The 288,358-nt window shown below is 39.5% G+C and overlaps 3 protein-coding genes across 4 annotated transcripts in view; 1 reads left to right on the top strand and 2 right to left on the bottom strand.

Moving 5' to 3' along the window:
* Window positions 1-8,715: 8,715 nt before the first annotated feature.
* Window positions 8,716-138,789, bottom strand: LOC124545490 (vesicular glutamate transporter 1-like). 2 transcript variants are annotated; one of them, XM_047124433.1, is made up of 10 exons: window positions 138,602-138,789; window positions 123,914-124,045; window positions 120,884-121,043; window positions 96,286-96,519; window positions 77,319-77,493; window positions 70,263-70,396; window positions 46,711-46,834; window positions 42,188-42,464; window positions 29,483-29,603; window positions 8,716-9,164 (listed from the first exon to the last, which is right to left on the bottom strand). In XM_047124433.1, the coding sequence occupies exons 2-10, from the start codon at window positions 124,024-124,026 to the stop codon at window positions 8,964-8,966; spliced, it is 1,539 nt and encodes a 512-aa protein (XP_046980389.1). In that variant the 5' UTR covers window positions 124,027-124,045; window positions 138,602-138,789; the 3' UTR covers window positions 8,716-8,963. The 2 variants fall into 2 exon arrangements, with proteins under 2 accessions (XP_046980389.1, XP_046980388.1); XM_047124432.1 differs by having other exon boundaries at window positions 70,260-70,396.
* Window positions 138,790-170,234: 31,445 nt separating this feature from the next.
* On the bottom strand, window positions 170,235-268,713 carry LOC124546006 (ankyrin repeat domain-containing protein 27-like). Its single transcript, XM_047124977.1, has 12 exons — window positions 268,498-268,713; window positions 268,281-268,386; window positions 268,165-268,201; window positions 262,056-262,194; window positions 253,419-253,534; window positions 241,909-242,142; window positions 227,867-228,032; window positions 218,119-218,248; window positions 194,718-194,865; window positions 178,284-178,401; window positions 177,282-177,426; window positions 170,235-171,618 (listed from the first exon to the last, which is right to left on the bottom strand). The coding sequence occupies exons 1-12, from the start codon at window positions 268,555-268,557 to the stop codon at window positions 171,608-171,610; spliced, it is 1,410 nt and encodes a 469-aa protein (XP_046980933.1). The 5' UTR covers window positions 268,558-268,713; the 3' UTR covers window positions 170,235-171,607.
* Window positions 268,714-268,746: 33 nt separating this feature from the next.
* The window catches only part of LOC124546007 (IST1 homolog), a 34,197-nt gene continuing 14,585 nt past the window's right edge, over window positions 268,747-288,358 (top strand). The window contains exons 1-4 of the mRNA XM_047124978.1: window positions 268,747-269,176; window positions 281,799-281,931; window positions 282,016-282,159; window positions 282,273-282,443. Of these exons, the coding sequence (XP_046980934.1) occupies window positions 268,908-269,176; window positions 281,799-281,931; window positions 282,016-282,159; window positions 282,273-282,443 (717 nt within the window). The 5' untranslated portion in view covers window positions 268,747-268,907. The remainder of the gene's footprint in view (window positions 269,177-281,798; window positions 281,932-282,015; window positions 282,160-282,272; window positions 282,444-288,358) is intronic.

Below are 288,358 nucleotides of genomic sequence, written 5' to 3' on the forward strand. Positions count from 1 at the left end.
GTGTACTTAAGGAATACTGTTATTATTGAAAATTTACACACACGCATGCATGCATGCGCGCGCGTGCGCCCACACACACACACACACACACACACACACACACACACACACACACACACACACACAGACAGAGAGAGAGAGAGAGAGAGAGAGAGAGAGAGAGAGAGAGAGAGAGAGAGAGAGAGAGAGAGAGTTTTGAGGAAAACAATGTCTCTGCAATAATGAATAATAAGAAATTTGTTTACTTTATAAAGTATAGCATTTGTTTGTGCCAGAATTATGTCATATTTTAGAGAGATTCAACATTAAACAGAAAAAAAATAATATATACTAACCTTTTAAAGGTGGAAGCTTTAACTATGAATAGCATAACACAAAAGAACTTTGCTAATGACATCAGTCATAGAGTTATTATCTACACATCTTCATATTAAAATCACATTCTTGGGTATGCAATAGCTGTGTAAATTCCACAATGAGTTCAGACAATGATTATTTCTTCCACTTTCTGAACATTTCTACTCTGCTTTTGTAAAAACTATAGATTACTTATTTCTTTTTAAACAGTGCATTTGGAGCTGCAGTATGAGGTGATAATGTTTAAATTTAATCATTACAATTATTTATTAATTTAGATGAAGGAAAAAACCACCTGTTGTTAAAGTTACACAATTTTAAGTTCATGATTGCAGAATAATTTTGTCTTTAGTTAAACAACGTTAAATTAAGATTTTTAAGGAGCTATTACCATGAGGCTAGCTGGTAAAGAGCATTAGAAACTTATTAGCAGTCATTAAAGTTGTATGTACCCTAAAATTTCAGAATATGAAAAATGGTTCTCCTTAGAATTAACATTCCATTAACGGTTAGGCCCATTTCTTTCAACACACAAGCAATCAATCTACAGAATGTGAAATTAGAGAATCACAATAATCCATCTGACAATTCCATTTGTTAATCTTGGTGCACTTCATTTTATGCTTATTCCATAATATGGAACACACGTGAACCACAGAGCAAAACTTTTTTAAATCCATTTTTATGATGGTAGGCGCCACTGTAATGCTCTGAGTAATGTCTGTGCTCCTATCTTTAGGTAAGCTTAAAACAGATTTCAGTTTGCACAATGTTTCTCACTTATTCGTAGCAAAACATAACAAGTTTTCATGAATATGTAAAAATCTTTAACAGTCACTAGTTCCTATTGTGGGAACCACTCAACAAGCTGTTGATATGTATTCACAAACACCTATGATACTGGAAAGAAATTTCAACTAGTCCAGAAATTTGAGGCTAGCATTTTATCTCCAAATTCACTGTGATTGTGTGTTGCTTCTATGACTATAAATTTGAATATTCAAATATCATATTCAGCCAGATTTAATAAATATCTCAGACGAAGTGTAGTGTATCCACAGGCATGTCAGGATAAGACACATTTATGCATACATTCACACCACCACTAATCCAATTTGTATAAGTGTCGATATATAAACTGTCATTAGTATCCCCTGTATGTCTGGTAAACTTAGGAACCTTGACAACTTTTGTCAGCAATTAAATGGGGTGCCTCATAGTTAGACTAGGAACAAAAATGTATTAACTTTCCTTAACTGAAATATTCTTCTCCGTCGATGGAACTTTTCTTATACACACAAAAACAGACACAAGTGTGTACACTAAATGATTCATAGTTCCAAGTAAAATAAACATACAGCCATAAATCCTCATGTGTGAACCACATGAATGTTTTGTACACCAAGCAACAAACATTAAATCCAATTTAATTTCTACTAAGTGATTAGTCACATTTTCATCTTGAACTGATAAAAAGTATAATAAGTCATGTAGCAACCTAGTTTCTGGTCTGGGTCCTGCAGTGTATACAGATAGTATATACTGCAGAAATTCTTACATCTATGCACAATCTGATTTTCTTCTGCACTTCAGGAAATATACTAAGATAAGTCAATAGAAACAATTACAACTTAACATCTAATACGTAAGTCTCAAACAAATTCCTCCTGTGTTTCCAAGATAAACTGATGTAATTAAACAAATCTGAAAGAATTTGGTTTCTGAAAATTTTCAGAAGTGCAAGCATAACAGTGCAACAACAGTTTTTGAACTTTTTTCCCTAGTACAAAGTGATCAGATGGTCCCTCCCCCTCCCCAATATATTAAACAGAAATTGGGGTACAAACAATTTTCATTTTTTGTTAAGGTGGCCACTGATATCTAAATAAGACAATGTTAGATGCCATCTTCATTGTTTACTTAGGCTATGTGCAGTTCAACTGGACCCAACAATACAGAGAATTTTGAAAGATGATGTGAAGTTTCTTTTATTTACATTTGCTAAATTTGTACCCTTTCATTACATCATCTTCAGTATTTATAATAACTTCTCTCTATCCAATAGATCAATGAACAGTCAATGAAAATCTATATCTCAGGATAAGAGGCAAGAAATTTTCACCACAATTTAATAACAAATTGAGAAATAGTAATTTTCAAGTCTAATGAACAAAATCCTGACTATTAACTTAATTTTCATCAGGGAAAGCTCCTACAGCACTTCTCTTGAGATTACTTATGTCTGACTTATCTAAAGTATCATAAAAATCTTTATATATGTTCAGCAAGTAGCCATACTTAAAAATTAAGTTGTGACGTGTATATGAAATGACTTCTTCCACATTGCACAAATGATCAAATGATGCATGGAACATGAAACTAACTAACCAGAAAAATTGGGAGATCAACTGAAAATAAAATCTGACATGTAAAAAAAAAAAAAAAAATGAGGGTGCAGAAAAGAAAAATATAATCTAGAAGAAACAATGAATCTGGCAGATAAAAACACAAGAGTGGCGTAAAAAATAAGGCAACGAGATGCAATGTAAAAATACCCCATTAAATTACTATATTACTGGAGATAGAAAGCTATGAAAAACTGAATAATCCATATCTGCACCAGAACTCCTGAAGTCTGTGAAATACTTAGCATTTTATGTAATTATTATGAGTTATTAAACTTACAGTGACAGTTTAAGATGATTATGAGATCCAAATTGGACAGGAGGATCTAAAGATATGTGAAGAGATGTTTGTCATGGACTAAAAGTGTTGTGCCAAGTGAGCGATGTGAAGTGATTACTGTGAAGTTCCACATCACACTTGTATAAAAAGGCAAATTTTCCCTGCGCCTTTTCTGCACTGATGTACCCAAAAACATTTTGTGTTGGTTTTTCCATTTTTTTTTTTTTTTACATTAAAAACTAAACCAACAACTCTATATAGGGTCTGCTCATCACAACTTACATGTTTTCTATGCATCAAAAAAGATTAACCAGACTTGATCATGTTGCCATGAAGAGTTTTCAAACACTTGAAAAAATAAAGGACAACAGAAAAGATTATGAAGAATATAGAAAATTGAGAGAGGGGAGAATAAAATGGACATAGAGAAAGGAATGAGACAAAAGGGGGGGGGGGGGGCAAGCAGCAAGAAGGGGATGCTGAAGCAGCATATAAGAATTCAGACACTGGACAGTTGGCAGAAAATGCGGGTAACTGAGGGAAAGTTCGGAAGAAGAACTTGTCCGAAAGTTTAGCACTTTGCCATCCGCACGTCTTATACAAATCTATTCACTTGGCGCCGATAGCGGTGATTCCGATTACTTGGCTTGTCACCGGCCGTTCTTGACATTGATCCCATCGTTAGTTCTCATAAGTTCTCAATCATGTTCCCCTACTTTCATGAAATTTCGAAGATATACATACTTAAATAAATACAAAATTTGTTTGTTTCATATATTTGTTTATTTGCACTGTCTTTGGTACTTTGTATTTCTCTTTCATATGATATGCAGAAAAACAGTCTCCAAGATGTAACACAACCCCACAAGCCTTGCACATTAAGTTTGTTGTTCTTTTTTTTGTTTTTGAATGTACATGGCAATTTCTTCATTTTAGTTTACTTGTTTCGGAAATAAGTATTAGCTGGTGTTGCTTTACGTGACCGGAAAGTCTGTCAACCGGATCATGATGAGACATACGTGATGTAGTGGCAACCTCCAAGTTTTGCTCAGAAGCAGGTACATGGTCTTTTATCCACGAATCAGACACTTTCAATAAGTACTGAAATATTGACATGTACAGAATGCATTAAATAATTTACAATTAAAGACCATTTTTATAGTTTTTCTGTATAAAAGGTAATAACTCAAATATTGGTCTACCTGATTCACTCCTTTCATGTATTTGTTGTAGTCTAGAACACTTTCAGGTTTTTTTAATGTGTTATTGGTTTTCCTGCATTTTCTTTGAGTGTCAGTCAAAGTGCCATTATGTATTGCATACATCATTTATACCATTTTAGTTTTCAAAGCTCTCCATACCTGTGTGAGTACTTCACCTTTTTGTTGATGACAAGCTTCAAACACATTGACGTTTGCATGCTGTAATTTTTTCAGAAATTCTCTATGTTGCCGTACGTTCCACGAAATCGAATTTCATTTTCAGATAACTTCTCTGCAAGTTCTACACTATTATAATAATTATCCATGTAGGCCATGTGGGATTAGACGAGCGGTCTAAGGCGCTGCAGTCATGGACTGTGCGGCTGGTCCCAGCGGAGATTCGAGTCCTCCCTCGGGCATGTGTGTGTGTTTGTCCTTAGGATAATTTAGGTCAAGTAGAGTGTAAGCTTGGGGACTGATGACCTTAGCAATTAAGTCCCATCAGATTTCACTTTTTAATCCATGTAAAGGCGTTGCCACTTTCCATAAGAAGGCTGTCTAGCACCGGAATATATCTTGAATGTGGAAATGTATCTCTTACTCGAATCGCACAGCATCTGAATGAGTTTGCCATATTTCATAGTTTTCAACAGATTGTAAACTTTAGAATTTAATTGCCCACGCCACGGTATCATTCCTTCATCAATTGGGATGTTTTGACACGTAGATTAATTTAATTTAAACTTTTTGGAAAAATCATCAATTACCCCATAAGGACAGCAAGCCCAAACCATTTTCTAAGTCTGGGTCCCATAACATCGACAAATTGGCATTTTTTAAAATCCAGTTTCCTTCATTGCAATTTTGACTGTAGTACTTGTTGGTTTCGTTGCTGATATATTCAGATAGATTGTTCCCAAAATATAATTCTACGATATTCTTGACACTCGGTGTATCTTTGGGAATTACGTTATTGGTCCTCAGTAAATTTATTATTGGTCCTCGGTAAATCAAAGTCTGACCACTGCGCAGTCTGAATCAGTTGGCAACTGTAGCATTCGCAGAATTCTTCTTGGACATAATTCACTATCTTCCAACGATTCCACTTCACTTTCATTTTTTTTTACATCCAATGTCTTCTTCCCAATTGGACAAGTCGTCTGGAAGGTCAGACAAGATGTCCGCGCATTCATTGTGTAAATAATTGTATCGTCTCTTTCGTCTGTCATGATGAAAGGGCACAAGTACTTATAAAAACAAAAAAAACTTGTTGACATGTGGAACTTATTGTTACCTAAACAAAACACCAACAGAATGCCAAAGATACTAAAGTGCTGCCACCGACCACTGGGTGATACTATGCACTGTTGACCGCTGTTTCGAGCACAACACCGCTGTGGTGTCGCCAGACGGCAAAGTGTTAACATCTTGGTAGCCTTCCTCATTGTGCCTGTCAGCAAATCAATGCCTCTTCTATGTGGTGACTATCAATCAATACTTTCCATATTATTCTTATTCAATGGTGGAAAAAAAATCACACATGAAGCTGTGAAACACTTTTGTCCATAAATTAGAACCAAGTACAGCAGACAACTAAAGAGGAAGTTCTACGGCATTAAACATTGTGCTACAGTGTGATTTTCATGTTCATATGACTAGAAATATTATGTTTTAGCACCTCATCTCTCACTTGTGGTTGCACTTCTTTCCAGTATTTGCTTTTACAACACAAACACTACCAACTGCAAAGCACAGTGTAAAGAATTTCTGATGCACCCAACAGCCAGAATCTATTTCGAACTATTTACACACATTTTCTACAGTCCCTGACTTCATTATCTGAATTTGCTGATTGTGGTAAGCTTTGGCAACTGTGATAAACACCATGACCAGGCTGAATGGTGTGGTATGGTACCATTCAGAATGCCACTCTATTTCATTAGTTCTGTTCTGTAAATAGGAGAACACCCTGACATCCATGATAGGGATCTAGATTCCTCCAGTGAAAGGGCACTTAAACTAAGAAATGGAGCGAAACATTCTACTTCATTTGTCGCCAATATTGCAGAGACAACTTGGAGCTAAGAAGCTGGAGCTACAGTAAATATGTGTGGACACAATATCTGTACAGCCTACAATGTGTAACATCATTGTTGATGTTTCAAATAGACTTTCAAAATGCTATGGCAAGATTTAATGATGAAAATGGAAAAAATTACATGGGATTTCCTAAAGAATATTATATACAAAATAGTAGTCACATTTTTGCATACACTCCAGTCTTCATATTTAATTGGCCACTAAATAAACAACCTAAAAAAATCAGTCTTACTGAAAACAGCTGTCTCTTACTGTAACATGTAGTTCACAAATGCAAGGGAAGGAATAATAATACAGCATTCACAAGCTTTACTTAAATGATAAACATGATCCAGTGCTTCGATGTTCTGGAGGTGATGTGCCTCTATTTCATACCGGCAGTTAGTACATAATTAATTTGGGATTGGTTGGATGTCTGCATTGTACATTTTATTGGGTCCTGTGAGCTTGTAGTATAGCATAAAACACATTATGCCAAAACCAAGACTGTAATCTGGACTTCATTCTTCTAGCCATTTATCTTTAATAACAAACAGAAAATAACAGAAGCTGAGTTACAAAATACCTTTTTAAAATGTAATGTCACTTGGAAATCTTAATTTAATATGCTTAGTGATTTCCAGCCAAATGAAACAGGGAAAGTAGATTTAAAATAAAAAGAAAGCTTAATACTTGCTCTTCAACACAATGCCAGCATTAAGTGAGGAACTGCAACAGTGGAACATAAAATGCACTTGTAAGAACATCTGTTGTTATATATATGACTGCCATAGCTCATTTACATTTTCGAAGTTTTCCCTGAATGCTAAGATGGTTTTGTGAGTGAGATCCCAGTCACTGGGGAAATCTGAGGGAGATGAAGCAGTAATTATAAGACTCAGCTCTGCCTGCAAGGACTTAAAATATTTCCTACATACTGTTTCTTTTACAGAATAAAATGTAACAAATAGATGTGTCAGCTGCCACTTTGTTACCAATGTAATTTTTCCATGTGTACTGTTCTATTCCTCTAACAATGTTTGTTCTCATTACTTCGCATGCTTCAATTCACATTACCATTGATTGCTTTACATCTCCTTTCTTTTCATCGTCATTCAAATGGATCACACCATAATCAGCCATTTATTGTCCCTTTTTGGCCCTATGGACCACACCATAATTACTCGTGTAATGTCTGTTTCTGTTATGTCAAAGGTATTTAACACAACCATACTTTCTCTTCAGATCATGAATGAAGGAAGGAAGGAATATTTGAGTTTTTCATGTCCCATCAATGTTGAGGTCATTAAAGGAGAATCACAAGCTTGGATTGGAGAAATGATGATGATGTTTGGTTTGTAGAGCGCTCAACTGCACGGCCATCAGTGCCCATACAAAGTCCCAATTTTTACTCAGTCCAATTTGTACACAGTACAATCTAGCTATTGACATGAATGATGTTGATGAAATGATGAGGATAACACAAACAACCAGTCCCTGGGCAGAGAAAACCCCCAAGCTGACTGAGAATCGAACCCGGGACCCCGTGATCCAGAGGCAGCAACACTAGCCACTAGACCATGAGCTGCAGATGGATTGGAGAAAAACTAGCTTTGTCATTTTCAAAAGAAACATCCAAACATTTGCCTTACGTAATTAAGAAAAACCACAGAGAACCTGCACGTGGATGTTTCAACAGGGATTTGAACTGCAGTCCTCCAGAGCATGAGGTCACTGGAGATGGAAAGCAAGCTCAGACTGGACCAAAAGAGAAAAGGAAATGAGTTATGTCCTTTATAATATTCCTACGCACGTGGATGTTTCAACAGGGATTTGAACTGCAGTCCTCCAGAGCATGAGGTCACTGGAGATGGAAAGCAAGCTCAGACTGGACCAAAAGAGAAAAGGAAATGAGTTATGTCCTTTATAATATTCCTACCTCAGATTACATCTACAAGGCAACTGGTGATTATTTTTCCTATGACCATTTTTATTGTAACAATATGTTAGCAACTGACAATGTCTGAATGATCATACCAACTCCATTGTCCTTTTGCTTCATTTTTAGCCACGATAGATGTGACATATTGTTTCAAGAAAATGAGATTCTACAAGTATTTCTGGTGGATTAAATCTAAAAGATTTTGAAGAAAGACTTCCAGTGTGAGATTAATGTATGTTAAAAATACATGATTATCTGGACCCATTATGTCACTGCTCATGGTTCAGCTTGTTCTTATAATTTAAATGTTATTAAGGAGGATAATATGTGACTGGAAGATTGTTGGAAGGAAACATTTCTGACAAAAATCATTAGTTCTTAAAACATTGATCACTTGCAAGTCATGATCAACTACACCGTCTTTCAATTGTTTTTTTGCAGGAAGCTATATTATGTGCAAGCAGCTTATTTATTTTGAACTGATCAGTATTTAGGCTTTTAATAGCTGTATTTCTTCATGATACCAGACAGTGGGCTGCTTGCTGACGCCATGAATAAAATATAACGCAATACTAACTATGAAACAACACCATGTTTCATTTGCTTCAGATATGAAAAACTGAAAGTGTGGTTAATCCATGTGAGATTACTGTGTGTGCAACTGCAGGAGCTTGTATCCATCCCACAAATGTTATCCATTATTGGCAGGACCCTGTGCCAAATGGCAAGTCCTCTGTCGATGCATGGGAACGCTCATCTCCATCAGGACACAGTGCAATTGTTTCCTGCTCTTCTGCCCACCGTTGCCGTTCTCCAGAGGCAAACAAGCCATAAAAAAGAGCACCAAGGAGATACACAGCAGCTGCTATGTGGAATACTGACTGCCATTCTTGTTGTGTCTGGAATACAATGAGAACACATTTTAATATAATCTGCTATTGCATTACAAAAACACAACAGAACTTTCTTGTTCAGTTGACAGTACTTAACAGGAAATCCACCGCCACCACAGTACTCTTACAGCAGGGTTACTAATTCAAAATCAAATGATGGCATTACAGGAGCACATCTAATAATGAATGAGAAAACAGATATACAGGTGCGCTACTATGAACGGCATAGTGAATGCCTTATTGTAGCCAAGACAGATATGAAGCCAACACTCACCACTGTAATATAAGTTTGTATTCCTACTAGATCCACAGATTATGAAGAGATTGAAATAATGTATGATCAGAAATAAGAAATTATTCAGATAGTTAAGGGACATAAAAATTTGATTGTAATGGGGGGACTGGAATCAATGGTATGAAAAGGATGAGACAGAAAAACATGTTGTGCCTCGAGTAAGTATAGACATCGAATTAGGAATTGTTGAAAATTTTGCACAGCTGTGGTCAGAAGGTACAAGTTAAAGGGCCGATGGACACATTGGGTAGTGGGTTCTGCCAATGTTGATGTTAAGTATACAGCTCTGCGAGGCAGGCTTACGACACCACTCGCAGGGGAGGAAGCATGACTGGTGGGCACTATAAACAAATGTGGAGATGGGTGTGCAGTCATCAGGCACAACACAGGGCACTGATGTGCTCTGAAAAACTTGTGTGTTGCAATTACAGCCAAAGTGGGCTATCAAAAGCTGATATTATAATTATCAAGTAACACTCTACTTTTCCCCTCCAGAGGACCTATGTCAGAGGTATTTGAAAAGGATTATAAATGATTTAGTCCAGAGGCTCAAGGTAAGCTGTCAAGTTGCCATTCTGTCATTACTGGAACCGGAGAGAATGACAACTGTTTCAGTTGCAAGCCAACCAAGACGACAGTCTGATGACAAATTTCGGTGGCCAGCAGGCCCACTGAGCAGGTGGATGACCAGCCTCTGCTCTCTGGGTGATGTCATCTCAGGAACAGAAAGCTGTGTCTGTGAGGGCAGAGCTGGGGCGTGATCTAGCGGCCTCCTGGGTCAATGGCTCTCCTCACTCACAGACCGAGTTGCCCTGGGTGAGCGACTGGAGCTGCTGAGGCTCTACGATAACGATGGCTGGTGGTGGTTTCCCTTCAGCACTCTACATGGAGACCACGAGTAGTGCCTGATGGAGTAGCCAGCCAAACTCTGGTGGCATGGGGCTTCCGGCTCAGCTGATGTACGGCCATGGAGAGGTCATGGGCCATTACATCATGGGGATGGAGCTGCTGGGTGCCAGAGCACATGATGCCAGTGTGGTGTTTGCACTGACGCATGTATACGAACCAACCTCCTGCCACAAGGATCAGCAGAGGCACTGCATATTCTTTGACAGAATAAAGTCAATGCCAAACATGCCTGTGTATCTCTGCATACCCCGGCATGATTCAACCCTCTCACCCAAACCACATCTCTCAGTCGTCTTGGCACATTACAATCCTTGAGGTTGGTAGGTCATAAAAATTTGGTGTCAAAAAGCATCCATCACGACAGTATGAGGAGAGAGTTGATTTTGGAGAGTTATGAGTGAGGCTGTGGCACTTTATGTGCATTCAGTGGAATCAGCTCAGCGCAATGTAGTGTGGTGAGTAAAGTTTTAATTGATGTTATTTTTGGTGTTTGTTCTAGGTATCAAGAGTTTGTGTAAGTTAGGTTAAGCGATGTTTCAAATTATTGTGAAGCCACAGCAACCCATGGACATATCTTTGTTTAGAGGTAATGATAGACATGATAATTTAGTGCCAGTGAGGTGACCATTTTGTAGTTTGTCTGGGCATAATTTGCCATGTACCAGAGCTGTAGCAGCTACTTGTTCTGTGTAGGCGAAATGGTCATTGACTAGTAGCTGTACTGAGTGTAGATCGGTGATGATTTGCTGAAAGCATTAATTTGTGGTTTGATTTATGTGTCTGGGGTGATTGAATGGGAGTTTGTGGTTTTTTAATAGATGGATTAAGCTAGTAGTAGTTAGGCAAAATGGTGGAAATGTGCTGCAACTACTGCCGTAGAAGCAATTCCTGCTTTAGCTCAGCTAATGCATGTATTGAGACAGGAATTGAACCTGACAGGCAGAGAAATTTCAAACTTTATCATGAGTCAGAAGCTGGGTCAGAGAGTCAAGTTCAGCCGCAATTGGAATCAGATGAAAATAAGTCTTGATTGAGAATTCCTTCTCTTCCATATGGCCCAGCAGTGGTCGTACTACTTAATCCCCTCTTGGGCAAGACAATGGAGGACGTGACAATTTTTATTAAGTATGTTAGGGACATTGTGGAAGGGCATAGGTGGCCATACAAAATAACCCTCCATGTTGCTAGTATGCATTTGACAGGGAATGCCAAAGCATATGTTGTATATTCTGAGACCTTGAGTAAAGCACAAACGTTTCAGGAGTGACCCACAGGACTTGCCAATGGTACCAAAAGCAAAATAGTGAAAATAGTGCACGGTTTTTTTAGGAGAAACTTAGTACTTGATCAATGCAGAACAACAAGTATGTGGAGGCATTCTCAGATAGAATCTGTAAAGTGAATGCAAAGAAATATGCAGACGCAGTATGCAGAAGCTAATAGGGTGTTGTTGCAAGATGCAGAAAAGAGAGCAGTGGACATTTTTCTGCTGGTATACCCGCAGAGGTGTCAGAGTATGAATGGAAACTCTGGAGGACTTAGTGTCAGCTCTTCGGATTGCAACACATATAGAGGAGATGGATATTACAAAAGAGCAAAGAGTGGACTACCGGGTGTACGCTTCTGAAATTTGGTATTATATATGTAGTCGGGAGGGGCATATAGGGAAGCAATGTAGACAACTAGAGTCCTACGAATAATGCAGAGTGGGCCACTGGGCATCGGATTGTAGAAGTAAGAAAGCTGGGAAGCACTGGCAAGGGAAGCAGCTGCTAAATGCGAACATGAGTGATTCAACCACTGGAAGGCAGCCCTGACAGAACCTAACACTGTACACATTAGTGCACAGATGGAATGCTGCTTAGTGGGCTTGGCCAGTAGCAGGAAACAAAGATTTTTGGTAGTCACAGGGCACATGTATCCTTTATTAGTATGGACCTTGTGGCAAAGAGGAGATGGAGGCCATCACAGTAAAGGTTACGTGGGGTTGGTGATAATAGCGAGGAATCAGTGGGTGTGGCAGCTCTGGAGTTTTCAGCTGGGAGAACTAAGTTCAGCAAATGCATGGAGGTATTGCCATGTGTAGGCGAAGGTTATTCAGTGATTTTTAGGCTATAGTTTCTCGGAAAACATCATACTAAGTTGATCATTGACAACCAACAGTAGAACTCGGAGGAAATTTAATCCAGTTGGGGGAAGCAATTGGAACTTTGGCAGAGGGAAGTGACTCAGTCAAAAGGTGCATAATAGCCACTCTGGAAGTCTTGCAAGCAAACCATTAACATGGAAGTGTTACGAGGAAAAGTGAGTCACTTAAAGGGCAGTGATCGAAGGGCTATGGAAAACTTATTGCTGAGGTTTAGTGATTTATCTTGTACCAACAGAGGGTTACTAGCAACCCCAGTGACACATCATCATATACTGACATTGGATAGCACACAATTTTATAGGAAGCTATATCATATAATAAGGCATCAGTAACCATTAGTTGAAGAATTTATTGAATAAATAAATATTTACCTCTAAATGTAGTTGTGTGTGTAAAACCAAAAATTTCAGTAATATTAATATTAACACTATTCATTTGTGTATTTTTATCTTTTAATCTGACTTGTTCCACATCATATCGATAAAATAATCAGGAAAATGATCTACGGAACATGACATAACTAAAACTAAACTAAACTAAGTGATAGCATGTAGAGAGTGAATATAGAGGTCATGCCAAAGAAAATAGTGTATGGAACAAGAAAATAGAGATTTCGCTATGGCTACAGATATCTAAATGCGCAAACTTTTTGGATGCTTATCCAATTCCAAACATCACAGAAACTTTTGGATAGTCTAGAGCAGTGTATGTTGTTTACAACTAAGGATGACAGGTGCAGGTACCATCAATTGGATGTAGTGCCTGAGGGTAGGCCAAAAATAGCATTTACAGTACTGGATGGCCATTTCCATTACAAGCATGTGCTGCTTGAACCAAAGAACTGACTGTCAAGTTTTCTGCAGTTGTTAGATGGGGTATTCACAGGATTAAAACCAAAATATTTACCTCTGGATGGCCATTTCCATTACAAGCATGTGCTGCTTGAACTAAAGAACTGACTGTCAAGTTTTATGCAGTTGTTAGATGGGGTATTCACAGGATTAAAACCAAAACCTTGTCTGGTGTATCTGGATGACATAACTGTCTATTCAAAGGTTTTACCGGAGGATGTGAGACATTTGGAGGATGTCTGTAACAGCCTACAGTTGGCACTTTTTACATTAAGTAAGTACAACTGCCATTATGCGCAAACTCAGGTAAACTACATGGGGCATGTGATAAGTAAATGTGGCAGACAGACTGATCCTCATCTTACCGATGCAGTTCAAAATTTTCTGACATCACAAACAACTAAGCAGGTACAGTCATCAATTGGCCTCTGTAAAAATTATAGATAGTTCATAAGGGACTTCCCAAAAATAGTTGAATTCCTGAAAAAGCTAGTGAAAACAAATACATTTTTAACTTAGTATCACGGACTTTACCAGTTGTGGAAATGTTCTCACCAGACAATATGAAGATTTTAAAAAATCTATTCACCAAGTAGCAGCAGGAGAACACTCATATAAAAAAAGGTATTATACATGCAAGCTTTCAGAGCTCTTTGCTTCTCATCCCGTCCAGTAAGTTTCCCCTGACACAGGGTTATGAATGAGTTTTCTTAACTCCACTCCTTTTCCTTCACTCCTCTTTCTTCACCTTCAACACTTCTGCCAGAAGAAGGGGCCACTGACTCCAAAAGCTTGCGTACATAATACCTTTTTTATGTGTGTGTTCTCCTGCTACCACTTGGTGGGCAAATGTTAAACACGTCAGTTGTGTAAAGCCATTTAAAGGAATGGTGGATGGGATACTGCAGTTACCAGCAAAGATACAAGGGGTGAAAAAAGGGAACTGAAATTTTTCAGCATTGTGAGGTGCATGATGTGCCATATAGGCTAAGGGTGCGTAAGTACGAGGGCAGTTCAATAAGTAATGCAACACATTTTTTTTCTGAAACAGGGGTTGTTTTATTCAGCATTGAAATACACCAGGTTATTCCCCAATCTTTTAGCTACACAACACTATTTTTCTACATAATCTCCATTCAATGCTACGGCCTTAGGCCACCTTGAAATGAGGGCCTGTATGCCTGCACGGTACCATTCCACAGGTCGATATCGGAGCCAACGTCGTACTGCATCAATAACTTCATCATCATCCGCGTAGTGCCTCCCACGGGTTGCGTCCTTCATTGGGCCAAACATATGGAAATCCGGCGGTGCGAGATCGGGGCTGTAGGGTGCATGAGGAAGAACAGTCCACTGAAGTTTTGTGAGCTCCTCTCGGGTGCGAAGACTTGTGTGAGGTCTTGCGTTGTCATGAAGAAGGAGAAGTTCGTTCAGATTTTTGTGCCTACGAACACGCTAAAGTCGTTTCTTCAATTTCTGAAGAGTAGCACAATACACTTCAGAGTTGATCGTTTGACCATGGGGAAGGACATCGAACAGAATAACCCCTTCAGCGTCCCAGAAGATGTAACCATGACTTTACCGGCTGAGGGTATGGCTTTAAACTTTTTCTTGGTAGGGGAGTGGGTGTGGCGCCACTCAATTGATTGCCGTTTTGTTTCAGGTTCGAAGTGATGAACCCATGTTTCATCGCCTGTAACAATCTTTGACAAGAAATTGTCACCCTCAGCCACATGACGAGCAAGCAATTCCACACAGATGGTTCTCCTTTGCTCTTTATGGTGTTTGGTTAGACAACGAGGGACCCAGCGGGAACAAACCTTTGAATATCCCAACTGGTGAACAATTGTGACAGCACTACCAACAGAGATGTCAAGTTGAGCACTGAGTTGTTTGATGGTGATCCGTCGATCATCTCGAACGAGTGTGTTCGCACGCTCCGCCATTGCAGGAGTCACAGCTGTGCACGGCCGGCCCGCACGCGGGAGATCAGATAGTCTTGCTTGACCTTGCGGCGATGATGACACACGCTTTGCCCAATGACTCACCGTGCTTTTGTCCACTGCCAGATCACCGTAGACATTCTGCAAGCGCCTATGAATATCTGAGATGCCCTGGTTTTCCGCCAAAAGAAACTCGATCACTGCCCGTTGTTTGCAACGCACATCCGTTACAGACGCCATTTTAACAGCTCCGTACAGCGCTGCCACCTGTCGGAAGTCAATGAAACTATACGAGACGAAGCGGGAATGTTTGAAAATATTCCACAAGAAATTTCCGGTTTTTTCAACCAAAATTGGCCGAGAAAAAAAATGTGTTGCATTACTTATTGAACTGCCCTCGTAAGTCGTATGATTGTAATATTTGTTGTTGTTTTTGTTTTACCACATTAGTGTATCAGAGAGTGCATATTTTTATTGTCAAAGATTTTTTTTACAGTGTGTTCTCAGAAGAGGGAGGGTTGTGATCTGTCTGAGTGGGCAGGTATGGACTGTTACACAGATATGTTAAGTGAGTTTGTTTCTGGGGGAAGAAAGTGGAACAAGTTGTAGGAAGGAGCTTCTGCCACTTGGACTTACTTTCAGAGAATGGGAACACACTGATTGTAATCAGTATTCATGCCAGAAACTGTAGGGTTATTTTGCTACAAAGGAGGAAGATCCGTAGGGTTGAGAAAACTCAAGCTTCAAACAAGCGGAAAGATTATTAATGGCAAGACTTGTGAGGTACTTGGGATGGACTTTCATTTTCTCGCTATGCTCACAGGTTCAACTGCTGTGACACTTGTCACAGAATATGTTGTATTGGCTGGAAGGATCTCTGAGGGTATTACCCATTCAAAATTTAACCTATTTAAACAACACATTCAATCCAGAACTTAAGCAGTCCTTCGACATACTGATAGAGTCCAATCAGGGGAGAATTTCAACAAAATAAATGTTGCACCATATACATGATTTGCAGGAGCAATAACAGCATGAGTGTGTTGGCTACCAGTTGGGGCACGTTTCTAGCACACATTTATGTACTGTATTTCTGGGTAAAATGCAAGAAGGCTCAGGCTGTAGATTTGCCAATTGCCAGCAGAATGGCTGAATGGCATTGGTCAGTGTAGTGACTAGTTTTAAGTAGTTAATTAGTATATTAGAGGTACATAATAACAGTACATGGTAGTTAGTGAAAAGGGTGGTGAGCAATAAAAGTGTGGTAAGAAGTTCCATGTGGGAACATTACATAGTGAATTGGGGGGGGGGGGGGGGGCTTGTCCTCAAAATATTCATTATTAGCATTAAAGTGCCAGAATGAGATTTTCATTCTACAGTGGAGTGTGCACTGATATGAAACTTTCCTGGCAGATTAAAACTGTGTGCCGGACCGAGACTCAAACTTAGGACCTTTGCCTTTCGCGGGCAAGTTCTGCAAGGTTCGCAGGAGAGCTTCTGTAAAGTCTAGAAGGTAGGAAATGAGGTAATGGCAGAAGTAAAGCTGTGAGGACAGGGCGTGAGTCGTGCTTGGGTAGCTCAGGTGGTAGGGCACTTGCCCACGAAAGGCAAGGGTCTCGAGTTCGAGTCTCGGTCCGGCACACAGTTTTAATCTGCCAGGAAAGTTTCAGGCATTAAAGTAGTTTAGTGGGAGCTCAATATTAAAGATTCGGGATGAATCTTCACAGAATGGAGGAGGTATGCTGTGTCATGATTAAGTATAAGCATGGATTTAGAAATTCTTGAAAATTTTGCGCAGCTATGGCCTGAAGGCACTAGTTATGGGGCCGGAAGACACATCGGGTAGTGAATGCTGGCAATGTTGATATTAAGCAAACAGTTCTGCAAGGCAGGTTTACAGCACGACTTGCAGGTGAGGAAGCACAGCCTGACAGGCACTATAAGCAAGTCTGGAGATGGATGTAAAGGTACTAGGTGCTGCACAGGACACTGTCATGCTACAAACAAGCTGTGTGTTGCAGTTACAGCCGAAGCTGACATTATAATTATAAGGGAACGCTCCACTTTTCCCCTCCAAAGGAACATCACAAGTGTACAAAAAGGAGTATAAATAAGTGAGTCCAGAGGGTCAAGGTAAGCAGTCATATCACCATTCTGTCAGCATCTGCAGCCTGAGAGAATGACAATTGTTTAAGTTGCAGACTGACCATGACGCCCATCTGCTGACAAATTCTGGCGGCCAGCTGGCCCCCTGAATCAACTACCAAGTTCCACTATACAACACACAGCAGCCGTGGTGGAAGCAAAACTTAGCACTGCAGAGGTATGGGCAGTGGTCAGCCTCCGCTCTCTGGGTGATGTCTGACTGACTGCAAGCTGGTGTCTGAAAGGGCAGAGCCTGGGTGTGATCTTGTGGCCTACAAGGTCCGCGGCTGTCCTCAATCACAGGTTGAGCCACCCCGGGCGGGCGACTGGAGCTGCTGAGACTCTGCTACTACAAAGGCTGCTGGCTGCTTCCCTTCAGTGATCAACATGGAGACCAAGAATAGTGCTTGATAGAATAGCTAGCTATGCTCTGGAGGGTCGGCGTGGGGCTTCTGGCTCAGCCAATACATGCTACTGGCCACATGGCCATGGAGAGGACAGAAGCATTCATGTGGCAGAGGCAGGGAGGTTGGGTGCTGGAGCAGTAGACACTGGTGCTGGTGATTATGCTGACACACACATACACACACTGCACCACCTTCACCTGGATCAGCAGTGGTAATGTGCATTCTTTGACAGAATCAAGTCAATGCCAAAATCGTCTGTGTATCTCTGTGTACCCCAACATCATGCGCCCCTCTCTCCCATTCATCTGGCGCATTAGACCCCTGAGGTTGGGGTCATAACAAATAATTGGAGAACATGGCCTCGTGAAATTAAAGAAAGAGGTAGCCACCTAGTGGAATTTTGCACAGAGCACAATTTAAACACTGCCAACACTAAGTTTAAGAATTGTATATATTGAAGAGATCTAAAGAGCTGGAAGATTGATTACATAATGGTATAACATGGGTTTTGTAAACAGATTTTAAACTGTGAAACATTTCCAGGGGCAGATGTGGACTCTGGTCATGATTTATTGATTATGAATTGCAGATTAAAAATGAAAAAAGTTGGAATTTAAAGAGATGGGACCTGAATAAATTGAAAAAACCAGAGGTTGCTGAGAGTTTCAAAGGAAACATTAGGCAACAACTGACTCAAATGGCTAAAGGAATACATTAGATGATGAATGGGCAGCTTTGCAAGATGAAATGAAGAAGACAGTATAGGATCAAAAAGGCAAAAAGACAATGCCTCGAAGAAATTCTTGAATAACACAAGAAATTGAACTTAACTTATGAAATGAGAAAATATAAAAATTTAGCAACTGAAGCATGCAAAAAGTTGTGTAGGCATCTGAAAATGAGATTAACAGAAAGTGCAAAATATCAAAGCCGTAAAAGCATGCATTACTATGAGGAAGACAGATGCTCCATACAGGAACATTAAAGAAACCTTCGGAGAAAAGGGAATAACCACCATGAATATTAAAGACTCAGATGGCAAGCCAGTATTTAAGCCCAGAAGGGAAGGCCAAAGGGTGGAAGGAATATATAGATGGCCTATATAATGGGCACAAACTTGAAGACAACATTATGCCAATGAAGATGTAGTGAATGTGAATGTGAATGATATGGGAGATAAGATACCGCGAGAAGAATTTGACAGAACACTGAAATACGAGGGCATTTCAAAAAGTAAAGATACGTTGGCTCGCAGTTCTTAAATAGAACATTTATTTAGAAAATGTCAGTTACATCTTATTAACTGGATTACTTGTTATTTTTCGACATAATCATACCCGTTACCAAAAAATTTGTTAAGTCGGTGCACAAGCTTTTGTATCCCACAGTCATAGAAGGTTGCTGCCTGTTGCTGGAACCACATTTCAACTTCATCTTTGATCTCTTCATCGTCGTGGAATGATTTTCCACCAAGATGTGACTTCAGGTAACAGAAGACATGGAAGTCGATGGGCACAAGGTCTGGGCTGTATGGCGGATGGTCCAATACGTCCCATTTTAATTGTTTGAGTAGTGCTTTGGTTACGAGCGCTGTGTGAGGTCGAGCATTGTCATGAAGCAAGCGGACTCCACTTGTCAGCATTCCCCTGCTTTTGTTTTCAATTGCCCTTTGAAGACGTTTCAAAGTCTGGCAATATGCAGCAGCGTTAATTGTCATTCCAGGAGGCATAAATTCCAACTTGTCTGGCCCAAAAAACAGAAGCCATAATTTTCTTCGGTGAAATCAAAGTTTTGCATTTCTTGGCTTTTGGTGAATTCGAATGGCGCCATTGCATTGATTGTTGCTTGGATTAAGGTGTATGGAGATAAACCCACGTCTCGTCACCTGTCACAATGTGATAAAGGAACTCATCATCTGCTGCAGCATAGCGTGTGAGGAAGTCGAGTGCAAAGCCCATCCGCTTCTTTTTGTGTTCTTCCGTTAACAGTTTTGGAACCCAGCGCGCACACAATTTCCTGTACCCTAACTTGACAGTCACAATGTCATAAAGAGTTGTCATTGACACGTCTGGTATGATCTGAAGCAATTCTTTCAATGTGAGACGTCTATTCGCACGAATTGCTTCCTCCATTCTCCGAAGAAGGGCATTGGAGATCACAGATGGCCGACCTGTTCTTTGTTCGTCATGAACATCGGTCCTACCTTCAGAGAAATGGTGACACCATTTCACTACATTTTGTCGATCCATAATGCTCCCATAAACAGACACAATTTCTTTGTGAATATCCGCTGGTCGCTGACCTTTTGCATGAAGAAAATGTATGACGGAGCGCACTTTGCATTTAGCAGGATCTGAATCGGCACAGCCATTTTAAACACGACCTACTCCAACCAGAAGCAACGTTCAACTGCCGAACGGCTGCAAGGAGAAAGCTAGCGGTTCAAGGTTAACACCAGTGTTGCCAACTTGCTCGCCAAAACTCTTCTGTTCCTCTGGCGTATGGTGTATCTTGACTTTCCAAAATACCCTCGTATTTAAGCTGGGGCCCCTGGAGTAGGCAAAATTCCCTCAGAACTGCTTATCTCATTGGGACAGCTGGCCATGATAAAACTACTCCATCAGCTTCATCTGATATCGAGAACATTTTTGAAATGTTTGTGAGAAAGAAGTGGCAGTTGAAATATTAGCAATTCTGCAAGGTAAGTCAATGGACTGTGTGGTGTCGACCTTGGGGACAATGTTCATGAGGAACACAATGAGGCTGGATGTGGGTAACAGCCCAGGGACCACTTAGTTCGATGTGGGAAAACCACCTATAAACCACATACTGGCTGGACAGCACATAGCCATTCATCATTAATCCACCAGCTGGATTTGATCCGATCCCGGGATGCTTTCCCAAATCCCAAAAACGACACACTAACACATGTGGCTATTTGGGCAAGTAAAAGCCTCTGTGTACCATAATTAATCTGATCTTGTTTTTGTGGTTCTATGGGAGAGATATGTAGGAGAGTGTAAACATATTCATAGATCACTCATTTAATACCAGTTCTTGTATCTTTTTAAATGGGCTTTGGTTAAATACACTATGTGATCAAAAGTATCCAGACATGCCCAAAAACACTTTTTCATATTAGGTGCATTGTGCTGCCATCTACTGCCAGGTACTCCATATCAGCAACCTCAGTAGTCATTAGACATTCTGAGAGAGCAGAATGGGGCACTCCGCGGAACTCACGGACTTCGAACATGGTCAGGTGATTGGGTGACACTTGTCTCATACGTCTGTATGCGAGATTTCCAAATTCTTAAACATCCCTAGGTCCACTTTTTCTGAGGTGATAGTGAAGTGGAAACCTGAAGGGACACATACAGCCCAAAAGTGTACAGGTCCATCTCGTCTGCTGACTGACGGACACCGTCGACAGTTGAAGAGGGTTGTAATGCATAATAGGCAGACATCTTTTCAGACCCTCACACAGGAATTCCAAACTGCACCAGGATCCATTGCAAATACTATGACAGTTAGGCGGGAGGTGAGAAAACTTGGATTTCATGGTCGAGCAGCTGCTCAAAAGCCATGCCTCGCTTGGTATACGGAGCGTAAATGTTGGACGATTGAACAGTGGAAAAACATTGTGTAGAGTGACGAATCATGGTACACAAAGTGGCGATCCGGTGGCAGGCTGTGAGTATGGCAAATGCTCAGTAAACATCATATGTCAGTGTGTGTAGTGCCAACAGTAAAATTAGGAGGCGGTGGTGTCATGGTGTGGCTGTGTTTTTGATGGAGGGGGCTTTGAGCCCTCGTTGTTCTGCATGGCACTATCACAGCACAGGCCTACATTGATGTTTTAAGCACCTTCTTGCTTCCCACTGTTGGGGATGGTGACTGCATCTTTCAACATGAGTGAGCACCTGTTCATAATGCACAGCCTGTGGCAGAGTGGTTACATGACGATAACCTGCCTGTAATGGACTGGCCTGCACAGAGTTATGCCCTGAATCTTACAGAACACCTTTGGAATGTTTTGGAATGCCGACTTTGTGCCAGGCCTCACTGACCAACATCAATACCTCGCCTCAGTGCAGCACTCCATGAAAAATAGGCTGCAGTTCCCCAAGAAACCTACCAGCACCTGATTGAACGGACACCTGTGAGAGCAGAAGCTGTCATGAAGGCTAAGAGTAGGCCAACACTATATTGAATTCCAGCATTACCGATGGAGGGTGCCACGAACTTTCAATTCATTTTCAGCCAGGTGTCCTGATACTTTTGATCACATAGTGTAGCTGACATCTATCTTGCAGCATCTGCCAGTTCAGGTTCTTCAGCATTACCCTAATGTTCTACTGCAAGTTAATCAAATGTGACCATTTGTGCTGCCTTTCTTTATACACATTTGTTATATCTTGTTAGTATTATTTGGTACTTACCCTGCACACTTTAGCAATATTTTAGGCTGGGTCATACAAGTGTTTTGTAAGTAATCTCCTTTGTAGACTGAAGCACTTATCCTATGCTTTAACTATGACTGAGCCTACAAAATCATTCCATTTATATCACCACAAATTGAGGTATTTGTATGAGATGACTGATTGCAGTTGTGACTGGTAGTGTACTCAGAAGATACTATATTTTGTTTAGTACATAATTTTACATTTCTAAACACTTAAAGCAAGTCATCAATATCTACACCACTGTGAAATCTTGTCAAGAGGTGACTGAGTATTTGTGGAGCTCCTTTCTTATAGTACTTCAGGGTAAATGAATGGACCATCTACAATATGTCTGACAAGGAACCCCTTGAGTGTGAGGTCACAGAAGGTCAATGACGTTTATGGATAAAATTCCCTAGATATCGTCTACAGGGGCAACTACAGCCGTAATTTTGTCCTGAGGGCATGCAGCTTTACTGTATGATTAAATGATGATGGCGTCCTCTTGGGTAAAATATTCCGGAGGTAAAATAGTCCCCCATTCGGATCTCCGGGTGGGGACTACTCAAGAGGACGTCGTTATCAGGAGAAAGAAAACTGGCATTCTACGGATCAGAGCATGGAATGCCAGATCCCTTAATCGGGCAGATAGGTTAGAAATTTTAAAAAGGGAAATGGATAGCTTAAAGTTAGATATAGTGGGAATTAGTGAAGTTCGGTGGCAGGAGGGATAAGACTTTTGGTCAGGCAAATACAGGGTTATAAATACAAAGTCAAATAGGGGTAATGCAGGAGTAGGTTTAATAATGAATAACAAAATAGGAATGCGGGTAAGCTACTACAAACAGCATAGTGAACGCATTATTGTGGCCAAGATAGACACGAAACCCACGCCTACTACAGTAGTACAAGTTTATATGCCAACTAGCTCTGCAGATGATGAAGAAATTGAAGAAATGTATGATGAAATAAAAGAAATTATTCAGATAGTGAAGGGAGACGAAAATTTAATAGTCATGGGTGACTGGAATTCGGTAGTAGGAAAAGGGAGAGAAGGAAACGTAGTAGGTGGATATGGATTGGGGCTAAGAAATGAAAGAGGAAGCCGCCTGGTAGAATTTTGCACAGAGCACAACTTAATCATAGCTAACACTTGGTTCAAGAATAATAAAAGAAGGTTGCATACATGGAAGAAGCCTGGAGATACTGACAGATTTCAGATAGATTATATAATGGTAAGACAGAGATTTGGGAACCAGGTTTTAAATTGTAAGACATTTCCAGGGGCAGATGTGGACTCTGACCACAATCTGTTGGTTGTGAACTGCAGATTAAAACTGAGGAAACTACAATAAGGTGGGAATTTAAGGAAATGGGACCTGGATAAACTGAAAGAACCAGAGGTTGTACAGAGTTTCAGGGAGAGCGTAAGGGAACAAATGGAAGGAATGGGGGAAAGAAATACAGTAGAAGAAGAATGGGTAGCTTTGAGGGATGAAGTAGTGAAGGCAGCAGAGGATCAAGTAGGTAAAAAGACGAGGGTTAGTAGAAATCCTTGGGTAATAGAAGAAATATTGAATTTAATTGATGAAAGGAGAAAATATAAAATGTAGTAAATGAAGCAGGCAAAAAGGAATACAAACGTCTCAAAAATGAGATCGACAGGAAGTGCAAAATGGCTAAGCAGGGATGGCTAGAGGATAAATGTAAGGATGTAGAGGCAGAAAGGTGGAAGGAGTATATAGAGGGTCTAAACAAGGGCGATGTACTTGAGGGCAATATTATGGAAATGGAAGAGGATGCAGACGAAGACGAAATGGGAGATAAGATACTGCGTGAAGAGTTTGACGGAGCACTGAAAGACCTGAGTCGAAACAAGGCCCCAGGAGTAGACAACATTCCATTAGAACTACTGACGGCCTTGGGAGAGCCAGTCCTGACAAAACTCTACCATCTGGTGAGCAAGATGTATGAGACAGGCGAAATACCCTCAGACTTCAAGAAGAATATAATAATTCCAATCCCAAAGAAAGCAGATGTTGACAGATGTGAAAATTACCGAACTATCAGTTTAATAAGTCACGGCTGCAAAATACTAACGTGAATACTTTAAAGACGAAAGGAAAAACTAGTAGAAGCCAACCTCGAGGAAGATCAGTTTGGATTCCGTAGAAATATTGGAACACGTTGAGGCAATACTGACCCTACGGCTTATCTTAGAAGCTAGATTAAGGAAAGGCAAACCTACGTTTCTAGCATTTGTAGACTTAGAGAAAGCTTTTGACAATGTTGACAGGAATACTCTTTTTCAAATTCTGAAGGTGGCAGGGATAAAATACAGGGAGCGAAAGGCTATTTACAATTTGTATAGAAACCAAATGGCAGTTATAAGAGTTGAGGGGCATGAAAGGGAAGCAGTGGTTGGGAAGGGAGTGAGACAGGGTTGTAGCCTCTCCCCGATGTTATTCAATCTGTATATTGAGCAAGCAGTGAAAGAAACAAAAGAAAAATTCGGAGTAGGCAGTAAAATCCATGGAGAAGAAATAAAAACTTTGAGGTTCGCCGGTGACATTGTAATTCTGTCAGAGACAGCAAAGGACTTGGAAGAGCAGTTGAACGGAACGGATAGTGTCTTGAAGGGAGGATATAAGATGAACATCACCAAAAGCAAAACTAGGATAACGGAAAGTAGTCGAATTAAGTCGGGTGATGTTGAGGGTATTAGATTAGAAAATGAGAAACTTAAAGTAGTAAAGGAGTTTTGTTATTTGGGGAGCAAAATAACTGATGATGGTCGAAGTAGAGAGGATATAAAATGTAGACTGGCAATGAGAAGGAAAGCGTTTCTGAAGAAGAGAAATTTGTTAACCTCGAGTATAGATTTAAGTGTCAGGAAGTCGTTTCTGAAAGTATTTGTATGGAGTGTAGCCACGTATGGAAGTGAAACATGGACGATAAATAGTTTAGACAAGAAGAGAATAGAAGCTTTCGAAATGTGGTGCTACAGAAGAATGCTGAAGATTAGATGGGTAGATCATATAAATAATGAGGAGGTGTTGAATAGGATTGGGGAGAAGAGAAGTTTGTGGCACAACTTGACTAGAAGAAGGGATAGGTTGGTAGGGCATGTTCTGAGGCATCAAGGGATCACCAATTTAGTATTTGAGGGCAGCGTGGAGGGTAAAAATCGTAGAGGGAGACCAAAAGATGAATACACCAAGCAGATTCAGAAGGATGTAGGTTGCAGTAGGTACTGGGAGATGAAGAAGCTTGCGCAGGAAAGAGTAGCATGGAGAGCTGCATCAAACCAGTCTCTGGACTGAAGACCACAACAACAACAATGGCAACAGGGGGCACGACTGGATGTATCCAAAGGTGAGCACAACATGAGGCCACGGAGCATAGTTTAACTGCTTAGTCGACAAGTAACTCACAGCAGTAGTAGTGGTGTGTTGATACAAAACAGAGCAATGGCAACGATAAACACTGCAAATGTTGAATTATTTCTACAACAGCTCCCAAAGTTGACATTTCATTAGAAGGGAACCCACAGCATTTTGCAGAGTGAGAAAGAAGTGGCAGGTGAAATATTAGCGCTTGTGCAAGATGTGTCAGTGGAATGTGTGGTGTCAACTGTGCAGACAATGTACATGAGGAGTATGATGATGATACATGCTTAAAGTGATACTGAAACAAGTGTAGAGTCATGTAGTTCATCATCATTGTCAGACCAGGGAGCCACAAATCCCCTCTCCAGTGAAATGTAGAGAAGGACAATCGTTATCCCATGAGTGGGTACTACATATAATTATGTACACAGAACATAATACACAGCACAGCAAAGAAAGAGATTTCAAATAAGTCTGCAGCAACATTCCGGTATAGTGCATAAGAAAAACTATGGATATTCAAGGAAGGACAAAGTTACTTGTTACAAAAACTGGTGTTCGTGCATTTCAAGGATGCTCGATACAATTCACAGCCGGTGCACGATCACAGGTGGTGCACGATAGTGATCTACTATGCTAATCACATCAAACTGAACACAACATAGATTACAGGAATTTCAAGGGAAGCAGTGGATGATTGCATAACTTCAAACAAGAAATTTGTTTTCAACTCTGACCAGGTCCCACCTGGAGAGGAACTGCATATGAAAGGAACCCTGGAAATTAGAGGTATCAAGAGAGTTGTATCTATCAAGATCAACTAATGTCAATGACTTAACATATCCATGGATGAAAAATTGGCTGGAAAGTTATTTACTGTGCTAATAAAAGTTGGAGGTGCTCTGTCCTCTACGATTCTTTTGGTGTGCATGATCTTGCAAGTGCAGCGGGGGATATTTACGTTATGCAAGAGTGGAAAAATGGACTTAAGAGAACTGCATCTATGGTGTGAGCACTGTTTTTGACCAATAACTGGTCAAATAACTTGCTTTTGCCTGATTCCTGGTTGTGTGCAAATGTCGTGTTCCATTGGAGCAAATTATCCCTCTTGAAAAGTGTGTGACATTGCAGTTCATACCACCTGGCACCACTGGAAAAATTCAGCGTTTTGACGTTTGTTTCTTCTGTACCTATAAAAGATATTATCACACTGTCTGCACCTATGCCTTCAAGGATAGCCAGTTTTTCAGTAAGATCCATGACAGACTGTTTTGCACTTGGTTGCATGTCATCACATTCCATCTGTTCTCATTACCCCTTTACACCAATATGTTTCTACATGCATTCGTTAAGAGTGGATACGTAGCTGAACATCCTGCACCATTTGCAACTCCCAAGGAGTCTGCATTTGATCTTGATGCTGCAAACCTTTGTGATAACTGTGGCGCACCATTTTTCTTTTGGGGTTCATGGTGCAAGTTAGTGGTTTGTTTTGAATATATCTTGAATGTCAACAATGTCCATTTTGTGAAGTGTGATACAAGCAACCCTCAGAAAGTTGATCTCTGCACCTCCCAGACACTCATTTTCTGTTGCCCTCCTGATGCACATGACTTTCAAATGAGCCTTTCTATGGACCCTTGCACTCAATGGGTTCATGTGAGCTTGCTATTATCTGGCATGTCATTTATATATTACTTTTGTTAATAAATGTCCATATGTTACTGAGTCAAACACTTTTCAGAAGTCAAGAAACACTGCAGCCACCTGATCCATGGCTTTCAGGATGTCAGTTTTTTCTAAACTAATTAAAAATGCTGTGGCAAAAATAATTTAAAAATCTCACATGAACTGATGTTTAAAAAATTGGTTTGCTTTCCAGAAAAGAAAAATCACTATATATGCCAGCAGTGAATTTTCAGAAAAGATAAGCTCATCGTTAAATCAGAGGAAAAATGTCACACCAATATTCTATAATCTGTATTTTCAAATTCAGTTAATTACTCATTACTTTTTTTTACAAAATACAGAGTTACAGAACCAGGAGTGTTACAGAGTTTAACCCCCATCCAAGAAGTAGTAAACAAAGAGTAACTGTGTATCAAGTGAATGCCACTACTATTCTGACTGCAAAACAATTTCCCAAGGAGTCCTGCAAGGCTCAAAGCTGGGCCCTTACATGTTTTTATAATATGTAAATGATTTACCACTAAGCACTAATAAGCATTCGGTTTTATTTGCAAATGACCTCACTTTTGAAATAGAAAATGATGATTCATAAAAAAAAAATTCCAAACAGCAGGCAAAGCACTTTACATCCCTGGTTTCATAAAAAAATAACCAAAACCGAATTTCCTAAAGATGCACATGATGTACCTCAAAATTAAATTTTCAGAAATGAGAGGTAACTAGAAACATTGAGGAAATTATGGCAGAAACCCAGGTGAAATTTTTAGGTCTACATCTCAACAAAAAATCTAAATTTGAAGACACACACATAGACTATTTACCAAACAAATTGAATAGCCTAGCCTGCCCATTAAAACAAAGCTCTACATGAGGACATGGACGTACAATTTCAACCCCTCTAACCCCAGGAAAAGTATTTTTTAAAAAGTGGGTGATGTGCTTTACATTTTATTAGTAGTCATAAAAAGTTAAAGCCACAAAAAGTAGAAATTTCAGTAAAAACCTGAAATTCTGCTAATTAGAATCACTGTTATTGCAGTTTAAGGTGGCATCCTCAATAACTGGCATAGATAAGATCTTAAAGTTGAGAGCTCTTTGGAGACAAATTTAAAATCATTAAACAAAAATTATGAATAAACGGATTTTTTTTAATGTTCCCAGTTAATAATGTTGTTATAGCCACTAATAGTTGAGAAAATGAGAATGCATGGAGATGGGTCACCAATACTAGGAATTAATTCCTATAATAAAGCACATTTTCTTCACTCCTAAACAACATATTTTGTCATTTCTTGAAATAAATGGCATACTTTTACCTTTTTCACCAATTTTTAAACATTCAACTTAATTTTATTCTCAGGGAGGATCCAACACTGATATTTTTAGTACAAAACATTTTCTTGAAAATATCTGTAATACAGAAAGCAAAAATTACTCCCTCAGTGGCAGCAGACGTAAATACGAAAAATTACATAAAACTGTAAAAACATCCAGAAGAAAAGGAAGGGTTGGAGGAATTCATTTCTTTTTCTCTCATCATGTCTAATATATCTAACCTTGATCAATACCATCTACCTATTTTTCTGGTATTTGTCATAGCCAAGCATCATTTCATGTCATGTTAGATTCTGATAATTGCAACAATGCTGCAATCTGCAGAAAACTTGTAATGAAAGAAATGAATTCTCTGCAAAGAATTATGATTAGTATCATGTTTTTCACCTATCCTTGAGTAGTACAGGTTCCTTTTTCTCCAAACTGGTTCTCTGTTCTGCATATTTTTACCACTTTTCATAGTTCTACGAGTTTTCTATCTTTCACCACTTTGTGAGTATATTTTCTCTTTTTCTATTGTGAATATTTTTACCTCACTGATAACATTTATGAAAATATTTAATTTATATTCTGTCTGTGAACAAGTAGCACTTCATGGCTTCCATGTTCCTGATATTTTTCCTTATATAAGCACCATATCACTCTACCTTTATCAAATTATGTCATTTGAAACAATGCTGCAATCTGCAGAAAACACTTTTCAATGAAAGAAAACAAAGCTCTTGAGTCAGCAACGATTACTATAATGCTCAACTGACAACAAATACCTTGTGCTGAACCAGGGTTCCCGTGAGGAGTGGGCTGATCATCCCAGGCAAAGTGGCAACAGTATTGCTCATTCCCATCAAAATGCTTGCAAACTGTGGTGCCAAGTCAAGGTGATTCACACTGAAAAGTAAAGGAACAAAAACTGTATTAATAGACCAGTTCCTTTCTATTTCAAACAGAATGGTACTGCACAGAGAAAGAAATTCTCTGACCTATCATTCCTTCCACAAAAACTAAATGATGTATATTAATGGCTCAGTAATTACATTTTGGTTTGTATCCATCCTGATTACATTTTCAGTGTTCATGTATTTTAAATAATGTTTTGGCGAACATAATACATTTGCAAACATTCAATATGCATTACTATTTTACAGCGTAGATACTTAATATTCAGCCTTTTTTTGTATTAGTGTTGTTGTATTACGAAGGAATATGCTGTGTAAGCTTCTTACCACATCATGATTTATCCAAGTTGCAGCATTTAGATGCTACTTGCTTCCCAACATCAGAGATGAAGTGACCTACAAAAAGTGTTACATGGATTGCAGTGAGTCACATGATATGTCCAACTTGTCAAATCAATGATAACTGGGCATCAACCTTTGGGTTAGTATTATCATCCACCAAGTAGTTTGATTATTATTCTTTCATGAAGCATAAATAGATGGACAAAAACACAATTTCCTTCTGCAGTTATCTTTTGTGACATGTGGTGAATCACTGACAGCATGGCAGAACACATGGTTGATGCATGAAGAAGCTCCTACCCACCTACATCTAACTTTAGCCAGCATCTCAATAGCATTGTCCTCAACCATCTGACTGGACAAACAGGTCCTACAACAAACTCCAGCCACAGAACCTTATCTTTTACATTAACTCAGAGGGCCACCACATGTCATGTATTTATTTACCTAGTTCCTGGTAGCAACATATTTAACAACTTGTCTTTAGCCCAAGCTGCAACGTCTAAATAGATACGTTAACACATATGAACCACCAGTAAGACTTAAACACCATCATAAAAACTGAAAACTTTCGATCTGACAAAAAAATCTAATTAATCTGATTGACAGACACACTGAAAAAGTCAAGATCACAGCTCAATGTACTTTCTTCAGAGCACCCCCTCCCAAGTGCACACACACCTAACTTTTTTGTGTTCTCCTGCCACTACTTGGTGAGTACATTTCTTAACTATCCAATTTAGGGTAGGTGGATAGTTAAAAAATATACTTACCAAGCAGCAGCAAGAGTTCACACAAATAAAGGTATTAAAGTCTGCAAGCTATCAGAGCCAGTGGCTCCTCCTCCTGACAGAAGGACTGAAGGGGAAGGAAGAGGGGTGAAGGAAAAGGACTGGTGAGGTTTATGAAAATGGGTAGAGTTTGTAAAAGTTGCCCAGAACATCTCAGGGAAGACTCACCAGATGGGATGAGAAGAAAGACTGAGTGTCGGGGACTGCATTGGATGAGATTTGAAAACCTGAGAGCTTGTAGATTGAAGACACGGTAATTTGCAAGACACAGAGATTACTGCCAAAACACTATATATGAGAAAGAGTGGAAAGCTTCATACACGGGGGGCAGGGGAGGGACAGAAAAAAATAGATAAGCCAGAAAATGAAAGATACAGAAAACTAAAAGGGAGTGAAGAAAAGAACAGTTACTGTGAAAAAGTGCCGAGACTGAAGAAATTAATGTAAATTACAGACAGATGGGTGGCGAGAACTTAGGGCATGTTGTAACACTAGTTCCCACCTGCTGAGTTCTGAGAAACTGGTGTCTGGGGGAAGAATCCAGATGGCACATGTGGTGAAACATACACCAAGGTCACAACTGTCATGTTGTAGAGTATGCTTTGCAATAGGATATTGTATGTTGCCTGTATATGCCCCCTGACTATGGCCATTCATCCCAACTGATAACTTGGTGGTAGTCATGCTGATGTAAAAGCCCAAACAGTGTTTACCTAACAACTGGTATGCGTGTTGTCATTTAACAGGTGGCTCTCCCTTTGGCAGTATATGTTTTGCCAGTTACAGGGCTGGTATAGGCAATGGTAGGAGGGTGCACAGGGCAGGTCTTACAGAGGGGACAATGCTGGGGGTAGGAGCCATAGGGCATGCGATCTGGCAAGGATATTGCAGAGCTCGGGAGGGCAACGAAAAGCTGTTCTAGGTGTGGTGGGCAAAAAGAGATGGACCTCATTTCAGAGCATAATTCTAGGAAGTTGTAGCCTTATCATAGTAGCTGATTAATATATTCAAGACCAGGATAAGACTGAATGACAAGTGGTGTACTCTTAAGTTGTTTTTTGGAAGGATCAGTAGTAACAGGATTAGATGTGATGGCTCAAGAAGTCTGTTTTTGAACTAAGCCAGTGGGGTAATTACGTATTTGTGTCCTGCTGCCACTTGGTGAGCAGATTTTTTTTTATCTATCCAATTACGTTATATTCTAAAAAAACTGATGATTTGTGCTGATGTTACAAGATTATTATTATTATTATTATTATTATTATTATTTCCAAACCTGAAATTACCTCCTGAAGTTAGCCAAACAGTTCAAATTAACTCTGTACAATCATATGCATTGCTGTGTAAATGGTTAATTATCTCTGTGACACAATTAAGAAGTATAAAAGCATAGAAAAATTCAAAATGTGGAATCTCACACTTAATAAATAAGGAAATGAAAGTAGAATTTATAGAAACCTACTGTGACAGTTGGAAATTTGTGCCAGACTGGGACCTGAACCTGGATTTCCTGCTTATCACAAGTCACCTTTACCATTAAACTATCTGTTCACACCATCTGAGTATGACTCAAACTTTCACTGTCACTAGTGGGATGTACATCCCCTACGGCAAAGTAAGCCATGGACCTCCACCAACTCCATTTCCTCAGTGGTGTCTTTCCACATATCTCCATGGGAGAACTTGTAGTAGAGTGCATGCCACTTAACTTGGCGGGTAAGGTCCGGATGCGCAGAAGCAAGGATACATCACGTGACGTGCCAACCAATAGCAGTCAGTCAGCCATAGCGCATGGACAAGTTTATTTCATACTGTGCGGAGTGAGTTTATGATTGGTTTTACTCTGTTGTATTCTTTTGAAGGTTATTTTGAGGCAGTCTCATCAATATGAGTGGCAAAAGCATTAAACAAGCAGGCACAAGAATTAGTGTTTTGTGTGTGTCAGTTCTCAACACAGAAATCTAGAAGCAGCATCCACGTCTCTTCACAAGGCACCTCCTGGTGTTGCCAAGTGCCACGAACTTTGTGTATATCAGTTCTTTAGACAGGAGTCAGAAGTGGCATTCACGTCTGTTCACAGAGCATCTCTCGGTGTTGCCGAGTAACAAGAACTAACAGCTGAGACGTGGAATGCTGGAGTAAAGACTGTTCAATGGATCGCGAATGAAGCCAACACATCTGCTGAACAGATCACTTAATTTTAAATCACCTGGTAAAAGCCAAAATCAAACAAAATTCATAAGTGAACTCACGAATGTATTACGTCATAAAATATTTGACATGTATAGTAAAGGCAAATATTCTGTCGCAGATAAACTGTGTACATACATGAAAGAAGCCAACAGTTTCAATGGCAGCAAATCTACCAAGCTCAGAATATTGAGGGAAATGGGATTTAAATACAGGAAAACCAATGACAGAAGAAAACTGCTCTTGGAGAAAAGGGACAGTGTAACAGCAAGAACTGTGTGCTCAAGATTCATGCACAAGATAAAACAAGCTGGAAAGTCACGTATTTCTAGCTGGATGAGATGTATGTGAATCATAACCATTCAAGGTCAATGTACTGGAAGAAAAAATGATGATGTGGGAGGCCTGCATGTTCTTGTGGGTGAAGGGAGACACCCTATTGTGCTTCACACTGGTTCGGCAAACTTAATACAGACTTAATACCAGAAACTATATTAATATTTAAAGCATAGAAGTCAAACCATTCTGATGACTACAACTCTGAAATGACTTATGCTGTCTTCAAGCAGTGGTCTGTACAACAGCTACTTCTGTACCGGCTGGAGAATTCTGTTATTGTCATGGACAATGTAAGTATGCACTCTGTGCACGTAAATAAGGCTTCCACATCAAATACCAGAAAAGATGAAATTATTTCATGGTTGTCATGTAATGCAATTCCCCACACTGTGTCACAAACCAGGGCAGAGTTACTCAAGCTCGTAAATGCATACCACCCTTAAATACCGCACTTACGAGACAGATGAACTTGCAAGACAGCATCATCACTGAGTAATCAGTTTACCAATATCACTGCCATGACAATCCTATTGAGCTGGTATGGTCGCGAGTTAAGGCCCATACTGCAGAAAGAAATAGCATCTTCTGGACAGCTGACATTGAAAGATGCACACATGAAGCAGTGAACAACATAACTATCACTGCATAGACAAACTGCATCAGACATTCAGAAACACTGCAGGAAGATTTTAAAAAGTAAATCGACAGAGTTGGTGATGGAGGCTTTCACCATTAATCTTCACAATTCCGATTCATCTAAATCAGACAGTGAGGGTGAAGATAATGTTTTGGGCTAATTGTGCCAGTAGCACTTACTACCGCATTTAAATATGTTGTACAACTTAAGCCTATATTACATAACGTGAGACTAAGTTTGCTTGGCTGGTAATGGACTGATAAAAGATTTTTTATTCCTTCGCAGTTTCTTTGTGGACTTTGTTTAAAGCTTGCCTTTGGTCTTCCAACAACTCAACAGTTTTGCTGTGAACTCTATTTGAAGTATGACTCCTAGCCATAAAAGCCTGTAAAATTTATTTTGTATTAATGATAGTAAGACTGCTGTCTTCACTTTTGAAACAGTAATTCTTCATTCATTCCACATAATATGTCACTTATGTCAGTAAATAAATACTCTAATATCTTCTTCGAAAATTTGTGTTGGAAAGATTATCAAAATCTGCCCTTGCTTTCCCCAAGATTAGTCCCAACAAACAGTGAATGGAAACTGGTTGTATATTATGTATAGCAATAACTACATGCAATAGAAACGATATAAATAACAATTATAAATTATTTGATACAAGCGAGATGTCTAGAAACAGAAAAAAAATATTTGATACAAGTGAAGTGTCTAGAAATAGAAAATGCAATTGCTTTTTTAATATAAGAATTTTTAATTAATATAAGAATTTTTAATGTATGAAGAACCATTTTCATATTTTCTGAATTATGTTTCTTTCAGATGCCTGCTGAAGAGATCCTGTAGATGTAGATTGCTAAGACATTTTTCTTGAGTCACTTAAAAAATGACAGGCATAAATTTCATATATGCAAATATTTACTCTGCAACTCCAAATAAATAACTGTAACTGCATTTTGCAAACCATCAAAAGGTGAATGTATTCTTCAGATTCAAAAGGGTGATATAAATACTTATAAATGTGCTGCAATTTTTCCTGTTAACTACATGTATTGCAAAAAATTTTATGAGTATTACAAAAATTGTGTGAAGATGGTCAAAAGACACTGCTGGTCCAGGATGTGTCGGTAAAGGTACATTTTTTGCCATTTTTTTCTTCTTTATAAACTTTATTTTGCAACACATCAAAATATGAACATATTTTCAGGGTTCAAACAGGAAACGCAAGTAAATATGCAATGGTTCTTCCCAATTATTCATCACAGTTTTTTCTTGCATTGATTGATGGAAACAACAAACAATGCAAATCTGTCTGTTATTGTGGTCACTGTTCATCCTAATACCATACACTGTTATTTTTCTATATTATACATTTTAAAACAGCCCCATATTTTCAAGGCACACAGTTTGATGATGTGGTGTTCTTCACAAAGGTGTGAACCATTGTGCTTGTCACATTTCTTGTATGCATATGTAGCTTTAATGGTTGGCAGTCAGTAGCCGACTGCCGAATGGAGTGCAGCTAACGCACAGTCTGGCTACATTGCCACAGATGGCTCCCCCAACACAACTAACTGCTGGCTGTGCAAAATCTCCCGCTACCTACCAAGATAAGTGGCATGCACTGCAGTAGTGTTCAGAAATCACAGGAAGAAATATCAGTGATAAAGTTTGGAATTTAATGGTTAAGATGAATGCTCTCAATAAGCATGAAATTTGGGTTTGAGCTCCAGTTTGGCACAAAGTTTCAGTTGCCACTATAGGTTTGTTACAATGCAGATTCAGCTTATCTGAATGACTTGCACTGACATCACTTCATGTCATTGCATCTTCGCTCATTTAATCTCCATTGATACTGTAATTTCATTTCAATGGATTTAATTCACCTCAAAAGAATTAATGATGTCAACCATTACTGACTAATCTCTGTCCTCTCATCCATATGATATAGCTTTTAAACATTGAAGACGCCATGACAGAGAATAGTGGTAAAAATGTGAAAACAGTTCTGCAGGTACTTGATAGACATAGCTAAGATGTGGTCACTGACAAACACAGACACACTCATGCAAACACTTAATATCTAAAGCTCTGTAATAAAATTGCATTTCACCCATTCATCAATAAACTCACTAGCAGATGCAACAAGTGCCATCAAGAAAAAATAAGACTAGCACAAGTATTTTGAGACAGTAACTAAATTTTTAGCTAGTCTAGTATGCTATTAAGGACACAAGAGTTCATGATCAGTTTTAACATGATTAAATAAGTTAACTAAAATGAATTACAGAGGACCACAAATACATTATGAGTTCTACAGTGTGAAACAATAGCATTCTATAACAGCAATACTACAGAAAAGGAGCTTTCAGGTATAAATTTTCCTCAGCACAACTATTGTGTTTTTAATACATGATGATCCACACTAAATCATGTAAAGCACACTAGGATTCATTTGTTTTGATTTCAAACATTTTTTCTTTTTCTTAGGAGTTACTGCTGCGGACTCTGATATATCTAGCACACATCAACAGACTCTATAATATGAGAGCTGTTCAAAAAGTATCTGGTTTTTATTTATACAATCAATCTTTGTTAAGACACAATTATTTGACACTCGTCACTTTAAAAGTAGTCCCCTTCAGCTTCTACACATCCGTCTCAACGTTGTTGCCACTGCCGTTCTGGTGCACAGCTGCTTCGTTGAATTCTGCGTAATGTCTTACCTGTTCTGAAATTTAGACCCTTTCAGAGTATTTTTCAGCTTAGGGAAAAGCCAGAAGTCATTCAATGCTACATCAGGCCAATAGGGAGGTTGACAAACCACTGCTGTGTTGTGTTTGGGCACAAAACTCTGAATTAATTTAGAACAATGAGCGGGTGTATATTATCACAGTGAAGGTATCAACTACTCAGTGCCCACAAGTCAGGCTGTATGCATCTCACTTTCCATGGAGCAATGCAGAACCTCTTGGTGGTACTCCTTATTGACATTAGAATCTTCTGAGACATATTCGTGATGAACCACATCACTACATCATCACTGGAGTAAAAAAGGACAGAGAGCATGACGTTTACATTGCTGTGGACCTGCCTCATGTTTTTGGCCCTCAGGAATGAAGGATGCTTCCATTGCAATGATTGGAATTTTGTTTCTGGACCATACCCATAAACCCAGGCCTCATCACCAGTGAACATTGTGGTACGGAAGTTCACAGTAGCCAATGCATCTTGTGTGATCTCCAAATGAAGCTGCTTCTGCACAGTTGTAAGCAACTTTGGCACAAGCTTCACCAAGATCCTCCTGACAATCAAATGTTCTCTTAAAATGGAATGCTTGGACCCAATATTAATTTTAACCTGTGTGCAAGTCACAGGGGAGGGGGGAAATAGGTATCATGCATGCACACTACATATGCCTACAGACAGAGTGTGTGTGCACCCTGATACAGTTGTTGGTTTCAACAATAAATAGTAAAGTAAGATACTTTTTGTAAAATCCTCATACGAAAAACAATATAAAATGTATTTCAATGAACCATTCTCATTAAGTAGTATAAAAATTTGCTGTTTGAAATACCAGCTGTTCACAAGATTTCTAATTCACAAAGAAAGGATTGGGACTGGCCACAAACAGCCTTTTATGTTATAGGAACTATCTATTCCATTTCATTATTTTGTTATCTATTTCATTATTTTGTTAATATAATAGAAGGAAACATTCCACATGGGAAAAATTATATATAAAAACAAAGATGAGGTGACTTACCGAACGAAAGCGCTGGCAGGTCGATAGACACACAAACAAACACAAACATACACACAAAATTCAAGCTTTCGCAACAAACTGTTGCCTCATCAGGAAAGAGGGAAGGAGAGGGGAAGACGAAAGGAAGTGGGTTTTAAGGGAGAGGGTAAGGAGTCATTCCAATCCCGGGAGCGGAAAGACTTACCTTTGGGGGAAAAAAGGACAGGTATACACTCGCACACACGCACATATCCATCCACACATACAGACACAAGCAGACATATTTTGTTATCTATTTCATTTTATTATCCAGTTAAATAAAAATGCTAACTGATGAATAATTTCAGAGCAAACTGAAGCAATAGCTTTTCATGAAATGGCCCTCCAGTTGTGGTCAATGATCATAAATGCTCGTATGTTATACAAACCAATAGTAACAGTGCACTGCAAAACAATACAATTCATTTTGTGAAGGTATGATATACTAGGTTTACCATAATAGCAGCTGCCAATGACTTCTTTGTGAAATAGTGTACAAACTTATCTGAAATGTAAGCTTTTGAATTTTCCCACCTAATTAGGCTCAATTCTCAGCCATGGCCTACCTCAACAAGACGTACTCTACTGCTTCAATGCACTACATCTTGCAATTTATGGTACACAGCCCACACATTTGAAGAAAAGGAAGGAAGCCAGATTAGAGTTTAATGTCTGGTCAACACCAGGTTCATTAGAGATGGAGCAGAAGCTCAGATTAGGGAAGGATGGAGAAGAAAATCAGCAGTGCCCTTTTTCAAAGGAACCATCCCAGCATTGGAGTGTTTAAGGAAAGATACATCTGACTGTCCGGATGGGGATTCAAACCGTCATCCTCCCAAATGTGTGTCCAGTGTGCTAACCACTGTGCCACCTCGTTTGGTCCCACACTTCCATGCAGTACTGCATTTGCCTTAACGGTGTGTTACAAATTCTTTCAAACATTCTGAGATCATATTGTAAATCTTGACAATACTGAAAAATCCACTGCCCCATTTCTTTAACTACATCAATGGAAATTGGGTTCCTGAAGGTCAAACTATCAATCAACATTACTACCTTGAAGTTCTTGCTCAACTTCATGAGAAAATAAGAAAAAAAGACCTGAATTGTGCAAGAACAAGTCATGGGTTCTGCATCAATAAAACATACAGGCTCGTCCATACTGTCTCTTAACCTTCCGATAGGTGAGTGTATGTGTCAGATGCGCAGTGATAATATTTGTTACCTTTTCTTGGAAAGTGGGAGGGATGGAAATCTCCTCCTTATTCTAGCCTCCTCTTCTGACCCCATCCTACTTCAGTCTTGGCCACTGCCCCCTACTGTAAACAGCAAGCTAGTACCAGATGTTTCATATCTGAGGAATACGCGCGACCCTCAGTGTAAGTTTTGAACTTTTCATTTTCCATTATTTATTGTTGAATGTTTAATGCTTATTAGTAATTTAAAGTAGTGTTAATGGTGAATTTACATGTCTCGAATCGACAATGAAATTAAATTAAATTGTATGTGTCAGATACGCGTGACCTTCAATGCTTGCATCACGTTATTTATTTAGTTTCACTTCATATTTATTTCTTAGGTACTATGAGGGACACAGATGCATAATTTAAACAATCCTTTGGATGCTGAAGTTGTGATAAATGCAATTCTGCGTAATACCAACGATGAGGATGATCAGGGCAACAGGGCAACACTGATGAAGATGAGCACATATCGGAAAGAGATGCAGATTCTGATATGGAACTGAGTGCTCAGTCCAGCCAAAAAGACGACAAAGATGAGAAATTGACATTTCAAGCTTTTTTTTAATAAATAAATAAATAATAATATTTAAAAAAATCGAGGTTTGGTCACGGCAAAAGAGCCAAGGAACAGGCAAAGATGAGGTACACAAAATATTATACTTCATATGGCTGGAGTAATTGAACCTGTGAAAAGCGTGGCTAATATTCTAGATTTATGGAAATGCCTCATCTCTGACACAAAGATTCAACATATTGTAGAAAATACAAACAAATTTATTCTTACAATACAAGATAACTATTCTTCTTCAAGGGACACTCAACAGACAGACACATTGGAAACAGTGCTGCTTTATCTCGCTGGGGTGTACCACACGAACTGTCTGAATCTCGACGACTTATGGTGGATGGATGACTTCCTAACCACCATGACTGAAGTTTTTAACGCAATTTAACGAAGAAAAACTGACCCCCTGACTCCAACGAGAATTATTTTTGAAGAATTCATTGTGAACAGTCAAAAATGCTTTTCACTTGGTGAAAATGACACAGTTGATGAAAAACTCAAGGCTTTTCGAGGTAGATGAGGTTTCATACAATACATGCCAAAAAGGCCAAGCAAATATGGCATAAAAATGTATGCTTTGGTCGACTATCAGCTATATTATACATGTAATACGGATATAAACACTGGAACCCAACGAAAGTGTCCATTTAGCATAAGTAATAAACCATCTGAAATTGTGAAAAGGTTAGCAGCAACCATTTTCTATAGTGGGAGAAATATCACGGCTGACAATTGGTTTACAGATTACAATTTGGTAAAGGAATAGGCACCAAAAAAATTTTCATACATTCACATGTTACATAAAAATAAGCCTCAGATTCCTCCAGAATTCACAGCGACCAGAAAGCGAGAGCCCCACTCAAGTCTGTTTTCCGAAAGAGGCAACACTTGTTTCATATGTGCCAAAAAGTACAAGAATGTTTTGTTGATATCCAGCCTTCACAATGATGGAAAAATTGATGAAGCAACAGGTAATCTCAAGAAACCACAAATTATAACTTTTTACAATCACACAAAAGGAGCTGTTGATACTGTTGAAAAACTCTGTGGGCCTTTCAATGTTGTGAGAAACACAAATCGAAGGCCTCTGGTGGTGTTTTTTTCGATGATAAACGTTGCTGCCATAAATTCATTTACAGTCTGGAAAGGAAACACCAGTAATAATTTCAAGAGAAGAAAATATATCAGATATCTTTCGAACAAACTTGTGCAGGAACATATAAAAAGGAGAAGTACTAAAGTAACTGTAGACCTCCATACAAACGTTTGTGTCGCACACAAAAGCTGAACACCAACAGCAACAAGGAAGAGGAGAAGATCAACCTCAGGAGCCTCTGAAGAAAAGACGTAGGCCACGTTTAGTTAGAAAGAAAACAAGAATCGCCAGTTTCAAATATGAAATATGTGGACAGTTTACTTGTTTACAGCATTCAAGAAATGTTTGCAATGATTATATTTCAGCTTCTAAATAATCACCCGTTTCAAATGTGATTATATATATTTAAAAACAAAGATGATGTGACTTACCATACGAAAGCACTGGCAGGTCGATAGAAACACAAACAGACACATACATACACACAAAATTCAAGCTTTCGCAACAAACTGTTGCCTCATCAGGAAAGAGGGAAGGAGAGGGAAAGACGAAAGGATGTGGGTTTTAAGGGAGAGGGTAAGGAGTCATTCCAATCCCGGGAGCGGAAAGACTCACCTTAGGGGGGAAAAAGGACGGGTATATACTCGCACACACACACACACACACACACACACACACACACACACACACACACACACATATCCATCCACACATATACAGATACAAGCAGACGTCTATCGACCTGCCAGTGCTTTCTTTTTGTAAGTCACATCATCTTTGTTTTTAGATATATACAGACGGTATGTTTTGTTTGCATAATTCAAGAAATGTTTGCGTTGATTGTATTTCAGCTTCTAAATAACTTCAGTATATTGAGAAACCAAAATTTCAGGCATAATCAGGTACAAATTTGACATTCATACAAGGAAAGTAAGTATCAGTACCTAGAGAAACTGCAAGAAGAAAATGTGGGTTTTGAAACATAGCTTTATTTTTAAATAAATTTTTTACCTTGCTTTTGTTTCTATATCTCATGAATAATACCTAATATTACTTTTACAATAAAAATTTAATGTTTAAAAAGACAAAGTTCATTAACAATAAGTGGTACCTGAGAGACACGCACAACCACCCTCGTCCGAATAGAAGGTGCGCCTATCAGAAGGTTAAGAGGTTTCTGGCGAAGTGCAGCATCCCAATGTTAGACGACTCACCTTATTCATCTGACCTAGCACCAGGTGACTTATCTACATTAAAAGTAACTAGATTTCAGTCCACCGAAGCAATGAAAGAAAAAGCAGCACATGTTATCAGGAAGCTCATGGAGGAAGACTTCCAGCACTGTTTCCATCAATGGAACATTCTCATGGAGTGTTGTAGGTGTAGTGGAGAGGGTGGCAATAAGTAAATAGGTATGTTTTTTAATTAAAATGTTGTACAGCAATTGACTTCTTGTTTTATGGCCACACCTCATATACTTTCACCTGTGTCAAATTTCACTATTAATTATGATACACCTTCTATATCCATAGAGCCTATGACCACATGTCTGATGAGTGAAAAAATATGCCTTTCAAATTACCTAAATCCAGCCCAAGCAAATCCTCCAAATCCTACAGCACCAGTGAGGCAGGCAACAACAGTAGCAGGAGTTGTGGCATGTGCAGCAGCCACCAGGAAAAGCGTTTGGCACGAGAACGCACCGCAGTTGAGCAGCTTGCGTACTTGTGTGGTTGTCAGCTGACCACCTGCTCGCAGCCAATCGGCGAGGCAGCCCCCACCTTGCACGACAGTGCCCATGACCAAGTATGGTAGTGATCCCAGGAGACCAGCAGACTGTAGATCAAAACCCAGCTGCTCTACAACAAATTGTTTGCAGAGAAACTCTACAGTGAGCTGACACTAACATGTAAATCTACATGCAAACAGTGAAATGTATCAACTATCACTCAACAGTATAGCTACCAAATAAAAGTACAGGTAATATTAATGAGAAATTTCAATAACTACACCTCCTGCATTTAATACAGCATAGGCTAGTAATTATATTCATTTAATAAATTAAAAATGATCACTTTGACATAAAATAATAAGTTCATTATGTAGGACTTCATTGCAACATTGGATCAACAAGACAAAAATCCTTCATTTTTCACTGCCACCTAATGAACAAAATAACAGCTACAGAATATCAGACTGGCTGTGTGATTGGATTGAAGAGTTTCTATTTAAATTTATCACTCATTAAATGTAATTTTACAGGCCTGTATGTTCCTTTTCGGCTACTTATGAAGTTTTTACAATTACAATTTTTTTATTTTACATTATTTCTTATTACATTATGATTCACGATAAATTCAAGTTATAAGGGAATTTTTCAATAAGCCATTGCTTGACTCTCTTTTTAAAAGCATCCCCTGTCAATATTGGTAACAAGCAATTAAAACTTTGACATACGGGCTTTTCGCTGTTAATCTTCTGTTAACCATATGAAAGTTTGTTGATCTTAGTGTCTTCTTTCACTAACATTACAGTTTATAGTATGCACATGGCTTGAACTCTGAGAATATTGTGTCTAACGAGTACGGGTTTGCAAGAAGTTCCTGGTTTTACTTTTACTATGATCTTCAAGGCTCGCTTCTGCAGTATGAAAATAATTTTCATATTATATCTAAAAAGAAAGATGATGAGACTTACCAAACAAAAGCGCTGGCAGGTCGATAGACACACAAACAAACACAAACATACACACAAAATTCAAGCTTTCGCAACAAACTGTTGCCTCATCAGGAAAGAGGGAAGGAGAGGGGAAGACGAAAGGAAGTGGGTTTTAAGTGAGAGGGTAAGGAGTCATTCCGATCCCAGGAGCGGAAAGACTTACCTTAGGGGGAAAAAAGGACAGGTATACACACACACACACACACACACACACACACACACATCCATCCGCTCCCGGGATTGGAATGACTCCTTACCCTCTCCCTTAAAACCCACATCCTTTCGTCTTTCCCTCTCCTTCCCTCTTTCCTGACGAAGCAAGCGTTGGTTGTGAAAGCTTGAATTTTGTGTGTATGTTTGTGTGTCTATCGACCTGCCAGCGCTTTTGCTGGTAAGTCTCATCATCTTTGTTTTTAGATATATTTTTCCCACGTGGAATGTTTACCTCTATTATATTCATATCATTAATTTTCATATTAGTTTGGCATGTCCCAGTCCACAGCACTATTCCATAAGACAAGAGAGGGTACACTAACATAATATACAGTCCTTAGGGTTTCAGAATTAAGATATGGTGACAATCTTCTTAATACATATAGACCATAAAAAAACCACATACATAATCAGCTAGCTGCTTCCATGAAAGTCTGTCATCTATGCATAAATCCAAGAATTTACAATCTGCACAGGTTTTTGGTAGAATTGTATCAGTCACAGTATTTTGTCTGTTTGGACCACTTGGTTTAAAAGGAATAATATTAGTTTTTTCTGTGTTTACTTTTAGGTCCTCTCTTTCAAAGTAAGCTCTTGCTTTTTCAGTAAAGTTATGTATTTCATCAATTCGGCTGGGCTCATTGTCTGCACAGCAGACACTTGATGTACTATCTGCATACATAGTGATCAATTGCTTATTGTCAAGAGAACTTGGGGAATCATTTAAATAGCATATGAATAGGACTTGATCTAAAATGGAGCCCTGAGGAACACCAAAATGTATATTTATTATACTTGACCTTCTCCTCTCCAGTATTTCTCCATTAGAGTATATAATCTCCGTACACTGCTGTCTACCCTTTAAATACATTTCTAGCAATTGCATGAGTTTTCCAGTGACACCACTCTTTGCAATTTTTAATAAGAGCACGTCATGATGCACCCTATTAAAAGCCCTTGAGGGATACCGGACTACTCCCACTGCTGCTTGGTATTTTTCATTTATTTTTTCAAGTACATGATGGACGAATTGTACTGCTGCTGACATGGTACTTTGACCTCTTCTGAAACAAAGCTGGAAATCACCTAATATGTCAGCATTGTTGCAATGTTCCAGGATTTTTTAATGTTATTTTCTCTATCAGTTTGCTGAAAGCTGATATTAGGAAACGTTTTATTTCCCCCTTTTGTGTATTGGTTTAACTACAGCCAGTTTCAAATTGTCAGGGAACATATCGTCTTTGAGAACACAGTTTATTAGATTAACTAGTGGTTTCATTAGATCATGTTTGCGTTCTTCAATAGATATGGAGAAATTTCATCTAATCCTGCTGATCTTTCGTTTCTGAGGCTATTAATAAGCTGCATAATATCATATGTTCTTACTGCAGGTAGTGCACTGCAGTGCTGTTTGTTACTGGACTCAAATGTATGCTGTATATCCCGTTTCATAGAGCCATCATTTTTGACAGTATCTATGAAGTAATTATTAAAAATATTGCTGACTATAAGGGGACCAGAGGTATCTTTATTATTCACAGTTAATTGTACAATATTAATTTTAGTTTCTGTTACATTGTTTCCGATTTTATTAACAACTGACCAGCAACTCTTTGAAACATTATTTGAATCCCGTATCTGTTGGTCGATTCTTTCTGCTTTTAATCTCCTGACTTCTTTGCAGTACTTACATTTGTACTGCTTGTAGAGTTCTTTATGTAACTCTGTGTAAGCTATACATGTTTTCCATTTTTCCTTTCACATCTTTTGTTTTAAAAATCAGATGGCACAGGTATTGATTTTAAAGGTTGATTTTTCTGGATACTCATTTTTTTAATGGCATGGCTCTATTTCCTAGCAAACAGAACACAGTATGTCATTCGTAGTGGAAAGAAATCTCCAGCTGTAAGAGAGACTTTGGGTGTAACCCAAGAGAGTTACAGGATCATCACTATTCACAATGTACAGAAATGACCTATTAGGTAACACAGGAAGCTACATGAGGCTTTTCACAGATGATGATGGTGTATGCAGAGAAGTCGCACCACTAGAAAATTGTAGTGAAATGCATGAAGATTTGCAGACAGTTCACACTTGGTGCAGGGATTATTAGCAGTTGACACTCAATGTAAATAAATATAACACATTACACACAAATAGGCAGGAACAGCCATTATTGTGTGACTACACAATTGCAGGACAATCACTGAAAGCAGTCCCATTCCTCAAGTATCTAAGAGTATGCATATGAAGCAATTTAAAGTGAAATGATCACATACGACTAGTCACAGGTAACACGTAACAGACAGACTGATTGATTCAAGAAATTATCAAGAAATGCAGTCCACCAACAAAAGAAGTAGCTTACAAAACACTCATTTGACCCATACGTGAATATATGATTGACATTATCAAAATAGTGGGTAATCTAGATCTATGCAGAAACAGAAGTAAAACTTCAGACAGCTAAGATCACTACTGTACAGCATTTATTGTGATGACTGGTTTCAGCAAACAAAGCTGCCATCATCAGGTCTTCTGCATACATTTCACTGAATCTTGACCAAATGCATATTATATCATATCGTATCATAGAATCATATTTAATGAACATGAAAACAACAGTATATCAGCAAGTCTAGCATAAAATAACTATTACAGAAAACAAGTACACATTGCACTGATTATACAACCTCATATTTGTACATCAGCAGAATGAAGACTCTTCATTCTGCTGACGTACATCAGTTTCATAGTGACGGAAGAGATGGGAATTTCACCTACAACATTCTTAACTCTGGACAATAAGAACTATTTTTATTATGTACAACCAGCTGCTTTTAACCTCCAGCATTTGGATATCAATATAAAATTAGTTACAGTTAACACAGCTATGACAATATAAAGTTATTTACAAAAACACATGAAAATATAACAAATATAATTATAATAAAGTTATATGTGGATATACTTTCGAAAATATATACAGACATGTTGACACTGTCATTTCTAACATACTGCCAGTTGGCTTTCTAAAGTGGAAGCACCATATATTACCAACAAGAAGTTTCCCACCTCCGTACACTGCTTCCATCTCACTTCCAGTAATGATTTCTTCAAATACAATAATTATTTTTCCCCCTCCCTGTCCTCCTCAAAATCTCGCAAACGTACCTTTCATGAAGGTTGGAAGTTCTGTAAGTAGTGTGTAGAAACCCCAGTTTTCACTGAAATGGGCAATCATTATTGCCCATACTGGTAATGATGTCAGGAAACGCTTCCATGGTACCACCATGTCCTGAAATAATTTGTAACTAATTCTCAACTGTCTTTGATGTCAAAAAAAAAAATATCTCTCTCTCTCTCTCTCTCTCTCTCTCTCTCTCTCTCTCTCTCTCATTAGTTTATGAGGTTTCCACCTAATTTTCATAACAGGATTCAGAGTGTGCACTGCAAAATATGAAGTCACACATGGACAAGATAGACATGAGAGCACAAAAATTAATTAATTATGTGCCTGAATGGTAGAAATGAGAGAGAGAGAGAGAGAGAGAGAGAGAGAGAGAGAGAGGGGGCGGGGAGGAGGGAGGGGGGAGGAGGGAGGGAACACAGCAGGTATTTCATGTAAATAAATTAAGAGGAGATATGATTTTATTTCTAACCATAATGTTAACAGACTGACTGCAAAGCCACAATGGTCATCCACTGCACTGGTTCCATATGGCAAATGTTCAATCACTCTACAACAAATTGCCTGAATAGCCTAAACCTGCAAGTTTGGTAGATTATGAAATTACAGGAATTAGCAAAATTTCTGCAATGATGTAACACCCTGCTCTAGATAGATTTCCTGTGTGAAGTTACTGAAATTTTTTTCCCACTTAGCACATACACATTGAAACTGATAGAATGTAGACATTTAAAGATGGCAAAAACCATTTGTACTGAATGGGTGATGATCAGGTACCTAAAGAAGTGACCATCCAGTGGGCAAAATGAATGTAGGAAGACTACACAGAAGTTGAACTTTAGAGTGACATTGATAAAGGTAGCCTACTAAAATCTATAGTGTAAAAGAAATGAGGGAACTTTACATAAGCTAGACATACTGCATGGGGCATAACTTACAATCAATTTTATATTATGAATATTTTTAAACTTGTATTTGTGATTTGTCTACAAACATGAAAATCTAAGTCTCCTCTTCTCAGATTTTCAGTGCAGTTTACATAATCAACTAATATGTACTGACAGGAGGAGAGAGAATTATAAACTAACTACTAACAAAACTATGAAATAATTTACAAAGTGCATCATTGTGCACAGATCTTTAAAATTGCAAGAAAATTAAGAAAAATTCATCAGTGCATGACCACTTACTAAAAGAGCCCCTTCCATTCTGAATTATTTTACACTGATTCCAGGAGATACTTTATTTCACAATTTAAACCTCTTTTTCTTCCTATTTGGCCTTCCAGACACCTGTACCAAGTTTCATGCTTCCTCTTTTTCTTCCTATTTGGCCTTCCAGACACCTGTACCAAGTTTCATGCTCCTTTGGTACATCCTACATCAAACCCTGTGTGTACAAAACCTCCTATAAGACTGTAATTAAGTCAGTTTACTATAAAACATTCACTCTACCAATGGCTACTCTTCCAGCCACAGCAGCATTCCACCACTGCATTGTTCAATCTGCTGCAGCCTTACTTCACCAGCCATAGTAACCTTCCAGTACTGCATCATTCCAACAATAATTGCACCACTATCACTGTACAGCAGCACGGCTATACATTTGGCTGTGGTTCTATTTAACATTACACAATAGGATTATTACATTATAGGTGTAGCTTACTTGGAACCAACTCTTTGGGGTATTCATTCACATGTAAGCATTAGTGTTATACACTGTGATGATGAAAACAAAGAAAGATATAAGTGCTTAGCCACCAATGTGTGATGGTGAATGGATTTCCCACTAACCTTTTGTGAGCTGTTACATGTTGCCATTGTATGTAAAAAATAATGAACAGTGTTTTCTGTTCTCCTTTACTTTATTTGAAAAATATTTCTTATCGATAATAAAGTTTACTTACCACAATGTGAAAACAAGCCTAGAAACTTAATAACGCAATAAGGGTATGAGCTCATACAGGTCAGAATAATATATATTGCAGACATGAAGCAATGTGTTCCAACACCAGCAGTGAACCCACGACAAACAGAAACTGAATGTTTATCAGTTACACTCGTGCAGCGTAACACCAAAAGATGTCAGGTATAGACAGTGCTGGTAAGAAGTATTCCCAAAAGCTTTGGGATACCCCTTAGCTGGTGGTTGGTTGGTTTAAAGGAGGAGGAGGGGATTGGGATTGGGGGGGGGGGGGGGGGGGGGGAACTGCGAGATCATTGGTCCCTTGTTCCCGGTAAAATAATTACACAAGGGAAAGAAGAAAAGAAAGGAGACATACAGCACAATAACAGGAGAACGGAAGAACCAGAAGAATTACAGAAGGACAACCAACACTACTATGGACAAAACAGGAAAGGTAAGCCAGAGAGAGAAGCAAGAAACAGGTAGAAGAGATAAAAACAAGAGAGCAGATGGCCGTGGCTGGCCGACCACAAGAATGAAAAGGAAAAGCCAGTCACTCTGCAACACATTAAAACATCCAGCCTAAAAGCATTAGAGTGGAGAACACAAAGGGACAAAGGCCATGCTCAAAAACTTACACAGAATGATAAAACCCACCATCACGTATAAAATGTAAAACTAAATTAGCCGATGATGCGTTGTCAGCTGAAATTAATGGCAACGAGTCTGGTAACTGAAGAGTCTGTTGCAGGGCAGACAAAGACGGACAGCTGTACAAGATAGGGGCCACTGTCAGCCGAGCACCACACCAACACAGAGGTGGGTCTTCACGGTGCAGGAGGTAGCCATTTGTCACCCAAGGGTGGCCAATGTGGAGCCAACAGAGAACCACCGAGTCCTTGCGAGAAGCCTGTATGGAGGTCTTCCACACATTCTTAGTCTCCTTAATGGCAGGCAGTTTATTGTGCATACTGTTATGCCATTCCATCTCCCAAAACCGTAAAACCTTGCAGCGTAGTACTGAACGTAGGTCAGTTGCCGAGAAGCCAATCTCCATTAGCGGTTTCCACGTAGCCTCTTGGCAGCTTCGTTGCCTGGGATTCCGATGTGACCTGAGGTCCAGACAAACACCACTGAACAATTGGACAGTTCCAGGGTGTAGATGGACTCCTGGATGTTCACTACCAAAGGATGACAAGGGTAGCACTGGTTGATAGCTTGTAAGCGGCTGAAGGAGTCAGTACACAGAAGAAATGACTCCCCGGGCATGAAAGGATGTGCTCAAGAGCACGAGATATAGCTACCAGCACAGCAGTGAAAACACTGCAGCCATTGGGCAAGGAACGCTGTTCAATATGTCCTCCATGGACTACACGAAGCCGACACGATCATCAGCCATCGAGCTGTCGCTATAAACCACTTCAAGGCTTCGGTACACGCGAAGAATCAAGAGAAAGTGGCAGCGGAGAGCCATGGGGTTAACTGAGTCCTTAGGGTCATGTGAAAGGTCCACGGAAAGCCGCGGCCTAGGTGTACACCATGGAGGCGTACATGAATGGACCTCAAGTATAGGTGGTATGGACAAGGACCCCAGTTCAGATAGACAGGATTGGACACAAACTGCAATTGGAAGCCCTGACCTGGGCCGCCAATGCGGGAGATGAACTGCTTTGGGTGGGAAAAGGAGACAGTAATTCGGACGCACAGGAGAACTACGAACATGAGCAACGTAAGTGGCCAGCAATTGTGCACACCTAACCTTCAATGGAGGGACTCCAGCCTCCACCAGGATACTGGTCACTAGACTCATCCTAAAGGCTCCTGTCGTTAGCCGAACGCCCCAGTGTTGCATTGGGCTGAGTAAACGCAATGCTGAGGGTGCTGCCAAACCATAAACCAGACTCCCATAGTCAAGGCAGGATTGAACAAGGGCTCTGTAGAGCTGCAGCTGTGTAGAGTGCTCTGCACCCCAGTTGGTGTTGCTCAGGCAGCAGAGGGCATTGACATGCTGCCAGCACTTACGCTTAAGCTGACGAAGGTGAGGAAGACAAGTCAATCAGACATCAAAAACCAGTCCCAAGAACCGACATGTCTCCACTACAGTGAGTGGATCGTCATTAAGGTAAAGTTCTGGTTCCGGATGAACGATATGACACTGACAGAAGTGGATAACACACAACTTTGCGGCCGAAAACTGGAAACCATTGGCTAGAGTCCATGACTGCACCTTGTGGATGGCTCCCTGTAGGCGCTGCTCGGCAACACCAGTATTGGTGGAGCAGTACAAAACTCTGAAGTTTTCTGCATACAGAGAAGGTGAGCCCTACAGCTGCCGCTAGACCATTAATGGCCACTAAAAATAGAGATACACTCAATACAGAGCCCTGCGGGACCCCATTCTCCTGGATATGGGGGGAACTACGGGAGGCACCAACTTGGACACGGAAAGTATGAAGTGACAGGAAATACTGGATAAAATTCGAGAGAGAGCTTCGGAGACCCCACTCATATAATGTGGCAAGGACATGATGTCGCCAGGTCATGTCATACGCTTTTCATAAATCAAAAGTGACGGCAACCAAGTGTTGGCATCTGGAGAAGGCTGTTCGGATGGCAGACTCTACGGACACAAGATTATCAGTGGCAGAGCGACCATTGCGGAAGCCGCCCTGACACGGAGCCAGTAGGCCATGTGACTCTAGGACCCAAACCAACTGCCGACACAACATATGTTCCAGCAGCTTACAAAGAATGTTGGTGATGCTAATGAGCCAACAGCTATCCACATCAAGCAGGTTTTTACAGAGTGTGAGCACCGGAATGCTGGAGCTCTCCCGCCAATGCAATGGAAAGACACCATCGCACCAGATCCGGTCGAAGATGATGAGGAGATGTCACTTGTAGTCAGATGAGAGATGTTTAATCATTTGACTGTGGATCCAATCTGGCCCAGGAGCAGTGTCGAGGCAATGTGAAAGGGCAATGAGGAGCTCCCACTCTGTAAACGGGGTGTTATAGGATTCACTTTGGTGTGTAGTGAACAAGAGGACTTCCTTCCATCCTCTGTTTGAGAGTGCAAAAGGCTGGGGGGGGGTTATATTCTCCAACACAGAGGCACGAGCATAGTGCTCGGCAAAGGGCTCGGCAAAGGGCTCGGCAAAGGGCTCGGCAAAGGGCTCGGCAAAGGGCTCGGCAAAGGGCTCGGCAAAGGGCTCGGCAAAGGGCTCGGCAAAGGGCTCGGCAAAGGGCTCGGCAAAGGGCTCGGCAAAGGGCTCGGCAAAGGGCTCGGCAAAGGGCTCGGCAATCGCGACTGCGTTGGTGGAGAGCATGCCATTTATGTTAACACCAGGAACACCAGGCGGGGGTCTGGTACCTAAAAACACATTTGATCCTTGCCCAGACTTGGGAAGGTCACGTATGACACCCAATGGCTGAGACGTAACTCTCCCGACACTCCTGCTTCCGTCATTTGATAAGTTGGCGAATGTGGGCACGGAGCCATTTAAGGGCTATGAGGTGCTCCAGCAAACTGTGCCACTTATGCTGCTGTAGAGCTCACCGACACTCCTTAATTGCTTCAACAACGTCTGGCGACCACCAAGGGACTGCCTTTCGCCGGGGGCACCCTAAAGAGCGAGGCATCACGTTTCCTGCCACAGAAAGGATTGTTGTTGTCACCTGCTCAACCATCACATCGATGTTACCATGTGGGGGAGATTCAACGGTGACAGCAGACGTGAAAGTTTCCCAGTCTGCCTTGTTTAAAGCCCATCTGGACAGGCGTCTGTGAGTCTGATGCCAGGGCAGTGACAGGAAGATGGGGTCGTCACGTGCTCTCCAGTGGACAGATGGGAGAAGTCCTGGGCTGCACATTGATAAATCAATGGCCGAGTAACTACCATAAGCCGCACTGAAATATGTGGTGGCCCCAGTATTTAAGAGGCAGAGGTCGGACTGAGACAGTAAGGTTTTGACATCTCTGCCTCGGCCAGTAAGCACGGTGCCACCACACAAGGGGTTATGGGCATTAAAATACCCCAAAAGTAAGAAAGGTTTAGGGAGTTGATCAATCAGTGCAGCTAATACATTCAGAGGTACTGCACCAAATGGAGGAAGATATACATTGCAGGCAGTTATTTCCTGTGTCGTCCTTATTCTGACAGTAAAAGCCTCATGAGGGGTTTCACTACAGTCTGAGTTTAGGACGCAAACTCCACCTGATACTTTATTATAGTTGCTATGGTTCCTGTAATACCCCTTATAGCTGCGGAGGGCAGGGGTCTGCATTTTTGGGAACCATGTTTCCTGGAGGGCAATGCAGTAAGCAGGTGTAAAGCTTAACAATTGCCTTGGCTCAGCCAGGCAGTGGAAAAAACCGCCACAATTCCACTGGAGGATGATATCATCATGAGACTGGGAAGGTATTGAACATTCAAAGAGGCAGTTTACACCTCAGGGTCATCTGCTGTCACCGAATTATTGCCTGAGCAGTCTATATCCATTGTGTCTGAGGGTCCCGTGAGGTCTAGGTCCTTAGTGGATGCCAGAATCTCTACCTCATGCGCAGACACAGAGCTTGTAGGTAGTGGTGGTGGTGTGGGTGCCACCGCAATTCCCTTGGTCTTGGGGATCTTCTTTTTGGATTTCTCTCGCTGCTCCTTGGGTTTCCATGCCTGGGAGGATTTCACTGATTCAGTCTCCAGGACTGAAAACGAGTGTGAAACCCTACGACCAGCTCCTTTTGGGCTCTTCAGCCACTGCTAGGTCTCATCTTTCCCACTAGCAGAAACCTGGGAAGGGAGTGTCCCAAGGGACCCCTTCCTAGTGAGAAGAGCCAAAGAAGACTTACACTTCTCCAGTACAGAAGTGGGGACTGATACTCCTGATGGTTGGGGAGGGGGTGGGGGTGGGGGTGGGGGTGGGGGTGGGGGTGGGGGTGGGGGTGGGGGTGGGGGTGGGGGTGGGTGGTGAGGGGGGGGGAGAGGGGTGTTGCTCCCGAAGTAGGTGGTGCAGGAGCAACAGGGAGGGAAGTGCCCCCCACCATCAATGAGCAAGTGTAGTTTTCCAGCTCTGAGAGTTGACTGGGGTTGGTGGAACTGATGGGGGTAGAACTGTTCTAGCAGCGGTGTAAGTATTCAAATTTCCTCTTAGCCTCAGTGTAGGTCAGTCGATCCAGGGTCTTGTACTCCATGACTTTCCTTTCTTTCTGGAGAATCCTGCAGTCAGGCGAGCAAGGCGAATGGTGCTCTCCGCAACTGACACAGATGGAAGCGGGGCACATGGAGTATTGGGATGTGATGGCCGTCTGCAATCTCGACATGTGATGCTGGAAGTACAGTGGGAAGGCATATGGCTGAACTTCCAACATTTAAAGCACCACATTGGGGGAGTGATATAGGACTTTACATCACATCAGTAGACCGTCACCTTGACCTTCTCGGGTAATGTATCACCCTCAAAGGCCAAGATCAAGGCACCGGTGGCAACCTTATTATCCCTCTGACCAAGGTGGACACGCCAAATGAAATGTACACCTCCCCACTCTAAATTGGCGTGTAGCTCATCGTCAGACTGCAAAAGCAGGTCCATGTGAAATATGATACCCTGGACCATATTTAAGCTCTTATGGGGCGTGATGGTTACACAAACATCCCCCAGCTTGTCACAAGCAAGTAACGCCCATGATTTGGCATAGGATGTTTTTTTGATCAAGACTGACCCAGATCTCATTTTGGACAAGCCCCCCACCATCCCAAACTTGTCCTCTAAAGATTCTTAGTCAACTCTCTAACATACAAGGTACCGGGGCGAATAAGAGCTGCTGCCACCCTCAGCCTGACCCTGTGAACGCTTAAAGACTGCTGGTGTTTGACTCCCAGCAAGAGATGATGTACTATGCTTCATCGCATGTCATCTGCCCTGATGCCACCCACTCCAACCAAAGGCCCTCTCCGTGGGCGCCACCCAGCACAGCAAAGGCCATCTGGCAGGATTGCCATTGCCGAGAGTCCCAATGCCCCAGTGACATGGGCATCTACTCCTCGGCATACGCGGGGAGTTAATGGCACAGGCATCAGCAGAGTGATTCCTGTGTGGTTGGGGGACTACAACCAGCAGGGTATATGGTGGCCCCACCACAATGGACTGCCTACCATGCTGGATATCTGGTGCAAACAAGTCCATTATCATCATCAGCAAAGAAAACAATACTGCACAGTTGATGAAAAAATACGCACCTAGGAGGGTGACCTCGCCCAACAGTTGGAGAATGAGCAGAAGTGCAGTTCCATGGTGACAAAGGATGCGATAGGTCTCGGCGCTCAGCGCATGACGGACATGATGCACCATGTAAGGCACCCTTCTCCAATTCGCTCGCTCTTCGGGAAAATTTTGAAAAATGGAAGTCGAACCCTACAGAGGACCACATAAAGGCTGAAACGTGTGAAACTCCTTTTAGTCGCCTGTTGCGACAGGCAGGAATATCCTGGGCCTACTTTAGCACCCGGACGCGAAGGGGAAAGCTAGTGGTAAGTATGATTCCCAAGAACCATTAAAACACCATTGTTTGGTGGGATAAATACTTCCTGCAATCCTGAAAGCTATATTTTACAACAAACAGAAACTACAGCTGGGGCAGCAGATTGCCACTAGATGCCAGGAGTGTACAGAAGTGGTAACACATCACAGCCAATGAATTTGCTAACAAGTAAAATGCTGACTACCAAAGAAAAATGTGAAAAGAAGAGAATAAATAAGCAATAAAAAAAGACAGCATCAATTCTTTTAGCAGTTTAGTTAAGACATAGTAAAAGATTAGGAACAAAAATATGGTGGTGTTTCCAAGACTCGGAGTGGTAAGCCAAAAAAGTTTTAGATTTTTAAAAGAAAAAAAATGAGGCAGACAGAAATATGTGTGGAGATAAACTGAATAAAGAAGTAAACTGGTTACAGTACGATATCTGTTGAGAACAAATAATAGAAAGAGATTTGTAACATTTATCAAACAGAGTTGCCAAATGCAATGGGTCTCAAATCCCAAAGGACAAACAACTGGTGGCTCCCAGTGCAAGCATATTTTTATCAATGCTTAAGAAGACAAGATTTTGGCTAATCTCAGGTAAGATGGAGCCAACACTTTCATTCATTTTTCAATGGGTTTGTACTCACCTTTGTGTGGAGGAAAAAGAACAACAACTTGAAAAACCACAGTGCATCATTTCTTTCTAGGGTTCATCAAAAAGCCATCATTTTAATTTTTGCTATACGCCAATTTTTATGGGTTCTGATGACTGTTTCATTAACTGGGCTTGTGTCAGTTACAGTGTGGCTCTGTAGTGAAGTGACAAATGCAGAAATTTGTGACACCATTTCTGGTTACTACTGGAACTTTTTTCCGGTACTGCTTTGTGTAAATGAAGAATATTGAGTTCAACCATGATTCAATAAACTGACTGGGATAGTTATTTCTCTCACGAGTGCAAGGTACGGATATACCACTCCTAACAAGACCATGGTACATAAAGTATTGCAGTTTTCAAACAAATACCCAAAATGCTAATTTCATTACTTTTTAATGTCTTCAGTACAACTGGTATGTGTAATGGATTAACATACTGTATCACTAATATTTAGTCGAAGGCTCATATATGAAACTAATGTGAAGACTGAAAAATTATATACAGTTTACTGGCAGTAGTGATGGGTGATTATAATTAGCCAGCTTCATGTTCGGTGGAGCATCTGCATGATAAATCATGTGAAACAAGACAATTCACACACCCACACCACACCCACACCCACACCAACACCAACACCAACACCCACACCAACACCAACACCAACACCCACACCCACACCCACACCCACACCAACACCAACACCCACACCCACACCCACACCCACACCTTTTACACATAACGATAACAGAAATTCTTCTATGGAATATTTTTTTAATTTTATTTACACGTCTACTTCCGTAGGACCATATTGAGGAGCAAATCTCCAAAGTCATAAAAGTATTAAAAGATGAAAATAAAATGTTTATGAACCCGAGAAAGAGTCAATCCATAAGTTTAAGTAAATGCAAACAACAATACGACAAGAATCAGCTTAATTTTTCAAGGAACTCCTCAACGGAATAGAAGGAGTGACCCATGAGGAAACTCTTCAGTTTCGATTTGAAAGCACGTGGATTACTGCTAAGATTTTTTAATTCGAGCTGTAGCTTATTGAAAATTGATGCAGCAGTATACTGGACACATTTCTGCACAAGAGTTAAGGAAGTCCGATCCAAATGCAGGTTTGATTTTTGCTGAGTATAACTGAGTGAAAGCTGCTTATTCATGGAAGTAAACTAATACAGTTAACAAGAAATGACACTAAAGAATATACATATTTGGAGGCCGATGTCAAAATACCCAGACTCATGAACAAGGGTCGACAAAGGGTTCGTGAACTTACACCACTTATTGCCTGAGCCGCCTGTTTCTGAGCCAAAAATATCCTTTTAGAATGGGAAGAGTAACCCCAAAATACACTCCTGGAAATAGAAATAAGAACACCGTGAATTCATTGTCCCAGGAAGGGGAAACTTTATTGACACATTCCTAGGGTCAGATACATCACATGATCACACTGACAGAACCACAGGCACATAGACACAGGCAACAGAGCATGCACAATGTCGGCACTAGTACAGTGTATATCCACCTTTCGCAGCAATGCAGGCTGCTATTCTCCCATGGAGACGATCGTAGAGATGCTGGATGTAGTCCTGTGGAACGGCTTGCCATGCCATTTCCACCTGGCGCCTCAGTTGGACCAGCGTTCGTGCTGGACATGCAGACCGCGTGAGACGACGCTTCATCCAGTCCCAAACATGCTCAATGGGGGACAGATCCGGAGATCTTGCTGGCCAGGGTAGTTGACTTACACCTTCTAGAGCACGTTGGGTGGCACGGGATACATGCGGACGTGCATTGTCCTGTTGGAACAGCAAGTTCCCTTGCCGGTCTAGGAATGGTAGAACGATTGGTTCGATGACGGTTTGGATGTACCGTGCACTATTCAGTGTCCCCTCGACGATCACCAGTGGTGTACGGCCAGTGTAGGAGATTGCTCCCCACACCATGATGCTGGGTGTTGGCCCTGTGTGCCTCGGTCGTATGCAATCCTGATTGTGGCGCTCACCTGCACGGCGCCAAACACGCATACGACCATCATTGGCACCAAGGCAGAAGCGACTCTCATCGCTGAAGACGACACGTCTCCATTCATCCCTCCATTCACGCCTGTCACGACACCACTGGAGGCGGGCTGCACGATGTTGGGGCGTGAGCGGAAGACGGCCTAACGGTGTGCGGGACAGTAGCCCAGCTTCATGGAGACGGTTGCGAATGGTCCTCGCCGATACCCCAGGAGCAACAGTGTCCCTAACTTGCTGGGAAGTGGCGGTGCGGTCCCCTACGGCACTGCGTAGGATCCTACGGTCTTGGCGTGCATCCGTGCGTTGCTGCGGTCCGGTCCCAGGTCGACGGGCACGTGCACCTTCCGCCGACCACTGGCGACAACATCGATGTACTGTGGAGACCTCACGCCCCACGTGTTGAGCAATTCGGCGGTACGTCCACCCAGCCTCCCGCATGCCCAGTATACGCCCTCGCTCAAAGTCCGTCAACTGCACATACGGTTCACGTCCATGCTGTCGCGGCATGCTACCAGTGTTAAAGACTGCGATGGAGCTCCGTATGCCACGGCAAACTGGCTGACACTGACGGCGGCGGTGCACAAATGCTGCGCAGCTAGCGCCATTCGACGGCCGACACCGCGGTTCCTGGTGTGTCCGCTGTGCCGTGCGTGTGATCATTGCTTGTACAGCCCTCTCGCAGTGTCCGGAGCGAGTATGGTGGGTCTGACACACCGGTGTCAATGTGTTCTTTTTTCCATTTCCAGGAGTGCATAATACCATACCACATGAGCAAACTAAAATAAGCTAAGTAGACTAATTTTTGTGTCAAACGATCACTCACTTCAGATACCATTCAAATAGTAAAAATGGCAGCATTAAGTCTTTGAGCAAGATCCTGAATGGGACTTTCCATGACAGTTTACTATCTATCTGAACACCTAGAAATTTGAACTGTTCAGTTTCACTAATCATATGCCCATTCTGTGAAACTGAAACGTCAGGTTTTGTTGAATTGTGTGTTAGAAACAGTAAAAACTGAGTCTTACTGTGATTTAGCATTAGTTTATTTTCTACCAGCCATGAACTTCAGTCATGAACTGCACTATTTGAAAGACAGCCAATGTTGCACACAACATCCCTTACTACCAAGCTACTGTCATCAACAAACAGAAATATTTTCGAGTTACCCGTAATACTAGAGGGCATATCATTTATAAAAATAAGGAACAGGAGTGACCCCAACACTGTTCCCTGGGGCACCCCACACTTGACTGTACCCCACTCAGACCTCACATCACAGCCATTCTCAACAACATTGTGAATAATGACCTTTTGCTGTCTGTTGCTAAAGTAAGAGGTGAACCAATTGTGAGCTATGCCCTGTATTCTTCCATAATGGTCCAACTTCTGGAGCAATATTTTGTGATTAACACAATAAAGGCCCTTAGTTAAACCAAAAAATATGCCTAGTGTTCAAAAGTTTTACTTTAACCCATCCAGTACCTCACAGAGAAAAGAGAACATAGCATTTTCAGTTGTTAAACTGACTTCTAAAGCCAAACTGTACATTTGATAGCAAATCGCGTATTATAAAATGATCAATTATCCTTACATACACAGCCTTTTCAATAACTTTAGCAAACACTGATGGCATAGAAATAGGTCTAAAATTGTCTACATTATCCTTTTCTCCCTTTTTATAAAGTGGCTTCATTACTGAGTACTTTAATCATTCAGGAAACTGAGCATTCCTAAAGGAAAAATTACAAATATGGCCAAATACAGGGCTAACATTTGCAGCACAGTACTTTAATATTCTGCTAGGCACTCCATCATAACCATGAGAATCCTTAGTCTTCAGGGATTTAATTATTGACTCAATCTCCCTCTTGTCTGTATCACAGAGGAGTATTTCAGACATCAATCTCGGAAAGGCATTTCCCAAGAAAGTTATATGATTCCCTGTAGAAACTAAATTTTTATTTAATTCACCAGTAATGCTCAGAAAATTATTGTTAAATACTGTACAGATATCTGATGTATTAGTAACAGATATATTTTTACTATGAACTGACTTAACATCATCGACCTCGTGCTGCTGACCAGACAGTTCCTTCACAAATGACCATATGGTTTTAATTTTATCGCGTGAATTAGCTATTCTATTTGCATACAACATACTCTTTGCCTTCCTAATAACATTTTTAAGCACCTTAAAATTTTGTTTGCAATGGGCTACTGTAGACTCTCAAAGAACATGAGAAATGTGTTAAGGAAAGCATTATATTTATCATCTATGTTATCAGCACTATAATCATTCTGCCACGCTTGTTCCTTGACGAGGTTTAAGAAACTCTCTATTACTCTTGGATTAACTTTCCTACATATTTTGTAATTATATGTGACATCTGTTTGAGTACAAAAACCTTTTAGTGTTAAAATTTGTACATAATGGTCTGAAAAGCCATTCACCCTTTTACTGACAGAATGCCCATCTAGTAATGAAGAATGAATAAAAATATTGTCTATGGCTGTGCTACTGTTCCCCTGCACCCTAGTTGGAAAAAACACAGTCTGTATCATATCATATGAATTTAGGAGATCCAGTAAATCCTTTTTCTTGCACCATCCTGTACAAAATTTATATTGAAGTCACCACATACAACTAATTTCTGGTACTTCCTACAAAGTGAATCAAGAACCCTCTCTAGCTTGAGCAGAAATGCTCTGAAGTCAGAGTTAGGGGACCTATAAACAAAAACAATTAGAAGTTTAGTTGCATTAAATTCAACTGCCCCTGCACAAGATTGAAATATCTGTTCAGTGCCATACCGTGACACATCTATGGAATCAAACAGAATACTGTTTTTTATGTACTAGAAGGAGTTGTCTAGGGGAAGTTTCTTCAGTTTGTTTTCAAATTTTACTTTGCTGTCTGTCAGACTTTTTATATCACTGGATAACTGATGAAAGATTTTTGTTGCAGCATCGCTCACCAATTTTTGTACTAAAGGTAAAATGAACGTCATTTTTTTCTGGTATTTTAGTTATATACATCCTTGGTCCTTTTGAAATGGATTGCATTTTTACAAACTTCATAATGGAATCCATACATATTATAAAAATGTATGTATGTATGTGTGTTCCACATCTACTCCAAAACCATTAGACCAATTTCATGTGAACTCGATACACACATCCCTTACTGTCAGTCAACAATCGCTGTGGGGGTAAGAACCACTTACCTATCATAGTTCAGAAGACATGAAGTCATAAACAATAAGACGCACGAAAAACTGCCGCATCATGTATGACATTTAAATGTATAACTAACTCTGTTCACAACATAATTTGCTGACAATATCCACATAGTCTGCTGAATCTACCTACACAAATATATCATTGCATGACACATAGTTCAAGAGATAAGATGTCATAAGAACTGAGATACATGAAAAAAAACTGCTGCATCATGCATAAAGTTTTAATCCATTTATTCGTTATGACTAAGACACTCTTAAAATTGAGTCAATTTGAGGAAATCCCTGACACCAGACTGCTCTTTTGACAGCTTTCTCCCTGCAAAGCGCAGATGGCTGTAGGCAAAACCGACAGCCATTTACAAAGCTATGAAATGGCATTACATGAAGCAGTTGTGCTGTGCTTTCTTAATTTGGATACTGTACTCATACATTTTTAAATTATGCATATTTATTTGTAGGACTGTTTCATAATTTCATAAGCATTTTCACAAATACACAGAAATGAAATTTTTTCAAAATTTCACTACAAACTCAGTTCATTTTCTAATAGAAAACACACACACACACACACACACACACACACACACACACACACACACACACACACACACACACACACACACAGAGAGAGAGAGAGAGAGAGAGAGAAAAATGCTCCTACCACAGCACAAAAAACAAGAATTAGGGATGGAAAAGAATGGAACTAGTTTTTTTGAGTTATCTGGCAGCTTCCAAGAGATTTAAATCAAAACATTTTTACATATTCATGCTTTTTTACTTTTTTGTATTAGTACCAATGTCATGTAATATGCACATTAAAAAATGTTTTGCATCACCTCGGTTCCGAGAGTTCTGGAACCTGTAAAGAAAATTGGAGTAGAGACCAACGTAAACATCATTTCAACCCTTCTTATTGCTCATGAAAACCACACATTTCATGTTGTACCACCATACAGCGAGACCTTCAGAGGTGGTGGTCCAGATTGCTTTACACAACGGTACCTCTAATACCCAGTAGCACATCCTCTTGCACTGATGCATGCCTGTATTTGTCATGGCATACTATCCACAAGGTCATCAAGGCACTGTTGGTTCAGATTGTCCCTCTCCTCAATGGCAATTCAGTGTAGATCTCTCAGAGTGGTTGGTGGGTCACGTTCTCCATAAACAGCCCTTTTCAATCTATCCCAGGCATGTTTGATAGGGTTCATATCTGGAGAACATGCTGACAACTCTAGTCGAGTGATATCGCTATCCTGAAGGAAGTCATCCACAAGATGTGCATGATGGAGGCGAGAATTGTCATCCATGAAGACAGATGCCTCGCTAATATGTTGCCCATATGGTTGCACTATCGTTCAGAGGATGGCACTGACGTATTGTACAGCCGTTATGGCTCCATGGCCAGAAAGACTTCATTTTAACTAGATAGTGGTCTGATCCACACTGGGCTCCTCTATAAGATCTGATGTCTACTGCTTTGAAACTACTTGTTTGCCTAATGATAATATAATCTATTATAGAACGAAGTTCTTTGGTGTTGTGTTGCCAAGTATATTTATGAATGTCCTTATGTTTGAAAAATGTGTTGGTAATTTTTAGATCAAATTGTTCACAAATTGCAATCAATCGTTCCCCATTGTCATTATATTCGTCCTCTCCATGTTTTCCTACTATTCTACAAGATTCTCTAATTCCTACCCTTCCATTCAGATCTCCCATGATAATCAGTTCCTTTCTTCTTGGGATTTTTTCAATAGTCTCCCTGAGGGTGTTCCAAAATGTATCTTTCTCCTTATCTTTTGTGTCGTTCGTGGGTGCATATACGCCAATAATCACAACTTCCCTAGCAAATAATGTCATTTCAACAGTTATAATACTTGATTGATGAATGTCCAATTTGTGATTCTTTCTTTCCATGATTTCTTTATCATAATGGAGACTCCTGCTTTGGCTCTTACTGCTTTTGATACTCCACTCCAGATATGTACATAATTATCCAGTTCTTCTTCTCCTTGGCCTTTCTTCTTTGTTTCAGAGAGTACGACAACATCCATGTTGAACATGTCACGTTCTGCAGGTAGTAAATTTATTTTAGTGGAAATACCTTGCACATTCCAATATCCAAACATAATTTTCCGTTTCGCATCGCCAGTTCGTCGTCCAAAGTTCCATTTTTCCGAGGCATATTACTAGGTTTTTTAGCATTTTTATGTTTTTATGTGAGTGAGGAGCTGCCCCACTGCACAACCCCCAACCCGGAGGACCAGGTAATTTTTACTGGAGGTTTTCTTCCTTTAGCCTTTGATAAGCCAATATCATACTACAAGGCAGCAGTTTCTAGTTTTGGTCCACCCGGGTATTTTATTTCCCCGGTACCCACCATATCTGGTGAGCATTCCCCTATCCGCCACCTGGGGAGGCGCCCGATGGGAGACGAGCAAAAACTTTTGTTTTATTTTTTAATTTCTTTTCATATTTTTATTTTTTGTTATTTTTATTGTTTTGTAATTTTGTTTCATATTTTTTAATTTTGTTTATTTTGTTAATTTTTTGTTTTATCATTACACACATTTTAGCCATACACGTAAGAACTTAATATGCAAGCATTAGAAAAACAAGCATAAATACTTAATAAAGTGTCACAAAACACGAAATAACAGCAAATATAAATACAATACTGAATGAAACATTAAATACTGTGCAAAGTTCATCATAATAATGTATATAAACAGTTATATTATGTACATGAACTTACAATATGATCATATTACACAGATGAAATTACTTAAAAGCTTACTGCATAACAAGCTGAACGATTCATGCAACAAATAATAGGCTATTGAAAAGCATACATCTTATTATTATCTCTGAACCTAAAATTCTTGGCAATATTTATTTAAAGCATGCAATAATAAAAACTGAAAATTAAGAAACCACTGCTACAAAAACTCTTGAATAACTTGGTCACAAACTGTTACAACAATCAGTTCGAATCAAGTACAAGTATGATTGACTGAAATAAGCAAAGCAATTTCGAAATAAAGAATGTCTGACAAAATAACATCAACTTTCCAATACTGAACAAAAATTGACGGACTTAAGCTTGTTTTGTCCTAAAATAAATATTCTACAAGATAGCATAGTAGAAAAAGCAGTAACACATTTTCTGCTGATTAGAAAAAAGTGTCCTATTTTCCAAAAATTATTTTTATAGCAAATTTAGAGTTACAGTAGTTTAATTTTTTCTGTGGTCATCGACAGAGCTTTAAAGGCTTGATGAAACAGTATACAATTTTGTACAAGGTTAGGCATAACTCTAGTTTGCTACATGCACTGGTTTGGATGGCTAAAGATTTTTGATTATTTTAAGCCACTGGTGAATAAGCTCTTTAACATATAAAATAATGAAACAATAGTCATCTCTAATATACTGTTTTTTTTTAATTATATCCAAATGCAGCACTTAAAATGCAACACATTTCTACAGAAAACAGTTTCTTGCACAAACATGTGGTTTTTCACATGGAAAAACCTGGATGATGAAAGAGTTTTGCAAATACTTCTTATAATTACCACAATATTTTTTATCATCATCTGTATCACTTTAAACCATCTCATCTCAGCAAGTGTGAGTCATGTAAAACCAGATTTTATGTTGAAATGATTTGCGCAGGTCTGAAACATCCAACTGGTGTGCATACAAACACTCACGAAAAATGTGTTTTATGCATATAAAATCCAAATAAAGCTAGATTTTTGAAAGCGAGTTTCCAATTTTATCATAAGAATGCATTTATATGATTCACTTTATACCCTTTCCCAACCTTCAATTCACCCAAGAACGAATTTTACATGCTACATTTGGCTCAACTTTAAACCCAATTCTTGACAATGAATAAATTTTATTGGATAAAAAATTTTTAGTTTTGACATTATCCATTTTCTCCGTGCAAAGTTTGAACGAATCACACAAGCACAAAGTACACAACTGGGGAACTTCAAAAACATTCCAGAAAAACATGTTTTCACATGTGAAATCCAAGGAACAAGGTCTGACACACCGGTGGACCAAATTGAATTATCTGTTCCCGCTCCAGTCTGGAATTATTTAAGGGTGACTGTTTATGCCTGTAAAATCTGAATGAGAGAGAGAGTTTCCGCACATAAAATCTGAACAGTGCACATACAAATGGTGCCATTAGCTGAGCATTAATTTCAGCTTCATTACAAGTTTTAATAAAAGGAATTTATCAATTTCCGGTTTGTCATTCTTTGCTTACTATGCTATTACATGGCTGTAGTAAGACAGATGTTCCTACCTCAAACAGGAACCGAACACCAAAACCACCCCCCAAACTGCAATTCTGTGCAAGGCCTTTTCATACTTGTTTGCTACAGTGCTTCTGCACTGTGTGTGTGTGTGTGTGTGTGTGCGCGCGCGCATAATTTGTTTTTCTATTTCTTTTATTTTCTTTTTTTCCAAAGCAGTAGTCAAAATGCGTAACTCCTTAAGGTGATTGTGGGTGAGCACCGTATGTTATTCTTGCAGCACATTTTTGAAGACTTACTTTCTTAATGATGAGTTATGCCTCAACATTATTCCCTATCCCCCTTCCTGAATTTGGCCAATTGTGGCCCGCAAAGAACTTAAGACTTCTTGGCTTTTCTTGTCTTCTCCTCCGAGAACCTCTTCATTCTTTCTTTTTCTCTTCTCCTCAGAAATGACCCATTTGGGCCTCCTGTTTGGTGGTCTCTTGGGATTATTTTATTCTGTTAACTCTGCTTCTGATCTCTCTCATACTGTGGGCCATGTGTGCCATAATTCCAACTTCTGCTGCAGGCATCTTCACCTCACCCATTTCAATTTGATCTTTAACCACATGATGCAGCTGAAGATCCTTTTGTTCAATCTGCATTCATCCATCCTTAGTAGGTATCTGTAGAACTTCAACCTCCATTTCTTCATTCTACCTGTGATATTTTCAGTGTACTTTTAGAGTTCTTCATTTTTCCTCTTCTTTCAAGTCCCATAGTAGTCTTCCGTGGTCTGAGTATTTTCCTCAGAATGTTCCTTTTTTCTTTTTGAGCTCCTGAAGCTCCCAGTTTTATTTAAAATAAGACACACCGAAGTGAACAATCCTTCAAATTACTGATTTGTTACTCCCCAATGTTTACAGCAATTCTACGTGCAAAAGTGGCTGAACTAAGTCACTTTAGGAGTTCCAAATTTGTTTTCCCTGTTTAAATTTTCATCAATATGGACATCTAAAAAATCTGAAGGTTCCACTGTAGTTATTTCTCAGCACTTGTTACACCTATGATTGGTGCAGTACCTCTAGATGTGCAGAACTGAATAGGTGGTGGTTGTTGTTGTTGCTGCTGTTTGGCAGTGAGGCCATTCAAAGAAAATCAGTAATTGATGCTTTTAAAAACATTTACCCTATTTTCTGTTGCCGTATGTATGCTTGGATTGATTACAATTCCATGCCATCCAAAAGAAGAACTAATTGTGCTTGTTGTATATTAGATGGAAAGGTCTTTTATATAAATACTTAGAAACAATAGTGGGCAACAGATTGAGCCTTGGTCAATCCCATAAATGATTTCTGTCAGGTCTGAAGAAGAAGAAGAAGAAGAAGAATTTGACAAATTAAATTCCATTTTCAAAACCACAGTTCATCATTTCTTTCTGAGCCTATCAAAAAAAGATTTTCTATTTTTTGCAATACGACAAATTTTATGTTGAAAGTACAAAGTTAATGTTACTCAATGAACTTCAGCCAGTGATGTTACATGAAAGTAAGATATACCAAGATGAAAACACAAATAACTGAGCACCATTATGTTAATGTTGTTGTCGTGGTCTTCAGTCCAAAAACTGGTGTGATGCAGCTCTCCATGCCACTCTATCCTGTGCAAGCCTCTTCATCTCAAAATGACTACTGCAACCTATATCCTTTTCAATCTGTTTACTGTACTCATCTGTTGGTCTCTACAATTTTTATGTCCCACACTTCCCTCCAATATTAAATTCATAATCCCTTGATGTCTCAGAATGTGTCCCGTCAACTGATCCCTTCTTCTATTCTCTTCTTGTCTAAACTGTTTATCATCCATGTTGCACTTTCATATATGGCTACACTCCAGACAAACACTTTTCAAAAATACTTCTCACACTTAAATCTAAATTCGATGTTAACAAATTTCTCTTCTCCAGAAACACTTTGACTGCCATTGCCAGTCTACATTTTATATCCTTTCTACTATGGCCATTATCAGTTACTTTGCTGTCAAAATAGCAAAACTCATCTACTACTTTAAGTACCTCTTTTCCTAATCTAATTCCCTCAGCATCACCTGACTTAATTCAGCTATGTTTCATTATACTTTTCTTTCTTTTGTTAATGTTCATCTTATATTCTGCTTTCAAGACACTGTCCATTTTGTTCAACTGCTCTTCTAAGTCCTTTCCTTTCTCTAACAGAATTACAATGTCATCAGCAAACTTCATTATTTCTTCTACCCGAACTTTAATTCCTGCTCCAAATTCTTTGGTTTCCTTTACTGCTTGTTCAATGTAGAGCTTGAATAACAGTAGGGATAAGCTACAATCCTGCTTCACTCTCTTATCAACCACTGCTTCCCTTTCACGCCCCTCAACTCTTGTAACTGTCATCTGGTTTCTACACAAATTGAAAATAGCGTTTTGTTCTCTGTATTTTACCCCTGCCACCTTATAATTTCAAAGAGTATATTCCAGTCAACATTGTCAAAAGCTTTTACTAAGATTACAAACGCTACAAACATAGATTTGCCTTTCCTTATCCCATCCTCTAAAGTAAGTCACAAAATCAGTATAGCTTCACGTGTTCCTATATTTCTCCCAAATACAAACTGATCTTCCCCAAGGATGGCTTCTACTAATTTGTCCATTCTTCTGTATAGAATTCCTGTTAGTGTTTTGCAACAATTACTTATTTAATTTATTTTCACACATGTCAGCACCTGCTTCCTTTGGAATCACAATTATTACATTCTTCTTGAAGTCAGAGTATTTTGCCCATCTCATACCTCTTGCACACCAGATGAAATAATTTTGTCACGCCTTGCTCTCTGAAGGCTATCAGCAGTTCCAACAGAATGTAGTCTACCCCGAGGCCTTGTTTCAACTTAGGTCTTCTCGCAGAATCATATCTCCCAATCTCATTTTCATCTATGTGCTCTTCCCTTTCTATAATATAGCTTTCAATTTTATCTCCTTTCCAGAATGAGATTTTCACTCTGCAGCGGAATGTGCGCTGATATGAAACTTCTTGGCAGATTAAAACTGTGTGCCCGACCGAGCACACAGTTTTAATCTGCCAGGAAGTTTATCTCCTTTGTACAGACACACTGCAACCTTCTTCCACCTTCCCCTTCTTTAGTTAGGACTTGTTTTACATCTGAGCTCATTATATTCATACAGCTGCTTCCTGTTTTCTCCAAAAGCTCTTTATTTTTTCTGTTGGCACTCTGTCTGTCTTTACCCTAGTGAAATATGCTTCTAAAGCCTTAGATTTGTCCTCCAGCCATCCCTGCTTAGCCATTTTTCACTTCCTGTGAATCTTGTTGTTTAGATGTTTGTATTCATTTTCACCTGCTTCATTTGCTACCTGTTTAAATTTCCTCCTGTCGTCAGTTAAATTTAATATCTCCAGTGTTATCCAAGGACTTCTACTAGGCCTTGTCTTTTTACCTTTTTGATCCTCTGCTGCTTTGACTATTTCATCTCTTTAGGCTACCCATTCATCTTCTACTGTATTCGTTTCCCCTGTTCTAGTCAACTGTTGCCCAACACTACCTCTGAACCTCCCGACAACCTCTGGGTCTTTCAACTTATCCAGGTCCAATCTCCTTAATTTCATACCTTTTTGTAATTTCTCCAGCTTTTATCTACAGTTCATAACCAATACATTGTGATCAGTCTACATCTGCCTCTGAAAATATCTTACAATTTAAATCTGGTTCTGAAATCTCTGTCTTCTCCCAGTGTCTCCAGATCTGTTCCACATATACAACCTTCTTTCATGATTCTTACACCAAGTGTCTGTGATGATGAAATTATGCTCCATTCAAAATTCCACCAGGCGGCTGCTCCTTTCATTGCGCCGCCCCTCCCCCCCCCCCCCCCCCCCAAGGTCTATAATCACCTATCCTTCTCTTCCTTTTCCTACTATCAAATTCCAGCTCCCATCACAATTATATTTTCATCTACCTTCACTATCTGAATAATTTATTTGATCTTTTCATACATTTCTTCAGTCTCTTAATCATCTGTAGATCTAGTTGGCACATAAATTGTGATGGATGTGGGCTTCATGTCTCCCTTGGCTACAATATTGTGTCCACTATGCTGTTCATAGTAGCTTACCCGCATTCCTATTTTCTTATTCATTATTAACCCTGCTCCTGCATCACCCCTATTTGATTTTGTATTTATAACCCTGTATTCATCTGAGCAGAAGTCTTGTTTCTACTGCCACCAAACTTCACTACTTCCCACTATATCTAACTTCAACCTATCCATCGCCCTTTTTAAATTTTCTAACCTACCTGCACAATCAAGGGCTCTAGCATTATAAGATATGTAGAATGCCAGTTTTGTTTCGCCTCATGATGATATCTTGAGTAGCCCCATCCGTAGATTTGAACAGGGGACTATTTTAGGTCTGGAATATTTTACTCAAGAGGAAGCCATCTTCGTTTAACCTTACAGCTCGACGCGCAGGTCGCCGAAGTGGCGTCAAAGCGAAAGACCTGCACCAGGCGAACGGTCTACCCGACGGGAGGCCCTAGCCACACGACATTTCCATTTATTTACCTTACAGCACAGCTTCATGCCCTCGGGGAAAAATTACAGCTGTAGTTTCCCCTTGCTTTCAGCAGTTCGCTGAGGCACACAAGCCACCCCAGCAATGGCAAAGTTCATGTTCATGGTGGGGAGGGGGGCGGGTATGTTAATATACAGAGATAAAAAACACAAATTTTAAATTTTAATTTTTGTGTGATATATTTTAACTTACTTCCAATCTTACTCCTGCAATGAAATTGTGTGTATCCTTACCACTTCAGTGAAACATCTAAACTCTCAAATAATTAGTAACCTCCACCAGTTAGTAAACAAATGGTACTTTACCACCTTTATGTGGTTGGCCTGAGGGCCAACAGAAGACCGAATGTAATCAAGTTCTTCATCAGTAATCCTTCTGTCCTGCTGTGGTGTCTCAGTTACAAAGGCACCCCATGCAATGCACCAACATAGACCCACCAAACCTACAATACAGAAGGCAAATCTTATACCAAACCATAGCAGTATAGTATAGTAATCTATGATGATATTATTATTATTATTATTATTATTATTATTATTATTATTATTATGAGAAAGTGTTCAAGTTACATCATTTCTGAGCTAAAACTCAATTTCCCAAAGCCATTCAGCATCTTTTTTGTCAGGAACTGACTGTCAGGACCAATGAGTGCCTCTTAAATAGTAATGGCCTGGCTTACCACTGGTGGAGTGATGGCACTTGGGGTATGATTTGTATGTACAAATGTGGGAAATGAACAGTGAAACATGTGGAGGCCTCGCTGCCCCCCCCCCCCTCCCTCCATTTAATTATGTGACAGAAGAAGGTAGATTGCCCACTGCAGAATAAATTCATTTTGAATTACATTTCTAATTTTGATGCTCTCTGAATCCTCCATTTCTACCACCCAATTCCATGCTCCACTATGATTCTAGTATCCACACTGGTCCTGGTAGACAGTCAGCTCCAGGCATACAAAATGGTGAATCATTTCAAGAGCTCAAGTTTTAACTCAGATGTGGTGCAGTTTTAACACCAAGAGATTAGTATATATGGATTCCACAGTGAAAAACTCCAAAGACAAATAACATAAAAAGAAAGTATACATTAAAATGCCTAAAACACATTATTCACCAATATAAATATGTCTTAGACGCAAAGAAGATTTTAATAGAAACTGGAAACACAGACTACTCCAACCAACAACCACAACCATTACAATAGATTCACATCCAAGAAATAAAAAACATTAGAAATACAACTGCAATAGAAATGCCACTTAAAACAGAAGTAAAAGTTGCCGATAAATAGGTAAGCAAATGCAGCTATGACAACATTCTTCAGCTCAAGGAAACTAATGAAACAGCTGCAAAAAAATCTTAAATCGAAACCCGTGCAAGTTGTACGTCGGTAGAGATGCACCAGCACATGTGTGATGCAGCACATCTGCGTATGCCTCCCCCCCCCCCCCCCTTCCCCACCTCCCCTAACAAACATACACCAACTACATTTTCATAATGTAGGGTATGCAACATCTTTGATATACTAGAAGTATTTTTACCACAATATCATCTGATTTCAACACAGTCATACACTTTACACTGGGAAAAAGGAGGCCCTACCCGGTATTTGGTAGGTGGTCCTAATTTAGTGACCATTCTGTATATACTACATGTTCCCATCCTACTCAGTTCTGTACTGGGCATCTTCAGACATGACATTCTTTGTAGAAATCATTTCTAAAATGATAACAGTATTAGAACTGACAAAAGTTCAGAATTTTGTACTTCTTGGTTGAATTCCAGTACACAACACATGGGTATAAAGAATTTGCATGGATTGAAGTTAGAAAAAAATAGTCTATCTATGCTTATTTTTAACAACAGCATGAATACACAATGCTGGACAATGTCATTAGAGGACTACTGTGGTAGGTTACATAGTTATTGATATGTATCTAACTAATGATGAAGTGGTAAAGACATTGTGGGATAAGCATGGATAAAGTTTGTCAATACAAATGGCTTTTATTAAGAGGAACTATATATGAGAGAGACAATAAGATACCAAAACTGAAGACTGCCATTCAATTTAAAACTGAAAGTAGTGTAATGATCGATTATCTCGTGGAGGAGTGGAATTGGCAGCTGGAGGAGTAAATGTAGAAGGCACAATCTTCACCTTTTCTGCACACTTCCCTCATTCAGGTTCTTGCAGTACACATAAGTGATCGTAAGTCAGAAGCCTTCGGGCTGACACTTGTCGAGCCGAACCAGGCAAGCTGCGCCATCAGGCAATGCTGTTTGGCACATGTATGCTCAAATGTATTATAAGGCTCTCATTTGGAAATGGTATGATAGCTGAAACTAGCAACTGGTGGACTACAATAAAGATTTTATAATCAGAAGTAGGCAATGACTTATTTCAAACAATTTTTATGATTGCAAAACCATATGTCAAGAATATGTATAGAAATACTGTAGTAAAACAGTAGTCTCTACATTTTAATGTATTCTCATCTGTTTTGGAAAGCATTTTAGAGCCAGATATGTTATTACTGCTCATCTGTTAACATACTAAGCTATTTCAGTTTTGATTCCATCAACAGTTAAAAATTACTTACCTTTGCAAGTTCGTTAACCTTGGTACAAAGCAGAGAACATGGGTCTTCTGTTCCCCACAAATAACATTGACAAACATGCCAGCACAGGCAGTTTATACCCAGGGGTTGCTCTGATTCATATTGATAAACTTTTGAGAGAAGAGAGGAAAGGAAAGATGACAAGAAATGGAGCAGTGAGAGAGGGAACAAAGTTCACAGCTCTGGGGAGGAGAAGGAACAAGAAACATAACATTTAGCGCATTTTACTGCTGTTTAATTGTCCTGTTCTGAAGACTCATTATCTGAGAGTCATTCAAGCAAAGACAATGCTTTCAATGAACTTTTCTCAGATGTCTTCCTTCAGAAAGTAATCTTCTTGCAAATTTTCAGTGTGGTGTATGCATTTAATGCAGTCTTCCACTGTGACATCAACATTTGCTCCTACAAATAAATTGTGCACATCTTTCATTCTGAATGTGTAATTTTTGAATGTGATCTTCTCTTTCACTACAGCTCATACATTTTCTGTTGATTTGTATTGGCAGTGATATGAGGGGCAGCCTCATAGCATCATGGCCCATTTCTGCTGCTAAGCTGTTAAGTTTACATTGATTATAAAGGTGCTTGGGGTGCCTGACTTCCACCTACATCTCCACTTTTCTTCTGTGGACTGAAGTCGAAACATTTGCCTATTCTAGCTCCTATACAATTTCTTCTTTTTTTTTTTTTTTAACTTGAATTAGGAATTTTCTTCTTTTTTCTTTAATGATAACTGGCATTATCCATTACGATCACACAACCCTCTTCTAAACCATGAAATAAATCTAAAAACCAGTGTTTCAGTACATCACCACTCCTTTCTTAAAGATAATCATTGGATTTGAAAAATGGAAATATGAACTTTGCATCTTTGATAAAGACGTTTTCAGATGATCCTGCAAGACAAGCATTAAGTCTCTTTCCTTTGATAGTATTTTCAAGCCACCACTGCCTTTTAAATCCTGCCACGTGTGTTGTCTGGCATGATTTTGATTAAGGCAAGTCTCATCACATACTTAGTAGAGCAACAATGATTTTCTTTCCCAGTTAGGTGCATTTTTCTCATCAAAGCATCCCTAGCTGCTACAATATCAGATCTCTCCATCAGAACTGTATCACTGCATTTTCTGTACCTAAATTCCAAAGATTTGAGTATTCTTCCACTGAAATGATGGCCTCCTGTAAGAGCCATCTTGTCATTTAAAACATCTGCTACCTTTTGACTTATAGGATACTCACCATGGACATAAAATTCCAATACAAAGTGATCAATATCTTTCTAGAAATTGTCCAAATCAGTGACAGTTCTTCTTCCACTAATATCTTTCCTCAGGGATTGAAACTTCATTTCCTGATCACAGATCTCGGTTGCCCATGTTTCTGCAAATATTCTCTGTACAGTTTTTAGTGAAACACCAAACACCTTTGCTGCTGCTTTGTACACATAAGTGAATGCTGGATAGTGGGTATCAAAAAAAATTGCAAAGCTATGTCTGCAGCAGCATAAATGGTACTCAGGATTGGTACATAAATCCTGTTAACAACAGGTATTCATTTGCTAGCCGTTGCTTACCTGGATGGCACCTGTGGTGGGAATGACACTGTGACTACAGGGTGAACTTAGAGCAATGGACCAAGCTGCGCAAGGCCAAATAATTCTCATTGGCAATTAGTAAAGGAAGGAAGAGGTGGGATGGGATGGGAGAACTGACCTGCCCTTCTGAACTGTCACTTCACTGCTCACTAGTATAGTATTATTTTGTCATCACTCTTGACTGGTCTGATGTGGCCTGCAACAGTTTCCTCTCCTGTGCTAACCTCATCTCATAGCGTATACCCCTAAGGTCTTCATTAATTGTAATATTCATTCTGATCTTTTTCTTCCCTTACAATTTTTGCCCACTACGGCTCTCTCTGGTACCCTGGAAGTTAGTTCCTGAAGTCTCAATATATGTCATGTATTGTCTGGTCTTGCTGTGTAGTATACATCAATTTTTCTGAGGATTTAAAAGATCTTGCACCATTTTAAGTTGTTCAGCATTTTTTCTAGGTCAATAAATCCCATGACTAAACCTTGGTTTTTCTTGAGTCTTGCTTCCTTATCAACCACAATGCCAGAGCTGTCAAACAGCTTCCTTTGCCTTTCATAAACCTAAACTGATCATCATCTTGTAGATCCTCAATTTCCTTTTCTATTGTTCTATTTGTTATTCTGGACAGCAACTTGCATGCATGAACCATCTATCTGACTGTGTGGTACTTCTCACTTTAGTTTGCCTTTCTATCTTTGGGATTGTGTGGATGACATTCTTCATAAAGCCTGGTGGTTTATATCCATAGATTCACTATACTAACTGGGATACTTATTTTGTTGCCTCTTCCACTAATGATTTTAGAAATACTGAAGGAATCTTATTTATGCATTCTGCTTTGTTTGATCACAAACCTCCCATTACTCTTACAAAATCTGGCTAATACTGGACCCCTGTGTTCTCCATATACACACATATTACATCTACAATCACATTAGAGGAGAACTTTGTATTCTTTCCACCTACATATAGCGTCTCACCTATTTGTTTAGCAGTGGAATTCCAAAACTTTTCTGTATGCTGAATTTTCCCTTCCATTTATAATTTCCCAACCAATTCATTTTCATTTTTCTTGGAGCAATAGTGTTTCAGCTTCCTTATCCTTCCTATTGATTTCACTTGAGTAACTTCCATTGCTCTATTCCTTCCTTTTCATGACCATTCTCGGATTTCTTTCTTTTGTTGGGCAGTTCCAGCATTTCCTCTGGTGCACACAATTTCTTGCAGTTACTTCTTATACCTCTATTTTTCTACCAATCTTCTGTGATTATCCTTTTCAGGGATGTCTTCCTCAACTGAGTTACCTGATGTGGTATTCAGTATTTTAGTGTCAACAGCCCCAGAGAACTTTGAACAAGTATCATTAACCCTCAATATTTAAGTATCACATTTCCATATACACTGATTCTTTCTGAGGATTCTCTTAACTCTACTTGTCGTCACTACTAAATTATGATCAGACTTTACATTTGCTTCTCTCTACATCTTAAAATCAAATATCTGATTCCAGATCTCTAGCTCATGATGTAATTCAGCTTTTATCTTCCGGCCTTTTCCAAATATGAGAGTTATCCCAAAAGCAATTGCTCAACTTTTTCAATATAAAGAATGTTTGTTTACATTAAATTGTACATAGTTTTGAAGCTTTAACATTTTTCTATTTTGATACATAATCACCACTTCAATGATGCATTTTTGTATGCCCATGTCACACCAGTCCACAGTCATGTTATTGAAGAATATTGGACTTCATCTTTCACCTTGTTGTTGTCACTGAAGTGCCTTCCAACCAAGAATTCTTTCAATTTGGGAAAAAGTGGTAGTCACTGGGCACTAGGTCCAGAACATAGAGTGGATGGCTGATGACTTCCCATCCAAACTGTTGCTCAAGATCCCCAGTTTGATGGGCAATGTGGGGCTAAGTACTGTCATGAAAAAGGTATATGTGCTTGCTCAGAATTCCTCTTCTTCGGTTCTGAATCACCAGTTTTAATTCTTTTAATGTCTGACAATACCTGTCAGCATTTGTTGTTGTCCCAAGAACAACAAAGTCAACCAACAATATCCCCTTTCAATCCCAAAACAAAGTTGCCACGACTTTACCAGCAGTCTGTGTTCTTTTGAATTTTCACATCTTGGGCGAATCGCAATGCTGCCACTCAGGTTATTGTTGTTTGGTCTCTGGTGTAAAGCAGAAAGCCCAGGTTTCATCACCTGTGACTATCGAATGCAAAATTTTCTTCTTTCCATCTGCATAGCATTTAAGAAATTGGCGGAAAGCTTTAATGCGTTGCTGTTTGTGGCCTTCTATCAGCGTTCTTGGGACCCATGTTACGCACACCTTCTGAAATTTCAACACTCAGTCGAAGTCCGGTGAATGGTGCTTTGAGAAACACCAGGAGCAGCACTGTAGAGCTCATTGAGAATGATCCACCAATCCGGAAGTACAATTTGTTCAACCTTCATGATTGTCTCTTCGGCAATTGGCGTTCTACTTCTTTACTTGTCATGAGTTTTAGTACGACCTACTGCAAACTCTCTACACCACTTGTGGACATTTTTGACATCCATACATGGCTCTCCATACACTTCTGTCAATTATGAATGAATATAAATTGGATTAATGCAATCTGCACTCAAAAACCAAATAATGCACGAACTTCACATCTGGCAGTAGTGGCTAATAGGAGCTCCATTACAACTGGCTGCCAAGCCAAGACTGAAGGCTCCAGTGGATGTGCAGTGCTTCCTGTAGAGAGTGGATGGAACAAAGAGAAAAACAATGTGGTCAACAGCCATCCAAACAATTTCCCTGCTGCCCCAGCACATTGGAGACCCTACTTTTTGGATTATGCTTGATATCTCCTCCTCTTGTGATTTTTAAAAATTCTCTACATTACTTCTAGCTGAAATATGTTTTAGAACTCAAGAGTCATTCTGCTGTCGTATACCTACAACTGAGCCTGTAAGCTCCCATAACGACAGTCCATCCTTCTCCCACCATTGTATTCCAATCTTCCATGATTATTACACTTTTCATCTCCCTTTACATACTGAATTTCTTGTGATCAATGTAAAAATACAACAATCATTATAATAATAATAATAATAATAATCATCATCATCATCATCATTATGAATAAGAAACTCACCAAAAACGTAGAAGATCGATGGCCATCCCACATGATCGGCAAGGACTCCAGCTGCTGGCATTGCAATGACAGTCCCAAAATAGCTTCCAGAGAAGGCTATAGTTGCCAGGCGACTACGTTCCAGTGGGGGAGCCCAACGTGCCCATACTGCATGTATTGATGGATAAGTCACACCCTTAGGAACAGAAACCAATTTACACTATACTCTAAGGATATGACAGCCACTTTACTGTTCCAGAACCACAAACACATCTGCATTCAGCACAGAACCAAGAACATGGACAAATGATACAACTATCACAACACTGATTTAAATAATCACTAATTTCAGTTATTCAGGAATAATTCTTTAAACAATATGTATACTTCAGAATCACACAACTTAAAACACCCAAGCATTGCACAGGATTAGACTCCTACACATGGCAACATAATACAGCAGATAATCTTCTATGTTCCTTTCCATGGTTGGTGACAATGGTGAGCAATCGCATTATTGTAAAGACAAAAGTTTAAGGTGTTAAGTTCTAAAAACAATCAGATCATTAATTTGGAAGCACTCAGGTATGGATCCAGGATACAGTTCTGCGCGGGAGAGGGAGGTGGGTGGGCAGGGGACATAGGTTGTTACTGTCTCCCAATGGCAAATAAAACTTGCAGTCAGACCCAGTTTTGGTGTGGTACAGATGCCTAAGATTTTAATCATAACAACAATAAAATATATAAAATGTATTAATACAATAATCAGTGCTGAGTACACCATTTTAGCACAATATCAAAGAAATTGCATTCAGAGAAAGACATGATTTGAAAAACATCTGTTAAAAATTTGAGAGGTACATCTACCATGCAATTAACTTAAGAACTGTGGTGGTGGTGGTGGTGGTGACAATAACAATTTAATTTGGCTTGAGAGCTGTAACGGTTACATGCTCAAACAATTCTGATATTATTGAAATAGACAAAATACAAAATTGAAGTGCGTCATCTGCATGATTAGTATTTCACTTAGTACAGTTATTTCATTTGGATAGGGGTGGGGTAAGCTGTGGGGTTGGGGGTGGGGCTATCCTGTTTTTGTTAGTCATTTCTGCCTACACTGGGACAAGTTACTGGTATATATACACAATTTTTTTTTCCCTCGTACCAGAGAGTCTTTGCCTTTCTGTATTGCCTAACCCAACTTTCTGTCATTTGCCAGTTCTGCCAACCATCTCGTGAGTCATATTGCCCTTATTGTTGGCCAACCTGTGAATTGGGGTGCCTTTGCCTGGCAAGAATGTTGTCTGCTGCCAGTCGGGTCACAAACCCATCTGCATGGGCTAGCCCTCAGGTAACAAAACCTGTATTTTTCTAAAGTTCATATCCATGTTCAAGACCCTCAGTTTGCATGCTACTACATTCTCAGAGTTAGCTCAGAGAATTTTAAACTGATACACGTGGAAAAAAAAATGTTTGAAATAAAATAGTTTTTATTGGGGGATAGGAGGGGAGGGTGAGCCATTGCAACCCCTCCCAGCTTCAATCCGTGCTTGATCACCTACTAGCTTGGTTGAAGACGTGTCTCGTCATAATCTTATTACGTGAAACATGCCAATATCTATATTACGCAACTCTAGGAAAAAAGGAAAATGTACATCTCAGTGACCAGACAAGAATTTGACCTTTCGAGGTAGACTTTTAAACCTTAACAATTAGTCCAAATACATTAAATGTGTTCACAATTGTGAATATGGACAACCATCAGCTGTTGAATGGAATGGAAACAATGAAAATTTGTGCTGGACCGGGACTCAAACCCGGACTCCCCGCTTATTCTGGGCAGTGGCCTTACCATTTGGCTACTTGTATGCGATTCATGGCCAGACCCAAACTTCCATTTGTCATCAATCGTGTGTTGACAACCTGTACTCCCACATCCATTATGTATGTTCCCTTGCAGGCAAGATATTTTACTTGAAAGTCGTTCACCTGGCATTGGCAAATAAATATGATATTGCAGTACCTGTGTTATCCCAAATACAGTGCAAAGTTCCTTTCGACATGCTTGCATGTTCAAAGGACCTGCAATATTGTAATAATCAAAATGGATAATCTCGTACTGCTAGATGAAAAGAATCAGATGATATAACAACAAAGGTAGCAGTATATGCACAGTGTCAACTGCAGACAGAGATAAATTGACAAGTTGCTAAGATGGCAGAACACAAGAATCTTACACATAGACTGGATCAAGACCTGCCTGCAATCCTTTTCACTAAAAGACTGCAGAGACAATACTTTAATTATGTTGAGCTGGATATTTGAAATTGATGCTTGGCTTGTTTTACATGCCTATGGAGACAGACAGACAGACAGACAGACAGACATCACTGTAGCACTCACAGATCAACTTGCATAACACTAGTCATGCTCCAGTATCAGACAAACAACTCCATTCATAATTATACTACAAAATTTTTTATGTGACTGCCCTTCCATTTTTCTGCTTCTGCTTTATCTTCAGCTTTTATTCACCCACATCTGGAGAAGGAAAATGCTTAGTGTCCCAGTCATGATGAGGGCATTACAGATTGAGCACAAAGCCTATGTTGGGGAAAGATGTGAAAGAAAATTGGCTATGTCCTTTCAAAGGGCCCCAACCCAGTATTTGGGATGTTTTAGTGAGCAACACCGTCCTTATTTTCCACCTGAGCAAGGTTAGGTAGACAAAAAAAGCATATGATTTAATTATGTATTTCTGCGTGTGATGTGTGTACTAAAAATGATGTTGTTTTTTCCTGTATTATGAAAAGGATAGTTGCTATTCGCCATACAGCAGAGATGCTCAGTCGCAGATAGGCACAATGAAAGGACTGTCAAACAAGTAAGCTTTCAGTCAAAAATGGCATCAGAATTACACACACACACACACACACACACACACACACACACACACACACACACACACACACACAGTCTATGGCTGCCGAGGATAGACTGCAAGCATCAGCACATTATGGGAAAATCAGTCTAGTTGGGTATGGGTGGGGGGTGGTGAATGGTAAAGTGCTGCTTGTGGAAGCATACAAGGATGAGGTGAGGAGAGGGTAGGACAGCTAGGTACAGTCAGGAGGTTAGACAGATGACAGGGAGGAGAGAAGTATGATGTTGGTGTGTGCGTTGGAGGAATAGAGGTCAGTGTAGCACTGGAATGGGGACAGGGAAAGGGATTGGTGGGTAAAGGACAATGACTAACGAAGGTTGAGGCCAGGAAGGTTACAGGAACATAGAACATATTGCAGGAAGAGTTCCCATCCGTGCAATTCAGAAAAGTGTTGGTGGGAAGGACCCAGGTGGCACAGGCTGTGAAGCAGTCATTTAAATGAAGAACTTCGTGGTGGTTAGCATGCTTAGTAACTGGGTGGTCCATCTGTTTCTTGGCCACAGTTTGCTGGTGGCCTTTTATGCAGACAAGTAGCTTGTTGGTTGTCATGGCCACATAGAATGCAGCACAGTGGTTGCAGCTTAGTTTGTAGATCACATGACTGGTTTCACAGGTAGCCCTGCCTTTGAAGGGACAGACGATGCTTGTGACCTGACTGGAGTGGCTGGTGGCAGCAGGATGTATGGGACAGGGCTTGCATCTTACAAGGATATGAGCCATGAGGCAAGGAGTTGGGAGCAGGGTTTGTGTAGGGATGGACGAGAATATAGTGTAGATTCTGTGGGCAGTAAAATACCTCCCCTCTCCCCTGTCCACTGTAAAATCTCCCGACTGTACCTAGTTGCACTACCCTCTCCCCACCTCGTCCCTGTATGCTCCCACAAGCAGCACTTTACCATCCCCCTCTCCCTACCCTGCTATCCCTCTACCTCCCTGCCCCAGACTCCTCCTTACCCCCACCATCCATATTGCTTCTCCCATCATGTGCTGCTGCCCACAGCCTGGCCTTAGCAGCCAGAGACTGTGATCAAGTGTGTATATGTGTTTTTTTTGTGTGTGTGTGTGTGTGTGTGTGTGTGTGTGTGTGTGTAATTCTGATGAAGGCCTTTTTGCCCAAGAGCTTACTTGTTTCACAGTACTTTTGCTGTTCCTATCTGTAACTCAGCATCTCTGCTATACAGTGAGTAGCAACTATCCTTTTCATAATATTGTCATTAATCAATCCTGGATTTTCCATTGTTGCATTTTGCCTAACAGCTTTTCTTCCATCCAGTAACCTAGTGCTGTTTTCCTTTGTTACTATTTTCCAACACATTACTATGCTCAGTGTTCATTCTTGTTTCTGTTCTTTCCTGTGTTTTTCTTGTTATCTTCAAACTGCACCACACACTCTACTTACAAGCCACACCATTTCAACTGCCACAGACATGCACAACAGATAGCTACAAGACCATATTAATTGTTCATGCAGCATCTCTGATTGTTCGTGCAGCATCTTGTGTCCCACATTACTCCCGCCATTATCATTAATCCTATACCTTCAAATTGATCACTCCACCCACGTGTCTCTCCATACCTTCCTGTGCCACATGAACTTGTACCTCAACCTAATCTGTTCTCATCTACCTTCCCCCTTCTTCACACTTATCCACCCACAGACCTACAACCCACATGACAATTTTTTTTATTTGATATCCTTGTGTTTTCACATCAATTTCAGTTGGTTTTCACCTTTCCCTATTAGCCTACTCTGTCATATTTCATCTTGTTTTCCCATATTTCATCTATTTTGTCCTTTTTGTGATTCTTCCCTTGTGTTTTGGTGTATTATTGCGAATTTTTTCGCAAGTATTTCAATATTATTTATGTCTAAAAACAAAGATGATGTGACTTACAAAACGAAAGCGCTGCCACATCGATAGACACACAAACAAACACACAAAATTCTTCGTCAGGAAAGAGGGAAGGAGAGGGAAAGACGAAAGGATGTGGGTTTTAAAGGAGAGGGTAAGGAGTCATTCCAATCCCGGGAGCGGAAAGACTTAACTCAGGGGGAAAAAAGGACGGGTATACACTCGCGCGCACACACACACACACATATCCATCCACACATATACAGACACCATATGTGTGGATGGATATGTGTGTGTGTGTGTGTGTGTGTGTGTGTGTGTGTGTGTGTGTGTGTGTGTGTGTGTGTGTGTGTGAGTGTATACCCGTCCTTTGACGTGGAAATTGTAAAGACAGTGTGATACAGAAAAATGTGAGTGAATAAAAATTAATGTAAAAATGAAGAATTCAGCTCAGGCAATCCTTCATAAGTTATTATGTCAATTGGAACTCACAATGTCAAAAATTTCAGCTTCAAGAATCACCCCTAGACGTGAGGAACTGGACCCAACCATGAGAAAAGAAGATAAGTAAAATGTTTATTGTAAATCTTATTCCTCTCAAAGCTTATTAACAGAGTTAACCATAAAGACAGAGACAATCAACAAATTATGTGAGTGAGAGGTAGATTACATACAACCTTCAGCCTATTACCGGCAATTTACCTTCCTATATAAAAGATATGAAATGTTTCCTCCACCAACTCTTCACAGTTCGTGTTCCATTATCACATGGTGCTCTGCTTGTCACTATTGATGCCACCTCCCTTTATGCTAACATACTGAATACCCACGGTCTTACCGCTATTGAACACTGCCCTTCTCCAATCGATTCCAAAAACACAACCTCCTCCCTAGTCATGACCAACTATACCCTCACCCACAATTTCTTCTCCTTTGAAGGCATCACCTACAAACAACTCTGGGGTACAGCTACAGGCATCCAAATGGCACCATCCTACATGCCAACTTATTCATGGGCCAATTAGAGGAATCTTTTCTAACCACAAAGAGTCCCAAATCCCTCACCTGGTTCAGATTCATTAATGATATGTTCATTATCTGGATCGAGGTTCACGACATCCTACCCACAATCTTCCAGAACCTGAACACCATCTCGCCTACGTCCTCCACCTGGTCCTACTCAACCCAATTAACCTAACAAGCTACCCTCCTCGATATTGACCTCCACCTCAAAGATGGCTATCAGTACCTCTGGCCATATCAAACCTACCAACCACCAGCAATACTTCCACTCTGACAGGTGCCCCTCATTCCATACCAAGAAATCTATTCCAACAACCTAGCCACCCATGACTGTCTCATCTGTAGTGATGAGCAGTCCCACTCGAAATAAACCAAAGGTCTCACAAAGTAATTACCCTCCCAACCTCATACAGAAACAGATCTCCCTTGCCTTACCTCTACAGTCACCACTCACCTCCGAAAGCCCTGTCACCCAGCTACAGAGAAGCATTCCCATCACGACTCAGTAGCACCCAGCACTGGAGCAACAGCATCGCATTCTCTGCCAGAATTTTGACTACCTCTCATCATGCCCTGAAAAGAGAAATATTCTACACACTGTCCTTCCTGCCCCTCCCACAGTGATGTTCCACTGCCCACTGAATCTACACGATATCCTTGTCCATCCCTGTGCAACCCCTGCTCCCAACACCTTGCCTCACAGGTCATAGTCCCTGTAATAGACCTAGATGCAAGGCCTGTCTCATACATCCTCGCACCATCAGCTAGTCCAGTGCGGTCACGAACATCACCTACCCCATCAAAGGCAGGGCTACTTGTGAAACCAGTCATATGATCTACAAAGTAAGCTGCAACCACTGTGCTGCGTTCTGTGTGGGCGTGACAACTGACAACCTGGCTGTACGCATGAATGGCCACCTATGAACTGTGGTCAAGAAACAGCTCGACCATCCAATTGCTGGGCAGCCTGCCCAACATTATCTTCATTTCAATGTCTACCTTCTAGCCTGTCCCATCAGGATCCTTCCCACCAACACCAGCTTTCCTGAACTGCACAGGTGGGATATCTCCCTGAAATATATCGTATGTTCTGTAACACCACTGACCTAACATTCATTAGTCATTGTCCTCTACCCATCTATCCCTTCCCTATTCCCATTCCACCTACTTTGTAATTCTCTCCTTTTCCGCTGACCCCCCCCCCCCCCCCCCCCTCCCGGTTCGCGGTATGCTTTTGCACCCAGATGCCCTCCCCAATCCCCACATTGTCCCTGTATGCTGCCACAAGCACCACTTTACCGTCCCCCACCCTTACAAAGCCTTTTTGGCTGAGTGCTTCCTTGTTTGACAGTCAATTTGTTGTGTCTATCTGCGACTCAGCATCTCTGCTATAGGGTGAGTAGCAACTATCCTTTTGATAATATTGTGATTATTCCATGCTGGATTTTCCATTGTTTGTTTCATGTTGCATGTGGGAGATCCTGGCAGGTGGCCCTACAGTGTTTAACCTATGCAGCAGTGTGAATTACTAATCAGAAAACATCACCAGTCTGCAACACCAAGAATATCAGATCATCATTGTCAGCATCTTCTCCATGTATTATTATAACACTGATGTTGGAAATGAATTTCTGCAACTGTATCAGTTCACAATCATGGAAATGATAGATTGCTGCTCAGTGTAAGGATGACAGTGAGTTGTCGACAGGTGCAAAGTAAAGACTGTTACACATTAAGCTTTCGCCAGAGATAGTGGTCAAGTGCGTTGAGGTGTGCTTACTCGTGTGACTGTGTTTGTGCTTCGTTTCTGAAGAAGGCTTTGGCCAAAAGCTTAATGTACAACAGTCTTTTTGTTGTGCCTGTCTGAAACTCAGTGTGTCATATTTATGGTGAATAGCATCCCTTTCCACAACTGTTGATATTCCAAACTGGAATTTCCATTACTTGTAACAGTTCCCAAAAAGTAATGAGCTTGTAATGACCACTGTACATTATTCCAACATCTTGTAAATAAAATTAATGTTATTTTAAATGTGTGATTACTATGTCTCTTGAGTAGTGTAGACTCTGCACAAATGAGCAAGACAGAAATTATTTCAATTTTATTTACTACAGATTAACACTGAAAAGCCTATGAGTGATGCATATGAAGGAAAGGACTTTGATTTTAACATTTGGTGATCATTGAACCCTACTTTGAAGTCATTAGTGAGCAAGTTAATTTTGGAAGTCAGATGCACATTGAAATATGTACTTAAGCCTCATCTAATTGAGAAGAAGTGTTTGAATTATGATTCCGAACTAAGAGAAAGAGTGAAATCGTAATTTGTTTACAGGACTGACTTTGAACAATACAGCAAAATAGTTGTATTTTATTGCCTCGGAACAATATGGTAAGTGAACTTTACTTCCAGCTATACAATCTGTGAATTTTACTTACTAACAGTTTCAGATTAGAGGTGTGTTTGATGGTGAAGTGGACATAGGAGTTTTAAAGAGTAACAAATCTCTCATTCTAATTGCAGACAGTTTAAAGTGATATTATATCAATGTTGCGCAGCAGTGCTCTCAAAGAGTTTCTGTGGCTGAGTGAATTTAACGACACGATATGTTATTGTTCTAGTGAAACGAGAAAAGCATTTATTACATGACAATTACAATTTATTTGAACTTTAAAAGACCATCCCTTCTCAACTAGGTAGACTAAATGATCCTGCTTAATAGAAGCAGAGATTGGAATCCACTTTCCATTAAAATAGACATGAAATAATTATGAAGAAATTTTCATATGAGGTGTGGTCCTGTTGATTAACATGGTCATTCATACCAATGAAAGAAGTCATTTGAAGAATATTAAAATTTGTAATATAACTGAAGAACAATATACAGGGTGTACATAAAGTCCGGGAACACTTTCAATTATTTATTGCACAAGAACCAAACACTGTACAGATATCATACATATGTCATTTTGAAGAAACACCCTGAAAGTTTTTTTTTTTCATGTATACCGCCACAGTGTAGTTTGGTAATTTGCTGATAGTTAGCACTAGTCGCAAACATAGAGAATTCAGGTGCGGAGCGAGTTTTGTGTGTGTCGGAGTTTGACAAAAACAAGTTTGCTACAGCTGTTCGATGGATGTTTAGAACCAAGTACGGTAAGAAGCTACCAACATGGAAGGCCATTTACCACTGGCACAACAAATTCGTTGCGATGGGTTGCTTATGCCCGGCAAAGAAAGTGTGAGTGAAGTGAATGTGGAGTGCATACAAGACAGTCATAAGGAGTCCAAAGAAATCGGCGCATCGTGCATCCCATGAACTTGAAATGACTCTGTTCATCTTTCAGAAGGATGGGGATCCAACCCATTTTCATTGTGAGGTTCGTGGGTACCTGAATATGGAGCTGCCCCACCGATAGATCGGCCATGCTACAGAAGAGGACAGTTGTTTCATGAAATGATCTCCTTGATCACCAGATCGCACTCCGTGTGACTTTTTCTGTGGGGATACATTAAAGATCTGGCGTATGTACCACCTCTACCACATGATGTAGCAGAGCTCCAGGAGAGAATACGAGAAGCAACTGCCACTGGCGACAATGACATGCTGGGACAAGTATGGCAAGAACTATATTACCATATTGATGTCTGCCGGGTCACTCGATCACTCATGGTTCACATAACTAGTATTTGTAAAAAAACTTTCAGAGTTTCTCTTCAAAATGCAATATGTATGACATCTGTACAATGTTTAGTTCTTTTACAATAAATAATTAAAGTGATCCCGGACTTTATGTACACCCTGTAATGTTTTATCCTATCCTGAATATACCAGCCTGATTCTGTGGATTATTGAAGACAGTAAGGAATTCAGTTATCCATATCATATTAAGTGAGAGAGTATTCAGTTGGTGTTGTACAGCATCGCAGCTAGTATCGGGATGGGATACTCTGTTGTGGTGACCAATGTGTACAGGATGTCACTAGGAGAGAAGGGGACAGGAAAATATTGAGTGAGTGGTCGTCATGGGCAGACCAAGTTCTCCAGAAACACTGTGGAGACTGAGAAGTCCCTTGTTTCTACAGCACTCTTAAATTTGTTCAGGTGCTATTTAACTGTCCACATACGGAGTCAAGAAGGCAGTAAGTTGGTGCAGACACCAGACAACTTCGTGTTATTGCACGCAGTCTTCAGAAGCATTGAAGGATAGCAGGCATCTACAAGATAACACCTACAGTGTTCAGCAGCCGAAAGATATCAGCTGTTGGCAGTCAAAGTAGCAGTAGCAGTGGTGGCTAGTTGGAGGCAGCAGTGTAGCAGTCATTGGCACAAGCTCACCAGCAGTAGTAATAATATACAATGGTCAGTCATTTTCAAAATGGCAATGGCTTGTCTATAATTACATTTACTACTGAATGGCAAAGAGTGTTTGTTGCAAAAATTTTATTTTTGTATCAACAATTAGTGTCACTGCTGCAAAATAGTAACGCGAATTCTTTACAGACGAACGGAAAAACTGGTAGAAGCCGACCTCAGGGATGATCAGTTTGGATTCCATAGAAATATTGGAACACGTGAGACAATACTGCAGTACGACTTATCTTAGAAGAAAGATTAAGGAAAGGCAAACCTACGTTTCTAGCATTTGTAGACTTAGAGAAAGCTTTTGACAATGTTGACTGGAATACTCTTTTTCAAATTCTAAAGGTGGCAGGGGTAAAATACAGGGAGCGAAAGGCTATTTACAATTTGTACAGAAACCAGATGGCTGTTATAAGAGTCGAGGGACATGAAAGGGAAGCAGCGGTTGGGAAGGGAGTGAGACAGGGTTGTAGCCTCTCCCCGATGCTATTCAATCTGTATATTGAGCAAGCAGTAAAGCAAACAAAAGAAAAATTCGGAGTAGGTATTAAAATCCATGGAGAAGAAATAAAAACTTTGAGGTTCGCCGATGACATTGTAATTCTGTCAGAGACAGCAAAGGACTTGGAAGAGCAGTTGAACAGAATGGACAGTGTCTTGAAAGGGGGATATAAGATGAACATCAACAAAAGCAAAACAAGGATAATGGAATGTAGTCTAATTAAGTCGGGTGATGCTGAGGGAATTAGATTAGGAAATGAGACACTTAAAGTAGTAAAGGGGTTTTGCTATTTGGGGAGCAAAATAACTGATGATGGTCGAAGTAGAGAGGATATAAAATGTAGACTGGCAATGGCAAGGAAAGCATTTCCGAAGAAGAGAAATTTGTTAACATTGAGTATAGATTTACGTGTCAGGAAGTCTTTTCTGAGAGCATTTATATGGAGTGTAGCCATGTATGGAAGTGAAACATGGCCGATAAACAGTTTGGACAAGAAGAGAATAGAAGCTTTTGAAATGTGATGCTACAGAAGAATGCTGAAGATAAGATGGGTAGATCACATAACTAATGAGGAGGTATTGAATAGAATTGGGGAGAAGAGGAGTTTGTGGCACAACTTGACAAGAAGAAGGGACCAGTTGGTAGGACATGTTCTGAGGCAGCAAGGGATCACAAATTTAGCATTGGAGGGCAGTGTGGAGGGTAAAAATCGTAGAGGGAGACCAAGAGATGAATACACTAAGCAGATTCAGAAGGATGTAGGTTGCAGTAAGTACTGGGAGATGAAGAAGCTTGCACAGGATAGAGTAGCATGGAGAGCTGCATCAAACCAGTCTCAGTACTGAAGACGACAACAACAAACAACAATTAGTGTAGACACTTGAGAATGATATTTATCCCATTTGTGGTTCAGTACATTAACTAAGAATGGAATCTGATATAGTTCAACTGTTCAAAGAATTGGGAGAGCAGTTAGAGGAAAATACAGGGTGTATATGCAGACAAGGGGGGGAAAAAAATCACCGATTTCCCGATTAAAAATACACTTTCTCCCGGGTGAAAACATAGTTTTTCCCTGTTAACTGACAGTATATTTTCTCTCGGAACTGTATAATTTATCAATCCTTTGAATGTTTAAGGTTTTATGCACGGGCATAGCATTTCCTGGCACTTTAGAAAATGAAACTCAGAGAAAAAGACACTTTTGGAAAGATCTTTGATGTACAGCAACATGTATGCAGCTTATTTTCGTATTAAAAGGTATAAATTCGAATTCCACCAAACACCGCATGTTACTTTTCGAAGCATCCAAATCAAGATTACGATAGGCTTTTGTAAGCCAGTCACAGGTCCTGTCACGTGATCTTGCCAGCTGATGACAGCAGGTATTCAGAGCTCAGGACATGTGATGTAGTCAGCAAATAGCAACATCACTGTTAAGTAGCGCAAACACACAAACAGGGAAAGTTAATGGTTTAAATTGATATACATAGAGTTGCCCCAAGAAAAGTAAAGCTTTCACATATAATATTGGTCTCTAAGGTTAACAAGCTGCAAGAGAAGCTAAGCACTCACATATAACGTTGGACTTTTATGCGTGTATTACACTTTAAAAATAAGATATATCACACAAATGTGCCAGTAAAATTTCAATAATGACATAAATGTCTGATCTTCTGGGCTCGAAATTCATCTAAGTGGCTCGTCATCAAAGAGTTGATTTTTAAATCAGAGTCAAACGCACTCTGATTTAAGAAATTCATCGTACATTCTCGCTCATAGTTCAACTTGCGTAAAATGAAATTTACTTTTAAAGTAATGCTTTTCAAACCATCATTCGCAATATTTATCCGCGACCTGTTAGAAATAGGTTCGTTTCAGCAGTTGCCAGAGTGCGCCCCATAACAGGCGCCACCGCACTTGCGCAGCTACAATGACATAGGAGGCTTGTATGTTCGTACGTGTTAAACATTAAAAGGTCTTACATTATGTCATAAAAGAAACAAGACATCGGAGGATACTCCAAGAGCATCAGAATTTCGTGACCCACAATGAAATGTGCACATTTAAAGTGCGTATTTAAAGTGTACATTCGTATGTCCAGATTCCCAGTGCAGTAGGCATCGACCAGATATTAAGCTTTTCAATGTGGTTTTTGGGATGTAAATTTTCTTGGAGTACCAGTACTATGTTATCTCATTTTTGGTTCTTTATTATGGCATAATGCCATACATGCTATAAGATGAAAACGTGCACTTGAAATGCAGCAAAAAGTTGAAACTAGCCAATAATGTGGAATTAAACACTTCATTTCAAATATATTGACTGCCTCAGCGGAAAAGATTAATAAAAGAAAATTTCTTTCAAAACAACAAAAAATAACTTCACTGTTCTGCAGAGGAATTAATGCTTGACTGTCAGAAAGATGGAAATAAAATCTGAAACTAATAACATATTTTAGCCTTTCATAATTATGTGAACGTATTTTAATTCATTTGATAGCTCTCGGCCATAGGAAACCATTTTGTTTTCATGTGACTTGAGAGCTGTAAACGAAGAGAAAACAGCGAAACCACTAAATGTAAACACGGGTCACATGGAGACTACCCACTTCCCCACTATAACTCAGACTGTTCAGTGCATCAGCCCCGGATCTACGATATTTCCAAACCAGGGCAATACTAGATAGTGCCCCCCCCCCTTCTGCCCCCTTATCGAGCATTTGAGATAGGATGACGCAAAAAAAAAAAAAAAAAAAAAAAAAAAAAAAAAAAAAAAAAAAAAAAAAAAAAAAAAAAAAAAAAAGGGGGGGGGGGGGGCGTTCATTTTGTAGCACACATCTTTCTGAAAAGTCTCATGCATGAAACATATGTGTTTGAGGAAATGTAAGACATGTTATTTGGTCTTAAGTGGGGCAAAGTGCAGCGCCACGCCTGTTCACACAGCATTCTTCTATCGCATGTCACTGTATTTCGCTCTATGGAATTGAAATGTGTATTTTTTTAATGGATGCCATAATACTATAATCAGGACAGTGAAAATTAAAATGTCCTGTGGTGCCTCTCCTGCTTCCAGTTGGCCGATTTGACACCCTGACCTTTTTTACCCAAAATTGGTATGGTTTCTCGATCTGATTACGTCTATTTTGTCACTGTCTGCTGTATAAAACAAAATAGGCCTTTCTAATACTGCAACTATTGTAACAAACACCAAATAAAAGAACCTGCTTTGGCACAAATGGTCATTTTTCTAACACGACAGAATATAATTCACGAAGTACCAATATCAAATGCCTATTAGGCCTACTACAAGCGAAAAGCTTGGCGTTAGGAAATAGTTTCACACTTCCTTCATGTTGTTGTTGTTGTTGTGGTCTTCAGTCCTGAGACTGGTTTGACACAGCTCTCCATGCTATTCTATCCTGTGCAAGCTTCTTCATCTCCCAGTACTTACTGCAACCCACATCCTTCTGAATCTGCTTAGTGTATTCATCTCTTGGTCTCCCTCTACGATTTTTACCCTCCACGCTGCCCTCCAATGTTAAATTTGTGATCCCTTGCTGCCTCAGAACATGTCCTACCAATCTGTCCCTTCTTGTCAAGTTGTGCCACAAACTCCTCTTCTCCCCAATTCTATTCAATACCTCCTCATTAGTTATATGATCTACCCATCTAATCTTCAGCAGTCTTCTGTAGCATCACATTTCGAAAGCTTCTATTCTCTTCTTGTCCAAACTATTTATTGTCCATGTTTCACTTCCATACATGGCTACACTCCATACAAATACTTTCAGAAACAACTTCCTGACAAATCTATACTCGATGTTAACAAATTTCTCTTCTTCAGAAAAGCTTTCATTGCCATTGCCAGTCTACATTTTATATCTTCTCTACTTCGACCATCATCAGTTATTTTTCTCCCCAAATAGCAAACCTCCTTCACTACTTTAAGTGTCTCATTTCCTAATCTAATTCCCTCAGCATCACCCGACTTAATTAGACTACAATCCATTATCCTTGTTTTGCTTTTGTTGATGTTCATCATATATCCTCCTTTCAAGACACTGTCCATACCGTTCAACTGCTCTTCCAAGTCCTTTGCTGTCTCTGACAGAATTACAATGTCATCGGCGAACCTCAAAGTTTTTATTTCTTCTCCATGGATTTTAATACCTACTCCGAATTTTTCTTTTGTTTGCTTTACTGCTTGCTCAATATACAGATTGAATAACATCTGGGAGAGGCTAGAACCCTGTCTCACTCCCTTCCCAACCACTGCTTCCCTTTCATGCCCCTCAACTATTATAACAGCCATCTGGTTTCTGTAGAAATTGTAAATAGCCTTTCGCTTCCTATATTTTACCCCAGCCACCTTTAGAATTTGAAAGAGAGTATTCCAGTCAAAATTGTCAAAAACTTTCTCTAAGTCTAAAATGCTAGAAACGTAGGTTTGCCTTTCCTTAATCTTTCTTCTAAGATAAGTCGTAAGGTCAGTATTGCCTCACATGTTCCAATATTTCTACGGAATTCAAACTGATCTTCGCCGATGTTGGCTTCTGCCATTTTTTCCATTCGTCTGTAAAGAATTCGCGTTAGTATTTTGCAGCTGTGATTTATTAAACTGATAGTTCGGTAATTTTCACATCTGTCAACACCTGCTTTCTTTGGGATTGGAATTATTATATTCTTCTTGAAGTCTGGGGGTATTTCGCCTGTCTCATACATCTTGCTCACCAGATGGTAGAGTTTTGTCAGGACTGGCTCTCCCAAGGCCGTCAGTAGTTCCAATGGAATGTTGTCTACTCCCGGGGCCTTGTTTCAACTCAGGTCTTTTATTGTTCTGTCAAACTCTTCATGCAGTATCTTATCTCCCATTTCATCTTCATCTACTTCCTCTTCCATTTCCATAATATTGCCATCAAGTACATCGCCCTTGTATAGCCCCTCTATATACTCCTTCCACCTTTCTGCTTTCCCTTCTTTGCTTAGAACTGGGTTTCCATCTGAGCTCTTGATATTCATACAAGTGGTTCTCTTCTCTCCAAAGGTCTCTTTAATCTTCCTGTAGGCAGTATCTATCTTACCCCTCATGAGATAAGTCTCTATATCCTTACATTTGTCCTCTAGCGATCCCTGCTTAGCCATTTTGCACTTCCTGTCCATCTCATTTTTGAGACGTTTTGTATTCCTGTTTGCCTGCTTCATTTACTGCATTTTTATATTTTCTCCTTTCATCAATTAAATTCGATATTTCTTCTGTTACCCAAGGATTTCTACTAGCCCTAATCTTTTTACCTACTTGATCCTCGGCTGCCTTCACTACTTCATCCCTCAGAGCTACCCGTTGTTCTTCTACTGCATTTCTTCCCCCCATTCTTGTCAATTGTTCCCTTATACTCTCCCTGAAGCTCTGTACAACCTCTGGTTCTTTCAGTTTGTCTGGGTCCCAGCTCCTTAAATTCCCACCTTTTTGCAGTTACTTCAGTTTTAATCTACAGTTCATAACCAATAGATTGTGGTCAGAGTCCACATCTGCCCCTGGAAATGTCTTACAATTTAAAACCTGGTTCCTAAATCTCTGTCTAACCATTATATAATCTATCTGATACCTTCTAGTATCTCCAGGATTCTTCCATGTATACAACCTTCTTTCGTGATTCTTGAGCCAAGTGTTAGCTATGATTAAGTTATGCTCAGTACAAAATTCTACCAGACGGCTTCCTCTTTCATTTCTTAGCCCCATCCATATTCACCTACTATGTTTCCTTCTCTCTCTTTTCCTACCCTCGAATTCCAGTCACCCATGAGTATTAAATTTTCATCTCCCTTCACTACCCGAATAATTTCTTTTATCTCATCATACATTTCATCAATTTCTTCATCATCTGCAGAGATAGTTGGCATATAAACTTGTACTACTGTAGTAGGCGTGGGCTTCGTGTCTATCTTGGCCACAATAATGCGTTCACTGTGCTGTTTGTAGTAGCTTACCCGCACTCCTGTTTTTTTATTCATCCATACGCTACAGTTTCTCAAGCATGAGGTTGAAAAGCAGTAGTATGAAATTTTTATACAAATTTGGAATCATCATAGTCACTCTTAATTTGTGTGATGTTCCCGTTTCTTCTCCTTCCTCGTTATAACAAACAGTCTTGTCATCGCTATTCCTGCCAATGTCAAAGCTTATATGCCGGTTAACTTCACTAACTCTACCAGAATCATCGGTTTAGTTATCCCGCGATTATTCTCCAGTTAGGCATTGTTACATGTGCATTCAACACATTTTCCACGCCACTTCAGAATAGAACTTAAAGGGGCTTCTAGCCGGGAACCATACGACTGGCCCTTACTAGTCAGCGATTTGACCGAAAATTTTCTGTCAAAATTTCATTTTTCTTGGATACACCGAGAAGATAATACATAATCTTTCTTACCTATTATCCTTGTTAGTCGTTTATTTCCGCTCTGGTAGAGTGAATGTATGGATTTTGCTAGTAATTACAACAACGCTCATCATTAGCAAACCCAATCAACCACATAATGAGACAGGGCTTGGCATTCATCCGTTTGGCTTTACTCCACTCAGCTCGTATAGCCCCTTTTGTCTGCAGGAAAGTTTGTTTCTAGATGCGACGAGGATGTCATTCAACTTCATGTCTGGAGGACATGCTGACCACTCTAGTCGAGTGATGTTATCCTGAAGGAAGTCATTCACAAGATGTGCGCAATGAGGAGGAGGAGGGGGGGGGAGGTGCACGAATTGTCATCCATGAAGACGAATGGAAGGAGAAGAAACGGGAACATCACACAAATTAATACGCTGCTGATATGGTTGCACTACTGGTCAGAGAATGGCATTCGCTTATTGTACAGCCATTACAGCACCTTCCATGACCACCAGCGGTGTACGTCAGCCCACATAATGCCACCCCAAAACAGCAGGAAATCGCCACCTTGCTGCACCCGCTGGACAGTGTGTCTAAGGCATTCAGCCTGATTGGGTTGCCTCCAAACATGTATCCGATGATTGTCTGGTTGAAGGCATATGCAACACTCACTAGTGAAGAGAATGTGATGCCAATCCTGAGTGGTCCATTCGGCACATTGTTGGGCTCATCTGTACCGTGCTGCATGGTGTCATGGTTGCAAAGATGGACCTCACCCATCGGGAGTGAAGTTGCACATCATGCAGCCTATTGCGCACAATTTGAGTCGTAACACAACATCCTGTGGCTTCACAAAAAGCGTTATTCAACATGGTGGAATTGCTGTCAGGGATCCTCCGAGCCATAATCCATAGGTAGCAGTCACCCATTGCAGTAGTAGCCCTTGGGCAACTTGAGCGAGGCAAGTTATAGACAGTTCCTGTCTCTCTGTATCTCCTCCACATCCAAACATCACTACTTTGGTTCACTCTGTGGCACCTGGACACTTCCCTTGTTGAGAGCCCTTGCTGGCAGAAAGTTACAATGCAGACGCGATCAAACCGTAGTATTGACCATCTAGGCATGGTTGAACTACAGACAACATGAGCTGTGTACCTCCTTCCTGGTGGAATGACTGGAACTGATCAGCTGTCGGATCCTCTCTAACAGGTGCTGCTCATGCATGGTTGTTTACATCTTTGAGTGTGTTTAGTGGGATCTCTGAACAGTCAAAGGGACTGTGTCTGTGATACAATATCCACAGTCAACATCTATCTTCAGGAGTTCTGGGAACTGGGATGATTCAAAACTTTTTTTTTTAAATATATATATAATGTGTGTATTACAAAAATTGATGTCTACAGAACACAGGTAACTCCAGTTGAATCAGCAAGTGGGGTGGTGCAGTGGATATGATACTGGACTCTTATTTTGGAGGAGCTGAGTTAAAATCTCCCTCTATTCATTCTGATGTAAATATGTATAGTTTACTTAAATCACATAAGATAAATGCTGGAATGGTTCTTCTACAAAATCTATACCATAATTGCTGCAATATCCTTTATCCACTTAACATTTACTCTTTGTCTAACAAATTTTCTTATTTCCAGCAGAATGAGTCTCATTCAAGTACTGCGAGTCGCAGTACTGTAGGGCAGTACTAGGCAGAACTAGGCTATGAATATTGTTGAATCCTGCAGAAGGATATTCCTGCTCTGTCAGTGTGCAATGGGTCCTAATTTTTGAGACTTACTTTCAAATTGTATAACAGCAACATTAATGTGTGAGTTGCTGAATGAGTATGCTTTAGGTCAAAAAATAAAGTAACAAGAGTGCTTAATCTTGCATCAATATTTTTAATCATGAATGCTTACCTCAAACAAACCTTCAATAACTCTCCCAAGAACAAGTAGGTACACACTTCCACGTGCAAGTGCAGGAGTTAAGAGAGTGATGAATGAAGTAGCAGCAAGTCCAAGCCCAAAAAGTCTTTTACCACCGATGCGTGTTGCTAGCCATCCTCCTGGTAGCTGGGTCACTATATACCCATAGAAGAAAGATCCAAGTACGAGACCTTGCATTTCACTGTCCCAGGGGAACTCTTGGCCCTATAGGAGGAAAAATATAACATCAGACGCTTCTGCCCCATACATTTCATTTCATACTATTACCATGTGATAAACACCATCCTTATGTTTCATACATTTACGTCAAGAACACAAATATTCAATTGTGTGGGTCACTTCATTCTGTTGTTATTAAAAACCTAATGGAACAGCAATAAAATGCTGACAAACTAAAGTCCACAACAGCAACATGCGTCACAGGGCAGTATTAATTTATATGTAATACAGTATTAATTTATATGTAATACATTAATTTATACATAATTACATATTAATTTATACATGATGTCCCACATGTCCATGCTATAAAAAAAGAGAAAGTTCTTTCCTCAAATAAACAAAAAAATAATTATAGGCTTACATTATCAAAATCTATGAGTGCAATCTATTGTGAAACACATAGCCATAGTTCTTTAAAGTCAATGACAGGTTCAAAACTCTACTGTATTTGCAAGAAGGTGAGCAATACTATTCTTTCAAATAGTGTTTTTTTATTATTTATAAGAACCAGCTGTAGAGTTGCCAGCACCATTTCATGAAATATGCTTAAATTACTCCGACTGACTGATCTCACTTTTAGTAACACAAACATCAAAACATTCAAATGTTACATATCATTGGCTGCCTAGTCCAGCACTAACACCTGAAGATATTAACTGAACAGCAGCTGGTTTGTTTGACAACATTTGTAATCAAATGTAAGAGAGCTCAACCAAAGGAACCATGTACAGTGCACTCCAGTAACTCTCTCTACAAGGAGCTCTATAGTTGGAACACAGTTTTGGGGTCAATAATGCAGGTGTGCATTTTTGTAAATACACTCCTGGAAATTGAAATAAGAACACCGTGAATTCATTGTCCCAGGAAGGGGAAACTTTATTGACACATTCCTGGGGTCAGATACATCACATGATCACACTGACAGAACCACAGGCACATAGACACAGGCAACAGAGCATGCACAATGTCGGCACTAGTACAGTGTATATCCACCTTTCACAGCAAAGCAGGCTGCTATTCTCCCATGGAGACGATCGTAGAGATGCTGGATGTAGTCCTGTGGAACGGCTTGCCATGCCATTTCCACCTGGCGCCTCAGTTGGACCAGCGTTCGTGCTGGACGTGCAGACCGCGTGAGACGACGCTTCATCCAGTCCCAAACATGCTCAATGGGGGACAGATACGGAGATCTTGCTGGCCAGGGTAGTTGACTTACACCTTCTAGAGCACGTTGGGTGGCACGGGTTACATGCGGACGTGCATTGTCCTGTTGGAACAGCAAGTTCCCTTGCCGGTCTAGGAATGGTAGAACGATGGGTTCGATGACGGTTTCGATGTACCGTGCACTATTCAGTGTCCCCTCGACGATCACCAGTGGTGTACGGCCAGTGTAGGAGATCGCTCCCCACACCATGATGCCGGGTGTTGGCCCTGTGTGCCTCGGTCGTATGCAGTCCTGATTGTGGCGCTCACCTGCACGCCGCCAAACACGCATACGACCATCATTGGCACCAAGGCAGAAGCGACTCTCATCGCTGAAGACGACACGTCTCCATTCGTCTCTCCATTCACGCCTGTCGCGACACCACTGGAGGCGGGCTGCACGATGTTGGGGCGTGAGCGGAAGACGGCCTAACGGTGTGCGGGACCGTAGCCCAGCTTCATGGAGACGGTTGCGAATGGTCCTCGCCGATTCCCCAGGAGCAACAGTGTCCCTAATTTGCTGGGAAGTGGCGGTGCGGTCCCCTACGGCACTGCGTAGGATCCTACGGTCTTGGCGTGCATCCGTGCGTTGCTGCGGTCCGGTCCCAGGTCGACGGGCACGTGCACCTTCCGCCGACCACTGGCGACAACATCGATGTACTGTGGAGACCTCACGCCCCACGTGTTGAGCAATTCGGCGGTACGTCCACCCGGCCTCCCGCATGCCCACTATACGCCCTCGCTCAAAGTCCGTCAACTGCACATACGGTTCACGTCCACGCTGTCGCGGCATGCTACCAGTGTTAAAGACTGCGATGGAGCTCCGTATGCCACGGCAAACTGGCTGACACTGACGGCGGCAGTGCACAAATGCTGCGCAGCTAGCACCATTTGACGGCCAACACCACGGTTCCTGGTGTGTCCGCTGTGCCGTGCGTGTGATCATTGCTTGTACAGCCCTCTCGCAGTGTCCGGAGCAAGTATGGTGGGTCTGACACACCGGTGTCAATGTGTTCTTTTTTCCATTTCCAGGAGTGTATATTATTTTCCTATGTTACAATGTTTTGTATATTTGTATTCTCCTGGTTTGGGGTTGTTACTTCACGTTTGTTAGTGCACTATTGTGTCTCACCTACACTTCCGTTTATAATTTCGCATTCTTTCATTTCTAACAATTGACTGTCTCCTGCAGTACTTCTGGCTACAACACAATATGTTTCAAATCTAATATGAAACAGTACTTGTGTTCAATAAATTCTACTTCTGTAGTGCAGATGGTTGTTGCCATGACGAAGAGGCAGGACAATAACAACTCCCTGCCACGGTACAAAACTTGAAAACTGTATTGGCTTAGACAAGAAAATTATATGGCCTTATATGGCCAAGATCTACTGATCATAATACCTCCCGAGCTCAACATTTCACTAACTCACTTTTTCAGATGGCCTGAAGAGAGAGCAGGGTCCTAAAGTAAGTTTTCCAGACAGACTGAATGGAATTCAAGGAGTATAACAGCAGGTTCACAGTCCTTGAGTCACCAGCAGCATCCATAATGTGTGCAATGGCACTGTACAGTGATGCAAAAGAACAGTGCAGAACTATTTTTTATGTGGACACTAGCCTTATATTGGGTAGGATGCAGTTTGCTCCATCCAGCCATCCTGATTTAGGTTTTCTGCAGTTTTTCTAAACAATTTCAGGCGAACACTGGGGTTGTTCTTTCAGAAAGGACGTGAGCAACCACCTGTCCTATCTTCATAAAAACATCATTGCATAATTTATGTATCAGTATAAATGAGACCTTTTTTTTTATTTTTTTGCTTCACTACATTATGATGACAAACCCGTATTATGAGATGATCCATGGAAAAGAAAAAAGAAAGATCTATGTATTGCCAAAGGAGATATTTGTGCAAATATTAGATTGACTAGGGGATGTACAAATAATATATGCATACTATTAAGGTGTTGCTTTCTACTATTTCTATGTTAATTGGAAACAAGCAACAGAAAGGCTGAATGGGTAATGTAATTTAGGTTTGACTGTGCAAAGCAAATCATGCTTTTGGAGAAATGGGCAAGTAGTTCACTTAATATTAAACTGACAAGAAGCAAAGAGCCATGTTAGATAGTTCACACAGCTCTCATAAAAAATATTCTTCTCACTGGGGACAAATTACTACTGGTGTTTCACAGGGTTCAATTCTGGAACCACTTTAGTTCATGTTTATACAGAAATGATGCCATTTTACACTTACAAAGTAACAATAGTGCTCTTTGCTGATGCCAGAAGCATCATAATAAAGCCCAACAAAGTTTTAATAATAGGAGGAGCAATAAAGGAGATTACAAAAGTATTATAGATTGGTTCCCAGTAAATGATTTATAATTCACATCAGAAAAAAATACAGTCCATTTCGTTCTGTATAAGACAAGACATATCATCATCTATAATTGGGAACAGGAAGTATGTAAATCAGACTGTTCAACACTTCTAGGTGTTATATTGATCAGAACTTGAATTGAAAATCACACATTAACGATCTTCTCGAAAGCTTGAGTTCAGCAGTGTTTTCTCTGTGTGTAATTGCTGATTTTGGTGATTAAGCATTGGAATATTCAACTGATTTACATACTTCCATTCATTGCAGTCATATAGAATAGCTTTTTGGAGCAATTCCACATTGTCACAAAGTGTAATATCTGCTGTTCTCAAACATCATGTAGACATCTGTTTAAAAAATTAGGCACACTAACAGCAGACACACAATATAGTTACTCTCTTATGAAGCTGAGAAGAATCAGGCACTATTTGCAGATACATTGATTGGGGGAGGGGGGACCAAAAAAAACTGAACACTAAGACGGGTTGCGCAACAGAAACAAAAGTTGGTAGGCATGTTCCTACATTTGAAAGATTATGTCTACTCCAATTTTGCACCATTTGCTTAAGAGTAGCACTAGTAGCATCACTATGAGGATGCAAATCAGATTTTCTTTAAATACTTTTTTTTTTTTTTTTTTTTTTTTGGGTAGGGTTTAAGGGCGCTCAACTGCTGAGGTCATTAGCGCCCAGTCACTGGTGTTAGAGCACATGGAATCTAGTAAAACTCAAGAGGATGGAGGGACATCAGAAGGACCTGACAAAGATGCAGATAAAATAAGTAAAAAGGTTAAATGTCTTCGGACAAGCCAGTTAAAGTTATAAAACGCAGAATACGAGCAGCTGCTCGAGCGTCATCAGCTAAAACATCCGGTAAAGTAGATGGCAGGGACAGGATAACACGAAATTGACTAAAACGGGGACACGACAATAAACCATGGCGCACTGTTAATGCCTGACCACAAGGGCACTGCGGGGCTGGGTCACCGGAGAGCAGGTAGCGGTGGCTAAACCGGCAATGCCCAATCCGCAACCTCGTCAGAAGGACCTCCTCGCGCCGAGATGGTCGGGAGGATGTTGTCCAAGCAGTTGGGAGCGGTTTTACTGCCCGGAGCTTGTTTCCTTGGAGGGATGACCAAGCATCCCACCACAACGACACAAGCCTCTTACATACATCCCCACAAACGTCAGATGACGGGACACAATGGGAGGCTGGCCGAGGCAGGAGGACTGCAGCCTTGGCTGCAGCATCCGCAGCCTCATTCCCAGGCACTCCTACATGTCCGGGAACCCACAGAAAGCTGACAGAACCACCATTATCAGCGAAAGAATGGAGGGACTGCTGTATCCGTTGAATCAAGGGATGGACCGGATTGGGAGCTCCAAGGCTCTGAAGAGCACTGAGTGAGTCAGAGCAGAGTACATACAATGAATGGCAGTGGCGGCGGGCATACTGAACGGCCTGATGGAGAGCAAAAAGCTCGGCCGTAAAGCTGGAACATTGGTCGAGGAGCCGGTATTTAAAGGTGGCGGCCCCGACGACAAAGGCACAGCTGACACCGTCGTCAGTTTTGGAGCCATCGGTGTAAATAAAGGTGTGACCGGCAAGTCGAGCACGAAGTTCGACAAACCGTGAGCAATACACTGCAGCCGGAGTACCCTCCTTCGGGAGTGAGCTGAGGTCGAGATAAATAGGAACCGGAGCCTGGAGCCAAGGTGGTGTCGGGCTCTCACCCTCTCTGAAGGTGGTAGGGAGGGCAAAATCCAATTGTCGAAGCAGGCGACGGAAGCGGACTCCGGGGGGCAGCAGGGCAGACACATACAACCCGTACTGACGGTCGAGAGAATCGGCGAAGAAGGACCCGTAAGAGGGGTGGTCGGGCATAGACAACAGCCGGCAGGCATACCGACACAGCAATACATCGCGCCGGTAGGTCAATGGTAACTCGGCAGCTTCAGCATAAAGACTCTCGACAGGACTAGTGTAGAAGGCTCCGGTCACAAGACGTATCCCCCGATGGTGGATGGAGTTGAGCCGGCGTAAGAGGGATGGCCGAGCGGACGAGTAGACGAAGCTCCCATAATCCAGCTTCGATCGGACTATGGACCGATACAAGCGAAGCAGGACAGTGCGATCCGCTCCCCAAGATGAACCGCTAAGAACACTGAGGACATTAACGGAACGTGTACAACGGGCTGCCAAATAAGAGACATGTGGAGACCAACACAGTTTCCTGTCCAACGTGAGCCCTAGAAACTTAGTTGTGTCCACGAATGGGAGAACAACGGGACCGAGATGTAAGGATGGCGGAAGGAACGCTTTATATCGCCAAAAGTTGATACAAACCGTCTTCTCTTCAGAGAACCGGAAGCCATTTGCCACGCTCCAAGAGTAGAGGCTGTCTAGACAACGCTGAAGGCAGCGCTCCAGGAGGCATGTTCTCTGGGCACTGCAGTAGATCGCGAAGTCATCGACAAAGAGAGAGCCTGAGACATTAGGTGGAATGCAATCCATAATTGGATTGATCGCGATGGCAAAAAGGGCTACACTCAAGACGGAGCCCTGAGGCACTCCGTTCTCCTGGAGGAAGACGTCGGACAATACGGAACCCACACGTACGCTAAACTTTCGTTCCATTAAAAAGGAATCAATAAAAAGGGGCAGGCGACCGCGTAGGCCCCACCTGTGCATAGTGCGGAGGATACCTCCTCTCCAACAGGTATCATAAGCCTTCTCCAAGTCGAAGAACACGGCTACCGTTTGGCGCCTTCGCAAAAAGTTGTTCATGATGAATGTCGACAAGATCACAAGGTGGTCAACAGTGGAGCGGCGGCGACGAAAGCCGCATTGGACATTAGTAAGTAGTCGTCGAGATTCAAGAATCCAGACTAACCGAGCATTAACCACGCGCTCCATCACCTTACAGACACAGCTTGTAAGAGAAATGGGGCGGTAACTAGAAGGAAGGTGTCTATCCTTCCCGGGTTTGGGTATAGGAACAACAACGGCGTCATGCCAACGCATGGGGACTTGACCTTCGGTCCAGACGCGATTGTAGGTACGAAGAAGGAAGCTTTTGCCCGCCGGAGAAAGGTGCACCAGCATCTGAACGTGAATGGCATCTGGCCCCGGAGCAGAGGACCGGGACAGTGCAAGCGCACGTTCGAGTTCCCGCATAGTAAAGGGGGCATTATAAGTTTCCAGATTCAGCGAGTGGAAGGAAGGTCGTCAAGCCTCTTCTGCCTCTTTCCTGGGAAGGAAGGCAGGATGGTAATGGGTGGAGCTTGAAACCTCCGCGAAAAAGCGGCCAAAGGCGTTGGAGACAGCCACAGGATCAACAAGGACCTCATTACCTTAGGTCAGGCCAGGTGCTGAGGAGTGGGCCTTAATGCCCGACAGCCGGCGCAGGCTACCCCAAACGACGGAAGAGGGAGTAAAACTGTTAAAGGAGCTGGTGAAAGAGGCCCAACAAGCTTTTTTGCTGTCTTTGATGACTCTACGGCTTTGCGCTCAGAGTCGTTTGTATTCAATAGAATGCGCCAATGTAGGATGGCAGCGAAAGGTGCGTAAAGCACGTCGTCGAGCACGGATAGCGTCCCTACAAGCCTCGTTCCACCAGGGGACGGAAACGCGACGTGAAGAAGAAGTAGTACGAGGAATGGAACGTTCGGCAGCATTGATGATAACAGCCGTGAGGTATTCGACCTGACTGTCACAACTGGGAAAATCGTGGTCCGGAAAGGTCGCCAGGGAGGAGTAAAGTCCCCAGTCAGCTTTCAGTATGTTCCAGCTCGAAGGACGTGGGGATGGGGTGTGGTGCAGGAGACGAACGACACAGGGGAAGTGGTCGCTCGAATAGGTGTCAGAAAGGACATACCACTCGAACCGACGGGCAAGAGTGGTAGAACAGATCGAGAGATCCAAGTGGGAGTAGGTATGAGTAGAGTCCGAGAGGAAAGTCGGGGCGCCGGTATTGAGGCAGACAAGATTGAGATGGTTGAAGACATCCGCCAAGAGTGAGCCTCTTGCACAGGATGCAGGAGAGCCCCAAAGGGGATGATGGGCATTGAAGTCACCAAACAATAAGAACGGCGGGGGAAGCTGAACGATCAGGTGCATCATGTCAGCCCGACTAACAGCAGATGACGGTGGAGTGTAGATGGTACACACTGAAAAAGTAAAAGCAGAAAGAGTAATGCGGACAGCTATTGCTTGGAGTGGGGTGGTCAATGGGATGGGATGGTAATAAACATCGTCCCGAACGAGCAACATGACCCCACCATGAGCTGGGATACCGTCCACAGGGGTGAGGTCATACCGCTCCGAGGTATAGTGGGTAAAGGCAATACGGTCAGTCGGGCGCAACTTGGTTTCCTGGAGACCAAGGACGAGCGGACAGTGCAGGCGGAGGAGCAGTTGTAATTCCTCCCGATTAGATCGAATACCTCTTATGTTCCAATGAAACAACACCATCGCTAGTCAAAAAGGTTGGGGGAACGAGACGGGGGAAGAGCTGGTCACCTCGACGGCCGCGGAGGGCCAGGTTGCGAGGGAACAACGCTACAACCGACGGGAGGCGGATCCGGTTCCATCGCCTCGTCGCCAGCCGCGGCCGCTGTCCCTGGTTGTGTAGGAGGGGCCGCATCATTTGCCGACGAAAGGCCGGCGGAGCGCCTGGCAGCAGAGCGTCCCGGCGAAACTGAGGACGGCCGGGAGCAGCGACTCACGGATGGAGCATCAGACGAAACGCGCCGGGGTGGAGAGGGGGATAGAGACTTCTTCTTAGAGGCGTTCTTGGAAGGCCGAGGAGGCACAGGGATGGTGGGCTGGACCCGAAGAAGGTCCTCACGCGCAGGGTCCGTTTTGGAACGCCGGACCTCGGAAGCTGGGGTCCGGAACGTTGCCCCAATGGACGCCTGAGAAGAGGATCGCTTCTCAGGTGGCGTGGGGGGAGGAGGAGGAGGAGGAAGGGTGTCCCCTGGGGCAGAGGGGGTGGGGGCCACGGGGGAGGAGAATTTGGAAGGGAGGGATTTGGGAGGCGGAGGCAGAACCCCCTGATGGGCGGAGGAGGCGGAGGGGGGACAGGATAGGGGTGAGGATACCGCGGAAGGAGTGGACACAACTGAGGCGAACGAAGTGGTCAATGACACGGGATGAAGGCGGTCGTACTTCTTCCGGGCCTCAGAATAAGAGAGCCGATGCAAAGTTTTGATTTCTTGTATCTTCTTCTCCTTCTGATATGCGGGGCAGTCTGAGGATCTAGGCGAGTGGACGCCAGGACAATTAACGCACCGAGGTGGTGGGGTGCATGTATGTTCCTCACGAAGAGGACGTCCACAATCACCACAGAGGGGCTCAGCCTCACACCGGGACGACATGTGCCCAAAGTGCAAACACCTAAAACAGCGCATAGGAGGCGGGACGTAAGGTCGCACGTCACACCGGTAGCACATCACCTTTACCTTCTCCGGGAGAACGTCCCCCTCGAAGGCGAGGATAAAGGCCCGGTGTCGATGCGACGGTCTTTGGGGCCGCGCTGGACTCGCCGGACGAAATGCACGCCTCGGCGCTCCAGGTTGGCCCTGAGCTCCTCATCAGATTGTAGCAGGAGGTCACGATGAAAAATAACCCCCTGCGTCCTATTTAGTGCCAGATGTGGGACAATGGATACTGGGATGTCCCCTAGGCGGTCGCACGCCTGGAGCGCCGCCGACTGTGTGGCGGAGGTGATCTTTATAAGAACGGACCCTGAACGCATCTTGCTGAGAGCCTCGATTTCCCCGAAGACGTCCTCAATGTGCTGAACAAAGAACATGGGCTTGGAGGTTGCGAATGTCCCCCCCATCGGTTCGAGAACAGACCAAATAGCGGGGGAAGTACTTCGCCCCAAGCCGGCGGGCCTGTCCCTCCTCCCATGGAGTGGCCAAGGGGGAAAGGGCAGGAGAACCAGAACTAGAAACGGTACCTTTTCTTTTGAAAGACTCGGCCGCAGAGCGACCTGATACATGTTGACGTTTCATCTGCAAAACGTCCGCCCCGATACCACCCACTCCGACCAGGGGCTCTCCCCACGGGCGCCACCCAGCCGCAGCAAGGGCCACCTGGCACGATGACCATTGCCGGGAGTCCTGATGCCCCAAGGAGACGGGCATCTACTCCTTGGCCGACGTGGGGAGGGTGCAGCTCAGGTATCGGCAGTACGATCCCTGTGTTGTCAGGGGGCTACAACCTAGAGGGTACATGACGACCCCACCACAACGGGCTGGCTACCGTGCTGGATTTCTGGTGCCATGGAAAGTCCATCATGATCGCTGGTGCAGATGGAGATGCACTATGGGCGTAACTTGGACAACCCATCACACGTTGAGGCCCAATTTGAGGAATAGTGGGTATGGTTACAACGCCAGTGCAATGCTGAGTGCCAAGGTCTTAGTGCACTTAGGACCAGTGGTACACCATGTAAGGTGTCCTTCCCCAAAAGGCTCGTACTTCTGTTGAATTTTGAAAAATGGAGGTCAAACCCCAAGGGGGACCATCACATGGAAGGCCGAAACGGTTGAAACTCCTTTTAGTCGCCTCGTACGACAGGCAGGAATACCTCGGGCCTATTCTTACCCCGGACCCGCAGGGGGGGTCTTTAAATACTTGCTGGAACAGTCATTAGATTGGACATAGTGAGTTGATGTTAGTCGAGAATGCCTTTAAGGTGATAAAGACACCATTATCAGCAAGTCGCTAAGTTTGAACATGGTCGTTTAATAGGGCTACAAGCAGCTGGATCCTCCTTCTGCAATACTGCAGAAGGACTTGGCAGGAATGTAGCCACTGTACATGATTGCTGGCAGTAGTGGCCATGAGACTATACAGTAACAAGATGAATAGACTACAGATGCCCACGAGGCATTAATGAGAGGAAAGACCATTATGTTCAGTGTATCACTCTGGCACATCATACTGTATCTGCAGCAGCAATTTTAGCAGCAGTTGGCACCACAGTGACACAACAAACTGTTACAAATTGGTTACTTCAAGGACAGCTCCGAGCCGGACGCTCTGTAGTGTGCATTCCACAGATCCCAAACCACGGCTATTTGCAATTCCAGTGGTGTCAAGTGAGAGATAATTGGAGGGTAGGGTGGAGGTCTGTTGTGTCTTCTGGTGAAAGCTGGTTTTATCTCAGAGCCAGTGATGGCCATGTGTTGATTAGATGGAGGTCAGTTGATAGCCTGCACCCAACCTACCTTTGTGCAAGACACACTGGACCTCCATCTGGAGTTATGGTCTGCAGCACAATTTCGTATGACGGAAGGAGCACTCTTGTGGTTATCTCATGCACCCTGACTGCAGAACCATACATCAACCTGTTGATTTGACCTGTTGTGCTGCCATTCACGAACAGCATTCCAAAGAGTGTTTTCCAACAGGACAACACAAGTCGACATACTGCTGTTGTAACCTGACATGCTCTACAGAGTATCAACAGGTTGCCTCGGCCTGCTCCATCACCTGATACACCTCTGATCAAGCACATATGAGACATCATTGGAGGACAACTCCCGCATCATCCACAAACAGTATTAACTGTCCCTGTATTACCAACCAAGCGCAACATGCATGAAACTCCATCCCACAAACTGACATTCAGCACCTGCATGCATGTTTGCAGGCTTTCATTCAACTTTCTGGCAGTTACACTAGTTATTTATGTACCAGCATTTCACATTTGCAAACAATAATCATTTTTTGGTGTTGCAATTTTTTTCCATCAGTCTAATAGGAGCATTCATAAATGTAGCACTAGGAACAAAAATGGTGATCACCATCCACAACACAACCTTACTTTTGCACAGAAAGAAGCAAAGTATATAGGCATTAAAATGTTGGCAGATAATTTTAAAAACAAGTTGAAATCATTTCTATTTCACAACTCCATCTGTTCATAGATTAATTTCTGAACAGATATTACACACGGATTACAGTAGGCATCAAAATGTATCACAAAAGGAAAAGCTATATCTGGTAAGGAACTTCAAATAATCCAGTAAAGTGAAATTCTACAAAAAATACAGTAAAATTCTAAACAAGTAAATTGAGAAAAATGATCTTCATTTCCTCTCATCCTCACAGCAGGTGGGTGCACCTCTTCCCGGGGTCTGAACATCTGAGTAATCTTGTCAGCCTTTCTAACCTTCCCCAACCTCCCTCTCTCTTCTCCCTGAGGAACGAATTAATACTCCTGAAAGCTAAGAATAGCTTTTACACTTTCAAACATGTCTATTGGCATTACCAGAGATTTGCCACCTGATAGTGTAAGTACTGGTAGCCATTCTGACTCTGTTGTAATTTGAAAATTATGAGATATAAATTCTTATTGATATGAATTTAAAATTAATAATTCAGCTAAAAAAACAGAAGTACGTAGAATGTAACAAGGGCCGAGACTGGTGAAGCTTGCACCAGGGTCTCCAGTATTGTCTTTAATCTCAATAATAATCAAATTAATCACAAATGAGAGATTACAAATATCTTTAAGTAATGCTTCCGAAGTGTTACTTAACAGATCATCAGCTAAGACAGGTATCCTAATGCTACAGCTTCCTTGTGAAGAGAGTGCTGCTAGAGAATGCAGGAGAAGCGATATGCTATTAACAAAATAAATATTCATAAGGATTGGAAAATACAGGGAAATTCAACATGAATAGAAGAATTACAAATGGTTATAGTGTATAATAATACATAAATAACATTTATCATTGTAATATATGTCCACTATTTCTATAACGTTTTTAAATGATGCCATATTCACTTTTACCTGTTATTGTTTTTATTTCACAATTATAAACTCCGTAATTGTACCGTTTTCGAGCATCAAATCTTTGCCTGAAAATAGTACAAATGCTGAAATTGCAATGATAAAATAAAGGTAGTAATAGCTAAAAGAGAGTATGACCATTTGAAAAAACATTGATTAGCATTACAGATGAAATAAAAGATAATTTAAAAGCATATGTCTGCTTGTGTCTGTATAAGTGTGGATGGATATGTGTGTGTGTGCACGCGCGAGTGTATACCCGTCCTTTTTCCCCCCTAAGGTAAGTCTTTCCGCTCCTGGGCTTGGAATGACTCCTTACCCTCTCCCTTAAAACCCACTTCCTTTCGTCTTTCCCTCTCCTTCCCTCTTTCCTGATGAGGCAACAGTTTGTTGCGAAAGCTTGAATTTTGTGTGTATGTATGTGTCTGTCTGTGTTTCTATTGACCTGCCAGTGCTTTCGTATGGTAAGTCACATCATCTTTGTTTTTAAATATATTTTTCCCGCGTGGAATGTTTCCCTCTATTAAAAAGATAAATTAAAGTTTTTTAACATATTTATTGTAGTCGGTGAATCTATGTGGCAGCAATGAAAGCAAAGAGGTTCCAGTACAGTGATGTATATTGTATTTCTGACATCTCTGATTGTTAACTCTTAGTTTTCATTTTTCTGAATGAAAGTTGTAGATGAAACATGTGTGTTTCTCAGCTAAGTCATGAATGCTAATTACTAATAAAGCAATTTTGCATTCTTCGAGTGTTTTACAATTGCATTAAACGCAGCAGATATATAATATCTACAGTGGTGACACTGGTTTTACAAATAAAGTACCAAATTCATGGAAATTAAATGCATATGTGTAAATCCAGTTGACAATGAAAGATGAGAATTTACAGTTATGAGACGGTAGGAAGGAGGAAACAGCGAAATACAAGTCACCACAGTTGAAGTTTCATCCACGATGGTTCTTATAAGTGGCAGATCAGACACAGTTTTGGTCTCACAAGTTGTCCTCCATTTACCATCATTTCGGCCATAGAACCTAACGACTTTGTTTGCACAACTGGAAACAAATTTTTTCTATAGTGATGTAACAAATGATAAGACAAAGCTCACATATTTGGTCAATCAACTTCATCAAAATTTTGCATCTACATTAAAGGTATCACTCTCATGCAATCAACCCGCAATTGAGATGAACACTGAAGTCACTGTTGATACAACTGGTTTATAGGTCAGAGGAATAACAAGTTCCTCAATTATTATATCATGATGAGACTGGGGTCAAAACCCCTTCACAATCTCTCTGACATTTAAGAAACAGTGCAACTGAAACATCAGCACTGGGTTTATTTATTAATGTGAACAAAATTGGAATTAGAATGTGTATGCCTTATATGACTGTTTTATGCCTTATATCTAAAATGATGTAACCATGGTACAGAATAACTTCTCTAAGCAAATCTGCAGTCTGAATCAGTAAAAGTTAGGTTCATAACGTAGCAGTAAAAGTTAGGTTTCTTAACGTAACACTGACAAACCAAATATATATCTATATCTACATCTACATCTACATCCATACTCCGCAAGCCACCTGACAGTGTGTGGCGGAGGGTACTTTGAGTACCTCTATCGGTTCTCCCTTCTATTCCAGTCTCTTATTGTTCAAGTACAGAAAGATTGTCGGTATGCCTCTGTGTGCGCTCTAATCTCTCTGATTTTATCCTCATGGTCTCTTTGTGAGATATACGTAGGAGGGAGCAATATACTGCTCGACTCTTCAGTGAAGGTATGTTCTCGAAACTTCAACAAACCTGCAGAGTCTTCCACTGGAGTTTATCTATCAACTCTGTAACGCTTTTGCGATTACTAAATGATCCTGTAATGAAGCACACTGCTCTCTGTTGGTCCTTTTCTATCTCTTCTATCAACCCTACCTGGTACGGATCCCACACTGGTGAGAAATATTCAAGCAGTGGGCGAACAAGTGTACTGTAACCTACTTCCTTTGTTTTCAGACTGCATTTCCTTAGGATTCTGCCAATGAATCTCAGTCTGGCATCTGCTTTACCGACGATTAGCTTTATATGATCATTCCATTTTAAATCACTCCTAATGCCTACTCCCAGATAATTTATGAAATTAACTGCTTCCAGTTGCTGACCTGCTATATTGTAGCTAAATGATAAAGGATCTTTCTTTCTATGTATTCACAGCACATTACACTTGTCTACACAGAGATTCAATTGCCATTCCCTGCACCATGCATCAATTCGTTGCAGATCCTCCTGCATTTCAGTACAATTTTCCATTGTTAAAACCTCTCGATATACCTCAGCATCATCCGCAAAAAGCCTCAGTGAACTTCCGATGTTATCCACAAGGTCATTTATATATATTGTGAATAGCAACGGTCCTATGACACACCCCTGCGGCACACCTGAAATCACTCTTACTTCGGAAGACTTCTCTCCATTGAGAATGACATGATGTGTTCTGTTATCTAGGAACTCTTCAATCCAAACACACAACTGGTCTGATAGTCCATATGCTCTTTCTTTGTTCATTAAACGACTGTGGGGAACTATATCGAATGCATTGCGGAAGTCAAGAAACACGGCATCTACCTGGGAATCCGTGTCTATGGCCCTCTTTGTCTTGTGGACGAATAGTGCGAGCTGGGTGTCACACGGTCGTCTTTTTGAAAACCCATTCTGATTCCTACAGAGTAGATTTCTAGTCTCCAGAAAAGTCATTATACTTGAACATAATATGTGTTCCAAAATTCTACAACTGATTGACATTAGAGATATAGGTCTATAGTTCTGCACATCTGTTCGACGCTCCTTCTTGAAAACGGGGATTACCTGTGCCCTTTTCCAATCCTTTGGAATGCTATGCTCCTCTAGAGACCTATGGTACACCGTTGCAAGAAGGGGGGCCAAGTTCCAAGTTCCTTCACATACTCTGTGTAAAATCGAACTGGTCCAGCGGCCTTCCTCTTTTGAGGGATTTTAATTGTTTTTCTATCCCTCTGTCATCTATTTTGATATCTACCATTTTGTCATCTATGCGACAATCTAGAGAAGGAAATACAGTGCAGTCTTCCTCTGTGAAACAGCTTTGGAAAAAGACATTTAGTATTTCGGCCTTTAGTCTGTCATCCTCTGTTTCAGTACCATTTTGGTCACAGTGTCTGGACATTTTGTTTTGATCCACCTAACGCTTCGACATAAGACCAAAATTTCTTAGGATTTTCTGCCAAGTCAGTACATAGAACTTTACTTTCAAATTCTTTGAACGCCTCTCGCATAGCCCTCCTCACACTATATTTTGCTTCGCGTAATTTTTGTTTGTCTGCAAGGCTTTGGCTATGTTTATGTTTGCTGTGAAGTTCCCTTTGCTTCCGCAGCAGTTTTCTAACTCTGTTGTTGTACCAAGGTGGCTCTTTTCCAATTTCTTACGATGTTGCTTGACACATACTCACCTAATGCATATTGCACGATGGTTTTGAACTTTGTCCACTGATCCTCAACACTATCTATACTTGAGACAAAACTTTTGTGTTGAGCCATCAAGTAATCTGAAATCTGCTTTTTGTCACTTTTGCTAAACATTAGGCATTCTCCATAGATGTACATAATAAGCTGCTTAATAAATAAATAAATTGCTTCGAGAGGAGCTGCTTGTCAGTACTAGTGCAAACCATCATAAAATTACACAGAACTGAACTTAGATATACTGGCAGAGGTTGCTGACTGAGTACAGGGAACCATCTCACTTCCACTGACACAGTTACAGAGCTCCCAACAGCAACAGATAACAGCAATAACAGAAGTACAATCATGTTCAGAAAATACAGAACACCTTGAACGACTAGAGACAGGACATTCATTTTCACAGGACATGTACATTAGTATGTTTTGTAGAAATGATTAGCATTTCAGTCACCTCGGTTCAGCATGTGTCCCGTTGCCTAGTAGGCACTGGGTCCGCCATGGACCCTGATAACTAGTTGCATGTGTGAGGGCATCGATGCGTACAAGGCGCAAATGGCATCCTGTGGCATACCCATCCTTGCTGCACTCACCTGGTTCCAAAGTTCATCTATGGTGGTTAGCACTGGGTCACAGTGCTGCACCCGTCGTTTCACCATATCCCACACATTTTCGGTTGGCGACAAGTCTGGTAAACTGACAGGCCAGAGAAAATGGGATACTTCCTTAGAGTGGCTGAGTCTGGCTTTTGACACAGCTTGCCACAAAGCTCAAAAGAGCACCCCAGTGCAACTGATGTTTGCCTACAAAGTAAATTTGCCTTTAAGTAATTTGTGGTCATAGAGTGATGTTCTACCAGACAGGTGAATCCTGATAACTTGACAACCAGGTGGGAAGCTGCATGGTGTAACAACACGTGCTCAAAGGTGGCAGGCTCAGGTCTATAATCAAGGATTACAGGAGACCGAGTGTTCGTGAGGAATGTCTTGGGACAGAGCAAAGGGGTGTATGGGATTACAGATGAAATACTGCCTCGGTACGCAAGTCCTAATCAGATTATCAAAATCTTGACATCTGTAAGTTTTTTGGCAGAGCATGTCCATTCCGAGAACCATAAATATGTTCATCTGAGCCAGCTGAAGAGGGCTGGTCAAGGAGTCGATCAAAAGTGTGTTTTTGATTCTCCAGTACTCCCTGCTATTTGCTCACCCACGTCCCAGGGTTTGACATTAGGAGGGGAAGATTGATGTATGTCTATCAATACATTGCTTTTATCAATGTGCGCCAGCTAGGAAATGAGTTGTGATAACATCTATGAGTGGCATGAGCATTAGTTGGTTGGCAACAGGCAGTGGAAGCAGTCGCATGTGCTAGCAATGAGCTGATGGACCTGCCAATTTGAAGTACAACATGCTGTTGATTGGAGTCTGGTGTGCAAAGTGACAGAGAGGAAGTGCCAGTGGCCATCACAGTCGAGGAAGTACAATCCAGCTGATGCAGTAGGACCCTGGCACAACCTGCTGCAAGCCGAGGGCAGCGGGTGATGTACCAAGTTACATATCTTTCACTGTCTAGTTGAAAGCTGGTTACTAGGTTTGAAGCGTTTTATTGGTTTGTCTCCTTGATTTTGGTTTAGTAACTGTCTTTGGTGTCCAAAAATTTTATTTGAACAGCCAGTACAAAACTGTATCAGTCTGAGGGTAGCTGACACAGTGTGTCATTTCTTGCAAATTAAGGAATAGATGTCACAGTATGCTAGTCATTGATAATTTCATTTGAATAGGCAGTACAAGCCTGTATCTGTGTTGAGAGTAACTGCCACAGTGTGTTAACATACATAAATATTTTTGAACATTTCTTGCAAGTTAAATAATGGATGTCACAGTGTGTTAGTGGCCGAAAATATCATTTGAATAGCCAGTATAAAACTGTCTGTTCTGAGACACTGTCCCACAGTGTGTTAGCAGACGTCAATGCTTTTAAACATCTGTTTAAAGTTAAAGTGTGAATGTCACTGTATGTTAATGGTGGGATATTTCATTGGAACAGCTAGCACAAACTGTTTCTATTTGGCAATAGTAGTCACCGGGTGTTAGCACCCTTAAATGCATTTGAATGTGTGTCTCTAGTTAGAGAATGTGTGCTGCTATCTCTTAGCAGTGGTTAACTCATATGATAAGCACTGTATAAAACGGTTACTACTTTAGTAGTAACTGCCACAGCTATAGCATTCTTGTCAAAGTATGTCATACACCATTAACGGTCCGACAGTTTGCACGGGTGTATAAATCAGTTCATTCTCTGAATGTAACTGTTCCAGCGAACTGTAGCCTTTAAGATTGTTGGAAGTTCAATATCTTCTTTTTAAGAATACTGTTGGCTAGAGCCTGTAAATTGCATCTTGATGAAAGTCTTAATATTTTCATATTTTAAAGTGTTTAATATTCTGCATATGTTGTTTAACAAAGATTAATTGCTGCTGTGGGGTAGTCCCCATAATTCTCAGCTAGTCTTTAAGAAAAAATAAATAATAATAACATTGGTGGGCTAGTGTCCCTAAGTTTATTTATTGTTCAGTATACATTAATTTTAACAAAGTAATTGCTGCTGTGGGGTCGCCCCGTAAATTTCACATTGGGGAAAGATTTTAAAATACCTATTGCTCAGTGACAAATTGTTTGTAACTTCATTTGTTAATAAATTGTTGTTCTAAAAGTTCAGTGGCTTTCACTCCAGGACCATGCATTCTGGCTTACCAACTCTAAGTACTTCCTTCTTTTCACTATGTGTGCAAAGCTGGTACGCTGTTCATCGATAACTTGGATTTCTTCTTAATTTGGTGTAAGTCAGCAATATTTTGAGGTAATGCACACATTACTGATCAGCCCATCTGGAGATGATAGGTGACATTGGCTTTTATAGGTTAACAATAATTTGGTGTAAGTCAGCAATATTTTGAGGTAATGCACACATTACTGATCAGCCCATCTGGAGATGATAGGTGACATTGGCTTTTATAGGTTAACAAGTCATTCAGTGAGTTCAGCCTGCGCTATGATACATGAGCTGTTGTCACCCCAAAAGTCCGTTGTGCCGGCCCAGTAAAGCAGAACCCAGCAAGCCAGTCCAGGCTGAGAGGGACCAGGTGACCTGGGCTGGGCTGAGACCACTCATGCCAAGTGAGCCAGCACATGGTGGGGGGGGGGGGGGGGGGGGGGGGGAGTCTAGTACAGGCTGTGCATGCCTCTGGCCTTAACACATATCGTATTATCCTGTTCCTCAATCTAGTCAGTGGTTTTCACATATTCCTTTCCTTGTTGAATTTGCAGGAAACCTCCTCAGTTCTTTTCTTCTCAAACACTTTATTTTCAGCCTCCTCCTGTAACCCCTCATCTCAAATCTTCAATGTACTTCTTTTCCCGTTTTCCCACAATCCATGATTGACTTCCATACACCCATGTTGCACTGCAGACACATGTTTTTAGAAATTTCTTTCCAAAACTACAACCTATGTTTGATGATAACAATCTTCATTTAGTGTGAAATGCCTCTTTTCTTGTGCTAGTGTATTACTTATATCCTTCTCACTAAACCCTTTATGAATAGTTTTAATCCCTATACAGCATATGTCATTTTCTTCCTCTATGATGTGGTCACCAATTTTTGTGTTAAGTTTATCACTAATCTCATTTCTACTGTTCCTTAATACTTTTGTCTCTTTGGTTTACTCTCAATTTACATTATGTGCTCATTGGTGAGTTCATGCCAGTCACCATGTTCTGTAAATGTTCCTCACCACTCCAGTAATTGCAAATTTGTCATTAAAAACATATATGACTTCCTTCCAATGGTTCTTAACAAGTTTACAATCATTTCCCTTTGAGCCAATCTAATAAAGACCACTTTCCTTCAGAACTCCTACAGTCATAAAGATTTAGATAAATTTGCAATGACTTTTTAATCAAAGGTTACAAAGAATACATAGTCTTAAGTTCCTGATTCTGCACAGGTTACAAACTAATCTGGGAACATCACACCTTTCACACTCTGAGGTGATTGGATTCAGCTGCCTTTGCTTTAAGAATACATTCTTGCTCTGGTGACCAGGACACAAAGGCAGTTTCTATTGCTTATGGGCCCTTTGCTCTGTGGTATTGAATTAATCTTTGCTAGAACTAATTTGTTTTCAAATAAAGCTTCATTTCTGAGAAGAGAGTGATTAGAATCACTTTTAGACCAAGTCCAAGAACCTCTGACAGCAAGCTGTGTAGGCAGTGGAGAATAATTTGCCATTGTTTCACAATATATATTTTCCTTTTTGCAAATAGCAGGGGCAGTGGGCAGGAGGAGAAGCAAAGTGGCAGTGGTGCAGTGGTAAGACACAGGAATCATATCTGAAAGGATGATGGTGGTCATTTCCCTAAATCACCTAAGATGCATGCTGGGTTGGTCCCATTGAAAAGGCATGGCTGATTTTCTTCCCCGTCCTTCCCAAACCCAAGCATGCGTTCCATCTATAATGACACTGATCACAGATGGTACATTAAACAGTACTATTTCTTCCTTCTGTTATTAAAAAAAACTGCTGCTGATTGAAAGACAGTATTATTATGCTACACACAGAGTGATGACCAAGTTTTTACAGAACATAACTACTTTGGAAACCAGGATTCCATTTTTCAAATGAAATGACACTTTCTGTTGAACTATCATTTCTACTATGTTGATGAATTTTCAAATGCAAGCTTACTAAATACACAGCTGGCCAGCAATCTGGTAATGCCCCAAAAGGGCGAAGTGCATTGTTGATATTAAATAACTTCACAACCAAGACTTTTTTTTATTTTGAAATAATTTGACGCCAATTGTTGTAGCACCTTGGCACAATGGAAAGGATAATGCTTCAGAAGAATACATTATTAAATTCCTATGTTATTTTGGGATGTATGTGGTGAGAAGTTTAGTACACACAACTGCCACCTCTGGCAGCAACAATGGCTTTATCATGGCCAGGCAACTCAAACTAAGCTTTGGTGATAGGTATAGGCCCATCATTCAAATTTATGCAAGAATTCATCAATCTTGGTGGCTGGTGGGTGGTGGCGATTTCAATGGAAAAGCGATCTGGGGAGCTTGTTACCTAGGGCAATCAACACTCTCCTGTATTGAAATGGGTTGGGACAGTATGGATATATGCAATCTTGCATTATATTGTTTTAAGATAACATCACAGAATTTTGAAGATGGTTGGTTGGTCGACTGGGGAAGGGGACCAAACAGCAAGCTCATCTGTTCTGTGATTAAGACTGAAGAAACCAAGAAAGGAACTAGAACAGCAAAGTCTAGTCAAGAGGAAGGAGAAGGTGAAATGCGCAGACAAAGAGGTAAAAGGAATGTCAGGACAGCAGGAATTGTAAAGAGCACGAGAGGGGTGCCCTAGAGATACTATGCATGTTGGGGGACCAGCACTGCCAATGAGCCTTCCCGATCCCTACACCTTACCATGATCATGACAGCAGGTAAAACATCTGCGGAAGAAGACACAAGAAACAGAGAGAGAATATGGCATGAAAGACTAGACAAAACATAGGAAAAAGGTGAGAAAAACATGGCCAGTGTGGAGGCAAGGCCAAGATATCTATAACCAATGCCAGTGCTAACTTATGGACTCCAGTTCCACAGGGAAGTTCAGTTACTTAAACTTAGGTCAAACCACCTTCATAAAGAAAACTGAGGACCGATGTAACCATGCAAAGGTCACCTGCAAATATCAGGACAAGGAAAGTGGGAGGGTGCATTTTGTGCAGAGGACCAAATGGTGAGGGCAGTCCAGCAAAATATGGATCATGATAATGAGGCTGTGCAGCTACAAAGAGGGGCGACTCATTGCACAGTACAAACCCATGGGTCAGCCTAATATGGCCGATGCAAAGATGGCAGAGGATGGTAGATTTCCAATGGGAAAGGTGAAAGGATAAATGCCAAATGGTGGGAGTCTCCTTGATTGCAAGAAATTTATTGGACAGGAGTAGTCGGCTCACAAATGAGCAAAAAGGGGTTTGACATAAAGCCGCAAATCCATCCCTGGAGGGGTCACAGAGAACAGGGGGTAGGGTGGCTGCCCCCTCCTCCATCTCCATCCCCCCCCCCCCTCCCGCCAGGTGGTCGGTGGGATACCCACATGGCCGGGAACACAAAGGAAACCAACTGAACATGCAGCACTGCCAACATTAGTGAGAAGATCGTGGATGGCGGAAACCAAGGGGTGGCAGGGGAAAACATCAAATGATAGCCTGAAGGCCACTCATTGATTCTATACATAACAAAACTCAGGTAAGGGAGGACTATTTAAAAAAGCAGATGATCTGATAGACAGCCATCAGGTCCACGGTAAACACCCACATATGACAGCTAGGAGAAGGTGTTCCATACCAACAGAAGACGTTACGACATATCCCACAGGATCAATGGATTTAAAGCCATTGGTATAGAAAACAACAGGAGGGAAGCAAGGCAGAGCTCACTGGTAAACTGACCTGAGGGCGGGCAGCAGGTGGGCGATCTCCCAAAGCCACAAAAAGAATAGAATAGGAAGGATGACCAGGTGAAGAGCAGGTAGTAATGGAACAGAAAACAAGAAGCTGGGATCGCTGAACCGAAAGCGGAGGGGATCCCAGTGCCAACCAGATGACTATCAACAGGGCTAGTGAGAAAGGCACCAGAAACTGAATGGGTACCACAATGGTGGTCTAGGTCCAAGAGGAGTTGCTGATCCATAAACTTCACAAACTTAGTCCAGGCAAGACAGAACTAATGCCCAATAAAGGTGGAGAGTTGAATGATCTGCGCCACAGGAGGTGTGGGCAAGGAAGCAAAGGACACCGAGTTTACAAAAACGGCCGACCTTCAGAAGGAATGTGTGGGGCAACCAAGTAAGCTTGTTGTCAAAAAGAAGACCCATGAAACCACAGTTAGGCATTGGGCATTCAGGTAGAGCTCTGAGTCAGTATGGACAGTAGTAAAGTAACAGAAAATGTGCAAGAGTGTTCACACAGAAGTGCACCAAAAGGCACCCTGGAGCTGTTGCTCCACAGACCCCAAGCCCATTACAAGTGATGAGAAAAAACATGACACTTGACATGGACCCCTGTGGAATGTCATTTTCCTGTGTCTGCGGAGAGCTGACAACCCAAACTCTGAATGACTGATGGGACAGGAACTGTTGAATAAAAACCAGGAGGTGGTCTCAAAAACCCCATCTATGGGACATAAACAGGATGTGGTGGTGCCAAGCAATGGTTTCAACATGGCAGATTCTAGTACCTTTACCTCAGTGTTCCATGTATAGGCTCACTATGACAGGTAATAATGGACTACCCATCATAATACCATCGGTTTGTTCAAAAAAAAATTTTCTGGTGTATGTGACCCAAGTTGATGTCAAAATATACCAACAAAGTTCTGTGAAACTATCATCAAACTTTTTTGCATTAGTTCTGAGGAATGATAAAGATGAACTCTTATACTGATGGAGACCTCAAAACTGAGCATAATACCATATCCCAGAACCGCAACTGACTGAGGCAATGCACAAACTCAGCAAAGTTGTGAACGTGATGTTCACTCTTCCCCACATATTGGCTGGGAATGCACATTAGTGATTCTGTCAGCTTTGTATGTAGGTGCACCAATATTACTACCTATGGGTCTTAAAGGAATTTCATCCTTGGGTACCTTAGGAAGGCCTTACAGTCAAGGTGGCACTGTTGTTTGTGTTTTTAGAGCCTTAATGATGTTACATGACAAGCCTGACTCACTGAGAAGAGTCATCACTTCCTTCTCAATTTTATTCATGGCACCTACATCTATATTGCGGATAAAATGAAAACAATAAGTCAACAAAACACCCAGAAGAACACCATTAAGCAATAACTCTGAGAAAACCTAAAATCACACAGCACAACCAATCAGTAAGGGCAAAAAAGTAATCCTATGTAAAAAAAGGAGGCTGAATTCTGCCTGACAATGGTTAATGTTGGTCCATAGTAGACAGCCAAATCCGAGAGCAGATCCCCATACAATGCATACCGCAGATACAACTTTGATAATATGGCAGGTGTTAGGTAGTCCAACTACAACAAAAGACTATACTACCTTCTGTCCAACTTTAATTTCAGATTGTAGATTTTTATTCTTTTTCATTCTGCTGAATGCCTTAGATCAAAGGTCATAGGTGACACTCATAATTAATTTCTGATTAACCTTGTTACCTCCAAACTGTCCTCTCATTTATCAGGTGCTGGAAAGACACTCAAAAACTACTATTTTAACTACATCACATTCTTCTACTGATAGGTAAAAAATAAAACTGCATGTAAAGATCATTAAAAAATAAAGTAGTGCAAATTTTGCAAATAAAAAATAAAGTAGTGCAAATTTTGCAAATACTCACATATGTTATTGTTCCATTTTGATCCACAGATGTTCTGTTGGAAGACATGGCCACTATGGCTACACTCATGTTGACTCTTAGAGCATAAACATTGCAGAAACCAAGGAAAGCCATCAGTGCAACAAAGTACCTACGAGGCAGTCCATATGTCCAGCGCCACCTATTAACAACATTTAAAAAAATTCTAGTTTCACAGAATATGGTGAAAGCATCACAAGTAAATATAAAAGACACAATACTTTGCATACAAACAAAGAGTCAGTTAGGCAAAGCCATATATGACAGTAATTATTGAAATATGATAGTAATATATTAAGACAAAGTCAATTTTGGAATGAGCCTTTTGTTGCCCACAGTGGTTTTAGATATTCACAGCTATTTAGATAGAGAGCCATGAGGAAAAAAAGAGAAAAAAACCAACACTGCAACAATCCGCACTTAATGTAGAATGAACAATTTATTTTCCTAGAAATATTTGTAGGAAGCAAATTTATTTCATAAAAAATGTAACGACTTTTAGTGTTTTACTCTTTTTAATCCTGTTCTGATGAACATGAATATCATAGAAATAATTGCAAAGGAAGAATCAATAGCATCTGAAATGAAGAGAAAATATGAATCATAATACAAAACAATGAATGAATGTTAAAAATATATGAAGAATTAATAGCAATTACGATGATAGGGATGAAAGAGACGAAAGTATGTGGCAATGAATGTACTGAAAAGAAAATGAGACAAAGACTTACAATATGCACAGTGCAGGAATGGGTCACAGGCTCACTTGATATAAAAAGAGCTGCAGCTTGAAGTCAACAGCTCTAACGCAGACCTGCCCCAAAATATATATTAAAATATGTTTCTCAATAATGGATTACAGAACTTAAAGTATCAAGAAACATTTTGAATATTTCACACATAGGTTCAGATAATGGCAGTCAACATTGTTTGAATTGTTGATATCAAATGAAGTTTCTGCCTCAGTATACCGGTCACCTCAGTGCAACAGAGATTTGTGGGTGCAGTTCCTACGGAGTACGTCCTCTAGAGTCCTCTCAAAGGCTCAGTGCATGCTGTCTGACACTATCCTACAAACCTCAATATGATTTTTACATTCCACTAGATACAAAGAAAAGCAATGAACATAGTGGCTGAATCTTCACCATCAAATCCCTTTCTCTGTATACCTCTGCTATGCTTTGACATATCATTAATCAGCATTTAATATAAATGGTTTGATAGTGCTGAAGATAGTTTTTTTGTTTCTGGTATTGGCAGTTCTATCCACTGTACCTTTGTAAATATCTAGAGTGCAACAGAATAAGGTAACATACGTGGCACCACCTAGCCAGAGTTTCACAAATGATTAGAGGAAAGAAGTGCTTGAAACATGTCCCATTACCATTAGTAGCAGAAACTTCCTTGCTTCCTGACAGCCTTTGTGGGATAAAGTGCATTAATAACAAGTTCAAGTAATAACAGTAGCACACCATGAGCTTTAAACAGCGCAATATAAATTCAGTGTGGAATCTATTAGGCAAAAATCTAAAACAAGAGCTTAGGGTGAAAGTGAAGAGCTTGGTGGAACCACACCCAAACTAATCATTGTGATTTTTATTGGTCCCATAAATTACCTTTTGTACGGATGTGTACTTGTAACATAGGACAGGTCATTAGGCTTACAATCTAGATAATATGAAATATAGAAGTATATAAAATAGCTTACACATTAAAATACATAGGAGCTTTCACAGTATATGTATAATATTACATCATACACAATGACTTATGCTGCAGTATATTCATATTATTACATGGTACAAAATAACTTATGATACATACAAAAAAATAATAATTCTGTGAGATATAATTAGCTTATATTATACATCAGTGGTTTCTAATTATAGTTAATTTCCTTAACACTGATTTCTGATGCTAGGTCTTTTTATGATGTGTGCGATTTATCAATCACAGGATGAACTTTTGATCACTGTTTGCTAATGCAGTCAGCTACACTATAAAATTCTCCTTGTATTAGAAACTTTTTTAGAGTTGTGGGGAACGTTTTCTCAGTTTTGAGGTCTTGTAATTCCCTTGGCATTGCTTGTATTAACTTGATGCCAGAGTATTTGGGTCCTTTCTCAAAAATCTTAAGTCTATGTGTAATGCACAGCAGTTGTTTTCCATTCCTTGTGTTGTGTGTATGAACAGTCTGATTCGTCTCCAGTTTTGTGTGATCACATAATGCAATGCATCAATCAAGAACAAAAACGGTGTAAATCCTGGCAAGGTTATATACTGAATTTCAATGGATCAATGTACGTGTATGGTAACGTGTTTAGTCACCGATGTTGCATTTCTCAGCATCATGCACAGCAAACTGTGCTAAACATGACGCATTTAGGAGATATCTGTAATGCAGTGAATCATTTAAACTGCATATTTTCATAATCAGCAAGTACGAAAACAAACAAATACAGCATGTTAGCTTTACCAACACTTAAATAAACATGGGGGCCCCCTCAGTGTGCTTCTGTCAGCCAATCACAGCACAGGACCTATAATGTTACAGAACGTCACATTTCATCGTGCAAACTCATAAATGCCACTGATTGAACGCACATAAAAAATTTAATTTCTCTAGTTTAGAACTGAAAACCTAAAGAAAACATTAAGCATGCAGTGAACCTAACATACCACATTACAGATCTCTCCAAAACACATCATTTTTAATATGGATAGTTGTAATAAAGTGTCAGGGAAATGAGATGTCTGTGTCTAAATATGCTACCTATGGGTCGTATCTTGAAGTTAGCATTCAGTATTATTTAATAGTTGATTATGGAAATGAAAGGAGGTTTAGTCTATAATCCTATTTGAGAACCCTGGCACTACAGTCTGGATTGACAAACGTCACAGCATTCCTCAGTTTTGAAACCACTCAGCATTTCAATTTGAGATATTAAGCATATGTAATGGTAGCGGCCTTTGTGTTCTACATAAAAATTAGCTCTAGAACTCTAAACTCACGTGGCCTCAGTCCGCTGGTCATGTTGCTCTTGTATAAAAGAGCGTATTGCTGTCCGTTCTGTTGGACTTTCATTTGATGGTCCTGCAGCTGACTCCATATCAGAGGGGCACATGTTGGCAAGATTTTATAATCTGAAATCAAAGATCATATACTGTTTAGTGAAGAAATGAGAAAAGATTTACAGCTTTCTTGACTTATGTAAATGATCTACTGGAAAGAAAGGGCTTTCATAAACTGCACTACTTGTTAACACAATGGAGCATAAAACATATTGTTCTGAACATTAACTAAATAGTTGACATCTTCAAGGAAATAATTTAAAATATTTAACAGACACTTTTTAATAACCACATGTAAAACATGTTGCGGTAGTTACTTAGGTGAAGCGATAAGCATGTTAAAAACAGCTTTCCATCACCATTAATCAGGTAAGCATAGCCCAATAACCATTAAAGAAATAAATAGAGTTGCAGATGCTTACAGTATCTTCAGCAAGCTACTGAAAGCCTGCTTACTAGTTACTAGCTCATATATGCAACACTTTTCTGCACAAAGGGGTGTTACCATAGAGAATGAAATATGTGATAATCAAGCCTTTTTACATTATTGGAAATGAAACAATGTAATCAATAATTGATATGATATAATCAATAAACAATAATTTATTATTTTCATGGAAACAAATCTAATATCACAAACAATTGCTTTACTTCTCTCTTAAGTACATTTTATAAGATTCTTGAAAATAAATAATAGAAGATTCTAAAGCAACTTGCAATATCAAACACAATTAGTAAAATACAAATTGGTTTTCCGAAAAGAATATCTGGACATGAACTATTCCCCCAGTCACAAACGATGTCTTGGAATAACTGGACAGTGAGAAGTTGCTGACTGGTATCTTCTCTGATCTTGCCAAGTCATTTGATTGAGTAGATCATAAAATAGTCACAGAGAAGGCCCATCTTCTATTGAATAACAGAAACAGTAGGCAATTTCTTAAAAAGTGAGTTGGCAATTAATAGAGATTGCTGGGTGTCTCATACTAGGACTTTATAATGGTGGTGGTAGTAGGAACAGCATTCATTTGCAGATCACTTTTGCAGCTATAATGGACACATTGTGGTATTATAATTTAAGAACAAAAAAACAATTCAAATATGGGGTGTTAAAGAAGTATTCCGTATTTTGAGAGTGGTAGCATGATACAAAACAAGAAAAGTGTCCAGTAAATACGACCTTTAAAGTTCATACCTTAAGAACTAAGATCACTGTTTATCTTCCCTACCATGAAACAATTTCTTCTACACAAGCTCTTTGCCTGGAGTATTTTGAGAGCTGGTGACATGCATAAAACCAAGGAAAAAACGTACAGTAAACATGGGCTCTAAACTGCATACCTCAAGAGCTATGAGCACTTGTTCAGTAGAAGAGACATGTTCGCAGAGCTTGAGATGAATGAGTGCTCACACTCTTAAGGTATGAATTTTAGAGCCCACACTATCACCTCTCAAAAGACAGAATACTTTTTTGGACATCCTGTGCACAGACATTTACATATATGCATCTACTATGTAGGAAAAGATGGATTGCTACTTACTGTAAAGAAGACACATCAATTTGCAGACAGGCACAATTTAAAGACACTCACATATAACTTTCGGCCATAGCCTTCGTCGGTAAGAAAGATAGAGAGATACACACAAGCACCATTTTCTCTCTCTCTCTCTCTCTCTCTCTCTCTCTCTCTCTCTCTCTCTCTCTCACACACACACACACACACACACACACACACACACACACACACACATTTATGTCTACACCAGCATTTGACTGTGTACTTTGATAATGGAGTGTTAAGTCTGAAATGTCCTCTGTTACTTCTACCAATTATTCCCTTTTCTTATGACATAGTAATAGTGCCTTTCATGTGTCAGTATCCATCTTGCAAGTGCCTGCTGCAGCAGTTTTTAAACACATGGAGATGTTATTTAGGAGGAGAAGGTGGTTTGAACCCTAAAAAACTACTTTCCCTACGCATATAAGTTGCAATTGTCTCCGCATGAGGAATGATACACCACAGAGACCCTCAGGGATATACTCTCACACTCTTGTAGTTTCCTACATGTATATGCTAATGACAAACATTCATCAGCAGCGCTACGGAAAATAAGAATACAACTATACAATGTTTGCTGATGAAACAAACTCTGAAGTCAATAATGGGTCTACTAGTAACTTCGAATCTAATGCCAATGACACACAATGATCAGCCAGAACATTATGACCACCTACCTAATACTCAGTATGTCCACTGGCATGGATAACAGTGGTGACATGTTGTGGAATTGAAGCAATGAGACACAAGTAGGCCACTGGAGGTAGTTGGCACATGCACATGTACACACAAGTGCACATGTGCATGTGCACTTGCACATCCCCCCCCCCCCCCCCACACACACACACACACACACACCACACCTAAACCCAGAGCAGAAAGCTTATGGATGCTTAACAGCAAGGTTATCAGCATTTAAATTCCAGGGAGGGTAAGCCGTAAGCTGTGACAGCACGTTCAATCACATCCCAAATACGTTCGATCGGGCTCAGATCTGGCAAGTTGGGGGGCTAGCACATCAATTGGAACTTGCCACTGTTCCTCCATCCATTCCATGAAACTCCTGACCTTGTGATATGGCACATTATCTTGTTGAAAAATCCCACTGCCACAAGGAAACATGACCATCATAAAGGGATGTACATGGACTGCAACCAGTGTACAATACTCCTTAGCCATCATCGATGTTGCACGAGCTCCACTAGACCCATGAATGCCCACATAAATGTTCCCCAGAGAATAATGGAGCTGACGCCAGCCTTTCTCCGACCCCAAGTACAGGTGTTAAGGATCTGTTCCTCGGGGAGATGACACATTCGCGCCCTCCCACCAGCATGACGGCGAAGTATCAGGACTCGTCAGACCATGAAACATTCTACCATTATGCCAATGCTCAGCAATGATGAGCATATGCCCATTTCAGTCACTGTTGCCAATGTCATGGTGTTAACATTGGCACATGCACGGGTCATTGCCTGTGGAGGCCCATCATTATGAGCGTTCGGTGCACTGTGTGTTCCGAGACACTTTTACTCTGCCCAGCACTGAAGACTGATGTTAGTTCCACCACAGTTTGCCACCTGTCCTGTTTTGCAAGTCTGCCACCCTAAAATGTCAGACATCTGTAATGAGGAGTGGCCACCCAATCCCATGACATCTGAATGTGGTTTCACCTCATGATGAAGACACTCACCACAGCACTCCTTGAACACTCGACAAGTCGTGCTGTTTATGAAATGCTTGTGCTGAGCCTCAGGGCCTTCAGAATGTGCCCTCGGCTAAACTCATATAGAACCTGTGCCTTCCCCATCCTACAATGGACAGCATGCTCACTAATACTACATGCAGTGTGTGTGTGTGTGTGTGTGTGTGTGTGTGTGTGTGTGTGTGTGTGTGTGTGTGACTAGTAGTCATTCCTCCCCAGGTGATGCTGCTATCACCTGGATTGGTTTATATCAATAGCAGGTCAGTGTTCATAATGTGCTGGCTGATCAGTGTACATAGATGAGATTCCTGTCTCTGTTGTGAAGACATGCATAGATAGCATACAAGCCACATTAACAAGCATTGTAAAATGAATCTTTTAGTTTAGGTGTTTTCCCAGAATACCTAAAGCATGCATAAGTGGTGCCCTAGCTAAAGACAGTTAATGCCAAAAGCATTGAAAACTACAGGCCAGATTCACTGCTATTTTCATTTTCAAAAATAACTGAAGCAATCATGAAACAGAGACTTGAGTCACTTTAGTGAGTACGATTACTTTAATGAAGCACAGTTTGGTATTACCAGTGGAAGATGTACAATATCAGCCATTGCAGAGTTCACAGTAGTGGTACCTGAAGCTCTCGACAGGAACGATAGTGTTACAGGAATTTCCTTAGACTTGTCAAAGGTGTCTGATACTGTTGACCATAAAATACTATTTAGCTATTGATCAAACTATTAGGCAGAAGAGGAATGAGCAAATGACTGGTTTTAGTCTAACTTGAAAAATAGAGTGTAAAAGGTGGAGCTTATTCACATGTAGGCTGACGATAAATTTTTAGTAAAACAATTTTCAGACATCAAATACATGTCATAGGTGTTTCTCAGGGTAATGTATTGGGTCCAGTTCTGTCCTTATATAATGGAAAGTTCAGGATGGAATGTAACAATATTATGCCACACCCCCAAATTCAATCATGAAGGACTTGTTAAAGATCTTCTCTCAGTCCCTACAGTGGAAACACTTTTTTGCCACCAACCCTTCCAATCAGACTCAATCAAAGACTAGTGTCGAACCTTGCCTGACTCAGTTCACTCCTTCATCCAACCGTGATCCACCCCCACTACCCCCAAATCATCCCCCGTTAAATTTCCACAATTGCTTAACCTTGAACCTTGCCTTACCATAATTCCCCAAATCCCTCAACATACAAACCAATCTTATATCTGCAGAAAGAACTGTAGTGCACCATCTAAAAACTGTTCCTGAGCTTATAATCTTACCTGTGGACAAAGGCTCCACCACTGTTGTTTTGAACTGCAAGCATTACCTGGCAGGAGGAATCCTTCAGCTGTCAGATACTTTCACCTACAAACCTTGCCACAGTGACCCCATTCCAGAAATCCAGCAGGATTTCCAGTCTCTCCTCAAATCCTTAGTCCCAGCCCAGAATCTCTCACTGGAGTCCACCTCTCTGATCACCCCTACCACTCCCTGCAGTCTTACCTTCCACATGCTTACTGAAATCCGTAAGTCCAACCACCCAGGATGCCCCATTGTAGACGGTCACTGTGCCCCCCCCACCCTCCCCCCGAGAGAATCTCTGCTCTCGTAGACCAACACCTTCAGCCTGTTACCCAGAACCTACCCTTATATAAAAGACACCAAGTATTTCCTCCACCAACTCTCCACAGTTCCTGTTCTTTTACCACATGGTCCACCTCCCTTTATACTAACATTCCTAATGCCCATGGCCTTACTGCTACTGCACACTATCTTTCCCAATGCCCAACGGATTCAAAACCAGCAACCTCCTTTCTTGTCACCACGATCAGCTATATCCTAACCCACAATTACTTCTCCTTTGGAGGCATTACCTACAAAAAAAATCTGGGGTATGGCTATGTGCACATGCATAGCACCATCCTATGCCAACCTATTCATGGGCCATCTAGGAGTCCTTCCTAAACACCCAGAATCCTAAACCCACTCACCTGGTTCAGATTCACTGATGACATCTTTGCGATCTGGTTTGAGGATGAGGACACCCTATCCACATTCCTCCAGAACCTCAACAGCTTCTCCCTGATTTGCTTCACCTGGTCCTAGTCAATCCAACAAGTTACCCTCCTAGATGTTGACCTCCACCTAAAAAATGGCTACATTAGTACCCCTGTCCATATCAGACCTCCGCTTCAATAGCTGTCACCCATTCCTTAGCAAGAAGTCCCTTCCATACAGTCTAGTCACCCGTGGTTGTCTCATCTGCACTGGCGAGAAGTCCCTCTCGAAATATACTGAGTGTCTCACTGAGGCCTTCACAGACTGTTATCCTCCCAACCTTGTACAAAAACAAATCTCCTGTGCCTTATCTTTCCAGTCTCCCACCACCTCCCAAAGTCGCACCATCTGGCCACAGAGGAGCATTCCCCCCCCCCCTCCCCCCCCCTCCCCCCGCAACTCAGTAGCACTCAGGATTGGAGAAACTGAATTACATTTTCCACCAGGATTTTGACTACCTCTCTTCAAGTCTTGAAATGAGAAATGTCCTGCCCACTATCCTTCCAACCCCTCCCACAGTGCTATTCTGCTGTCCACTGAACTTACACAATATACTCGTTCATCCCTACACAATCCTTGCTCCTAACCGTTACCTCATGGCTCATATCCCAGCAACAGACTTAGATACAAGACCTGTCCCATACATCCTCCAACCACCACCACCACCACCACCACCACCTACTCCATCACAGGCAGGGCTACCTGTGAAACCAGTCATGTGATCTACAAGCAAAGCTGCAACCACTGTGCTGCATTCTATGTAGACATGACAACCGACAAGCTGTCTGTCCACATGAATGGCCGTCGACAAACTTTGGTCAAGAAACAACTAGACCACCCTGCTGCTGAGCATGCCGCCCAACCCAACATCCTTCATTTCAATGACCGCTTCACAGCATGTGCCATATGGATCCTTCCCACCAACACCAGCTTTTCCAAATTGCACAGGTGGGAACTCTTCCTGTAATACAGCCTACATTCCCGTAACCCTCCTGGCCACAACATTCATTAGTCATTGTCCTCAACCATCCAGCCCCCTCCCTGTTCCTGTTCCAGCTCTACACAACCCTCTCTCCCATCAATGCACCCAGTCTCTTTACTTCTCCCCTTTTCCACTACTTCACCCACCCTCCGTCTAACCTCCCTACTGCACCTAGCTGCCCTATACTCTCTCCACCTCGTCCCTGCAGGCCCCCCCAGCAGCACTTCACTGTCCCCCATCCCTACCCTGCTATCCTTCCCCCACTCTGTCCCAGCCTCCTCCTTTCGCGCGCGTATGTGTGTGTGTATGTGTGTGTGTGTGTGTGTGTGTGTGTGTGTCTGTGTGTGTGTGTTATTTCCGATGAAGACCTTGTTGGTCGAATATTTTGTGACAGTCTTTTTGCTGTGCCTATCTGTGATTCAACATCTGTTCTTATATAAGTATATAAATGACTGCCCAGACAGTGTAAGATATGAAGAAAAAGTTTTCTTTGCTGATGACAGCAACAGGATAGTCACTGATGACACATTAGAATTCCTACTAGAGAAAGCAAATGAAACCATCAAGGATGTTTACATCTGGGCAGTAGGTAATAAATTAACATTGAACATAAGGAAAACTAACAGCATGCATTTCAGCATGAAGGGAGGAAGCAACTATGTCACTTTAAGCACAGACGATAAAGCTACAGATTGTGGAGCAAACACAAACTTTTTAAGTGTGAATATTGATTGTCAGCTAACATGGAGGGAACATACAAAGATACGGGCAAAAAGAATGTCATCAGCATGATATGCTCTTACAGTGTTAGCATAAGTTTGTAACTGCAAACGTCTTGTGGTGACATAGTATACCTACATACACTCAATTTTTAGGTATGGGATTCTTTTCTGGTAATTGAAGGGACAAAAGATGGACACGGATTTTAAACTGCAGAAAAGAGCCAAAGAATATTTTAGCCTATTGACTGACATTGTATAACCTATTGTTGGCATTGTATATCCTATATCATTGTAAGATGTTTCTTGGATGAATAAAGATAGAGAGATAAATAAATTTATTAAATTCCATACTTTAACAAGAATCCAGAGGCAACTGGTATTATCCTTTACAACCAGCCAATAAAACAAATGTATTCCTGCAGATCTTTTAGATGTTCAAGCAGGCAGTTAAGTAAGTTGGAACAATCATATTCTCCCAACAATAATCATCAGCAACATCTGTCAAGAGAATCATATCCTGTCTTAGAGACACCACTCTCTCAAAATTAATCAGTTTTCAATTCTTAATGTATTATAGTACAGGGTGTACATAAAGTCCAGGAACACTTTCAATTATTTATTGCATAAGAACCAAACATTGTACGGATATCATATACGTATGTCATTTTGAAGAGAAACCCTGAAAGTTTTTTTTTCATACATACTTCCACAATGTAGTTTGGTAATTTGCTGATAGTCAGTGCTAGTTGCAAACATGGCGAGTTCAGGTGCAGAGCGAGCTTTCTATGTGTTGGAGTTCGACGAAAACAAGTTTGCTACAGCTGTTCAACGGATGTTTACTACCAAGTATGGTAAGAAGCCACCAACAAAGAAGGCCATTTACCACTGGCACGACAAATTTGTTATGATGGGTTGCTAGTGCCTGGCAAAGCAAAGCGGACGTCCCAGTGTAAGTGAACTGAATTTGGAGCACGTACAAGAGAAATTCATAAGGAGTCCATAGAAATCAGTGCGTCATGCATCCCATGAACTCGAAATGGCTCCAATGACAGTGTGGAAAGTCCTGCAACAGAAGCTGTCTATGAAACCATTCAAATTGGAGCTAGTGCAGAACACGGAGCTGCTGCATCGATGGATTGGCCATGCTACATAAGGGGACAGCTGTTTCATGAAATGGCCTCCCTGATCACCAGATCTCACTCCATGTGACTTTTTTCTGTGGAGACACATTAAAGATCCGGTGTACATACCACCTCTACCACATGATGTTGCAGAGCTCTGGGAGAGAATACGGGAAGTGACTGCCACAACCAACGATGCCATGCTGGTACGGGTATGGCAAGAAGTCGATTACCGAATTGACGTCTGCCAGGTCACTCATGGTTTGCATATCGAATGTTTGTAAAAAAAAAAACTTTCAGAGTTCCTCCATCAAGTGCAATATGTATGGCATCTGTACAATGTTTAGTCCTTGATCATTAAATATGTGAAAGTGTTCCCAGACATTTTGGACTCCATGTACTATCTTTTGAGGAAACATTTCAATTTCAAAGGAAATCCTGAGTTATCTACCCAGCAATATTAAATGGATAAGAGATACTAAACCTTTATTTAAACAGAAAGAGCAGTCAGTCTTCTGTAGTGCTCTTCCAAGAGTGTCATGTAAAGGGCTTTTCAGATGGACTGAAATTATGACAAATTTCACAATGTATGTATTCCACTATTTGTACTGGAAACAAATTCATTCACAATTAGAGAAATAGTGAACCAGTACATCATAGTCATAACACTACAGGAAAGTATGATCTCCACAGTGACCTATAGAATCAGTTATTAACACAAAGGGCCGTGGGAGGGGAGTGTGGTAGTCCTAAAATTTTCAATTCTCTACCAAACAACGTTAAATGCAAGAGAAAGACTAACACATTAAGTGTAAGGAACCACATGCCTGATGTGCCTCTGTACTCTTTAGAAGAATTCCTCACCAGGTGTGAATAAAACCAAAAACTCATCTTCATATTCAGTGCTGTTAAACACAATTAAACATATGTAATAATTATTAGTGTTATACCATACAAGAATCATGAAAGAAGATTGTATACATGGAAGAACCCTGGAGATACTAAAAGGTATCAGATAGATTATATAACGGTAAGACAGAGATTTAGGAACCAGGTTTTAAATTGTAAGACATTTCCAGGGGCAGATGTGGACTCTGACCACAATCTATTGGTTATGACCTGTAGATTAAAACTGAAGAAACTGCAAAAAGGTGGGAATTTAAGGAGATGGGACCTGGATAAACTGAAAGAACCAGAGGTTGTACAGAGTTTCAGGGAGAGCATAAGGGAACAATTGACAGGAATGTGGGAAAGAAATACAGTAGAAGAAGAATGGGTAGCTTTGAGGGATGAAGTAGCAAAGGCAGCAGAGGATCAAGTAGGTAAAAAGACGAGGGCTAGTAGAAATCCTTGGGTAACAGAAGAAATATTGAATTTAATTGATGAAAGGAGAAAATATAAAAATGCAGTAAACGAAGCAGGCAAAAAGGAATACAAACATCTCAAAAATGAGATCGACAGAAAGTGCAAAATGGCTAAGCAGGGATGGCTAGAGGACAAATGTAAGGATGTAGAGGCCTATCTCACTAGGGGTAAGATAGATACTGCCTACAGGAAAATTAAAGAGACCTTAGGAGATAAGAGAAAGACTTGTATGAATATCAAGAGCTCAGATGGAAACCCAGTTCTAAGCAAAGAAGGGAAAGCAGAAAGATGGAAGGAGTATACAGAGGGTCTATACAAGGGCGATGTACTTGAGGACAATATTATGGAAATGGAAGAGGATGTAGATGAAGATGAAATGGGAGATACGATACTGCGTGAAGAGTTCGACAGAGCACTGAAAGACCTGAGTCGAAACAAGGCCCCCGGAGTAGACAACATTCCATTAGAGCTACTGATGGCCCTGGGAGAGCCAGTCCTCACAAAACTCTACCATCTGGCGAGCAAGATGTATGAAACGGGCGAAATACCCTCAGACTTCAAAAAGAATATAATAATTCCAATCCCAAAGAAAGCAGGTGTTGACAGATGTGAAAATTACCGAACTATCAGTTTAATAAGTCACAGCTGTAAAATACTAACACGAATTCTTTACAGATGAATGGAAAAACTAGTAGAAGCCAACCTCGGGGAAGATCAGTTTGGATTCCGTAGAAACACTGGAACACGTGAGGCAATACCGACCTTACGACTTATCTTAGAAGAAAGATTAAGGAAAGGCAAACCTACGTTTCTAGCATTTGTAGACTTAGAGAAAGCTTTTGACAATGTTGACTGGAATACTCTCTTTCAAATTCTAAAGGTGGCAGGGGTAAAATACAGGGAGCAAAAGGCTATTTACAATTTGTACAGAAACCAGATGGCAGTTATAAGAGTCGAGGGGCATGAAAGGGAAGCAGTGGTTGGGAAGGGAGTAAGACAGGGTTGTAGCCTCTCCCCAATGTTGTTCAATCTGTATATTGAGCAAGCAGTAAAGGAAACAAAAGAAAAATTCGGCGTAGGTATTAAAATTCATGGAGAAGAAATAAAAACTTTGAGGTTCGCCAATGACATTGTAATTCTGTCAGAGACAGCAAAGGACTTGGAAGAGCAGTTGAATGGAATGGACAGTGTCTTGAAAGGAGGATATAAGATGAACATCAACAAAAGCAAAACAAGGTAATGGAATGTAGTCTAATTAAGTCGGGTGATGCTGAGGGAATTAGATTAGGAAATGAGACACTTAAAGTAGTAAAGGAGTTTTGATATTTGGGGAGCAAAACAACTGATGATGGTCGAAGTAGAGAGGATATAAAATGTAGACTGGCAATGGCAAGAAAAGCGTTTCTGAAGAAGACAAATTTGTTAACATCGAGTATAGATTTAAGTGTCAGGAAGTCATTTCTGAAAGTATTTGTATGGAGCGTAGCCATGTATGGAAGTGAAACATGGATGGTAAATAGTTTGGACAAGAAGAGAATAGAAGCTTTTGAAATGTGGTGCTACAGAAGAATGCTGAAGATTAGATGGGTAGATCACATAACTAATGAGGAAGTATTGAATAGGATTGGGGAGAAGAGGCGTTTGTGGCACAACTTGACCAGAAGAAGGGATCGGTTGGTAGGACATGTTCTGAGGCATCAAGGGATCACCAATTTAGTATTGGAGGGCAGCGTGGAGGGTAAAAATGGTAGAGGGAGACCAAGAGATGAGTACACTAAGCAGATTCAGAAGGATGTAGGTTGCATAGGTACTGGGAGATGAAAAAGCTTGCACGGGATAGAGTAGCATGGAGAGCTGCATCAAACCAGTCTCAGGACTGAAGACCACAACAACAACAACCATACAAAATTGTTATTACTTATATCTTTTACCTGACACACTTTAAATCGGAAATACAACATTTGCTACAAATTATTATGATGTGGTGTGTGATGTCACATGTATGCAAAAAAGAAAAGGACAGCAGGATACGGACAATGCTTCCCTTCCATCCCATATATATGTTTTGGAATGTGGCTTCTTGTGGCACACAGTCAACAATACACTGAAGGATGGCTTTTGGTTGCAAGTTAGTGAAACCAATAAATGTGAATATGAAATGGTGGTTGTGGAGATAACTAATCTGTATTGTAGCCTGAGGTCTAGGTTATACTCAATGGTGATGGCTTGCTTGTGAGTAGGTAAAGCAGTGATTAAGGCTTCAGTGAATCCATGGGGCATGCTTTACATGTTTGAGGGCCATTATGTAGTCACACTCTAATAAACAGTGGTACGCATAAATGTGTGTAACATGCACAGAGGCAAGTCAACTTGCTGAATAGCCTCACTTTCCTTTTCCAAAGCACCGACGACTTAGTGCTAGTAAAAATATTTATTCATTGAAGCATATTTAGATTGGAGCTAATGTCCATTGCTAATAACACAAGTCAGAAATGCTAATTTGTTGCTGTAAAGTGCATGCTGTTTTAAGTAGCTGCCTCATCAAATTTTTTTTTACACCTCTGGAATTTTTCCCTTACCACCAGATTCATGATATGCAATATCAAAAAAACAAGAAATGATTATATATGTGCTGTTTGCAGAATAAACACGCAAATGGTTTTCAGTTGCATAATATAATGTAAGGAATGCAGGCTAATAAAAAAAATTACTATGTAGGCACTGTTACATCATTATTTGAAAATAGCTATCTACATGAGATAATCAGGTAGGACATTAAACAACCATGCAAAAACTATGGGTCACTAGAGGGATTAAACTTTCTTGTGTTAGGAAAAAGGAAATGCATCTGTTAGCAAGATCAAGCAGAGAGCATGCAGTAATGCAGTAATTGCACACTACAAAAACTACTCAAAATTACTAAAGGAGGTTATTAAAAAAGGAACTCACACAAGTCAGAAACACAGTTAATAATCATTTCTTACGTATAGTAGAAAATACAGGTATACAGAGTTCAAAAGAAAAATCACAGCAGTATACTGAAAAAGTAACTCTCATAAAATTAAATCATACGAATGTATCGCCAACTTCTCCTTCTGAAATTAAGGAAATTATGGATTCTCTCACACGTAAAGCTCATCTGGTTTAGATGGTGTTTCCAATAGAGTACTAAAGATTTGTTCCGATATAATGAATATGTAATGCATCACTAACTCAAGGCATTTTTCCAGAGCAGCTGAAATATGCCATTATTAATTCTCCCTTTAAGAAAGGGGATGAGAGTGATGTCAATAACTACTGACCGGTTTCACTTATAACATCATTTTCCAAGATCTCCGACAAGGTTATGTATTCTAAAAATAGTATGTCACCTTAGCAACGACTATATCCTCAGCAAATCACAGTCTGGGTTTCAGGAGAGTTGCTCCAATTCCATTTACATGCTCGCTCACCAAATTTTATACACATTAAATAATAAAATAGCACCAGTTGGTAATTTCTGTGACCTACCTAAGACATATGACAGTATGAATCACAGTATTATCCAAGATAAATTTAAGTTTGATGGGACTGATGCCATAGCCAACCAATGGATAATGTCATATCTAGCCAAAAGAAGGCAGAAAGTTGTTATTAGTAATTCGATCAATATAGCCCAGAGACGTAATTCTGGCTGGGGAGAAATCACTTATGGGATTCTCCCACAAAGCTCAATCTGAGGCCCACTATTGTTCCTCATTTATGTAAATGACCTGTCTAATATACAACAACCAGAATTAGTCCTTGTTGCAGATGATGCTAATACTATAATCAATCCAAGCATACATACAGAAACAGAACAAATGGTAAACAATGATTTTAAAAGCATCATTACCTGGATTTCTGCAAACTGTCTCACCCTCAGTTTTAAAAAGACATAAGGTATTCAGTAATGTGCAATTAGGGGCACTACACAAATGATACTTTTAACACAGGGGCACAAAATAATAAATAGGATGGAAACTTCAAAATCTTAGGTGTCCATATTGGTGATAATTGAATCTGGAAGAAAGTACATTTTGGAACTCTTAGTTCAGCCACTTTTGCACTTAGACTCATTGTAAATCTTGGGGAAAGACAAACTGGTAAACTGGGATAGTTTGCATATTTTCATTCAGTAATGTCGTATGGAATAATGTTCTGTGGTAACTCATCTTTAGCTCCCCAACGATCATTCTATAGACATTTGTTTAAGGAGTTCGGAATGCTGATTACTGCTTCACAGTAGGCCTACATTTATTCACTCATGAAATTAGGTGCAAATAATCCATTACAGTTCAAAAGGAACAATGGTGTATATAATTACAACACCAGAAGCAAAAAGACATTCATTACTCCATGTTAAGATCGCCAATAGCATCAAAATGGATGCACAATGCAGCAACAAAAATTTTTAATCTTTTATCTTGTGATATAGAATGTTTGACTGACAGAAAACTAAAATTTTAAAACAAACTGAAAAAGTTGCTCCTTGTCAACCCCTATCCTTAGAAGGATTTCTATTATTGTACTGTGTAAAATGTGGTGGATAGAAATGACTAATTCATATCTCTATATTTTTTTAAAAAAATAAAATGTTCTGCATATAGCCGTACCATTTATAAATTAATTTTCAATGTGAATGTAAAATGAATCACATCATTACAATTTGCTGCACAAAATTATCCCACAGAACATGAAACTAATAGACAGTTAAATGTGAGGTTTCTGCCAATGATCGTAATAGAATATGGGGATATTTTACTTCATGTAACTATAACAGCTTATTTCATACATTTAGTTGCCTTGCTAGTAGTTTCACTGAGTGCTTAGGGAGCTTCTGAGTAACAACCGACAAAACAACAGAAAAATGGTTACTTTGGGATTTTTCATAATATGAAAGAGTATGGAAATGCAACAATATGCTGCGGCAATTATAAAACAAAACATGACAGTACATGGTCAGAGCCACAATATCCACGAACCCATACTAGAAATGTTCTTTTGTGTGTTGTTCATACTTTCTCGTTAAGTCTTTATCTACAAACGATAGCGTCTGTCGCTAAGTTAACACAGCAGTGCAAGCAGTTCATACCTCTAGCAAATACTTTCGGAAATCCTTGCCGTGACATTCGATTTTACCACATTCCATTCAACAATTAACTTGCAGTGCATTTATTACCAGTTTTAGTAACAAGTACCTAACCATATGGTAACATATCGAACACCTGTTGTTTCACCTTGCAACAGATCCCTCGCCTACCGGTTTGCACGTTTGACAGAAGGACTGGATCCCAAGCTGTCAATAAATACGACATTGTTGCCAACCCTCAACCTAATATTACTAATCCACGTATGTGAAAAATTCGTCATGTTGAATTGTTTTTGAAAATCAGTCGTTGTAAATGGAGGGACCTGAACCAAGTTGTTCTTAGTGAATAATTAACAGGACAAGAGCAATCACGTATATCATTTCTATGCATCGACAATTGCGATGTATCTAAAACGGCGATCGACCACAGTGCAACAGGACTGGTAGCGGCAAATTTAACTTATATGACAGCAACGACGCGCCCACGGTTTTAGCATAATCTAAAACAGTCTTTGATCGACAGCCACGTCTATTTCACACAATAATATCCCAAAGAATAACTGTAATAAGTATGAATGCGTGCGCGCGCGCATGTGTGTGTGTGTGTGTGTGTGTGTGTGTGTGTGTGTGTGTGTGTGTGTGTGTGTGTGTGTGTGTGTGCGTGTGTGTGAAAGCCGCTAGAACCACCACGGAACATTCACAGGTGTTCACGTACTTGCAAGTTTGTACTTTTATTTTTAAAAAAAATTAAAATAAGATTAGTGTAGGGCCAGCGGTACTGTCATGTCAAAATCACAATTAAATCCGAAGGCAGGGTCGTCAGTGAAGTACAACATTTAGAAATGAAAGCCACGTTAATTACGGACACCATCGCACAGCCAGAACAAAGGCGAACTTCCGGGCGGGGAGTACAGCTATTTATAGAAATATTGAATATTCTGGAATGCTGGAATTTATACAAACTTCTTATATCCTAGAATACAGAAACATAAAATATTTCAAGTACATGTCAGGAACGATAAAAACTAATAAAAAATAATTTCTGGCAGTCGGTTTAGAATAGACGACCCACAGCACACCTACAAATAAATGCTAACCCCTTACGGTACAGTGAGCACGCCATAGCTCACGTCATTGCTTCCTCTTCTAGAGAAACAGTGAAATTTCGGTGAGGTTTCAGAAATTCTCATCAGATCCATTATAGCACATTGGCTCCAGATCTTGTCAATGGTCCTCTGTATGGCAGGTGGCCACACTGGTGGATCCTCTCGTTCTGGTCGTGCTGTTACCCCCTCTTCATTATGATGAGCACTGAAGGTAGCCCCTCCCATAGAAGCTTCTTGGACTACAGTAGGGCTTCATATGGAGGATGTGGACAATGTCTTTGAACTTTTATCTTTTTGATTTTTTTCCTCTCTCTGAAATGTTTCTGCTTATGCAGGTATTCCACAGAGCCTCTTCCAAGCTGCTCTTTTCTCCCATAGTCCAGAGCCTCTTCCAAGCTCCTCTTTTCTCCCATAGTCTATCATTCAGCATCTCCTCCTACTGCAGTCCTCTTCCGTCCACATCATCCCTCACCTAGTGTCTCCATCTTGTTCCTTGTCTTCAAACTGGCCTTTGTTCTGATTTTGTCCGTCCTAGGGTTCTTCATGGAAGTTTTTCTGGTCCCATCCTTTTAACGTGGCCAAACCATTTAGCTTATTTATCTTGATAGTTTCTTTTAGGGATTTGATCTGCTGGGAATTTCATGTTGTTTCTTCTCTTATACAGTCCCTGCTTGTCTTGCAAATAAATAAAATAGCCTAGCATATGCAATGAGAATATTGTACAATGCTACACCAGTACATGCATAAGAAAAGTAGTATATCATAGCTACTTTGAGTCAGTAATAAGGTATGGAATGTGTTTTGGGGTACCTCAAATCATATGTGTCGAATACTAAAACTTCAGAAAACCACCATTAGGAATATGCACAATGTAGGGCGATGAAAATCATATCGCCCACTCCTAAAAAATCTGAGCATACTAAGTGTTCCCTCACTATACATATATGAGCTGATTATCTTTGTGAACAGTAACCCTGATTTATTTGTAGCAAATTGTTTTCAACATGAATACAACACCAGTAAACAAAATAATTTTATGCTGCCTACCCACCGTTTAAAACTTTATGCTCAAACCCCACATTATATCGGTATGAAAATTTGTAACAAAGTGAAAGGAAGAGAATTGCTCAGCATAAATTTAGAAACACTGAAAAAATCCTTATATGAGAAACTAGTGCAAAAATGTTACTATTTAGTAGAAGAATTCATAAATGACAACCTGAAAATTTAAGCAGGAGAGAGCTAGTACTTAGGACTGTTAATCTTAAAAGTTTGTTACTTAATTAAGTAATTATTCAGTACTCTATATTATATTATTGGTATTATAATGAAAATTGTAAACTAGTTTTTGTGTTTTGATGAGACAATGGCTTGAAATTGTATGTTATGAGCCATGAACTTCTACTTCTCACCCAGAATACACTGCAAAAAGCACATTTCTGTTGCTTGTATTCTGCTCAGCTCTTTCTTTGTCCAAATCCAACATTCTGATCCATAGATCAGTGGCAGCTCATCGTAGGAGGCAGGGGAGGCAGGGCCTCCTCATTCCTCTTTGTTAGAAGTAGTGGTAGTGGTAGCAATAATTGTTTTTTACAGTACACCTTCATGGACTGTTGTCAGTGAGAGCGGAAGAGATTAGTTAACATTATTTCTTCTAAACTGCCAACACTAGAGCACAACTTAAAGAGCGAAAGCTTAATCCTAACATAATGTAGCCAGAGGCGTGAAGCAAATGGCAAGGAGGCCAGAGCCACTCCAGGCTGCCTGCAAATGCTCAGTTGCAGTGGTAATCTGACATCACTACAAGGAACAGAAAATGGGTATGGGCTGTCCTAAGCTGTGTTAACGTGAGCTTCGGTGGCACGGGAGGCCAGAAGCTCTGGCTGTGTCACTCTAGGTTTCTCTCATGTTAGTTGTCCCACACACAGTGAATATGGATAATTAAATGGCCTGTAATTGAGGTCTATGAAATTGTCCCCCCCTCTGCCCCATATCTCTATTTTGTCACTGTTTTGCACATGGTTTAAATTAAGTTATACAGCAGAGCTGTTGTTGCATAATACCAGTAAGGATTTTCTTCCCATGTTTCATGGCATTCCTGTTTCCTTCCACTGGTCTTCGAAATATACAGCAATTCTCAACAGTATCGTTGATAAATGCATTCCTTACAATAGTGAAATGAGATGCTACTGTAACACAAGAATAATATCTGCCAGTTACAAAAACTGTCTGGGGCTAATTGAGGTTTTAAATGAAATAATTGACAGTGCAGACTCTAAGACTCTAGTGCAACAACTACAAGAGAAGTCTGTAGTTTCAAAAATTGCCTCCTAGACTTTGACTTTGTTTTCCTTCTCTCTGTTTTTCAAAGTATATTTTTGAAGACTAAAGTGCTTGTCTCAGAACACATAGCTTATATGAAAAGCTTAAGAAATGAAGATTAATTTAATTTAATTTTTAAACTCTACAAAATGCTCAACTAATTTGCAACCTGAAACTACCGTGAATAGAACTGAAATGAGGGTTGAATGCATTGTCAATCCTTTGATGTCAAAGTACAAACAAGCACACTTCGAGGTATTGTACAATATTGTAACATAGCTGGAAACAAGATTTTCACATTGTGATAAACTCCTCTTCCTTAAATTAGGCAATGCTAATCAGTTTGCTGGTTATTCCCAGCACTTCCCTGTGGATGATTCAGATTCATCACAGTGCATACTCCAATCACCCACAGTAATGTGTACAACTGCAGACTGTATTTTCTCTCCAGCACAAAGAAACATTTCTGTCTGTCAGTTTGGGAGATGTTATCAAAAGAACGATTGAGAATGAAACACAGCAAATTCTTCCAGGAGCTTTTAAAATATTTTGTCTAATTGCTACCATTCCTCTACAGGTTTTTCAGTTGAAAGGAGTTTTTCTTGTCTTAAATGTGTGCAATCGTATTTGAGGAACAGTATATCCCAGGATCACTCATCACCTCTTGCTTGTACTTCAGTTGAAAAATGAGTATTGTGAATACTTGAAAGCTGAGACAAACGGCATGATAATGTCATCAAAAGATTCAGGAAGAAGAACTAATGAGTTAACTTGCTTTACAATTACAACACTCAGGATCCATAGGTCAGCCAGCTTTCTTGCTTCTTTGGTCCTGATGATAAGGTGTTTCGCATAGTCATCTTGAGTACCATTTGGCTGGAATGGAAACAGTGTATCCATTGTTGTATACAATGTCTTTTCAGCCTTGCAACAATAGAGCATAAAGAATGTAGTGAAACCTGTAGTGTCTTGCTTTGCTATGTTGTATGCAAATGTCGTTGTGGACAGCATTGTATCCCAGTGTCTATCAAGAGAATATCTGCCAGTGTCTTATTAAAGCACCCTATGAGGCCATTTGTCTGTGGTTGGTAGGCATTTGTCATTCTGACAACATGATTAGAAAACTTTTCCATGCTCAGAGATTATGACATGGGATGCTCTGTGCTTGAAAATAATGTCTTCTCTAAGATATCCTGCAATTTCTGGAGCTTTGGAAGATGGTACAGCTTTAGTGACAGAATAGTGGGTAAGGTAATCAGTGCACACTATTATCCATCAATTCCCCATTTGTCGGCTTCGGGAATCTCACCCCAGAGTTCAGTTCTGCAGAGTAGTAAAGTTAAGTTCCACATTCTGGCCCTAGACGGGCCAACTGGATCTGACTGACCACCATGTCATTTTCTGCCAATGGTGTCACTAGATGAGCGGAATGTGATCAGCAAACGGCTCATGATATTGTTGGTAGGTTTTTTGATCTTGCAACTGCTAATAATCAATCGAGTTGCTCTTTGTTGCCCTCAGGAGGCTGAGCACTCCTTGTACCATTGCTCCCACCAAGGGAAAAATCCCTGGCAGTCCCAGGAATTGAATTGGGGTACCCCACATAGCAGTCAGTCTTACTAACCACTCAGCTACACAGGCAAACATTGGTATCACATGTCCTGGAGCTAATTGTTACTCATGCTTCCATTGTTGGCATTCCTTATAGTGGCTCACACAATGTTTAACAATTCAGTAGAGGCCTGGACAGTGACGCCTGTGGCTAATTCTGTCTAGAGTCTTCACAAAACCCAGGTGACCAGGTGTTGGAGCACTGTAGAAAAACTCCAGGATGGATGGCTGTAGATGAGCTGGGATGACAAACAACCATTTCTGCCCTATTGGATCATATTTACTCTTATACAATGTTCTATTTATTAACTGGAATTCTCCTTTGGTCAGTTCCTCCTTCTTCAAGGCTCCTATGGCTTTCTGTTCAACAGAAATGCCATTTAATGCAACTGAAGTGGTCCAGGGGTGTAGGACCACTTCATTGCAGGCCTGGGCCATGGCAGTGTGGTAAGGCCATGGGAACAGGCCATTGGCAGTTAATAACACATCACCAAAAGGAAAAGCATTTTATTAGCACTCATTTGACTACAATGGTAGTGTCTCAGTGAAGGTAGCAACCACACACCCTACGAGTATGTGGTGAAAGCAGCTTATAGTGGCAGCCAACTGGCAACTATGCCATCATGCTATCATCCAGCATTGCTGACTCCAGTAGTTTACACACCGTTTGTGACCTCAGCAGTGGGATTCAGCACATGTGGTCAGTGTCAGCAGAGCTGGAGACTGCTGAGTTACTTGCAGTGGATACGAACCCCCAGTGCTGGAACTCCCAACAGCATCACAATGGGTAATGGTGCATGGCATCTAGGTTACCACACCAGCTGTAGTGTATGGGTCTCATTTCACTGCCATACAGGACAGAAGTCTGGCAGCTGCTGGAGTGGGCCAGAAGGCAGCACATTGATCAAGTCCAAAGAGGAGGACTGGGCACTAGCAGGTGGTGTGAGTACAAACTTGTAGAGGTTACACACTTTCGCATGATGCTTGGTCATCCGGCATGGCCCTCTTCCTGTCTATAGATGCTGCAGGACTGCTGATCACTGTGATCAAATTAATCATTATTTATACCTGTTCGCGGCCCACTTGTTGTGCCAACATGTTGTTTCCAGCTCCACTCGTGGCCTGGAAGTGTGAAAACAGCTTGCCTTGCCCTGCTAGCGCTTCATTTTCCCAATGTGCAGTGCTTGGCCTGATCCAGCTTCTGCTGTGTGAACAACCCCAATGCTGCAATTGGCATGCCAGTACATTATACGAGAGTTCAGTTAATTTGTGGATTACCTCATTGCTGGTCTTCATTTCTGGGAAGTCTGCAAACCCTGACTAGTTGATAATTCTTCTTATGTGTGTAGAAGAACTGAACTTCGACCATAATCAGGACTCATAACTCTGATTTATAGGAAGGCTTTTATTATGCCTTTAATTACAAAACATGATTAGCAACTAGATTTAGTTAATTTTTAACAAACTCTAACCTTCCAAAGAAAAAACAAGAGTATCAATACATCAGTATTTACATTATTGTTATAATCTTCTGGTCATTGGTATTCCTTGACCCTGTTGTTCATGCAGAAGACTCTTTGCTGCCTCCAATTACTTTGCACATCATGATGCCGAGTGTAGCTTTAATGTAATTAGGATGACATGGAGCTCATGTGGAATACCTCAAACAAAAATAAAAAACATATGAAACAAGAGTTGCTCCTTAGTAAATCCTCTTACGTAATAATTAAACTGTTAAGTACTGGACAATTTTTCAGGACAAATGAATGTGGAGATCTTCTGTTCGTAACTTGTTCATTTACATTCAAAACTGGTACAAGATTTCACCCTCAATGAATAAATTTTGGCTGTCTTCCACTGCTGTGGCTGAACTGCTAGTTTCTGAGGTAATGCCCAAAAAATTGTGGCAAAATCACATTTTCTCCCCCGTTTGGAAGATCTGGCCCCTGGAGACTCTACCTCAGGCTGGTATGCGACAGAACTCAACATACATGGACACAATGTGCAATATTTTACAAGCTTTCTCTTAAGTATTAGGTGGCTCAAACCACAAGATTCAGAAGCTATCCATTTACTCTACAGGTTTAGCTCTCCAGCTCCACTCTCACATACTCCACAATCATCCCAAGTTTAGCTTTATAACTAACTTCATGGAAGTCTTCATAACACAACTTGCAAATATTATTATCTCTTACTCTTGGTCATGCCACAAGGCCATCTCTATTTGTCATTTAATCTTAGCCACAGGCCCCCCTGCACAATTGTGCTTTGCGTAATCTTGAATATTGAGCAATACATTTCTTAACATTACTCTTTTTAAAATTTTCATGCACACAATACTATTCAAGCTCCCCACTTCCTTTTGCTGTTATTCATTCACGATTGCTTGTCCAGTCCACTGGGATCTCTACTGCCAGAGTTTACTTGGTCGGGCAGCTCTGAATCTCAGGCTGATAAAGGTTGCACAAAACAGAGTCACAGCTATTAGAACACCAGGTACTTTAACAGTCAATGGATGACATTATTTTTCTCAGTACCGCTGCACATGTTGTGGCATCTGCTCTGCCAAAATATGCTCTTCTTGTGCTCTTTGAGCTGGTTCAGAGAAAGGACCAGATTGGGTTTCAAGGTGTCTTTGATATAGGTCAAACTCTGTGCTGGGAACACTTCCACTGGTTTTTGTGGTAAGTACAACTGAGGCTAGGTTATGTTTAATTTGGTAAACCCTGAATTAGCAGCTAACAGATGGGCTGTAGGTGACATTATCTCACAAATTGTCCAGTTAATTAACAACCCACTATGGGGCAACTCCATTCTCTTTGCACCTATGAGCCTACCCTGTTCATAGCAATTCACAGCTGCCGTTATGATATCATACATGGAGTAGATTTGGTGTAGCCCTGTTTGCTGAAAGTAGGTTGGGGCTCCACAGGACATGGACAATCCTGACCACCTGTTTTGCCTAATTACAACTGAACTTTCTGTGTGCCCATGCCAGTCTTTATCACTAAGGGCAGGCAGATTGTAACCCTCTACCTTTGATAGTGCTGGAGTTCCTGCACTGCCACTACCATATGTTTATCCCCATCTTTCAATATTATAATGATTTTTCTTGTCCTGAGCTGTACAAATTTTCCCATTTTTCCCACCACAGTGGATAAGCATGGATGGTAAAACATTTGAATTGTGAGTGTCTATTTGCAGCCAGGAAAGAAACCAGTACGTATACTCTTGCTTGGTACATCCTAACTTCTTCAGTCAGTACGAGATAGTACAGGTGTAAATTCTGCTTGTACAATGAGTTCCAACTCTGGTGGCAACTTCCTCTGCACCTTTTGCAATGCACTTAGGTAATGCTCTCAAGCTAACAAGCCTGAACTAAGCCATCCATGTACAGAATTGTGAATGGCTTCCTCTAAATTTGTCATAACCACTTGCACATCCCAGATGCTGTCAGCCAATGATCACAGAAGTCTTGCAATTATTATTCTCATATCCATCAAGTCTTTATAATTCCTACATACCAATTCATGATGTCAACTGATGCCTTTGCATATTCCATCAACTCGGTCATCAGTTTCTGAAGTGTGCCTGTATTGTTGAGCACCTCCTGTTCCAAACTTGTGAACTGCACGGAATGCCACTCCACTATTGCTCTGTTACCTCTTGTCATTTCCTTTCCCTTTTCTGTGGTATGATTTACCCCCCTGATGTTACTTCTCATCTGCAGTTCTGAACACTGTTTTCAATAATCATCTCCCAGTGTCGAAACAACCTTGCTTGTGTTGCTGCGAGTGGATGGCACCAGGTCTTTCACTTGCTGCATCTTTTCCGATAGGCACTCATAAGACTTGTGCAATCTGTCATACTCCCTAATACTTCTTTAAATATACCTTTCTTCACTGAAATGTAATCCTGCAAACACAGCCTCAAATCTCCTTACTTTGTTTCTCATCTCCCATGCACTGAAAACTAGTTTCAACATCCATTGATGACTAGTGAGAACCACATTATCTTGCCTGATAAAAAGCACTCTGCTGTCCACTTGCTGGTCTCACAGTGTCCCCACTCTGCCCTGGATGAAAAGGTCAAGCACTGCCATGACTAGAATCCCTTTCATTCGTACCCTTGGTGCACAGCAAACTCGGAACACAGAGCCACAATTGCTACCTTCCCCCCCCACCCCCTACCCATTTGGAAAGGTTTACTGTCTCCTGATATACTCCTTACTCATACATTGAACACACACCCTAACATTATAATAACTGCTGCATGCCAAAAATATATTTCAGAAGTCCTCTTCATTACACCCTGCCATTTCCAACAGCCACACTATCCTCCTGTTTATGCTACCTGTCTCCATGATTACATCATTACTCCAAGTATCCATGTCACTGTTCATTTCCTTGTCCTTCACTTAGATGATGTTGATTGCATAGGTTGCATAACAATTTCATGCTCATCCTCTTCTTCACATCTTTTGCCCTTGCACTTTGCCACAGATGTTGATCGGAGTGGTAATGAAACTGGAGTTCCTTGAAATTGTCATAGGTATAGAGTACTATTGTCATTCTAGTCGGCAACTGGAGGTTAATGTTTGCTAGTCATGATGTCTCTATTACATGTTATGGCCCCTAGTATCATTCAAATTCCCCCCCCCCCCCCCCCCCTCCCTCCGAGGGTATAAGGACTTGACAACATTACCCATTGCTCTACTCTGTATCAGGATAACTGGCTGGGCACTCTCCCACGGCCTCTTGCCATTTGAGTGGCTTGGTATTTGCTTTCTGCATGTTCCCACATCTCCCTTAGTGTCTTGGCAAAACTGCAAACCAGTTCTTCATCCTCACCAATCTTTGACCTGGTCCTTTCGAATGGTGGGGCCATATTCTTCCCATACACTACATCATAAGTAAATAGCCAAGCACCAGTGTGAATCTTTGAATTGTACACTGCCAAAAAAATGACAGGTAACAAGTCTGAAATGAAATTTGTACCTTGATCTGTGATTACCATCTCAGGTACACCAAAGCAATTGCATCACCACAGCTGCTTGCTGACTTGACATGGTGATCATTTCCACGTATTATGAAAAGTGGCCAAATAATTATTAAAATGAAATGTTTTCCCACTGGAGAGTCTAGTTAAATGAACTAAGACAGTCATCCCTATCATTTCAAAGGTTTTTGTTGCTTCCAGTAACCTTTGTAATGGTATTCACTTATGGATCATGCCCATTTGCTGTGCACACTGCCCACAATTTTTTACATATTGGTCCACTTGGCACTTATTTTCTGGTGCTACAGAATGGTACACAGTACTAGCACCTCTTTTCTTACAGTTTGAAAGGTGTGCAATTTATTTAGAGCAAAACGTATTATAAATATCCCACTAGATGGCATTGTCTTCAGAATTGAAATTTTCAGTTTTATTCCTTATAAGTAGGCATCACACTTTTCTGTGTCAGATGATGGTATCGGAAACTGGAAATTGCGCAGTTCACTTGCTACATCAGTGTTTTTCATACTGTGGCATTTTCACCCTTATAAGCAGGTATTTGGGGCTGTCCACTTTTAGCTTAAACCAGTGTAATCATTTTTCAAAATGAGTAAAATAAGTACTTTCTTTATGTCAATAAGTAAAAAATGAAGGCTGAAGAAACATAAAAACAACTTTTCCAAGAGAAATATGTGGCTGTGTGGGGCACAAAGCAGACTAAAAAATAACATCAAAGGAAACAATAAAACACTGGACAAAGAGTTCTTCAATACTGTCTCTTATAATAAAGATGTGGTAGGAAATATTTTTCAGTCACTTCTAAAGTTGTGAAGAAAAACCAATCATTACACAACTTTGAAAATGAAATAAATTTAGAATCAGAATTTTATTATCTCATGACATGCATACATAAATCATTGATTTAAAGTGCAGGAGATCATCAAAATAGATAATGTACCAGAGATACACACAACTGCTAAACAAAGAACAAAAACAGCCTTAATTCACAAAAATCATTACAAATTTGTTTATTGCTCATCAAAGAAATCTTTAGCATCATTTAAAAATTCCATGAGTTAATAATAACATTTTTGCACTTAGTTCCATACTGTGAAAGTTTTTAATTTTTAATTTTTTATGAGTTTTAATAGCCATGTAGTAAGAAGTCTGGGAGTAGAGTTTTAGTCTATGACATGGAGACATGAAATTATCTTTGCATCTTATGTTGTATACACTTTGAAAATGTTTTTCTATAAATAATTCTGGATAGGTACGGCTAAAGACGAACAGTTCATAAATGTAAATACATGGAATATTTAAACTTTTTATGTCCTTGAATAAAGATCAGCATGACTCTCTACGCTTAATATTACACATATTTCTAACAATAGTTTTTTGAAGTAATAAGATTCTATTTACACTACTAGCATTCCCCCAAAACATTATTCCATATCTTACAATGGCTTCAAAACAATTGTGGCAAATGACTTTCCCAGTGTCAATGTCACTTGCAAAGGACAATATTGTGACTGCAAATGTTAGATTGTTTGGTTTGTTTGCCAAGTAGCTTATATGTGTAGATCAAGACAATTTCTTTTTCTGAAAATGTCTCCATGTATTTGACAGATTCTGCTCCCCTAAGTTCCTGACTTTATGGATAATTTGAAAGTCAGTTGATTATGACTGTTTAGTTTTAAAACATGTGAGGAAGGATTTTTTAATGTTTAGTTTCAATATATTTACATCTAACCAATGTTCTAAATGATTTAGGACGTCAGTGACTCTTTGGGGAATATACAGGAACTTAATCATGTAAGGAAGGGCATATTCTAATGAAACAATGAAAAATTCAGGATGGAATGTAACAATATTATGAAAATGAAAGTTGCTACTCACTACATAGTGGAGATGCTGAGTTGCAGATGGGCACAAAAAAAGACTGTCACTGATAAAGCTACACACACACACACACACACACACACACACACACACACACAAAATGCAACTCACCCACACGACTGCAGTCTCAGGCAACTGTAGCCACACTGCGAGCAGCAGCACCAGTGCATGGTGGGAGTGGTGACTGGTTGGGGGTAGGGAGGAGGCTGGGGCAGGGAGGAGGACAGATAGTATGGTAGGGGTGGTGGACAGTGAAGTGTTGCAGGTTAGATGGAGGGCAGTGGAGAGGTGGGGAACATTTCCATAACACTCCTGGCCTCAACCTTCGCTAGTCATTGTCCTCACTCATTCAGCCCCTTCCCTATTCCCATTCCAGCACTACACTGTCCTCATTCCATCATTGCACCCAGTCTTTTTACTACTCTCCTTTTCTGCTAGTCCCCCCCCCCCTCGCCCCCCCCCCTCCCCACTTCAGCCTCCTCCTAAACCCAGCCCAGTCCCCACTCCCATCATGCACTGGTGTTGCTGCTTGCAGTGTGGTTACAGTTGTCTGAGATTGCAGTATTGTGTGTGAGCTGCATTTGCACGTGTGTGTGTGTGTGTGTGTGTGTGTGTGTGTGTGTGAGAGAGAGAGAGAGAGAGATCTATTTTTGACGAATGCCTTACTGTCCGAAAGATATATTTGTGACAGTCCCCAAAAGGATATATTCTTCGTTCTACAAATGCATGCATTAACATTGTGAGCCAGATCACAAACTGAATGAGTAAAACATTAATACACAATACAGTAAAGTACCAGAAAAAAGTGTCATTACTTATTGATGATGTGACAACTATGGGTTAACAGATCACATTCATTGTTATTATTTGTGTGGATCTTCCTGAAGTTTCACATCCAGTGAGTCTTTTGCTTGATTTAATACAGTAATCAGGTGTAACTGCAAATGGAATTCTAAATTCTTTAGTCATCTTGTAACTGCAAATGGAATTCTAAATTCTTTAGTCATCTTGAGAATTTGGGACTCTCTTAAGATTAGTTAAAGGAGTCTTAATTATCTGTAGTTTGTGATGGTGTAACTGTGCTATATGGTGTGTGTGATGTTAATGCAAAAGAAGTTTACTTGTGTTATTTTCTGGCATTATGCCAACTGTTACCTTGAATTGCCTGCTAGTGACATGGTGAACAGCCTGGCAGGTGTGAATTGCTTCAAGAGTTTTATGGACAAACTTTATGTAATTTATTATGCTTCACTTAAGCATGCTAGGGAACTACAGGATTATGCAGTGACTCTAGACCTTCAACTTCTTAAAATTGACAGAATTTTAAGGACTTACTGAGTTGCAACTAGCTTTTGCACCATTTCTGCAGTGTGACAAAATTTGATAGTACTCATCCATCACTTTCAGGAGGCAAAAGGAGACATAAAAGATGCAAAACAGATCACTGTCTTTATGAGAGTCATTTGAGAAAAACAGTGCCATGCAAGTTTGTTCTTGATTGGGCCTTACGCTTTCTAAGAATTTAGCAAACTAGGTCTAGGTATACAAGAGTGAAATATTGACATATACAAAGTGTACATGAGGATAATATATACAGTCCAAATTTTTGAACACAGAATTGGAAACTTTAGTCCATACTACGGTATCTCTTTCCAATGTAAAGAGACCTTGAAGTTCAAAAGGACTGAACACCACAAAAATGAAAGATTCAGTCCTGCAATTAGTTCATCTGATTTTTGTAAAAGTCCAGAGGAAGTCGTTAGAAAGTGTCTGCTTGAATGTGCCAAGAATTTAGATTCCAGGTATCGACCAGAAAATCCTGAGAAGTATCTGACATTTGGTGAAGCTGAAATTAGGAAGTTAGCATGCAAATTTCATTTAAATGATGGAGAAGCAATTTGTGATTTCTATGAATATCTTCAAGAAAATAAATTTCCAAATATACTAGTTCCACTGAAACACAGTTTGGACACAATTGCAAATGTTCCAGGCATTTCTCTCAAATGAGTTTTATAGTTGCCACCTATGATTGAACATACAACTTTTGCATTGCTGTTCACAGGATGGTAGGGTCAGCCCTTACTCAGTTCAAACTTAACAAAAATGTAGAGTCATCACTGCTCCAAAGTCAGCATTCAGCAGTTGTTAGCATGAGCAAGAAACAGTCTATAAGTGATGAGTGTATGTTGGAGGATATCTTTAAATTGTGGAAGTTGCTATAATAACATCATCTTTAGGAGTACTGCCACCGTTTTGTTAAAAAAAAAATAGCTCAGGGTCCACATCTCCCTTTCTCATCTTCCACCATCATCATTTCGCTACTTTCCAGTTTGTTGTCCTCTGACCTCCACGCCCAGATAGCACATGGCCATGTGTTCCTCTCAGTACTTCTTCCCTGAGCTTAGCTGGCACCACCATATGTGGCCCTAAACTAGTTGTCTTACACAACCAGACACTGGATACATTGTACTGCAGCTGCATTGTGTACAGCTTGCATTCAGCATCAGCAGTTTATGCTGCTTGCAGCTTAGCAAGGCTGTATCAGTACCTGCAGTACAGTTACTTTTCTGCTCAAACCATCTGCATTTCCAAGCTTCTTACTCAGCTTATGCACAATTATTTACTCAAATTCACTCTCCCCAATGCCCATCTTGTCAACCTGCTGGAAAGGTCCTTCATCTCCAACAGCCACTTCAAGAGCTTATAATGGAACTAATCAATGATGCTATTTTCGTTATGTTTTGTAACTGCCAACACACATTGAGAATTTTACCACCCAGAAGACAAACATTTTTCTCAAATTAAATACTTTTGAAATGGACAAATAGTAATGTATTATTTCATTTACATTCAGATATAAAAATTTATGGTGACACAATGGAGCAAACAAGTATTATTGATTTAATCACTTTTCAAAAGTCTTAATTATTTTTCATATTTCCTAATTAATTGCCAATATTGCTATTTTTGTAATTTATTCTGGAAATATTCAAAAAGAAATAATTATATAAATGGAAATCCCTCTTGACATAGAAGAATCAATACTTTGTAAGATCTCTGTTCTTTGTATAGCTGTATCTTTGTTCTATTTCTCATCCTGCTCAATAAGTATCTCCTGACCCGGAGTTCTCGGTGACTTTTTCAAACTGTACCCATTTCCTAAACCTCTCCAGTCCTTTTCCATCACCCCTCTTCCTCCCCCTTCAACTCTTCTGCCAGAAGAAGGAGCCACTGGCTCTAACAGCTTATGTAAGTTAAACCCCTTTGTGTGTGTGTTCTCCTGCCAATGCTTAGTAAGTAGATTTTTTATCTATCCATTTATGTTATATAGTCCAAATAATAATCCACTTGTGACTGTATCAACACGGAATGGAGAATTGGGGTTAGTTTTGGATTCTAAAAATCTGAATAAATTTTTGTACAGTTAATGTGAATTCAAATAGGTGCAACATCTTATTATTTACTTAATATATGAAATCAGTATATCTGGATCCATTTTGCATCCACAAAGGAAAATATCATTCCCTGAGACTCCTGTGCCAACAAAAGAAGAAACTATACGATCATTGAGAAAGAAGATAAGTTAAACTCATCATAAACGCCATTAATACTGTAAATAATGTAAGAACCCACCTTTCCTAACTTTCAGAGTAGCTGAAGCTGGAGATAATTGATTCCAACATTATCATGGTGCACACAATATTTGTAAAATCTTTATTATTATTATTTTAAAGATTGTTTAATAGTATGAGGGCAGGAACTTACAATTGTGGTCTGCAACTGGGATACTGAAACTGGTTCGCAGCCGTAATATTGCATACTGTTATATAATATATATGTTATAGGAATTGGGACTGATGACCATAGATGTTAAGTCCCATAGTGCTCAGAGCCATTTGAACCATTGTTATAGGAATCAAGGAAAATACAATAAGCTATTTATGAGTGTATCAAAATGAAAAAGATGATTAAAGTTAGACATTTGAATAAATTTTTGTACAGGTAAAGATATCATCACAAGAAAATTTATGAATTATTATATAAATTCAAAAACATTCCAATTATGTAATCCTCAGATTTAAAGTTAAGTTTCCATTGACTTCAGAATTGAAAAAGTATACTGCTTTTCTTTACAGTGAAAAAAGTTACTAATATTGTGTGGTACCTTTCAGTCTGTCAGTCTGAACTCACCTGTGGCAGAATTCAGTAGAGCATTAGATGATTTACTTGAACAAGAACTTGTCTCTTAATTAACGGTTTATGTAAATGATGGTTTGGTTACTGGACAAAACTGGAATAAACACACTGAATGCTTCAGACCGGTATCTGAAAATCTTAGATGAGGTAGCATGAAACTACATCTACATACATAGCCCACAATCCACCATATGGTGTGTGGCGGAGGGTACCTCATACCACAACTAGCATCTTCTCTCCCTGTTCCACTCCCAAACAGAACGAGGGAAAAATGACTGCCTATATGCCTCTGTACGAGCCCTAATCTCTCTTACCTTATCTTTGTTGCCTTTCCGTGAAATATAAGTTGGCAGCAGTAAAACTGTACTGCAGTCAGCCTCAAATGCTGGTTCTCTAAATTTCCTCAGTAGCGATTCACGAAAAGAACACCTCCTTTCCTCCATAGACTCCCACCCGAGTTCCTGAAACATTTCCGTAACACTTGTGTGATGATCAAACCTACCAGTAACAAATCTAGCAGCCCGCCTCTGAATTGCTTCTACGTCCTCCCTCAATCTGACCTGATAGGGATCTCAAACGCTCGAGCAGTACTCAAGAATAGGTCGTATTAGTGTTTTATAAGCAGTCTTCTTTACAGATGAACCACATCTTCCCAAAATTCTACCAATGAACCGAAGACAACTGTCCGCCTTCCCCACAACTGCCATTACATGCTTGTCCCACTTCATATCGCTCTGCAATGTTACGCCCAAATATTAAATCGACGTGACTGTGTCAAGCGATACACTACTAATGGAGTATTCAAACATTATGGGATTCTTTTTCCTATTCATCTGCATTAATTTACATTTATCTATATTTAGAGTTAGCTGCCATTCTTTACACCAATCACAAATCCTGTCCAAGTCATCTTGTATCCTCCTACAGTCACTCAATGATGACACCTTCCCATACACCACAACATCATCAGCAAACAGCCGCACATTGCCATCCACCCTATCCAAAAGATCATTTATGTAGATAGAAAACAACAGCGGACCTACCACACTTCCCTGGGGCACTCCAGATGATACCATCACCTCCGATGAACACTCACCATCGAGGACAATGTACTGGGTTCTAATACTTAAGAAGTCTTCGAGCCACTCACATATTTGGGAACCAATCCCATATGCTCGTACCTTAGTTAGGAGTCTGCAGTGGGGTGCCGAGTCAAACACTTTCCGGAAGTCAAGGAATATGGCATCCGTCTGATACCCTTCATCCATGGTTTGCAAGATATCCTGTGAAAAAAGGGCGAGTTGCATTTTGCAGGAGTGATGCTTCCTAAAGCCGTGCTGATGCATGGACAGCAACTTCTCTGCCTCAAGGAAATTCATTATATTTGAACTGATAATATGTTTGAGAATCCTGCAACAAACCAATGTTACGGATAATGGTCTGTAATTTTGACGATCCGTCCTTCTACCCTTCTTACATACAGGCGTCACCTGCGCTTTTATCCAGTCACTTGGGACTTTACGTTGGGCATTCTCAAATGCTAAATTTAAAATTTCAGCTTTCGTTTTGCTGTCTTCCGTTGCCAGGCCAAACTGATCAGTAAGTGACTGGATGGAAGCCTTCGACCAGCTTACCGATTTTACGTAAGACCAGAATTTCCTTGGGTTTTCAGCAAGATCTTTTGCTAAGGTATGACGGTGGTGGTGGTTGTATGCTTCGTGCATTGCTCTTTTTACAGCAGCATGAATCCCTACTAACTTTTGCCTGTCCCATTCTCCCGATCTTTCTTGTGCCGCGAGTGCAACTGTCTTTGCTTCCTGAGCATTCTCCGAATTGCACTGTTAAACCACGGTGGGTCTTTTCCGTCCATAACCCACTTTTTCGGCACATACTTCTCCAATGCATGATTTACAATGTGTTTAAAATTTGCCCATAATTCTTCCACATCCATCGTACCGGAAGTAAATGTAGTCAATTCATTTACCAAGTGGGATGCTAACAACTGCTTATCTGCTCTTTCTAGTAAGAATACTCTCCTAGCCTTCTTGACTGACTTTTTAACTTTCATAACCATAGTCGTAATGACAACATCATGATCACTAATCCCTATCTCAACACTGACACCGTCGATGTGGTCTGGTCTGTTCATGGCTACCAGATCTAAAATATTTCCATTACGCGTTGGCTGTCGATTTAGCTGCTCGAGACAGTTTTCGGATAATGTGTTCAAAAGTAATTCACATGACGGCTTGTCTGTACCATCTATAATGAATCCATAGACATCCCAGTCTATACTAGGTAGGTTGAAGTCGCCTCTGACTAATATAGCATGATCCGGGACTTCTGCAATACAGAGGGTAGACTCCCTTTGAATGATTCTAGAACTGTCGCGGTGGAACCTGGTGGACGGTAATAACACCCAACAATTAACTTTATTTCTCCTACTCCTGTTAAACATGTCCAGATAACTTCACAATCACACTCTACTTCAATCTCAGTAGACACAATATTTTTGTCAACTGCAATGAAGACACCACCTCCTACGGTGTCTAATCTGTCTTTCCGATACACGTTCCAACCCTCACTAAATATTTCAGAACTTCCAATCTCAGGGTTCAGCCAGGTCTCAGCCCCGAGAATAATTTGCGCGTCACACTCTTCCTGGAGGGCAGTAAATTCAGGAACTTTATTCCGAACACTCTGAAAATTTACTGCTAATATCTTGATAGCTGAAGTGTCTTTACACTGAGCACGTCCTTCCGAACACTCTGAAAATTTACTGCTAATATCTTGATAGCTGAAGCGTCTTTACACTGAGCGCATCCCGATTTCCCTGCCTGCACGTCGACTGGTGAGTGTTCATCAGGACACCTCGCACTACTGCCTAGCCTAAAAAACCCCCTTGTGCATTTCCTGAATCTAAATAAAATTTTTAGGCCGTATTTTTACTAAAAATTGTATTTTGGCAGACTCAGAAAAAATTATAGCTATTTCAGATTTTCAGCTCCACACAGCAGAAAACATTTGAAATCTTTTTACAGTCATGCGTAAATAAGTTGCTTAAAAGAAACACGATTTGGATATGGACTAAAGAATGTCAAGAGGCTTTTAAGAATATAAAGAAAAGTAAACAACCACAACTTTTTAACAGACCTGATTTCAGTTTATTTTTGGTCCATGCACTGACAGTAGTAATTTCAACTGGGTGCACAATTATTTCTGGTACAGGAACTTGACTGAGAAATTATGCATTGTACAATTGCTTTTGCAAGTAGGACACTTTTAAGCATGAAAAAAATCTTACATGGTTGCAGAAGAAGAATTATTAGCACTTCACTGAGCATTCACAAAATTCAGAACACAGTGTATTTTCTTGGATATAAGGTGAAATTATATTCAGATCAAAAAGCGTTAAGCTATCATCAAGACTTCAGACTTTACTTTAGTATATTCACTAGATAGGTATGCAACGTACCTACAACAATTTGAGCATGAAATCAAATATATTAAAGGCTCTGACAACATTGCTGCAGATGATTTGTAAAAGATGTCATTAAGAGGAATCAATGAAATTTTTGACCAAGATGAGGAGAAAGAATTTAAAATGAGTTATATGAAAGGTATGCATGATGAAAAGTTACTAGGGATGTGTGCAACAAAGCTGGGAGAAGCTAGAAACATGAGCCCAACTGGAAATCAGCAAAAAGTGTGAGAAATTAGACAAGTATTCCCAAATATTCAAGGTAATATTTTTTAGAAGATTAGATGATGATTCTGACAGTTGAAAATTATGTAGACCAGAGGAAGATGCAGAGAGATTACTTAAATATATACATGAAAACTATGGTCATTGTGATATTCAGAAATGAATACAAAAATTACTGGAACATGGTTATAATATGACTAAAAAGGTATGAAAGGAATTGTCAACTTGTGATAAGTGTCAGCCAATCAAGGTAAATAATAGGACAAGTGAAATGTAAAACATAAGTCCCGAGAAACATATGAATTTAGCCTCTTTGGGTTTCAATGGAGCTTTGCCAAAAAGTAAATATGGACATTGTTATATTTTTTGTCATGGTAGATGTTTTCCCTAAATTTAATAAGTTGTATCCAGCCATGAAAGCTGCAAGCCAAAACATTATTTCCAAACTTGAAAAAGACTATTTCAATCTCATTGGAAAACCAACATTTATTTTACCAGACAAAGACTCATAGTTTTCGTCTAAGTGTTGGCAGTCATTTGTAGAAAGATCTGGAATCAAACATATTTTAATTTCTGTGTACAATCTATCACCAAATCCTGCAGCGAGAGGTACATGCATGAAATTGGTCATTTGTGATGCACATATTGTAGTAATATGCATCCACTTGGTATGAATATGTAAGTGATTTTGAAGACATTATGAACAGCTTACAACATCATTCTAATGTATTTTCAGATTCTGAAATTATTTGTCACAAAAAAACCTGCACGCACTATTTCTGAATTTGTAGACCTTCCAACATGTAGAATTATTCTATGATGTTTCAGGATTGCAGCTGGATCCTGTTGACTTCTTCCCACAATATTTCAGCTGGTAACCATACAGTCATCTTCAGGTGAGTGTCTGGACACTGAGATTATTTCTTATTTAAAATATGTGACAAGTCAAAACTTAACTGTCAAGTTGAAGAAGTTTTTTAATACCAACATTGGTCCATTCAAAATTCTAGAAACTCCACATCCTCATGCATATCGATTGATGTATCTGTAATGTAGGAAATGTCTTGGGCTTAGAAACATAACTTCTTTGAAATCATACAAGCTGAAGGATACTGATGATTCATAAGAGTTGAACTTAAGTGAAAAATATTCTTCAGTGGAAAAAAAGAGCTGAATGTTATGAATTTAATAAATATTGAAAAACACATTCATTTATTGTGTAACATGTGTGTGTATTACATGATTTTAATTATTTTGTCTCCAGTATGTGAATTTTATTAAAAAATGTACATGGAATCATCAGAGGAACATACTCTCTTAGTATGTTATGTGCTTGGCATGCAAAGGGCCTTGAGCTGTTGTAGCACTGTTTACTTCTTCATTTTGTGTGTTACATCTTATTCCTCTATCTATAAATCTATCAATGTTATCTCTTTTTATTATGCTATCTCCCTTCTATTTGAAAAAAAATGACATGAATGTAATTTCTCTCATGTGAATTACTGTTTGTTTATTAGTCTTTATGAATAACTCAAATATGCTTTCAGTATGACATATTTTGAATCAGTCCTGAATGTGATTAGAAAATGATTTGCTGCGATCTTTTATCATTGGTATATTTACATCAAGTCCCATGTTCATATCACTTTTATGTGTGTAAGCACATTTATATGTTCATTTTTATATCTTCCATGGATCCAGAATTGAGCTATGGACAAATTCCTACGATAAAGTTTCTTAAGCAACTGTAGGGACATAACTGCTATTGCCCATTCTGTGAATTCACAATGAGATTTTATATTGGTAGGCGGTTACCATCAGATGCTACTCATTTACATTTTTTTAGCCATACCTTCCCATATGTTTACCCTCTTACCTTATAACTGTTACTGCTCTTTCTTTATTCTTCCGTTGATGAGGTTAGTTTCAGCAGAACTTCTCCAACAACCAGTTTTCCATCTTTCTTCCCATCCTCATATTTTCAAACATCACACTGCCCTTGTAGCAGTGTCTGAACTATACTTTTCTCTTGTGTTTTTGCTGTTCGGTATGATATTTCTTTTGTAGGTAATCAGTTGTAGAATTGTAAAGTTACTCAGATTTGAATGGGCTTTTCTTTGCAAGCAAGGCTAATATTTCATGAATAATATAAAACACGTCTTGTAACAAAATGAACACACATACGTATTGCCAATGGCAACCCATCAATTTTTCTATGATTTATTATAATTAGTGCCATCTGTAAGATGGTACTAACTACTTGAGAACAAGTAATGTGGTTAAAAGCTTCTTTTAAGAACTGACAATTTTAAATTTTCATTTTATAATTTGTCTATAAAAACTTGAAAAAAGTTACAATGTCAAACTATAATAATACATCTGTGTGCAGGGTGCCTCCAGAAAGTAAGTTCCTATGACCAGTAAAGAAAACAAAAACATCACTAACAAGGAAATGGTCCAATCCACCATAGTGAAACCTACCCTGAATTCCTTTTTCCACAGGATGAACACACTGATACAGATGCTCTATCAAAAATTTAGCTGTTAAGGTCAATGCAGGTTTTTTTAAAGAATAAAAGGAAGAACAAACCATGCCAAACATGTCTCAAATTATTAATTTTTTGAATAACTTTCAGTTAATATTGACAGCTAAACTGTTGCAGTTGTATTTGTTACACAAGTTACTAGCAGAGGAAAGAAAATCAAGGCAGTCTATGATGTTACACTACAGATGACTTCCATCAAACAGGAATTTAATTTGTTGACATTAAGTATTTTATAACAATTCCTACAGCACAGTTCTTATGTTAATTTTTGAATAATGTATATTTTACTAACAATGAAACAGTTCCTTGTAATTGGCACAAAAATGTGAAGTGTGTATCGGATGATGAAAACAAACACATTTCTTACACCAGGCACACATGACAAAATATTAGCACATTCAGGCACTTCACAGAAATTACTAGTTTTATTTATACGGAACTGGCACTGAATAAGAAATGGTCATGGCCTATATTGTGCGTACTGCGCTGTGTGCCTGGCATACTTGGTCAGATTCGTAAAATGTGGTGATGCAAATTGACATTCAGAAATGACTGAAGTTTAAAAATGCTGTTCTGTTGATGAACCTGAAATGACAAAGAGCAACTGGAAATTACATTTTCTGACAATTTTCAGAGAAATGCTTGACACTATTGCAAAACTTTTTTATTGAGAGGCCGAGACACCCTATTAGTTCTGGGTGGAATCCGAATTATATTAACAGTCCTTTTATGGTTCTCCTGAAGATATTGGTGTTGTTAGTCCAGGCCAAGGGGGCCAACAAAAGCATTGAATTATTTTCTGCAAGTGGTAGGAAGATGTTTTGGATGTAACATTGAAAATTATTCTCTCCCATTTTCGAGATTGTACTGTGTAGATAATATTTTTGTAAGTAAACAGTATTTTTTTGTCCTAATTTGCCTTTATGTTCCTGAAAACAGACAAAAAGCTGCAGGAACAGTAATCCACTAATTACTGTCATTACTGTGTACAAATGAGTCATAGCATTCAGTGACTGCACAAGCGACTCTTTTTCTCCTTCAAAGCGATAAAGTGACAAAAGTGTGATTTGCACACACTACTTACACGGAAAAATGACTGACTGGCTTTACACACAGCATCTTACAAGAAAACAAGAAATTTTGTTTTCATGTCAGCTACAAATTTCTCTATAGTATTACCTATTAACAACATTTACTTGAGGTAAACTTCATGATTTTGCAACTTTATTTTCATATAATTTCCTGAATCTGTTTGTACAGGTCAAAGAAGCCTGGAAATAGGTAATGTTCATCTAACTTCTAATTCTGAGTGCCCGATCTTGTAGACCTCCCTCAGTAATAGTGCACTGAGTCCCACAAGCATACTAAATTCTTCAAACAGTTTTTCTTACACAATTATACGAGTTTCATTTTGGCGCATATTTCATATTTCTTGCAAATCTTTCTTTCATTTATACAATTCATGTTCAGATTTTACAAAATGAAACCACCTTTGCACACTGCTTAAGTTAAGCATTTTCTTCCCCTTCATTTAACCAAGAAGTTTACAGCCTTTTCTTTGTCACTGGAAGCGATTACTGCACAAGTTCACTTTGGGCTTGGAAGGTAGGCTATTTTCGTTCTGGACTTTAATTAACACAACTATCATCTTTTGAACTACAATTTATGGAATCATTTGAATTATTTCTTGTTCCTTTTAATATTTAAATTTCCACAACTTCTAGTGAAATGTCGACATAATTTGAATGAACGTCCAAGAAATTAACTAAATAAACAGGGTGGTTACTCAAACTAGCAAAAATATTCACTGAGAATTCCAGGTGTGAGGAGGAAGTTGGAAGGCAGTATCAAGGAGCTCCAGATGAATAACGGTGTGGGCGAGGAGGGGAGAGGATGGCATACCAAAATAGTGACTTTTCTTGCCTATCAGCTAAGCTATACAGCAGTCATAAGTTGTAATTGAACCACAGTTTTTAAACATCGAGCCGGCCGAAGTGGCCGTGCGGTTAAAGGCGCTGCAGTCTGGAACCGCAAGACCGCTACGGTCGCAGGTTCGAATCCTGCCTCGGGCATGGATGTTTGTGATGTCCTTAGGTCAGTTAGGTTTAACTAGTTCTAAGTTCTAGGGGACTAATGACCTCAGCAGTTGAGTCCCATAGTGCTCAGAGCCATTAAACATCGATAACTTGTATGGGATAGTATTCATACAATTAACACAATTTGAAATATTAATTATTTTAAAATTTGTGATTTATAAAACTCAATGAAATTCAATTTCAATGCTAGGTTAAAAACATAATTCCCTGAAATTTTATGAAATTCCTGAGGATTCCAAGGTTTTCCAGGAAAATCATCATCTTGAATAAATAACACATGTGTAGGTCTTGAGGAGAAATAGGTGATGTCGACTGGACACCATGTTCTTCATATTTCAACTTTGAAAAGTTGAAAACATTAATTGGATTACATATTACTGTGAAACTCTGGACCTGCACAAAGACAGACACTGTTAGCAACTACTGCTAATTATTATGAATATTAAATGAGCTGCAGATTTGAGTGAATGGCATCTGTGAACAACTGTGTCTGAGAAACTAATAATGGAACCTGAAATTCGCTCTACAAATTATGATCGCATTGTGATGTGTCATCTGTTCGCCAACGTGCCTTCAACCAAGGCTGTGTGCCCACTATATAGAGCATGCATCGTCTGCTACAGCTCCAACAGAGGTATACTTTTCTTCAGCTGCCTGGCAAGCTCTGAATTTGGCAATTTTTAACATTTAAAAAAAAAAAAAAAAAGTACTTGCAGTGTGCCCTAGCACCTAAAATTTTAACATTGTGTTTCTATCGGTGTATTCTTCCTGTACAAACAATTTCAGGCCAGGTTTCAACACGTCAGTTTGGACTATTCTGTTTTAAGTAAAAAATATTTATTGGAGTATTTACATAGTTTCACTGACTACTTCTCAATATAGTCGCCAACACTGTTGAGGCATTTATCATAACAGTGCACCATCAATTGTATGCCCATGTCACAGGTGTCTGCTGCCACTGTCTGGAACTACAAAGTCACTTTGGTCTGCATCTCAACGTCATTGTGGAAATGTTTTCCTGCTTGAAAATGATTTATGAGTTGGAACAGACAAAAGTCAATTGGAGTGAGTTTGGGGCTGTATGATGCGTGGTTTTATGATGTAGTGATAAGATGATTATGTCGGCGAAGATGAGTGACACGGTGACAAAGCTAGATATAAGCACAATAACTTGTGCTGATGAACGAGTCCATAATTCTGTAAATTTTAGATAAGTGAACATGAGTACTACTTATAAGGTGTAAATGCAGGACACCTCCTGGAATCTCAAACCTCTATACCTACGAGATGGCTTAACATAGCTGCCGAATGGGCTTGTGAGCGACATGGACTGTCAGTGTTTTGCCTAGAGATTCAGTTACATAAAAATAGACCACAAATGTGAATGGTGTGGACAAAAGTGGCTGTGGGTGATCAAATGTAAATAGTCCATTGAGAGAGAATGCAACAACGTAGGTGGGGGGGGGGGGGGGAGAGAGAGAGAGAGAGAGAGAGAGAGAGAGAGAGAGAGAGAGAGAGAGAGAGAGAGAGAGGGGGGGGGGGGGAGGGGGGGGGAGGGGGGGAGGACTGTAGACACAAATCTTGTTCTTTTGGTTGTTCAAAGGTTCAGCAAAAACCTGGAATTTGGAGAACCAAATTCTTCCAAGGCATGAAGATTTGTTGTGCATCGATTTCAGGCAAACCACAGCTAACAGAGGTAGTGACTGTTGGCCAGCCAGCTGCATAATATTGCAGTTGGCCACTGCATAATGCTGGAATGGAGTTCTGCAATACTGCAATCTACTGTAGCAGTTGGCTAGATTGCTACATGCTTAGCCTAAAGCAGTGTTCCACAGCCAACTACATGACAGGAACCAAGCTCCTGTCACAACATACTTGGCTAAGTGAAGTAAATATTTCCCCAGTACAATCAATAGCTTCATTCTGCAGGCGCTGGGCATTCATCTGGTGCAGTGACTGCACCAATCGTGTCAGATGAGTAGCCAAGCTTCTAGAGCTTCATTGAGTGGCACAATCAACTAGGTGAAGCTCCTGGTTTATGAGAAGCCATCTAATACTGATAGTTCTTGGCCTTGAACTGTTATAGTTGAGTCAAGACCTCTCAGTGGGTGCCATCACCCGACTATCAAGCCAGACTTCCCGAGTCGTGGGTTTGATTTGTAGTGTTTGCTTGCCCCTGACAGCTGCCTCAGGGTGCGGTTAGAGACACCAGCTGCGCTGTGGAGTAGATACTTGGCTTGCAATAGTCAAGCCACTGTTATGCAGTCTCAGTATTCCACTGCCTCAGTGAACTCTGTAGCTGCAGCTAGCCACAGCTAGCACCTGGGCTGCAGCTGTCAACCTACTGTATGAGAAACCTTAAATGATGAAGAATGTTTTATTAAACCAGTACTCTTGACTCTACACTCACTGTGGTACACAGCAACGCTGTTATGGGGGCCCAAGTGGCCATCCTGCAACACGGGTGTCAGTGCAGCAATCGGTACAAACACGACACTATGATGACTATTTGACACTTGAAGGCACAGCTATCACACTGCCAGACAGTTACTAAAGAACAGAGGCACTGCTGGACAGGAATAATCACAGCCAATGATGGACAACATAAAACACAGTGCAGAGTAATAGAGGTGGAGTGGCATATTAACAGCGAAACATAGTTCACATTTCACCACATTGTAAAGCAGGATAACAAACATAAATAAAGTTCATGTTTGACAAATGTCAGACACCCAACATACAGGTCAATATTGAACTCAAAGTAAGTAATATACCCTCCCATGACGCTAATGCACCTGATATTTATGCTGGCTATCAAACTGTTGAGGAGTCCTTAAGGGATATTGTTCCACTCCTATCCCAAGGTGGTTTTCAGTTCTTGCACGCTTTGGGGAGGGGTATACACTGAGATTGACGTTCATAAACAGAATGTCAAGACCTACTGCAACCATAAACAGATGGATACAATCCACAATAATCTCTTAGAATACTGCTACTGTGAAACGGTACCTTGCGCAGAGATACGCGGTAATATGCTGCCATTCTGCATAATGCCTTGAACATTCTGTGATACATAAGATGTTCCCTCTCTTTCTCTGCACAAACTTGTGACCAGCATCACTTGCACAATGAAGTTGGATTCATCAGAGAACATCACTCCGGACCACTGTTGCTGACCTCATTGATCTCTTCCTCAATGATGGTGTGGTTGAAATGGAATGGAATGCATTTAACAGGCTTCCAAGCATACAAACAAATGTTTACGGAAGACACACGTGTACCAGTAGCAGTTGCAAGGTCTGCCGCTATGTGCCTAGGAGTGAGATGTCTGTTTCTTTTTGCCACAAGGGCTAGATATCGATTCTCTTGCAGTGTGGTGGACCATCGATGACTGCCAGCATGCCTCAGCATGGCATTTCCACCTTCAGTAACCTTTCTTAATCCTAAGATGACACTTTTTGTTGCACCCATTATTGACGTGACACTGACTGGCTTTGAGCTTTCCAACTGTTCGTCCATGAATGTAAGTACTCAAATGATGTCTTGCAGACACATCGCCATACCATATGGGACATCATACTAATCCGTTCTAAAAATCCTTTGTCAAACATTACACTGCGTGAAGTGTTGTCCAATGCATACGAAGTGTTCATGGACAGGATTCGCTGCTAACAACTTATCCTGCACTCTACATTTCCTTTTACTATCATTGCAGGGTGTTCTGTAGCAATTTTCAGTTGTTCCGCAGCAACTGCCAGTTGTTTTTTAGTGTCAGTTGCTCCTTAGCAAGTGTCAAGCACTATACAGTATATACTGAAACTTCCAAGATGAATGTGGTTAAAATTGTTGAAAAATAAAAGTCGGTAGCATTACTTTGGACAAAAATCTAAATCACTTGCTGGCACTCCTCCATTCATGCACCATTTAACCTTCTAGTAAACAATATTCAATATTCCTAATATCATTGTCATTAACTTAAACATTAATGTAATAGTTTATGTACATAAAGAGGAAAAATTAAAATAAGTCAGGAAACTGTGACCGCATCATCAATTACATAATAAACAGTTCACAAATAGACCAAAATCTTCTACTTAATACTTCCAAGTTTGCCTAAATCTAATAGCTACCTGGAGCAGACAACACAGAACCTAAAATAAGTAGCACATAGGTCTCACTGGCACCTCACCTGGGAAACCATTTGCTGATCTATTGGTAGTATAAAACACGTTTGCATAAAATATAGCATACTGAAGCTTGCATGCTGACAGCACCAAACCCTTATGTATTCTCTCAAGTAAAAGGAATCTGTGGGTCATGGGGGAGTGCTCTATCTGGAGACGCATAAGCTCATCTGTGGCTCATAGGAGTAGTGGTTAAAACAAGTCCGTTGGCTTAACCACATGCAGTTTGTTGCCCAGCATTGGTAAATCATTCATTGTCATAACAGCAAGGTGATAACATTTAAGAGGATGGTACATTTTGCAAGTGCAACCTGTGCAGGTATTCCTACTTGCTTTTTCAGTTGCCTCACTTACTTGCAACCTGCAGAAGGACACCTCCATATACATGCTCTGAGGATGAAAAACAGAATCCTGAAGGGTCTTCACTTGCTTGTCTGCTAAGTCTAACAAAGTAAGGAATGTTATAGCTTGAGGGTGGCTGATATCCTCTATTCCCCTTAAGACCACCAATAACTGTGCATCGTAAACAGTATTATCACCTGGTAAAGAAATCTTGAGGACACAGCTGGAAAGATGATGTAGCAGGTGATCAAGTCGCGTTGTTTAGACCCTCATGCATATACATAAACATAATTGCTGTGCTCACCTACAATGTGGGGAAAAAACAGTTTTTCAAACAGAACCTAAGATACAGTTCTTCCTGTCATGTCAAGTTCAATGTTAACTCAAACCAACGAACACAGGGTTGTACAGCAGTACTAAAATTAACATTTGGCATACCCAAGTTAAAATGGGCTTGTATTTTTTGTATTAAATTATTGTATGCTTAAATCCAAACCCTTTACAAATCATTTCCATGTGTTTATTAGATCTGAGCAACATCTGTAACTACTGGGAAAATTCGAGGCACACTGCACATTTCAATAGTGTCACTTATGGTGCACTCACGGAGGGTCAAGAAAGCCATCTATGCACAATAAGGATAATAATGGTTGAAAGTGAACATATGTTCTTCACTTGAAGAATGGAAACATTTATTTATAAGCGCTTAAAGTTCTGTAGCTGGAATATCCAGTAATTGCCAAATACAGCAGGAATAATAACTATGTGTCATTACAGAACAGTAGATCACAGAAATCAACATTTCAACAAATTAAGGTTTTGGTGTGTCCATAAAAGACTGTATCAGTCTGGTGAAATCTGTTTATTTCAAGTTAAATAAGTTCTGTGTGTACAGTAACAGGCAATACATACATCAGGCTTAACAATGATGTGGATCTTCTCCTGTCTTTGACTTCTGCTACCAAGTTAATTGTATACAACAACACCGAAATGTCATTTTTTCCATCATGAAAGACTCATCCATGACAAATTGGGATCGAAGCCTTGATGTTGCCAGCCCTACCACCTTTTATTTTCTTGGAATTTCACTACATCATCATTTATACTAACATATTGATGGCAGTAACAGATCACTAATTAGCTTGCACTTCACCAGATTCAAGAACATCAAAGATAATTACTAATCACTAGTTAAATACCAGCTGATATTTGAAATAAATACCGGAATAAGTATACACTGAGGAGTCCTACATTAAAACTCTCAAGCTATATAAATTATTTTTGCAGAAGATTCTTTTTTATTAATTTGTTCCTCTTAAAAATGTATTTGCAATTAGTGAGCACTTTCTCTGATGCAACATCCCTAAGCTAGTCTTTCAAAAGAAAGTCTTGTACATTTTTTTAGTACTACCCTCTGCCTGAAGATTAGGCAATAAAGAATTATTGGTATGTGTATCTTGTCGACCACTGTTCATGAGTCTGGGTATTTTGACATTGGCCTCTCATTATATATATATTCCTTACTGTCATTTCTTGTTAACAATATTGGTTTATTCCCAAGAATAAGCAGCTTTCACTCGGTTAATACTCGGCAGAAATCAAACCTGCATTTGGATTGGACTTCCTTAACTCTTGTGCAAAAAGATGTGCAGTATACTGCTGCATCCATTTTCAATAAGCTACCACTCGAATTCAAAAATCTTAGCAGTAATCAATGCACTTTCAAATCGAAACTGAAGGGTTTCCTCATGGGTCACTCCTTCTATTCTGTCGAGGAGTTCCTAGAAAAATTAAGTTGATTCTTATTGTATTGTTGATTGCATTTAGTTAAACTTATGGACTGACTTTTTTATGGTTCATGAACATTTATTTTTATCTGTTATTACTTTTATGTTGTAATTTCATGTACTGACATGTTCCAAGACATTGGAGATTTGCTCCTCAATTTGGTCCTACAGAATTTGATGTGTAAATAAAATAAATAAATAAACCCTCTGGTAAACATGACTTGTTCAGAACACAATATCGCTGCTGGTCAACAACTTTGGCAGTACTGGATCCACACTGAAATGGAAACAGTTTGTGTGACATCAGCCTACCAGAGCCTCTGAAAATGTAGCAATGGTAAGAGCATCCATTCAATAACCTCCATGCTGCTGAGCTTGGGCTTTTGGACCCAAGTAAAAAGTGCAATCGAAAAGCTCTCCGAGTAGTTGTCACAGACTCGCCCTTTGAGGTTAGCTCAAATCAAGGGTATAAATTCATTGCCCCTGCACTATTGACCAACTGAAACACACAATTTGACAGGAATTGGATGCCATTCCATATGACATGATGAGCCTAGTCTAGTGATGGACATCTTGTATAGCATCCCTTGAATTAAAGGGCGCAAAAGCCTGCCCCCCCCCCCCCCCCCCCCCCCACTCTCTCACTCTCACTCTCTCTATCTCTCTCTTTTGCATTTTTTTCACTAATCTGTATGTCACCTTCATTGCTATCAGGCACAAAATACTCAAATAATTCCAATTTCTGTGAATTTTTTCACTTTTAGAATAATGAACTGAACAAATGCAATGAAATGTGAAGTTAATGAATTACACTAAATTAAAACATAGGAACAATGTCATACAGTATCTATGAAACAGCCTTTATTACATAGCAAAAATTGACAAGACATTTCAGTAAAAGTGACTCTAAAAATATTTTAAGTTTCTTTTGATGCACATACAACATTTTCATACTAAGGTGACAATACATTTGAAACTGGAGTTTATCATCACATAACTTATGATAAAATGGCATACCGGGAACGTGAATGTAGATACAAAACTGGCAAAAAGTATATGGAGAGTACCATGCTCTGAAGTTCAACACACAATGCAGAAAATACAACATGCACATTTTAGTGTAAATCAACAGTTCTGGAAACATCAAATAACATTGTATTATGACCCTGTTAATACTTGCAATACACAAAGGAACTACACTGGACAATTAGTATGTATGACAATAATAAAATGAAATGGCACATTAATCAGGTAATACTACAGCAATAGCTCACAGCCTTTAAAATAACTGATCGAAGGGAAATGTCATGATGATGAATAGCAAAGGGCATGCAATGTAAAATTTAAATTACATTATACTAAATGAAATGCCACTATATAAATGTTCATATACAATAAAATACAAAATCTAAGACTTTTTAACATCAGAGCCACTTAAATTTATTTATTTTCTCATCTTTCTCAGTTCAATTAAGCTGCAAAACACTGACATTAGTGCATACAATAATTTCACTTAACTGCACCCATCTTATAGGTGCAACAGCATATGAGGATATGAGCAAATGAACATGGAAAACAAAAATAATAATAATTATGTGAACTTGAAACTGGAAATATAAATGATCATTCAGTAGCCCTTTGTTTGTTTATAACACAATTATTGTAGAAAATATATCTGCTGTCATAATCATAGCAACATACTTTACTAAAATTACTTTCCATCAATGTTCTTTACCATTAAGATTTCTTTACATACAACAAAGTCACTTCTATGTATGACTGTTAGTAATATATGAACCCCAGAAGGGATGATAATTCCAAGCAGGAATTCCTCACTGTGTGTGTCACTACCACTGCTTTCTAAAAGTGAAGACTAATGTTTGCATGATATTGTTTAGTTCTATATTTCCTTTCTCACACACCAATGTGTATGACAAGTATTGTGAATCACATCTTAGGAAGGCAGCTAGACTATATTTATGAGCCAACATGAAGTAATATCTCAGCTTACTGCTAATGGACTAGAAAAATGTTCCCTGCACAGATTTCTTATATTGTACATAATATAAATCATAAAAAGAAAATGTTCAACAATACAACTATGCTATGCATTTGGAAATGTTTACATTCTTGGACGGGATGACAATACAGACTACCTCAGTTTTTAACAAAACCTGATCATCATTTCTGATAAGTTTATAACCATACTGTGACTTCAGCATGACCCTGCAACAAAGAAAGACAGTGAAGAATTTATTTCACACAAATGTAAGAATGAAAAGAATATGGGAAATTTTTTCTGATGAAACACTGAGAGAGCACCAGTTCATACTTACCAGTATTTTTACCATCACAAAAACATATTTAGGCAAAAATGAACTTTTGTGTAACACACCATCCAGATGGAAGTACACAACAAAGCTATTACACATCTGCCCAGAAGACAAAGCAGAACAAAAAAGAAGAGCTGAAGAGAGATTAAGGAAACAATAATTACTTACTACCTCTGATTTCACAGAAGGCACTATGCAACACTCCTAGTTTTTAACAAAATGTGTAATAATAGCAGATATGGAGAGGAGGAGAGGGGAGGGAGGTGAAAACACACACACACACACACACACACACACACACACACACACACACACACAGAGAGAGAGAGAGAGAGAGAGAGAGAGAGAGAGGAAACCTTTGTAGTCTGAAAAAGGGAGGTAATGTTGGAAACCGAGAACTGAGTTATAGTGTTTACACTATCTCTCCAGTGACAAGTGGGCACAGTCATGCACTCCATGGTCTAAAGGAAACATGCACAAATGGCTTTTAGAAGCTACTGAGTGATCATCCAGCTGTGTGCCAGGGCTTTTCTCTTTTTACCGAAAAGAAGACTCCCAAATTACGAAGGTTACCCTATTAGGACTACCAGGGGGGCACCAACTAGTTGCCTCTGATAAAAATATTAAATATAATGTTCGTCTTACTTTCTTGCTGTTATTCTACATATCCTAAGCAACTGAAATGATTGACATGCTCCACGTGATTACTGTGGCATCATATGTATTACTACTGTACTATCAAATAACAATATTGGTTCATATGGAATGACATCATATCACTTTCCTGAACAAATTTAATAAATGTTATCTTCTTTATATAAAAAGGCTCTGTATATCAGACAATGTGATAATGACAAGGTGCAAATGCCTGACGATCCTTTAACTGTAAACAGGCCTGTCAAACTGTTTAAACTTTTGAGCATCACATATGTTGATTTCATTAAACTGTTCTGGTCTTATAATTGATATGTCCAATATTTACTACCTGTCAGGTTATTTCACTTACTACAATGGAAAAAAAACTTTACATCTTGTTAAGAACAGCCTGACATGAACCAATAAAGGCACTCTACCCCTTTACCTCTTCCTCATGCACATCATCTACTGCATCATCCTACATATAATTGAATACTCAAATTGCTGATGCCGTGCACTTTCAGTAAGCTCTTGTTTCCCAATAACATTCCAACAAATCCAAAAATGAATAGCGTTTGGCAAGCTCTATGTTATAATGCACAGTGAATCAACATTAGCATTCACTAGACACTAATCTTTGATGTGAGACCATAACTAAGTAACACTACCATTTGCAAGATAACAGTATCAAGAACCTACTACTAAAAAATTGGCATAATCTGTATCACTTCAAGCAGGGGCGTTACCTTCATAGTCTTGGATGTTATTGAATTTAGCATGTGTTAAAATTCAGGAATATGTAAGAAACATGTACTTTTTTGATTTCTCAACAAAAAATAAATAAATAAATAAATAAATCCTGCCCTGAGATACAGGCCTCCAAAGGTGACACTGTGAACACTGTTTCGAAGACATGAATTTCAGAAAATTTTTTAAAATGATGTATCTCTGTAACAGTTCAAGATATCTAGTTACAGTTCTTTTATTTGAAAGATAATTGCTTTATGATTACAATGGTATCCTACATTTGGACATATCTGTCAAAGTTATTTTACTGTTGCCTTTTGAATTTTTTTAATAATTTACAGAAAAAAATTTTTTTTTTCAAAACTGCCAATCCAGAAAAGTAAGATTTTTTTCTATTGATTAGTACCATGTTGTACTATGTTCTCTGTGAACGAGAGCTTTCATTTTTAAGTTGGACAGGTTTTATTTTTAAAAATAATTTTTTTAACTTTTTACAGGGTAATGTATGTTTTCACAGAAGTTGTTTACAACAAATTTCTTTGTTGCAGATATTTCTAACACTTTGCTGTAGTTTCTTTGTCATGGTTGTTCATTGCAGGTTTATGTACTGCAGTTGTTCAGTACTAATTTGTTTAGTGAAGAGGCTTCTAAGACATCTGAGACCATCCAGTGGGTTCTGTGTTTTCATGAGGAATTTACCAGTTAACACAGTTGCAGTGTATGTTGTGAAAAGGACTGTTTGAAAGGTCTTCTGATTGGGGCCACAGGCGAGTGAAGTGTGCTGACTATTTCTATATCCATAAAAGAGAGATATATAAGACAAACAAACAAAATTGGAAATAAGTGTTCTCATTTGAAGCCTCTGTTTTAAGATGAAGATGTTTCCACTGACGACTTTTTGTGTTCTAAATGTTTTGACAGAATAATGACTTTTTGTGTTCTAAACATTTTGACAGTACAACAACAACAACAATGATAGTATCTGAACAAGGTAAAGCCTCCCATGGTGCAAACTTTGTATCAATAGAGGAATTAAATACCCTGAATTAGTCAACTACGAGGTAGGTGTTAGTACTGTTAAGAAACTGTGGTCAGAGAAGTCGAGCCATAAGCTCTATGCATCAAGAAAGTGCAGAGAAATTACTAAAGCTAAGGATGAATACACTACAGCAAAACTGACCACACTCTTCAATGTAGAAATTCCATATTCAGAAGAAAATGAACCAAAGCACTCTTGCACCTCTTGCCAGGATTTTTTCACAAATATCGATTCAGCTGTTGAATATTGTGCATCCTACAGCAAAAAGGTGCAAGTTTTAGCTATTATTCCAGAGACATTTTCAAAGCTACACAATTTTGAACCACGTTCCGTCAGTATAAAAGTACATGGTAGACAAATCAAGAAATGTGAGGTCTGTAAAAGGAGTCTTTGGAAGACCAGAGTCCTATTACGGTCATCCTGTAGAAGCAGCTCAAGTTCAAATGGTGCAGACATTTTATCTGGAAGATAAATGGGACTGTTCCTGCCAGTGTGCCAACAAAAAGACACTATAACTGTAACAGATGAAGGTCAAAAAGTTGTGAAAGAGAAGAAGTTCATGACTCACAGTATTAAAGAAACTTTTGCTATTTATAAGAGCAACTATACAACTTCACATATTGGAAGATCAAAATTTTATGCACTACGACCTAAGTGGGTAGTTCCGCACCCACCTAGAGATGTCTGCTTATGTGCATACTGCGTGAATTTTGAACTTTGTGTGGTAACATTGAAGAACTTACTGGAACACATGACATAAGACAGCTAGGTTGGGTGTGTGAAGTCATTAGCAGTCTGTGACGTAAAGTGAGAGACTTGTTTGTTTCAAGAATGTGGTGACTGCCCTGGAAAGGGAGGACGGTCTTTACAGACACTAGGCCTGGAAGACGTAGCAGATATCTTTGCAGAAATTACATATGCGACATGGGAGGAAAATAAACAAATTAAGAAAATTGTTGCCTTTGACAGTTTCATTGATGAACTTGGAAAATGGCCAGTGAAAGCAGTAACACACCAGCATCTTACAAAATTGCAACAACAACACATTGCAGAAATGGTTCAAATGACTCTAAGCACTATGGGACTTAACATCTGAGGTCATCAGTCCCATAGACTTAGAACTTATTAAACCTAACTAACCTATGGACATCACACACATCCATGCCTGAGACAGGATTCGAACCTGCGACCGTAGCAGCAGCGTGGTTCCGGACTGAAGCACCTAGAACCGCTCGGTCACAGCGGGCAGCACATTGTACAAGTGAAAGGGTTCATACAGGCTGAAGAACTATGTTTAGTGCTTCACTGTGATTTTGCTGAGAACTTGTCTGTAATTCCCCCACAAGAAGTACAAGTGTATCATTGGAGTAATGATCAGGTTTCAGTTTTTACAGGATTGACATATTTTCAAAACAAGACCACAAGTGTTTGCAGTTATAAGTGATGACACAGGACATGACTGAGACATGCTTTGCTAGCAATGCACAAAATTCTTCAACTGCAAACAGGAGCAGAGAAGATTAACATTATTTCTGATGGTGTTCCTAGTCATTTTTAAAAATCGTTACCAGCTGTTTGAATTGAGTAAGTTGCTTGTGCCAACTGACTGGGTATAAAGTGTTACTGGTCACAGGAAGGGACTTTGTGATGGTGCAGGAGGCCTACTGATGCACCATGGTAGAAAATATAATCTTTCCAGGCCAAATATGGCTGTGAATCAGAATGCTGAGGATTTTATGAGAGTTGTGAAATCTTACACATCCACAGACCTCATTCTTTTGTCCAAAGACGAAATCGAAGAATTCTGTGAGCAGTAAAAAGAAGAATCGTCCAAACTACTCCTGTGAAAGGAATTCAGTAGACACATTTTTGGGCCCAAATTGATGGTGGATTCATATTGCACGCACTTTAAAGAACACGAAAAATGAAATTTCATTTGTTCGGCCAACACCTCAGAAACAGCAGGATAATATTCAGATTCACAACCTGAGAAGGGGAATGTTGGTGACGTGTGTATGATTGTGAATGGTGGATTGCAGATATTATATACACCAGTTATGAGTTAAACGAAACTGTAGTGAAAGTAATGCTACCACATGGACCAGCTGCTGGATATAGGTTTCCAGCTGAAGGACAGCAACAACGCCATCAGGGCTCACTTCCTGTTCACAATGGTTGGTTGGTTTGTGGGATTAAAGTGACCAGACTGCGATGGTCATCAGTCCCTTGTTCACAATGTTTTGAAGATTGTTAAGTGCTCCAGTTCCTACTGGTTCAACAGGAAGGCATCACTCTATATTAAAGGAAGACACTGAAACAGTGGAACACCTTTTTACTTCATTGACTGGCTAATTTAGGTACAAAACAAAGTGCACAGAAGTTGTTTAAATTGAAATCTTTAAGTCTTTTGACCTTTCACATACATTTTAGAACTGTTTAAAATGCTTGAAAAATGAGTCTCTTGCTCATCTCTCAAAACTAAAATTATGTTAAGGTTAAGTTTTGATTTTTATGAGCCTGTTGTGTGATAATATGGTAATAAAACAGGTTTTACGTATGGCAAAAATTTCAATTGTTTATAAAACCTGTTCAACCTAAAAGTGGAAACTCTCCTTTTCAGAGAATGTAGAACTATATGGTACTAATCAACAGAAAAAACATCAAAATTTTATGGACTGGCATTTTTGGAAAAAAAAAAAAAAAAAAAAAAAAAAAAAAAATTCCATAAATTATAAAAAAAGTTCAGAATGCTATTGTAAAAGAACTTCAACAGATAAGGCCAAATGGAGAATTTTTTTGTAATCATAAAGCAATTATATTACAAATAAAAAACCCAACAAAATATCTACAACTGTTCCAGAAATACAGCACTTGAAATTTTTTTCCAAAATTCACTTCTTCACATTGGTATGCGCAGTGGTCATCTTCGGAGGGCTGTATCTCGGAGCAGAAATTTTTTTGGAGAACACAGAAAAATACTTGTTCCTTAATTAGTCCTTCATTTTAACATACGGTAAATTCAATAACATCCGAGACCATGAAGATAAGACTTTTTCCTAGCCTGCCTAAAATGATATGGACTATGCCACCAATGACTTATGATGTCAACACCTGCAAAAAATTAAATGTCTCACCTGACGATGGCATAATTTCTCGTAGCTCTCTGGTTGAAGCTTCAATCATAGCAGTCACACGCTCACGTTGCCTATCCAATGGTGACACAGGGCCACTGGTTTTTCCATCTTTATGGCGATGATTGCTATCAATTTCACTGGTAACCTGTATCACATTTTTCAAAAAAGTTAAACAACAATACTTTGCATAATCTTCCATATTCACAATATTCAAATGCTATTATTACAGCAATGCTTTATAAAAGGAGAGTAACTTTGAAGTTCGTTAGTGATGCAAGTCAATAATCATTAACTGGAGTCTCAAATTTAAAAAATTGTGTTCCTTAAATTTGCACATATTTTCATTACAATACTAGTACATAAGACAGTACAATCAAATAGCCAGTACAGTAGTTTTTCAGTGCCTAAAGAGAGTACGGGCTGGGAGAGAAGACAACAAACAAAATACACTAATATTTTATAGTGAAAGGAAAATGAAATTAATTCAGAATCCCAGCACAAGACAACCATTATATTCAAGAAAAAGTGAGAAAAGACAGTTCAACATCAAAAGGTGTTGTACTGAGAACATGCTGTATAAGACTGTTATCACTGACTAGAGAGGAATAACAGCTCACATAGAACAAACACTGTTTACAATGCTAATTATGATGAAGACAACAAAGAGACATAGAAGGATTTTGGTGTTACAAAAAAATATAAATAGCCATGTGAAAGACAGCTAAAATAACAATATAGTAGGGTATAATTGTTGGTATTAATTGCAATATTGACAAAGAATGTTTCCTCAATTCCATTTTACTACTTCTCTTTTTTTCAACTTCCTTGATTCAGTGGAATGTTGTGTATGTTTTATGCATAAGAAATGCTGTTGAACATTTAAAAGATGTGTGCACTACAAAAGGCAAGAACAGATAATGCTTTTAATGTATTATGTGCACGCAAAGACACACAAGTTATTATCTTATTGTAATTAAGATCTAATATCACTAGGGGCGTTACCTTGAACAAATCTTCAAGGCCCATTTCACGAACAACTTTTTCACTTCGGGGCTGTAGGGCAGCAGGATCAAGTGATAACAATTCTTGTACAGCTGCTTTGAATGTCACAAGGCAATAGCTGTTGAATAAAACCAATGTGTAAAGAAATTAACAAGCCAAGACTAAAACAACAGAAGCACCAAGCACTCAAAACTAGTACATACAACAGTAGACCTTCAATAATACCTGACAAAATACTTATAAATCAGCAAATTTATCACTTGCCATCTAACAAAATGATCTGTATTACTGCTGTTTACAGAGCTAGAAAACCCTTGTTTCTGAAATGAGGAGCTAGGAGTTTTAAGGAGGTAAAAAATTCTGGGGCTCAAAATACTCAATAATACAAAGGCACAAGGAGTAATATTTCTTTGTTTAAAAGATTTAATGTAGTACCTGCTTGACACTCCAATTTCTTCTGCAGAACAAGTGTTTAATAGTAATAAACAAAACATTTTCTGGAATCCTTCATGTGCATATAAAATTAAAGGGAAAAGTATATTAAGTCAATGTTAAAATGCCATCAATGGAAATTCCTGTTAATTGTTTCCTTCTTTCACATAACCTGTAATTTATTACTGGACCATTCGTACTGATATACTTCTGTGACTGAACGTGTTTTAATCTAAGGCAATAAAGGAAAAATAATAGTGAACACACCTCTCCTGCTCACACTTAACTGCTTGTTTGTGATATTTTGGCAAAAACAAAAACCATTAGGTTGTCTCAGCCACCATACTGACTGGACATGGCCTTCTGCAATTTCTTTCCATTCCAAAAGCTGAAGGAACCATAAAAGGACATCATTTTGTCACCATTAATGAGAGAAAAACAGAATCACTGAAGGTGCTGAACACAGTAATGAAACGAGTTCCAGGTGTGCTTCCAAGATTTTTCCAATCACTTGCACTAGTGTATTATATCTGAAGGGGACCAGGAATTTGAAGGGGACAAAGTTGATGCTAATGGATAAATAAAGATTCTTTAAGAAAAACAGAAATTCCCATTAATTTTTTATCACATCTCCTATGGTGCTGTTCACAATTATTTTGGGTCATGAATGAAGAAAGTGTTCTTGCCTTATCTTCAACTGCATATATTCAAAACAGAAATAACTTCAGGCAAGCTTCTGGGAAGTTTATTGGAAACTTTGCTATTCATGCTGTATATTAATGACCTAGCAGGCAATATTAACCTCAGACTTTTTGCAGATCATGACGCTATCCATAATGAAGTAGTACATGTCGAAAGCTGCACAAATATTCAAGCTGATCTTGATAAGATTTACAAGTGATCCAAAGTTTGTCAAATTGCTTTAAATTTTCAGAAGTCTAAAACTGTGCACTTTACATAATGAAAAAAATGTAATATCCTTTGATTAAAACGTCAATGAGAAACAGTTGGAATAAGTGAATGCATACAAATATAAGTGAGTAACAGTTTGTATGGATATGAACTGGTTATAGATAAAGCCATTGGTACACTCACTTCATTGGCAGAGTAATGGGAAAATGTAGTCAGCACATAAAGGACACTGTTTACAGAACACTTCAGTGTCTGATCTTAGATGTTGGCTCATGTGTGTGGGACCAGTACCAAACAGGACTAGCAGGGGTTATAGAATATTTCAAAGAAGCGCAGCATGAATATTCACAAATTTCTCTGGCTTATGGGAGAGCATCACAGAAATTCTGAAAAACATGATTTGTCTCATACTTGAAGACAGGCGTCAATTATCCCATGAAAGTCAAGCAATGGCAGATCCACGATGGAACGTAACAATATTATGAAAATGAAAGTTGCTACTCACCTTATAGCGGAGATGCTGAGTCGCAGGGTGGTTTCAGTTGCCTGAGACTGTGGTCATGTGTGTGTGTGTGTGTGTGTGTGTGTGTGTGTGTGTGTGTGTGTGTGTGTGTGTGTGTGTGTCTGTTGTTGAAGGAGGCCTTAATGGCATAAAGCTTTATTTATTTGTGACAGTCTTTTTGTTGTTCCTATCTGTGACTCAGCATCTCCGTCATATGGTGAGTAGCAACTTCTAACAGCGTTGGACGACAATTTAAGTGCAAAGTAGATACCCAAACTTCGACTTGTTAATGTCCCTGGGGGAAATATGACTCTGCCTGGGTCCCATGTATCTGAGATTAACTTTTCTTGTGCACTGGCAGATCAGTAGTTCTCTTTAAACTTTTTTTGAAAGTCTACCCACTGCAAATCAGTCACCACTTCACTAGTTAACACAACATTAGGTGAAGTTACCCTTTTGTCTACTTTATCCTGGATAAGCTTGAATTCTTTCCACAGGTCATTTATACCTTTCCTAGCATCATTAAGTTCAGAAGGTAAAATAGGAGATACGTTTCTGGATGTTAATCTCTCGGTAACTTTTCGATCTGTAATTTCTTCAACCTGTTCCTTCAAACCACTTATATTTATGGTATCAGAGTTTGCTAATTTTTCTTTGAAGTTCCTTTCCACATTATCTACTTATGTATTAACATCTGTAATTTGCGATTGAATTATTGTCATTAAACTATCCTGCTTATCGACACTCTCTTTCAAAGTACTCAACCCTTGCTTTACAGCATTAAATTTAACATTACACACATTTTCAAAGGATCCTAACTTTTCATTAAGCTCTGATTCTACTCTATTATATTTGTCTTCAATATTCAATTCTAACCTTTTTGTCAAACCCTGAAAATTATCATTATGTTTCTGACTAAAGTCAGTGAACATTTGATTTGCATGAATGGTCAAGGAACTCGCCAAATCATTCTTTAAATCTAATTTTAAATTCTCTACCTTACTATTTAAGGCATCAAATTCAGTCTTTAAAGCATCCATGCCTTTGCATAGATTACTAAATTCTTTACTTTGTGAGTCAACTTTGGTATTTAACAAACTTATATTTGCCACTTGACTACTTAAGGTTTTACTCTGGTTATTTAATTGAGAATGTACTGAGTCTAGGTTTTCACTTAGAGTCACATTTTGAGTTTTGACTAAATTTACTAACTCAGACCAGTCAGGCACTTCCTTACTAACTTTCATAGCCATAGCTGGTTCTTGAGTTTCCTCGACTTGTCGTATGTTATCCATATTCTTGCAAGCTTTTGATCTTTTAAGCATGTTGTTGTTTTGGTCTTCAGTCCAGAGACTGGTTTGATACAGCTCTCCATGCTACTCTATCCTGTGTAAGCTTCTTCATCTCCCAGTACCTACTGCAACATGCATCCTTCTGAATCTGTTTAGTGTATTCATCTCTTGGTCTCCCTCTATGATTTTTACCAAGCGTGCTGCCCTCCAATACTAAATTGATCCCTTTATGCCTCAGAATACGTCCTACCAACCGTCCCTTCTTCTTCTAGTCAAATTGTGCCACAGATTTTCTTCTCTCCAATTCTATTCAATACCTCCTCATTAGTTATGGGATCTATCCATCTAATCTTCAGCATCCTTCTGTAGCACCACATTTCGAAAGCTCCTATTCTCTTTTTGTCTAAACTACACTCCTGGAAATGGAAAAAAGAACACATTGACACCGGTGTGTCAGACCCACCATACTTGCTCCGGACACTGCGAGAGGGCTGTACAAGCAATGATCACACGCACGGCACAGCGGACACACCAGGAACCGCGGTGTTGGCCGTCGAATGGCGCTAGCTGCGCAGCATTTGTGCACCGCCGCCGTCAGTGTCAGCCAGTTTGCCGTGGCATACGGAGCTCCATCGCAGTCTTTAACACTGGTAGCATGCCGCGACAGCGTGGACGTGAACCGTATGTGCAGTTGACGGACTTTGAGCGAGGGCGTATAGTGGGCATGCGGGAGGCCGGGTGGACGTACAGCCGAATTGCTCAACACGTGGGGCGTGAGGTCTCCACAGTACATCGATGTTGTCGCCAGTGGTCGGCGGAAGGTGCACGTGCCCGTAGACCTGGGACCGGACCGCAGCGACGCACGGATGCATGCCAAGACCGTAGGATCCTACGCAGTGCCGTAGGGGACCGCACCGCCACTTCCCAGCAAATTAGGGACACTGTTGCTCCTGGGATATCGGCGAGAACCATTTGCAACCGTCTCCATGAAGCTGGGCTACGGTCCCGCACACCGTTAGGCCGTCTTCCGCTCACGCCCCAACATCGTGCAGCCCGCCTCCAGTGGTGTCGCGACAGGCGTGAATGGAGGGACGAATGGAGACGTGTCGTCTTCAGCGATGAGAGTCGCTTCTGCCTTGGTGCCAATGATGGTCGTATGCGTGTTTGGCGCCGTGCAGGTGAGCGCCACAATCAGGACTGCATACGACCGAGGCACACAGGGCCAACACCCGGCATCATGGTGTGGGGAGCGATCTCCTACACTGGCCGTACACCACTGGTGATCGTCGAGGGGACACTGAATAGTGCACAGTACATCCAAACCGTCATCGAACCCATCGTTCTACCATTCCTAGACCGGCAAGGGAACTTGCTGTTCCAACAGGACAATGCACGTCCGCATGTATCCCGTGCCACCCAACGTGCTCTAGAAGGTGTAAGTCAACTACTCTGGCCAGCAAGATCTCCGGATCTGTCCCCCATTGAGCATGTTTTGGACTGGATGAAGCGTCGTCTCACGCGGTCTGCACGTCCAGCACGAACGCTGGTCCAACTGAGGCGCCAGGTGGAAATGGCATGGCAAGCCGTTCCACAGGACTACATCCAGCATCTCTACGATCGTCTCCATGGGAGAATAGCAGCCTGCATTGCTGCGAAAGGTGGATATACACTGTACTAGTGCCGACATTGTGCATGCTCTGTTGCCTGTGTCTATGTGCCTGTGGTTCTGTCAGTGTGATCACGTGATGTATCTGACCCCAGGAATGTGTCAATAAAGTTTCCCCTTCCTGGGACAATGAATTCACGGTGTTCTTATTTCAATTTCCAGGAGTGTATTTATCATCCACGTTTCACTTCTATACATGGCTACACTCCATACAAATACTTTCAGAAACGACTTCCTGACACTTAAATCTATACTCGATGTTAACAAATTTCTCTTCTTCAGAAATGCTTTCCTTGCCATTGTCAGTCTACATTTTATATCCTCTCTACTTCGACCATCATCATCAGTTATTTTGCTCCCCAAATAGCAAAACTCATTTACTTCTTTAAGCATCTCATTTCCTAATCTAATTCCCCCAGCATCGCCCGATTTAATTCGATTACATTCCATTATCCTCATTTTGCTTTTGTTGATGTTCATCTTATAGCCTCCTTTCAAGACACTGTCCATTCCGTTCAGCTGCTCTTCCAGGTCCTTTGCTGTCTCTGACAGAATTACAATGTCATCAGTGAACCTCAAGGTTTTTATTTCTTTTCCGTGGATTTTAATTCCTAATCCGAATTTTTATTTTGTTTCCTTTACTGCTTGCATTTAACTAACTTTAAGTATGGTAACTACACTAATAAAGTTCACTGGACAGTTTGTCCTACTTTGCACTAAAACAATAAAGTGTGAGTGTGTGTGTCTGTCACATATTTTCGTTGAAGGCGTTGTTGGCCAAAAGCTTATTTGTTTGCCTATCTGCGACTCAGTATCTTCTCCATATGGTGAGTAGCAACTTTCCTTTTCATAATATTGTCACACTGCACTGACACTCTCAAAGTTAGTGGAAGATGAAGTTCTAGAGAATTGGTAAAAAAAAAAAAGCTAATGTTTCTGTACATGGGACAAAAGAATTTTTCTCCATAGGAGACTCCTTACTTTAAAATATAGTTGTGCCAAATTTAAAAGTTGATGTGCATTCAGGCATTAGGCTGGATCAACTAAACAACTATTTAAAAAAACATTGCTACTATCCAAAACGATGTTAAAGTAAAATCACATTTCAAGGGCGTATACATGCATGTTGGTACACACTCTGTTCAACACACCAGTGAAGTCGAAATCATTACTGAATCTCAAAACTTGATTTGTACTGCCAAATCTTTGTGTATCAACTCAAGACTGGTAGTAAGTGGTATTTTGCAGTGGAGAGCGGTAAGTGACTCTTACATAAATAAGATAAACAATGGAATTAGAGATCAGCGTGATAAGCTCGGCGTGGTATTTATAAACCGAAACAAATTTATAAGTAACAAATGTCTGGGTATAGATGGTGTACATCTAAATAGGCTAGGCTCAGTGACTCTGAATAAAATGTTTTTGGGTGTTTGCAAAATCATCAATAATCAGGGAAACTGATGAAGTGTGGAAGGGATGTTAATGCAAAAGAATAAACTTAAAATTTAAAAAAATATAGATATATTCTAACAAATGATTTACTTAAAAGCATTCAAAACAGCGATAAACATTTTCTAATGCATTGGAATACAAACGGTATAGCCTCAGATTTTTGTAACCCAAGTTATTTTAAAATCAATGGACTTCAAGTTTTACTTTCAGAATGTTCAAATATAAAAATTGTATGTTTAAATGAACATTGGCTGACAACAGATAGTATATGGATTCCAAACAAAATTCAATATTTTACAATTGCCAGTAGTTTTTGTAGAGGTAACAGATCTCATGGGGGCTGCTGCATCCTCTAAATGACTCAATAAATTTTGAAGAGGGAACTGAGTTCAATTGATTGAAAGAGGAAGGCAATTTTGGAAGTTTTGCTGTGGGGCTAATTGATTTAAATACTATAATTGTATCTCTGTACAGAATTCCTGGAAGTGCTCTAACAAAATTCTTTTTATCCAAATTTCAATGTTTATTAGAAAGACTCCAGAAAGAAAAAAAAACTATAAATGCAGCAGGTTTTAATACAAATGTATTAAATAATGACACTGTACATTTTTGTGACTTAATTCAGAAACATGCTTTTAATTTAAATTTCATTGAATGTACTAGAAGAGATAGCCACTCTGAAACATATATTGACAATATTCTGACAAATCATCAGTTTTGAGGATGGAAGTAAATTCTGTTTAGATTTAGGCATATTGGATCATTCAGCACTGCTCATACAGCTTCCAAAAACATGGAAACCAAAATATGTGAAAACATGTTTTAAAAGGAACTCTAGCAAAGAGAAAGTAAATATATTTTCTAACAAACTAAGAACTATAAACTGGCCTCTAGGTAACAGTGTGTCAAGTGAAAAAAAATTAAAAACATTCCTAAACTGTTTCCTAGATGTTTTCAATGAAACTTTTCCTCATCATGCCTGGTGACAAAGAGTGGCTGATAAAATAAATTGGAATACGCCATGAATAAAAGTTTCTAGTGCCAGGAAAAGACAGCTTCACAATGAGTTAAAACATAACAAAAATGCTGACTTTGTGGGGTATTTAAAGAGAGATAAGAATACATTCAAATAAGTTGTACAGGCAGCAAAAAAATTGGGTGACAATATGCATACCAGTAAATATGTGTGATGTCAAATCTGAATTGGGAGTAAAGAACAAGTGCCAAGAAAGTGTCCAAATTAAAATTAAAAATGATATAATTATAGATCCTTTCCAAATGTCAAACTGTTTCAATGATGTTTCATAAATGTAGCAAAATCAGAAGCAGATATCACAGCTCACCAGGACAAGGTAGATGTCAACTTTGTAAATATAAAACAAAAATGCAAGCCTTAAAACATTCAAAAGAATTAGCCCAAAAGATGTAGAAGATATTATAGCGTCTTTAAAAAACAAGAAATCAGCTGGGTGGGATGAAATTCCTACCACTGTAGTCAACGCCGTTTATAACATCATTTCTCATCCATTGGCTAAAATTATTAATCAGTCATCTGAAGAAGGATATTTCCCGGATGTGTTAAAATATGCAGAAATAAGACCATTGTTCAAGAAAGGCTCACCAGATGACATGGGAAATTACCACCCTATTTCCCTGCTGCCAGTTTTTGCTAAGGTGATAGGAAGAAACAAATTCATGATACTGTGGAAAATATAATGGGAAACCTAGAATTAGGGTTTCAGCAAAATGGATTAAAACTCAATGTCACAAAAACACAATTAGTGAAGTTCGGTGCTAAAACATTATCAGCATCTCCCATAAAAATTGTGCATGACAATCAGGAAATGACTGAAGCATGTTTTGTAAAATTTCTAGGTCTAAATCTTGACAAAAATTTAAACTGGAAGGCACATGTAGACTTCTCAGCAAACAAACTAAACAGTCTAGCTTATGCAATGAATATCTTATCTGGTTCCACCCTTATGGAGACCAGAAAGGTAATCTACCACAGCTACTTTGAAACTATAATTCGATACAAAATAATTTTCTGGGGAAACTCTATGAACAGCCTGAGGTTGGTTAAGCTTCAAAGGAGAATCATAAAAAAAACCATGTGTTTAGTCCAAAAAAGAACACTGTGTCACCCATTATTCAAAAAATTAAAAATACTAACCATTCCTTCCCCAAACATCTACAAAATTTTTATTTTCATATATAAAAATCAAACCTCACCTGACAATTTTTATTTCAACCACAATTACAGTACTCATCACAGACAGAGTTTCAAACTTCCCTCCCATTATTTAAAACTTTACACTCAAACACCACTGTACATAGGATTAAAAATTTACAATAAATTAAATAACACAAATCTGTTAAATAGGGAGTTTGACCCACTAAAAAGATTGTTATTTAATACACTGGAGTTTGACCCACTAAAAAGATTCTTATTTAATACACTAGTGGAAAAATGTTATTATTCAACTGAATAATTCATGCAGGACAGTTTGGTGATTTGAGAGAAAAAAAAAAACAATAAAGAAACAATAAAGATTATGTATTGTATAATAAATTGTTAATATATTGTATAAACTGTATTGCAAGCTGCAAAATGACCATAAGTGTTATAAATGTTCTTGTTAAGTTGTTCATGTCTACAAAATCAGAGACATCTGCTTAAATATTAAATATTTTTGACGTGTTTCCAGTACAAAAATCTTTGATTTGTAACTGTACATTAGGAGATGAATAAACTACATTCCATAATCCGTTGAAGTTTTGGCATGATACCCATAAATTATACTTATCCTTCCAATATTTTAGCTGTACTGTATACCTTTCTGATATGTTCAGGCTAAACTGACAGACTAATGCTGCAGCACTCATTCTGTCCTTTTAAAACTGCAAACGCACCACTGTGCATGCGGCCAGAGGCACCCAAATGCCAGAGATGATGATCAGTGGCAAAGAAGTTAGTGTAAATAGGACTTGTTGCTACACAATCGATCCATGCTGGGATATCATTGTAACATTATGAGCTGCATTGTGGTAACTTCTTTGCAAGTCTGTTACAGAAAACGCCAGATTCCATCACTTGTCAAAGTTGAAAATGCTTTCTCTATTAATTAAATTCTTTGTTAAAAAAATTTAAAGTGCTTCTTATACTACTGAGTCCCAAAATATGAAGTCAATGCTAAAATTACATTTTCATAACGCACAGAGTGACCAGTGTTGGTCAAAGAAATAGATTTTACATAGAGAGGCTGTGACATGTTGTTCAGCACTCCCTGTGGTACCACACTGTACTATTACCTGCCATGCTTTCGGAAGTCATTACGTATGAGTGACAAAAATGAGGATGTATTGTCGCATGCGGCTGGCGTTTGGAAATCAGTCCCATGGCGTCAATTGCTTGCTGTGCGGTGTGATCTTTGTCTTGACCACCAAACTTGTGAAAGTGTTGTTAAGGATTCAATGGCAGCTAAATATTTGTGACAAACAAGACCGTAATTATGATTGCTGCTCGTATTACTAGCAGAAATTCAAGCTGTGCTCTCAGATTCCTTCCCAATCACACTTTTGGAAATTGCTACACATTCGGAAATAAGCAGCCAAGTATTTGTGACCTGCAAGAATATAAATGTTATTGCTGCTCATTTCACTCACAGCAATTAGATTAGATTCCTGCCGAACTGTACCCATCGATATTGCAAAATATTCTGGGAAAAAAAAGGTCAAACATTTGTGACAAGAAAGACTATAAATGTCATTGCTCACTGTTTCACTTGCAACAGTATTGTCTTTTCTTTTTTAATCTCAACGATGTTACAAAATCAAAGAAATGCATTCCCGATAGAGCATGCTCCTGTGTGCAGATAACAACGAACGTTACAGAATATAATTCTGTTACATGAATAAGATGATCCCAGTGTGTTACAAATGCGAAGATGAGAAAAAAAAGGAGAGAGAGAGAGAAAATGACCAGGACACAAACGTACTTCCTTCGACTCCTCTATTGCATGTCTGTAACAGCAGCTTCACAGCGTTCAGTTACAGATCCAAAAATTATTATTGTTCCTCTTAGAATCTGCCAAGGACTTTACAGCTGATGTATCCTTGACAGACACTTAATTATAAGAAACTGTACCTAGGGTGATGTGATTGTGATAAATTTTCAATGCACTGTTGCCCTGAAATGGGGTACTGCCATAACATGCAAGTTATCATATGGAAACAATGAAATACAATGAATTCTCTAAAAATTAACACGCATTGGTTGTCAGATGATCAATTTCCAATTTGAGATGAACACCAGTCGAAAGCAGTTATGGCCTCTTCATTTTAGTCACTTGTCTTTCTATGGTTGTTTTAAAAGCGAGATAGTAGATGTGCAAACTAGTAAGATATGTAATTGCTGAACTTCTTTTTGAAATTATGCCTAACATTTGTACAGTGTATAACTACATGCACAAGAGTGTGCACTGTTTAAAAATATTATCTGTTGGTGGTTTTCGTCATTTGCGTTATACATTAGCAAAGGAAGAATTTTCACATATTTAACTTTCCATGAATATGTGAATATATTATTTTAGGTTATGTTTCATAATTTCCTTGCACACTGTCAGGTACCATGCCTCTGTTCTGACTTAGAAAAACATGGCGGAGACTTGTTCAATTTGTGTCACTCTGATTGCGGTGTTGTGTCTTTAACGTATTCTGTCTCTTTGGTGCTGATGCACTGATCTGGTACAGCTGATGTAGGGGGCTGTACAATCCAGGTGTACCTATGGTGTCCCAAGCATCTTTTGTGGAGTGTATGAGTCATTCATCTGATACATGAAAGGCTACAGTCATAGGAGATCTTGTAAACCGTAGGCTTGCAGTGGATCAAGTCATCTTTGACAGAATCTAAAACTGCTTCTGTCTTCACTGGAGAGGAAAAAATTATTTTCACTTTGCACTTGGTGAGGAGCCATCCTGTTTTTGACACAAAGCTTCCCACAAATAGTAGAAAAGCCATGAGTTTAAATCTCTCTTTGTCTCCTTCCTCAATCCTTATGTTTGCCTTAGGTTTTGTTTGTAGTGCCTTGCATGTCTGTTGTGGAGAATATCCATTTTCTTAAAAAACTCCCTTTAAGTGAAGAAATTCATCCTGTAGACTGTTCTTGTCAGCAATTATACATGCTCTTTGAAGCAAAATTCAGAAAACAATCGTCATTCGGAAAGCATGGCAGCTACTTGCACGTAACTATAAGTCTGTATGACTTTGAGTCTAATAAATTGCTGTCCCAAGGTGCCATCAGATTTGCAATGATGGCTCTACATCGCATATATAAGAACTATGACAATTCCATATCGCATATATACATATAAGTGTATATCTAAAAACACAAGATGATGTGACTTACCGAACAAAAGTGCTGGCAGGTCGATAGACACACAAACAAACACAAACATACACATGAAATTCAAGCTTTCGCAACAAACTGTTGCCTCATCAGGAAAGAGGGAAGGAGGGGGAAAGACGAAAGGATGTGGGTTTTAAGGGAGAGGGTAAGGAGTCATTCCAATCCCGGGAGCGGAAAGACTTACCTCAGGGGGAAAAAAGGACAGGTATACACTCGCACACACGCACATATCCATCCGCAGATACACAGACACAAGCAGACATTTGTAGAGGCCTTTGAATATGTCTGCTTGTGTCTGTATATGTGTGTGTGTGTGTGTGTGTGTGTGTGTGTGTGTGTGGGCGCGCGCGCGAGTGTATACCCGTCCTTTTTTCCCCCTAAGGTGAGTCTTTCTGCTCCCGGAATTGGAATGACTCCTTACCCTCTCCCTTAAAACCCACATCCTTTCGTCTTTCCCTCTCCTTCCCTCTTTCCTGACGAAGCAACCGTTGGTTGCGAAAGCTTGACTTTTGTGTGTTTGTTTGTGTCTCTATCGACCTGCCAGCACTTTCTTTTGGTAAGTCCCATAATCTTTGTTTCAAAACCCACATCCTTTCATCTTTCCCTCTCCTTCCCTCTTTCCTGATGAAGCAACTGTTTGTTGCGAAAGCTTGAATTTTGTGTGTATGTTTGTGTTTGTTTGTTTGTGTGTCTATTGACCTGCCAGTGCTTTTGTTTGGTAAGTCTCATCATCTTTGTTTTTAGATATATTTTTCCCACGTGGAATGTTTCCCTCTAATATATATATATATATATCTAAAAACAAAGATGATGTGACTTACCAAACGAAAGCGCTGGCACGTCGATAGACACACAAACAAACACAAATATACACACAAAATTCTAGCTTTCGCAACCAACGGTTGCTTCGTAAGAGGGAAGGAGAGGGAAAGACGAGAGGATGTGGGTTTTAAAGGAGAGGGTAAGGAGACATTCCAATCCCAGGAGCGGAAAGACTTACCTTAGGGGGAAAAAAGGACGGGTATACACTCGCACACACATATGTGTGTGGATGGATATGTGTGTGTGCGCGAGTGTATACCCGTCCTTTTTTCCCCCTAAAGTAAGTCTTTCCGCTCCCGGGATTGGAATGACTCCTTACCCTCTCCCTTAAAACTCACATCCTTTCATCTTTCCCTCTCCTTCCCTCTTTCCTGATGAGGCAACAGTTTGTTGCGAAAGCTTGAATTTTGTGTGTATGTTTGTGTGTCTATCGACGTGCTAGCGCTTCCGTCTGGTAAGTCACATCATCTTTGTTTTTAGATATATTTTTCCCACGTGGAATGTTTCCCTCTATTAAAATATATATATATATATATATATATATATATATATATATATATATATATATATATATATATATATATATATATATATAAAAAAACAAAGATGAGGTGACTTACCGAACGAAAGCGCTGGCAGGTCGATAGACACACAAACAAACACAAACATACACACAAAATTCAAGCTTTCGCAACAAACTGTTGCCTCATCAGGAAAGAGGGAAGGAAAGGGAAAGACTAAAGGACGTGGGTTTTAAGGGAGAGGGTAAGGAGTCATTCCAATCACGGGAGCAGAAAGACTTACCTTAGGGGGAAAAAAGGACGGGTATACACTCGCACACACACACACATCCATCCACACACATATGGAGAAGGGGCAGGTCGATAGCAACACAGACAGACACATACATACACACAAAATTCAAGCTTTCGCAACAAACTGTTGCCTCATCAGGAAAGAGGGAAGGAGAGGGAAAGATGAAAGGATGTGAGTTTTAAGGGAGAGGGTAAGGAGTCATTCCAATCCCGGGAGCGGAAAGACTTACCTTAGGGGGAAAAAAGGACGGGTATACACTCGCACACACACACATATCCATCCACACACATATGTGTGTGCGAGTGTATACCCGTCCTTTTTTCCCCCTAAGGTAAGTCTTTCCGCTCCCGGGATTGGAATGACTCCTTACCCTCTCCCTTAAAACCCACATCCTTTCGTCTTTACCTCTCCTTCCCTCTTTCCTGATGAGGCAACAGTTTGTTGCGAAAGCTTGAATTTTGTGTGTATGTTTGTGTTTGTTTGTGTGTCTATCGACCTGCCAGCGCTTTCGTTCGGTAAGTCACCTCATCTTTGTTTTTATATATAATTTTTCCCACGTGGAATGTTTCCCTCTATTATATATATATATATCTAAAAAGAAAGATGATGAAACTTACCAAACAAAAGCGCTGGCAGGTCGATAGACACACAAACAAACACAAACATACACACAAAATTCTAGCTTTCGCAACCAATGGTTGCCTCGTCAGGAAAGAGGGAAGGAGAAGGAAAGACAAAACGATATGGGTTTTAAGGGAGAGGGTAAGGAGTCATTCCAATCCCGGGAGCGGAAAGACTTACCTTAGGGGGAAAAAAGGACAGGTATACACTCATTTCATGTCTGCTTGTGTCTGCTTCATGTCTGCTTGTGTCTGTGTATGTGTGGATGGATATGTGTGTGTGTGCGAGTGTATACCTGTCCTTTTTTCCCCCTAAGGTAAGTCTTTCCGCTCCCGGGATTGGAATGACTCCTTACCCTCTCCCTTAAAACCCATATCCTTTTGTCTTTCCTTCTCCTTCCCTCTTTCCTGACGAGGCAACCATTGGTTGCGAAAGCTAGAATTTTGTGTGTATGTTTGTGTGTCTATCGACCTGCCAGCACTTTTGTTTGGTAAGTTTCATCATCTTTCTTTTTAGATATATTTTTCCCATGTGGAATGTTTCCCTCTATTTTTTATATATATATATATATATATATATATATATATATATATATATATATATATATATATATATATCTGTGTGTGTATGTAAACAATTACCTACTGAATAGTATATAGACATGGAATCTATTAAGCATATAGAAGTTGAAAAGTAGAGGAGGACTCCAGGGATTAGATGAAGTAATAAGTAAATGCGAAGTGTAGAATAGGTTTTTTACCTTTACTAGAAAATATTTAATTCTAGTACACATAGGAATGTATACTGGGGTTAATGAACCATGAGGCCTACTCACAAAGAATAAGGGGGGCGTACCCGGCATTTACCGAATATAAAGGGCAGGCGTACCTACATGGAGATAGGATGACCTGTAGCCTAATGAATAGGGATGTTGTATAAAGGGGCGTACCTACCAGAATAGAGAGAGGAAGTGCACTCACATGGTCAACCCACAGGCAAGGTATAGGTACTGATCCTACGGGAAAAGGACAGTATCGTGACAGAAGTCACACATTTTATAGGGATTATTCCAGTAAGTTTGAATTCTATACACAACGAGCATTGTTATATGCGACGTAAATTTACAAGTGTCAAAAGGAACACTTTCATGTTGCCCAGAGTTCTTCCGAATTACATAAAATTTTAGAACTAACAGATACTTATGAAAGGTAGTATTAAAGATGAAAATAGAAAATAGATTACTCAAGTGTCACAAACACCTGTAGTTTACGATTGAAAATAAAAATAAAGTCTCACGTTTCCTAAATACTAGTCAGGCTTACTGGGTCACTAATGAATACTCAGGTCTTGATATCAAAGAATCGCTCAATATATACTGTTAAAATGTGGATTGTTATTAGGTGTGATATTAATGTACATGATGATTATGTATAAAATATCGCATGTTCGATCAGAGGAGGGGGATATGTAGCGTTTCAAGAATTTCTGCGTAAATTATAGAACCACTTGGCCTTCAACCTCGAACACACAATATTTTAAATATAAGTGTGAGAGAGCCTATCAACTGCACATCGCCTGTCTGTGTGTGCAGGTCCGAAGTGTGTAGTAAGAAGACGTAGACACAGTGGTCGAACGGCACAGACAAGTGTTTGCTGGCCGTGCCATGGAAGTTTAATGAAAGAACACGGCAGACTCAAGGAACTTCTGTGTTATTCCATACTGTTTCATAACTTTGACTATTGTAGTGGAAAAAAGGAAGAACAGTTGAAATATTGTTAAATGGATGCTCGTCTTGGACTTGGAGAGGATAAGACATGTATTCAGATTCAGGATGAGAATGGACTTGGTTTTTAAGCCAACTTTCTCTTATGTGTAAGTGAACTTTGTTTCCAACCTTTGGATATGCAAGACGACTTACTTGACAGTGTTTGTTTATGTAGAGAATGAGATTTGTAAAAGTTTTGATGTTTAAATATACATCGTTAAGTGAAGCAAAAGAAACTGTGTATGTCTGCTTATTTGTTTCTAAGTAGAAAGAGTCTTGAGAAATTCCTGTTCCTAGCAAATATACTTCGCAGAAGAAGAGAAAAGGAGGTTGCAGAAGCTAGCTAACCCGCAAGGAAAGTCGGCTGACAATCTCAAGTAAATCGTATCGTTAAAGAAGCGGGAGTTTACACACATACTTCACCACTTTAAGTCATCCAAAGTGTTAAAACACAGTCCATGAATTTAAAAGGATGGAGGAAGTGCTGCAGTGTCAGTCTGCTGGCTAACTCTGAAGATAGGTGAAAAATACAAGCCTAAAATATAAGGAGAGGAAATAGAATTTATGGGGCTGCGTGTCGAAAATTTCATGTGTGGTTGGGGGGGGAGGGAGAGAGGGGAGTGGGGAGGAAGAGGGAGAGAGGGGAGGGGGGAGGAAGGGGGGGAGAGAGGTGGAGGGAGGGAGAGAACAGATAAAAATTTATATGCTAATAAATCAATATTATACAATAATCTCAATTGCAATACCTGTTAACATCATTTGGGGACAAAGTCCACTGGAAATTCTCCATGTAGAAAAGGTTTGAGGCCATATGTAATGGTTTAGCTTGAATGATGACTGACATCAGCAATGGTAGCGTATCATCAGATGTTAATGCAGGAAGCTGGCCTTCTTCTGCAAATATAACGAGGAAGTAACAATCACTACTTCAGTAGTATTACTAATTTTGTTATTGAATCATATTTCAGTAGTATTACTAATTTTGTTATTGAATCATATTTCACCACAATATTTACATGAAGTCCTGTATCAGAAACAAACACAGGTGTTGAGAAACACCGCTGCTCATTTTTAATTGTAAGTGTTGAGTGGCGAAGAAACATTTAGAACACTGAAAAATTGTCTGTTGCATAGCTGGCTACAAATCATCTTAAGACAAAAATGGCTCAAACATGAAATGTTACTGATGTGATCTATTGTTTACATTCTAGAGGGAAAGAATCAAAAAACACACAAATCTAACCAAAAGGACTATATTGTGGCCAGTGACTATGGCCCCACTGCAAGGATCCTCACTCCAGTGAGATAAGTATTTAATCTGATTACTTGTGGTCTAAGGCCACACTTTTCCTTCATAATTTCTTGACTGTTTTAATCACACAACCATATCTACTTGTTTATCAAGGTTGACCTCCACTTCCTCTACATCACGGTCCATCTCATGTTCATGGCCTTGCTGCCAGTACACACTATGTCTTCCACAGCCTTGCCAATTCCAAACTCTTTAGTCTTCTACATCCACATCTATACTCTGAAAATGACAATGAGATGCACGGCAGAGGGTATATCCCATTGTACCCGCTATTAGGGTTTCTTCCTGTTCCATTCATATATTAGGCACGGGAAGAATGACTGACTGAATGCCTCTGTGTGTGCAGTAATTACTCTAATCTTATTTTCATGATTCCCATGTGAGCAATAAATAGGGGGTTGTAGTATATCCCTAGAGTAATCATTAAAGCCAGTTCTTGAGACTTTGTTAATAGACTTTCTCGGGATAGTTTATGTCTGTCTTCAAGAGTATGCCAGTTCAGTTTCTTCAGCACCTCTGTGACACTCTCCCATGGATTAAATAAACCTGTGACCATTCATGCTGCTCTTCTCAGTATACATTCATTATCCCATGTTAGTCCTATCTGGTTAGGGTCCCACACATTTGAGCAACACTCTAGGATGGGTGGCACAAGTGATTTGGAAGCAATTTCTTTTGTAGGCTGATAGCACTTCCCCAGTATTCTACCAATAGACTGAAGTCTACCACCTGCTTTACCCATGACTGAACCTGTGTGATCATTCCATTGCATATCCCTACAAAGCGTTACACCCAGCTATTTGTACGAGTTTGCAGATTCTAACAGTGACTCATTGATTTTATAGTCACAGGATTTTATCTTCTTTTGTTCCGTGAAGTGCACAGTTTTACATTTCTGAACATTTAAAGGAAGTTGCCAATGTCTGCACCACTTTGAAATCTTATCAATATCTGACTGATTATTTATGCACCTTCTATAAGATAGTACTCCATCACAGATAATTGCACCATCTGAAAAAAAAAAAAAAAAAAGAAACCTGATTTTATTATTCATATTGTCTGCATTAATATACAGCATGAACACCACGGGTCCCAACACGCTTCCCTGGGGCACATTCAACGTTACTTCTACAGCTGACGATCATGCTGTGTCCTCCCTATGAATAAGTTCTCAATCCAGTCACAAATCTCACTCCCATATGATTGTACTTTCAACAATAAGCTCAGGTGCAGTACTGAGTCAAATACTTTCTGCATCTACCTGGTTGCCTTGATCCAAAGCTTTCAGTATGTCATGCGAGAAAAGAGTAAGTTAGATTTCACATGATTGATGTTTTTGATGTCCATGCTGGTTGACATTGAAGAGGTCATTCTGTTCAAGATACCTTATTATGTGTGCTTCTTGTAAGGCCAGTTGTATGTTTACATGTTCTTTTCCTTTGAAAACTGTACCTACAAAAAATCTATATCTTCTCATGAGTGCTCACATATCATATGCTGACCACATTCTAAGACATCTAGAAGAATACTGTTTACATCATGTTGCACTGTCACTATCAAAGAAAGAATGGAAGGTGAAACAAGTACAGTACAGAATTTTTTAAGGGAATTACGGACAATATGGTTACCTCCTCCTCCAACAATTTAACATTGTGCAAAGACCCAGCTCTAATAACAACTGATGTACTGATATACATCCCACAAGTCCTTTGCCTTCTTCATAACATAAAACAGGAGATATCCTTCCCATCAGGATGACAAGCACACATTACATGTCACACTCCTCCACACACTACACATACCCTGTACCAATGTTGACCGACAACAGAAAAGCGATCCGTCATTTACTTCCAACCTGACTAAAAGGCAAATCACATCTCCTGCTATAACTTCTACAATTTCTCACTGCTCCTTAAGATGAGAAATCTCCCTCCTGAAATGTGCTCTGCACTAGCCATCCTCAAAGTGGGGGAGGGGGGTGACTCCCCCTGGAAGGAACATGGAGTAGCAGAGGGGGCACTCCGGCTCTCATTGAAATATTTATATTTGGTTCAAAATGGTTCAAATGACTCTGAGCACTATGGGACTTAACATCTATGGTCATCAGTCCCCAAGAACTTAGAACTACTTAAACCTAACGAACCTAAGGACAGCACACAACACCCAGCCAACACGAGGCAGAGAAAATCCCTGACCCCGCCGGGAATCGAACCCGGGAACCCGGGCGTGGGAAGCGAGAACGCTACCGCACGACCACGAGATGCGGGCATTTATATTTGATCTCATATCTAAAATATAGGGAGCGAAAGGCTGTTTACAATTTGTACAGAAACCAGATGGCAGTTATAAGAGTCGAGGGACATGAAAGGGAAGCAGCAGTTGGGAAAGGAGTGAGACAGGGTTGTAGCCTCTCCCCGATGTTATTCAATCTGTATATTGAGCAAGCACTAAAGGAAACAAAAGAAAAATTCGGAGTAGGTATTAAAATCCATGGAGAAGAAATAAAAATTTGAGGTTCGCCGATGACATTGTAATTCTGTCAGAGACAGCAAAGGACTTGGAAGAGCAGTTGAATGGAATGGACAGTGTCTTGAAAGGAGGATATAAGATGAACATCAACAAAAGCAAAACGAGGATGATGGAATTTAGTCGAATTAAGTTGGGTGATGCTGAGGTAATTACATTAGGAAATGAGACACTTAAAGTAGTAAAGGAGTTTTGCTATTTGGGGAGCAAAATAACTGATGATGGTCGAAGTAGAGAGGATATAAAATGTAGACTGGCAATGGCAAGAAAAGCGTTTCTGAAGAAGAGAAATTTGTTAACATCGAGTACAGATTTAAGTGTCAGGAAGTCATTTCTGAAAGTATTTGTATGGAGTGTAGCCATGTATGGAAGTAAACATGGACGATAAATAGTTTGGACAAGAAGAGAATAGAAGCTTTCGAAATGTGGTGCTACAGAAGAATGCTGAAGATAAGATGGGTAGATCACATAACTAATGAGGTGGTATTGAATAGAATTGGGGAGGAGTTTGTGGCACAACTTGACAAGAAGAAGGGATCGGTTAGTACGACATGTTCTGAGGCATCAAGGGATCACAAATTTAGCATTGGAGGGCAGTGTGGAGGGTAAAAATCATAGAGGGAGACCAAGAGATGAATACACTAAGCAGATTCAGAAGGACGTAGGTTGCAGTAGGTACTGGGAGATGAAGCTTGCACAGGATAGAGTAGCATGGAGAGCTGCATCAAACCAGTCTCAGGACTGAAGACAACAACAACAACAACAACAACAACAACAAAAACTTTAGCTGAACAAATACAGATGGTGCCAGGTTCTCGTTCCCATGAACATTGTTAATTTGCTGTCTCATTCCACAGAAACTGACAAGTAGATTCTGTCAGCAGGAATGCTGAGAAAAATTGTGAGTAGTATTTCTTCAGACAGCCCCTGTCACAGATCACCCACAGGGTTAGCTGTTTACCAAACATTCAACAACCACAAATGACAATAAACAGCTTACCAATGTGACCCCAACATCCTTGCAAATGCAACTACAAGAATATACTTAATTACAGCCATTTTCACTTTGTTCTTGATTTCATCCAGGCTTCCTGAGTCAGTTCAAAGGTAGTGAGTTAGCTAGAAGTTGAATTCTACAGTGTGTTAAGATTGGAATTTAATCAAAATACATTCTCCTTTTGCACCTTCCTCTCTTCCTATAAGCACGATAAATTCTAAAAGCAAAATAAAAGTGTATAAATGTCAAGGTGTTTATTTCACACCAGGTTTTACCAACACCCTTTTGAATAATAAGGAAGATCTACAATGTGTTATTTGTTTGACCATTTAGCCAATCATAGCCTGAAGCATATAAAACTAAAGAGACATCTGCAGATGAAACATCCAGACCATGTAAGTAAATCCATAAATTTTTTTAAAGTGTAATGACAAACAACTAAAAGGAAAAGTGAGATTCCACAAAAAATGGGTATCAATTTCCTAAGAACGTCCTAAGAGCAACCACACATTATCAGGGAGAAATTACTTCTTCCTGCAGCCGTCAAAATGTGCGAAATCACGCATGGAGAAAGGTTTGGCGAGAGTCTGATGTTGAAGATGATGCTGTGGTTTGATGTATTGATGCAATAGCCATTGACCTGAAAAATCAATTGTTACAATGTCCAAAATTGTTACAATGTCCTCATGATAGCCCAAAATTTGCCCTGACTTGTTGACAGTACTGGTATTGGAAATCTTTCCCAGGTTCTTGTTTTTACATGCTACCTGTTATGAAAATGAAATGCATGAGGCTTTTCTATTTTGTAAAGCTCTGGAACAGAGGACTACAGCTGAAGATCTTTTCTTTCTTGCAAATTTATTTTTTGCTGACGTCACTCTGTCCTGGACAAATTGTGTAGGTGTATGTATCGATGGGATGGCAGCATTTACTGGAACTAAAAAGGTGTCCGTGGTAAGAGCTTGTACTTCTGTCAAATACATACACTGCATGATATGCAGAAAGGCTTTTGTTTCTAAAGTAGTGCAACCGGAAGTGAATAAAGTGGCAAACAATGTAGCCAGTGTCATAAATTTTGTGAAAGCACAAGCTTTAAATAGTAAGCTATTTTCCATTCTCTGCTACTCATGATTCACTTCCATTGCACACAGAAGTACATCAGTGGTCTTGTGAGTTAGCTGGGAGTTCTTTGGTGCATTGTGGAGCCGAAGGATGAACTTCATCTTTTCCTATCAAACAGCAGTCCTACACTCAAAAGCTGTTTCTGAATGAAAAATGGCTTGTAATATTGTGCTACTTGGCTGATGTTTTTGAGAAACTGAATGATCTTAATATATTACTTCACGGTCAAATCAGCAATATCATTTTTCTAAGCAAGTAAGTGCTTGTGTTTATGAGAGAACTAGGACTTTGAAAAACTCAGATGGAAAAGGATAACTGCGAGAGATGTTTTCTTGTCTGAATGATTTCTTGATGGCTGCAGATAAAATTAATAGAATCGGCTTAGTATATCTTGACAACTTCAGTCAATCATTTGAGAATAAATTTCCAGAACCTTCATCCGAGTATGACTGGATCCACAATCCATTTGATATGATCATAATAGATCACTTGTCAACAGTAGAACAGGAAGAGCTAATAGAACCTTCAAGTGATAAAACATTTCAAAATGAATTTAAATCAAAGTTTTTTGAAAATTTTTGGTGTGCTGAATTGGAAAGAATATCCACATTTAGCAAGAAAGGCAGAGGACTTGTTATTTCCCTTTGCATCAACTTACTTACGTGAATCAACATTTTCCGCAATAGCATTAATCAAGACAAAATATCGGTCCCAACTGCAGCTGGAAGGGGATCGGTGAGTTGCAGTTTCAAAGATCCAACCAAGATTGGACCTGCTTACTTTAGAAATTCATGCACACACATCACACTAAATGTGCAAATGTTAGAAAATTTCCAAGTTTTGAACTGTGTCCACTTTTACTCTTGTTTATTTCCTTTCTGCATGATCAGTTTGAGTATAAGTTTTTAAACTGGCATTTAAATGTTGACTATTGTTCTACCATCATTTGTATGCCATAATATTAAAACATTCTAAATGAACTAAAAGCAATACAGATGGAAACAAACTTTAACCAATTTTTGTATCAATTTGTAAAAAGAATATGTAGTGATATACACATACAGGGTGTGCATAAAGTCTGGGAACACTCTTAATTATTTGTTGCATAAGAACCAAACATTGCACAGATATACACGTCACTTTGAAGAGAAACCCTGAAAGCTTTTTTCCCATGTATACTGCCACAGCATAGTTTGGTAATTTGCCGATAATTAGCGCAAGTCATAAACATGGCCGTACTACAGAAGGGGACAGCTGTTTCATGAAATGGCCTCCCCAATCACCAGATCTCACTCCGTGTGACTTTTTCTGTGGGGACACATTAAAGATCTGGTGTATGTACCACCTCTACCACGTGATGTAGCAGATTTCTGGGAGAGAATATGGGAAGCGACTGCCACAGTCGACAAAGACATGCTGGGACAAGTATGGCAAGAATTCAGTTACCATATTGATGTCTGCCGGGTCACTCATAGTTCGCATATTGAATGTTTGTAAATAACACTTTCAGAGTTTCTCTTCAAAATGCAATTGTATGACATCTGTACAATGTTTAGTTCTTGTGCAATAAATAACTGAAAGTGTTCCAAGACTTGATGTATACCCTGTATTTACTTAGTTCTAATAACTGCACACACACACAACCATGGTTATTTATAAACTAGTTGTAATTGTTAACTTTCACCACATTTGAATAATACAAATGCATGATAATTTAATAAAATGTTTAACTCTGATGTGCTCAAAGGACACTCCCTTATTATAATTATAATAATTATTATTATTGTGAGTGATAGTGGCATTGAATTTGAATAAGACCCTGGTCCATCCTTAAGTTGCTGTTGAATTATGAAATACGGACCTAACCCCAATAAACAAATTACGCAAAGACCCATCACATGTTCACATCAACTACTTGCTGCTCTAATCCTCTTGCAATCATTTCTTATTGAATTACAGAATAAAGCCACATTGCAAGTCTCGTCATTAAGGGTGGACAGCTACTTATGTGAGCAAGATACCTTCCACCAATTGATTTATACAAGTGGAAATCTTATTCATATAGTTGTAAAGCATTTGGCACAACATGATGTGGATAATATCAGAGCTGCTTCTGTCTGTACACTATCTGCTTGCTGTCCCCCACATCTCTCCTCCCACTGCCACACCATCCAAGCTGTAACATATGTTAACCTCTCTGAACTTTTGAATAGGTGTGAACTGCGACTCCAGTCAATGTGAGGGTCAACAAACAACTAGCACATACTTCTCCCTACCTCTCACCCTACTAAAGCTCTTATGGCCCAATTTCCCTTTTACCTCCTCCAGGTTACAGAGACCTCATTCTTCCTTCCTAAATATTTACTGTAACATTATTAAATAATTATTTCTTTTTATTCAGTATTTTCTAAAGTTTATTATTACTTCCTTATAGCCCTTTTCAGTCACTGATTACTGTTTGCAACAGTCTCCCACTTCCCTGTCCTCAGTACTCTGCCTTTATTGAGGATCATCCTCTCTGATTATCCAATGCATCACTTTTCATGCTTATTACTTAGAAAACTTCTTATGGCCCTTTAAGCAACTTCACACAATTTAAAAGATGGCTGGTCATCTGTACCCACATGAATGAAATAATTCTATAATTACAATTAAGTTCACTGGTCAAAATAATGCTACAAAGTAGTGAAATTTTTATTGAATGAAAACAACAGAGTATTTTCAGTGGATTAATAACAAACATTTGTGTTTAAAAGGATATCAGCAAATTAAGAAGATATCAAACCCTGGAACGCAAGCAAGAATTTTTTTTTTTTTTTTTTTTTTTTTTTTTTTTTTTTTTTTTTTTTTCCAGCCCTGTTCCCAGATTTGCAGAAACAAATTGTTAAAAGAATCAACTTTTCAACAAAAATGTGTTTGCATGCATAAATTCTAACATATTTTGCCAGCAGAATGAAATTTTTACTCTGCAGTAGTGTGTGTGTTGGTCCTGGCTGTTTAAAACTGTGTGCCAGGCCGAGATTCGAACTCAGGACTTTTGCCTTTCCTGGGCAAGTGCTCTGCCAACTGAGCTATCCGAGGATGAATCACATATTACCCTCACAGCCTGAAGTTTGGAAGGTAGGAGATGAGGTACTGGCAGAAGTAAAGCTTTGTGGGAAGGACATGAGTTCTGCTTGGGTAGTTCAGTTGGTAGAGCACTTGCCCGCAACATTCAGAGGTTGTGAGTTTGAGTCTCAGTCCAGCACACAGTTCTAATCTGCCAGGAAGTTTTATATTTTGCCTGCTCTGAACTAAGCTTTATGGTCTGATGAATGACTTTCAATATGGTAATACTAATGTTTTAATGAGACCCCACAGGATAAATGGCTATCATAGCTGGATTTTAAGACTTATTTTATTTTACACCACTACCAGTTTTAAAGCTGTACCTATTTGCAAGTAGCAGGCAACTTTCAATGTACAGAATATTTATACATGATCTAGTCACTTTAATGCAGCCACTGCCTATGTTCAACTCCATCGTGCGGTAACCACTCACAGATAGCAGGTGGCGACACTGGCATCAAGGGTGTCAGGACGACGTGGAAACACAGCAGTCACTGCCGTAATGCGGAAACAGAGCAATTTATCTTATGTCCAAAAGGGCACAATCATAGGCTTTCAGGCCAGCGGTGGAAGCATTTATGAAATGGCTAAGTTTGTAAACTGTTTGCATGCTGCTGTGGTTAAAGTATACCGTCCATGGCAAAATGGTGCTATCCAAAAACTGGTGTCGAAGCAACTGTTGTGCACCACAGTCTTTGGATAACGAGTGAACAACAGCCGCGGAGATACATACAAGCAAACAGATGCAACTGTTGAGCAACTGACCATCCACATGAACCAAGGAGCTATCAACATGTCTCCTCAATAACTGCTCAACAAATGATGTTGCTTAAGGGCCTCTATAGCAGGCACATGGGTCATGCACCCATGCTGACTGCTGTTCACTGATGACAAAGGCTGTCCACGGAGTGGCCTGTCAGATGAATCCCGTTTTATGCTTCATCAGACAGACAGCTATTGCAAGTATGATGTGAAATGTCTGAAAGAAAACATCCAGCAATAATCATTGGAGGGTTCCATAACAGAGGAGGGAGCGATATGGTCCGGGAAATATTTTTATGGCATTTCCTGTGTGATCTTGTCATTGTAGAAGGCACAATGGATCAACAAAAGTATGCATTATCCTTAGGGACTATGTCCATTCCTACATCTAGTTTCCTTTTCCTTGGCATGATGGCATTTACCAGTAGGACAATGCAATGTGTCATACAACTCACAATGTACACCCGTGGTTCGAAGACCACCTGGTTGAGTTCACCGGAATTCCCTGGCCTCCAAACTCCTCAAATTTATATCCAATCATGAATTTTTGGGACCGCCTCAATCGAGCTGTTTGCGCCGTGGATCCTCAACTGAGAGACTTAGTACAGCTGGCCATGGCACTGAAGTCAGCACGGCTCCACATCCTTGTTGGTACTGTCCAGAACCTTACTAACTCTGCAAATACTGCAAAGAATGGTTATTCAGATTTCTGACAGATGGTCACATTAAGTCATTGGACAATGTACAACAGTTGCAACAGCAAAGGGCTCAGAAGAAAGAATAGTGAGAAGGTATACTTGCTGAGCTATACGCATAAAGTGCCGTTACTGCATATATTTTTTGGAATACTTCACAGGTTTGCAGACGGTATTGCTTGAAGTATTACACTTCACAAGACAACATTTCTTTTGAATACACTGCATGCTGTGGGAACATCACAAAAAAGTTTGGACTCGAGTTCAGTTTTTTTGTTACTGTGCACGGAATGGTTATTGGTTTGCAGTTTTGGAACAGTCTTAAGAGGGAGCCTAAAACACACTTGGATCCACCTGTAACTGCATTGGATTTCACACATTGTTTACTTGGAAAATGCTGTCGCAGCTAATGAGGTCTTCTGAGTTGTGTATTCTTACTTTTATTGCATGTCACGTTCTGCACTGTCAGAGAACAGAGAAGCATACAGCAATTAAGTTTTTTCTTTTACAAAACTGCATCAGAAGCACTTAAAATGATGAAGATGGCATACAGCAGATAATGGTTGTTGTAGAAAACTATGTACAAATTTTACAAGCAATTTTTCAGGCTCAGCTGTCATCAGGTGATGACGCACCGAGTGAATAGTCATCTAATAGTGCCACGAAAAAATAAGCACAAAGTGCACTATGTATTTCCTCTGGGTCTTATATCTGACTTGTTGAATGACTGTAGAGGAGTTGTTCATTGGTAATACTGCTATTCACATCATTTTACATAACTTTCTGCAGAAACAAAAAATATGTGCAGAAAATGTATCATGTTTCTTCATATAGGAACAAGGAGAATACTGAATGAATGCATGAGCAGAATTCATCAATACTACAGAGGTTCGTCTCAGTTTCCATTGTCAATAATGATGAAATGTAGTGCCCCAAGTTCAACTAATCCACAAAACACCAAATCAGTAGCAAATCATACCAAACTGATATTCTTCACATTCTTCATCTACCATGTATGATTTACATAAAATTCACACCTGAAAATCAGAATACCATGACATTCCACAAGGATGTGAAGGATTGTCATCACTAAAAAGTGGCATGCATGCAATCTAATTTTTAATAAAAGTAAAAGCGGTTTCTACATCACTGATCATTTGCTAGTTTTTGATCAAAAAACAAGTGACAACTCTCCCCTGCACACGCCATAACAGAAAATTTGGCAGTGGTAGACTACCTTCTGTTCCAAAAACTAAAACATCTGCTGAAAGGTACCTCTCCACTGCAGACTTAAAACATACAATGAAAGAGGATTCCTCAAATACATTTCAAAGGCTCCTTAGAAGAAGGCAGAACTGTGTTTACAGAAGGCCTTATGATCTAGAAGACTGAGCATATTTAGATAATTTTATTAAACCATTCTGGGAACTTTCTACACACCCAAACTACACTGCAGTATATGATTGCATAAATATGCTTTTAGAACTGTTAGATAGAAAAAACCCATAACAGGCATATTTCTGGATCTGTCAAAGGCTTTTGACACTGTTGACCACAAAATATTACTAGAAAAATTAGAACACTACGGTATCAGAGGAATTGCAAACAACTGGATTGCTACATTCCTAACCAATTGGATGCAGAGAGTCAGCATGAACTATACTAATAGACAAAGCAACTCAATAACTTAAATACTATCAAGTAATAAAACTGTAAAGCAAGGTGTTCCACAGGGCTCAGTATTGGGACCCCTACTTTTCCTCCTGTATATTAATGACTTGAACCTGAATGTTGATGCACACAAAACAATAATATTTGCTGATGACACAACTGTACTCCTCAAAGGGGAGAATACAGAGGCCGTGCAAAAAGCTGTGAACTTGGCTACTGATCAACTCAGCAACTGGGCAAAAATCAACAGATTAACTATCAACCCCAAAAAGACAGCTTCCATGAACTTCCACACAACACAAAATGCAAATTCCTCTCAGCCATTTGTCACTATAAATAACCAGTCAATAGATACCGACACTGTTTTCAAATTCCTAGGTCTGTGGGTTCAAGATAACCTGAAAAGGAATACACATACAGGAAAGGTAAATGCCAGGATTTGTACTGGCTGTTATGCATTGAGTGTACTGAAAACATGTGCTAGCCTGAAAACATTAACCAGTGCATACTACGCTTACATACAAGCCCACCTAAAATAGGGTGTAATATTCTGGGAAAGTTCTCCAACTGCTCTGAGCACATTCAGAATCCAGAAGAGAGCAATGAGGATTATTACTGGGAGCAAACCCAGAGACTCCTGCAAACCCATCTTCAGAAAGTTGGAAATCCTTTCACTGCCTTGCCTCTACATTCTTGAGACTAAAATTTTTCAGAAAACACATACTGCCAACTGACCCCAGAGTCGTAAAAAATAATGAAATACATGAACACGACACCAGGAAAAACGCAAACCTGCATGTTACACGTACAAACACTCAACTGTATAAAAAGGGAGTTTTCCACATGGGCCTCCAACTGTTCAACAATCTTCCCACTAGTATTAAGTCCATCGATGACAACATAAAATTTAGCAAATACATTAGGATACTATAGGCCTACGTTAATATATGTTAACAATGTTAAATGATATTTTCCGCATCTGCAACACACTGTGTACCATCAGATCACATGGAATAAATAAATAAATAAACACAAATATTGTCTCTTTGGAATAATGTATCAAAGAGTGGAAGGTGGTGACCCTCTTCTGGTTTTGTTTTAATTTAAACACTCGAGTGTAGTAAATTAAGATCTTAACAGGATTGTACATGTTCTTTCATGTCCGTGGAGTGACTCCACAATCTCTTCAATGCATCTCCAGAAGAAGCTTGGCTTCACTTTTGTAGTCACGACTGGCAACATCAAACTCTTCAAAGTAATAATTGTTGGAGCAAAACTGGATAATTATTTGAAAGACATCTTGTTTACGCCAGTGACTCAAACTTTTTATTCCCACTATTGCAATTTCGCCCTTAGGCCATTATCAAGTGCAGCTGAAATACAAAATGTTTATAACATATTTTACAAAAATTGTTGTGTATATTAACAATCGGCCAATTACACAATTTGAAAAATGCAGCTATGTAACCATGTTTACCTAAATGTTTTGGCTTTAAGCCATGTCAACTTTATACAGGCTGACACATTTATATGTCATTATCATTTACTGTTATATACATTTGTAATGCTGCTAAGTAGTGTGAGCACACATGTCCATATACTGTAAAACAGCACAGTCTGTACATACAATATGTTCGTTCCACCATCACTAGTAACTTTTGCACTAAACCACAGCAGCAAACGACTGTTTACAGATTACTGATAGGCATTTTGGGGCGTAAACGGATTACAGATATTATTCTAGTTCTGAGTACAGCGCCATTGCAATCCAACGACTGAACTAGCAAGCATGGAGTTATGCACTCCTTTTACAATTATGGAACATACTATAATTTCTTACATAACTACTCTTAATGTTAGAAAGGTGTAGGAACAGGACATAACTTATTTCATTATAGGTCTTTTAAAAACATTGTAGTTAAAATACGTGAAGGTTTTACACCATTTTATGTAACTGTAGGTATTATTTTGTAAATAGTATAACTAGGATAGGTTGTTTATTTCATCATAGGTTTTTAATACAACACAATTATACTAATATACTAAATTAGAACTTAATACAATATCTGAGTAGTGAAAGTGCATATTTTTAAAATGTCTGATGACATTTCTGGAATTCATATTTTTAGCAGCAAGACTAAACAATCTCAGCCCATCTTTACACACAGATGTTTGTGGAGCATAAAGCAGGATACATGTAACTGAAATGAACTTTATACCAGAGATCAGGTACATGACAATGCACAAATTATCAGGATATAAGAACTGTACATGACTTCCAGGTTTGAGGATTCAGTAAAGTGTAAAAAGCCTTTATGTGGTATAGTCAAAACTTGTATGTGTCTGGAGATGGAATCTGATGTTGGTGTAGCCTTCAGTCCAGAGACTGGTTTGATGCAGCTCTCCATGCTACTCTATCCTGAGCAAGCTTCTTCATCTCCCAGTACTTACTGCAACCTACATCCTTCTGAATCTGCTTAGTGTATTCATCTCTTGGTCTCCCTCTACGATTTTTATCCTCCACGCTGCCCTCCAATGCTAAATTTGTGATCCCTTGATGCCTCAGAACATGTCCTACCAACCGGTCCCTTCCTTTTGTCAAGTTGCACCAGAAACTCCTCTTCTACCCAATTCTATTCAGTACCTCCTCATTAGTTATGTGATCTACCCATCTAATCTTCAGCATCCTTCTGTAGCACCACATTTCGAAAGCTTCTATTCTCTTCTTGTCTACACTATTTATCATCCACGTTTCACTTCCATACATGGCTACACTTCATACAAATACTTTCAGAAAAAGCTTCCTGACATTTCAATCTATACTTGATGTTAACAAATTTCTCTTCTTCAGAAACACTTTCCTTGTCATCGCCAGTCTACATTTTATATCCTCTCTACTTTGACCATTATCAGTTATCTTGCTCCCCAAATAGCAAAACTCACTCACTACTTTAAGCGTCTCATTTCCTAATCTAATTCCCTCAGCATCACCCAATTTAATTCGACTACATTTCATTATCCTCATTTTGCTTTTGTTGATGTTCATCTTACATCCTCCTTTCAAGACACTGTCCATCCTGTTCAGCTGCTCTTCCACGTCCTTTGCTGTCTCTGACAGAATTACAATGTCATCAGTGAACCTCAAAGTTTTTATTTCTTCTCCATGGATTTTAATTCCTACTCCAAATTTTTCTTTTATTTCCTTTACTGCTTGCTCAATATACAGATTGAATAACATCAGGGATAGGCTACAACCCTGTCTCACTCCCTTCCCAACCACTGCTTCCCTTTCATGCCCCTCGACTCTTATAACTGCCATCTGGTTTCTGTACAAATTGTAATTAGCCTTTCGTTCCCTGTACTTTACCCCTAAGTCTACAAATGCTAGAAACATAGGTTTGCCTTTCCTTAATCTAGCTTCTAAGATAAGTCGTAAGGTCAGTATTGCCTCACGTGTTCCAACATTTCTACAGAATCCAAACCGATCTTCCTCGAGGTTGGCTTCTACCAGTTTTTCCATTCGTCTGTAAAAAATTCTTGTTAGTATTTTGCAGCCGCGGCTTATTAAACTGATAGTTCAGTAATTTTCACATCTGTCAACACCTGCTTTCTTTGGGATTGGAATTATTATATTCTTCTTGAAGTCTGAGGGTATTTCACCTGTCTCATACATCTTGCTCACCAGATGGTAGAGTTTTGTCAGGGCTGGTTCTCCCAAGGCTATCAGAAGTTCTAATGGGATGTTGTCTATTCCGGGGGCCTTGTTTCAACTTAGGTCTTTCAGTGCTCTGTCAAACTCTTCACACAATATCATACCTCCCATTTCGTCTTCATCTACAGCCTCTTCCATTTCCATAATATTGTCCTCAAGAACATCGCCCTTGTATAGACCCTCTATATACTCCTTCCACCTTTCTGCTTTCCCTTCTTTGCTTAGAACTGGGTTTCCATCTGAGCTCTTGATATTCATGCAAGTGGTTTTCTTTTCTCCAAAGGTCTCTTTAATTTTCCTGTAGGTAGTATCTATCTTACCCCTAGTGATATATGCCTCTACATCCTTACATTTGTCTTCTAGCCATCCCTGCTTAGCCATTTTACACTTCCTGCCGATCTCTTTAAAGCTGTCGATCTCTTTATAGTCAGTACTGCCATTAGACTATTTTTTTTTTTTTTTAGTGTTACATTTACACGATCATGATTTCGACTTTAAAATGCTATTACCAAGTGTTTTAATTTTATACAGTGCCTAAGATGGCATACTGTCATATTTAAAATACACTATTGGACACAATGTTGGCAGTCAATTACTTTTTCACTTATGATAAAAAGAAGTTGTATAGAGCCAGGAATTCAGGCTTTCACAGACGAGCTCCTTTATAATTTAAAAACGCAGTACTTCTTACAATTTTTGCAGTGGAAGCTTGAATTTTTTTTAGTTAAAGCGAAAAGTTTATATTATTATAGTCATGTTTCTTGTAGTGAATATCCGTCATCTACATCTCAGAAAAAATTGTAAATAATTTCAAAAACAAAATCCATGCATGGACATTATAATTTTTTTAAGGTATTGCTCCCTCATAGATACCTTTGAAAAACTTACAATATTTGTATAAATATTCCATTATGTCACACAAAAAGAGTAAATTTGTATAAATAATGGGAAGTATCAAAACAACATTATTGTAAAAGAAATACTGAGTTGCTAATGACTAATATGTCACCACTAAATTGCTGAAGCTGGCTACACTGCATATCCCTAGGAACAAATCATATCTGAGAACACTATTTTATCGCCACTACATGTATTGCATCATCCAGTTTCTTTGTTTTGAATCATGTGTTCACTGAGCATGCAGTTCTGAGTACTTGTACTAAGTTGTACCCAGTGTCAATTAGTGGTTGAATATTCAATTGTTGCAGTTTTTAACTATTCATTCCAAAACAAAAGTAAGTCCCCTAATCTTACAATAATAACGTGAAATACTTTTGTACTGAAACAATGGGATAGAATGATTTTTCATTATTTAATTACTTTTTTGTTACACCAATCATCTTTTGAATTATTTATGACAAATATTGATTTTATGACTGAAGCAGTGTGGAAAGTACAAGTAGGCAGTGATTTTTTTGGACAGTATCTGCAAGACTGCAAGATATATGTGATAATGCCCTGACTTGTGTGAATGAACTGACCAGTGAAGAACAAGAACTTTTATTACAGCGAAGCAACAGTCATTCATACTGTGATTTAAGTGTTTCATTTCTGTGTGTGTTAAACACAAAGACAAGTGCCTGAGCAGATTCTCTATATACAGGGTGTTACAAAAAGGTATGGCCAAACTTTCAGAATACATTCCTCACACACAAATAAAGAAAAGATGGTATGTGGACATGTGTCTGGAAACGCTTAATTTCCATATTAGAGCTCATTTTAGTTTCGTCAGTATGTACTGTACTTCCTCGATTCACCACCAGTTGGCCCAATTGAAGGAAGGTAATGTTGACTTCGGTGCTTGTGTTGACATGCAACTCATTGCTCTACAGTTCTAGCATCAAGCACATCAGTACGTAGCTCAACAGGTTAGTGTTCATCACAAACGTGGTTTTGCAGTCAGTGCAATGTTTACAAATGCGGAGTTGGCAGATGCCCATTTGATGTATGGATTAGCACGGGGCAAAAGCCATGGCGAGGTACGTTTGTATCGAGACAGATTTCCAGAACGAAGGTGTCCCGACAGGAAGACGTTCGAAGCAATTGATCGGCGTCGTAGGGAGCACGGAACATTCCAGCCTATGACTCGTGACTGGGGAAGACCTAGAACGACGAGGACACCTGCAATGGATGAGGCAATTCTTCGTGCAGTTGACGATAACCCTAATGTCAGCGTCAGAGAAGTTGCTGCTGTACAAGGTAACGTTGACCACGTCACCGTATGGAGAGTGCTATAGGAGAACCAGTTGTTTCCGTACAAGGTACAGTGTGTGCAGGCACTATCAGCAGCTGATTGGCCTCCACGGGTACACTTCTGTTAGGTTAGGTTAGTGGTGTTTAACGTCCCATCGACAGCGAGGTCATTAAAGACGGAGCGCAAGCTCGGGTTAGGGAAGGATGGGGAAGGAAATCGGCCGTGCCCTTTCAAAGGAACCATCCCGGCATGTGCCTGAAACGATTTAGGGAAATCACGTAAAACCTAAATCAGGATGGCCGGAGACGGGATTGAACCGTCGTCCTCCCGAATGCGAGTCCAGTGTGCTAACCACTGTGCCACCTCGCTCGGTACACTTCTGTGAATGGTTCATCCAACAATGTGTCAATCCCCACTTCAATGCAAATGTACTCTTTACGGATGAGGCTTCATTCCAACGTGATAAAATGGTAAATTTTCACAATCAACATGTGTGGGCTGATGAGAATCCGCAAGCAATTGTGCAATCAAGTCATCAACATAGATTTTCTGTGAACGTTTGGGCAGGCATTGTTGGTGATGTCTTGATTGGGCCCCATGTTCTTCCACCTCTGCTCAATTGAGCACGTTATCATGATTTCATACAGGATACTCTACCTGTGCTGCTAGAACATGTGCCTTTACAAGTACGACACAACATGTGGTTCATGCACGATGGAGCTCCTGCACATTTCAGTTGAAGTGTTCGTACTCTTCTCAATAACAGATTCGGTGACCGATGGATTGGTAGAGGCTGACCAATTCCATGGCCTCCATGCTCTCCTGACCTCAACCCTCTTGACTTTCATTTATGGGGGCATTTGAAAGCTCTTCTCTACGCAACTCCGGTACCAAATGTAGAGACTCTTCGTGCTCGTATTGTGGACAGCTGTGATACAATACGCCATTCTCCAGGGCTGCATCAGCGCATCAGGGATTCCATGCGACGGAGGGTGGATGCAAGTATCCTCGCTAACGGAGGACATTTTGAACATTTCCTGTAACAAAGTGTTTGAAGTCATGCTGGTATGTTCTGTTGCTGTGTGTTTCCATTCCATGATTAATGTGATTTGAAGAGAAGTAATAAAATGAGCTCTAACATGGAAAGTAAGAAATTCCGGACACCTGTCCACATAACATATTTTATTTCTTTGTGTGTGAGGAACGTTTCCTGAAAGTTTGGCTGTACCTTTTGGTAACACCCTGAATAAGAAAATTTGCTGTGATACCTTCAAGTGCCACAAACGATCTGTTTCATCTGGGCTGCATGAAATTAGTATAAAAAAGGCAAAGACCTTTAAAATGAGAGGCTTTAGCATTATTTCTGGAGAGAAAAAGTGCCCAACCTGTATCAAACATATTAATGAAAAACAAGCAAGTGACGACTCATCACCAGACTATGTAAATGACAGTAATGTGAAGGTGCAGACTCCTGCAAAATCTGTGCTCAATACTACTTAACTAGCTTAGGAGTATCTCCTGCAAAGCTGCATTCAGTTTCTCGGCATAATCGGTATGCAGCAGACAAACAAAAATTGGAAGCTGGGGCTCTGAAAACTAAAATTTCACATACATATCAAGTTGAGCTGGCTGCTGATGCAAGTACTAACTCTGACAATGATTTAACAGAACTGGAAGAAAAAAGGCAAAACATCATGATGAACTCATGGACAAAATCAAACAGACAATTGAATAATATATCTAAAAATTACCTGGTGGATAACAGGAAGAGAGGATATATTGAAGAGCAAGTTCCCATCTCCGGAGTTCGGATAGGTTGGTGTTAGTGGGATGTATCCAGATAACCCGGACGGTGTAACACTGTGCCAAGATGTGCTGGCCGTGCACCAAGGCATGTTTAGCAACAGGGTGATCCTCATTACCAACAAACACTGTCTGCCTGTGTCCATTCATGCGAATGGACAGTTTGTTGCTGGTCATTCCCACATAGAATGCGTCACAGTGTAGGCAGGTCAGTTGGTAGATCACGTGGGTGCTTTCACACGTGGCTCTGCCTTTGATCGTGTACACCTTCCGGGTTACAGGACTGGAGTAGGTGGTGGTGGGAGGGTGCATGGGACAGGTTTTACACCGGGGGCAGTTACAAGGGTAGGAGTCAGAGGGTAGGGAAGGTGGTTTGGGGATTTCATAGGGATGAACTAAGAGGTTACGAAGGTTACGTGGACGGCGGAAAGACACTCTTGGTGGAGTGGGGAGGATTTCATGAAGGATGGATCTCATTTCAGGGCAGGATTTGAGGAAGTCGTATCCCTGCTGGAGAATCTGATCCAGTCCCGGAAAGTATCCTGTCACAAGTGGGGCACTTTTGTGGTTCTTCTGTGGGAGGTTCTGGGTTTGAGAGGATGAGGAAGTGGCTCTGGTTATTTGCTTCTGCACCAGGTCGGGAGGGTAGTTGCGGGACGCGAAAGCTGTTGTCAGGTTGTTGGTGTAATGCTTCAGGGATTCCGGACTGGAGCAGATTCGTTTGCCACGAAGACCTAGGCTGTAGGGAAGGGACTGTTTGATGTGGAATGGGTGGCAGCTGTCGTAATGGAGGTACTGTTGCTTGTTGGTGGGTTTGAGTCAGTTCCAAATTTCAGGTTTCTGAATATCTGGTACAACAAGCAAGAGCTCTTTTAATGGAGAAGGGTATTTTATCGATGGCTGAGCAGAAAAGAAGAAAGACATTGCCACATGATACAGTGAAAAAAGTAGAGTTTTTATTTGGATGACGAAAACACAGGAATAATGCCTGGGAAAAAAGACAAAGTGAGCACCAGCAAAAATATCTTTGAACAAAAGTGTCTTGTTTTAAGTAATTTAACTGAACTGTATTCTCTCTATAAAGAAAAAGTATCCTGTAGACACAGAAGGATTCCAAAATTTGTTTCTCTTCGACCAAAACTGTGTATACTTGCATGATCATCAGGAACACATACCGTATTTGTGTGCATTTACCACCAAAATGTTAAATTGCTTCTAAATTCCACTTCTATTAAAGAAACATACCAAGATCTAACTAAAATCATAACATGTGACATAAATCATGGAGCCTGTATCAACTGTGTGAAAAATGCCCCACCAGTTCAGTGCTTCAAACCCACTTAGAAAATGAAATAGGAGACTATGAACCTGATGAGATGAATCAGTACAATGGGTATCAAATGATAGAATGACTAAGTGTTCAAATCACTTCTCTATCAGAATTCTGTGAGACACTAATTAAGAAAATTGAAAAACTTACTCCCCACTCTTTTATTTCCCAACCACAATCTGATTATCTGAAAATGAAGAAGGAAACACTTGATGAAGGATCAGTGTTAATTTTAATGGCTTTCAGTGAAAATCTCAATTTTGTTGTTCAAGATGAAGTACAGGTGTACCATTGGAACAATGGCAGCTGCACTCTTCACACTGTCCATATATATTACAAAAAGGACAAACAGTTGCATGCAAAAAGTATTTGTATTGTTTCTGATGATCTAGAACATGATGTTGCTTTGGTGTACCAGACCCAGAAGATTGTATTGAATTTTTTTAAGTGTGAATTTCCAGAAATTCATATAATGTTGAATATTTCACTGATGGGTGTGCTGCACAGTATAAAAATTGTAAGAATTTCAGAAATATTTGCTACCATGAACAAGACTTCAACATAATGTGCAGCTGGTCTTTTTTAGCTACCAGCCATGGCAAATCTCCCTGTGATGGTATTGGTGGTACTGTTAAAAGACTTGTCACAAAAACAAGTTTGCAAAGAATTTATAAAGATCAAATACTTACAGCTTCACGGGTATTTGCATTCTGTTGTGAGAACCTGCAAGGCATTTCAGTTCTCTTCGTTTCAAAAGATGTAATAGTACAAGTCAGAGATTATCTTTCTCAGTGCTTCCCAAGTGCAAAAACAATTCCTGGAAAATGACCTATGCATCACATTGTACCAATATCACCAACCAAGATTGGAGCAGAAAGGCTGAACTGTGATATGGATTTTAGTATCGTGCACGATTTCTCAGATGCACTTCCACTACTAATGCCAGAATGCACTATGCAGCCCAACTGCTATGTTGCAGTGCATATGACTCTTCTTGGTATTTGGGAATTGTTGAGAAGGTGAATTGTGAAGAAGAAGATGTTACAGTAAGGTTCATGCATCCTCATGGACCATCCCCGTCCTTCCATAGGCCTGATGGTGATGATTGTGATGTTCCTTTCTCTCATATTCTGTGTGAAGTTGATATCACCACAGCAACAGGATGTAGTTATTCTCTCAGAAAAGAGTCTTCAAAGTTGGTGGAAGAAATGTGGTTCTCATACAAAAAAGTATTACCTAAGCATCAAAGTGTCTCATCACATGTGTAGTTCCGAATCAACTTGAACGCAAATTGCAGCACCAGCATTTTGTGCAGTGTTGACATTATTGGCTTTTGACAAAATGCTTAAATATTATAAACAAAATGCTATGTATTTTTACATCGAGTTACTTTTGGTTGTGGCAGAAGTAATAAAGTGTTCATATGTCATGTAATGTACAAGTTGCCCTATATTTTATAATGTGTAATTTTGTTTCATCTATGGCAATTTTTTGCTCTATTTGGATATTGTTATGCATACATCAGTTGTTAATGTCTCTTGCATAGTAATTGTATTTATCTCCAGTATATATAATTTTTTCCCCAGTGCCCTTCATTTCTCAAAACTGATTTTTTGTGTGATGAAACTTTATTATTTGTAGACCACTTTTTAATTTTTTCCATATTTTTCTAATTTTACAATAAAATAAAATAAAATTAATTTACAAAAAAATAATTGGACAATTTTTCAGAAACTACTTGTCTGAAAGGATATTCAGGGAAAAAACTGTCAGCATACCATTTTTTGTTTAAAAACTGCAGCCAATTTTCAGATTTTTACAGTTTGCTTTGAAGTAACGAATTGCACCAAACTTTCAGCAATTGCTACTAACAGAATGTATATAAAGCAATAAAATTGGCAAAAGTTCATAATATTAGATACAATAGAAGTACACAAAATCTCAGTTCACATCTAGATCATGGGTGTCATGGCCTGGATGACTTGACATGGAATGACCCCAACACTTTGGATGAATATGTGCTATTTGTTACTGCCAGGCACGCAAGGTAGTGCCCATCCGTATTGTGGTCACATGGCATGTTCAGTCACCCATCCATTGGTTTCCCACAAGCATCAGCATTGAAGCACTTTGCCCTCACAAGAACTGAAATTTTTTGATACGGACAGCACCATTTGACACGCTTGTGGCTGCAGGGGTGCCTCACACAGGAGCAAGCTGTGGCCGGAGTATATAGCCTGAGTATTTCTGATCTGTTCATAGCGTACTTTAAATGGGTGGGGAATCCAAATCACTGTCAGATACAAAAACTATTGTGCGATTTCCTTACAAATGTGAGGGAGGATTGCACTGCATTATTTTCTATTCTTTGCAGGCTATGCTCCCCCAACAGAGTATGGTTCTCATTTAGCCAGTTCCTTACTTGTATCATTTCAAATCGAATGTTGTGGATCATGGGCTACATTCAGACATCTAATATTGTAGATGAATGCCCACAAAAGCTATTAAAATACCACGCTCGAGTCTTGGTGTAGCACTCCTACTCAATTTAGTAGAGAGATTGATACTAGCGAGCACAGTAAGTGAAAGTAAGAATTGAAATTTAATATCATTATAGTCGAACATCTATCTAAAATTTCAAGTATAAAAAGGTGAAAATGAAATATAATGAAATCACCTGTTCAAATGGTTCAAATGGCTCTGAGCACTATGGGACTTAACATCTGAGGTTGTCAGTCCCCTAGAACTTAGAACTACTTAAACCTAACTAACCTAAGGACATCACACACATCCGTGCCCTAGGTAGGATTCGAACCTGTGACAGTAGCAGTCGTGCGGTTTCAGACTGAAAAACCACCTGTTCAAATCCACTGTTAGACAATAGTAAAAAGGAAGCCCATTGCGTGTACACCCACCTGCAACTTCACTGTGAGCATCAACAATGGCACCTTTCAGTTCAGCCATCATTAGCTCCATAGTGGCTCTAAGACAGCCCAACTTATTAGCAGGACATTCATGTGCATCTAGAGATGCTAATTCTACCACCTGCAACACAATAAAAAAAGGAGCCCAAAATTTGTTTTCATAAGTTAACATACTACAAGAAATTTGTATGCATCAATTCTTAATACACAAATTCCAATTTGGTACCTGAAGGGCACTTTATTAACAGAAGTTCTACTTCACTTTTAGAAGACACCATCATCAAAATTTTCCATACTTATGTTCTTCAGCTGTACACATCCCAATTGTTTCTGCATGTTCTCTAATGACATCTATCTAGTTTTCATTGGGTCATCCCTTCACTCTTATTTTATTTTTATTTTTTTTTAAACTTTCTTGGTCCATTTACCATGCCTTTATTTGACTGCATATCCTGCCCATCTACATTTCACTACCATTATGGTCATAAATACATCTTCTGCTCTAATCTGCTCCCTGATCCGTTTGTTTTCCATCTCCCTTACCAGTTCCTAACATCCATCTCACTATTTCTTGCTGAGCAATTGTTTGCACTACAAGTCCATATCTCGCTACCACAAGTTAAAACACATAACATTTGCAGACTGTTAACTTTCCATTAAGACACTTCAGAATAGTGGTTCCACAAACTCTAATTTTCTAAGTGCACTCTATGCCATTTTTACCCTTCTAGTAAACCAATTTCTTGTCCTACACAATAACTAATCAACTAGTCCTTTTACTTATTATTTTGTACATTTTTCCCTATTTGTTAATTATGCATTACTGATTTACCAGCCTATTTACAAATTTTTAATATTAAGTTCTTGCTCTGAGGGCTAACGATACACCACCATTAACGCTACAAACACGGTTCAGACAGTTTCAGATAAAAAGTATGTCCTATTAGTTTTTACAGTCTAAAATGGATACAGTCAGACTAGTTAAGTTGAAATATGTTTCAAATTTGTTTCACTGTTAGTCAACTTTGCAAAATGACCATATGCACAGTTTCACCTGCCTACCTGAACTGTAAGTTATTGAAAAATAATTTTGAATTATGACAATCTTCACATGATTCCTGCACTTGAAAGTGTCTGGTGTATGGCCCTCAATTATTGCACTGCACAAAAATGTGTGCTTGTCACTGCTTCCATTGATTTATGAGAAGAACTCTGATTTCACAACTAAAAGTGATTGAAAATAACTTAATATTCACATAGAAATACTATTTACATTTTGTCCATTATTTTGTGTTTCCAAACTGGTGTACCAGAAAATAAATACAAGATTTCCAACACATCAACATTAATTTTATTTCTTGTAAATATTGCAAAATGCTGAAATATTGATACGATTCTCCAAATGCATATCATTTGTGTACAATAAACATAAATTAAGGAGGACATCTGACATCAGTGAGTCACAGTAAGTGAATGTATGTGTGTATGTGTGTGTGTGTGTGTGTGTGTGTGTGTGTGTGTTTGTTAGGGGTGCCCAATGGCGGGATCATCAGTACCCTTACACTTATTAAAACAAACGAATGTGGAGAGGAACTAAAATTGTTGTACACGCATGCACTCGAAATGACCACAGAGTCACTCTATCTCGCATGCACACTCACATGCAGTGCAACCAGTTAGGCAGGATGATAGCTGGTCAAGAAATTAAAACAAAACACAGACGAGCTAAAAGAAAAGCACAGGGAAATGTGACTGGTTGACCACTTACAAAAATCTTGGATGAGCCAGCCACCCTGTTGACACATTAAAAACACCCTCCCTAAAATCTTGTTAAAAATGTTGGACAATTCACAAAACTTTAAAACTTGGACCACCTTTGTTTCATCATTACATAAAATAGATTGCAGATCCGCAGGTGAATCTGCCGTAGTCTGCTGATCGGCAAATAAAATGCAGTCCAATAAAATGTGGCGCACCGTGATCTGCACGCCACAAGCACCACAGATTGGAGGGTCCTCTCACCAGAGTAAGATTCTGTACATCATAGGGCTGTGGCCTATGCGAAGAAGAGTAAGAAGGACCTCGTCCCATCGACGTGGCTGTAATGAAGTACTCCACGGCCGAGTTGTGGGATTTACGACAAGGAGTTTGTTGTCTGTCACTTCCAGCCACTCGTCTTCCTATTGACACTGGACTTCATACCTCAACGATGAGGTGAGAGCATGCAGAGGGATAGCACACCAAAATACCTGAGGGTGACGACACGCCACCGTGGCTGCTCCAACCACCCTTTCATTCCCCACAATTCCCACCTACCCTGATACCCAGCAGAAAGACACTTCCTTCCCCAGTCGTTGTAGTTAGAGAAGAGTATCTTGGATATCCCGGGTTACTTTATCTGCTGGGTACAAATGTTGTCGTCGTAGTTGGAGGAGGGTATCTTGGATATTCTGGGGTACTTTGCCTGTTGGGTGGCGCAAATGTTGAACAGAGTGAAAGGCGCTTAGATAATCTGCGCAGATGAGAAATCTAACACTGGGAGAACGTCTCATCTGCTCCAGTGCCCGTAAGATCGCTTATAAATCTGCGTCAAAGGTTGTAAATTCTGGAGGCCGTCTAAACTTGAGGACATGATCTAGGAAGATGACAGAGCAACCAACAAGAGTCCCCCTGCTTAGACACATCCATAAAAACAGCTACATGGTTGTGGTGCTCAGATAAAATGTCAGAAAGTATCATACTAAATATCGGAAGCAGGCGTGCGCTCTCTCCTGTACCACACCTAATCTAAAATCACCCTGAGCCTCTCCGGTAACCAGGATGGCAGACACTTAAAACCCTGGATTTGGGGTTGTTCTGGCTCCACACCAAGTGCCTCAAGCTCACACGCTGCACACTGATCTCAAATGGTCGTGGCTCTTCAAAGGCGCTCCGGAGATGGACGAGCAACAGTATGGTCTGTGGATGAAGTTGGAGCTGTGAGGAACTTAACACGCCTGACTCATCATAAGGAGGTGGCACCAGATGGTAAGTGCCAGTTCACCCACCTCAGCACAGAGGCTGGGTACGGGACTGGTCCGATAAGCACCCATGGCCAGCCAAATCACCTCATGGTGGACAGCGGCAATGATCCGTGAATAAGAGGGCCTCGCTTACCCGTACACCATGCACCCGTAGTCATGCCACAAACACACGAAAGCTCAATAAAAATCGAGGACACACACCCTGTTTGCTCCTCAAGACCTGTGGCTAACACACTTGCTGATGCTCAGTGCCTTCTGGGTTCTGGCTTTTAGGTCTCACAAGTGTGGCAACCACTACAATCTGGAGTAAAAAATGAGGCTCAAAAACTGTACTGTGTCTCTAAAATGTAGGGTGGCGTCCCCGATATTCAAGGCAGGCAAATTAAAAAGATGACGAGAATGATTAAAATGACCACATACAAACTTATCCACAAAAGCCCCTTTGATGCAGTTGTGTGAGAATACAGTGTCTCCAAGTAGCATCGTTTGCCTTACTTATATCAAAGAAAATGCCAATACAGTGATGCTTATGGAGGAAAGCCTGCTGAACAGCTGCCTCTAGGACGGTCAGGTTGTCAACAGTGGACTGAAATCTTCAGAATCCACACTGAGAGCAGCTAAGGAGTTGCCTGGTCTCTAACAACCAGACCAGATGACGGTTATCCATCCACGTCATGATCTTTCCTTGGTATGATGCAATACTTTTTTTATTGTTGTATATTTAGCTTCTCCCCACCCTAAACCTCAATTTTCCGCAGTTGTCCCATTAGTTTCATTTTATTTTGCATTTGTTGGTGTGTCTCTGTAGTGATTTTGTCATCATTTTGTATACACTGGAAGCAACCGTTTCTGCCACATTGGTGTCGTCATGGGTCAAAGCAAAAGGTGTGGAATCTGACACTTCTGTAATGCCAGGGAATAAACATGGCATAACTAAACTGGTGATTCTGGCCGGGCTAGTGAAGTTAACCACAGAATAAGTTTTGACAATGGCAGGAATAGTTACAGAATGACAAGACTGATTGTTAAAACAAGGAAAGAGAAGAAGCAGGGACACCACACAAATTATATGGAAGAATATGACGATTCCAAACTTATATAAAAATTTCATACTACTCCTTTTCGATCTCATGCTTTTGAAATTGGAGCGCAGGAATGAAATGTGAAACTTTTTCCTAACAGAAAACTAACTTTTTGATTGTAGTAGGCCTAATAGGCATTTGATATTGGTACTTCATGAATCATATTCCGTGGTGCTATCTATGTAAAAAAGAGTTAGATTAAAATGATGGTTTGTGCCAAAACATCTTGTTTATTGGGCATGTTTTACAAATGCTGCAATATTAGAAATGTCTTTTTCATTTCATCAAGCAGACAGTGACAAAATAGACATAATCAAATCAAAAAACCACACCAGTCTTGGGTACTATTAGTATTAACAGCTTTTTCAGTATTAGACAATGACACTTTGATTTTTCATGTAGTGAAATGTTTGACAAACTTTGATGAGGTAATAGATTCTTTCACAGAAGTGGAAGCATGCCATGTAAAGCTGTAGCAAGATTAGAGAGCAAAAAATGCTGGAACCTAAGGATTGAAGAAATATGTACTGTCTTGCTAGTCTCTTGTCTTTACTGGCTTTTTGTTTCCTATATTTAATTTTACATCACACAAAAGAGAAGTTGTTACACACTAGGCAGTAAAGAGTGTAAATTTTGTGAAGATTTCTTATTCTCCTGGTTACAAATAATCCCATCCAGCATTAAATATAAGTTCTTTTTAAGGTGGGTAGTATGTCAGACTGGTCGACTGGGAGCAGGAGGGGCACCACAGGACATTTTTTAAATTTCCACAGTCCTGAATGTAGGTTTGATGGCTTCCATTACAAAATATACACGACTGAATTCCACAGTGTGAAATACAGTGATGTGTGATACAAGAATGCTGCGTGAAGAGGCGTGGCACTGCACTTTGGCACATTTAAGACCAAATAACATATCCTACATTTTCTCAAACATATATATTTTATGTATCAAACTCTTCAGAAAGATGTGCACTACAAAATGAACATATTTTTGATTTTTTTTTTTTAATTTGTGACATCCTATCTCAAATGATCGAGAGAGGTGGCAGCACTATCAAGTTTTTGTCCCGGTTCGGAAATATCATAGATCCACAGCTGTTTTATTGTATCTAGTATCTCCTATGCTGGCCAATCAACAGGGTCTGTACTGTGTCTGTTATATCTAACACAAAATTATGCAACAGAATTGCTGACTAGTATATTTACCTTCATGAGAAATGTCAGTTTGCCAATGGACACCCTAGTTTTCAGAACTACTATTTCCTTCCTAGGGCAGGTAGGGAAAAGGAAGGGGGGGGGGGGGGGGGGGGGGGAAAGAGCTCAAGGGAAGGTTAAATGGAAGGGCAGGTCACGCAGATCCCAAAATGAGAAGGACCTACCAGCTGTGAGGAATACTGGGGACAATGTTTATTAACAATACTGACATTTCTTCTGAATGTATACAATTTTTACCTCCTGCACTTCCATCCATTTCCAAATTGATGATTCTCTGGTGTCTTAATATGTTTCATATAACTGATCCCTTCTTTTAGTCATGTGATATCACACACTTCTTTCATTCCCAATTCGATTCAGTACCTTGTCATTAGTTACCTGATATACTCATCTAATCTTTGAACTACTTCTGTATTACTACTTTTCAAAAGCTCCTATTCTCTTTCCATCTTAACTGCTTATTGTCTATACTAACCCACGTGCAAGGCTACACTTCAGACAAATAGCTTAAGAGACGATTTCCTACTACTTAAATTTCATTAGATGTTACACATTCCTGTTTTTCAAAAATTATTTTCTTGCTATAATCAGTCTGCATTTTGTAAACCCTTCTGCTTCAGCCACCATCAGTTATTTCACTGCCAAAAATAGCAAAACTCAACAACTTTCAGTGTCTCATTTCTTAGTTCAATTCCCTCAGCAAATCAATTTAATTTGGCTGCAATTCCCTTACCCTCATTTAATTTTCATTGGTGTTCACTTACAGCTTCCATGGTCTGTCTACCAATTTCATTCAACTGCTCTTTGAGTACCAAAGCTTGTAAATATACACACACCGCAGTCTGCTATACATGTCAAAAGATGCTTTGTACTACTGCTGCGTCATTCCCTTTCCTGTCCCACTTGCAAATAGTGCAAAGAAAAAATTATTGCCTGCATGCTTCTGAGCTTTAATATCCAAATTTTTTCCTTACTGTCCTTACATGAGATGTATGTTGGAGGCAGCAAAATCATTCTGAGTCTGTTGCAATTGCTGGTTCTCTAAACTTTCTCAATAGCTTTTGCAAAAATATCATCATCTCCTCTCAAACAATTCCATCTACAGTGAAGCAGTATTTCCATAAAGCTCACATCATGATCAAACCAATCAGCAAGAAGTCTGGCAGCAGGCCACTGAATTGTTCCAAAGCCTTACTATAATCTGACAGAGTGAAGATCTCAACACTTCAGTACAACTCAGTATGAAAGGATCTCAGAAACATACTGTATGTGGTCTCTTTTATAGGTGAACAACCCTTCCCAGAAGTATTCCAATAAACCACTGTCAGCCATTTGCCTTCCCTACGAAGGACTATATTTGTTTGATCCATTTTATGTCATTTTGCCATGTCACACCTATATATGTAATTTATGAGAGTGAGTCAAGCTGCATACCATTAACATTATATTCGTACGCCACAAGAATGTCTGTTGAACTCACCCACATTAATTTACATCTATCCACACTTACAGCAAGCAGGCAACATCATGCAACAGAAATTCTTTCCAAGCCATTCTAAAACCCCTACAGGCACTTTAATGATGCTTTCCCATAGACAACAGTATCATCAGAAAATATTTCCCTGGGACACTCCTTCACTTTCTCTGTAATTATCAGTATCCACCTGGGAGAATGTAGTGGGTTCTAACAATAAAAAAAAGATCTTGACCAGTCACATACTCTGGAACCTGTTCTGTATCCTTGGCCTTTGTTAACATACTACAGTTTGCTGCAGTGTGAAGGCTATCCAGAAATTTAAGAATATAGAATGTGCTGGTTGGTGTGCCTACATGGATCACAAAATACTGTGTATGAAAAAAGGTGAGCTGTGTTCTGCATGAGTAGTGCTTTGTAAATCCAACACTGATTTAAGGATGACAGAATTTCTGTTTCCAGGAAAATTATTATACTTGAGCTCAGAATATGCTAAAAGGGCCTGTATCACACCAACATTTAGGTGCACCAATTCTTTTGTCCTGCTTACGTCTGGTAGTAGCCTGTGCAATCTTATAGTCCATTGGGACTGTTCATTCTACAATACATTCACTGTACTATAATTGTGAGCTGAGAAAGAGGCCAATGCCACAACCCTCTGTGCAAACGAGCTGCAATTACGTCTGGGCCTAGACATTCATTTTCAGCTGGTTCGGCTGCTTTTCAACGCATGGTTAAACTATGCAAAAGATGTTAATCTTTAGACAACCAGAATTTCAGATGGTAGCAATCTTTCTTGTCTGTATAATACCCTTTAAAAAATCCTGTGTATACAATACAGATTCACACTATTCCTTCATGACACTCAGCTGTCTTTCCGTTTGTAATGATAAACAATACAGAGGAAAGAAAAGACAAATAAGAAATGGTAACTGTTTTATTTATATTATCTAGGAACAATAATGACTGCAATCACTGAGTTATTAAAAGTTATGCATTTTAATTATTTTTTAATAAAAGAAGTTTCTTCAAATATACAGAGTAATAGCAAATGATTCATTGCGCTTTGATGTCTTATAGCTTCAGATATATAACATATGCACCTGTTTGCACTAATAATCAATGGAAACAGTATATTTTGAAGTTGTGTTTACATCACTGTGGTTTCACTGTGATATTCTAGGTTGGGAGGGAGACAGCAGTCTAGAAAATGGTGACACATAAACATGAAGAATTCTGTGTGCTGCTGTATGAGAAGATAATCCATCACTTCCAAGCAGCATGCTTTCTGAAGACAGTACAGTGTACCGCCTTCAATACACCAATGTATTCTGTGGTGGTATCAACAGTTCATGGAGACAGAGTGCCCCTGTAAAAGGAAAAACTCTGGACGACCAAGTGCTGCAATTTAAGTTGTGGAGAGTGTTCAATAGGAGTTTCTTTGTAAACCAAAGAAATCCACACGTCATGTAAGTCACAAACTGGGCATTCCTCAGCCCGCCTGTGAAAGATTCTGCATGAACAATTACATCAGAAACTGTATCACATACAGCTGTTGCAACTTTTACAGACAAATGATGGCACCAACAGATGCAAATTTTGTGAACTTTCCTAGGAAGCAATTGGAGATAACAAATTTCTCCCAACGCATGTTCAGTGATGAGGCGACATTTTCAATAACTTGCCAGCAGCCATAAAAAGCTTAACAACCAATGAAATTCAGTTTAAGAGAAGCCTAAAGGATTTATTGGTGGCCAACTCCTTCTACTCCACTGATTAATTTCTTAGTAAAACCAACTGATTTGTATATAAGTACAATATAACTTCTGCACAATTCAGTGCAGTAATGTGTTCATTGAAAATTTGTGTGTGTGTGTGTGTGTGTGTGTGTGTGTGTAAGTATAATCTAACTTCTGCACCATTTCAGTGCAGTAATGTGTTCATTGTAAATAAGTATTACAGTAGTTGTATTACATGTTTATTACCTTATAAATAAATAAAAAACTTTTTTATTTTAAATTCAGTGCATTAGTATTTGTAAAATGACTCTTAGTGTTCATTAAAAAATGACGATCATTCCACTTGGGACCTGTGGAATGGTACATTGGCTTATTTGTTTTAGTTGTAAATATTTGTCATGTATTGTTGTTTTTCTGACATGTTCCACATCCTGGAGGACCTCCTCACTACGGATCAATTGGAATGAAAGTAAATCTAATCTAATCTAATCCACATAAACAGTCAAGTGAATCTTCACAGCATTAGCATAAAAGTCACAGAAAATTGTGATACACAGAGGAGACTGAAACACAGTCTTCAAAGGTGACTGCCTTCTGTGTTGTTTCAAGTAGCGAAGAGTACGGGCCCTAATTTTTTTCTCGAAAAACTTTGACGTGTACCATGTACCTAACATACTGAAAGACGAGTTGTTTCCGACAGTGATAGCTGATATTCAAAAATTCAGACTCCAATAAGATGGAGCTCTGCTTCAATGGCATACAGTACTGTGTCATCTGAAAGAGGAACTTCCACACCAGTAGATTACACGCTGCATTCGTGAAGATTTGGCTTTCTTCAGATGGCCCCAAGGTTACTTGACCTTACAGTTAGTGATTTTTTTTTCTTTAGGGGTATGTGAAGGACAATGTTAACACACCGCTTTTGCCACCAACATTGACTGAACTGCATGACTACATCACTGCTGCAGTGGTGAACACTGACGGGCGTGTTCAAACGAGTTTGGGGGGAACTTGAGGTAATGCACAGATGTTTGCCATGTAACTCAAGGAGAGTATATAAAACATTTATAATGATGTGTATGAAACCTGAAAATTTGCTTTTCCATACAGTGTATCAATTACTTTTTTTACAAAATTCTTTGTGAAGTATATTCATTCAAAACCTGATGAATCATTTGTAATCATCCTGTATACGACAACTTACTGCAGCTGGCAAAGGAACAGCTAAATCAACTGGAGCTCCCAGCTGATCAGGTGTCACACCATGGTTAGACAGCTTTTGCAAATGCGAGTAAATTTCAGCATCTTCTTCCTTGTATAGTGCACACAGAGCTGGGAAAACCAAACTATGCAGCTGGTTCACCATGTAGCTGTTGGCAACAACAATTCCTTTAAATTTCAACACATACCAGACATAAAAAATACACAAAACACTGACATTGCTTAGAAACAGATTATAGGTAAGCTTACGAAAGACTTGTTCAAAGAATGCAATTGTATTATAGCCTTCGTACATTAATCTGTTATGTGGAAAAATTTAAAAATGGCACTAATTTTGCTGCTGTCAGATGGAGCAGAGTAGTCTAAATTGCTAATAAAACTCTGACAAATTAAAACTTTATGCTGTAGTGAGGCCGGCTGGTGTGGCTGTGCGGTTCTAGGTGCTTCAGTTTGGAACCGCGTGACCGCTACGGTCACAGGTTCGAATCCTGCCTCGGGCATGGATATGTGTGATGTCCTTAGGTTAGTTAGGTTTAAGTAGTTCTAAGTTCTAGGGGACTGATGACCACAGATGTTAAGTCCCATAGTGCTCAGAGCCATTTGAACCATTTTTTTGCTGTAGTGAACAACGAAGGCACAGTTCACTTTGATTTGTGAGGACCTCTTTCCTATTTTCCAAACTCTACAGAGGTTATCCCCATGTTCTTTATTGCACTATAGTGGTGCACACATAAGAAGAAAGGCGGTGGGACAATGCACAGTGGCAATTTGCAGTACCATTTGACGCTACAGCCAACAGTGTCATTCTGGTGTGTATGTCTGTAGTGTGCATTACAGGGTTTGTGTGTTTAGAACATTTAGCATTGATTTTCATGTTAGTATTGGTATGATGAATATACTTAGCCACTGTAGTATTCATTATGGGTGTCATTAAGGGAAAACAAGTACTACATTAAAAAGCAAAAGTGACAGTTTTCTGTGCTTATTAATTTTACTACTGAGGGTCAGGGGCATAGACAGTACCCCAAAATGGCACTCATCCCAGCATTGCCAATTACCAGCGTAAGCAACAGCTCGATGATGCAAGACATGGGGAAGACGTAGAGAAAACACTAGCGATGTCACATGGTATTCTACAGCTCTCTTTGTGCAGAATGCATCATGCACTCACTTTGTTGCTTGTATATCACTATACCATCCTCATCCGTGTGTGTGTGTGTGTGTGTGTGTGTGTGTGTGTGTGTGTGTGTGTGTTACTAATAATGATTTCTACACAGTATTATCATTATTTCACAATAAACACCAGTTTTTAATGCAAACAGTCCGAAATCGTTTTTCCTATTATTATATTTTCTTGACACAATCTTACAAAATTCCCTTACTACATGTGAATTCTATTTTGGTTACTGCTCAGGCAGAAGAAAATTTTATTTACTAAGTTGTATTCTATACAGAAGAAGTAGATTGTAACATAGCCTTCAATAAATGGTAACACACATTGCACCACCTGAGTAAGAGGTACAGCTCAACTTTATTTCATACTAATATAAACAAGATGCAGTAATATGTAAAATAAGGGAAAGGCAACCACTGACCTATAGAAGACTGATGTGTGACACATAGAAACACATGACAGAAAATTGTATTCACATTAGTTTTAACGCTCTTGCTCTCTTTCTTCCAGAAGTACACACATTCAAACACACGACAGCACAGACACAAAGATGAACACTACCACAGCTGCAACAAGACTGATTATTAATTAATCAAAAATTAATAATCAGTCTGACTGCAGATGCAGTAGTGTTCGTTTGGGTGTCTGTGTGGCCGCCAGTGTGAATATGTGAACTTTAGCTACAAAAAGAGGAGGAGCTCAAAAGCCAATGTGAACACTGTTTTCTGTTGTGTGTTTCTATGGGCCACACCTTTCCCTTATTTTATGCACTGTTCCACCCAGGAAATTCCATTATCGTTATACAAGATGCAGTAACTTACCCTACAAGTTACAATGTATTAGAAGACACTGAACATGTTTCTATTATGCTCCATTCATTCTGCTCATTTGTTTGTCACAATTTCAGTGCGCAATTGCAATTAATGACACAAATGCCAACTACTTTCCTCATAATCTCATATCCACTGCATTACTTTGTTTCAAATGCATAAGTAGTTCTCCCACTGCTCACCAAAGTTGAAACCAGTGTCTGGCCACTCAAATGTATAAAGGTAAAGATTAAAAAAAAGAGTTTAGGTATTGCATTTGTGACTGTGTGCTTTCAGGTGAGTGGCAAAAATGTTTACTCCATTTTTCTACATGTTCTGATTACTAATGCAGTCATCCCCGTCAGGTTCTTTGAGCTTCATTGTTATGCATACTTGCCGCCTGGACTCCAACAAGACTGAAGTGGTGTTGGTGTTGAAAGCTATTTATAGCAGAGTTCGGCTCCTCAACTCACTACACCCTTTGATGCTCATTTGTTTTTCAGAGCCTGCTGTTGGATGAAACCCACATTCTCTCAGTGTTTTCGAGCTCTGAGGGATGAGATGTCTGGTGGGATCTTAGTAAACTGAATGCTAATTCTCAAGTCTTGCTTAAACAGAAACTCTGTACCAGTTTATTAGCTTTTCTGACTTCTTTATTTTGATAAGAGTCTCTAAGTACATTGTCACAGAATCTTGGTGTTCAAATCATGATGCTAGTCTTGTCTTACCTCATCTCACTTCATTTCATGTCATGTTCATACTCGAAGTAGTACTTGGTGACAGCAGATTTGTTTGTCGACTGTTGACAATAGTCTGACCCCACGTAAGACTTCCACATGGAATGTTACACGTACCCAGCTTTCTGAAAACTAGTTTGTCTTCAACATTAAAAATAGGACAAAAAAAAAATCTCTGTTGATGGCAGTAAAGTGAGGTAGGTAACTGATTCTTGGCCTTTCCTTTTTGTTTGTGAGCCTGAACCTCTTCCTCAGGTGTTATTGATTTTAGCTGAAAATGATGTGTTGTCAAAATATTATGCAGGAAAATGGAAACAACAACTTGGCTGTATCTTCCAAAGCACACCATTAATAAAACACACTGAGGAAACCTACAGGGTAATTAATATAAATGTCATGACTTAGTATGAGCTAAAAAAACTTTAAATCAATATGTTATTAATGAAAATGTATGCAAATGGTAAACAAAATTGGTTTTGTATGTTTTGTCTTATTTCCATCTGAGAACAGCGGTGTTTGACATACTGATTATAGGAAGTTCACACGTCAGAACACTAGTTTTTTCATCATTCTTATGTCCTTCCTGCAACTGAGTACCAAAAGCTGTGCGTTCCTTAAAAACACGTTTATTCTGTTTGGGCACAATACAACAATCAAAGCAGCTGCTAACATAACCACTTCAAATAGGTTTTGCATAACTTTCACATCCGGAAACGTATGTGGGCTCCGATTTAAGGAAATTGGGCAATGAAATACCAAACACTATAGACTAAAAACATTACTTTACTGTGAAAACAATAATAATAACTAGGCAGTCTGTGAAAAAGTGAACATGCCTGAAATAAAAATTCACTGCTGGGTGCCATTCAATACCATGTTGTTCCATGCCGTGCACTGCAACATGATCAGCTTTAGCCTCTGCATGGTATACACAAGGTTGTTGAGACACTGCTGCTGAAGCCTGTTCCTCTGATTTCATGCAACATGTGAGGAGGGTTCTTACAATGACCCACTACAAGTTGCAACTGGCTGGAAGCGTGTTTGATTCAACCTGTTTCAGCAGATACTGCTAGTCATTCCATTTGACCTGCTGCTGCCTCATGGAAGTCAGTGTGCTTGTGCACAATTTTGTTTAAAGATGAACCTATCGCCAAACTGTTGATCACAGGGTTGGCAAAAGCTTGGAGAATCTTGTCCACATACTGCAAATCCTCCAAATTACTATCTTTAGTGATGAGAGGCTCTCAATATCTGCACGATATCTGACCAAAAGATGACTAGTTCACATCCATCATAAATGTCTGGGGCTGCATGCTTGACATATGTAGTAGAAAAATCCAACACTCATTGGTGAAGCAGCCTAATCTGATTGACCCAGGTTCCATTTCATTTCTTCCCTTGCCCACTTACTTTGCACACCACATAGTGAAGGGGAAGGGAAAATTGTGTTAATCAGTGGATGGTTGTATACTGTTTAGGTCAACACTTTCTATCTCATTTGTGATGGGGCTATGGTTTATACAGAGCTACATCCAGTGCTCTCTACGGCTGTAATAAAATTCTGTATGAAAATTTCTCTTCATAAAGGAAGTTCAGGAAAGTGGTGGGTTTGAATAAAGCACCAATATTCCACTGTTACTTACAGCTGTTGAAAATCTGTACATTCAGTTGCATCCAGAAGATAAAACAGGAGCAAAATGAATGAAGCCATAGTGAGGCACAGCCATCATGTGACATGTGCAATTTTAGTGCACGAGTGCAAGTGTCAATTTTTGTGCATGCTCCAAGTAGCTCTGCACGTTTTGCTAGGAGTGCTGTGTTTTGTTCTCCAACGCACAGAGCTTTCATTCCTTGTTCTACTACTTTTTGTATGTTCGCAAGTGCACCTGATCTGTTATTGAATTCCTAATCTCGTGAGCCCAGTATTTAGTGTTCTCCCTTGTGAGATCTGTATTTAGCATTCTACAATCACATAAAGTTCCGTGTGTTGAAGATATTTTGGTGTACATGTTATTCATGTAGCAGTCATAGTAGAGTCTAAGTCCTGATTTTCATACACAGTGGCCAAACTGGTGACCCAGATGTGATCGACTGCCTGCGTGTATGTAACACAAGTAAACAACACAATGGATGAAAGTCCGGAGACTGTGAACTCAACCACGTCCAGAATAGCCGCGAGGCTAACTCCATTCTGGCCGCACAACCTGGTCTTGTGGTTCTTCCAGGTAGAGGCAATTTTTTTCTTTTCTGGTATGACTGCAGATGCTTCTAAATTCACATTAGTGGTGAGCCACTAGGAACAGCAAAATGCAGCAGAAGTTCAGGACATCATTGTTGCGTCACATGGAGGGAATGCATACAACCGCTTGAAGTTGGGATTGATCCACCGTCTTTTCGCATCTCAAGAGGAGCACATTACACAAGTACTGACCCATAAGGGTATCGGCAACCGAAGATTGTTACAGAACCTGTGGCATCTCAGAAGCAAAATCGAAGCAGGTACCATACATGATCAGCTGTTGTGTATGATCTGGAGCAGTCACTTGCCTCCCTCTATCAAGGCATTTATTGTGACACAGTCAAGAGATGTTGCTCGACACTCTGCCAAAACTGATAAAGTACTGGATGCTATTATCACTTGCACCCATTATGGTATCAACTGCGCAATGCGGGAGTACAGCCACCATGGTAGTGTGTGCCGAGTATGAGGTATTAGTGGTGAAAGACAATCAGCTGACGCAACAGATTAGCCAGCTGGTAGTGTGTTGCACCATCTGAGCAGATCACAGCCTGCAAAGCGAGAGAAGGTGCTCTCGTAGCAGGGCTGCATACTGAAGGGTACTTAAAATGTAGATTTTCACGGCCAGAAATATCATGTCCATTATAATTATCCGGGCTGTTATGCCGTGGTCGGTTGATGAATTTTGTCTCAATTCCCAACGTTTCATCTCCGACTGCGGAAGACATCTTCAAGGGGGTCCGTAGGTCGATGGAAGGTCCAACACACCCACTGGCTCGCTACTGAAGATGTCTCCCGCAGTCGGAGACGAAACGTTGGGAATTGAGACAAAATACATCAACCGACCACGGCATAACAGCCCGGATAATTACAATGGACATATGGACATGAAGGGTACCTACACAACACTGACCCTCACATCAAGACGAATGAGGGGCTGCCGATCTCCTGCCAACCTCTAAGACTAGCATCGCACTGGAGAAGATAGCAAAAGCAAGTTCAATAACATGATCAAAGATGGCACTACGCATCCGTCTGATAGCCCCTGGTCTTCACCCCTGCACCTCATTTTACGAATTTTAGTTCTTGGTAGCCTTGCGTGAACTACAAAGCTTTCAACGCCTGCATGATTCCTGACAGGTACCAGGTAACTCTGCTCCATGACTACAACTATGCGTTGAGTAGTGCTTGTGTATACAGTGTACTAGATTGCAACAAGGCCTAAATACAGATACTGGTGACAGCCATTATTGCATCATTTGGCTTATTTGAGAGCAAGTTCAAGACTTTCAGCATTGGAATGTGGTGCAGATGTGGCAGAGGTTCGTCAACTCAGTACTGCGTGGTCTGCCATTTTGCTTTGCATACCTGGACAATGCCTTAGTCTTCTCCCCACCACCAGAAGAACTCCATTAGCATCTTGTACAAGTTTTCCAAGTGTGTCTTCATACAATCACAAAAAGACTTTCTATGCCACTGCATTACTCCCACAAGCTCGCTACCATTGCCGGACAAGACTGTGGCTATCTGGCAGCTATCCTGGCTGGCCACATACAAAGAATTAATGCACTATTTGGGCATGCTGAACTTTTATCGACAGTAGCTGCCTCATGCAGGTGAAGTTCAAGAGCTGTTGACAGCCCACTGGTGGGGCCGCAGATTAAAGGCAACTTAGCAATTACCTTAACAGACAATATGATCGCGGCATTTGAGTAATCTAAAAAAGTGATAGTGGACGCAGCATTGTTGGCACATCCTTAACCAAATGCACTGTTGGCTGTACTAGTAGACACAAGTCAGACATCTATAGGCGGTCTACTTCAATGTGCCGACAAGACCTGGTAGCCACTAACATTGCCTTACTGAAGTAATGGAGTGCATATGGCAGGAAATTACTGGTGACATACGAAGCTGTGAAGTACTTCCACTCTCATGTCGAAGCTCACAGCTTCACAATATTTACTGATCACAAGTGCTGCCATTCGCTATCTTCCAAAATAACCTTAACTGCTCCCGATTCCACACAATCAGCTGCTGTATGTAGCCCCGTTCACCATGGACGTCCAAGCACATCTTAGGTATGGACAACATTGTGGCAGAATGCCTCTCTCGCATCAAAAGAATCTCTACAGTAGATTATATGGCACTTGCAGAATCACAGAAGTCTGATCAAGAGCTCCAATACCTATTATAAGACACGTGATCGTCATTACAATTACAACTCTTAGGCATTCCTGGCAACAGCAAACTATTGTATTGTGATGTGTCCGCATTGAAGAAACATACATACCTACCTCTGAACTTCCATCAGCAAGTGTTCAAATCCCTGCACAACCTGTGCCACCCAGGTACAAGGTCTACACTCTACAGAGAGTGGACGAAGTCCTGTCTGCAGTGCCAACACAGCAAGGTTAGCAGGTGCATTCAAGCACCAGTAGGTAATTTCCCCAATGTCACAGTGCACTTTACACATGTCCATTCTCATGTCGTCAAACCACTATCGCCCTCAGACAGTCAGCATTACCTGCTCACCATTGTCGACAGATTCACTCACTGCCCTGAAGCAATTCTGATAGACAATATCTCAGCTGAAACCTTGGCGCAAGCCTTCATAGCGCACTGGATATTGCGATTTGAGTGCCCTCTCCATATCACAACGAATAGAAGCAGACAATTTGAGTCGAGTTGTTCACAAAACTGACAGCACTTTGTGGCATGAGCCATCATCAGATGACCAGCTACTATCCGGCCAACAATGAAATAGTGGAATGATGGCACTCCACCCTAAAAGTGACCCTGATGTGCCATGGGACCAGGTGGACTGAGGCTCTGCCAATCGCCTTCCTCAGGCTTCACAACACAGACCACACCTGGGCGGTTCCCCGGCAGAGCTAGTATATGGGTAAAATTTCGTAGAAGCCGCCCCACAGCAAGAGATCGATCCACCTACACTCATTGTGCATATCAGACAGTACGTAGAGAAGATATGCCTCCCACAGCCATCCAGACATCATACTGGTCCAGTGTTCACGCACAAAGACCTCAGCTTGGGCTCACACGTGATACTACATGGTGACGGCATCAGATCAGCTCTCCAACCGCCTTACACTGGTCCACACCAGGTTGTTAGCAAGGGAGACCACACATTCTCTTCAATGGAAAACATACCACTGTCACTGTAGACAGAATGAAGTCAACCTACTTGTTCCATGAGCTACCACCACCCCCCCCCCCCCCCTCCATCGCCTGTGCCCCGTAAGTGTTCCAGAAAACTTCACTGCCTTTGCCAGCAGCTTCTGTGCCACATCGCACCACAAGATATGGATGTCATGCGCACTTCCTGGTGTGCTTTCTAAATGTGCAGAGCTTCTATTCTTTGTTTTGTTACTTTTTGTATGTTGGTTATTTATGTTTTTTACCTTTAGTCTTGTGTGAGTTCCTCTGTACACCATACCTAGTAAAGCAAGCAAGCAATAATCTCACTAAGTGCAACTGATCTGTTCTCGCATTCCCAGTTTTTAGCATTCATCCTCCTGAGCTCTGAATTTAACATTCTATGAACAAATAAAGTTCTGTTGTTGTGTTGAAGATATTCTGGTGTATGTGTTATTCCTGTAGCAGATGTACTAGAGCCTCAAGGCCTGACACTCACACACAGAGGCCAAAAAGTTTATTTAATGGACTAACATGTGTCAAACACTTTGATAATACAGAAGCACAGCTGACATCCTGAAAAATATATTTGTCATCTGAAAGTTTACTTTTGCATAAGAACTATGTATGAGTTATCATTGGTAGTTCAGGCATAATGCTGATGCCACTATATTGCTGTTGCATGTAAAACACTTTTACATCAATACACGTGCCCTGAAAACAACAGTGAAATGCATGGCACAGCATATTTCAAATTTTGGGACAGTTGGTGTATCTTCAAGCATATGCCAGTACAGCTGGGTCAGCCGCGGAGTGCCAGACCACACACAAGCATGATGTGTGGACTGAGGCTTGGCCTGCTTTGGTTTTGCTCAGTCCTTCTTATACTCAACACACTAACATTTCATTAGGTACTGCAGTGCAGGGTTTCCCTGTCAGCACAACATTTTTTCAGTTTGGTAGAATTGTGGTTTCAGTACTGTTTACCCTTTGCTATTTGTTCGTGGTATGAAGGACATTAACAGGTCCAGTGGCTGTTTGCACAAAACGAGGCAGTCTAGTGATCTATCATCACAAGCTTTTACGAATGTGAATGACGGAAGGGAAGGATGAGAATTCTCAACATCTTTTATGCAGTAGCATGATAGAGGGGTACTGCAAATTTACTATGAAACGACATTACAACGGCATGCAGAAAGAATTTAAAGATTCAGTTGACAATGAAGGAGCAAAAAATACAACAATCAACTCTTTACATACTAAACTTTCAGGCATGAAGCACTTGAAGAAACTGGTGGCACAAATAGTAAATTTTCTGTTGTTGGATGCTTTATTCCTATGCCAACTGCAACAGTTTTTGATGGAATTGAACAAAGAGAAAGGAGACTTCATATATTACTACAAAGACATTGCTAAAGTCAAGGGGCTTGCTTGGAATGAGTTTTTAATTTAAAACCTGCTATTGTTGAAATTATGAATGAAAAAGGAGGGCAAGAACAGAAATTAGAACATGCAGAATGAGTTACATGCCTTGCATTTTAAGAGGACTTCACTGCACAATGTCCACAGAAAGACAAAGCAAAATGAGAAACAATTTCTTTGTGATTTGGTGGGGATGAATTGGAAAAGAAAATTGCATTGTAGAAGGGGCAAATTCTGACAAAAAAAAAGACCGTCCAGTTCCCCAAGCTCACTGGTGTTAAAGAAAATGCAAGCTCTGAAGAATTCATTGGGAGTCTTGAAAAAATTACAAGGATAATTTCGTAAACATTTTGAGAATCCTGACAATTTTACATCTGTTTTTGTGACCATTTACCATTTCAGTTGAAAGTGGCATTGTGTTGTACAGATGGTAATGACTTATCTGCAATGAAATTCCTATTTAAAAGACAAAATCTTTTACATTAAAATTGTCCAAGAGGTCTATGTTTTTTTTCCTTGGAATGAGTTCCCACACCTCCATAATCATGTTGCAAATGGAGTAAAATGTTCAATCAAAATATGTGTACAAAGACCGTTTTTCGAGTATGAAATTAAATAAGCCATGATTACATTCAAACCTGAGTGCAAAAATCTGTGACAATGTCTGCATCTTTCCATATACTGACAGTTTGTTGCAGATAAAAATTATATATTGTTTTTCAGAGCATCAAAAATAATTAAATAATACACATACACACACACACTCACACTAACTGGTCATACCGGACTCGAGAGTCCATTACCGCAGCAACGTATTTTCACCATCTGTCCCTGTCTTGGGCTATTTCCTTCCATTCACCTTCAATACTTAGGCTCCTCAAATCAGTCTTCACACTGTCCTCCCATCTACGCCTCGGTCTTCCTACAGGATGTTTTCCCTCTCAGTGCCCTACCAGTACTCTGCGCGCTGCCCTGCCCTCATCCATTCGAGCTACGTGACCCGCCCATCGCAGCCTACGTGATTTAATAATACTGATTATGTCAGGGCTTGAGTTCGTGAGCCTCTTCGTTATGCAGTTTTCTCCGCTCTCCGCTAATGTCACCCCTTTTTGCTCCAAAAATCTTCCTAAAAAAATTTTTTTCAAATACTCGAAATGGCTTTTCATTTTGCACAGTGAGAGACCAAGTCTCACACCCATACAGCATAACTGGTAGAATAATAGCTTTGTATATTCTAATCTTTAAATTCCAAGACAATATCTGTGATGAAAGTAATCTATTCACTAAGAAGTAGCATGTATTTCCCACCTGTAATCTCTTCTTCAGTTTGGACTCAACCTCATTTCTCGAAGTGATGTCCATGCCTAGATACTTAAATGTGTTCACTTTTTCAAACTGCATGTCTCCAACTCTTTAACATTTCCTGATCTACTGCTGTTGGCATTCTAGTAGTAACCAGGTATTTAGTTTTGTCCTCACTTATCCTTAGACCTACATCTTCACTAGCCTTGATTAACACATTCGCATTTGCTGCTACAGATTTTTTCCTATCTCTAACAATGTTTAGATCATCTGCATACCCTAAATATCTGAATATTTCCATTTAACACCCTCTGAATTATCTGCTGCCATTCGTACAGTATATTCTAGGACTAAATTAAAAAGTAGCGGAGACAGGGCATCTCCCTGCTTAAGTCCGTTCTTTGTTACAAATTCTTCTGACTCCAATTTCCCCATGCATACTCTACCTTTTGTGTTTTTCAAACTCGCTTCTATAAGTCTAACACACTTCTTTGGTATTCCAAGTTCCAAAAGAATTCTGTACAATTTTGATTGCAATACTGAATCATATGCTTTTGTAAAATCTATGAAAAGATTATGAACTGGTTTATTGTATTCCCATTTCTTTTCCAAAATTTGACACAGGGTGAATATTTGGTCTATAGTTCATTTGTTCCTCCGAAAGCCAGCTTGGTAATCCCCCACAATTTCACCTGCATATGGTGTAAGCCTGCTTAGCAGAATATTCAAGAAAATTTTGGAACATACTGGTAATAGCAATATCCCTCTATAATTACCACAATCCATTTTGTTGCCCTTCTTAAAAATTGGGATTAGAATCAACTCCTGCCACTCTTCAGGTATCATCTCTGAGTTCCATACTTTAGTTATCACTTTGTGAATTACTACCACCAATTTCTGTCCCCCATTTTTAACTAATTCTGCAGTTATGCAATCTGATCCTGGTGCTTTATGGTTTTTCAATTTGTTGATTGCATCTCTTACTTCCTTTAACGTTGGCTCAGGTATCTGGGGTCCTGCTGCATGTATTTCGTACACCTGCTCATTTCCTGCTTCCTTGTGTACATTTAATAGATGCTCAAAATACGCCCTCCATTTACTTAATATAGCACTGGGGTCTGTCGGTATTTCCCCGGCATCCCCTCGAAGTGCATTTGCCCTAGCCTTGAACCCCTTCCTATACCCATTTATGTCTAGGTAAAGTTCCCTAATGTTTTTTGTTTTACTGTTTGTTTCCATTTTTTTAATCTGGTTGTTCAAATAATCCCTCTTCTTTGCCCGTAGCCTATGACCAACTTCCCTTCTCATGTTCCAAGAACTTTTCTCGTTTTCTGTCTCCCAGTCTATCCCAATCTAAACGCATTTGTCTCCTTTCCTCTAGAAATTTCTTGCATTCCTCATCAAACCACGGTTTCCTCCTGTTCTTCTTCATTGTACCTATTGTGACCTTCGCTGCCTCTTTGATATTATTCCTCACAGTGATCCACTGTTTATTTACATCCTCATCTTGATCTTTGTGTGTCCTGAGAGCATCAAATCTATTTGAAATTTCTATCATGTACCTTCTTCTAAAGTTTTCATCCTTTAGCTTGTCAGTGTTGAACCTAACAAGTTCTGCATTGTGACACCTTGATGTTGCTGTAGATAGCCGTTGGTGAACTTTGGCAACTACAAGAAAATGATCAGAATCGCAGTCTGCTCCCCTGAAAGTCCTAACATTTTCTATACTAGTGTGCCATCTCCGATCTACAAGAACATGATCAATTTGGTTTCAGGTGTGTCCATCCGGAGAGACCCAAGTTGCTTTATGAATGTCCTTCCTTTTGAAATATGTGCTCTCAACAATCATGTCTTTTGAAACAGCAAAATTAACCACCCTTGTGCCATTATCATTCGACATGTTATGCAAACTTTCTTTCCCAATTGTAGGCCGGAATGCTTCCTCCTTCCCTATCTTCGCATTAAAATCACCTATGATTAATTTTGTATCGTACGAGGAGAACTTATCCCACAGTTGATCTAGTTCTTCACAAAAGCCATCTTTAACAACCTCTTCAGTGTCCTGAGTTGGCGCGTGTACATTAATTACTACTAGTCTATTCCACCTGCCGGACAACACTTTAACTGATAGTCAGTCACTAATGAAACTTATATCTCTGATTGCGTGAAGCACTTTTCTCTGTACTGCGAAACATGTTCTGAAACTGTGAGCTTCCGCACCTCCATAGAAAAATGTATAGTTACCCCTCTTTATGCTACCCTCCCCCTGCCACCGAGTTTCTTTAATAGCTGTAATGTCTACATCGTATCTATCCAATTTGTCTAATAATGTCTGGAATGTTCCTGGACAGTTCAAACTTTTAACGTTCCATGTTCCCAACCTGAAAGTTCCCTTTGGCCTGAATCTCTTCGAAGTAGGTTCCGCCCGGAGATCCGAATGGGAATCTTGTTTACCTCCGGAATATTTTACTTCAAAGGGACCCATGCTCATTAATGTTGCTGATTCTTGATGAATAGATTTGATAGTAAGAGAAGAAGAAACAGGGATGGTTCATCACGCCATCGCCTGCTCCCCACCGGCTGTCCGCGACTGCTTATTTTTTGTATTCGCAGCTACCCTTCATATCTGAAGGCCTTATCCCCTATCCGCAACCTGGGGACGCGCTGTGTCGTGGTGGTAGGGGCCCACGAGACCTGCGATCATCACAGAATTAAATAATACTGACAGGTTTTTTTCATTTTTTTGTGTTCTATGTTGAGAAATATGAAACCAAGCCATAAGCAGAGCGACTGCAATACCACCTAAATATGGCATATTCAGGATTTCCCCCTCTTCACGCTCTTACTCAAGACAGCGTGGTGGTGTGCATCCAGGCAATAGAGCTACGGGACATGAGCCACTCCTCAAGACCCGAATTCTTGGCCAGCCCTGCAATACAGGCTTTTCAGCATTTCTGTGGGCCAAGGAAACCTGTCATCATTTGTGCTGCCATTTTTTGTTTATGCTGCTCACAGTCAGTGAGCAAAATGAACAAGAGAAACTTTTGGTACTTGCTAAAAATGTCACAGTTAAGCACATAGTACTTTTTGGTAATAACATGTATTAATAATGTGTCACCCAACAGTAAAAATAGAACTTAATAACGTTTAAAAAGTTTAGCTTTGAATTACCCTCACAGAAAGACTTACATTTCTAGCGCAGCTGATAGCTGCACCTGAAAACGTGCATCCCTCTGGCACTCTAAGGGATGTGTTTTGAGCAAGCTAACCCAATGCACATTTAGCAGGTTGCGAATCTTCCCTTGTAAGCCCACAATGTCATCAGCTGGAGGTGGAGATGCAGCAAGATTCTGGAGATCTGTGTCTAAAGAGAGAAGTAAATTTCCATGCAGGCTGAATGCTCGAGACAGGAACTGGGTTGCACTGAAACACAACAAAATACCTTTGAGCTACTTAAAGATATACTCATTACAGGTAAAAATAATGCCTAAAACATACATCTTAACTGAATCCCAACATGTCCTAATACTTACAGCAGATTAAAGCCAATTTTTTGGAACATACTACTACTACTACTACTACTACTACTACTACTAATACCACCACCACCACCAACACATTTCTTTTAAAAGTTGTTTGGCTATGATAGAAAGTAGCTGACACTCTCTGATAGATTCCTTTGAATAAAGGAAAGGTAGTTGAGAAGGAATCTAAAGGTCTGCATTTAACATGACAAACTGTAGAAACATGACAGACTGTAGAAAGAAGATAAATGCTACATGAGGATCGAAAATTAATATTTTTCACTTGAATTTTACACATTTTTTTTTAAGGGTGCACTCAGAAAATCTTTCTGTTATGTTTAAAAGAAATAGCTATCACAAATTGTCAATTCAAAAATTCAGAATTCTATAAGGACATAGCCTCTAAAATCAGCATGCACAAACCATGGTAGTGATATTAAATGTCCATCACAATTTAAATCTAGTGCTAGAGTACACACAATGACGTAAATGGAGATTTGTACAACAGGTCCAAAAGAACTCTTAAGAGGATAGTTAAATTAATTAGAAATCACAAGAAAAACCAACAAGAAGTTTCAACATCTGAAACCAAAAACTCTACAGAGATAAAAAAAAATAAGAATCATGTAAATGTCATACAGACTTGACGACAGAGGTATCCCAATGTAAGAAAAGATAGAGTGCTACTTATCACAAAGAAGACATGTTACGTTGCAGACAGGTACAATTAATTGTGCCTGTCTGCAACTTAACGTGTCTTCTTTGTGGTAAGTAGCAATCTATCTTTTCTCACAACGTTGATATTCCTACATGAAGTTTCCATTGTTTGTAGTCTTATGCTGGTTTGGGACGATGATGATGATGATGATGATGATGATGATGATAAAGGGCGAGGGTAAAGCCTGGTCCTGTTACACATCCAACACCTCTCGAATAGCATCAAGGAGTTGCAGAAGTTAGTGTCTCCAAGTGATGAATGGATCACCAACAACAGTGTCACATGCCTTCATTTCATGACACTGTGATGAGGTTTTGAATTTAATTCAGGGCATTAGCACACTGATTGGTATAAGGAACTTCATGTCATTACCTTTCCTTCCATTACTGGCCAAATAATGGCAGCAAAAATTTCATTCACTACTTGGTTTCAAACTGGCTTACCCTCTAGTTAAGTGCCACTGCACAGGCGTAAATTAGCAACAATGGTTAAGGAGGCAGGTAGCTCTATCAAAGAACATCATTATAAAGATTTAGACACTTGTGAAACTTGACTATGGATTCAAATTGTCTGTTCAGATACTTATTAACCAAACTTGCAGTGAAGTAGGTGGTATCACAACAATGGCTGAGATTTTGAACCCCAACTACCAACATTCTTTCCTGATCACACTTACATTACAACCTGGGTAGGATGGACACACATAAAAGTACACAAAGTTATCCCAGATTTTGGAACTATTCTTTCCTCCCTTGGTGAGGCAAGAGGGTCTGGTTGAGGAGATTCAAAAAGGAAGAGCAGGTGTCTCAGATCACAGGTCAGGAGGATCTCACCGTTTGTGAGACTGAGGAGAAACAGAGATCAACAGAGAGGTGTCGGAGAGAGTAGGAGTCTCTCTCTTCCCCAAGGAAGGAGCTGATAGTTCTGTAAGCTTGGATGATTTTGTATACTTTTGTGTGTACAAAATTTATTGAAACTGCTAAAAGTTTTACTGAAGGTAAGTCATTGGCCAAGAATTCCATCTCACAATTTCATAATTTTGTTGGGTGAATTTTCCTGTTGATAGGATTACAGTTTCCCTCTTTAAACATAAAAAAAATGTACAAACAAACTGATATAGGATGCTTGTAGCCTATCAAACTAGGAAGCAGTCTCAAAATGGCATACAGAAGCCATCTAAGGTACAGTGCAGGTGTGCCGCATAAAATTTTGATTGAAATCATTCCCAAATATTAAAAATTCCTTGTTCTTGCATTTATAAAATTTACAATTAACATTTGTGTACATTTCATCTCATCTCAAAATATTGAGAATTTGAAGAGCATAAAATTCTTTAAAAAAAATATTGTTATCTACATCTAGCCTTCTTACTACAAAACGAACATGCCTGTACGAGTCAGTTAAGAGTAAACTTTAAATGTAATTAGGTTTTGTGTAACTTTTATAGTCTTCTTTCTTTCACTGGCCTCACAGGAAAATTTAAATTAATAATGATAATGAAATAACTGACTAAGATGGTGGCATAAGAGAGTTAGAGGGTATTGCAAATCTTGCAGGGCACACATATGCTGTAGCTGAGGATGGTATTACACTATCAAATTTCTTTGACAACAAACCTTTGATCAAATATTTATCATGTTCCTCTGACAAACGATCTTTGACATGGTGCAAAGAGGGGTATTACACTGTCATCAAACATTATGCCACAGCCCCTTCTTCAGAATGGCTGGCATGTAGTAACAGAAGAACCGCACCATATCAACTGAAAAATTGCTATTCTTAATTCTGTTTAGCATTGTAGTTCCCATTCACTAAATGAGGCAATGATTTTTCAAATGAGAATATTAAATGTAGTTAAACTATTATCCCCCTCCCCGTTAATATTATGTAATCATAAAATCTGAGTGCAATGTAATGCATACAGATCACAGTAGCTGAGTCATAATTATATGATCGAAAATCCTTTAGTATGAGAAATGAATTGTGACCTGATGTGTTCAAGTTCAAAAGGAACTGATTACGAGTATAGCCACACACTTTCTCAATACGCCAATTGTAGCCCGTTTTGCGAATTCCTTTACAGACTTCAGACTCATTTAGTACATTTGAAACTAGGCATGAGTTTTATTCTTGGACATTAGTTGCAATTTATTCTCATAAAATATATTTTGGCCTTATCCTTGCTTCTATGTCTTGCATGTACCTATCAAGTGTCTTTTTCCCAGCTGCAACATTTAGGCCTATTGCATGTCTGCCTGTGATGCTTTCTTCTCTATGAGCATATCTTAACCTACAGCTAGCCCATGTTCCATTACATTTAGCACAATATTCAAACCCTATTCACTTTCAGCTATCACTGCTGCATCATCAGTGGATCATATTGAATTGATTTTCTGTCATCGACAAACAACAACAGATGATTAATTTTCTTTTCACTGAACAAGTAAACATCAGTGGTGACAATTAACTCGGCCTTGCATCTTTTCTAGTTTTGAGCTCTTATAAAAATCTGTCATACTGAAGCAACAATATTTTTACATTCCATCATGGATTTTCCATTGTTTTATTTTTGTTGTACTGAAGTAGTTTTTAGGAACAATAATAAAATTTTTGCTTTACATTTGAATTCTTGGATATTTCTCACTCTCTATTACGTTTTCTGGATGGCTCAATGTTACACTTGGACATTGGATTCTAGGAGACCAGGGACAAATTCTGCTAAGAAAAATGCAAGAAAAAAATAGTAGCAGAGACCGCACAGGGATTTCTATACAAAGAAACACCTTCTAACTTTCAAAGATATAAAACTTGAGACCAAAAAGAAATCAATGAAAATTTATGTTTGAAGTGTAGGCTTATACAGGTCTGATAACTGGTGTTACAGGACACTGCTGAAGACCACATGGACTGATTTAGAAATTATATCTGTGATGAGAAAATAAGGAAAATACCAGTAAAGGCCACAATGAGTCAGAGAGGTTGGGCACAAGATGTTGCTGATAACTGTGTAGTGAAAAGGGTGTTGAAAGGAAATAATTGCAGGGGCAGTCCTAGATACGAATGTGTACGGCAGACTGTAGATGATGCAGGATTCAGCACATAGGCCGAATTAAAGAGAATAGCTCATGTGTTACACGAATGGAGAAATGGAGAAAAGGATGACAACCAAAACAACAACTGCAAACTGGTATGTACTAGGTGCATGTGAAATGCACAATTTTCAAATCATTTGATTTCTTATACAGGAGAAACTACAAGTACAAAATCAAACTTTATTAAAGGAAACAACACACAGTACTTTTTACATACGTTACTGAAATATTATTTAATCTACCACTAAATGTACTACTTCACTATTCAAACTGTACGACTGGCCTTTATGACATTTAAAAGAGGAGGACTAGTTTTCCACTAACATACCACAGAGAATGTGTTTCATAGAAACATGTTCCATGTAGAATTGACAGGGGGGAGGGGGTGGGTGGTCTACATCCGACCACTGAGAACACTTCCTAAATCCACATGTTTGTCATGACAATTAGGTACTAGTCACAACAGCTGGTTTCTAGCCGACTGACAAGATCTCCCCTTTGACGTCGCAAGGTGGCACAGAACATATTGTGTGTCACTGATTATTTATAACTCATTGTTTCCAACAGCAAAAATTGGAAAAAAAGGTATTGTGTCCAACTTTTTTCAATTTAGCCCTTTTAAGCTGTACTGAAATATAAACTAAATGTATTTCTGTAATAATAATTCGATTATTCAAAAAAATTTCAGTGCTATTGAAACTTGTCACAAATTTAAATAGCATTCCAGTACAGATTCGACCAGGCATCCAACAAGCCAGAATAGCTGCATTGGTTACAGCACGATTTTGTTGTGCTGTGAAAACTGTTGTTATCTTGCTGTGGTTTCTAGACTTCCATTGTCAGTATTCTCTGTACTGCTGCAGGTGGTGGACATGTCTTCTAAATATCCAGATTTTTTTAAAGCAACTTAAGATATACAATCAAACATATCAACAATCAGAAATGCTGAAAAAAGTATGGAATTCCACAAACTACCTTGGGAAACAGTATAATGAGAATACACATGGGAAAATAAGGAAAAGAAACTGTCTTTAATGTCAAGGAACAAAAATCACTGCAGAACACCTGATTAATTGATTACTGTTTCAGACTGGGGATATCCATTCAAAATTTGACATTCAGGTATTAGCAAGCCATCCTTACAAAATCAGATGGAATAAAAAAGTGCTCAAAAACAATTTCCCGGGAGAAGAGTGAGTGGATTATTCCATTCATCAAAATGCCATGCTGCCAATCAGAATTTCATGAAAAATCCCTGCTACGAAATCAAAGGCACTGCAGTTTTAAATAGTTACTGATACAACAGATTTTGATGTTGTTTTATAAAAGGAATTTTAATTTTTTATGTTCGAAATTATTATTATTATTTTTATTATTATTATAACGTATTATTTGTGTTTTAGATTGATATCAACACAGTTAATAACTATTTTGCAAGCCTTGAAAAGACTCTACAAGGCATGAACACTTCTAATGGCCTAAATTACAGAGAAACCAATCTAGCTGATGAACTTGTTGGAACAGTGTGTTTTGGAACCAAGTATCCAGAGAGAATAATGAACTCTTCTAAATCAGCAATCAGTATGATGTTTTCTGGTACAGCCAATGTCTTACTTCTGTCTGTGTATTTCATTTATAAATTTGAACACATGTAGATATAAGGAGGGCCTTCAGGAACCAACTATAATAGGTCGTACGTAGTCTGGATGGTTCGATGAAGTCGCAATTCTCCAGGGCATAGGGGGGGGGGGGGGGGGCGGCGGAAATTGGAGCCATGAAAAGTGTTACCAGTACCATTACTAAAGGCATACCATCTCAGCCAAATGAAAAAATCTCACACCAGCTGAGAAACAACGAAAATGGAAAAGTTATGAAAGCCAACATGAAAAGATGTCCCAGGATTTCAGTGACAGTAATGAAGGCAGACAGTGGAAACTAAAGATTCATCAGCTGAATGGGCTGAAGAGGAAGATATCAGCAGTGACAATTTCAGTGACCCGAAACCAGGGGACTGGCTTTTAGTATATATAAACAAAGATACTAAAAACAAAGATGATGTGACTTACCAAACGAAAGCGCTGGCAGGTCGATAGACACAGAAACAAACACAAACATACACACAAAATTCAAGCTTTCGCAACAAACTGTTGCCTCATCAGGAAAAAGAGGGAAGGAGAGGGAAAGACGAAAGGATGTGGGTTTTAAGGGAGAGGGTAAGGAGTCATTCCAATCCCAGAAGCGGAAACACCCACATCCTTTCGTCTTTCCCTCTCCTTCCCTCTTTCCTGATGAGGCAACAGATTGTTGCGAAAGCTTGAATTTTGTGTGTATGTTTGTGTTTGTTTGTGCGTCTATCGACCTGCCAGCGCTTTCGTTTGGTAAGTCACATCATCTTTGTTTTTAGATATATTTTTCCCACGTGGAATGTTTCCCTCTATTATATTAAACAAAGATGCTGTAACTTACCAAACGAAAGCATTGGTTTGTTGATAGGAGACAATAAAAAAACACACAAACACACACACATATTTCAAGCTTTCGCAACCCAAGGCTGCTTCATCAGCAAAGAGGGAAGGAGAGGGAAAGACGAAAGGGTGTGGGTTTTAAGGGAGAGGGTAAGGAGTCATTCCAATCCCGGGTGCAGAAAGACTTACCTTGGGGGGGAAAAAGGGGCAGGTATACACTCGCGCACACACACAGATATCCATCCACACATATACAGACACAATCAGACATATGTAAAGGCAAAGAGTTTGATCAGAGATGTCAGTCGAGGCGGAAGTACAGAGGCAAAGATGATGTTGAATGACAGGTGAGGTACGAGCGGCGGCAACTTGAAATTAGCGGAGGTTGAGGCCTGGTGGGTAACGGGAAGAGAGGATACACTGAAGGGCAAGTTCCCATATCCTCTCTTCTCGTTACTTACTAAACTCCTTGCCTTTACAAATGTCTGCTTGTGTCTGTATATGTGCGGATGATTATGTGTGTGTGTGCGCGAGTGTATACCTGTCCTTTTTTCCCCCTAAGGTAAGTCTTTCCGCTCCCGGGATTGGAATGACTCCTTACCCTCTCCCTTGTGTGTGTGTGTGTGTGTGTGTGTGTGTATGTGTGTGTTTGTGTGTCTATCGACATGACAACGCTTTCGTTTGGTAAGTTACATCATCTTTGTTTTTATATAATAGAGGGAAACATTCCACGTGGGAAAAATTATATATAAAAACAAAGATGAGGTGACTTACCGAACGAAAGCGCTGGCAGGTCGATAGACACACAAACAAACTCAAACATACACACAAAATTCAAGCTTTCGCAACAAACTGTTGCCTCATCAGGAAAGAGGGAAGGAGAGGGAAAGACGAAAGGATGTGGGTTTTAAGGGAGAGGGTAAGGAGTCATTCCAATCCCGGGAGCGGAAAGACTTACCTTAGGGGGAAAAAAGGACGGGTATACACTCGCGCGCACACACACACACACACACACACACACATATCCATCCACACATATACATACACAAGCAGACATATTTAAAGACAAAGAGTTTGGGCAAAGATGTCAGTCGAGGCGGAAGTGCAGAGGCAAAGATGATGTTGAATGACAGGTGAGGTATGAGTGGCGGCAACTTGAAATTAGCGGAGATCTTTGTTTTTATATATACTGTGGATTGCATTGAGGAACTGGTTTCTGGAGAAGGGCTTAAGTTCACTTCATTAGAAACTGTGGCAGATTACAGTTCGAATATCCTGAGAGAGAATCTGTGTCTTATCGACTACGATCACACAGAAAGAAAACTAAGTGCCTCTGTTTCTAGGGGGAAAAACGGAGTTTTAAAATTTGCTGTAAATTTCCAAGACTAGGATATTAATTAGGAATTTACAGAGAAGTAAATCATATTTTCAGGGCTATTGTATTAATTAGTTCATTAATAATTGTGATAATATTGTGCACAGGTTGACGTAATTTTATGTTTGGGAATTGATTAAATATTTCCTATTACATTTATGAGTATGAACTTGAATAATTTACACACTAAACAAAATACATTGTTAAGTTCACATTTTCCAGTCCTAAAACTCCTTTTAAAAAATTACAAAATAAACAATGTTGACTGGAATACTCTCATCCAAATTCTAAAGATGGCATGGGTAAAATACAGGGAGCGAAAGGCTATTTACAATTTGTACAGTAACCAGATGGCAGTTATAAGAGTCGAGGGGCATGAAAGGGAATCAGTGGTTGGGAAGGGATTGAGACAGGGTTGTCTCAATCTGCATATTGAGCAAGCACTAAAGGAAACAAAAGAAAAATTCGGAGTAGGTATTAAAATCCATGGAAAAGAAATAAAAACTTTGAGGTTCGCCGATGACATTGTAATTCTGTCAGAGACAGCAAAGGACTTGGAAGAGCAGTTGAACGGAATGGACAATGTCTTGAAAGGAGGATATATGATGAACATCAACAAAAGCAAAATGAGGATAATGGAATCTAGTCGAATTAAGTAGGGTGATGCTGAGGGAATTAGATTAGGAAATGAGACACTTAAAGTAGTAAAGGAGTTTTGCTATTTGGGGAGCAAAATAACTGATGATGGTCGAATTAGAGAAGATATAAAATGTAGACTGGCAATGGCAAGGAAAGCGTTTCTGAAGAAGAGAAATTTGTTAACATCGAGTATAGATTTAAGTGTCAGGAAGTCGTTTCTGAAAGTATTTGTATGGAGTGTAGCCATGTACGGAAGTGAAACATGGACGATAAATAGTTCGGACAGGAGGAGAATAGAAGCTTTCGAAATGTGGTGCTGCAGAAGAATGCTGAAGATCAGATGGGTAGATCACATAACTAATCAGGAGGTATTGAATAGAATTGGGGAGAAGAGGAGTTTGTGGCACAACTTGACGAGAAGAAGGGACCGGTTGGTAGGACATGTTCTGAGGCATCAAGGGATCACAAATTTAGCATTGGAGGACAGCTTGGAGGGTAAAAATCGTAGAGGGAGACCAAGAGATAAATACACTAAGCAGATTCAGAAGGATGTACGTTGCAGTAGGTACTGGGAGATGAAGAAACTTGCACCTGTACTTGAGTATTGCTCATCAGTGTGGGATCTGTACCAGATCGGTTTGACGGAGGAGATAGAGAAGATCCAAAGAAGAGCGGCGCGTTTCGTCACAGGGTTATTTGGTAACCGTGATAGCATTACGGAGATGTTTAATAAACTCAAGTGGCAGACTCTGCAAGAGAGGCGCTCTGCATCGCGGTGTAGCTTGCTCGCCAGGTTTCGAGAGGGTGCGTTTCTGGATGAGGTATCGAATATATTGCTTCCCCCTACTTATACCTCCCGAGGAGATCACGAATGTAAAATTAGAGAGATTAGAGCGCGCACGGAGGCTTTCAGACAGTCGTTCTTCCCGCGAACCATACGCAACTGGAACAGGAAAGGGAGGTAATGACAGTGGCACGTAAAGTGCCCTCCGCCACACACCGTTGGGTGGCTTGCGGAGTATAAATGTAGATGTAGATGTAGCTGCATCAAACCAGTCTCAGGACTGAAGACCACAACAACAGCAACATCCCATCATAATAAAATGCCACTGTATAGGGTATCCAGCACACAAAAAATTATTTCAACTGCCTTGCACAAGTGTTCCAAGTAATATGAAATAACTCACTATGACATACCTTACTCTAATGAGTGTTAAATGTGTGCAAAGTGAGGGAAGACTGTGATTCATTAAAGGTGTTATGAGAAGAAGAAGCTACTCTATAAACAGAGCAGATCAAGATCTATCCTATTCTAGAGTAATGTGTCTGGTGTCTGTAAGAGATCAGACTGATTACAGAAACTTAAGAAGCTCAAAGAAGAGTTTTGTGATTAGAACAAACTCCAGTCATACAATCTTGAAATTTTAAAACCTGCTTTTTCCCCACAAGTATAGCTCACAGATACTTCTGCCAAAATTAGACAGACTAGGGCATATATGGAAGTACACAGGCAGTTGTCTTTTTTCATACTGTCCCACACATGAAGAACCAAATAATTCCAGCACCAGGGGCAATAAGCCAGACACTACATGTGTCATAGTACAAATGAGGGTGTACAACGTTTACTGCTCATCACTTAGCCAACTGAGATGTTTATTAATTAGGCATATGGAATGGACAAACATGCAAGTCTTGTGTGCACCAAAAATTTACAATTATATACACACTGTGTGTTGGAAGCTGTAATTATTGTGCTTTATTTTCAATGCAGACCTTCTTTACTCTTTTGATTGTTTGCTTCAGTCATTTACAACTTGCACAGATCACAGTTTATTTTGGGTGTGCATCAACTGTTGTTAGAACAAAAAGTCATGATAGTTTTAGCAGTACTTAGTTGCAGGGCACGATAGCATATATAGAGATAGTTTTAGCAGTACTTGGTTGCAGAGCATGATAGCATATATAGAGTCGTCGCTACACTGGACTTAAGGACATGTGAAGTACCAGTACCACACTATATCAAAGGAACTAGTAGTTCAATAGCTCTTCAACACTGATGAACTTCACTTGCAACTGCAGTGAATCAGAATAAAAGTGGAAACTGGCCGCTGTCTTTGTGAAGAAAACATCCTAACATTCAGCTGATGTGATCTAGGGCAAATGCTGAAAACCTAAAACAGGACTGCTGTATTAGGATTCAAGCCTCATTCCTCTTCAATAAATGTCTACTAACTTAACCACTGTACCATCTTGCTTACTGCTGTCTTGTATCAGTTTGATAATTACAAAATATTATAAGCACAATCCTCATTGGAACTGGCATCTGGATTCTTCTCCTCCTCTGATCCTAGTATCTTACAATTCTTGAATCGTTACTCCCATTCTCAGTTTTCCTCCCTTTCAATCTGAATATGTGTGTCCTGACAAAGAATGAAATGATAAAAACCAAGTCAAAGTCAACTTCACAAATTCTTAGTGACTGTCTCTTGGTTCTGACAACGAGTTGATGTCTCTCATACTAATATTCATATTCAATCCATGATTTTAGATTGCCTCTCTCTTTTGTCTCATAATAAACGACTGTTTGTTTGTGTATGTGCAGGGGGAGTATTTAGGAGGGTAGCACACTGGCATCTGATTAAATTGCAATAGTTGGAGAATGACACCCATTAGTCTCAGTATTATTACGTTTCCACAGATCAGTTTTCATGTTATGTTAATTATGTGTACCTGCACTCCACTTATTACACAAAAACCTTGAGAGACTTAACATTTTATTATTCTTTCACAGCTCTGTCTTTAAAGCATATAAAATATTATAATCATGAAGAGATGACAAATTTAGTACTATTTTTGCAATCAAGATGTCTTTGTGGACATACGTACTCATTCAAACAGGTGATTTTCATTTCAAGATGTGGCATATCATCTCCAGGAGGCTTTGATTTAAACTCAGGGCTGAGAGGTTTGTCAGTGATTAGTATTTTGTATTGCTGGTATTCCTGTAAAGTTAGTTTCAGTTATAAGTGGAGTATAATGTTTAATTTGTTAATTGATACTGACAGTAAGTTTTAGAATTAATCTACTTTTCAAGAGATACTCAACTTTATCTATAAGAAAGTAAATAAACATATGCTTAAACTTAAAAGCTAGATGGGGGATTGTTTCACATTATTTCTTAGGGCTAAGAGTCACATATGGAATAATACGATGCAAAAATAGTAAAAGAGGGGAACATAATATAATTAAGTCAGATAAAATGTATTCTTACCTTCAGAGTGGACAAGTTTAACAGGGGCATACGGCTGGCTCAAATGGCTCTGAGCACTATGGGGCTTAACATCTATGGTCATCAGTCCCCTAGAACTTAGAACTACTTAAACCTAACTAACCTAAGGACATCACTCACATCCATGCCCGAGGCAGGATTTGAACCTGCGACCTTAGCAGTCGCGCTGCTCCGGAATGAGCGCCTAGAACCGCTAGACCACCGCGGCCGGCTAGGCATACGGCTTGACAGCTTTATATTTTCCTTAACCTTTTGATTGACATGATGTCAAATGTTCTCAACACTATACTTTATTGAGAAATGACAAGAGAATGACAAAAACAAGGCACCTACACAAAGTGATGTGACTTGCAATATCAACTACATCTTCGAATAAATGCCCAAACAAACAAAAATTACTTGCATATGTGAAATAAAAGTGTGAAGAGATGCTCCTACATCTGAACTGTGCTATCGACAGAGGAAGCAACAGCAGCCCACTGGTACTGAATTGATCAACAGGGCTTACAGACAGAGCTTTAGCTTTAGATGGCACTCAAAAGACCACTCAAGTTGTGTTAATGTCAAAACTGGAAACATATAACTTCATTGGCCAAATAAAAATACCTTGGTGGCAAAATGTCAGATGATATTTCTATGACTGAAGGTTTCAGTGACAGTGTTCAAACTCCTGAGAGCTTCTATAGATTAGACGAAATATTTTTACTCCTGGAAATTAAACACAGAGCTGATAATCTGTGACAAGTTTTATCCAGAGTTTGGAGGGACCAGAGAGAAGTCAGTGGCAATCTGAAGTTTTGAGTTGGTCCTCACAGCATCCCCATTTGGATTGAATGACAGCACTGCTGGCAAAAGATGGACACCAGAATTCACGTACCATTTCGACACATTGTTTTAGGTCGTCATAAACCAAAATTCCATAGTAGTCACAGATTGTATAATGATACAAGAGCAACCTTATACTAAAAGAAAGACATATGCCAAATATATTATGCACCCATCTGAAACCTGGACAACAAGGAATATAATTCTGTTTATAATGACACGACTATATGGAGCAAAACATGTAAAAAAGAGAGAGAGTGAAATTATAATAAGGATATTTAGCTAATATCAATAGGCTACTAAATAATACTAAATTTTACGACCAACTACATAGCCAAAAGAAAACAATGGGGCATAGATAGTCAACAGATAAAAGAACTACTGTTAGGTGTTAAGACAACTATGGGGATGGAGACTTGTATTCCAAAAAAAGTGTTATATCTAGCTTGAAACAGACACATAAAAATTCCAAGGGCAATGAAGATAAAGAGCCACTTTGAGCTGTGTTGTTGTCTACAATACAGAGACCAATTTGATGCAGCTCTGAATGCTAGTCTATCCTATGCAGGCCTCATCATCTCTACGTAACTACCACAACCTTCACCCATTTCAACCAGCGTACTGTGTGCAAGCTGTGGCCTCCTCCTCACTTACTTCCATTATCAAATTGATAATTCGTTGATGCCTCAAGATGTGTCCAGTAAACTGATTTCTTCATTTATCAAGTTGTGCCATAAACTACTTTTCTCTCCCCCAATTCAATTCAGTACCTCCATATTTGTTATTTGATCTATTCATTTGATCTTCAACACTGTCCTATACCATTATTTTTCAAAAGCTTCTATCTTCTTCCTGTCTGAACTGCCTATTGTCCAGTTTCACTTCCATACAAGGCTACACTACAAACAAATATCTTCTGAACAGACCTTCTAACATTTAAATTTATGTTAGATGTTAAGAAAATGCCTCTTTCTTTTTTAGAATGCATTTCTTGCTATTGTCAATCTGCAATTTGTATCTTCCCTACTTTGCCCATCATCAGTTACTTTGCTGCTCAAAACTCATCTGAATCTAATTCCCAATGCATCACGTGATTTAATTCAACTACATTCCATTACCCACGCTTTACTTTTGTTGATATATTATAAGCACATTTCAAGACACTATCCATTCAGTCCAACTACTCTTCCAAGGTCTTCGGAACCTCTGACACAATTACAATATCACTGGCAAACCACAAAGTTTTAATTTCTTCTCTTAGAATACTAATTATCTTTCTAAACTACGCCTTGGTTTCCCTCACAGCTTGCTCAATACACAAACTGAATAACATTGGGGATGGGCTGCAACCTTGTCTCACTTCCTTCTCAACTATGTCTTCTGTTTCGTGTTCTCCAGCTCTTATACCTATAATTTGGTTTATGTACAAGTTGTAGATAACCTTCCACTTCTTGTATTTTATTCCTACTACTCTCAAAATTTGAGAGTGCACATTGCCAAAACTTTCTCTAAATCTACAAATGCTATAAATGTAGGTTGGCCTTTCCTCAGTCTACCTTCTAAGTTAAATCAAAGGGTCACTGTCATTCGCAGGTTCTTACATCTCCCCGGAACCAAACTGGTCTTCCCTGAGGTCAGCTTCTATCAGTTTTTTCCATTTTTATATAAATAACTGATGTTTGTATTTTGCATCCCTGCCTTATTAAATTGATGGTTCGGTAGTATTACATCTATCATACCTACCTTCTTGGAGTGGAATTACTACAATCTTTCTGAAGTGTGAGGGCATTTCCTGTATCATACATCCTGCACAACCTGGTGGAATAATTTTGTCTTGGCTGGTTCTTCCAAGGACCTCAATAATTCTGAGATCACATACTCTACTCCATGTCTTTCAGTGCCACCAAATTTTTCTGAAAGTGTCATATCTCCCATTACACCTTCATCTACTCTTTCTACAGAATTGTCCTCAACTTTGTTCCACACATATTGACCCTCTACGTATTTCTTCCACCAATCAGTTTCTCCTTGTTTGCTTAGTACTAGCTTGGCTTCTGATACACTCATCAACCAGATAGAACAATATAGGGTAACGAACAATGAAATGAATATTGCAAATGCCTGAAATAAATCTCAGTTGCCATGACTGACTACACAAAATAAAGACAGGATCCTGCAGGCCACAGCTGATCCACTTTTATGTCCATTATTTTATCAAAATTCAGCATATAACTTACAAACTAATTGTTGTAGTTGTGGTCTTCAGTCCTGAGACTGGTTTGATGCAGCTCTCCATGTTACCCTATCCTGTGCAAGCTTCTTCATCTCCCAGTAGTTACTGCAACCTACATCCTTCTGAATCTGCTTAGTGTATCCATCCCTTGGTCTCCCTCTACGATTTTTACCCTCCACACTGCCCTCTAATGCTAAATTTGTGATCCCTTGATGCCTCAGAACATGTCCTACCAACTGGTCCCTTCTTTTTGTCAAGTTGCGCCAGAAACTCCTCTTCTCCCCAATTCTATTCAGTACCGCCTCATTAGTTATGTGATCTACCCATCTAATCTTCAGCATTCTTCTGTAGCACCACATTTCGAAAGCTTCTATTCTCTTCTTGTCCAAACTATTTACTGTCCATGTTTCACTTCCATACATGGCTACACTCCATACAAATACTTTCAGAACCGACTTCCTGACACTTAAATCTATACTGGATGTTAACAAATTCCTCTTCTTCAGAAACGCTTTCCTTGCCATTGCAGTCTACATTTTATATCCTCTCTATTTCGACCATCATCAGTTATTTTGCCCCCCAAGTAGCAAAACCCCTTTACTACTTTAAGTGTCTCATTTCCTAATCTAATTCCCTCAGCATCACCCAACTTAATTCAACTACATTCCATTATCCTCGTTTTGCTTTTGTTGATGTTCATCATATATCCTCCATTCAAGACACTGTCCATTCTGTTCAACTGCTTTTCCAAGTCCTTTGCTGTCTCTGACAGAAATACAATGTCATCGGCGAACCTCAAAGTTTTTATTTCTTTTCCATGGATTTTAATACCTACTCCGAATTTTTCTTTTGTTTCCTTTACTGCTTGCTCAATATACAGATTGAGACAACCCTGTCTCACTCCCTTCCCAACCACTGCTTCCCTTTCATGTCCCTCGACTCTTTATAACTGCCATCTGGTTTCTGTATAAATTGTAAATAGCCTTTCGCTCCCTGTATTTTACCCCTGCTACCTTTAGAATTTGAAAGAGAGTATTCCAGTCAACATTGTCAAAAGCTTTCTCTAAGTCTACAAATGCTAGAAACGTAGGTTTGCCTTTCCTTAATCTTTCTTCTAAGATAAGTCGTAAGGTCAGTATTGCCTCACGTGTTCCAACATTTCTACGGAATTCAAACTGATCTTCCCCGAGGTCGGCTTCTACCAGTTTTTCCATTCGTCTGTAAAGAATTCGTGTTATTACTTTGCAGCTGTGACTTATTAAACTGATACTTTGGTAATTTTCACATCTGTCAACACCTGCTTTCTTTGGGATTGGAATTATTATATTCTTCTTGAAGTCTGAGGGTATTTCACCTGTCTTATATATCTTGCTCACCAGATGGTAGAGTTTTGTCAGGACTGGCTCTCCCAAGGCCGTCAATAGTTCTAATGGAATGTTGTCTACTCCCGGGGCCTTGTTTCGACTTAGGTCTTTCAGTGCTCTGTCAAACTCTTCACGCAGTATCATACCTCCCATTTCATCTTCATCTACATCCTCTTCCATTTCCACAATATTGTCCTCAAGTACATCGCCCTTGTATAGACCCTCTATATACTCCTTCCACCTTTCTGCTTTCCCTTCTTTGCTTAGAACTGGGTTTCGATCTGAGCTCTTGATATTCATACAAGTGGTTCTCTTTTCCCCAAAGGTCTCTTTAATTTTCCTGTAGGCAGTATCTATCTTACCCCTAGTGAGATAAGCCTCTACATCCTTACATTTGTCCTCTAGCCATCCCTGCTTAGCCATTTTGCACTTACTGTCGATCTCATTTGTGAGACGTTTGTATTCCTTTTTGCCTGCTTCATTTACTGCACTTTTATATTTTCTCCTTTCATCAATTAAATTCAATATTTCTTCTGTTACCCAAGGATTTCTACTAGCCCTCGTCTTTTTACCTACTTGATCCTCTGCTGCCTTCACTACTTCCTCCCTCAGAGCTACCCATTCCTCTTCTACTGTACTTCTTTCCCTCATTCCTGTCAATTGTTCCCTTATGCTCTCCCTGAAACTCTGTACAGCCTCTGGTTCTTTCAGTTTATCCAGGTCCCATCTCCTTAAATTCCCACCTTTTTGCAGTTTCTTAAGTTTTAATCTACAGTTCATAACCAACAGGTTGTTAAACACATAAAATTAAGTATTCTTAGCATAAGGCAGATAACAAGAGGTTGTAGAGGCCATCTTGAAGAAAGAATTGAGGTAAGGAACCAATGTCCAGAAATGTCGTCCATCTAAGCTGCTCAGCATTGAGCTTACAGAGGCCAAGGCCTGTCACCAGAGGGCCTCTCTGGTGTCAAACACAAGTTTGTATGCTATCAGAATACAACTAAAACTTTTCACAATCCTCCTGACAGCATTCAGGAAGCTCAACACTGTCAAATGTGTCTTTGATTGTCACGAAGCACTACAGAGACCACAAAGCACAGCAATGGCACACTTGAAAGGCAAACATAAACATAAAAACAGTGCAGTCATTTGTAGTTTGGTTCCTATAGTCACGCTGCTTCAAGAACTTCACTTAGTACGAGCAGAACAATGTGTGTGTCATTTATTTTGAAGCAAGAGGAAATGGGAACATATTATGCACCTATGGGCAAAGCTATCCAAACAGATGTCCCTACACCACTTTACTTTTGTCCTCAATGTCTGGATGAAACAGTTTCTGTCAAAGCTTGTCATAACAAAGGATGTTATGTGCAAAGCACAAACATGCCAAGATTTAAAGAGGACATGTCAAAGAGATTCACCACACACACACATTCAGTAGCACATGTGCTGTGGCAAACAAACTGTAAAGCAAGCACAAAGTGATCCCAAGAGTGGTGTAAGAGGAAGGAAGGTATTCATTTCCTTTTCATTTGTGATTCTTGATGTTCCTCCACGTGTGGAGTTTGAGCAGTGTTAGGCAACACAACCATATTTTGCAGTGTGGGTTTTGTTCATGGACAAGGTGTCTGTCAACCGTGATGATATGTTTGATGTTCATAACCGTCACATTTGTATGGAAAAAACACTAACCACAACTACAAATGAGGTAATAAAGATAACTTCTGCATGCAGGCCAACAAAATGGTGCATCCACTCACTCCATTCTACTTGCCAAAATCCAAATTGGATTGGAAGACAATGGATTACACAAGGTGACCCAGAACTCAACCAGCAGAAATTTTGGGATAACGGAAGTGTCCAATTCCACCCACGAACGGGTGGCGGAAACAACCATTCACAAATACTCCCATACCGCTCATATGACATCATCATGTAAACATGACAACAGACACGAAAATAGATCGAAAAACCACCAAACAGATATTCCTCCAAAAATATAATGAAACTAACGGGACAAGCGGGGGAAATTGGGGGTTTTATGGTGGGGACAAACTAAATATAAACACATGCCACTACACAAAACGACAAAAAACACTAAAATAACAAGACCCCACAATCTTCCCACACAAAATCCCTTGACCTACATATATAAATCTCAAAAATTTCACTACCACCACACTTAATCCTACCACAAAAAAAAAAACACCTAGAATATCAAAATTGGAATGGAACACACTACATAGGTCAACAGCAACTACCGATACCACACCAAATCTCAAAACTTTCACCACCACCTTACAACATCTCCACATATAGCCATCCCTGGTCTGAGACACCGGCACTTTAATAAGCTTCATTTCTTCACAGCACACTGAACACTTCACTTCATGATTTCAGCCAAAAAGCCGAATAGCTGATGAAATTTTATTAGGGACAACGCACTGTCCCCCATCATTGCTGACAACCGAAAACTGTTGACCTTGTCAGTCATATCCATACCTACCAAAGACATAAACAAAGCAATTTACCAAAATTCACACACAACGAACAGAAAAAACTACAATAATGTTGACATAACAAAACCAAAATCGTTAACTCACTGAAAAATATTCAGCTGAAAGCACAGTCACCACCGATACCACACACATGCAATGCTACCACAAAAATGAACCCCATACGCCATATAACACACTGCCCATAAACACACCACCAGAGGGAATCACCGACCGCAACAATACACCACCTATAAGCACGCCACAAATGCAAACTAAACCAAAAACATCACATAACACACAACACATAAACACACCACCAGAGAGCACCACCAATCACATCAAAACGACTCCTACAAACACGCCACTCTCACAAACTAAACTCCGCACTGTCATGACGTCACACACCACAACAGCCTTACATCACAGGCCAAAGCTGACAGGTGGAATTGGACACTTCTGATGACCCAAAATTTTTCCTGTGCATTATCTGAAGAATACTGTGTATTAAACTCCAGTGATGTCAGCCTAGGACTTAGCTGCAAAGATGCAGGCTGAGGGTGAAGATATTTACACTTTGCCCAGTGTCTTTGAGCATGTGAGTTGGTAAATAGCATGGTGACGTCAGTCATGGTGCAATACTGGAAGGATGCATTTTGAGCAACATCTGTAACTGAATAAAGAGTAATGTTCACTCTACGAAACTAGTTGTTTTGTATTTTTTATCACAGCATATACTTTTATGTTAGCTCATTATTGTTTTAGTCTATATTTTCAATCCCATGGAGAAGATGGTGACATCTGCTGTGTAGTGCCCACAATTTAAACACTTTAATGGACATTCTGGAAATCCTGCACGTGGTTAAACTTTGAAGAGCTTTAGAAGGCACCTGAGAAACAAATTTAAAAGAGTAGACCATGCTTGTAACAGTAACTCAAATATGCTAAGCAGCGTCAAAATTAGAGAGGTCACTGGGAGTAGCAAATGTAGACCCTTTCAAAGAAGTTCTACTAGCAGTGGGTATTCAAACTCATTATCTGCCTTATTCCTTTCAGTGCATAAGTGTTGTTAATGGGTGATTGTCACGTCATACCACCTGAACCTTCTGTAAGCCACACCAGGGGTTAGAAATTGTTGCCATTATCTACAAGCAAGAAAAGAATGGAAATATATCCACTTGAGCAGGCCTGTCTTTAATTTGTCCTGCCTCAATCTGCTAATGGCACATAGACAGTTGATGTGGTATACAATGTAAGGATACAATGTAATCATTGAGTAACCAAAAAGCATACGAACACAGTTCTGTCATACTTCACCTTATTATAACCTGTCTCTACAGATAACACTTTGATTACGTATTCCTCAGGAAGTTTCATAGGAGAAGCTATGAGAGTCAGCAGGCTTCCCTTAAGCTCATAGCAATATTTTTTTACTCCACTGCCACTAATAAAGTTACTGAAAAAAAGGAAATATTAGGTTTTAATTAACATTGCAAGAATTTGTTGTAATGATGACTTTCAATAAAACATAGTTATCTGCAATTATATTGGAAGCAAAAAATGGAATATGTATTATAATAAGGTGAAACAACAGGAGCTTCACAAATTTATCACAGAAACAAATACATAAAACTACATTTCAAATATCTGCAGATCATGCCTGAAATTACATTTAACTGTCAGATATTATTAACGGAGGATTAAAATAGTGCATTTACAAGTGAGAATTCAGTGTCTGCTATTATTATACTGAGCAACGGAAAATTCAGGATGGAATGTAAGAATATTAAGAAAAGGGAAGTTGCTACTCACCCTATAGAGGAGATGCTGAGTCGCATATAGGTTTTGTCTATCTGTGACTCAGCTTCTCCACCAACGGTGGGTAGCAACTATCCTTTTTGTAACACTATTATTATACTACGAAGTCATGGATGAAATACAAATAATGGAACTAGTAAAAGTAACTGTTCACCATACAGTTGAATCACTTGGTAGCCAGTGGGCGCATAAACACAACTGAAATATTGTCCAAGTCTCTAATAAAATTTCATTTCTGCAGATAGTATATTTGTAGAATTAACATCCCTGAGCAAAAATATTCTGATAAACTGGAGGACTAGTGATTAATTATTTTTGTTACTTTACATTTTTTTCAATATCTAGTGACTTTCAATTCCCTGCCTGATGTTTACTGGCAACTTATTACAGTTTTGCACTAGAGTACAAAACTATAACATTCAAGGGTGAGACTCCCTAGGCTGCTGAAGAGGCTCCTGCAAGATGTCTGGTTACCAAGTTTACACAAATTATAACTGAGCACTTTTGTAGAATTAATACCTGCACCTTCCCAGATCATCCCAACAAATGAGTGAAAGTATGTTAGTATCCCTACCTGCAGATCAGTGCAATGAAAGAAACTAACAAGTACTTAGATGACAGAATTGAGTTTCTTGGTTAATTTATCCCTTTCTGGTGTCATTTCGGTGTATTATCCTCCTGGAGGGTGGAGCTTCACATACACTCATGCTCATAAATTAAGGATAATTGCAAAATGTGGTCCCACACAATGTGGCACTACACAAAACTGGCGTTAATAGCAAAGGCACATAGGGAACACACACAACACAGATCTGTAAGTCCACAGTATTGGTGATAAGTTGAGAAAAACGTTCCAAAACACACTGCTACAAAACACCACTGTTTCCTGCGCATGTACCCCAATATCAATATGGGATATGATCACCATGCACACGTACACAGGCCACACAATGGGTTGGCACACTCAAGATCAGGTGGTCGTGTGGCTGCTGGGGTATAGCATCCCATTCTTGTACCAGTGCCTGTCGGAACTCCTAAAGTGTCGTAGGGGTTTGAAGATGTGCAGCGATACGTCGACCAAGAGCATCCCAGACTTGCTTGATGGGGTTTAGGTCTGGAGAACAGGCAGGCCACTCCACTCGCCTGATATCTTCTGTTTCAAGGTGGTACTCCACGATGGCAGCTCGGTGGGGCCGTGCGTTATCATCCATCAGGAGGAAGGTGTGACCCACTGCACCCCTGAAAAGGTGGACATACTGGTGCAAAATGATGTCCCGACACACTTGAGCTGTTACAGCTCCTCTGTCAAAGACATGCAGGGATGTACGTGCATCAATCATAATCCCACCCCACACCATCTAACCACAACCTCCATACAGGTGCCTTTCAAGGACCTTAAGGGGTTGGCATCTGGTTCCTGGTTCATGCCAGATGAAAGCCCATTGAAAATCACTGTTCAGACTATACCTGGACTCGTTTGTAAACGTAACCTGGGACCGCTGTTCCTATGACAATGTACTGTGTTCTTGACATCAGGCTTTACGGGTTCTCCTGTGACCAAGGATCAGTGGAATGCACCTTGCAGGTCTCCAGGCAAATAAACCATGTCTGTTCAGTTGTCTGTAGACTGTGTGTCTGGAGACAACTGTTCCATTAGCTGCGGTAAGGTCCCGAGCAAGGCTACCTGCAGTACTCCGTGGCCGTCTGCGGTCTTCTTGTGGTGTTGTACACTGTGGACGTCCCGTACTGTAGCACCTGGACACGTTTCCTGTCTGCTGGAATCATTGCCATAATCTTGAGATCACACTCTGTGGCACGACCTGCTGTAATTCACCAGCCTCCAGTCGCCATAGTATTCTGCCCCTCATAATGTCATCAATATGTGTTCTTTGAGCCATTTTCAACACACAGTCACCATTAGCACGTCTGAAAACATCTGCACACTTACTCGCTGCACCGTTCTCTGACATGCACTAACAAACCCATGCGTATGTGGACTGCTGCCAGAGCCACCGTGCGACGACCACAGGTCATATGCACCACATGGTCATACCCCGAGGTGATTTAAACCCGCAAACTGACCACCAGACTTGTTTCACCTTGTATCGGTATTATCCTTAATTTATGAGCATGAGTGTATTTAGCCTAATACAGTTCATGCCAATTGATCTCCACTTCTGGTAACTGTAAGTAATTTTTATTTGTTTCCGATTGTACAATGTGAGCTTTTTAAGATTAATCACGCTACTGTCTGTGAATAGGGTGAGAGCTTGTCCTCCAATGTCCCACATAACACACTTATGCAGATCAAGAACAGGAATGGACCCCTCACTCTGAATTTAGCCTTACTTCTGTGATATCATTAGCAAATGTTACAGGCTCCACCAATGCAAAGGAAAGGTCTTTAAAGCCAGATTATTTTTGTTTTCCTAAAATAATTTCATGATCTACACAATTAAAGGGCTTCACAAGATCACAGAAAATTCCAACATGGTAATTCTTGTTGTTTATTTTTACCACAGCTGAGTTCATGAGGCATTGCTTTCTCAGTAGAGAATCATTTACAGAAGGCAAACTGAGCTCTTCTAACAGGTTATTTTCAGAGAAGTGGTTCAACGTTCTGTTGTAGTTTACCTCCTCAGATTTAAAAAAAAAAAAAAAAAACACAGAAAGAAGGGAGACAGATCTATAATCAGAAGTCACTTGCTTATCTCCAGTTTCATAAATGACTGATCCTATCACATTATTTACAGCTTTGGGTAATACACCTTGAGTCATCAATTGGTAGCAAATGTAACTCAAGGGTGGCATTACCAAGTCACTGCAAGATTTTAGTACTTTAATTGGTACAAGTTACTGACTTTAATGACCTAATAATTTAAAAAATTGACGCCTGGTGTTGAAGTATGTAATGCCTCTGAAAATAAGTCTAATATCTGATTTTGGTGATACTTTTTTTTTGTCCCTGTAATTTTAACTACTGTCAGAAAAAAAGAATAAAATCACTGAATTTAATTACATATACAGAGTTAACATATTTCAAAAAAGTACTAAAATTCTGTTCTTCACATACATACAGCGTATAACGTCATATAAGCACCACCATATGCTGTCGTGGTGTGTGATGTCACTATGTTGTGTATTGTTGTATTTGATGGCACCCCTCTGGTGGCAGATGCTGATGTCTTGAGTTTGTTCGTGTGTGTGTGTGTGTGTGTGTGTGTGTGTGTGTGTGTGTGTGAAAGAGATACAGACAGATTTTTTTGGTTGGTAAGTAATTTTTGTTTTGGTTTTATTCTATAGTAATTGTGATGTACGTATGTTTTATATGTATGGTATTTTGGTTGTTCTGTTTTATATGTATGGAATTTTGGGGTTTTAACTGATCTACTGAATATGTGGGTTTTTGAGTTGTTGGTGTTTTGGTTTCAGTGGTGGTTTGTGTCATGCAGGTGTGTGAAGTTTGTGATTGTGGTTGTTTGGTAGCTGTTTGCCAGTAGATAAAGAGAGCTGCATTTGAGCTGTATAGGTTGCAGGAAACGCCTGATTTCACTTTTCGGAATTGCAGATGTTGGTATTGTGGGCTCCATTTGAGCTATATATGTCGGGTAAAGTGTACGATTCCTGTTGCTTTTGTGGCTGTCGTCACCATTTTCTATATGATGGAAGCAGGTGTTTCAGCCATATTGATGATGTCGTAGGTCAAAGAGGATGGGTGGAATTAGACACTTCCCAAATGCCAACAAGTCTCACTGACTGCATCCTTCTTGAAGATACTGGAAAGAATTAGGCAAGCAAGAACCATAACATAAACCTCTCAAACTAAGACACTTCAATTTCAATATCAAAAGGGTTCTTTCACAGAACATACTATGTATTTCTATTCACAAACCACATTAAACAAAATTTAAATGAGAAAATATCATCAACTAATATTTTCTGTGCCCTATTACAAGCATTTTGCCAAATGGTATTTTCTGTGACTTTTGAAAAGCATTTGATTGTATAGTTCACATGTTTTACAAGAGCAGCTACAATATTATGGTATTAAAAAATGCAATTAACTCTTTTTTATTTATTTATTAACTCTTTTTTTTATTTTTGTATATATATATATATATATATATATATATATATATATATATATATATACATATATTGTATTCACTCCCTAAGTTTCTTAATGCAACACGTTGCCTCCTTTTAGTTATATATATATATATATATATATATATATATATATATATATATAAAAAAAAAAACTAAAAGGAGGCAACGTGTTGCATTAAGAAACTTAGGGAGTGAATACAATGAAACAGTATCTTCAAAATGGGGAACAATCACTACATATGTAGTACAGGGATCGTGTTGGGTCTGTTTTCGTTCTTGTTATACAAATGATCCTCCATTCCATATTCAAAATGCAGAAATTTTTCTCTTAACTGATTGTTAGCCCCGCCTTTTAACTGGAATCTACCATATTCCCATGAACAAAAAAACTGGCCAGTAGCTGAAAGAAAGCAGATGTCACACTCATCCGGCCCAAGACGCTGGAGGTCACGTGTGCATGAAGCGTGCTTGTGTACGAATGGTGTGTCTCTCTCTACTGATGAAGGCTGTGGCCAAAAGCTTTATGTAAGTGTGTTTTAATTGTGTCTGTCTGCAACATAACATATCTTCTTTGCGGTAAGTAGCAATTTGTCTTTTCCTACATTGTTGATGTTCCATCTACAAGAAGGGTGGTAGAAGTGTCAATAAAACTATTGTCTGGTATCCTTGAGATATATTTATTGTTGGATCCTATGACATATTCTGAGCTAAAATGTAACCATGTATCTCAAATATAATGACCTCCTCCATGACAACTGGCATGGATACTAGGAACCTCAATCTTATGAAAGCTTGCTCAGTTTTTTCACAAGGCATTGAGATAGATACAGTATTCCTTGATTTCTGAAAAGCATCTAACTCAATAAATCTACACTTGCTTTTGAAAGTATTGCTTGTACAGGGTATCAAGTAAAACTTGTAACCAAACTGAGGATTTTTTGGTAAGGAGGACAGAACATGTTATCTTGGGTGGAGAGTCATTGGCAGACATAGAACTAACTTCAGGTGTATCTCTGGGAAGTGCATTGGAGCGAAGAGGAATATTCAGATAAGACAGCACTCAAAACATAGGTTGCCAGAACGCAGTATCACTACCAATAGAATGATCTATTTGTAATAGATACATACTGATACATTAAGCAAAACAGTGCTGGTAACTCACAAAAAGGATGTGTTCTCTAATATGTATAAATGTTACTGAAATTATTTATATCCTGAGTACAATGGAAATTGTCTACAGATGAATTAATGAATACATAAGCAGACATACTACTGCTGAAAACCCATTACTACTGAACAAAAATTACCGTGACAAAGTTAAAAGAATAAAAACTAAAATTGTACTCTTTCTAAAAGGCCTACACAGTAATATTACTAACAGTCTGCAAAATGTAAGTCACGCCTCTTTTCTTTCACTCAGTGCCTTAAATGTGAGACAATTTCAAAAAGCAGTCGTCATGTGTGTAACTTATCGCAACAGACTGGTTTTGGCACTTACCTAGCTGTGCGAGAAACTGGTTGAAGAATGTGCATATCTGCAACAGAGATGTGAGTTTTATGAAAATCGAAAAAAAAATCTTGTTACCATAATCGGGCTGCTAAAACGCTGCTTACCGACAAATTCATCTGTGATTTCAACTCCCCTTAGGGCAGCAGAGCAGGGAATACATATCATACAACATTTGCTAATTGCTGGCTCATACTTCTTCCTATACTTCGTCTAATAACAGAAGAAATTGTGATACAGTAGTCAACAGTCAGTAAAAAACTGAAAAATACGAACTGCATTGTTTATGAAGCCAAAAACGATTATACACTACGTAGAACAGACCTGAAGAAGATGGTAAAAAACATTATATTCTATCTCATCTGGCGACATTTTCTGGTTCATAAATCTCTTTCGATGAAAATCATGACGACTTCAAACTCCGCTTATCACTGCAGCATCACTCACTACATACTCTTTCTTTCCGTTACCCTGTCAACAACTTCTTACCACCTTGAAACAGCTGCTGTATGGACATGTCACTGCAGCCAACAAAATATCAATGAGTCACGTGAGCTTTGAGATTGTGTACTATTTGCGCATTGCGATGGTGTAGCATAAGCAGCTAAAACGTCAGGGTTGTGAGTCACAGTTTTGATTTTATGCGAGTGACAGGTGTGGTTGGTTGACGAGACGAAGGAAACTTATATTTGTTTTATGTATATGTGTTAATTGCTGCATAATAATTAAGAAAAATGTTTTCGAGTGGTCCCAATTACACAAAACTGAAAACACACCTACGATTAGCTATCAACAGATTAAAACTGTTGGAAAAGAAGAAAACTGAATTAGCGCAAAAAGCAAGAAAAGAAATAGCCGATTACCTAGCTACAGGGAAAATAGAACGTGCCAAAATAAGAGTAGAACACATAATTCGCGAAGATTACATGGTAGAGGCAATGGAGGTTGTAGAAATGTATTGTGATTTACTTTTGGCGAGATATGGCTTAATACAGCAGATGAAGTAAGTAAAACAAAATTTAGCACTTGAATGTACTCTGTATCATAAAATTTAAGGTTCTATACAGCATTAGTTTTAACTCACTACCGGAAGGACGTGTGACGTAGCAGAAATGTTATAGAGTATTTTGTTATTAAGTATTTAAGTTATTAAGCATTTTAGCTCACTCATTTCCGCTTTCGCGCTAAATACTATCTCGCACCCTGTCAACAGACTTTTATTTTAAATTGCATTTATATCTAGTAGATTTTTGCCGTAACATTTATGAAACGTCAGTACTGTTTTGCACAGGAAATCTCATCTTCCGTTGCTTGCCCAAGACATTTATTACTGTTAAATCATGAAACAGCACATACATAACATTTGCTCATACTGGCCTGCATCAGATGGGACCCTCAAGATGAACACCAACCAACAGTCCAAATTTTCCTTAACATAAGCTGGATGAGATAAAAACAGGAATAATAACACTTTGCTGTCCACATGAATTCACACTCATCTTCATATTTTACCATTTCACTTTTGCAGTGTCCATCATGTACTCACTAATCTACAATATCTTACACTCTGACAGCCCTACTTCCCAGTTTAAGGCAGATATTGTCTTTGTGCTTTTGTTTTGCTATAATTGTAATTAGGTTGCCGTATATCTGCTGACACACACATTGTTTTCACTGAAATAGTCACAAGCCTCCCTCACACTTGCTGAGGCACCTGTTTACAGTTTGTCAACTGAATCATGTTTTACCATGGGTGAACTGTCATATACACTGTCACCCACTGTTGGTGCCATTTCTTGTACACAGGTCCACATAATAGAAACAAGAGGTCACAGAACTGATTCCTGAGGTAAATCAAACTTTACTAGCTGGAAATTAGAGCATACATGTACAACATTGCCGCTTATTTTATACTTTACTTCTATGCTGTTTCTGTTTGTTACTGATTTATGTTAACAACAGGACATTTTCTGGGAAGAAGACATTTTTAATGCACTATAACATGAAAAATATACTATGCTAACTTCCACTTAACAAACGTTTGTTATGTTGGTGTTCTTAGACGATGTTGGGAAAAGAAATCTTCCTCTCTTGATGTCTTGATACACATCAATTCTCCATACAGTATCATTGTACAGAACGTCTTTTATATAAGAAGACTGAGAAAAATGTAACATTGTCATTTTTGCTTTATTATAATTCTAGTCCTTGATCACAATGTTTATTTGTAATCAAATTATTAATTTAGATTTGTAACGACTATCTTCAGACCTAGAAAATACAGAGCATTAAAAAAAAAATGTTGACTGCTTTGAGAGGTGGTAGTACTCATTGAAGCAAGACAATAAGTCCAATAAATATGGGTCCAGGAATGCATACTTTTTGCGATAAACAAAAATGCACCTCTTTGCCGTCTCACAAAAAGGAATGATGCATCGTCTGAAGAATACCTTGTTGTTGTTATACCTGCTGGCATGCATTGAAGATGAGAACTTTTAGTGTCGGCACATCGTTGATATGCGTGACATAGACCAATTCCTTCAAGTGTCCCCATAACCAAAAGTCAAGGGATTGAGGTCTGGGGAACGAGCAGTGCAAGGTTTATCCCCACCATCCAAAAGACCCATAACTCTAGAAATTTCTGCATCAAATGTTTGTGCACATTGTGACGAAAGTGCGCAGGTGTGCCATCATACATGAACCACACTTGTATTCGTTGCAGCAATGCCACAGCCCCCAGCAAGGTAGGCAATATATTAATGAGAAGGTCAAGATAATGTACCCATTAAACCTTTGTGATAGCGTGCATGGCCCTATTAATCGATCGCCTGCCCATACGTTGATTGCGAATCGGTGTTGATGCCCTCTTTCCTGGATTCCTTGTGGATTTGCATCTTTCCATACATGTTTGTTATTTTAATTCATAACACCATCTCTTGTTAACCCTGCCCCATAAGTTATTAAAATCTTGGATGTGAACAGTAGATCTGTGGCACACTTTTGCAACAGCCATTGACAGAACTGCAGTCTGCCATGATGATTCTGTGGCTGAAGGTCCCTAACACAATGTAGATGATGTGGGACAGCAATTTTTCATTAAGTACTCCCCAGATAAGAGAGTGAGATGCTCCTTCTGGTGCTGGTGCTGCTGCTGATGATGATGATCTCAGCACACTGGTCTCAGGGGTTTCTTCCACTGAACGTAGTACATGCTCCTCCATGCCAGGCATCCGGACTGTATGGGACCATGCACTGTCAGTCTTCCAAGGTGCAAGGGCGCTTGCATCCCTCAGACAGTGGGAAAGTCTGCCAAACGGCTTATCAGAGGCTACTCTGCACTGTGGATATTTTTCAGCATAGAGGGCACAGGCTCGGAGGCTATGTCCATTTGCTAAATCGTTGCAGAATATCATATATGTCACTTCACTTGCCAAGTACTAAGCTTCCGTTGCTAACGAGGGGTGGAAGAGAGAAAATGTAAACATACTACATCATTTGTATGTACAAACAGCACGATAACAGTAAATCCACATTTGAAAGAAGGTAAAACGCCATGAGATGTACCCAGGGTTGACAGTGCTGCACAATAAGGCACACAAACACAATGAAAACTAACATAGCCTACAACACAACTTGAACCACACAACTCACTGCAGACCACCTAATGATAGGTAGAGTGCTGTGAGTAAGACATCATATTACCCTGCCGACACATTTGATGAAATGCCAGAGCAATGATTGTTCTAATACCCATAACCAAGGATTGCGCAACTCTTCCTATAAACAGGTGTTTATCTCAGAAAGTACGTGTTTCTGGACCCATGTTTACTGGACTTATTGTTCGTGTTTTGATGAGTATTACCATCTCTGAAAGTATTCAACACTTTTCTTTGAACACTCTGTGGCATAAGCACTGCTACTGCCACCCTCATCTGTAGGAGTCTCAACTTTTTCTGTAATGCTTGCCTTCTCATCAGTCATTATTTCAATAAGGTGGACATTAGTGGAAGACTCGTGCTCTTAGATACTGGTGTGAGTGGCAGAAGTTGTGGCAACACTGAGGTCAGAATTGGCTGGAGAAAGGCACATACCTGTTGAACAGTCAGTTTTCTGCCTCTGAACCACTAGATACAGCTATGGCAAGCTTTCCAGGTAGGACACCTGTCCATAACTTTTCTGACTTGATTGTTGAACTTTCGTTGGGACTTTCTGTAGTAGTTTCTAAGGATCTAATGGTCTTATACCACATGTTCTAAAGCCAGAGGTGATATTACTTGGCATATTTCCAACTTTCTCCAGTGCTTCCTTCCATTTTCTTGGAAAATGAACGATTGGCAGGCAGTCCTTGCACAGTTTTCTCCAGTTCATTAAAACAGCCCTGGGTCTGAATACAGCAACATTCAGGAGCGGAGTAAGATGCGTAGAATTCAGAGGCAGTGTTATAAAAACAATCTCGTAATCTTTATACAGCCTTATCACTTCCTGAGAGAAATGGCTGAGAAAATTGTCTCCCATAACAGCTTTTCTTCTATCAAACCTTCTTAACTATGGTGAACATTTGTTCACGAACCATTCTTCAAATAATGGCTTGTCAAATCTACCAGATTTGCTTACTGCATGGTCTGAACCCTCAACATCACGAAGTTGGGTGGAGACTTGTGTCCCCCACTCTTATTGACAGCAAAAAGTGGAAGAATTTCTCCATTTTCGAATACAATAAACATTACACTGGTTGCCAGTTTGATGGGATTACATTACATTAGATTAGATTCCATTTTCATTCCATGGACCCAAAAATGAGACTATTCTCGTGAGTGTGGTACATGTCAGTAAGTATAACATGAAACATCTGAATATATAATACTCACTATCCTGATCATTTGTCAGGAGATCGTCAAAATAGGTGAATACATTACAATAAACTGGAACTGATAATATTTACAGAATTAATACACTGACAGAATGAAACATAGTTATGCATTTTTAATAAATTTATTAAACACAAAATACCTAATCTTGACTGTTGTGACCACGTGCTATCAAAATTGAAATCTAACAAACATTTTTATTTAAGATGGTCTAACAGTTCTTGTTAAGATATTCATCTATAGATTAGAAGTAGTTTCCTATGAAAAATTCTTTCAAACTCTGCTTAAACTGTGCTCTATCTGAAATCAAGTTTTTAATGGTTACTGGCAATTTATTGAAAATGTGTGTTCCTGAATATTTGACCCCTTTTTGGACCAAGGTAAGTGATTTTAGGTCTTGATGTAGATTGTTCTTATTCCTAGTATTGATAGTGTGTGTTGGGGTATTAGTTGGAAATAGAGATATGTTACTTGCAACAAATTTCATTGAGGAATAAATATATTGAGAAGCAATGGTTATGATACAAAGTTCCCTGAACAGGTTTCTACAAGATGTTCTTCAATTTACCCCACAAATGGTTCTTAGTACAAGATTTTGCATGCTAAAAACTTTTGCTCAGTTTGATGAGTGACCCCAGAACATGATCCCGTATGACATAATAGAATGAAAATAAGCAAAGTATGCAAGTTTTTTATATTTATATCTCCTGCACCTGACATCATTCTCATTGCAAATACAGACTCATTTAGACACTTCAGCAATCCTGTGGTGTGCTCTTCCCAACGTAATTTATTATTGAGGTGTAATTCCAGAAATTTAACAATGTCAACCTCTTCTATCTGCACGTCATCATATATTATATACAACAATGGACGGAAATCTCTTGCAGGTTCTGAACTGCATATATTGGGTCTTTTCAAAGCTTAATAACAGTGAATTAGAGTTAAGCCATTTATTAATGTCAGTGAAAGTTTGATTAGCAGCCATTTCTAAATCTGGACCTGACTTTCTACGTATTGCAATGTTTGCGTCATCTGCAAACAAAACAAACTTAGCATCTGGCATTGTAACATGCGAGAGGTCATTACTGCACACAAGAAAAAGCAAACAACCCAAAATGGAACCTTGAGGAACACTACATGTAATTAATTTCCACTCAGATGAAGACTGACTGCTTACAGCACTGATATTTTGCAACGACACTCTTTGTTTCTTGTTAGTCGTCCTGTTGTAATCTCATTCTGGATGTTGACATGCTCTTGTTTCATTGACCCTGGAAGACCCAAGATCATCTGAGAAATTTGTCTCATTGTTATTTAGTGATCTCTCTGAACAAATATCTTTCAAATTAGCTACAACATTTTTACAGTAAACAATGAGGCATTTTTTATCAACAGCAGCCCTTGAGTCTTCACATTTTTGGATAAACAGAATCTGAGATTAGGATTTTGATACTTGAACTTGTTCAAATGACGTACATACAAATCAAGAAAAGTTTTTACTTTATCGCTAGAATCACCACTTTCAATGGGAAATAACGCATTGCACAGATAAAACTCCCTTCTACAATTAATTTTTCATATTCCTCATTTAAAACTTGGTGGCCTCCATGTTTCCTGTCTGCTGCCAGTAGCTGAGTGGTCAGCGTGACAGAATGTCAATCCTAAGGGCCCAGGTTCGATTCCCTGCTGTGTCAGAGATTTTCTCCGCTCAGTGACTGGGTGTCATATTGTCCTAATCATCATCGTTTCATCCTCATCAACGTGCAAGTCACTGAAGTGGCGTCAAATTGAAATACTTGCACCCAGCAAACGGTCTACCTGACGGGAGGCCCTAGTCACATGACATTCACATTTATTCCATGTTTCCTATTAAATTTTTCATTTACCCTATTTCCCAGTGTTGGTTTTGGAACACTGTTTTCCTCACCATTTTCTTAAGCTTTTGCCACTTCTCCTATACTCTGCAATAGCCTTTTTCATTGCATCTTCATCATATTTAAAGAATCCAGTGCTCCCAGTAACCTTTTTATACATTCTGACTGTGTCCTGTTTCACACCTGAAAACAGTAATTAGTTAAACAAATTAGTCTCATGAATAAATTAACAGCAAACATATCACAAAAATTTGAGTTCAACACAACCTCAGTGTCAGGTATGAGATTGTTGGTTACTTTCAGAATTGTGTTAACGTTCTTCAAAGCTGTGGAGGAGGTTTGTGAAGGTATCACATAGTTTTCCTTCTCCTATTTGAAAAAAAAATAAAAATAAAAAAAAAATTAAAAAAAAATCTGTGAATTACTTAGCAACAAAATTGACTTAAAATGCAATGTATCTGCCTTATTAAACCATGATGGGGAAACTAAGTGCAGAGATTAACTTCAGAATGAATCAGCAGGTGTCAGCAGCAACAGAATAGCAAAGGTAATACAATGTCCCACATGTCCTGCTTTACCCCACTCTCAGGCAATGAGATAAGTGAAACTACTCCATGGACAGTCAAAAATAGTTCAAAAGTGTTTATTGAAGCAATAGCAATGCAAATAAAGTTGCAGGGAGGAAAGTGTTTCATGTTATTTCTGTAACAGTCACCCAGTACACAAATACACGTAAACAGTTAAAGAGGAACTATAAATGCTTCCAGAAAACCTGTAAATCCATCCCCTTATATAATTATTGTGGGGGCTCTAATAATAATAATAATAATAATCATCATCTCGGCCTTTTCCCATGTCGTAGGGGTCGGCGTTGCTTTGCTGGCTCCTTCTCTTCCATAAATGCCTATCCAGTGCTTCTTCATTGAGCCATGCTTTCTTCTGTAGGTCTCCTGCTACCTCGTCTTTCCATCTCAGTTTCAGTCAGTTGGGGGGCTCTAATATTGATACATTAAAAGGTAGTTGTCTCACAAGAAGTTTGTGTGATGTGGTCACTACATACAATCTCATGTTAGATACATATAGCCTGACAATATGTTTTCAGACCTGACAAACATTGATAGATTATTTAATTAATAACAGTCCTCAGTGCAGACAAACAGTGCAAGTAATAAATGCTGTAATCTCAGGTCATTATTGACAAGTGATTGAAATATCAGAACTCATTGTTTGCTGTGAAAATAATAATAATAATAATAATAATACTGTTATAATTTAGGCACCTGAAGCTGGAAAATTTGAGTAGACTACAGATGTTACTAAAGGGAGAAGACTGGAGGGAAATTCACTAATTAAATAGCATAGAGGGGAGATGGGAGTATTTTTGCTCAACATTAGGCTACTAAATATATATTGCTTGCTTCAGAAACTAAATATTGGGAATACTAAGTAATGGATCACATCAGGCATTACAACATTAAGGAACGGTCTAGAAACAGCATCTGAAAACTGCATGATAAACAAAACTAGTCAGGACACCAAGGACAAGGAGAGAGACTGCTGTAGTATAAGAGGTACTGAAACCAGTTTATACAAAAATTAAATTTCAGCTTCCATCAACATTTCTAGCCTATACAATATGTGATATGACACACTGCAGTGAATGTTGTGTGATGTGTTCATTATTTGTGCAGCACATGTGTTGCCACAGGAACAATACGATAAGCACCAAGACATAACAGGCTGCAATAGACTCATGAGTGGCACATCGCTGGCAGCCTCGTCATGGACAACTTTCAAATATCTCACATATTTACTCGAGACTGGAAATAGGTGAGGCTCTCTTTCCAGTATTAAAAACGATTTTGATATGTTACCTAAATTTGGTACACAGCGTTGTCTAGCTCAATTGCACCAAATGTAAACTGGCCAGTGACTATTTTTACTGCAACATTTTCAAAATATGTGCTGTGTTTTATTTAATTTCAAAACATCACAATAATAGTGGGAAATAGAAAAAAGAAAACCAGTTTATTATGAAGCTGTGATATCAGACCATAACCTTCCTCAAAATTGAAGGAGAAAGACTGCATAGCGGAGAACACATGAGGGATCTCAAGACAGCGGTTTTTAATGTTTTACATGAAAAGTGATAGTTCTGCTGAGAAACTAACTACAGAGGAGGATAGCATTGCTTCATCTACATAAAACAGGTTTTTTAGGTACATCAGATGACTTGGAACTTTCCTTTCCATGTATTGTACTATGCAGTAGTATGGAGCAACCAGCACTCTTATGTTGTGCATGGCTATAAAAAAGAGAATCATATTGATATTGTATCACTCTTGTCCCACTGCGAACCAGTTCAGTCACTCCACATATGTTTCTATGTGCTACACTAATGTGGATTGCTTCTGCATTGTATCACGAGTCGCATCACATATCGTATCGCCTCAGTGAGAACTACACCTAATTTTGTACTTCCCTACATCAATGAGTATAGGAAAGCTTCTGATAGGAAAGATGGCAGTAATATAATTTTGGAGAAAGACAGGAAAGAATGTAGATATCCAAATGATATTAGCACATTTTTAATCAACATTAGTTTGAAGGAGTGGAAAAACTCATAAAACATTCTAATAGATCCCAAAAAGCAAGAAATTTGAGTGCTTCCTATTCCACGTAATGTATTTTTCTGCTGTCAGCAAATGAATCTAAGCTTGCGAAACTAATACAAAACAGGGAAGGACTTGCTGGAATACCTGCTTCTGTAGTAAAGTTCTGTGCTTATTGTCTCTTAAGAACTCTGACAGATTTGATAAGCTAAACCAGGGAGAATGAGATATTTCTTAAATGTTTGGAAAAAAGTGAAATTGGTTCCATTTATAAGGTGGTGATAAAAAAAATCTTACAAACTATAGGTCAATTACCATCACATCTGTCTCATCTAAAATTATGGAAACTGTCTTGAAATATAGACTATTACATTTTGTAGAGAAGAATGACATACTCACAGAAGCACAGCATAGTTTTAGAAAATGTTTGGCGCATGAACAAAATAAATGTAATGACATTCATCTACAGCCATCCTCCGCATATTTAGGAGGAGAGACAGACATTGAACACAGTTAAATATGTAACAAAAAATAAATGAAAAGCCTTAATAAATTACGTAAATGGGCAGCCTGTTGCCACATTTTCCTCTGCTGGGAGAAGGTACAATAATTGTAAAACTGACTCTTTCCATATCACAAGGCTGAATCACAACTACAATTCAAGGAATGTGCAAATAACTAACTAACTAGTCACTGTGAAGTGTGTAGCAGAGGGTAACGTTCCCATTGGTCCATATACTTCATTAGGTTTTCTTCCTGTTACATTCGTGTACACAGTGTGGCTAGAATGACTGCTTAAATGCCTATTTACTTATTGTAATTAGTCTGCTTGTTTTCACTGTCCACAGAGAATACATAAGCAAGCATATCATATTCCTTGACCAGAAGAAGGGATCGGTTGGTAGGACATGTTCTGAGGCATCAAGGGATCACCAATTTAGTATTGGAGGGCAGCGTGGAGGGTAAAAATCGTAGAGGGAGACCAAGAGATGAATACACTAAGCAGATTCAGAAGGATGTAGGTTGCAGTAGGTACTGGGAGATGAAAAAGCTTGCACAGGATAGAGTAGCATGGAGAGCTGCATCAAACCAGTCTCAGGACTGAAGACCACAACAACAACAACATCATATTCCTATATTTCCCAGTTATTACTCACGGGATACTTATCATTCACCATCAAGTGTGTGTGTGTGTGTGTGTGTGTGTTCAGGTGTTTCCAGTATTTCTGTGATGATATCCTATGACTCTTCAGCTTCAGCCACTAAATCACTAGTGCTGACACCACTCACCTGGGTGTCACACACTTCCACCATTACTGACTTGTCATCACAATTAGCCACAAAAATCTTCTGCTCAGCGTACATTAAAATACCAATACCAAAGTAATCACTATCAACACTTACATCTTCCACAGAACGTTCAGAGTTACAAAATTTTACTAAAACACATTCTTCACATTCATAAGGAGCCATAGTATGTTTCTTACCACTATACATACATTTAATTATAACATCTTGAAATTTATTTTCAAAATTAGTTACTTTAACAGGATAGTCATATACAGTCTCATCATCACACTCCTCTTAATCTGAATTTGTTATTGCTTGGTCATGAAAATTATTTACTTCCTCCACCTGATAGGCACCACATGAAGATATTAACACTTTTCCTGTTTCTGGTTACTATGGTTTCTGTTCTTACTGTTGTTATAAATATTGTGTTTCCCTCTGTCACCATTCTGCCTACTTTGCTGGCTGTGTTGAGATGATCCCCCATTATAATTGTTGTTTCTGTTGTAATATGAGTTATTAACCTTGTCGTCTTCCTCAAAAGCTTTGTCAAGTTTATCAATGTGTTGAAAAAAAATCTCTAATGAATCATCAGGACCACAAACAAAGCGCCAATGAGCTCTCATTGGTAGACATCTTTTCAAGGTGTCAATAAGAATAAGATCATCAAAGCGTTATTCCAGGTGAGTGGGCTTACATAACTGTAAGGGCCATTAGAATCTTGTTTGGGTTCAAGCCTAGAGACTCTTGTAAACCCCTGTTTAAGAAATCTGGTATTCCTCCATTACCATGTGTATACATTATGGAAACCCTTTTGTTCTTTAAATTAAATGTAATAGGCAAGGACCGGAGACTGCAAAACAACTGTGATATACATGAGCACTTTACCAGACAAAACAGAAACTTACATATAAGTCAAATCAGCACAGCACTGTGCCAAAAAGGTACTTTTCACATGGGAGTTAAGCTTTATAACAAACTTCCTGAAAACAAAAAAGCTATCACCGAGGTCAATACATTTGGAAAATCTCTAAAGTAATATTTACAGCATCACTGCGTTTACTCCATTGAAGAATATTTAAATTTATGAAATGTGTTATATAAATACTTACGTGTAAAGTGTATTATTGTAACCTTAAATATGTAGGCCTTGAAATGACTTTCAGCCTGTATATTTATAACTTGACTTGTCCAATGTCTTATGCATAAGCTGCTATGTAGACAACAGGACCAATAAATAATACAATACAATACAATACAATACAATACCTACTACCATTTGAAAATGCTGTTCTGATGCCCGCCTGTTTACTTTCATATCAGAATTTATTCAAGACCATCTGTTTGAATTCATTAAATGTTATGTTTGGCCTTACGTTTTGATTAGCCTATGTCAGTGTTTCACCATCAAGGAAACATTTGGCTAGTTTAATTTTCACAGAATCAGGCAAGTTTGAAGGAAAACTACCTTTACATTGCCGTAGGTAGTCCAATCCAAGTGTATTTTAAAATACCCAGTAGAGTATTTAAGAGAGAGATTGTTACAAAATGGTCAAAATTTCCGTCAATTTGCGAATATGGCATATTTGTTGGATGTGAGGTCTGCCAGTTATGCAAAACACATTTTTTCTCAGTACCCAAACATGTTTCGGCACTACTGTGCCATCACCAGTGGGTTTTCGCTTTTATTTATTCTGCAATGTGAACATTTTTGTTAAATGATTATAAAATTATATGAGCCATGGGGCAAACGTGGTGGCAACGGATGCATTCTAAGATGCTGTGCCAGGATTTCATGACATGATCCAACTGAAATGTTACATTTTACTGCAATCTGCCAACAGTCCATTTTCAATTTCCATGTACAATTTTGTTGACATTAGTCACATGAGTGTCATCAGAAGAAATCAAAGGGCATCCTGTATGAGGGTCATCTTTAACTTCCATGCAGCCATTTTTAAACTGTGTGAACCAATCGCAAAACTGAGTGTGTCTTAAGCACTCATTGCTGTAGGCTTCCTGCATCATTTATTGTGTCTGTGTAAAGGTTTTTTCAAGTTCTACACAAAATTTAATGTAGATGCCTTGCTCCTCTAACTCTGTCATTTCGAAATTTGCAAACTGTGTGCCATAACGTTCTACTCAATACAACACTGAAAATAACTAACAGATATACAACAATGAAACTTGCGGCAGTTACACATTAAACACAGATAGATGTGTGGGGATGCCAACCGCAACTCACTCCAACACACCATTAGCTCAAAATTATGAATGTTCCAGAGTTTTTTTTGAACACATCTCATACACCTTGCTTTCTGCTCTTATTCTGTCAGTAATCTCTGTTTTGCTTATTACCCTGTCTTTTAACGATAAGCATTCATTCTGTGCAGTACCTAACAATCCGCAATCCATCTTTTCTACTTGTCCCATCCTGCAAGTGTCCTTTGACCCAGTGGTTTAGCCGACTTTTTTGTAACTCACATCTCTCCCCGTTTCTTAAACCTTGCCAGTCGTTTTCCTTCCTCTTCAACACTTCTGCCAGAATAAGGAGCCACTTACTCTGAAAGCTTGCATGTTTCCTTAACTTTTTGTGCGTTTACTCGTGCCGTCACTTCGTCATTTGCTGAGTAGATTTTTTTATCTAATTGTGTTATATTTTCAAGGATTGATTTTTTTTGTTGATAGGTTTCTGTGCTGTGAATGTAACTTTCAGTTTTTTTTTTTTTTTATATTTATTTTAGTGCTTGTTTCTACTGTTTGACTTGCAGAAATAAGTTATTAAACAATTTAACTGTCATTATCATTCCATACACGTCAACATATTGTATTTGTCATTAACATTTTCTGTTTGTTTTACACAAAGAAATTGTGCACGCACGCACACACACACACACACACACACACACACACACACACACACACACACACACGCACACACAGACTTTTACTAATGGCCATCATTTTGATTCTTATAGGACACTAGATGAAGGCCTTTCAGAAGCAATATCAAGCTTGTTGTGGGTTGCTCCAAGAATGCAAACTGATATCAGCGAACTGAAAGTCATTTCTGAACAGTTAAGTGCAAAATATGGAAGACAATATGCTGATGTAAGTTTCACATTATCATATTTATACTCAAGAAAGTGGATAGTCAAATATTTGTGATGTAAACAACCTTTTTTATGTAATCAGGCTTGCCGAGAAGAAGCAGTTAGCACAATTTCAGAAAAGCTGAAACACAAGATGAGTGTTCAGTCACCACCGAAGCTCCTTGTTGAGAAGTATTTAATTGAAATAGCAAAGAATTATGACATTGAATACCAACCAGATCCACAGGTGAGTATAGCCTTTGTAAAAAATAAAATAAAATAAAAATAAAAGATCGTGAAGCAAGTCCTCTGCAGACCAGTATTTTGAGTAATTAGAGAAATTTGCTGCTTTCTTGACAGGTCATGGAGGAAGATTTAAGACCAGTTGGTGTTGATGCACTGCTTATTGATATTGATCCAGATAAAAATAATTTAGGGGGTCCATCTGTACCACCACAACCTGCAGGATTTGTTGGATTTCCTCAGCCTCCATTGCCTCCACCATCTAACATGAAGCCTTTCAGTTATCCGGTATGTTTTGTGATAGAATAATACAGTAAATTAACCATAATATCTTGTATTCAGTAATAAATATTTAACTCTGATACAATTTTTCATGTAATTTGCATACAAAATGGTTAATTTATTAGCTGCTGGAAAGTAATTTTATACTATGTATCAATAATGAATAATCATGTAAGTGTTTATATTTTCAACTTACATAGATTATAATTAAAATATAAAGAAAAATACCATTAGAGGACCATTTCTCACTCAGTTATCAATTATGTCAGGGGTCCGTTGTCGTTATACAGCTGCCTGCCTAACACACTGTCTGAGGAAAAAAGTGAAGCATCCAGAAGGCATGGAAGAAACAAACTAAAACCGTACAGATTGAGAGGGTATGTTTGGTTATTACAGTGATTAGAAAATAGTCAATCTACAAAGAACTTGACAGTACAAGCCCACTTTACAGCCCCTTTAGCCTGGATGCATGCATGGATTTCGTTGAGGAAGGTGTAATAAGGCCTTTTTATCCTCTCCTGGAGCAGACTGGTCTACAACTGTTGTTGACTGGTCCTTGATATTCTGGATACTGGCACTGGAACAAAGTTGACGTCTGAGATGGTCCCACACGTTCTATTGGAGACAGACGTTGAATAGGCATGTGGAAATGGAAATGGATTAATAATTGGGAAAACTGATTGGAAAGAATAGTTGAGAAAATTTTGAAGGTAATTTGTGAATCTGTGCACAATCTTGGGTGAACTTGAACTGATATCAATATCAACAGACCTTGAATTTCATTACATTCAAGGTCAATAAACATAATTTGTACTGCTGCTTCCAGTCATGTGCAGTACCAAATAATCACCGCAACCATTGAAATTGTCAATCTGCCTATTAAGTTCTTAAACACCCGAAGCACATCATTTTTAGTACAAGTAAACCAAGTTCAATATGTGTCTATCAAGTCTGAGTCATTACCTTCACATTAATTCCAATTTGTTTAGTCTGGAATGTGACAATATCAATGCAGGAATGCTCCTCCAGATACAGTGTTAATTATTCTTGTCTGCGCTGAACCTCTTGATGCAGAATCTCAGTGGTGAGTCTATATAACAGTGCAAGTAAATATTCCTTTTCTAATAACCTTTTACAATACTTTTAATGAACAGGTAAAGTACACATTTTTAACAATGCTCGTATCGCGGATCAAAGCATACGTCTGTACGGTACCACTTCCTGAAACAAAGGGTGAAGATACATGAATTACTAAATTGAAGAGCATATTTCTTACTTTGTTTCATACTGGTATTTAACGATGTATCAAAATATTATCCTTGCCGCAAAACAACTCATTAACTTACTTTTGGCGGTGTTTTTGATGTATAGCTCATTCAGTTTACATATAGCTAATATATAAAAAAAGGAAAGACAAATAATACGATTCAGTACAACGTGAAGATCTTGCTGGCCAGGGAAGTACCTCAACATCACGCAGAAAATTCATAGATCCCCATGTCATATCTGGACGAGTGTTCTGTAGAGAAATGGCACCATGGTACTATTGCATGAAATGGGATATGTGAGAACACAGGAAGTCCATGACATACTGTTGTGGCATCACAGTTACTCAGCCACTGCTGTCTGTGACTTGAAGTCATTCCTGATGGCTCCCCACATCATGAAGCTAGGAGCAATGTCTCCTCAGGCCACTGCCATATTCACTGACGATGGTCATCTGAGATAGTGCAGAAATGTGATTCATTGTTGAACACAATGAGATGCCATTCACCAGCACTCCTTGCTTCCCAGTCATTGAACCACTCCATCTGCAGCTGTTTGTGTTGTGGTGTTACTGACAGCCTACACGTGTGACCGTATTCGCTAGTCCATCTGCTGATAATCTCCAACCAAGGCTGTGGAATGACAGAATGGTTCAGTGAGGCCATTACTTGTTCTAGGGTGACAGGCATAGCTGTGAAGGGGTTGCATCCTTGTGGTCAGACGTGGTCAACCAGAGCCTTGATGGCAAGTGTGCCTTCCTCCACATTCCTTTGCAGTTCAATGGCAGGCTACTGATTTGACCAAGTACCCAATGGTGAGTCACAGTATGGCCCCCTCCAGACTCTTGTCAAGTGCTGATAACACTGTCTTATACAAATACACAGCATCTCTGTGTCATTCACAATGATTACTAAATGTGTGACACTTTTCATGTCCCTTGTATACTGTACAAGATCTGGTAATAGCATTAAATGCATACAATGCTAATGCACTCAGCCGGCTGTTTACATATCCACCAATTGTGTATGCGCATGTGAAGTTACACTGTCACCAGACCGTGTCCTTTGTGTTCTTTACTGTTTCACTTTTTTTTTTTGACGGGCAGTGTGTTAGCGTGACTATACTCTACTTCATCAACAAATAATGATTATCTGCACACATTAACAACTTATTACAGTGGATGTTGTTTTGCATTACCTTGTTTACAGGAATATTCAGTTCTTGAGTCTAGAAAATCTGATTAATAATAAATGTGGCTATTAATTTTCTTTTGAATATGCAAAGATGTATAATTTCATACTTTGCCTGCCAGCAGCTTGTTAAGATATTTGTACCACATAAAGAACTCCATAATGATTCTTAAACATTGATTCAGAGTCTGTGTAACACTTAATCTCTTTGATTGTGGCTGTTTCAATTACAATTTATTCAAACTGATGAACTGCAAATAACACTTAAGGAACAAATATAACAAAGTGGGTGGAACAATTTCAAGATCTTGAAGGAAACTCTGTAAGGTATGTATTTGTCTATTTGTAACAAAATTCTTGTCAAACATTGGAAAATCCTGGTTGGAGTTCATAAGTGTTGAAATTATTATTGATCATTTACCTGAAGAAATTCTTTGTTTTAGTTGCATTGTGTAGAAGTTAATTCTGTAAGGCACCAGAGGAGTGAAAGTTTGCAAAATAAATTAGCATCTTGTCCACAACAAAATTAGAGATACTAATAAATGCAAAACACATGAAACTGAGCTTCAGAGTAAATATTTCCTGTATTGACTCTATTATAGTATGTTGTCAAGCTGAAAATAGGAATTTTCGCACAGTCCTCTACATGAATATAAAAGAGTCTTTGCTCGATTGACATGTAACATGAGATAACGTGAGATTGAATTCTCTAACCTGCATTAGTTATTTGTAACAAGTTAAAAAGTTAAACCTATGTGCTGGGCTGACTTGTGAACTTGGATCACATCCTTTCACATGCACTGAGCTGCCAACTACACCATGAAGTAAAACCTATGGGACCAATCCAAAATACAGATTTATCGCGGTTTCATCTCTCTTTTTGTTCAAACCAGTTTTAACTGCCATGTAAGAGGGTCACTCCAAAAGAAATGCACACTATTTTTGTAAAAATACAGTTTTCATTCTGCATGTGTGAAAGTTTTACAGTGTATAGATACATCCTTCCCGCTTGTTTTCAAACTTAGTTCAACCTGTTCCCATGAGTGGTGCCGTCACAGCATGTCTTCAAGATGGCTGCTATACTTGACGTTCGTCAGAAGCAACGTGCTGTCATAGAATTCCTGTGCTGTGAAAACAAGACAGTGGGAAACATCCACAAGAGGTTGAAAAAGGTGTATGGAGATGCTGCTGTCGATCGCAGTACAGTTAGTCGGTGGGCAAGCAGGTTACGTGATGAAAGCGGGCACGGCAATATTGAGGATTGTCCTCGCAGCGGCAGGCCTCGTGCTGCACACACTCCAGACAATGTGCAGAGAGTTAACGAATTGGTGACTGCTGACAGACGCATCACAGTGAACGAATTGTCATGCTACGTTGGGATAGGGGAAGGAAGTGTTTGCAGAATACTGAAAGTGTTGGCGTGAAAAAAGGTTTGTGCCATGTGGGCTCCCAGGATGTTGACGGGCTCACAAAGAAACAAGAAAAAAGGTATGCAGCGAACTTTTGGAACAGTACGAGAATGGTGGAGATGAATTTCTTGGAAGAATTGTGACAGGTGATGAATCATGGCTCCATCATTTTTCACCAGAGACGAAGAGGCAATCAGTGGAGTAGCATCATGCAAATTCACCCAAGAAAAAAAATTCAAAACCACACCTTCTGCTGGAAAAGTTATGGCTACGGTGTTTTTCGATTCTGAAGGACTCTTGCTTGTGGACATCATGCCAAGAGGAACCACCATAAATTCTGATGCATATGTGACAACACTGAAGAAACTTCAAGCTCGACTGAGTCGTGTTCGACCACATCGGTGAAAGCGGGATGTTTTGCTGTTGCACAACAATGTACGGCCACATGTCAGTCAAAAAACCATGGAAGCGATCACAAAACTCGGATGGACAACACTGAAACACCCATTTTACAGTCCTGACCTGGCTCCATGTGACTATCTTCTTTTTGGAAAACTGGAAGACTCTCTTTGTGGAACAATGTTTGAAGATGATGACTCCTGTGTGCACACGGCCAAACAGTGGCTCCAACAGGTTGGTCCAGAATTTTACCGTGCAGGTATACAGGCGCTGGTTCCAAGATGGTGTAAGGCAGATGAGAGGGATGGAAATTATGTGGAGAAATGAAAATATTGTTCCTAAAGGATGTATCTACACACAGTAAAACTTCCAAACATGTAGAATAAAAGATGGATTTTTTTAAAAAATAGTGTGCATTACTTTTGGAGTGATCCTTGTATAATAATTGTGTATATAATGTGCATACAGTGAAATAATTAATTTTCAGCAGATAAACTGTGTGTATTAGATTCAATTTACAGAATACTAAAGAAGGCTGCAAGAAATATTTCCTGACTACATGGCAATATTTACTTTAAGCCCTTAATAATAAAAGGAAGAAAAAGATAGTAACAACTTGTATCTTTTAACACCAGTATTGTAAGCAAAATCAGCAGCACATCAAAGTTTGCTGTAAGAAGAAAAAGAATATAACTTAAGAGTAAAAGTCTCTGAAGCCGTCAGTGACTTGTTATTGACTATATTTCAACCAATTACCTTTATTAAAATGTTAAAAAAATTGCTTGGATTTAATAATGTCAGTCCACTTAACATTGCTCATTGAACTGCCAGAAAAAAGTAGTAAAATCTCAAACAAGAATAATTTTGGAAAAATTCACCTCAATTAAGAAAATTTGTTCATTTTTAGTAATAAGTTGGACAAATTCTTAGGTAGCTTTCTAGATATGTTTAATGAAACCTTTCTGCCTAAAATCACATGAAAAAAGGATAAAAAGTTTGATTAAATGGATCACTCAAGGCATGAGAGTTTCTAGCACCAGGTAAAGCCAGTTATACAATGAATTCAAATGTATTAATAAAAAGGATTCCATTTAGTATGTCTTATGTTACAAAAATGCATTTAAAGATGCTACATAGAGTGGCAAGTATTAGATTAATTTTAAGACATAAAAAAGATGGATAGTATTGTGGACTGTTGTGAAATCAAAATTAGGCATTAGTTTCATAGATTAAACTTGAACTGAAATTATTGTAAACCCAGCTGAAATATCAGAATGCTTTGGTGAATTATTTGTAAATGTAGTTAAGGCTGATGCTGATGTAGCATGTTAAAGTAATGTAATGTAATTAAAGTAAATCAATTTGGACTTGACCAAGTCTCTCAGACGAAGGAAGTTCAAATTAGATATGTTGAAAATGCTATATTATCACTAAACACAAACTTTTAGTAGGTATGGAATGCTTCCAAAAGTACTTAAATCTCTATGTAACTTAGTAGAACTCTTCTTAACTCCAATAACCAACAAATCATCAAACAATTTAAGTTTGGAGAAGTAAAACCTTTATTTGTGAAGGACAGAAAGAAAGATGTATGTTCTATGTCTGCTTCTTTAACAATATGAATTTTATCATCCACAGATTATTTACATGAAAAATC

The sequence above is a fragment of the Schistocerca americana genome, chromosome 8 (assembly GCF_021461395.2).
Source record: "Schistocerca americana isolate TAMUIC-IGC-003095 chromosome 8, iqSchAmer2.1, whole genome shotgun sequence".
NCBI lineage: Eukaryota > Metazoa > Arthropoda > Insecta > Orthoptera > Acrididae > Schistocerca > Schistocerca americana.

Coding starts and splice junctions, on each gene's coding strand:
- LOC124545490 (XM_047124432.1), bottom strand. CDS start 124,026: ATGTGCCCCTCTGATATGGAGTCAGCTGCAGGACCATCAAATGAAAGT. Junction 121,044..123,913: donor GACCAGCGGACTGAGGCCAC/GTGAGTTTAGAG, acceptor TGTTGTTAATAG/GTGGCGCTGGACATATGGAC. Junction 9,165..29,482: donor GAACCCTGGTTCAGCACAAG/GTATTTGTTGTC, acceptor ATTGTATTCCAG/ACACAACAAGAATGGCAGTC.
- LOC124546006 (XM_047124977.1), bottom strand. CDS start 268,557: ATGAACCAGAAAATGTCGCCAGATGAGATAGAATATAATGTTTTTTAC. Junction 228,033..241,908: donor CTATCAGCTGCGCTAGAAAT/GTAAGTCTTTCT, acceptor TGTTGCCAACAG/CTACATGGTGAACCAGCTGC. Junction 218,249..227,866: donor CTGTTCCTTTGCCAGCTGCA/GTAAGTTGTCGT, acceptor ATTGTGTTGCAG/GTGGTAGAATTAGCATCTCT.